General features: G+C 46.5%; 9 protein-coding genes and 1 long non-coding RNA gene across 19 annotated transcripts in view; 4 read left to right on the top strand and 6 right to left on the bottom strand.

Moving 5' to 3' along the window:
* casz1 (castor zinc finger 1) overlaps positions 1 to 18,372 on the top strand; it is a 175,142-nt gene extending 156,770 nt beyond the window's left edge. For 5 of the 6 annotated variants that reach the window (XM_076041835.1, XM_076041834.1, XM_076041831.1 and 2 more), the window contains 13 exons: positions 205 to 377; positions 896 to 1,821; positions 5,649 to 5,781; positions 6,326 to 6,389; positions 7,490 to 7,653; positions 7,950 to 8,072; positions 8,547 to 8,867; positions 8,970 to 9,168; positions 9,963 to 10,134; positions 12,035 to 12,183; positions 12,875 to 13,100; positions 13,994 to 14,365; positions 14,855 to 18,372. In XM_076041835.1, the coding sequence (XP_075897950.1) occupies positions 205 to 377; positions 896 to 1,821; positions 5,649 to 5,781; positions 6,326 to 6,389; positions 7,490 to 7,653; positions 7,950 to 8,072; positions 8,547 to 8,867; positions 8,970 to 9,168; positions 9,963 to 10,134; positions 12,035 to 12,183; positions 12,875 to 13,100; positions 13,994 to 14,365; positions 14,855 to 16,293 (4,461 nt within the window). In that variant the 3' untranslated portion in view covers positions 16,294 to 18,372. The remainder of the gene's footprint in view (positions 1 to 204; positions 378 to 895; positions 1,822 to 5,648; positions 5,782 to 6,325; positions 6,390 to 7,489; positions 7,654 to 7,949; positions 8,073 to 8,546; positions 8,868 to 8,969; positions 9,169 to 9,962; positions 10,135 to 12,034; positions 12,184 to 12,874; positions 13,101 to 13,993; positions 14,366 to 14,854) is intronic. The other variant, XM_076041836.1, reaches the window with a different exon arrangement.
* A 15,244-nt stretch (positions 18,373 to 33,616) lies between these two features.
* Positions 33,617 to 81,205, bottom strand: pex14 (peroxisomal biogenesis factor 14). Of its 2 annotated transcripts, none has more exons than XM_076041627.1 (10): positions 80,941 to 81,205; positions 79,768 to 79,818; positions 60,270 to 60,354; positions 53,903 to 54,031; positions 51,587 to 51,672; positions 49,762 to 49,864; positions 44,593 to 44,690; positions 38,463 to 38,554; positions 35,793 to 36,216; positions 33,617 to 34,389 (listed from the first exon to the last, which is right to left on the bottom strand). In XM_076041627.1, exons 1-10 carry the CDS (start codon positions 80,974 to 80,976, stop codon positions 34,366 to 34,368), a joined length of 1,128 nt encoding a protein of 375 aa, XP_075897742.1. In that variant the 5' UTR covers positions 80,977 to 81,205; the 3' UTR covers positions 33,617 to 34,365. The 2 variants fall into 2 exon arrangements, with proteins under 2 accessions (XP_075897742.1, XP_075897743.1); XM_076041628.1 differs by having other exon boundaries at positions 35,892 to 36,216; positions 80,941 to 81,196.
* Positions 34,058 to 34,609, top strand: LOC142898608 (uncharacterized). The gene is made up of 2 exons (XR_012928618.1): positions 34,058 to 34,225; positions 34,258 to 34,609. It is a non-coding gene; the product is annotated as an uncharacterized LOC142898608 (long non-coding RNA).
* Positions 81,206 to 81,435: 230 nt separating the features above from the next.
* dffa (DNA fragmentation factor, alpha polypeptide) lies at positions 81,436 to 84,952 on the top strand. 2 transcript variants are annotated; one of them, XM_076041630.1, is made up of 6 exons: positions 81,436 to 81,693; positions 82,578 to 82,736; positions 82,837 to 82,991; positions 83,128 to 83,329; positions 83,942 to 84,063; positions 84,561 to 84,952. In XM_076041630.1, exons 1-6 carry the CDS (start codon positions 81,600 to 81,602, stop codon positions 84,708 to 84,710), a joined length of 882 nt encoding a protein of 293 aa, XP_075897745.1. In that variant the 5' UTR covers positions 81,436 to 81,599; the 3' UTR covers positions 84,711 to 84,952. The 2 variants fall into 2 exon arrangements, with proteins under 2 accessions (XP_075897745.1, XP_075897744.1); XM_076041629.1 differs by having other exon boundaries at positions 81,444 to 81,693; positions 83,936 to 84,063.
* A 4,844-nt stretch (positions 84,953 to 89,796) lies between these two features.
* masp2 (MBL associated serine protease 2) lies at positions 89,797 to 98,828 on the bottom strand. Its single transcript, XM_076042182.1, has 7 exons — positions 98,712 to 98,828; positions 94,014 to 94,185; positions 93,696 to 93,918; positions 93,297 to 93,474; positions 92,019 to 92,150; positions 90,292 to 90,488; positions 89,797 to 90,089 (listed from the first exon to the last, which is right to left on the bottom strand). Exons 2-7 carry the CDS (start codon positions 94,019 to 94,021, stop codon positions 89,931 to 89,933), a joined length of 897 nt encoding a protein of 298 aa, XP_075898297.1. The 5' UTR covers positions 94,022 to 94,185; positions 98,712 to 98,828; the 3' UTR covers positions 89,797 to 89,930.
* An 11,828-nt stretch (positions 98,829 to 110,656) lies between these two features.
* Positions 110,657 to 112,155, bottom strand: LOC142898797 (uncharacterized). Its single transcript, XM_076042019.1, has 2 exons — positions 111,428 to 112,155; positions 110,657 to 111,123 (listed from the first exon to the last, which is right to left on the bottom strand). The coding sequence occupies exons 1-2, from the start codon at positions 111,893 to 111,895 to the stop codon at positions 110,893 to 110,895; spliced, it is 699 nt and encodes a 232-aa protein (XP_075898134.1). The 5' UTR covers positions 111,896 to 112,155; the 3' UTR covers positions 110,657 to 110,892.
* A 1,495-nt stretch (positions 112,156 to 113,650) lies between these two features.
* On the bottom strand, positions 113,651 to 117,122 carry srm (spermidine synthase). The gene is made up of 8 exons (XM_076042011.1): positions 116,626 to 117,122; positions 116,063 to 116,183; positions 115,831 to 115,923; positions 115,557 to 115,710; positions 115,389 to 115,472; positions 115,097 to 115,242; positions 114,852 to 114,974; positions 113,651 to 114,750 (listed from the first exon to the last, which is right to left on the bottom strand). The coding sequence occupies exons 1-8, from the start codon at positions 116,754 to 116,756 to the stop codon at positions 114,733 to 114,735; spliced, it is 870 nt and encodes a 289-aa protein (XP_075898126.1). The 5' UTR covers positions 116,757 to 117,122; the 3' UTR covers positions 113,651 to 114,732.
* A 1,194-nt stretch (positions 117,123 to 118,316) lies between these two features.
* On the bottom strand, positions 118,317 to 130,237 carry exosc10 (exosome component 10). Its single transcript, XM_076041966.1, has 25 exons — positions 130,050 to 130,237; positions 129,341 to 129,477; positions 128,360 to 128,483; positions 128,170 to 128,274; positions 127,824 to 127,983; positions 127,611 to 127,719; positions 127,454 to 127,529; positions 127,252 to 127,362; positions 126,511 to 126,654; positions 125,394 to 125,584; positions 124,851 to 125,007; positions 124,501 to 124,649; positions 124,303 to 124,353; positions 122,893 to 123,004; positions 122,712 to 122,759; positions 122,009 to 122,081; positions 121,473 to 121,600; positions 121,298 to 121,390; positions 121,149 to 121,217; positions 120,950 to 121,055; positions 120,777 to 120,850; positions 119,000 to 119,171; positions 118,801 to 118,865; positions 118,649 to 118,725; positions 118,317 to 118,535 (listed from the first exon to the last, which is right to left on the bottom strand). The coding sequence occupies exons 1-25, from the start codon at positions 130,170 to 130,172 to the stop codon at positions 118,505 to 118,507; spliced, it is 2,685 nt and encodes an 894-aa protein (XP_075898081.1). The 5' UTR covers positions 130,173 to 130,237; the 3' UTR covers positions 118,317 to 118,504.
* A 4,633-nt stretch (positions 130,238 to 134,870) lies between these two features.
* Positions 134,871 to 176,766, bottom strand: cntn3a.2 (contactin 3a, tandem duplicate 2). Of its 2 annotated transcripts, XM_076042207.1 has the most exons (24): positions 176,618 to 176,766; positions 176,128 to 176,209; positions 173,020 to 173,168; positions 172,021 to 172,156; positions 168,133 to 168,308; positions 166,742 to 166,837; positions 166,428 to 166,631; positions 165,408 to 165,510; positions 164,823 to 165,007; positions 163,558 to 163,694; positions 161,690 to 161,819; positions 161,191 to 161,341; positions 160,951 to 161,078; positions 158,518 to 158,687; positions 156,231 to 156,348; positions 151,358 to 151,516; positions 149,374 to 149,523; positions 148,668 to 148,738; positions 147,487 to 147,721; positions 146,795 to 146,904; positions 144,146 to 144,332; positions 143,897 to 144,009; positions 143,594 to 143,762; positions 134,871 to 137,867 (listed from the first exon to the last, which is right to left on the bottom strand). In XM_076042207.1, exons 3-24 carry the CDS (start codon positions 173,072 to 173,074, stop codon positions 137,770 to 137,772), a joined length of 3,081 nt encoding a protein of 1,026 aa, XP_075898322.1. In that variant the 5' UTR covers positions 173,075 to 173,168; positions 176,128 to 176,209; positions 176,618 to 176,766; the 3' UTR covers positions 134,871 to 137,769. The 2 variants fall into 2 exon arrangements, with proteins under 2 accessions (XP_075898322.1, XP_075898323.1); XM_076042208.1 differs by lacking the exon at positions 176,618 to 176,766 and having other exon boundaries at positions 176,128 to 176,271.
* A 13,853-nt stretch (positions 176,767 to 190,619) lies between these two features.
* chl1a (cell adhesion molecule L1-like a) lies at positions 190,620 to 244,055 on the top strand. 2 transcript variants are annotated; one of them, XM_076041933.1, is made up of 30 exons: positions 190,620 to 190,826; positions 190,886 to 191,019; positions 206,467 to 206,616; positions 207,503 to 207,611; positions 207,693 to 207,877; positions 207,962 to 208,084; positions 210,663 to 210,833; positions 211,514 to 211,628; positions 211,726 to 211,907; positions 212,055 to 212,189; positions 212,926 to 213,066; positions 214,369 to 214,480; positions 215,327 to 215,493; positions 216,269 to 216,434; positions 216,766 to 216,890; positions 218,480 to 218,584; positions 221,591 to 221,788; positions 222,220 to 222,290; positions 222,394 to 222,616; positions 223,500 to 223,615; positions 225,080 to 225,284; positions 226,435 to 226,557; positions 229,246 to 229,428; positions 233,999 to 234,037; positions 234,319 to 234,381; positions 234,817 to 234,930; positions 235,865 to 236,026; positions 236,491 to 236,679; positions 238,171 to 238,243; positions 243,635 to 244,055. In XM_076041933.1, the coding sequence occupies exons 3-30, from the start codon at positions 206,535 to 206,537 to the stop codon at positions 243,816 to 243,818; spliced, it is 3,861 nt and encodes a 1,286-aa protein (XP_075898048.1). In that variant the 5' UTR covers positions 190,620 to 190,826; positions 190,886 to 191,019; positions 206,467 to 206,534; the 3' UTR covers positions 243,819 to 244,055. The 2 variants fall into 2 exon arrangements, with proteins under 2 accessions (XP_075898048.1, XP_075898049.1); XM_076041934.1 differs by lacking the exons at positions 190,620 to 190,826; positions 190,886 to 191,019; positions 233,999 to 234,037; ... (1 more) ...; positions 234,817 to 234,930; positions 235,865 to 236,026 and adding an exon at positions 204,243 to 204,460.
* Positions 244,056 to 273,772: the final 29,717 nt, after the last annotated feature.

Here is a 273,772-nt window from a genome sequence, read left to right as displayed (position 1 = left end):
CCACACATGGCTCCCGTCTCTACGCAGGCCGCGTTGAGAGATCACTTTTTTTTTTTTTGTTCTTTTTTTCTTTTTTTTTTTGAAGTGCGCTTTTACAGAAAAAGCCGTTTTACCAAAACTGAAACCCTCGTGTGTGCCGCCGGGCCGCCTGAGTTTCTGCCCGTCGACTCACGCCGCCGCTCTCCGCTCGCCGCTCTGCTGCAGGTGGGCTGCAGCAAGGTGTACACCAGCACCTCCGACGTCATGACCCACGAGAACTTCCACAAGAAGAACGCGCAGCTGATCAACGACGGCTTCCAGAGGTTCCGCGCCACCGAGGACTGCGGCACGGTGGGCTGCCAGTTCTACGGCCAGAAGACCACGCACTTCCACTGCAGGTGACCAGCGCCGTCCGGCCCGCGAGCGTGCAAAAAGCCACGAGCAGGGATCGCATCCGGCTTTTGTTGCGTCTCTGTATTTTTAGGACGTCTGGGGTTTCACACGTCTTTGGTAATAAAGTCGACGAAACAAAAACACTGAGGGGCAAACAGTGCGTTTCTGGCGAAGCGCTCATTCCGAGAAGCGACTAGCGAGCGCGTCATCGGTGTAAGTTTATCCTTGCAGCTGCGCAATAGAGGGCAAACCTTGCAACATAAGGCAAAATGTGTAGACGCCAATGCATTTGTGATTACGATTCTGCTGCTTATTGCTTGCCAGGGTGAATAGAGGTTAAATTAAAAAAAAGTAAACAATAACCTGTTGACCCTCACGGTCTGATTCAAGCTCCACCCCATTAAACGTGCAGAGAGCAAACCGTCCGTGAGCTCCTCGCCGCGGCTCTCCATAATGACTCCCAACAGCACCAGCCGTCCCAGCTGACCGCGAGCTTCCCTCGTCATTCCCGTCTCCTTCGCAGGCGTCCCGGCTGCACCTTCACCTTCAAGAACAAGTGTGACATCGAGAAGCACAAGAGCTACCACATCAAGGACGACGCCTATGCCAAGGATGGCTTCAAGAAGTTCTACAAGTACGAGGAGTGCAAGTACGAGGGCTGCGTCTACAGCAAGGCCACCAACCACTTCCACTGCATCCGCTCGGGCTGCGGCTTCACCTTCACCTCCACCAGCCAGATGACCTCGCACAAGCGCAAGCACGAGCGCCGCCACATCCGCTCCTCGGGCGTGCTGGGCCTCTCCTCCGCCTTCCTGCCGCCCAAGGACGAGCCGGAGGAGTCCAGCAACGACGACCTGGTGGACTTCTCCACCATGAGCAGCAAGAACTCCAGCCTGAGCGCCTCGCCCACCGCCCAGCAGTCGGCCGGCGTGGCCGGGCCGCCGCACCTGCTGGCCACGCCCACCACCGCCGTCTCCATCTGCTCCTCCTCGTCTTCGTCCTGCTCCTCCGCCACCACCACGCCGGGCCTGGGCAAGGCGCCGGCCGCGCTGTCCGCCTCCAGCCAGCGCATGTCCAGCCTGCTGTCCCAGGCGCTGCCCAGCAACATGCCGGTGGCCCTGGCTCTGTCCAACAGCGCCCTGGCCGGCACCAACCCCTTCTTCCCGCTCATGTCCAGGATGCCGCTGCAGCCGCCCCAGGCTGCCACCGCTGCCGCCGCCGCCGCCGCCGCCGGCCTGATGGCGGCCGTGTCCTCCGGCGCCCACTCCATGTCCACCGACTCGCTGAGCCAAGGCGGCGGCGGGACGGACAGAGCCACGGCCTCCACCCCGACCTCCTTCACCACCGCCTCCATCATGGAGAAGATCTCGGCCAGCAAAGGCCTGATATCGCCCATGATGGCCCGGCTGGCGGCCGCCGCCCTCAAGCCTTCACACAACCCCGATATAGGTGAGTCACAACCACGGAGGAATAGAAAATAGATGTTTTTGTCTTATTATGAAAAAAATGCCTCCGAGGAGCCAATCATAGAAGTCAAGCCCATCAAAAAGTCCAGCTTTTACATCTTGTAAAGACTTTGACACCTCTTCTGGGCAGGCAGCTCCTTCCACCCACTGAGATTTTGGAAGAATCAACTTTTAAAAAACAGTACAAGTACAGACCCGAAAACAGGTCTAAGGTGGATCTTTAATGTGGGAAAAATATTAACTTTTCAATATTCGGCTGATGACTGAAATGAAACCGAGAACGTTCATTTCCAGTCAAACAAGTCAGTTTGTTTCTCTCAATCGAAAAGAAAAAAATGTCTCGACTCGTTGACAGAAAATTTCCCGGGGAAAAAAACCAAAAAACAACAACAGCCGTGATATGACTTGCAGTGACCCTTTAAGAATGTAAAATACAAGCCACATCCTTTTCTGCTGTGTGCGTGCGTGCGTGTGTGTGTGTGTGTGTGTGTGTGTGTGTGTGTGTGGAGCAGAGCCATAGAGGAAACAGTGCACTCAGAGGTCACTCCTATCACTATCCCACGGTGAGGAGAGCAGGCAGAGAAAGTGCCGCTTCCAGGGGCTGTGAGGGACCTGCCGCAGGCCGGCTGCTCTGCTCTGGGCTTGTTATTGTGTTGATCGTTTGTCAGATAGCCACAATCCATTTGGAGATAAATGCGCTGACAGGGGAGAGTAGAGCCTGTAAAAGTCTCTTATGATGTTCCGACGAGGGGCTCCCGGGGCTTGTGTCGAACATGTTTCCTCATCATTGCTCTCTTATCTTCGCGTGCGCCCGTTCCAAGCAAATGGAGGTGGAATGAAATTAAGTTCAGAAATTGCAAGAACTAAAAAAAAAAAAAGAAAAAAAAAAAAAAGCCTTTTTTTCCTGCCCTCTGTGCAAACTGATAAAAAAAAACAGAATTCACTCAGCCAGAAATGACTCAATGCACCAGAGCTGAGAAAGACACTTTTTTTTTTTTTTTTTTTTCAACTGATACAAGAAGTCAGACACGGTTGTACGCATCAGCAAGGACGCGCCTTTTTTTTTTTTTTTTTAATTTCCAGAAAGATGTCAATCCTCACGAATAAAAAATATAAAAAACACGCCTGCATCTGTTTAGCGTGAAGCACGATTCACACAAATTTGGGAGGTAATTGCCTCGTCTTTGTTTACCACAGGCCTCCAAACAAAGACTGTGAAAGAAAGAAGGAAAAAATGATGAAGTTAAAGCATTAAATTGATAATGCGGCACCGCTGTGCACAGTCTTGCGATTTGCGTAAAGAAAGGGGGGGGGGGGTGCCTGAGCAGGTGCAGTTCGGATGGCAAGCAGGAGCTGCGAGGAGGGGTGGGGTGGGGGGGTCTCCGGATGTTGGGGATGGGGAACGATTACAATTCCTGCCGGTGTTTCCCCGCAGCTGAGCCCTGGGCCGGGCTGTCAGGCGGAGCTCCACCTCTGGGCCTCCAGCAGGTAGTGGGCCCAGAACACCAGGGGGAGGAGGTGGAGGGAGGGAGGGGGCGCTCTGCAGATGGCACCTTCACCTCCCCTACCCGTCGTCTCACCCGGAGCCTGCACGTCAGGATGACAACCTCCCCCGCCCCCCAGCCCCACCACCACCACCCGTCCTCCCAGGTCTCAATCACGTACTCGGTGGCGGAAAGTTCAGTTCTCAAGCAGGAACGAGGCGCCGCGCTACAGTTTAGCTTCTCATATTTGTATGTGAGAATGTGTGAACAGGACATTTGGGGGCTAAAATCAGGAGGAAGTGGTTTTGTGCTTCTCTGTCGAAAAAAAAAAGGTGTGAGAAAAAGTCACAGTTGCTGTGGCTATTTCTCTCAGTTTTTATTTTATTTTTCTGCGGGGGGATGGGGGGGGTCGAGGGGGGTTGTGAAACTTCATCTGTGTTGTGGTGAAAAGCTTGAGTTTCTGCTTTCAGCATTATTTTATTTATATATTGGTGTTGCGCGCCGTGTCTTTTTCTCTTCTTCTTCTTCTTCTTCTTCTCCTTTTGTTTTTTTTTTCTCAGAGATTCGAGCATCTGAAGGGTTTGCTAATTAGACACACAGTACAAATGATCTTCCGCGAGCATCCCGTATCTTATCCCCCCTCCCCCTCCACCCCCCCACCTCCCCACCCAGTAATTACATGGTGATGCATTATTCCTGGATAATTTCCAGAAAAGAAGAAGAAGAAGCCGCTTTGAGTCCGACTCGTCTGCCGGGGAAAATGTGTTTGTGACGCGAGGGGCTCGAGCGCCGTAATCCAGCTCTCGACAGCCGAGCGCTCTAATCTGCACTCGATGTGTCGCGGAGGAGAGAGGGACGAGCGCGTCTGATGATGTAACGCGCTGTCGTTTGGCGGCGATCGTGATTTAATTGGCTACGACAGGCCCTTGTCCGTCTGGTCGCCGCAATGCTGGTGGGTTTTTTTTGGTTTTGGTTTTTTGGTGTGTGGGGGGGGGGGGGTGAGGGGGGCTCGGAACCGACCCACCCACCGACCGACCTCAACCTCAACGCAGAAGCGGCTCGGCTGCTGCTTTTCCTTCGGCCCCGCCTCGAGCCCCTGCGACCTCGGCCATTGTCAAACAAAAGTGACAGTGACAATCCCCCCCCCACCCCCTCCGTCTCCTGCCTTTCAGCTGACGGGGCCAAGGACTGTCTTTTCCACTCCTATCCGCACTGATGTGTCTCTGGGTCATCTTGTGGCAAGGGGGGGGGGGGCTCAGCTCAGTTTTACCCCCTTTACTGCTCTGGTGTTTGTTTTTTTTTCCTCCCCAGCGAGGAAAAGAAAAACCCCACACAGCGTCACCTCCTCACCAGCCAAGGGCGCACACTTGGCTGCCCATGACCTTGCCTGTCACTATCCCTCAGTGCCCCCACTGCTCCTTAAACAACAGATCCCTCACCCAAACCGATCAGCGCCGCCAGGGGCTCCTCAGTCCAGGGGTCCCCCCCCCCCTCGAGAGTGGCGAGTTTTGTTTTGTTTTTTGTTGAAAAAATGAACTAAATAAAAAATAAAAAGCCTCCTCCGTCCGGCTTTCTCTTCATAGCCTGAGGCCAGATTAATATTTCAGTCCCTCGGGGGCCCCGGGGGTGAGGGGATGGGAGGTCCGGGGGGGGGATTTCACCTTCCTGTCAGCATGCATACACCTACCCCCCCACCACCATCCACCAATCTCCACTTTGTCCGTCTCGCGGCATTCCGCAGAATACCTATCCGATGGAGGGGTCACGCTATTTGAACCAATCTGATTGGCTGTCAGCTCCAATCTGACCGACGTGTGCCCCCCCCCCGCCCCCCCCCCCCTCACCTCCCCCCACCTCCCAAGTTCCTCGTGGGTACGCTGAGTGCCGCCAGTTGTCAGGCCAACGAGGAGCCCAGGAAGGTGGGAAAGAGGGGAGGGGGGGGGGGCTGCTGGGACTAAGGGTGGGGCGGGGGGTGGGTGGCGGTGTGGGTTGGCCAATCTGAGACTGCCACTTTCCCTCAGCATTAGCATCTCGCCTAATGACCAGTTAAGAGGCAGGCGGGCAAATGAGTTGTGACAAGTGCTGGAGAAAAAGGAGCCTTTTCCCCTCATATCTGCCGCCTCTCAATCACTGTTTAAGAGGCTTGACGGCCTGACATCATTCCACAATAATTATCACTCCCAGTATTCTGTTCGGGCCGGGACAGAAGTCAGATTAGATCTCGTCATTGGCTAATAATGCTGACCAACAATAACTTTGTTTTCATCCCTCTCTCGCTCTCTCTCTCTCTCTCTCTCACTCTCCCCCGCCACATCACACTCTTCAGGCAACGGGCAGCAGTCCACAGCCAGCCAGTTCAGTCTGGTTCAAGTGAAGCAGGAGCCGGTGGACCCCACCACTGGTGGAGGCCAGGACCCCACACAGGAGCACAGCCTGGACCTGAGCAAGAAAGACCACAGGTACTGGGCAGCCTGAAGGCCTCAAGTTTTCACAAAGTTGAACCAAAAAAAAAAAAAATGTTGAGTTGAAAACAGATGATAAAAACAATACCACAATAACAATATCAGACAACCACACGGCACGACATTCATGTCTGGATAAAAGGCGCTGCCGTCGCTACGAGCGCGTTAGCTCGCTAGCGGATTCTCACATTAGCTAGCCTGCTAATCACACCACTTGCGCTGCGTCGATTTTTTTTGCCGCTTTGGAGTGAATAAAACACTTGATTTTAGCCCCGTTTCTCAGTGTGAACACAGTTCACACACACTCCCACCGCTAAATGTTTACAGTGCGGAGGCAAACTGTCCATCTTCATTTGGCAAGAGGCGGATATTTGCTCAAGCTCTCAGCTCCACTTTCCTCTGCCGCTCCGAGGAGCTCTTATTTCTCAGGAAGACAGCGTTTTTCTTCTTCATTACGCCGGCACACCTTGCGTGATAAATAGTAATATTTACTGTTCTCATGCAAATCTTGGCTAAACATTGTTCATTTTCCTTGTTCCAGTAATGAATCAAACGGACACCCCGTACCAGGGAATACATCTCTTTTATCCTCGCTTATGAATAAGGTAAGATCCATCCATCAAGCTCCTTTCATCCCCAGACAAATTAGCGGGACACGGAGGGGCCTGTTTGTTTTTTAATGTTTCACCGCTAATAAGATGAGTTTGTATCATTTAAATTTTCCAGCCATTTTTCATACCGCGTAATTTTCACCGCACCTCTCACAAATTAATATAATGAAGCAGTAGCCGGCTGCCACGCCAGATATATGGAGATGTTTGTTTTTTGATGAGCTGTTTTGAACTCACCGTCCATTTTTTTTGTCCTCCTCCTTTCGACTTTTTTTTCTCCCCCTCCACCTCCCCCCGCCCGCCTGACTGCCGACTGCCGACTGCCTCGCTCCACATTTATTTATAGAGTTTGTAAATTATTTGATTAAAAAGTCGGCGGAGGAAAAAAAAAAAAAAAACAGACGGGAAAGGCGCGGCGTCATTTCTTACCAAGGCCAATGTGTATGAAAATTTAAATGTGTTTTTTTTTTTATTATTATTATTTTGGCGGGGGTGAAGATTAAAAGGGACATTGTCTTCGTCGTAAATCTTATCTGAGTGATACAAATGCGGCCGGTGGTTTCCATCGCGCTGATGGTGCCGTGACGGATCTTTATATTTCTCGCCCGCAACACCTCCCCACACCCCCCCACACCCCCCAACTCCCCCCAGCGCTCCTTGCCAGCGCGCCTCTTCCAGTTAACCTCCACCAGAGCTCAGAGATTCTCTCCTCCAAGCCGGCAGTGCCCGAGGAGCTCGTTGTCCGACTGTTTGCTAGCTGTGATGTTGGTGTGTGTGTGTGTGTGTGTGTGTGTGTGTGTGTGTGTGTGGAGGGGGGAGGTGTGTTGATTGCAGGCCTCGGCGTCACATAAAAGGGTTAATAGTTGGTCCCAGAGGACGCCTGGCAAACACTCTTGGCCCGCACTCAAGCAAAAGCCTGGATGTTTGTAAATCTGGCTGTGCTTTTTTGCCTCGCCAAAAAACATTTGCGCGCATGTTTGTGTGTGTGTGTGTGTGTGTGTGTGTGTGTGTGTGTGCGCTTTCCCATTATGTGAACACGCTCAGCTAACCATGCGGCTGGCTCTCTCTCTCGCCCTCTCTCTGCCTCCACCAAGATGTCGCAGGTGAACCCTTCCCTGTTTGGCACCATGAACCTGAAGCCGGAGCTGGAAGCGGGCCAGGCTGCCAACTCGGCCGAGGCATTGCAGTACCTAAACCGAGTCCTGAAGAGGCCCGTGCCAGAGAAACACACCGAGATCTGGAGGACGTACCTCCGCAGGTAGGAAGCAGGAGGAGGGGGAGGAGGAGGAGGAGGAGGAGGGCAGGAAGTCTTCGACTCCACTCTCGGTTTTCGCTGTGGCGGTTAAGAGTCATCAGAGGCTCAGTAACGGCGCTGTAAACAGAGCCGCCGTAAATAAAGTGCAACTGAGACGAGTGGAAAGCCCCGCTGGTCAGTGAAGAATACAGTCTTACTGGAAGCCGCCGGGACTTTTCAGGCCGGCGTCGTTTCTCGGCGGCTGGCTTGCGTCGCTGACCTGCGCGTCGGCTCACCGTCTGTCACCGTCTGTCCCAAAGGTTCGACACCAACGACTTCTGCGAGGCCCATTGTGACTTCCTGCAGAAGGTGCACTTCCACTGCCTGGTGGAGGACTGCGGCGCCCGCTTCAGCACCGTGGACGGGGCCATAAAACACGCCAAGTGAGTGAAATACACCCGTCTACAGCCACGCTTTAGGCTTTTTGGCCTTTTATCCGAAACTGGTGGAGTCTCAACTGGTGGAGTCCCAGCAGTTTGTTCCGTTATCATGAAGTCGCAACCCAAGTTTATTCCCCAAAAATAAAAGCACGAGCCCACTTTCTATCATGCCCAGTGAATAGGTTATTAAACATTCTTGAAGTAAATTGTGTGTCCTTTAAAATAAATACCCAAAATTTTCTCTTTTAATACATATATATTATAAATATATTTCAAACTAATTAAAAACAGCTTTGCGACTCACCACTTGAGAAACACTGCTCTCAGTTTTCCTCCGATTGTGCAAAGCACTTTGAGACACTTTTGGGTGTGATTCAGCACTGTACAAAGAAAAGTTGATTGATTGATGGATGGATTGATCCGTCCATCAACATAAAAAAAAAAAAAACAACTCATCCTCCGCCTGCCGTCCCCCAGCTTCCACCTCAGAGCCACCCTGAAAGTCAAGTCGGAGGCTCAGTTCGGCGAGACCAAAGACTCGGGCGACGGGGCCCCGCTGCAGCCGGCCGCACCCGTCTCCGTGGCCAACAACCCGGCCATGGACCTGGCCCACCTGCCCTCCACCGGCGGCTACAGCTCGCCGCCGCCCTCGCTGCTGGCCTGGAAGCAGCTGACGGGCAGCATCCCTCAGATGCCGGCCTCCATGCCCAACCTGCCTGCCAACTCTCCGCTGGCCACCACCTCCCTGGAGAACGCCAAGCCCCAGGTCAAGCCGGGCTTCCTGCAGTTCCAGGAAAAGTACGGCAGTCTCGTCCGTCCGTCCGTCCGTCCGTCCCTCCTCTTCCCGTCTCGGTTTGTCCGATTTTCTCATTCTTTTTCCTTTCCCCCACTCGTCCGCAGCGACCCCTGCCTGGCCACCGACTGCAAGTACTCCAACAAGTTCCACTTCCACTGCCTGTTCGGCAACTGCAAGTACGTGTGCAAGACGTCCGGCAAGGCCGAGTCCCACTGCTTGGACCACATCAACCCCAACAACAACCTGGTCAACATCCGCGACCAGTTCTCCTACTACTCCCAGCAGTGTCTCTGCCCCAACCAGGTGAGCCGGCAGTGGTGTATCACCCCTCCCCGGGGGGGTGAGGGGGGGTGAGTTCTGAGCGTGCACTGTGCTATCTATTAGAGCGCCGTTTGAGGTTATTTGACTCAAGGCTTTCACAAGCCGCCGCCTTCCGTCTCCGCCTCCCGAAAAAAAGAAGGCGACGGCTGGCGGCTGGCGGAGGAGTCGCCCCGGTAATGCCTGTTTATATGTCAATGATGTCATTTTGACTGCCGCGTTCTCCTCTCAGAAAAGGCCAATTTAGCTGATATTGCCCAATAAATCATTGTCACTCGCACCGTAAACAAGCCTGTCTGGAATAGGGCAAAAATCAGGGGAATGCTTCGCAAATGAAACCTAAATGGCAACCAACCCCCAACCCCCATCCCCCCCACCCCCCCACCCCACCTCACCTCACCCGCTCTTCATGAGCCCGTATTTAGGGAGAGGCAAAAAAGAAAAAAAGGTTTAAATGAATTCATTAATGTGTCGGAAATCACACCCGTGCCCCCCCAACCCATCCCACCCCCTCGCAAAAAGCCCCTCCCCTCTCCCTCTCCCCCGCCCCCGCCTCCTGCTGCACTGAGCAGATCTTATTTGGCCCGGCGGTCCTCGGGGACGGGAGCCTCGCTAGCAGATGGCCGCGTGCACTGCAGACACGTTGGGGGCGGAGGAGGGGAAGCCTGGCGGAGGGCAGAGAAGTTGGGAATTAAAAAAAAGAATGAACTCCACCTGATGTTTCTGCCTCTGCATTGAACCACTGATCTTACACTTCTTCTTCTCTTCCCCCTCCCCAGCACTGCGAGTTCAGGATGCGGGGCCACTACCACTGCCTGCGGCCCGGCTGCTGCTTCGTCACCAACATCACCACCAAGCTGCCGTGGCACGTCAAGAAGCACGAGAAGGCCGAGCGCCGCGCCGCCAACGGCTTCAAGTACTTCACCAAGAGGGAGGAGTGCGGCCGGCTGGGTGAGTAGCTCACCCGCACCAACCACCACCACCACCACCACCCTACCTCCACCCCCCACCCCCGCCGCCGCCATCCTCTCCGGCTGGCCGTCTGAACACGTTTCGACAATATTTAAGCGCACATACATGCGGATTAAAGAAGTCAAATAGAGGACGCAGATTGATTTTTCATTAAGGATCTGCTGCGTGTTGACAGAGGCAGAGCGGGCGCCGCCGCCGCCGCCGTGGGCAAACACAATGTCACGTCGCGTCGAGGCTGTTTAAGAGGCATGAAACCGGGGCGGCCTCGTCCGTCAGAAGCTGTTTTTTTTTTTTTTTTCCATTGTTGTTGTTGTTGTTCCTATTTTTTCTTTTCTCCCGCCGCTCGTTTTGCATATTCACAACGGCGCCTCCTCCTGTCCCGGAGGAGCTTCGCTGGCCGCCGCCGCCGCCGCCACGGCTACCCGAGCAATAACGTGGAAAGGGGTGTGGGGGGGAGGGGAGGGGGCAATCACGTCCAGGTTGTTTCCTTCTTCCCTTTTTCGCCCCTGTCAGAAATGAGCAATTAGGTTTGTGTTTGTTAATTATCCGGCTTGTCTGGTTCAGCCTGTTTGTGTTCCAGGAGCCGCTGCGCCTGGCCGTCACCGCCGCCGTCGCGCAGGGATGAATTAAAAGTGATCTGCTTTTTTCTTTCCACCGCCGCCGCCTTTCTGTTTTTGGCTTTTCTTCTTCTTTTTTCTTTTTTTTTTTTTTGTTTTTCGTTTTGTTTTTTCCAGGTGGTTACACAAGCTTTTCAAAACGCTGTGTGGGGGGGGTGGGGGGGGGGGAGGAACAAAGCAAACAAACCAAAAAAAAAAAAAAAAACGCAGGCCCTAAACAGCTGTTTTTTGTCCTCAGCCCCGCGCCTGCCAGCCGCATTGTTTGTGCTGGAGGAGAGAAAACAGAAAAAGGATTACCATCGCTCGCATTCCCGTCATAAAGAATTGATGGCTTGCCAGTATCCATGGCAGCGACGTTAAACTGAGCAGCGCTGATGATGTTACCTGGTTCCTGTCTCACAAAAGGCCCCTGCGCGTCACAGCGGCAGCCATGGGGGGGCCTGGTTGCTGTTATTTGCTCAACTTTGCGCGTTGAAAAACGTTTGTGTGTGCAACAAGACAGAAAAAAAAAAAAAAAAGCTGTCGGGTGACACGGACGTGTTGTTGCTCTTAAGCCGGGTGCTATGGTTACTGACATGCTAGCACCTGCCCTTGCGTGTTACTCTTTCAATTATTTCCTGCACTGCTTTTATATAATGGTATTTGATTAACAAGGCACAAAACAGAGCATTCATTTAATTTGAAATCATAAAGCAATTAGACGCAGGCCGGGTTAAAAAAAAAAAAAAAAAGAAAAAACGGAGGGGGAAAGTGCGGAAGAATATACAGTGACAGTGGCGACGTTTGTCGGAGAACAAAAGGGAAATAAAGTGGCGACGGATACACTTTGAAAAATGAATGTAATATGGTAATAATGGCGCCTGTGCTTTGGTTTGCACATTATTGGCCCAGCAGAAAATGAGAATTTATTCATGTAAATTCCTAATTGAATAAAGCATGTCAGTGTAATAAAAGAGCTCCACAGGTCTGGTGCACGGAAGCCTTGACTCGCTCAGTGTGACACTGGACTGATCTAATATTCCTCCTACATGTACATACAGAAGCACTTTGAAACCCGATCCCTCTTTTGTCGCGTCATCGGATTTATGAAAAAAAGAAAGAAAAAAAAAAAAAAAGGTCCACGCGGCCAAAAATAAGCACCATGATCTAATTCAGTTTGCTGCTCTGTCGTCTCTCGGCCAGTCGGAGGTTGAAAGAAAGAAAGAAAGAAAGAGTTTGCGACTGGTGGCTAACTACCGTCTGCGTTTTTTTTCCTCTGGCAGGCTGCAAGTACAACCAAGTCAACAGCCACTTCCACTGCATCCGCGAGGCCTGCCAGTTCTCCTTCCTGCTCAAGCACCAGATGACCTCGCACGCACGCAAGCACATGAGGAGGATGCTGGGAAAGAACTTTGACCGCGTCCCGTCACAGGTAGGGGGCGCTGCAGAAAAAATGCGTACGAAAAAACGCGGCGCTCACCTCGGGTGAACCGAGGAGGGAGCCGCCGAGTTCACCTGAGACAAGCGGCTCCACGCCCCTGCAACTGACACACTGTCTCTGAAGCGTCCTTGTAATTACTGCTGTTGCTTATTAAACATCGGTTACGCAAAAAAAAAACCAAATGCGACAAATACGACTGCGCGTTACGTTTTGCGCTTAAAGTTTAAATGTTAAAGGAGCAAAATGTGCCGAGAAAATAATAGTGAAATAATATATATTTGTGAAAGGGAGGTTGTTTTTCTTAACAAACAGAAAATCCCACCAATTCAATACACAATATATATAGTAAAAAAAAAAAACACACAATATTTTGAGCGGTTGGAGACCAATAAGTTGCCTTTCATCACGAAATGAACCTGCTGACTCGTGACATTTCTCAGCATACACCGCAGCAGCACAACTTGGTTCACATACATTTAAACATGTGGATTTTCTCGTTGTGGTTCTTCTGCTTTTCACTCTCGCGCCGTCACACAACGCCGCAAATTCTCGGGTTTCATTTCCTCACAACGTTTTTTAATGCCTCCAGAAGTCTCGTCCGCGTTCCAAAGGGCCCAGACACCTGCCAGTCAGTCGCTTCCCGGCGCCGCCTACCTGTTTTACAGAGTTTGTGTCCCCGCAGGTGATGCCTCTGGGCCAGAGGGTGGACGCCACCGGTATGATGTCCAGCCCGCTGGCCAGCCAGGCTGCCATCACCTCCAGCTTCTCCTCCAGCGCCATGGACGAGACCGACGACTACATGGACTACATGGGGGGCGGCAGCAGCCCGCTGGGCCTCTCCTCCGAGTCGTCCAACCCGGACCGGAGCTGCACCAGCACACCTGTGGGCATCGACGACTCCCCAGCAGGTGAGAGTCGTGTTACAAAGAAATAATTCATTAGAAAAAAGAAGAAAAAAAAAGACACAAAAGGCCAGACAAGTCAAGAGGTTTCATCAATCAGCTTCTATTTGTACAGCGCTAAATCACAACCAAAGGCATCTCAGAGTGCTTTGTACAGTCAGAGAGAAAAACCTACTGGGCCTCCAGAGCCAGCAAGGTGCGACAGTGGGCAGGAAAAACTCCCCTGTGGGAAGAAACCCAGAGCAGATCCGGACTCCACAGGGCCTGGTCCTATGACCAGTTAGCGAATGTCATGTGTGTCACGCTCATGTGTGAGGGAAGAAGTTGAAGTCAAATGTTATGCATCGTTATACTGGGAGGGTGGGGCGTGGCTGCAGGGAAAGTGGGTGTGGCTACGGAAAAACAGGTGTGGATATGGAAAGTGGGTGTGGCTACGAGAGAAGTACTGTGGGTGTGGCTCCAGGGAAAGTGGGTGTGGCTACGGGGAAAGTGGGTGTGGCTGCAGGGAAAGAGAGGAATTGAAACAGAACCCCGCCTCCTCTCCCCCCACTGAGACAGCTGCTGATTAAACAGGCGCTCCACTGCTCTGTTTCTCCGCCTCTGAATCTGAAGCCTTGCCTGTGACTTCCACACTTCTTCATGCAGTTTGATCCACGACTCTCATCGTCGTTGTTTTGCCTGGTGTTTGGGTTACTTGTCTTGAATGCGCCTCATTTTTGTATCATTCTCTTATCTTTTATCTTTCCCCTTTTTACCTTCCCATCCCTCTGTGTGTGCGTGACCCTTGATGTCGTGTGTGTGTGTGTGTGTGTGTGTGTGTGTGTGTGTGTGTGTGTGTGTGTGTGTTTCCCCCCCCTCTGGTCCTGTCCTTGGCCCTCTCGGTCGACCTGCCTCTCCAGGACAAGGCTGCCACGCCACCACTTCTGCTCCTACCACCCCTGCTGACACTTGCGCTATCCACAACGCACCTCTTCCTCCCTCCTCCTCCTCCTGCTCCTCCCCTCCCGCCCCCGCTTTCCCGGCCCCCTCCGGCGCCGCCCAGCCCGGCCTCCCGTCCCAGGGCCCGTCCCTCTCCTCCGCCCTCCTCCGCCCCCCCCTGCCCTCACTCCCATACCTCCTCTCTCCATCCTGTCTGTCATACTCTCTGCTCAGCGCCTCTCTGGGAGCCACTCGGAGTGTTGTCATGCCAACCAACACACCAGCTTTCAGCCCCATCATTGCCACTCCGTCTCCGGTTAAAAATGACGTCCCTATAGTTCAGGATGCTGCAGGTACCTATCGCCCGGCGCATTAACCAAGCACTGCAGCTGTCGCTTGACTTCCTGTTGCAGAGTTTGACTGTGTGATTCACCTTTTCTCCGCAGAGTTGTGTGTGGAAAGATGATGAAGATGATTTTTTTTTTAACGTGCAACATTGTGTAGAACTAATGCGCATGCTTATCGAGTGTGACCGGGACAACTGTAGTGATGCAACTTTAAAGGGAGAGTTCCCAAAATTTCAGAAAAGAGAAAATTTGAAATTTCGCCTATTTGTTGAGACAAAACAGTTCTGAAAAGAAATGACCAATAGAATGAAAATCCATAGAGGCCAAGATATGTGAAAAATGAACTGGAGTGAACAAACCCAACTGCTGCCCTTCTTGCACGTGAGAGTTTCCTTTAGGGCAGCGTTGATTTCTAGTTTGCTCGTACTTTGTGGCTGCTGCTTGATTTCCTCCAATTTTCTTTTTCAAACCTGCCTCCCTCGGTCTCCCCTCCAGGCAACACCATCTCCATCCCCACCGCCACCGGCTCCAAGAAGCGCTTCTGGATCATCGAGGACATGTCGCCGTACGGCAAGCGGCGCAAGACGGCCTCGTCGCGCAAGATGCTGGACGAGGGCATGATGCTGGAGGGCTTCCGCCGCTACGACCTCTACGAGAACTGCAAGGACGCCGGCTGCCAGTTCTCCCTGAAGGTGACCCACTACCACTGCACGCGCGAGAACTGCGGCTACAAGTTCTGCGGCCGCACGCACATGTACAAGCACGCGCAGCACCACGACCGCGTGGACAACCTGGTGCTGGACGACTTCAAGCGCTTCAAGTCGTCGCTCAGCTGCAACTTCGCCGACTGCCAGTTCTCGGGCAACAGCACCCACTTCCACTGCCTGCGCTGCGGCTTCCGCTGCACCGACAGCACCAAGGTGACGGCGCACCGCAAGCACCACGGCAAGCAGGACGTGATCAGCGCCGCCGGCTTCTGCCAGTTCAGCTCCAGCGTGGACTGCGAGGTGGCCGACTGCAAGTACAAGCTCAAGTGCTCGCACTTCCACTGCACCTTCCCCGAGTGCAAGCACACAGTGGTGGGCATGTCGCAGATGGACTCGCACAAGAGGAAGCACGAGAAGCAGGAGCGCGGTGAGCTGGCCACGTCCATCTCGCCCAAGCAGCAGCAGCAGCAGCAGCAGCAGCAGCAGCAGCAGGAGGGGGCGGCGCCGCGCCACCACCCCCGCCCCGTGCCCGTCTCCATGGGGCTGCCCACCTCCTCGCCGGCCGCCATGCTGCCGCACGCCATCAACAGCGTCGCCCGGCCCATGCTCTACCCGGCGTCCGACATGTACGGCCACCCGTTCGGGCCGCCGCCGCCGCCCTCCCTCGGCCTGGACAGCTCCCTCAACCTGAGCGCAGACACCAGCAGCTCGCTCTTCTTCCTGAGGAACGCCGCCGGCCTGGGCCTGGGCGACTCGCTGGACCTCAGCAGCAAGAAGGCGATGCAGCAGCAGCAGCAGCAGCAGCAGCAGCAGCAGCATCATCATCAGCAGCAGCAGCAGCAGCAACAGCAGCAGCAACAGCAGCAGCAGCAGCAGCAGCTGCAGCAGCTCCAGCACCTCCAGCACCTCCACCAGGACCGCCCCACCCTCACCCCACCGCTGGGCCTGCAGGCGGCCCAGGACGACGCCACGGGGACGTCGCTGGACGCCGAGCTGGACGACGAGCTGTCGCCCGAGGAGGCGCACGCCGAGGAGGGGGAGGAGGAGGAGGACGACGAGGAGGAAGAGGAGGAGGAGGAGGAGGAAGAGGAGGATCTGAACACTGACTCCAACGACGACTCGATGGCCGACGGCGGCGAGAAGGACGACCGCCAGGATTTCGATGCTTCCGTTAACCACACTGACTCTTCTTCCCAACTGGAAAAGCGCGGAGACGTCGACCTGTGAGCCCAGCGCCCACTTTTAGGAACAGAGTTGAAAAAACAAACAAAAAAAAAGTTTTAGAAAAAACCCTGTGAACAAATAAAAGTGAAAGTGGCCTCATTTAACAAAGACTGCAAGAAGATAAAGAAGTTCAAACAAACAAAAAAGAGAAAGGGGGGGGCGGGGGGGGAGTAAAACCAACAAACATGACGACGTGGAGAAAATGATGGCCCAAAAATGATTTATGATGATGACGATGTTTACAAGATGACCAACATTATTAATTCAATTATGCATTAAAAATGAAAAAAAAAAAAAAAAATATGAACGGAGACACACAGAATCGGGGGCCCCCTGTTTTACACACGGGGCAGCAATGTAAAGCATTTTACTACACATCAGTCTTTTTGTGTGCGTGCATGTTTGACTTTAATTTATTTTTATTTTTTCCACTTTTCTGTGTGTGAATATACGAAGAAAAAAAAAGGTTAGAAAAACAAAAACAAATCTCTCTATATAACTATATATGTACGTGTGTGTGTGAACGATATACGGGAGGCTCGGGCGTCATTAAAGAGTGCAGGGCCGCCGCCGGAAACGCAGTAACAAAACAACAAAGGGACGTGAATCACTAATGGGGAAACAGGATGTGATGGAAACATTTGATCCTTTTTTTTCTGTGTTAATATTCTAATTATTATTATTATTATTATTATTATTATTATTATTATTATTATTACTCAGCACTGAGAGGAAAGGGGGGTTTTTGTTGCTTGTTCCCACCTCTCACGGATGTTTTTTTTCTTTGTTGTCAATTTAAACAAAAACAAAAAAAAAGGAAAAAAACAGAAGACATGGACTCCACCAGGAAAATGTTTTCCGCCAGTCGGTCGGTCGGCTGCAGTAGTTCAGGCGTCCAGCTTGTTCACTTGTTCCGCTAAAACGTTCGACTCCGACCCCCCCACCCCCCTGAAAAAAAGAGCTCTGCCCGCCCGCCCACTCCCCGCCCCCGTAATAAGCCCCGCCCACACGTGCAGAGGCGTCGACTTTTTGTGTGGATAGACACTTTTGTATAGCTGACCATGACAGGCCACTCCTGAGCGTATTTATAGATATTTTTTCTACCATTTTTGCATCGTTTGCATTACAAATTGTGTTTAGTTGTGCCGTTAGTCGGAAGCATATCGATCCGTAGCCGAGGTGAGGTGGCGTTGGTGGGGGCGGGCTCCGGAGCGAGGGAGGGGCGACAGCGTAAGGAAGCGTCCGGGAGCGAGAAAAAAATGTTTCCATTCACTCTTGACTTTGCCGGAGCTCCTGTTGTGATGGTTTTTATTTAATATTTATGTGACCTTCCAATGAGACATTTTTAGGGTGTTATTGCACTTTTTAGTTTCATTTCTACCGTCTGAAAGGAGAAAAAAAAAAAAAAAGATCTTTTAACAGGGAATTTTTTTTTTTTTGCTTTAAAGATGTTGCTTTAGTTCATTCACTTTTGTTTGTTTTTTTCCTCTTTTTGCTTTAATGCACAAATAGATGTTCGTGTGACAAAGAACTCGTTCTGTGATTTATTTAAGAGACTGGTTTTTATTTTTTTGCTTCTGTGATTTGAACGTTTGAAAAGTTAACGGAAAAAAAAATAAAAGGAAACGGGTGCACCAAGGAAAGACATGGTACACTGATTAGAAACACTAATATGAATTGTGATTTTAAATAAAATCATTTAAAAAAAAGAAATAAACTTTTACGGCAGTGCTCCTGTATTGTAGTATTAAAAATGAAAAAGCTGTCAAAGCCACCCTCTGGTTGATCTTGAGCAAACATGTACGACCAACAAGACGACGCGCTGATCGCGGCTTCTCTCCTGAGCTCGGCCCTGGGAAGACAAAGAGATCGGGCCGCTCGGAATCATGTGTTCGGATGATGTTCCACCAGATACTGTTTTGAGAAGAAAAAAAAAAAATGGTTGTACAGTATTTTCCTCTGTAAAAAAAAAAAACAAAAAAAACTATATATGAACAAAATGCTCTTTGATGAACAGCTTCCTTTAAAAAGAAAACCATTAAAAGGAGAAATGAATAATAAAAAGATAAAAATTCACATAGACTCGTTATAGTTTGCTTGTGTGCGTGAACGGTTTGTTTGTTTGTTTGTTTGTTTGTTTGTTTGTTTACCTCTTTGTTTTGTTTTTAACTCTCCCAGATTTGTGGAGCGAGTCTGAACCTCGGTGTCGTCAGATCCTGTCTCGGTAACTTGCAGCGTTTTTTTTTTGACTGTCAGGGCCTCAAGTGAAAATACACTGATCTGAATCCATTCATCGCCGTTCCTTCTTTCATTTAAACTGCGTTTTTTATTTCACTCGCTGTCATTTCTGTGCACTTTCTCGTGTGTGTGTGTGTGTGTGTGTGTGTGTGTGTGTGTGTGTGTGTGTGTTTGCTCTTGTGCGGGGCCGTTTCGCTGAGATTTCCCGGCTGCTGATTAATTTACTGCGTCCGGCACAGACTGAGCGGCACCTGTTTTGTTCATTCGCCGAGACACGACGTGCTTGGGCAAACTACACCACTTTTGAACTGTGTGTGAAAAAAAAACGGGGGGGCGGGGGGGGAGAGAGAGAGAAGGGACGTGTGTGTAAAATAGGAATTGTACAAATTTGAAAATAAAGAAGCTGTTAGTATGACAAGTTGTGCACATGCTGACATGAGAGGAGGAAGGTGAAAACCTGCCGTCTCTTTCTGTGTGTGTGTGTGTGTGTGTGTGTGTGTGTGTGTGTGTGTGTGTGAGACAGAGTGAGTGAGTGAAAGAGGGAGAGAGACATAAAACTCCCAGACCTGTGGCCCTGTTCCAGCTGCTCACAGCTCCGATTCATATTTAATGACCTCTTGCCTTTTATTTCCCCCCCGACTTGTTCTGCAATAAATCAAGCCGGGATACTTTAGAAACAAAAAAATAAATAAATAAATAAATAAATTAGTTTATTAATTTCAAAAATTAAAAAAAATGTAAAAAGCTATCAGAGCGTCAAACATCAACATTCGGCCGTGTCGTTGTGAGTCCTCGGGGCCTCTGATGGAGATTTCTTGTTTCGCAAGTTTGCCGTTACCAGGGTTTTGTTTTTTTTTCTTTCTTTCTTTCTGACTTCTTTTTTCACTCATTTTGATTTTTCTTTGCCTGCAGCCATGTGCCGGCTTCCTCCGCCCTCCCCTCTCACGTCACCCAGTGGCCAGTGTGCTGTTTCTGTCTGGCCCCCTCCCCTCCCCCCCCATCCCCAGCCCAGCCCAGCCCAGCCCAGCCCACCCCTACCCCAGCTGTTCCTGTCCTTCCTGCTTCTCTTCCTTCTGATGTTTTTTTAATAAAAAAAAAAAAAAAAGAAGACGAAGAAGAAGAAGAAGGGAAAAAAACAGGGGTAAAGGCACCACCATCTGTCAGCCAGCTGGCATCCTGGATATAATCTACCAGGACAAAAAAAAAAAAAAAAAAAAACGGAGAGAGAATAAACATGAAAATTATATTACTCAAAAACCAGACGGAAACGACCTCCAAATCCTGTAAAGGCCGCCGCCGCAAAGACGGCTCATTTTACTGTTTTAATTAACAGAGTGAAGAAAAAAAGAGGTCGGTGTAAAAAGAAAAGTGGCGGGCAAATAAAGCGAGATGTGTAGTGAAGGAAAAAATGTCAAATGGACGGCTCCTGTTTTAGACTGCGGGAAATACACTGCGCTTTTGCACTGCAAGCAAATTGTCGGGTTTCAATTTGCCCTGATCTGTGAGATGCTTTGTGTAACAAATACACACAGTTGACAAACTTTACATTCTGTCCACTCCAGCTCTCCCTTTAATCTTTAGCTTCGATCCATTCGGATCAGTGCTGCTCATCTGCATGCCTCCTGCTGCATTGATTTGTGCTCAGTGATCTGGAGATAAAAGACAGCAATGTATATATATATATATATATATATATATATATATATATATATATATATATATATACATAGATAGATATATATATATATATATATATGTGTGTATATATGTATATATATTTTTCTTTTTTTTTTTTTTAAATAGGACAGAAAGCAACAACAAAAAAAGACACATTGAAGTTATGAATGAATGTGTGTGCGTATATAAATATAGTGGAGTGGAACTCATCTGCCGGTTCTGTTGACACACTGTCCGTTGATGTGCCAGGGACAGGTTGACTGAGAGTATAAACAGTGTGGAGAGGAGGCCATGGACACACACACACACACACACACACACACACACACACACACAACACACACTCACGCACACACGCACATGACAGGTGTGCACTGCATATGTGGTCACATGATGCCTATAAGGCAGATTAAGGCCCAAACAGATGAAGCGCTGCTTAATGGCAGCTTTTATTAAGTTCACAAAGCGTAGAGGGAGGGAGGGGGGGGATTCGGGGGGGGGGGGGGGGGTGAGCAGAGGAAAAGCAGGTGGCCGGGCCTGTGCATTCTCAGATGAAGACAGATATTATACAGTCAAGTCTGAAGCCACTGTGGAAGGATTTATGAAGATTTGCCCACAGACTCACCGCCCTCCCCCGAACGCTGCGGTAATGTCCAAAGAGGGAGAGCCGGGGGAGGGGGAAGTAGGTGCCAGAGAGTGTGATCACCAGATGAGATGGAACTATAATATCACCTGCGTGTTCACTCAGTCGTCAATGGTCGTACGGAGGCAGGTTGAATGTCGTCCGTGCAAAACTCAGAGATTCGTGCGGGGACGAAAGTCACCAGGAGGGAAAGTTAAGGGCTTAAAATATGTGAGCATGTGAAACTTTACATAGCGCTAGCCTAATAGCATAATTGCCTCAGTCGTTTTTTTTGGGCCAAATTGTGATATCTGAAAAGAAAAACACCAATGTGTTTGCTAGAAAATGTGTTTTTTCTTGTTTTCCGAAAACGTTCAACGTTCAAAAATGACTTGGGCGGCCAAGTCATTTTTGCTATGAGGCTAACGATGTGTAATACAACCTGGGAGAAAAGCAACACGAGCTTTTTTGGAAGACAGAAGCAAATGAGACTTGCAATCAGCGATCGACTCTGAGTTTGAGGGAAAGTGACAGAGGAGCGCAGCACGGTTATCATAAAATGTGTACTTCAAAATAATCTGCAAGTGTCAGCTTCAGGTTTGAAAAATAGCAAACAATTATGTGGGTACACCCAACAGCCCTGATTATTTCCGCAGGAGCTGAAGGTTGCTCACGAAATTATCAGGGGGGGGAAAAAAAAAAAAAAAAAAAAGTAATTACAGCTGATGTCGCTGCCACCGCATCGCTCTGTGACAACAACTGTTTCCTTGTTGTGCGGTTCACTCTAGTTCACGCAACTGAAAGTGAGCTTGGAGACGCACGGTTTGACTGTTTAAACAGCGCTGCAGTGACGACAAGGCAAAATTAGCTTTTAAGTGAATACAAGGAGGCCTCTGGCAGCTCAACATAAAGACACACAGCTTTGGGGCAGAAAAAAAAAAAGAAGGAATGGCTCCAGATTAAATTGCCTGAAGTTGCTCAAACAGAGACTATTTGCTGTGATCAAAGCAATGAGATGTGACGTGTCGATGCTAACGGCTTGTTATCCCCGAGTGGCTCACACAAAATCAGACATTTTTCAGCAATGAGCAGTTGCAGTTTATTGGCTGGTTAGCGTGCGTAGCACCCAGTTTGCCGAGGTCAATGCCCCCCCCCCCCGTGTAGCTTACATTGACTTGATTCAGGTTAGCCAGTGGCTTTTATCTATGAGTGCCTATTTTTCTTGGAACTCAAAAACTCAAAGCCTCCAGTCCGGCTTTACAATCTTCACGTCACAGTCCAGGAAAAAGTTCAAGCTGAAAAGGTGCTGCAGTTTCGCAACGTTAGCCGTCAAGATAGCAAGACAGCGTAGAGCGGTTTCTCTACTCCTGCTTTCAGACAGAGCCCAACTTTTTATTTATCTTACAGCTATAAGAGTAGTGTGCTGATATAGCGATGTGCTGTATGTACACATATGTACGTACTGTATATACAGATATATTTAGATATTAGGGATGCAACAATACTCTGTCACTTTTGTGACGTCTGCGTCAGGGCACATGCAGGTAACGCAACGTAGATTGCTGAGACAATTTTCTAATTTCAACGAGTGTCATAGTATATCCACATAAGTGGATATATTTTCAGCCTGTTAAAAATAAATATTTCAAAATTTGTAGGAAAAAAATTTATTTTTTTTGACAGTATCAGTGGCCTTAGTTACCTAGCCTCAATTATGATTTAAATAATCCGGAAACTCCATTTTCCTCAACTAGGTCACCTCCATCAAGGTAATGTAAAGTGTGATTCAGTATGGATTCTCGAGCCGTGGTGTCATATTGAGGGTATCATGAGCTGCATTCATTTAGGGTGGGCTAAATATGACGTCACCGATGGCCCAGGCGTACGCACTGTATGCATAAAGCTGAATTGACTTCAATTGGCCTCGTACCATTGGCCGCGCCCAGCGTTCCTAAAGCCAAAGTCAACCAATGAATTAGTGCAGTGGAGTGACAACGGTGCTCGGAGTCTCTGTGGCCGGAACCCAGAGCAAGGCACCGGCTTTGAGTGGCAAAAGGGCTTGGCATGAAAAATGACCGGGCTGCCATCTCTCATATCCCATCATTCTTATCAGGCAGAGTGGAGCATGCTGTTGATGGGCCCCACAGGTACACAGTATATCACGTATCACCACTGTATGACAGCGCTGCATTGCTCATTTTACTGCTTCATTGGCCCATTTATAGTTTTGCATGAGAGCTTTAGCCCCCCCCCCCCCGACCCCCCCGACCCCTCCATCTCTGGCGGCGCTCAACCCCAGTTGCCCCTACGCCTTTAAATCCCCTGCCCTTTGCAATAGATGCCCATTTATCTATTTTTGCATGTGTATGGGCTTATTTTGGTGGCACCTCGGTCACACGGCAGGAAAAAAAAAAGGGGGGGGGCAGCTCGGAAAATAAGAAAGGGCGCCTCGCCATTGGTAGCAGCTGTTGCTGCCGAGACACCTCGGAGGAAATGGAGAATTGGACGCACACTCATCCAATTTAACGTTTAACAAGACCTTATTGGATGCAGGGCCATAAGAACATGCAGCTCTGCCTTATGCGCCTCTGTTGTGATATGTTGTTGCTCTTTTTGAACCTGTGCAACCAGGTACGACGGCGGGACTGGTCTCTCCCTGCTCGGCTTAGCGCTCTCGAGCTGTCAGAAAAGGGAAAAATGTGAAACGTGTGTAAAATTCTGAAAATGTGCGTCGTTCTCTGCCTGTACGACTCGCCAAAATAGGCTTTTTCTTGTCTTTCAACGGAGATTAGTGGGGCTGGATCAAGCGCAGCAGCCGTCGACCAATAGCACTCTCAGGTAAGAGGCAGACGTGCCTCCCAGTGTTTTTCCACCACCATATTAATGCGTGGCTGAGTTTGCGAGTACTTTGGGCGGTTAGTAAAACTGAATAGTGCCACTTAAGCGCTAGTCCATTTTCCATTTATTTGGGAAAGCCGCTGCTTGGAAAGCATGAGAGTGTTTCATACATCAAACAGAGAAGTTGGCCACCAGGGATCTCTCCCCCCCCCCCCGCCCCCCCCCAAAAAAAAAGGAAAGAAAAAAAAAAGAAAGACTCCCATTTAAACCCAACCACAGTAAAAGATCGAAGGTTGATGTCGAGCTCTCTCCATAGTAACCACTCCCTCAGATTAGTATTGACTTCACCCCCTCCAAATATAAAATATATATAATTAACTTTTAAAGGTCCAGGCCAGAGTGGAGCGCAGACCTTCTGGGTAAACTGGGCAGCTTTTTTCAGTAAATCGCATGTGCAACACTTAACACGTACGGGACGTGTTTTTCTCGTCTGTGTTTCTGTTAACTTTTCGCTTCTCATTTTTCCGTAAACACAGCACGTATTCTGCAGTGGGTGGTGGATCTGAAAATCTGTGTCTTTCAGCGCCTTTTTTTTTTTTTTTTTTTTTCCTCTTGCGATGCGAAGATAACGGCATTCTTCTCTGCCACGGAACGTTCAGTTACTGAAAATAAACAAAGGCCGATGTGGTGCTTTTGAGTGCAGAAACCTGAAAGACTGGATTCAACGGCGGCTCACACGGCGGAGCCGAGCGCTGATCACATCAGCCTCAGTGTTGACTCCCATAATTTGAGCAAAAACACCAGTCGTTGGGGGTTTTTTTTTCTGTTTTTTCCCGTCGGCTCAAAGGTCCCGGCCTGATATTTGCGGTGCGGTTACCCTGGTGTGCGAGTCAGATCGCTTCAAATCTGAATCCAACACACGTGTCGGTGCCGTGTAAAGCCGCCTTGGCTCCGAAACTGGAAGAAGGTGTCAGCTCAGAACTTTGCTACGCCTGCGTGGACGCCATTCCAGCTCGTTCAAGTTGGAAAAGCTCGGGAAACTGTCCAGTGTTGGCAGAAGCATCGCTCACCAACACCAGCAGATCGCATCACTTGGGTTGTGTAGGTTTTAAACCGGCTCTCTCTTTTTTTTTTTTTTTAATCACAAACGTCGAATCAAGTCGTCAACCAGACGGCTGAAATATCTTGTTATGCCCAAAACAACACCTGGCTGTTATGCTGGCTTGGGAATAAGGTGGGGGGGGGAAACAACATTTGTGTGATTTCTGTTGAAAGCAAACACATCAGCAGAGAGGCGGGAGTACGGGAGACGGGTGGGGGTTGGGGGGGGGGGGTGGATTGCGAGGCCGGTGTTACAGGAGACAGTAAACACGCACGTTGTCATCTCGCAAACACAAACAGAATCCAGGGGAAAGATTAGCTGCGAGCTCCTTTAAACAGCTTGTGAAAAATGAGCCTCCCGCCCGCCGCATTACAGGAACGCTCACCAAGAAATACCAAACATTGTGTTCCGTTTGTTTGACATTGCCTCAAGTTTGCCCATTGCCACAGATTAGTCACCGCTGAGATAAATGTGACTCTGCCAGCACTTTAAAGAGCAAAGGCTGGCGCAGGCGGCGACAGGCAAGAGGGAATATATATTTTAAAAAAAAGGCTAATCAGCCATTTGAAGCGCCGGCTGATAAGTCTGTGAAGGAGTGTGTCAAGATTTGAATGTCAAGTCTCACAGCCTTAACATTTGACGTGGTCAAAACATCTTTTCGAGGTGGGCAAAACATTGTGGCGGTAAAATGAAATCCTGACAGAGTTTTTTGGACAGAACACTTGGGGTGTCTCACGCATCTCATCTTCTACACGCTTGGAAAAAGGGGCGTCTTTTAGGACATGAGTGGGACGGCTCATTCCTTTTTCCAGCAAATGTAACCAGTTGATGCATTCGTTTGCAGTGTGAAAGTTCAGAGAAACAAAGTGCTGTTGTGTGTTTTTTGTTTTTTTTCTTTCGCTGTAATATTTGCACGCTGTCCAATAAGCAACTTGAGTCTTTATTTACTTGGGAATCTTCACAGAAAAAAAAAGATACTCAGCTCATATGAGAAGGCCTTTGTCCAAAAGAAAAAGTGACCGGCTCGTCAATCGCTTTTTGTTTTTTTTTTCTTCAGTCTGGCCGACGGTATGATTAAAAATGTCCAACAGTCAGTGTTTTTGTCTCGGCACCGATTAGTGGAGCACACGACGGTCACTGCGCAGTTGTAAAACGGTTGGACTCCGGCTCCAACGCCGCATGACTCATGGCTGTGACGCCGTGGAAGCCTTTAACTGTCATTTCTGCGGGATAAAAATACAGTCTTCTTCCGAAGCGGTCGCAGCCTGTTTGCAAAGACGGGAACGTATTTAGCGCTCAGCTCAGCCGCACCTGCTTTAAATTAATTTCCCTCACTTGCTATGTCAACATGCTCATGCATATTGGATCTCATTTCTGCGACGGAACAGCTGAACTGCTCAGAGTGCAGGAGAAGTTTCAGCCAGGAGTCACATTGAAACAAGTTCAGTGCTGCCGTGCGGCCCATATACTCGGCTCTCTGTCCATTCAGAGGGCCTTCGTTCCTCCAGGTTTTTAATTAGTCATTCCTCCTGCAAGAGAACACCTTACATTTCCTTTTGTGTAATTTCACAGACTTCACTATTTCAGCAGTTGAAAGGATTGAGCTCCAGGTGTGTACAAAAATCCTAATATTCCTAAAAGTCGACACACTTCTAAAGTGTGTTCATAGTGAAAAGTGTTTGGAAATGCAGGAAATGAGCGGTCGCCCAGTGAGCTAGCTAACATCAGTACCTGCTAGCTTTTTTTTTTTACACACTCATATTTGCTGCAGCGAAAACCCTCCAGTCCAGTTGTTTCTCCAGTCTCTGTTCGCACGCAACTTACTGTCACGACGGCAGTCGATTGAATTAGTTGTCGCTTCGTGCGCCACTGAGTCACTGTACTGCACTGACGCGTAGCCTACTTTGAGTATCATTTAAGTATCTCAAGACCAAGTGACCTTCTTTTTTTTTTGAAAAATAAAAGTCATCCCCCCCCCCCCCCGGATGTGTGACAGTGGCTGGTAATCACGTAGTTTTCTGAGGCTAGCTTGAAAATCTCACTGTTGGGCGAGTTGAGAAAAATATGGTTTTACCGTTGAACTTTTTAGTTATTACTAAAATACCAAAGACAGGAGGAGTGTGCATCACTGATTTTAATTATCAACAGCTTGATGACACTGAAAAATAATTTTATTTTCAGGGTCAACCAAGTCGCACTTTACAAAGTTTGCTCTTTGTTTCTTTTTTTCTTTTTTGTCTTTTACTGTTGGAGGACTGTTGGACAACTGTTGCAATATACTTCAGTCAAAGAGGGTGGACTTTATTTTTGTTGAACAACACCAACCTCTCTTCCCCCAAACGCTCCCCCACCCCAATGAAAATCATGAGCCTTTAAAAAGACCGGTTTCAGTATCACAGCTGTGACCTTCATAAAACAGAGCTGGGCAACAGGTGGGCATCATGTGTGTGCTAATCTCCCACATTATGGCTGTTGATAACAGACACTGCACAGCCCCGCTCGGTTAAAACTCAGTAATTTAATATGGAATACATCAGCAATGTGATATTTGCAGCAGGGAAGAAGCAAAGGTTGGGAAGATTCTGCCGATGCTAAGAATAGAAAACGGCCATCACTCACTCCTGGTTCCTGTTACCCAAAGAATTCTGTGAGTACCGTACACCCTCCAAAACAAGACATTGGGTGTCTGCTGGGGGATTTGAGGATTATTATTATTATTACCTTTATTTTTTGCCACCTCCTTTAACCTCACCGAGGGCATTTGAAAACAAACAGACATGGCTTGTGTTTCCAAGTGACAATCAAAGTCAGTTGTGAAGGACAAGGTCAGTGCATGTGCCGTCCTGATTGGTCTGTTGCGAAGGAGCTGCTTGGAAGAGCCGGCTCTTTAAATAAACAAAAAGTAGTAGAAGGCGAAATGATACGATACACTCTGTGCTCCAGGCGCTCCATCCAGCAATGACTGAAGCAAACTAGCAACCCGTCTAAAAGATCGTCTTCGGTCTTTATTATTTCAAAACCCAAACAACAACAAACAACAACAACAACAACAAACGAGATGAAATACCCCACCAAAAAAAAAAACACAATTCCAATTCCAGTCTTTAACCACAGGTCCAAGCCCGCTTGATTTGCAACAACCTTCTTGAAATTTGAACAGCGCAGCCACAACCTGAAAACTTTGTTCCATCAGGAGGAATAGCTCAGGGTGATGGTGCCAGGCTGTGTTGCAGGAGGTTGGTGAGGAGTGTCTGAGTCTTACGGGCCTCCACTGAAATGAATTTAAGGTTTTGGATTAGAGTTATGCTTGCTGTGAATGTCGGGGTTACGGTTAGATGGGGCTCATCTGAGAAGTTACCACATTTGCCTCCTGAATATTCCCACTGCCCACCAGTATTATGGCCGGGATTTTATCGCATTCATTTGGTGAGTAACACACAAATAATCATGGCATCAAAAAAATGTGTATATGTAGCAGTCATGCGAGTGAGTTTTGAGCTGATCTACGGCCATCAGACAAACAAAAAACAAAAACATGCTATAGATTGTGTTGTTTTTTTGTTGTTGTTTTTTTTGTTTTGACATGTTGAGATTTTGCATCTTGTCCCTCACTTTTCATGCTAAACTATGATAGGACAGCCTTCCAAGTGCGTTTCGGACTGATCTGGGAAGTTTCACTTTTTCTTTTCACGTTTCACAGGGCTAATCATCTCTCATCACTTTGGAAGAGATAAATGTAGAATGTCAAGAAATTGCAGCTCCCCTCTGAAACTTTGTGCCTTCGAGCTGCGGTGAAAATAAATCTATTCTACCAACATACACAGGAGGAGGGCTGGCGTGCGTTCATAATGGCATTAGTGCCGTCCTGGCGTCCCCCACACTTCAGGTGCTCCACACCAGGCTGGGCCCTGTGATTAGTCTAATTTGCACCGGTGCTTGCTAGCCACACCTGTTGCCCCTGCGCCGCCCGGAGCTGCGGTCCCTCAGCCGGCTGACAGGCCGTCCCTCGGTTAATCTAATCTCCTCACATCGCCGACGCCGCTCTCCACCGGCGCACGACAAGGGCATTTGTTTTTTCTGCCTCTTGTACGCCTTGGCGTTCTCATGGCCACCACACTCCTGATGGCTCATTATTGGCTCCTTCATAAATACTGTCAGCCACAACCACCACCAGCCCCCCCCCACCCCCCACCCCGACCTGTTTTATTCCTTTTTGTTTTTTTCTCTTTCACAGCCTGCCGCTGCTTCTTCCTCCTCCGAGTCTTCTTTTACCTGCCAATGACGCGGCAGTGGCGGTGGGAGACTAAAGCCAGTCCTTCAGGTTCAGCGGCGGCCCAACAGCCTTCCACATGACAGCCCCCCCCCCACCAGTATCCACGCACACTCCATTTGGATTTGAAACGGCGCCAGGAGAAAAATCAAGTGACACGAGCCACTCGGAGTGGGCAGGTGGGGGGTGTGGGGTTTGTGGTTGGGGGGCTGGAGGAGGAGGAGGGGGGGGGGGGTGTGGAGCAGGAGGACGTGATCCCACTTGATTGTTGAGAGTTTATATAGCGAGTGATGACAAAGTGCTTTATGACTCCGCAGTGTTCACTGGGCCCTGCGATTGAAGCCTTACACAGGCAAAGCCCCCCCACCCACCCCACAACACACACACACACACACACACACACACACACACACACACACACACACACACACACACACACACACACACACACACACACACGCGCGCACACACACGTGCACCGTCGCTGACCTTGGCTTGTCAAATGTTCTCATTTTCAGCAGGAAGAAGCCGGCGCTCGGCGGCGGCGGCTTTCAGGGAGACAGCCGCTGAGAGCTTTTGGAGGTGACCCGGCGCCTCCTCACGCTCACTGCTGAAAACTCTATTGAGGAATCAGTCAGAAAGGTCAGGCCGGCTTACAGGCGGCCGGAGAGATAGCTGCCGTCCCTTATTGATCCCCGATTAGGAAATTCTGGTTTTCTGCAGCCTGTCAAGGGATCTGGACACAAGAGCACTGCAAGAAACCACAGAAAAGAAAAAGAAACAACAACAGCATATCACTGGGGGGGGGGGGTGGAGCTAAACAGCTAGAATCAGGATTCAAAACTCAGAGGGCAACATCCATCTGTCGTGGTTCGAATCACCCCCGCGCGGCCACAAACCTCGACGGAGCCTGTGTGGAATGTGTCCTTCGAGTCGGAGTGCCGAAAAACACTGAGGCAAAAGTGCCAAGTGTGCGTGTTGTCCGCAGCTGTCCGCGCGCGTGTTCCTTCACGGGCAAATGTCCTGACCCACAGACAAGCGTGCAAGTGTTGGACAGACTTTTTTTTTTTTCTTTTTTTTTTTTTGGTCCAAACACAATGTTCCTTGTGAAAGACATGTTGAAGCAGCCAGTGAGAGAAAGAGCTCTCTCTGCTGAAGAGTGTGCCGGCGTCGGGACGTTTCAAAAATAGATAGCTGCCTCAGCTAGCATACTAACACATACAATCTCCAGAAGAAAATAGAAAAAAGAGATCACATCACTGCAGACCTTTTTGTGGATAAAAAAAAAACTAAAGATTCAAATCTTCAAAAATTCTGGTAACTGTGACTGTACAAAATTCACCAGCAATCGATTTACCATCAGCAGCACCGCTGCCCAAGTGTTATTCCCCCAGCAAAACCAGGTTAGAAACCTCAATGAAACTGTACGGGCCCTTGAAAATACAACATGACTTGCGCGCTGACATCGCCAACAGTAAGGCAACAGATTTCTTGCTGTGTTGTCATGGATGATAACAATCTGAGTGAGCAGTTTCAAGGTATTTTAGGAGAACCGCACACCAGGCCTGACGTCACTGCAGCTTGGTGCCCGCGACACCTCCTCTCCGCTCACATGGAACAGGAAGGAGACGAGCTGTGTTGCGAGTGTCTTTGGTCTTCGCTCTGCGACCCAGCCTCCTTCCTCTGGAAGGGAGACTGACGCCTGCAAGCAACATGACGCAAAGTCATCTCAAATCCACGTAATAGAAACAGTGGGTTGGGGTTGGGGTTGGCGTTGGGGGAGGGGGGGTGGGTCGCACTCAGATCATGGTGGTTTCTAAAGGCAGAGTAGCAAATGAGTTGGGACGACGCTCCGGTGTTCAGCAGACGGCGTCGTTGCCCGCCTGCCTGCCGAAGCGGCTGCAGCGGGGCTAACAACCCTCGCATTGATCCGAGGAGACACTCAGCCCTCTAACCTGCTGAGTGCTCAGTTCCAGTGAACAATGGAGTCCAGAGCGCGTCGATACACCACCCTATTGACTGCTCTCCGTTTAGCAGCAAGATTGATGAGGTGAAGGGCTCCCGGGCCGGGGAGCCAAACGGTGTCAAAACCAAGGCGTTGCCCCGGATAAGCGATCCCTCGACCGGGGGCCGAGCGGTCAGGCTGCCCTGCCCCGCCCCGGCGCCCGACACACCCAGGAAGTGGCGCTTTGGGCGCAAAGGAACGTGAAAGGGTCCGTCGCTCGCTCGCTGACGTTATTGGGACGTTTCGAAACGCTATGTTAATGCCAGGCTGGGATAGATGGTGTTTTTCTGGACAGGAATACACTGCAAATCCCCCAAGACGCTAAATGATGTACAAGTGGATTTATTACAGCTGGTCACAATAAATCTGAGGCCGGCCCGAACTCCAGGGAGAGGTTAATGGATTACAAAGGGATGTGGTATTGAGCCTCGGAGAAGTTTATACACCTCATCAATATGTGAAATGCTATTGATCACTCGGACCTTGATAAATTAAATTCATACGCGCGGTAATGTATGGAAATGACAAGAATGGCCAAAATGAGGGGAAAATAAGCCCCGCCTTTCACAGCGGGATCCAGCAACGAGTGGGCGTTTGGAATAAGAATATAAGAAGCAGTGGTTTCAACTTCTGGGAGTGCTGCACAACAAGAGTCAAAATGTATCAACCCAGAGTGTGTAAGTTCACCATGTGCTGAGGTATTGAGAAATGTCACTCAGTATTTAATGTCACTCAATTCAGGACGATTCCTGATCTCCACTTCTGGAGATTCCACTGCTCAAGTTCTAGAAACCTGCTCTGTTTCTCTTTCTTTTTTTAAAAAAAGATACAATTACAACAGCATAGGTGTGTATATATAACCAATTTTAATTTCTGAGAAGAAACCAACCATAGTCTGATAAAAATAAGTTTTTAATCTGTAATATTTTTTTCTAGTTTCAACGTTATGCTGGAAGTGTTTTTAGCTACCTAATAAGGATGAATCTGAGCGTCATGTTGCTTTGCCACTTTCCTTATCTGTCATCTCAGACACCAGTGCAGCTGCAGCAGCACAAGATTGATTATAGAACAAAACAAAACTCTGTAGCTCAGTAGCTCCAAAAAAGAAAAAAAAAAAAAAAAAAAAAAAAGACATGTTGGACATTCCACACGTTTGCCAGCACGTCACTGGGGGAGTTGTCACGAACCGAGGCAAGGCATATGTGCCCTGTGTGACATCACAAAGGGATGATTGTGTCACAAACGTGTTTCGGCAAGCACTTTCTTTAAAGAGTGCTGATAAAAAGAGAGGACGATGATGGATTTTTACAATTTATGTGAAATTCATTGAAATAAAGAGAATTTTGCATATCTGAGGCCGCTTAAGTCATTGGATCTGATCTCTCGGACGTGTTTGTGGAACTGGTGCCATTTGTAGGTGTCATGCAAGTGTGGGACAAATGATATGGTTTGTTGAGAAGTCCCAGCACGAACGAGGCTGGACACTGGTGTGGTTACATGTGCGACCCTCACACAGCTGCTCTACGGCTTAACCGCACTGCAAGTGGCGCAGGCGGAGGAAAGTGGAAAAAAGATTTGTCTTCCTTTGCTTCGACTCCGATCAGCTTTTTCAGCCGTCAGTCCACAATGTTTTCAGAGTGCGATGATAAATCTGAGGAGGATCTAAATTAGATGTATGATACACTCATACATTATTAATACACTAATGTGGCCCTACCTAATGTATAAACCACTCTGGGCTGGATGTAGCATAGAGCGCAGCCCTCCTTAATTATTGATGCGTCCCATATTAAGTAATGAAAAACTGAGAAAAATGTTTAAAGCGGTATTTTTTTGGAAATAGCACAAACATTTGTTTTATTCTGAAAAACACAGACATATGCCATTGGCTGCCTAGCCGTGTAAGCATCCGACTCTTACCTTTCTCTCAAAAAACTTCCCAATAGAGAAACAGAATATTAGAATTAAGAACTGTGTAAAAGGACATCTTAAACATTATGTAGTGAACAGAATAGAGCACTTCCACGAGGTGTAATAAAGCTGCGAGCAGCGTTGATTGGGCCACACATACACCACACCTCTATACGACGGCTCGGCTGCACAGGCTCGCATAAAACAAAGCTTCCTATTGGCTTGTGTAAAACAAGGCCTTCCATTGGCCACCAGTGGCAGCTAGCGTTTTCATCTTCACATTTCATCGAATTGTTTGCAGTCCTGACCTGCTTGCCAAATTTGATGCATTTTCAAATATGTTCAGGGGGCCCAATGTGGTCTGAAGACACTGAAGGACAAATACAAATACAACTGGCTTTTTCCCCTCGCTCAGCAACTGGCTCAGCGCCAAAATTGCTAGCGCAAAATGTTGCTCCAAAAGGGAAATTGCCAACTATTCATTTCTAGATGCAAAGATATTAATTGACCCGATGTGAGAATGTATGGAAGGGTTGTTCATCGTGGCATTTGTACAAATGCTGAATGCTGTTCTCCTCGGCGTCACGCTGCAGCTGGTTTCCACAGTGTGACAGAAAACAGAGAGGCTCTGCTGCAACAAGGACTAATTCACATCACTCAATATTCAGACAAGTTGCATTTGGATTTTTAATGAATGGTGGGGAATTAACAGTACAGATCCAACATGATGAATTGAGCTCAAACGACAACACTGTCCCATAAATTATCAGGTCTTTGATGGTTACATTTCATAATTACCATACTCCATTTATCAAATTCGCAAAACAAAGAAAATGAACCTAGCCGAGCGACTACGGGCAAACAAACTCATCTCAGAGGTTTAAATAAAAGAAAACAAGAAGTGAAGGCTGCGTGGGCTGAGTTTTTGTTTAAACGTCTGGCTTTTACCGTAATGAAGTGACTGGATAAAAAAAAAAAACTAAACCGGGGCAGTTTTAACAAGCACTGCAAAAAAAAAAAAAAAAAAAAAATCTTCAGTAGTTCAGCTTTTATGAAATATACAGTAATTCATTTAACTGCAGTGAGAACATATTAGTTGTGCACAGTTGTATTTTCTGTCGGTATTACAATTTCATTCTTGAGACAAACCAAACTCAGGACACCTCCTCTCTACATTTATGACAGGTTAACTGCAGAAAGTGCCAGTGACTTTGAATTACACACATTGGTTTGTGAACATAATCGTCCCAGACTGCATGTTCAACGCAGATTGTTAAGAGCAGCAGCAGCAGCAGCAGCAGCAGCAGCAGCAGCAGCAGCAGCAGCAGCAGCAGGCTCTAGACGCCCTCCTCTACCTTCTCTGCTCTCCTGTGAAGGCCCTGCCAGGCAGCTGGAGCCGATATCCCTCCTTCTCACTCATGGACTGCTCTCGTTAGCTGGAGACACAGTGAGTAATTCAATAAGTCAAGTATTCATTTATTACTTTCCTTTTCAATCACGGGACTCGCTGCTTTCTTTTTCTTTTGTTTTTTCTCTCTCTCTCTCTCTCTCTTTCTCTCTCTCTCTAAAACTTCCCCCATCCACCTCCACACTGACGAGAAGAAGAAGAAGAATGAGAAGAAAAAGGAGAGAGAGAGAGAGAGAGAGAGAGAGAGAGAGAGAGAGAGAGAGCGTTTTGGTTTGTTGTTTTTCTTCCCCCTCCACTCCCTCCTCGTCCTCCACGCCGCGCCGCTGCTTTATTACAGAAAAATATTGGCGCCGTTTTCTCTAAAGATTACTCACCGCAGGAGGCCCGGCGTAATTTGGACCGCGGGGTTCGTCACAGAGAATAATACAATGCAACTGGGCTTTCTGTATTAGATTTCCGCTTTTAGCCTCCTTGACATTTCAAGCTGCATGAACTAATACATCTGTTATTTGTTGATCATTTGATTATTAACATACTTCACAAACCAAATCAGCCGCCCTACTGGAGACGGCAGATAGCGCTCGGCAGACAGCCGGGGTTTTTCTAAATTCTCCCCCGCCGCCACCCTCACTCCTCCCCCTCCCCTCCCCTCCCCCCCCCACCCCCCCTCCCCGTCTGCCGAGCACAAACCCAGCGAGAGATGCACAATTCCGCCCTCAGAGAAAAAGGGGGAAAACATTTATCTTCCCCTCCTCCTCCCCCTCCTCCCACTGTCAGCGTGCAGGCCCCCGTGACGCCGGCGTGGAGTAAAAAGGCCGTCATTCTGCTCTAATCTCAAATTTCAGGCCCTTTTTGTATTTCGCCCAAACGCCACCCTCGCCGGGCCTCGTGAATTATTGACAGGCTGACGCCGATGTGAAAGGACACGCAAAAGAGGCTAAAAGCCGCGGCTCTGGAGGAGCTTGTCCCCTCCGATAGCCGTCAACGGCAGCGGCGGCGGAGGGCTCACGCTACGGCGGAGCGCCGACGGGCGACTCCTCCTTGACCCGCAGCAGGGGGAATGTGACGGGCGGCTGATCGAGTTTTTTCTTTTTTCTTTTCTTTTTTTTTCTGTTTTGCGATCTGACTGTTTCCACGCCGCTCGTCCTTCCGGAGACGCGTCACACGCGCAGGTTTCTGACTCAGCTCAGTAAAGTCAGCCAGTCAGCTCTTGCCAAGCTCTCACGCTCGACGCCGACTTTTCGATTCGCTCGAGGGTGACGAGCGGAGAGAGCGAGCGGAAAGCTTGGGGGCGGAGTAAAACAAACAAACAAGCAAACAAATAAACAAAAAGTAATGGGTGAGAAGCGAGAGAGAGAGAGAGAGAGAGAGAGAGAGGTGAGGGCTTTTTTGCTTTTCCTTTCGGTGCTTCTCCACAGTGTTCTAATCCACCTCACTCTCGTTGCTGGCTCCCTCCGGCTGCCTCAGTTTGTCCACCTGTTCGTTAATCTGTCCGTCACCGCCGGGCCGCGCCGCTGTCTGTGTGCTTACACCGTCTTCCTCCTCCTTCGCCTGGTTGACTTCCTCCTCCTCCTCCTGATCTTCTCCTCCCTGCACCTCCATGCGAACCTGCTCCTTCAGGCCCAGGCCCACGGGGCCCAGATCTCCGTTGATGCCCAGGGAGCCTTCGCTAACTCCCAGCGCGTCGTCGTCGTGGTGTCCGTGGTTGGCGGGGGAGGAGTTGGCCGAGTCGTTGCTGACGGGGGAGATGTCACTGCTGCTATTGACAGATGGCGAGCCGGGCGCCGAGGGCGGCTTTAAGGGGATCTGCCAGGAGGGGATCTTGGGAATTGTAGGCGTGGAGGGGAACTGTTTCCTGCGGACAGAGTGGGGAGAAAGTCCAACTGTCATTGAAACGCAGTGTTTTCATCATGTTATGAGTCAGGATATAAAATAAAAGCAATATTTCTAAAGAAAAATTCAATTACAAAGTGCAATTGCGATTTGCAGGTGTTTCCATTAAATGGTGTGAAGCGCATAAGGCGTAACTCTCATAAAATCTCGTCCCACAATGCTTTACGAGAATTACATTGGCTTCTGTTTGTTCACGTTTGTTTGCTGTCAAGAATGGTTGTTATATTTTTTTCTCTTTGATCACTTGTAAAAATGATTCAGTCTCCTCCTCCGTCCAAACGTAACGCGCCATTTTCACTTGAAGTGAACTGGTCACGTGACCGGTGAGGCGCAAATGCGAAAAAAGTGTTTCTGTGACACTTTTGCAATATATTGTGAAAAAAACCAAGTCATGAGAGCGTCAAAACCTTTTCGTGATATTTGAGAGGTTGAGAGGTTTTTCGAATCGCAATATTATCGCGATATTTAGGTTTGGTGCAATTTACGCTGCTAGTGTCTTATTTTTTGCGGTTCGGTGAGACTGGGCGCGTCAGTGCTGGCAGCTGACAAAACGTTGAGTTTTGATAAATGTCCCAGCCAGAAATGCCTGAGCACTGCTGTAGGGCTGCAGGCAAAGTATTTCAGTTTCCTAAGATCGCATGTTAACAGCATCTCTTAAAAAGGAGGCCGATTTTTGCAGCAACTTGTTTCTTCTTGTTCAACACTCAGCCGGCAAGTCTATCAAAAAAAAATAAAAAAAATCTGCAAAGAAGAAAATCCAACTTTTTTTCTTTTTTTTTTTACTTGTGAAAACATGCCAGCGAGCTCTACTGACTGATGTTGATAGTTGTCGTACAACTACATACATACATTGATCTCATTCTTACCATCAGGCTACATTTGAGCATCAAGCTGCTCACAAAGAATCCTGTTAAATCTCATGATTAGAGAAGAGAACCCCCCCCCCCAGCCCCAGCCATTTCTCCTCCCTCCTCCCCTCAATGCCAGATGTTCATCACACCTGGCAAAGAAGCTCCAAGATTTTTTTTCTTTCTTTTTTTGTGTTTTAATTACACCCGTGGCAGCTTTTAAGATCAAAAAGACAAGGCTGAATCATAATGGGATCAGCTTTTCTCGGCGGTAAATAATAAAAAAAAAAAAGAAAGGGAGGGAGAGAGAGAGAGGTGGTGAGAAAGAGAGAGAGAGGGAGGGGGTTTGGAAACGATTTGGATCGTCCACTTTCGCGGGAACAGAGTGTTTGGAGACAGATGGCGGTACCTGCTCTTTATTCTGGCTTTATTCGAGCCTTTCGCCAGACAACTCGCCGCGAGAGTCGGGATGAAGTCGAGACGGCAAAATGACAAAGGGATTATTGCTCATTAGAATGTACGAGGGGAGGGGGGAGGGGGGAGGTGGGGGTGGAAAAACACGCTCCAGCAGACAGTTCTGAGGCAATTCTCGTCCTCGCCTTGCTTTTTTTTTTTTTCTGATGTTACTCTCGCTCTTACTTCGGGCTTCATTATAGACACTGATACATAATCATGCATGCTAATGGGCAGGAGCGGCGCCGGGGCTGCGCCTGACTAGATTGAGGAACAAATCTGGGAACAATGAGGGGACGTGCCGCGGCAGACTGCAGCAGTCGCTGCCGTGCGTCAGATCAGGATCAAGTCTGACCAAAACTCCCCGAAGACGAGGAGGACGAGGAAGAGGAGGAGGAAGTCGGGGGTCTTTATCGGACTAGGACACATCTGATTAGACAGCCATGTAGATGTATTTCTATTGATGTACAAATACAGTGAACGGGGCGATGCCGTGGGTCAGTGGTTCGCGCTGTCGCCTCACAGAAAGAAGGTTGGCGGTTCGATTCCCGGGGCCTGGGACCTCCCTGTGTGGAGTTTGCCTGTCCTCTCTGTGTCTTTTTGTGTTCTCTCCGGCTTCCTCCCACAGTGCAAAGACAAGCATGTGAGGTGAACCGGGAGCTCAAAATTGTCTGTGTGTGTGTGTGTGTGAATGGTTGTTTGTGCTTTACAAAAGTTTACAAAAGTTATTATAACCCTGACCTTTGTCACATGACAAAGGTCAGGCGCCAGCAGGCCTCCCCCGAGACCCTGAGTGCAGGAGGAAGCGAGTATAGAAGCCGGATGGATGGAGTGAACATGTCTGTGATGGGACATGTTCACTTGTGTGTGCGAGTGCCAGAGTTGTGAGGTTGGCGGCGTTCAGTACCTGCCCAGCAGCAAACCCTTCAAGGACGCCACCTCGGCCTTCAGCTCTCCCACCGTTTGGTTGTCCAGGATGCGGCTGGTTGAAGACGACGCCTGCAGGAAAGCCACACGTCAGACCCACACACACACACAAACACAAGCACACACACACACACACACACACATACACCTGCACCGTTGAGGTCAGGCGCCAAAAGTCAACACACGCCTTTCAACAACGTCTCCCGTGGCTCCACTCGAACATCATAAAATAATAAAAAATGCTTTGTGGAAGAGCGAAAGCACGCGGGCCTACAAGGTAAACAAATACAGCCAATGCAAATGCCAAAAGCCGCATGGTTTTGTGAGTCAGATCGTCCATCACCATAACAATCGCACAACCGCCCGCTGCCGGCGGTGGCGGAGAGACGGCAGGACGGCCCGGCACCGCCGCCCTGCAGGCCGCTGACTGCTCTGGACGCTCCCGTTCACGCTGTTTTTACATAATTTTCCTTACTATCGAGAACAGATCAGGCCAGTGTCCAGTGTTTTGGATAATGACTTGATGTGGAACAATGGCCACATTCATGAAAGCAGACCGTAGCTTAGCAGTTTGCATTGTTCTTTTTGTCTTTTATCAAAAGCCGCGTGTTATCGGGCACACTGGTGCAGCATAAAATGCTGCGGCGCATTTGAATAGCAAATTGCTGCCAAAAATCTGTCCGGGCAGCACTTTTTTAGGGTTAGGCAGGACTTTGACTGGGAGCTATAAAATAGCAACTTTTTTTTTTTTTTTTTTTAAACAAAGGCCGAGGGTACAAAACACGACGACAACAAACCACCCAAAGCAGGAAAAGAATGTAACCGTCAAAAAAGCAGAAGTTAATTATTATTGGGAAACTGACATACAGACAAAATAAATTAAATAGTCAGTCAGACGGCAAAGCACAAATGAGTTTCACTTCAAAGACTGAGGTCGTTTTTTGTTTTTTTTAAAAACAAAAAAACAACAGCATGTACATGCTAGCATAGCTTCTAATTTCAATCGATGGCCATTTGTGGTATTGCAACTACAAATTTCCCTAAAAGGTATTATTTTTTATAAAGAACCAAACAAATCAGATGGAATGTTTCCAATTCCCATGAGATTTAAAGTAGGCAAAAAGAAGGAAGGAGTCTGATTCAATAGAATTTGACTGGGTGAACACTGACCGAGGGCAACAGTGCAGCAAACCTGTGCCTGAAAAAAGGACGGAACGCAAGAGAGAAGCAAAACGAAGGGAGGGAAACGGCGCAAAAAGGGAGTAAAAACGGTAATTAAGACTCTCCTGACTCACCAGAGGAAGCTTGTTAGAAAACGTGGACCCCCTATCGAGGGGAGAGGGATAACTTGGATGCTTGCGCTTGTAATTAAATCTAAGAGAAATTAATTGAATCACATCTGAAAGGGATCAGACTCATTTACAGTGTAAGGAGGGAGGCAGAGGAGGAGAAGTGAAGGGAGACGGAGGGAGGAAAAAAAGAGGCGATGAGGGGAAGGAGGGTTTTTTTTTCTCCCTCCCTTCTCCTCCTCCTCCTTATCAACTCCTAAACCTCTCTGATAAGGAGCCGCGTTTCAGCAGCGCCGCACTGGAGGCCGGCTGAACACACTCTTATTACAGCCGTCACCTCATTAGAACCGTCTTAATCCCTCGCCTCCCCAAGGCACCTGTATAATAAGGCTGGATTTTTGCATCCACTCTCTTATTTTACACCGGAAAAAATAAACAGCAGCACGGATGGAACTGAGAGGCTTCCAAGGATCGAAATGAGCTCGAGGAAAAAAAAAAAAAAAATGCTTACTATCCCAAATAAGTCAGAGGTCTGAGGTCCGTCTGTCCTGCCGCCGTCTTCATCAGGCCTTCATCGTCACAAAGCGCTCTCACATCGCCGACCGTCAGCTACCTGCACAGTGTGCATCAGCTTTCAAGCCGCTCCATTTAATATCACCACATCAAGACTTGTCACACAACACTACCACTGTCATGTGTCTTATTAAATCCAAATAAACCTAATTAAATGTTGGGCGAGGGCTGAATTTCAGCTTTGAGATGCATTATGTGAGAGTGAGTGTGTGTGTGTGGGTGTGCCTGTGTGTGTGTGTCTGGAGTTAAGTGCTCCAGCTGCCTGCCTGGCTGGCTGGCTGGCTGGCTGGCTGGCTGGCTGGAGGGAGGCTGAGTGCAGAGGTATCAGTGACCGGAGAGACTGGGTGGAACACTGCTGACCAGAAAACATCAGCTGAAGTGCTGACACGTGTCCGGCGGAGCGCACCGGCGTGTCAGTGGTGATGTTTTAGCAGAAACCGCTAATCACAACATTTAACCTCCGCCGTGATTTAGCGGCTTTAATTACAAAAAAAAGAGCGGAGTCCTGGAGAGGCCGCCATGTTGCAGCGGCGGCAGTCAGTGTCTGTTTGAGTCTGTGATGATTGTGGGATTTTCCTTTGATGCTCTCACAACTGAACAAACAAGCCCCCAATATTCTTCTACACAACTGCACAACTGAAAGAATGTGTGATTTTGCTGTCACATAGGTTTTCTTCTTGAAGTTAAAAATGCAAAGAATATTTAAGCATTTAAATAAATGTGTTTACCAGCTTGTTTTTTTTGTTGTTTTTTTTCACCTATTAAAACGTCACCCCCAAGGAATCAAAAACACTGCCGTGTTTGACACAGGGACTTGCGAGTCTACTCATGTTTGACGTGTTCTCTGACTTCCTGGTGCAGCTTTCAAGGTCTCTTTGCGGTGCAGGCAACGGGGAATTTAATATGTGGCACTTCTTTATCACGGCGTCATGACTGAAGTCACAACCCACGAACAAACCGAAAGAATTCTCCTCCACGCCCACATTCTTCTGCACCTCTGTGCTGAGTGATTTCAGTTTTTATTTTTTTTTTTTAACTGCGCAAAAAAGCAAAGCACACATTAGAGTCTTCCTCCAAGTGCTTAGAAGGCCGTGTTGGCTGATAGGTCTCGGGTGGGAGCGTGTGTGACACAGTGGTCGGCCTCTTTTGGGCCAAATTATTTAAAAAAGGGGAAGTGTGGGAGGAAAACAAAACTGAATGAAAATGTGTGAAGCAAGCGAAGGAGGGGTAAAAAGAAAAAAGCAAAAAAAAAAAAAGAGCAGCAGCAGCTCCAGCAGCACCCAAGGATGGCAACGCATCTGGCTAAATGAAGATAAATGCCTGTGGACCATTAGCAGTGAGATAAGATCTTTAACAAGCCTTGTTTAAGAGTGTCTGAAGGCAAATTAATTCACAGTTACTCCGCTGGCAGACACTCGGCTTTCGTGTAACGCATGTATATTTATGACGGAATTAGTTTCAAAAGGAAGTCCCCAGTGGAGTGTTTTTGAGAGGAAACACTGCTGCAGCGCAATTGATTTCACTCTATTTATGCACTTTCCCACTGGCAGTTTGTCTCGCGCCGGCAGAGAGGAGGCTTCTAATCTTCGCCGTAGTATCCACTAATAAAGAGAGCGATCAGCGGCTTGAAACAGCGGGGCAAACACAGTTAAAAGGCAGATTTGTAACGATAATGGGGTGGCCGTAAGACCGGGCTGTTTATACATGAGGGATGAATCTCTTCCCCCCCGGGGGTGGGGGGTGGAAGAGGGGTGAGGAGTTGAAGCCGATGTACATGTACCAACCCTATGAATCAGGGGTGGGCAAACTTCTTGACTGGTTGGGGCCACAGTGGGTTCTAAAATTTGACAGAGAGGTTCTGGTGATCCCCCCTCCTTGGAGAAAAAAATATTTCATGGGATCCGTAGAAAACAGGTGCTTTAATGTTTATTGAAAATAAAAGCATAACAAAATCAGTGTCTTTGAAGCCCCACGATATTTAGCGCTTTGTTGGAATGACTCTTGAAACGCCGCAAAATGGACCAAATACAGCTATTTAATGACCTACGTAATATTCATTTATAAGTTCAGTGGCCCGGATTAAAAAGCTTACCTGGCCGCAAATGGTCCCCGGGCCATAGTTTGCCCATGAAGGGTATAAATGCATGTAGGACCGTGTCTTTATGATGTGTCTATTTTAAGAAACCTGTGTTCTGGCCATGAAGTCTGCAAAAGCGCAGCGTCAGCGTGCGAGCACTGCGCGTCGTGAGTGAGTCTGTCTGCAGTCGCTTCCATCGCGAGGCCTCCGCCTGACGCACGCAGCAGCAGCCAGCTCCGTGCACGGCCCAGCGGTTTCCAGGGCGCGCGACGTGTTTGCGCAGCGGCCCGAGGAAACACGAGTCTTCCATGTGTTTTGGGTTTTCGAGGCGCGCCGTTTCCGCGCCGGGGAGGTTATAATTTGTGAGCGCGGGCCGAGCCTCGGATCGACGCCGCGAGGCGAGGCGAACCTCGAAAACCACAGACAGCGAACGATAAGTAGCTCCATAGCAGGCGGGCCCCGCCGTGTGTTTCTCATCAGAACGGGGCTGGAAACTGGGCTGAAAACGATTTCCACGAATACACAACCCCTCCCTACCACACACACACACACACACACACACACACACACACACACACACACACACACACACACACACACACACACACACACACACACACAAACACACTCCCGCCCCCAAGGCCCGAGTACGACAGAAGGCCGCGCGTCGACTCAAAGGGGAGGAAGTTTAAGATCAGCGCCTTTTCTGATGAAGAACAGCTTACGAGTTGCGCAGCAGCTGTTTTTTGGTGTGACATCTACTTTTTCCACACGGCGTCGCCGTCAAGAGCAGCGAGTGACGTGGACGAAGTTTAAACGCAGCCTGTGGCGGGGGACTGAGAAGAGAAAGCGCCTCTTACAGCGGCGACGAGACGGCTTGGTGGGAAACTCGGCTTTCCCGGCTCCGCCTCAGAGCGACGTGGAGGCCAGTCAGAATATGTCCGTGACGCACCAGGAGGCTCGCGGTGCCTGAGAACTTGAAAGGGCACCGTAAAAAAAGAAAAAAAAGAAAAAGAAAAGACACAAAAAAAACGCAAAAGCCCCATGGCCTGTGACTCAACAGTTGCCGGTGAAGCCAGCCTACGGGAGAACTTCTTATTTTCCTTCTTGGTTGGTGGCGCAGCAGCAGCAGCAGATGCATCGGCATATGCTTCCCGGCGACATCCAGCTGCTGCGGAGCCACACTCACATGCTTAACAGGCGGCGGACGTAAAACATTGTCTAAGACCGTCTCTTCTGAGGCACTTTTTTTTTTTCTTCTCCTTTCCTCGCAACCAACCGCCGCCATTCTTTTAGAGCCCCTGAGATCATAAAGCGATTTATGAGTGGCGACATAAAAAGCAAGGCAACATTTCACCCCTCCCCCCCACCCCAACGCGCAAGTTTTTAGAACAATAACTCTGTCCAATTCACCTAAACGCTTACAAATTCCGAGGAGATTATAAACACTGTCCATAAAAATCAAGGCGAGGAGGAACGACAATATGGTTAAAGATTATGGTCCCATGATGAGACGCTCCGTACCTTTTTTGTGGCTTGTGTGCTGATGATATGCGATACAATAAGACTGTCCGTCTCAGGTTGGTTACGACTCGGATTTTAGTACGCAGAGAGCCTTTTCTCTCGTCTCTCCTCATCAATCTGGAGATCTCAATGTGAACCTTAATGTTTACCGGGCTCCTCTCTGACACCTGAGTTACCGCTTTGTCAGGCTTTTCCTCAAAAAGCATCAATCAGGCCGTAAAACGTGCAGCCTGTAACTTTCAAGGCTTCAAATGTGACTCGTAATGGGGGATTCTCATCTATAAAATGCTTTAAATAACAATTGAGGAAATTGATGACTTTTGCTTTCGTTTTTACTTTTATAGTGATTTGTTTATCCTTTTTGTGACAAGAAAACATTTGCATCGCCAGTAATAGGGGAAACGTTGAATCTTATGAGGTTACTTTGACAAAATCATATTTTTGGGGACACAGATTCTTGAGACCATTCTTTAACCTTCTGAAGTGCACTTCCACCCAAATTGCAGTGTGGAAATGGTAAAAAATTCTACCAAACAACTAAAGAACCATTTAAACTGTGAAACTAGGTTTCAACAAAGACCACCATCATCTATTTTGTTCACAAAGGCCGTCCGTAGTTGTTAAGCTGCTGCCGAGACGGTAACTACCTCTGCTGTGGCCAGTTCCTGAGAGAGCTCCTGGATCTTCTGCTGCTGCTGAATGAGGAGCTCCTGAACCGAGGCCAGAGTCTGCTGGAGTTGGCTCACTGTGGAAGGAAGAGGAGGAGGAAAGACACCAACTCAATTCAGCGGAATCAAAGCAGAGAAGGGGAAATAAAGGAAAGTATCATTGCGGAGAAACACAGTTTTCCGTGCGGCAGAACTAAACGTTTTCTTATGGCGGTCAATGACAGGGGCGACGAGACTCAGCTCGGAGTCCGCTGATCAAAGCTGCCCTCTAACAATTGTAATCACCGCAAACACCCGGTAACTTAAGTCGCAGCTTTCTGGTCTGAGGCACAGAGGATAGAGGGTGCGAAGCGGGCGGGGAGGGCACATAGGATGGAGATATTAATCTCTAGTGCCTGAACTTAAATCAAATAACAGCCTCTAACCCTCCATTATCCACCCAGACACTGCCTTCTAATGCATCTTAAATCCTCAAACGATCAACAAAGGAAAAAACAAGCCTCTCATTTGGGAGGAGGCTGCCAGACAAAATGTCCCCCCTAATCCTAATAAATATTGTTCTTTTTCCATTGACTTTGAAGATTGAATTAGTTCAAGTGTTGGTGTTGGGCCGGGGTGTATGATTTCAAATAACACCGTGCGCAGTTTGTTGCCCCCCGCTTCCAGTCACGCATGTATTACCAAACAATGCATTAAGTTTCCCCGAGCTGATTGTATTACAGAAAACCAATAAACATTCATATAAATCACGGGCGTGTAAAGTGTTAAATCAAGCCTAATAGGATTAACATCAACAGATATTGTGGCGGTCCACTGCCGAGGTTGTCAGGCCAATGGTTAAAAGCCGGCTGGATGCGGAGGAGGCTCCTCTCGCACTGAACCCGGGCCTGGGACAGCGAGGCAGAGCAGCGCTGCAAGGCTCTATTTCTTTTGAGGACGCACAAAAAAGAAAAAAAAAGAACAAAAAAAAGCTCAGCAAACACAACATATTTGATCTTTCAAAGAGGCTAATATCTTGTAGTGACACCTGTGTTTGAAAGGGCGGGGCTGCATCAATATGGGTGTGGTGCCAAAACCTTTGATCTCTCCGTTCCTGCCGAGTCCTGCGGGATGCCAGTCGGAGCAGGGGTGGCGGTGGCGGCGGCGGTGGACAGAGACCATTGTGCACGCCGCGCACCAGGCCCTTTAGCTCCATAGCATCATCTAAAAAGACGGCAATAAATCTAACGGCTCAGAGTGAGAAGGTGCCATGATGATGACAGGGTGGGCAACCCAAAGCCAGAACTCCACTAAACCGAGACATTCAGCTCCAGTCTACCAGCCAGTGGACTGGAGCTGCGGCTCTTTTATTTTGCCAAACTGGCTCGGATGGGCCTGCGTCTATTTGCAAAGCCGACTTCTTCTGCACTGTTCAGGAACTTGACAACGATCCATGACTTCTTGCCCCCGAGTTATCGCAGACACGGAGCCAAGACTGATGAAGTCAGTGAACTTGGCTTGGCATGAATCACAGGGAGGCTGGAGCTGCTGCTGCTGCTGCTGCTTGTGTGAATGAGTAAGTTTCTCTCTCTCTCTCTGTGTGAGAGAGAAGGGTAGAGGGAAAAAAACTGGAGACCAGACTATGGCTGAGGCCCAGCAGCTGCTGCGAGGAAGGCGTAGCACATCACCTAATCAGTGAAATATTCAGCCAATACCTTGATATGATGTAACGCTACGCACGTCTGAGCCTGTCGCCCATCGCCTGCCTTTAACGGCCAGCTGGTCGCCAATATTGGAGCCATATTGGCGACCAGGCCGAGCAGCCCCACGGTTCCGTCACAGCTCCAGGATGTCATCCACCAACTGTCTGTGCGAAGTCGTAGGCTAGTCATAATGGGAGTCGAAGCCCGCTTACATGCACACCACCCCTCCCCCAACACACACACACACACACACACACACACACACACACACACACACACACACACACACACACACACACACACACACTGGAGCGTGGGTCCAGCGAGAAGCGGCGAGCACCGCACTCCTCATTGGAAAGGATACGGCCGGCGCTGGAGAAACAGGTGAGCGTTAACAAAAGGTGGGTTCAAGCAATTGGTGGCAGCGGGGAGAGAGAAAGAGAGGAGGAGGAGGAGGAGGGAGACAAAGAGAGGAGGGGGAGGCAGGAGGAGAGAAGTCTCTGTGTGTAATTGCGACCCCCTCTCCCCCAACTGTTCTCTACAACAGTCATTAACTACAATAGCACCTCGGCCACTGCAGTCACAGCAAATTAGTTCCCCACACCGGCTGAGGAGGAGAGCCGCCCCCCCTCGTGCCCCAGCCGTCTCCACTACTTGTTGCAAAACACAGGAAAACTGATACCAGCCTATTATTCCTTCCCTCCCTGGCGCTCTTCAAAACCCAGCAAACAAAACAGGGTTTGAAAGTTTGCAAATCCCAATTGCGGCGCAATTTGCCAAAGGGGGAAATGGCGTTTGCATAGCTGGGTGCAGAAAATGACCATAAAAGAGCAGATATTTGTTAATCAGATTCTGGCCCGCTGAGCCGCGCACGCGATGCCGCGGCCGGGGACCTGCAGGGCGGCCCCGGAAAAAAACAATAGCGAGGGCGTGGCCCGGATAAAACGATAACAGCCGCGTTTCCACCGGCGCTGCGCGAGTCCGTGACAGGTGCTGCCAGCTCGGCCGCTCTGTTTGTTTTCCTCTGGAAGCTGAAGGGACAATCAAACAAAGAATGGCCGCGTTCAAACGGACAAATTTGTCTGTTGACGTTTCAGTTGTTTTTTTTGTTTTTTTTTCTCTTCCAAAATACACACGGACATGAAATACACACGGCAGCGCTGACTTGAGTCTTCTTCCAATATTGACTCCGCTGACTGCAAAAACGGCTCAATTAAATACATTTTCACAGTACACAAATGAGTCAAGTGGATCAAATTATGTTCAAAGAAAAAAAATATTTCACACAATGTGAGTTTATATACTGATACAATTTGTATTTCGTGCCACTGGAAGGCAAAAACTGTCTGGAAATGCCGTCAGGAGGTCTGTCCTGTATGTCCAGCAGTCAAAGAGAGTTGCCATCTAGTGTGTCAGCTCAACCCACTAATTAGCCTCGTCCATCACCAACTCCACACACCATCCTCTCAAAAGCCCTCCATTCCTTCCTGCTCGAGTTGAAATAGAAAGAATTTATGATGATTATAATGATCCAAATCTAGTTTGAGTTTACATAAAACAAAGCGTATACGTGATTTATATACTGTATTTTTCCCTTCTGATGTTTTGTATAACCAACTGTGAAGAAATGTGGAGAAACACCTACAAAACAACCTTAGATTCATTAATAAAACTACCAAAAAAAAAAGCTATCAAAATTATAAATAAAGTTGGTTTTCGTGAACCGACAAGATGTCTTTTCAGTCAGTCATCTGTTTTGAGATTTCATGACATTGTATATTTAAGAGCACTGGAAATGATGTCCCGTATAGTGAACAAGAACATTCCTGTGGTTTTGAGGAAATGTTTAAGTTTAGGCAAGGTAAATATAATTTAAGGGGATTGCTTATGTTTTCAACAAGTTCAGCAAGAAAGAATGTGAAATACAGATGTGTGTCAGTGTTGGGAATGAGATTATTGAATTGACACAATGATGGACTCAAACTGTGTAATTCTCTTTTGGAATTTAGAAAGACTTGAAAGTGTAAAATAATGAAAGACTATATGGCAAACTGAACTTAAATGCAAATTTAAAAAGGTGAATGTTCTGGGTTATCCGTGATTGTTTAAGTTTATGGATGGTGCAGGGTATACAGAAACGAGCCTTGGGCTTTAGCCTACCTCTTTTCTGGTTACATATTGTGATCTTTTATGTTAAACCTTTCCTTTTTATTTCTGCTTTGTTGTAACGAAAATAAAGTCATTAATTCATTCATTAGTTCACCTTGAGTCATCCTCCCAGCACCACCTGGACCTTCAGACCTGAAGCAGTCTGCCGCTCCCCCGCAGGGCTCAGTCTACCTTCCTCTCTTAGAGCTTTTATAGTCCCTGCCGAACGACTGCTGGAATGGCCGACTTCCTTTTTCCTTTATGTCGTTTGATTGCAAGCCTACGATATCCCCTGAACGTCATTAGAGTTGATGACAAGCAAAGGTATAACAGGGCACAACACTCGGCTCGCTGTTGATGAGGTGCCAAAACATGACCTGATTACATTTCTGATGTCATGTGACGTTGATACGCCTCAAATATCTTTTACCGGCACAGTTTTTACTGAGAGAGCCCTAGTGGCGGAACTTACAGCCAGTTAATGACTGACCGTGCTGACTTTTATTTTTTTTATTATTTGAAAAGTGGCTACCTGTCTGCAGCATGGATCGGTCGCGGAGGGAAAAAACAATCCCCGCCGCCGCTAACGAGACCCAAACTTTCTAGCGAGTGCCTTTCTCATTTACGCCTCTCTGGATTTTTAATTATACTGACAAAGAGCTCGGAAAGCATCGCTCTCCCCGCTCCTTCGTCGCTCTCTCCATGTCTGACAGCCAGGTTGAGATTCCTCACCTGTCCAACATGGGAGCTGCACCTGTCACCGTGCACTTAATCACACTAGGGCCAGCGCCGAGCACAGACGCCACACAGCGCCGCGCCACACGCACATCCCCTCGCGCACGCGCACGCACGCAGAAAATTAAAATGAACTTTCTCGCCACCTATGGAGAAATGGTGGCGGTGGCAGCAGCGGTGGTTTGGAGTGGGGGTGGGGGGGTGGAGATGGGGGATGGGGGGTGGCAGGGAGGTTGAAGCAGGGGGAGAGGAATGGAAGGGCAGGGGGAAGGAGGGAGGGGGGGGGAGAGAGAGAGAGGGAGAGAGACAGAGAGGGAGAGAGAGGGAGAGAGAGCGAGCGGCTGGGCGGGCGAGAAGAAAAGTTGTCATTTCCCAACTCCTCATTAATATTCTGAGGTTAAGAGCTTTTCAGCGAAACGTAATTAATTGAGCCGGAGCCTGACAGTAAACAAGCAATTTCAAATTAAAGCGAAATGACAGCGGCGTCATTTGTTAAAAACGTGGGGCCCCCCCGATTTTGGCGACAGATAAATGAGGGAAAATGTTAAGGAGGGAGGAAAGTGATGAAGATATTAATCTTCACCTGTCTGTGTCAGCGTGCCACTCATCGCCGCAATGTTGCTCTCCATCCTCTGCAGATGCTTCCTGTCCTCTCGGCTGCCCATAATGAGGGGAAGGATGTATTTCTGCAATTAAAAGGCATGGCACAGTGTTACACGTCCCGCTGCTGGAGGGAGGGGGAAGGAGGACTGAGGGGGAATGATGGCGCCACCTAGACAACAGCATGGACAAGACATTGTTTCACTGGACAAGTGATAACACGTGACAAACGTTCAATTTTTGACGGCTTTTTGTGCTCACTTACCAAGTCGGAACGTCTAATATTTGTTCATAAGGTGCCTTTCTGTGTTTCACGCCACTGAAATGTCTTTGGTTTTATTGGGTATAATTGTAGCAGTTGATGGAAATAGAAGAGACGGAGTCAAAAGAATAGAAAACACATTTAAACTGGAAAAAAAAGAAGAAGCCGTAAACACACAAACGTCTCCCAACGCCGCAAACGTGAAACGACGGAAATGCATTGGAGCCAGAAAGAGACGGTTTGGAAACGGAGCCAAAGTCCACAGGACAAAACACGGCGGTTGACGCTAAAATTAAGTCTTCCAAAAAAACCAAAAGCCATGTCACGCTGTTCATCATCCCTCCGCCGCTAAACAAACAACTCCACCAAAATGAGGGCCGTCTGAGGGCCAAACGAGCCCCGTTTTAACCTCCACCAGATGAGCCGCTCGTCAAGCAGCTCGAGCAAGTCTTTAAATTCCTGCCCAGGATCTGAGTCACAGGCGCGACCCCTCAACGCCCCGTGTGAAAAATCATAAATCTTTGATAGACTTTATCTGTTTTGTTTTGTTTTTTAAAGCCGTGAAAGTTAATTGCTTGCAGCCGGACTGCAGCACTGTGGCGGCTGGAGCCGGGGTTTTTTTTTCCCTCTCTGTCTTTTTCTTTTTTTTCTCTCCCCCTCCAGCTTGGAGGGGGTGGCAGGGAGCCACACGAGCGCAAGTAATAAACACTTTTTAGAGAAAAAGATTAAACGAGTGTCAACACGTGGTAATTAATAAGTGGGTTGCTGGGAGCGCGGTGTTTACAAGGTGCGCCGCAACGTAAATAAAAGTGCGGGCAGAAGCTCGGGCATATGGCGCGACTGGCGCCGCGCCGCGGTGACATGACAGCAACCTGTGCCATCCCGCCAGGGAATCCCACCTCCCAGACGACCGCGGCTGCGCCGGCCGGCACCGCCGGCGCGCAGCAGCGGCAGAGAGTGGAGCACGAGGAACACAAGTGCGGATTTTCTCTCCTTTTTCTCTTATGCAGAGTAAGAAAAAAAAGAGCTGCTGTCCCCGATCGGGCTCCTTTTAAGCAAGAGTAATGGCTTCAACAGCCCGCTGCTAACAGCCACTGTGGGATTAGTACCGCCGGGGGGGCGGGGGGGGCCTCGTGAGCTCATGTTGGACGGCCGCTGAGCTCGATGAAAACCAGAGCGACTCGCCTCCGAGCCCCGTCGAAAAACGTGGTCGGTTGGTTTGGTTTTTTTTTTTAAGGAAAAAGAAGGAGGGAGGTTGGGAGGGCGGGGGGGTAGGGGGCGCAAATGAGATCATGTGTTGACGTAATACAGCGCGGGGCTTAATAACAAGAGCAGAGTGATGTTACACACCGCAGAGGCGCAGCATTGCAGACTTCTTCTCCAGCCCCCCGTAATCCATCACACAACTGATGCGCTTCGCTCGGCCCCCGCTAATTTAAATGTAACGTTGGGGCGCCACCGACGGACGTCAGGCGAACGGTCGGAAACAGGAGGAGGGCTGCATGAAAGAAAGAAAGAAAAAAAAAAGGCGGTGGCGGAGGCTTACTTTGTAGAGGTGATGGAAGCCGAACGCCAAGCCCACCATGAGGACGGTGAGGGCGCCGTAGTCCCTCCATCTGTAGGCGGCCGGAGCTGCAGCGACAGGGGAAAAAAATAACCGTTCCTCACAGTGAAATAGCACCTTGACTTTAATTCAAAGGAGACGCTTTGTGTTTTGTGTTGTTTTTTTCCATCCTGCGGGTCATCGTTGAGCACGCACTCCATTTCCTCTTTCCTCACCGTGACAGTGCAACTTTGACTGAAAACGCCACCGTCGCTTGTTCTGAATTAGAATTCACAATATGAGTGATTGCCATCTGTGACGTTCAGAAATAAATGGAATGTTTGGCATTTGGATGAAGCAATTTGGAGGAAAAAAAAAAAACTCTTTTGCGAGACATTGTGCGCATTGGTGAAAAAAACAAAACAAAAGGACAGTTAAAGGAAAAGGCACAAACTCTTTGTTGCTGTCATACCATCTTTTCATTAGCGCGTTAACGGCCCAAAATCCCTCTCTAAAGGTAAAAATTTGCAAAGCAAACAAGTGCTGTTGGGCTTTGCAGGCGATACCATTGTCTTCCACTGTCTTTCTTTTTTTTTTTAAAGCGGGCCAAGCAAACAGGATCTCCTCTATAAAACTTTAAACAAACGAAAACGGTGCGTGTGCGTGTCGAGGAGAAGGACGTCCTGCTGAGTGACAGATAATGTGAAAGTGTGTCATTGTGCGAGCTGTCATCTGGGTAGACCAACTGCCTGTCAAGGTGGAAATTCCCCACATAAGAGAGGCATTCAGCTGAAAATGTCACTAAACAACAAACAGGCCCGGGCAAAATATACCGTCCGAGCTTTCATTATATTCAGCCTGATGTGGCCGAATATAATGAATAAAGGATTATTAGAGGCCCCAGCTGTCCCAGCTCGCCACTGATATTCTTCGCCTGCGCTGATTTCACTTAATGGGTTGCGAGGGACATGTTTACTGGTTTTGAAGTAAGTAAACCAGATTGATCTTGTGACTCGCCGCTTTTGCGATTTCACATGCAAATAAAACGAGAGTGCCACGTCAGACTGGACTGCAGAGGCAGCCGCTTCGTCTCCATTTTTTTTTTTTTTCTTTTCTCACCTCCAAGGTGAATTCTATTTTATTCTACTCGCTCAAGGGCGGCTTTCATCAGCGCCGCGGCATTCAGGCGTGAACCCGTAACCTTTGGTATCGAAAATTTGGGACCATTTTCCCAGCCATCCATATGGTAACCACATAAATTTGGGCCTTCATCAACATTATAGCTGCGACTGGGTGTCAGCCGGCCCAGAACGCCGCGCTTCGGAAAGGCCCGGCAGTCCTTGGAATGGGTGGTTGACCCTGAACGATGCCTCACTGCATCACCGGGGGGTCTCGGCGTGCATCCCCGCCCGCCGCCCCCCCTCCGAGGACCTCTCATTCTTCCTGCGTCCCTCCCTTTTTTCCCTCCGCCGCGCCCACTCGGCCATCTTCCCCTTTTTTATTTGGTCACTTAAGCCACGGAACTGTGGTCTCCATCCGCCGTTTTTCCAATCTCCTCTCAAATTTATTGGGTTCAGTGGAGGCCTTCCTGTCCTTCCACCGCGTGGAAATAGAGATCAGAGTATCCATTACTTGGACAGAGATGGATGCCGGTCCCGGTGCACCGTCCCCATAACAAGGACATCAAAGGGAGGTAGCCCCCTCTTTTCAGCGTGACCCCCCCATACAAGACTCGCCTGCTCTCACCTCATTATGCAGCTCTCCCTTATAGCCGTTTTGATATAAAACCCCCCACTATGGACGGAGAGCCACGAGGCTTCCTAACTACATGGCCATCCCATCAACATCACTTTCATTACAAAACATGAGATGCCAGGGGAGTCAAGGACAGTGTGGTAATAAATGAGGGTGGAATACATCCGGAATCATTGTCATATGGGTTAAGCATTACGCGGACTTCATTCTGCATTGGAAAGCCAGTGGACAGCCACTCGTAACCTCCGGAGGTAATAAAGATACAAGTTGCGCTGCGGAGGTCCCGGCAGGGTGGAAACCCTCCTGGAGACGCAGTGCTTGCATCTCGCGTCTTCCTGGCACTGCGCTGCAGAGTCGTCCGCTGCAGTGGCTGCAAAAGTCTTGCCGTTCGCTGGGCTAATTCTGCTTACTAGGTCTAAATGAATGATTATAACAGCAGCGGACCAGACTAGATCTGCATGTGCATGAGTTTTACACAACTCTTCAGCTGACGGCAGACGGAGATGTTTATCTGGGCGACGCGCGAAAGGTCTCAAAGGGTGAGGAGGCGGGTCGTGCGCTTACTGTGAGGTACAGGAACCAGCTGAGCGTGTGCGTGCACTGGATGCAGGGGACCCACGGGGCTCAGGGGCAGGACTTCCTCTGTGCTTCCCGAGCGCTGGATGGCCAACTGCACCTCCACATCCGTCAGGCCTGCAGTGGAGACAAATGCGTGCACACGCACGCGCACGCGCATTTAGGAAGTTCCGGAAATGTGGGAGGTTAGTGGCCGCATGTTGAAGGGAAACACTGTGCGTCTCCTCCAACGCAATACATTGTAAGGTATTGCTCAATTACCGTCTAAACTTCCTGAAAAAGCTTGAGATAATTATTAAGGGCAACAACATAAAATGATTCACTCGGTCTGACCCTCCCTCCATCTCAAAAATGAATTTTCACTTCTTAATTCAGAAGGCCTGCAGAGAGTTTGCGTTTCGGGGACATCCATCTCCGGAAGACGGTGTTAAAAAAAAGAAAAGTGTTCACACAATGAAATGTGAAACTCTGCGAGCCTATTAACTGCCACCAAAGGCAAAGAAAATAAGAGTCTGTCCACTTCTCCAGTTATATTTCCCATGTGGAGATTTCACACACCCCAGACGGCTAAAATGCATTATTTTAATTTCTTCATTGTAATGTAAATGTATTACATAATTTTGCAAATGCCAATATAATTTAATCTTCAGATCTTTTTAATGATTTTAGTGATGATTAAATTGCAAAGGGCTCCCTGATGGAAAATCAGAAGGGAGGGGGAAAAAAAATCTAATATGAACATCTCCTTTTGTGGCAAGAAAGGATTTTATTTCATTGGCTATACGGCGCCACTGCTCTGGGTCTCCATCTTTTAATGAGCATCATTGTCTAAAACCAGGGATATAATTACAACCTTTAATGAAGCAGATAAAAAATAACCAATTTATGACAAAAAGCAAAGGAACGAAGAGAATTGATTAATTAATTAATTAATTAATTAAATAAATAAATAATGTGAAGTTGTAGGCAGGCGGTTTTTTTGGACCTTGAAGATTTTGGATTAGTGAACATGCAAGTTGTGACGGCGGGTGTCATGTGAGGTGGCCCACCAGCTTTTTTTTTTTCTTTTTTTCAAATAAACATTTAGTGCCACATTTAGACAGAACTCTGGAAGAGAATTAAAACAAAGATTGAAATTTAAGCATTAGTCTCAGCTGTCTGTATTTGGTCGCTTTTCTTACTTTTGTTCAGTATTTCTCTGTTGTCGACCGCAAACATCTTGACAATAAAATGAGACAGTGCACCCATGAACAGGAGACCTTTATGGGCTGCAATCATTAGGAACTGTTGAAGCAGCAACTCCAACACTGATCAAAAATGCCCTTTGACTTTTTATTTTTTGTCGTCAGGGAAACAAAGAAAAATCCCGCGACAATCTAACTCCACGGCTGAGGCTGAGAGGAGGTCCCTGCTGCCACCTATTTCACCACTCTGGGTCCTTCAAATGGCCGTGAAAATTAGCGGAATAATTGGCGGCAAATATTGTCGTCTACAGGAGGGCCGGAGTGCCAGGAAGTGGCGAGCGCCAGGTGCTGAGCTGGTGCAGTCAGACTACACTGTCAAATAAGCAATAATGTGTCCCTGGACTCCCGATTCATCTGACCATAGCAGACTGGATGGTGGCAGACTATTGAGTGAGACCAGCTCGGAGCTCGGTTTCATCCAAGGAGGAGGCAGGAGGGGAAAAAGAAGCTTCCGTTTTCTCTCTCTCTCCTTTCACCTTGAAATGTATAGCACTTCTTTAAAATACCGCGCCACCAGGCTGCCATCAAGCATAATGTATGTACATAATCCTAATGGCTGATTGCATCTTTGATGTTGTTTACGCATGGTGATAAAATACATGGAAATTCCAAAAGCTGTTTTCTAGTCAAATTGCAGCTTGGCAAGTTGCGTGTTTGTTTGCTCTGATCTGTTTATTGTCAAGGCGAAGACAACAGCGAATGAAAGGAGCCTTAGATCCCAAAGAAAGAGGGAACAAGGTGAGAGTGAGTTTTACATATAAAAGGAAAAGACAAAAAGGGAATTGTGAAATTTATTATGGGTTCCAAAACCTGTAGAATGACCCCAGGACCTCCATTTCCGATGGAACAGTGGGGAGATGAATTTCTTAAAGACATAAATTACACCTAATGACGACACCATAAAAAAGAACAATAATGGAAAGCTATTCTGTATTTCATTATACTGTATTATTTGGTGCACCTGATACACGCGGTGCCTGTTTATGAGTCACCGTATTAGCAGATGCTCAGCCAAAGCATTTGCTTTGACCTTGCCATTCTCATTGGGGCATGAAATTACGGTGCTGGCACCTCGATATTACAGCTATAAATACTGTAAACTGCATATCTGGGCTACGTTTTCTATTGTCTTTCAACATAAACCTGATCGGTATTTATTTAAAGGAAAACCCATTGCTCCGCGCGTTATTTACAGCTCTATTTTCGGCGGCTCATATTCTCCGGGTGTTTTTTAAGGGCAAAGAGGGAGCAAGGCTCTTACATTAAATCCATTTCTCCAATTCTGGCAATTCTGGTCTTTATGGGTCAGCACCTCGGCCGGACAGCCAATTATAAAAATTGCTTACTAAAATATTTTTGGGTGGTAAAAGGTGAATGGCTTCTCTCGCCATTGGTCTGAATTATGTAGTTGCCCTTGAGGGAAAATCACTTACATTTTGAATATCATATTAAGGGAGGGGGGCTGGGGGGGGGGGGAAGCGCGGCAGAGGTCATAAATAGACGTCGGTCAACGGGTTATTGAGAAGTCGAGTGCACCTTCAACCAGTTCCTCACACTGTGGTGCCAGGTGCGTTCTCTACGTGACACTTGGTTGACTACAACTGCTGGGGTGGAGGAAAAAAAAAAAACCCTAAATAATGACCACTCTCATACAGTATTCATTTATGTATTAAAAAAGAAGACTCTGCTCTCATTTCCCTGCTTTATCGCCTTGTACTGATGACAAAGTAGGCAAGGCCTAGGCTAGGTGGCGCCGTGGAGTAATTTATAACCACATCAATCCCTTTACCTTCTATGTAGGCCTTGGTCATTGTCATTTTTGTCCGAGAGGTGAGTCACATAACCCCACTTACAAACAGCATCCTATTAATATCTGGGATGATGAACCTTATCCTTACCTTCATCGCAGGTATGGTAATGGAGCGACACCCTACCTGTGTTCCCAGTGACCCTCGATCACTGGCCCTCCAGTCAGGGTGAAATCTATTAGCATTATTTATTCAACTCAATAACAACTGGGAAGGCATAAAAAAAGGAATAAGTCAAGCCATCACTCACATCCCGCTGACAGAGAATGTACTGTCCCTGTTTCACAAGCTGAATTTACCTACGGCGCAACAGCGTTCTCGCCGGCCACTTTACTTTCCCAGACAGACGGCCCTCGGCCTGTCTGCTGGCGGAGTGGTGTCACCTCCGGGGGCCACGGTCAGAGTGACAAGTTGAGAGGCAGAAAACGCTGTTGACTTTGTCCCGGGAATTTGATTTTTTTCGGTAATTATGCGAGCTAACCGCTAATTGTCTGGGCTAAATGGCGGGCACCGAAATGGCTCCCGACGCTTTTTAGTCATTACGTCTCTTAATTGTAGAGGACATAGATGGCACAATTCACTGGATGAGACCGTGACACATTACATTTCAGTCAAACACAATAAATTTTACTTGGTCTCCTGGCACAAGAACGAGTCGAGCGAAATTGCCTCAAGATGGGATTTAAACGTGACTCATTTCCCCAGTCCCGCTGCAAAAAGAACAAACAGGCAAACAAACGAAGAGAAAAAAAAAAATCAAACATCTTTTGGTTCAAAAACTGATTTAAATTAAATCTCAAGTGACAAAGTTTCAATATTTCAGACAGTTTATTTAACAAAGACTCTAGAAGGGCAAATAGAAATATTGGACTGCATAATTGCCAATTCATACTCTGAAATTGACAGTTGAAGGGAAAACAGAAAATGAGATTTTTTTTCAATGAATATTGAAATAAACCACACTATTAGGGTGTCTTTGGGACTGGGGAGAAGAAGAAAAAAAGAGACGGAACCAGAGAGGCATCCTTCAGCGAAGATTAGGGCACAAATTTGCCGGGAAATAATATGCAGGGGCGAGATTATTGTGTAAAGATTCAGCAACATGCAATCAAAGTGGGCCCTATTTTCCCCTTCATCAGCTGTCCAGCGTAAGTAGTGGCAGCAAGAGGAATCCAATTTAAATTCCACTCTAGCGGGAGATGGTATTGTTTCATTTTATGTGTGCTTTGACATTTCTGGCTGTTAATATGGAGTAAAATCCAGAAGTATTTACATAAATATGACATTAAACTGTATTAGAAATTAAGACTGACACGTCAGCGTGCGTGTGTGTGTGTGTGCGTCTGTGGCAGGAGGAGGATGATTGAGTTTCTCGGTCAAAAGGCGGAAAGGATGCACACACGGCGCAGGAAGGGGAGAGCCCAGAGCGCCGGCCTGCCTCCGCTGCAGCGCCGTGTGAACAGAAGAGTTAACAATGGCTCACGTGAGATGGGAAAGGAAGAAAGTAGTTTGCAACTACCGCAAACCAAACAAAACAAAAAAACACTTGAAATGAAATATGTGACTGCAAAAATCTTTTCTGAAACAATTTTCTGTAGGTTAAAAAAAGAAAAGAAAAGAAAAAATACCGTAAAATCCCCATGGCGAGGATATGACACAGTGGAAACTGAAATTAAAAGTTAAAGTAACAATACTCAAATACGAGTACTTGGGCTTTACAGTGTCTACATTCATCGTGTGGACTGTTCACGTTCAGTGAGAGACGTGTGCACGTTTAGGTAGAGCACAAAGAACAGGAAAGAGTCAGGAAGTTGGAGATAAGCTGCCCTGCGCATCACTATAAAGCAAGTCAAACATAAAAGATTTACATTTCCACTGTTGTGTGACAATACAAGTGGGGAGTTATCCTTTGAGTACATCGGAGTGCTACTCCGATGTACTGCGTCGTGCTCAGTTTTCCATCACTCCGCATCTCGCTCCGCTTTGCTTATCCATCCCTCCCCGTCTTTTTTCCCCCTCCGAGATCAATGTTCTTATGCAAATCCAGGATTCTTGTTTGGACCTACAGTGGAACGGACTTTCCAAAATAAATCTGCATTAAAGCGTCATACATATTTCATAGGCCTAAAGTGCAGCGAGAGCAGAAGCGTTCTAGACGCGGGGAAGTTTTTAAACGGCGCGCGCGCGGAAACTAAGAAGAAAAGGGCGCGCGGCATGACATCATTCCGCTATCGACGAGGCCGTTATTGCATTTGAAGGGAGCGACGGCGGATCGCCAACGCGCCTTTGTCGTCAATAATGACATGCGAAAAGGCAAAATACTTTTTTTTTTTTTTTTTTAAAGATATCAAGAGTCATTAGAGCCACTTGAGATGTGTGTAGCAGCAGCCGGCAACCATGGATTTGGTTTCGGGTTTCCTTCCTCTGTCACGGAGCTTTTAGGCTCACTTTTCAGCTTCGGCCCCTCTAATGCTGCAGCCAGAGTCCCTCAGCACTGCAGAGGTGCCGTCGCCAAAGCGCGCAAACCCACACTGCAAAGAACTTCAAAGGAAAAAAAGAAAAAGAGCCGACACAGAGAGTTTATGTGAGGTACGGCCGGAGACACTTCCTCTACCTACTGCTGTTGCTCAGCCAACTGTAAGCAACACATAGCCCATCGCTGCACATTTTCAACCCCCCGCATTATATTGAACCACCCTAAATGAGTTTGGAGTAATAAAGCTTTTTGCAAGTTTTATTGCTCAAACAATTCTCCGCCGTGCGTCAGAAATAATATCGATGAATGGCAGGGAAATTGAAAAGCTGGCAAACATTTGCGCCGTGCCCCTGCTCAGAGTGGAAAAAGAAAAAAAACAATAATAATAAAAAAGAAACCTCCCCGTGTCATGCCTTAAATTTACGATAACGGTTAAATTAGGTAAAAGGGTTAAAACGCTGGAAGGCAATATTGATAATTCCATTGAAAATGCAGAGCGTGTTTGTCAATATTAATTTTCCTGAACCCAAAGGAGCATCCCCAACTGGTGTGTCATTTATTCGCCGGGCCTGAATCATGCACTCTGAAGCCCAATCGACCCCTGTCAGACTCCCTCCGGGGCAAAGAGCTACGGTCACAACCTTTGACCCACACAAACCAATATTTCCCTCCCAAAAAGACACAGCGTGTGCCTCTGCTGCTGACCGCATTCTGTCAGCAGACACATGGATTAAGGTGGGAATTCAAGTTGTGTGTGTATATATGTGTGTTATGCAAACATCAAGGCTCAGGAGCAGAGGAAAAAAAAATATATATATATAGCTCACCTTTTTTCTTGAGGAAGGCTTTTCTGGTGGCCAAGGGGCTCTCGCGTACTTTTGGGTTTTGCAGGAATTTTACCGCAGTGGTAATCTAGAAAGGAGAAAATGTTTCATATTGCCATTTAACTCTTCACAATGAAATACTTGGTGCGAGATGAAGAAAACAAGGCCGGTGAGAAGGCAATGCTTTTAGCAGAGTACCTTTAAGGGGGAAAAAAAACTGTTATAATTTGAGGAAGGAAAAAAAAAACATAAATGGATTCCATTTGATAGTAGCTTGCACCCTCTCACCCCCCCCCCCCCTCCCATACACACACACTCTGCAGTGAGGAGGAAAGACCACCTGACCACTTCCCAGCTAAATGTAGGGAATGACCAAATCAGCAGTTATAAAATTAGCCCATCAAGAGTGCCGGACAAATGGGAGTATGGAGCTTAATTTGCTATTACCCTCTTAAAGACAAACTTCCATTCTTAAGTGCACAGAGGAAGAAAATCTATACTTAATGCGGAGGTGATCATTTGTATCTAATAACTTGAGAATCTGAGGCTGAAAACTTCTGTAATTCTTCCAGTTAAAAACGGGCCGTGATCAAATCATCCGGCCCGAATGTTGTAATGACTTGAAACATTAATGCACTAGAACATTAAATAGCATCAGAACATCAGTCGTTTTAAGTGCACGGCATTCATCGATTCTATTATGTTTTCCTTCGAGATGCGCCTTAATTTTCCACTTCAGTATGCATTTCCAAGAATTGGGAGGGAGAGAAGAAGAAGAAGAAGAAGAAGAAGAAGAAGAAGAAGAAGAAGAAGAAGAAGAAGAAGAAGAAACCCCAACATCCTCAAATGGCATTAAAACATAAATTTGAAGTGGGCGCCATGAAGCAGCACCTCCTAAAATAGATAAATATGTAAGAACAGGGAGAAAGGAGGAAGACACCGGAGGGGAGGTTTAGATGACTTATTATCGCACCTGTGGTCCCCGTGATTCAATTGTAAAAGTCATCCCTCTAATAGGTTGAAAGGTTTTGATTACTCTTCTTTTCTTTTAGTGTTGAAAGATACAAAGTGATTGAGCGTCCTGCCAGTGGTAATTCGTTTTGGGTAATGCATTGCATATACTATGAACCTGTTTCAGTCCAAAAGAATTGCAGTTTGAAGTTGCAAGCGAGGAGGGAGGTGGCCAGGCACCGGGAAGATGTGGGGTTTCTGTGACAAACAAGGCAGTGCATCACAACACGGACAACTTTGTGGAAGTGGAGACAATATATTCGACTTTCATTTACAATGAGGCCTAAGCCACATAATAACTCTTTTTATGGTTGGGGGGGGGGGGGGGGGGGGACGTGAAAGGAGATTTTGCAGTTTCCAAAGATTTAGGCAGACGTACAAATTGAATCTTCAATGACAAACTTTTTATCTTTGTCAATCAAAACTTGACTACCTAAAGTCATCACAAGACATACCGCCACCATTTAGACCCTCATCCAATAACTAGTGTCATCTTGATGCCCTTAAATGTTACAAAAATAGTTTGGAATTTCTTGTCCTGGTATTTGCTGAGTGCTTATTAATGTCTGTCACCTGGAACTTTCATTGTGACAAGCAACAGATGCTTTTTGACCAAAGATTCAGCCAAGAAAATAAGGGAAAGATCCCCTTAGTAACAACACAAAGAAGAAAAAAAAAAAAAAAATCACCTCACTGTTTACAAAACTCTTCCTGTCTGTGTAAGTGAGCCGGCCACGAGTGGTAAAACCAGAAATAATAAACTGGCAAAAATCGAATATTCTAATCCGTGTTCCAGTAAACAAGAGAGGGCTGTGGGCCCCTGTGAGAGGTAATGATCTAATAGTGGAGCAATATGCTGAATGAGCAAACCATGTTTACATTGCTTTAAAATTTCAATAGCGCAACAAGAATTGTGTCAATGTTAATAGGTGTAAGTATGACATCTTAGCGAGGACCGCAGCTAGCTCAGCGGCACACTAATGAGGCAAATGTCCATTTGGTTAAAACTGGAGTGGTAGATCTTCGGGGAGAGGAAAAGTGCACTTCTTAGCAGATGACATAGATGCTTTGCACAAGTTCCACCCAACATCTCAATCAATTATAACCACATTGTGCAGGTTTCAGTCTTGTCTTGTTATTGACTTATGGATCATACCAGTTATAGTGTTGGGTAGCAGGCAACTGGGCTTTTAAGACAGTTGCATGGGGGTTGGGGCGACGCAAGGCACATTTGGTTTGGTAACATTGAAAAAAATAGAAATTTTGAGAGTTTCCGTTATTTAAACACATGATCTAATGGTTAAAACAGCAATTAGTGTCTTGTCTGAGGAGTTCAAATGAGAGGCCCCCAAGCTTTGATAGCTAATGCACCAAAGTGCTCCATGTTAAGGGCGATAATCTTTGCAAACCAGATAACCAATAAAGTGTCAGGTAAAGCCGAAAAAGAGGCGAAAACTCAATCACAGGAAGAGATAACATTAACCAACACACTTAAAGGGAGTGAAGTTGATGAACGGACAAGATTACAGCCATGTTATTGAGTTTGAATTGGACAAGACATTGCAGTGCACTTGCCCGAAAATTACAACCGTGATACCTTGAATTGAGGGAAATGAGGGTAAAATGCAATTAAATTCGAACTGCATACTTGGAGTCCGGAGGGAATGTGTGTAACCAGTTGTACATTTTTGCTTTAACTAGTAATATCACTTAACTATAACACACTGTTAGACCTATGGATATCTTGCCGACTCGTTCTGTGCGTTTCAGGAATTGACCAGTTGGGATACCTATACATCTTTTTGCAGAAATGCCAGCGTGAAACTTTTCAATTGTTCTGAATGGTTGCCATTAAATAGTAAATAATTATTCCACGTTTAAATAATGCAAACCATAAGAGTTTAACAACTGAGAACCAAAGTCCGCTTCATTTCAGAAATCTCCACAATCAAAGCACTGCATTCCCCATCTGGTCATTTGACGACAAAAAAAAAAACAAAACCTTTGAAGCATTCTACATCTTGTTTGCCTTTGCTATCGAATCACCCCATACCGCTACAAATTCCTTCCACTGAGGTTAGCAGCTAGCTCTGGAATTTTTGTTCACCTATGTGGGCGGGACACGGCCCTCACAACAGTTTTCCAGGGTCACACTCTAATTTTCTTCAAACATATTAAAACAACCGTTGTTACGACTTGGTTAACTTCCTTCAAATTAATCAAATTACTTTTGCATAAAAACACGTATTTTAACGCAGCATTCTCGCCACCAAATACAATTTACACTCTCAGAGGAAGTGTATTTCACCCACTAACACTTGTTATTCATTTTCAAGAACAAAAGGGCCGGGTGGTATGTGGAGGGGAAGTAAAGTTGAACTGTCACTGGGCCTCAATGATCTAAAAAAAAAATAAATAAATAAAAAAAAATCACACCTACTTTTAATTTTACAATAGAAACTGTATGTACCGTAAAACATAAGTCTTTCATCCCCAAAGTATGTATGTGATGCATGTATGTGAAAATGTAACTGAGCCACGATGAAGGCATTTGATGAAACATGATAAAACTTCGAGTTGGTGTTTGTGTGTGTGTGTGTGTGTGTGTTTGTGTGTGTGTGTGTGTGTGTGTGTGTGTGTGGTGGTAGTGGGGGTGGGTTTGCAATGGAAGAGGCTAAAAGGGAATCATTAGCAAGTATAGAATTCGGCCTCAGTGTGAATCAATTCATTCCAAATTGCCCCGGCCTGTACATTTGTGGAGGAGTGCACTTGATATAATAACAGAGTGATAGACATGAACAAAAATTGTGTTAGGCCGGTCTCGAGTTTCGCCCCCAAACACACGTTTGGAAAGCCAGAGACGGCGAAAAATAAAGTTTTTGATTAATTTGACGCTTCCACTGATGACTCGCTATCAGCAGGCAGCTGCCTTAAATGACTTAAGAGGATATGTCTGCGATACCAGAGCCCAGGCAAAAAGGAATGACGTTTTAATGCAATTACTATGTTTCCTTTAGTCACCTGACTGATTGATGCAGCCAACTGTGGTTTGTTTTTTATTTTTTAAGGTCTTTTAGAAAGAGAGGCCTTGAATGCCTTTCTAATTGTGACATCTTTCCTACCTTAATGTGACCTTTAGTGGAGGAAGCGGGGTCTCATGGGAGGAACTCCAGGAAATTATTGACCCTGAGAGACATCAGGAAGTGAGGAGCAGACCCCATCATTTAGTTAGCCATCACGTCCACATTTGTTGCAACACTGTGTCGATTTGTAGCTCAGCTAGGGCTGAATCTTTTCAATCTAGAAATGATTGAAATATTTTTTTTTCCATCTGAAGGGCAGATCTTATAAGAAATGTAATAAAAGCAGAAATGTAAAAACATAAAGAATAAAAAATACAAGTACATAGTGATAAACAGGGTCTGGTATGACTGGCCTTTGTTCTTTCCCTTCCTCTGAAACTGATCCTGGGTGAAGCTACATCACAGGCCGCCAAACAGAAGCAGAACACAAAGAGAGAAGAGCAGCGGCTTGTTTTGTTTTCCGTCTTAAACCCTGCAAATATGGTCAATGCGTATCGAGTGGTGGTAACTTTGCAGATTAAAGGTCAGAGTGACTACTTCACCAGATGAAAAGGGGTCATGGAAAACTTCATTGACATTTTCTTTGCAACAGTTTAAAAATAACACGCGGCGCTCTATCAGTGTCACTTTTAGAGCCATGGGCAAGGCTACAAACATTACATCAAAAGCACATTATGCAATTTTTTGAAAGGGGAGGCTGGTGGATGGAAATGCTTTTTTTTTCAAGACCACTGCATGTTCCGACCAATTTTTCCATTCAGCAGCATTTTCCTATCAGAGCTCTCTTATCGCAAACATGGAAAGGTTGAACCAGTTCAGCACAGCAGTTTAAAAAAAAAGGAAGAAACAAAACAACACAGTGACGGTTTACGTTGAGTTAAGTGCAGTTCATGCACTGACAACACAACAGCATGGAAAAAATAGATAATACAGTTCAAAATACCTGCTGGTCTTTTCTCATTTCTGAAGAAACCGTTGCTTTTTTAATACTAAAGCGTGAAATTACAGATTAAGTGAAAATAATCTAACTCTATAATAATATAATTACCGGCAAACTGTATTAGAAATAAAGTATGGTTATTTTTTTTCCTCCTAAGATTACAATAAGCCAAAAGAGACAGAAAGAAGGAGAGAGAGAGAGAGAGAGAGAGAGAGAGAGAGAGAGAGAGAGAGAGAGAGAGAGAGAGAAGCAGCAGAGACATTAAAGAACTTTTAAGAACATCGCGCAACGACGCAAGTTGTTTCACTTCTCTCTCCGCATGCTACATGACCCGAAGAGACACAAATGGCATCCAGTCAATTTCAAAAAAAATACCTGCCAGAGATACAGCGAAAAGCCAAGTCGGACGTTTCTTTCCTAATCTGTAAATGTCAGCCGCGGGACCTGGGGGTTGCCCTTGTTTAACCAGCAAGACAGATGAGTGTTTAGATAAAGGTGTCCCCTGGCAGAGTCCTGAGAGCCCCCAGAGCCCTCCATGACTAAAGAGCAGCGCCTCCGTCAGTGACACCTCACTTTCTCCCGCTTTGGACCGAAAAAAACACTCCTACCGACCCACAAAATTCCTTTTAATTCAGGTAAAAGGGCCGCACCGTGAGTGCGGAGTCGCCGTGAGAGATGAGGGTCAGCGCAGATTAACCCGTGGCACTTTAGCGGTGGGGGAGCACAACAAACTACTTAGCCACCACAAAAACATCGTAGCCCCCGTTCTCAGCTGCAATCCAGTAATGGATACTTCCTCGGCTCCTCAATTGGTCAAAATGTTTTCATACAATAATTTAATTCAGGAACACATTTACGAAGCAGGAGTAATCAATTTTAATTAGTTGATTTTTTTTTTTCATTCGCATAAAATTAATGTACTGCCATCGATCTCCTTTGTTCTTTAATGCAGTGCCTCTTTCCTGTAATTCGAAGCTTTTCTCTCCCCCTTTACTTTTACAGTCAATGATGACGTTCTGTGACAACAGTGATTTTCAGTAAAGAGACCAAAGAAAACTGAAGTGTGAAGTGTGATTTTCGTCAAGTGAAACGGGAGATAACAAATAAGCATGCAATGATAACATATATAAAATGCTGCTCAAATGAAATTGTATAAAAAGTAAATGTTTAAACAAAATTATAATATTCCTCCAAAGAGGAGATAGTTTGCCATTGTTCATTCTATTCATTTTCCTTTTTGAATGAAAAAATATTGAGTTGTGTGTGGCCAGTGCTTTGCAATAAAAAGTTTTTTTCTTTTTTTTTTAGGGAAATAGCTTCAAATTAAATGTATATTTCATCTGTGTTGGTTTCAAAATGAGAGAGAAGACATTTTGACATTTCAAAATAAAGAAAGATAAACACTTGGAAGTGCTCAATATTAAGAAGCTGAATTAATATCCAATTGCTCTGGTCTTATAATTACACACACACACACACACACACACACACACACACACACACACACACACACACACACACACACCAAAATATTGCATACAATGTTGGGGGGGGCAAACCTTTAGCGTTCTCTCTGTCTGTGTCTCTCTCTCCCTGTGTGTGTGTGTGTGTGTGTGTGTGTGTGTGTGTGTGTGTGTGTGTGTGTGTGTGTGTGCGCGCGCGCGCGCGAGAGAGAGAGAGAGAGAGAGAGAGAGAGAGCGAGAGAGAGAGAGAGAGAGAGAGAGAGAGAGCGAGAGAGAGAGAGAGAGTGTGTGCGCTGTCCTTCACGTCATCGAGGGCCCGCAAAGCCTTTCACATTCAATTAGCTGATTGAGGAGGCAAACTACGGCGAGCGGGACGCGGCCACCGCGACGCACCGCAGAAGTTGCGCCGCGGCGTCATGAGAGGAGTCGCCGCCGCCGTCGTCGTGCGGCAACTACCGTCCACGGTGCCGCGCGCATCCAATCGCACGCGCTGAGAATGCGGCGGCGGATGAGACGTCTTGGCACCGGCCGCGTGCGCAGCCCTGCCGGCCTGCCAAATTGCCTAATAAAACGAGACTGGAGACACCGGCGACAATGGAGGCAGCCGCGTCCCTTTTATTGATCAAATTGTTCCTCCTTGGGTATACACTGTGCCGCCAGGACGAGCGCATGTGCTCGCAAAGACGAGCGGACAGATTGTGACATTCCAGTGACATTATAATCGCGCGTCAAGCCCTCCGCCAGTCAATAGGCTCAATGCACTAATCGTGCGTCTTGGATCAGCAATTTCATGGTCTTCAAAGAGGGGTGGCGGGCGGAGGGGGGCAGGAATTGGTGGCATGACCCCCTCCACGATGGGGTGACACCACCTCGCTTTCGTCTGCGAGGGCCAGAGAAGAGAGAGGAGACGGCCGCGCGCGGAGAAGAGCGGGGCCAGAGAAGATTAACACCGCCATCTACTGGCCGAGGCGGGTCGAGGAGAAGCCAGTGGAGTTTTTTTTTTTTTGTTTTGTTTTGTTTTGTTGTTTTTTTTACCCCTGTGCCCCCCCCCTTTTTTTTTCTTTTTTTTTTTACAGAGACCTGTCGGAAGCATTCAGACACAATGGCCAAGATGACGGGCCACACATCAGCAGGCAGCAGGGGGACACAAGTCAGGGTGAGACCGCCGTCCAACCACATGTAGGAAACTTCAGGGACTAGGTTTTCTCTTGTCTTTCTTTCTTTTTTTAAATATTTGTTTTTGTTTTGGAAAAGCACGCAGGGTCTGTTCCTGATCACGCAGAGTGACGGAGAGAAGTGAGGGGAGGGGGGGGGGGTGATGGAGGGACAATGTTGGCAAACGCTCCCGTTTCTGGAGGCCTCCAGCTGCCAGGAAGAATTTGACTCGGACGGCGGGGACGAGCAGAGAGAGAGAGAGAGAGAGAGAGGAGAGAGAGAGAGAGAGAGAGAGAGAGAGAGAGAGAGAGAGAGAGAGAGAGAGCCGTGCTGACAGCGTCAGAAAACAACACTCATCAGGGTCACACAAGTACCAGTTCCCTTTCTTCTCATTTACGCCGATGACAGAGGGGATAGTAACGCGACAGCTCGTCAGATCGCATGATGATTCCTCGTTTCAACCTTTTCCGAAAGCAGCAAGGCCACACACACACGGGGGGCGGGGGGAGGGAGGGAGGGGCTGTCACTGCGCGGCAAACCGACTGAAGCACGTCAGGCATTCGGCGTGCACGCCGGCCGCCCCTAAACACGATCCGCCTCTTTTGATGGGGGGAGGGGGGGGGGGGGGAGATTCAGGTTTAGCAGCAAAGTTTGCCAGGCGCGCAATGCAAATAAGCGGCCTCGCACTTACGCAAATACGAATCAAACCGTCAGACTTATAGTGCACGGAGTGTGCGAAGCCAATAAAAACTTGAAGTGACCCTGCGAAGCAAAAGAGAGGTCAAGACTCGAGGAAAAAAATATGCATCGTCGTGTCGGACCGGCGTGCTTTCACCGCTCTCGTCCAAAAGAAGGCGGGAGAGAGGAGAGAACCCGCGGCGCCACCTTGAGGCACGGGTTGGCCGGTGTGTTCCGGCGAAGGGGCTGAGTTGGCAAGCGGCAGCAGGGGCGGACGTGCACCTGCTCGGACATTTTCTGTCGACCTTGACACAGAAAACACATGACAACACATGACTCTCCCTGCATTTCTTAAGCACCGGCTGCAGGACAAAGCTGCCTGGCCTCAGACTTTTTTTAATCCCCGTGACACCTCAAACTACTTTTGGGGGGGGGGTGCACAGGAGGCAAATCAGAGTGACAGGAGGTGAACGGTAGCAACGGAGTCGGAGGTGAGACGCACAAAAAAAAAATGTGGGTCAAAGTGGGCGGAACCGAAAGACGGCCTGGCTTTGCTGAGGAGGACCTCGCTGCGGGATTCCTCCGCCGATCGTCTGGGACGATTCTAACGCCGTGACAAATCACGCGTGGCTTCCGATTGAACGTCCACGTGGCGGCGGGAGGGGGGGAAAATTGTGGAGAGTTGGGAAGTCTGTGCATCAAAGTGGCAACATTTAAAAGGGACCTGCCAGTATGAAATAATAGGGGGGAGGGGGGGGGGGATCAAAGCGCCTGATTTTACACAGATCCATCCATGTGTGAGAGTTCATGAAATAAAATCACTAGTTAGTAATAAGTGAGTCAAATAATAATACTAAAGTAAAGTAATGAAAATAATACTAAGCATTTATATCTCCATGAAGAGCGGCTGCTGTTCTAAGAAGGGAAGCGTCTACATACTGTATACATAGAAACACATGGAGCTGCTCTGGGACTTTACCATGACATCACAGCTCATGTAAAAGATAGGAGATGCAGGGATTAACTTGATGCCAATACATTTCCCGACCACCACATGCTGCTAAATCTCACAAATTGGGCCTTGAAAGAAAAAAAAAAAAAAAAGGATTGCCACTAATGTGACGCTGATCTCACCACACCTTAGCAAATCTTTGCCATAAGCAAGGCTCTGCTTGTGCATTACAAACGCACGACGGGCGCAATCTAGAAATGACAGCGAGTCTTCAGCTTTTCTTCCCTTCAATCCATTCCCATCGCCTCATTCTCACCCTGTTCCTTTCAACTTCAGACTGGAGCCACGGTGCATGCATCCATGCATCCATCCATCCATCCATCCATCCATCCATCCATCCACTTTTTTTTTTCTTTTAATCAGACAGAAAGCAAAGTGCCGACTGCCAAGAGAGCTACACAGTAAAACAAATGCAATCGTCCTGTTAATCACTGCATTAACAAGAAGCCGACGCTCCTGACACACACACTAGGGGTCGGCGGCGGAGGGGGTTTGGACAGGTGTTGGCTAATTGGCACTTGTGTCCAGCGGTGTCTAGGGTCGCTTCTTTTGTTTAACCACAGCAGCTTTTGTCTAAGCTCGTGCCACACCTTAATGACAGCCTTCAAAAGTCTTCCTTTGAAGGCTGCGCACTCCTTCTGACCTGTTGTGGTCTGGAGCTCAACGCGTCAAAGCTCCGTCGTCATCAACGACACCACTGCGAAGAGGGAAAAGGGAATTTCCGTTTTAAATTAAAGGGCAAAAGGTGACTCGGGTCAAAAACCCACAGCTTTCAGAGGTTGCAGGAAAAACATGTGTAACACATCCTCTTTCTGATCAACAAAAAAAAAAGTAATGAAACTTTTCACGACGAGCACCGTGTGGGGAGTAAAGCAGATGTTTTGTCAGGCAAGCTCAACTTTGTGAAGAGACGGAAAAACAACCACTGAAACTGTCGACGGATCCCCATCACAAGTTTAAAGTCAGGCTAATTAGTGCGCAATATTTTTCCACTGAAGAGCTCCCCGTACCAGGTTTTTGAGATAATAAGTCTGAAGTTTCTGAGAGAAGCCGTTATCGTTCCCGTTTTTCCCCCAAGATTCCCCCCCGATAAACCCGCAATCTCACAGCGCCACACGCAAGGAAACGGGGGGAGGGGGAGATCTCATTAGCATTTCGCTTTCATTATTTTTAATCAAACCCCCGAAAACTGACACATATTAATTAATATCCATTACCAGGTTGTTTTATTTATTTATTTATTTCTCCCTGCCCCTCATCCGGGGAAGACGTCGGCGGAGGGGGGAGGGGGGAGGGGGCAGCGGGGGAAGCAATTAACTTAACAAAAATAATCGAAAAAATTGTTTCGGAAAAGCCTGATAAATGTCACGTGAGGTCCCGTCTGAGCGTTGGAGGTGTCATACATTCTTGCTGTCATATTCCATTAAACTGCTATTACAGTCCTGATAGAACTATTAGTCACTACATTATTAATAACATTAATGTATTTACATTTTTGGTGTACAAGCAGGCTTTCATGCCGTAATTTACGAGCCCCGCTCCACATACGTTATAATGTTCCCCATCTCGCCTCTTTTAGGCTTATTATTGATTGTGAAAAGAGTCAAAATTCCCAGTCAACCCCCCCTCCCTCCAACGCCCTCCCTCTCTTCCCACTGCCGTAATGTATTGGAGTGGCGCTGTTTACATTAAAGGGCCGGAATAAAGTGCATTTACATCTGGAGCATAACTTCATAATTTACATTCCAACATTTATTAGAGGTGACAAACGAGCGTTTGGTCCACTCGCGCTTTTCCACAATGCAGCAGTCATTCAATCCATATAAATTACAGCCGGGCGCCGGGAGTGCAACGGCAAATTATTTTTTTATTTTTGCATGTATGACTCTATAGGGGGTTACAAAGACAAACAGGGAATTACTTGATTAGGCCAAGTGTTGCTAACAAAGGAGGAAATATGGCATTGTGGGTGAGGGCCAATCAAACCCCGGGACCGTTTAAAACCGCTCGGCCTGAATTCAAAGATTGAAAACACAGTTCTCCGTGTGAAAGCTGCAGATCCACAGGAGTGTCTATAAAGCACCTAAACTGCAGACCTCATCTTTTCCACATTTTACTGCGGACCGCTGTGTATTTTACCAAGTATAAAGAGCTATTTTAAGTACTGCTGTTTCAATCCTCTGCCCATAGCCAGGGCTAATATTATTCAATTAAAAGAAACTTGCCTAAAAGGCAGTATTATATTACATAATTAGACAGGGCAGCGTTTTCAGAAGTGTAGTTACAAATGCACCGAGGGGATCACGGCATTTGAACAAATATCTGGCGCTGTAGGGGAGCCTGCCGACAAATTAACAGCTAATAACTTACTGCGAAGCCAGATAAAACCAGGGGAAAAAAATGTTCCCCAAAGTGTCAATTACAAATAATTTTTCCCTGTGATTTCCATACTTGTGAAGGCACAATGTGCTGAAAAGCCTTTCAAACAGTGTGCCAGGACTGGGTGTTTTTCATCCCTCTCTCTCTTTGTCTGTCTCTCTAGCTTTTTTTTTTTTCTCGCTTTGATTTTTCACACCGGATCCATTCAGAGGGAAAATTTCAGCTTCGGCAGCAAGATTGTTCGGGATGGCTGCGAGAGCGTGTGCATATGGCTCCCATGTCAGTGCCGTTTGCCGGCCAGGCGGACGGACAGGTGCAAGAGGGGGAGGGGGGGGTTGGGGGGTGGGGGGGTGGGGGGCTGGGTTGGGCTCCCATCACGTTGGCGTTCATTAAAACTGGAGGACACGGTGGGAAAAAAATGAGAAAGATGCTGACAAATCCGAGGGTCTCTCACTACCTGAATTACCATAGTCATTTACTTATTAAGGCCTGGATGCTTCCTGTCAATCAAGAGCCGTCACATTCTCCATTTGCGGGGCGGAAAGCCCGCTGTAATTGCTCCTCATACTAATCAACACAACTTGTGTAATTACGCCTTGAAAGTGACATTGGAGGCCGAGAGCGATGTGAGCAGTCCTGACAGCGGCGGCGGCGGCGGCGGCGCAGATTCATCGGGAGATTTTCCAGCCTCGTCTCGGCGTGGCAGACGAGGCCGCCGCCGCCGCTCCTCCGAACCGAGTCCCTCGCTGGTTCCAGCCGTTTTACAACCATAAACACAAAGAAACGGCGATAAATCAGGCCGGAGTAATTACAAAGGCGAGCGGCGGGCACGAGAAGGGGGCTCGGCTCAATAAGGCCACTTTCCCAAGTATATTGGAGCAAAACGTCTGCGCTGTAATTAAACCGCTGTCGTATTTCCTGCCGTTCCTTCAGTAAACACGCAGTGACAGTTCACTAAATTGCGGGAGAATAAGAAATTACAGCTCTGTCACCGCGCTGTTTACATTAATATACGCACTTGCCGAGGCAAAAGAAGATAAAAAAAAAAAAAACCTTGATTGAAATCAGCTAAATCACAGGCTTCAGATGTGTCTCCAAAATGAACTTTGCCTTTATATAAAAAAAAACACACTAGCTCGAGCATTCCTCGGAGCGACGGAACGCCATCCAAACCATATTCCCAGGATGCATCTGTCATTGCTAGCGCCGCGGCTCCAGCCGGGGGGGGGTCAGAGCGAGGTCAGATGACTGCGACAAATCAAGAAGCCACGGGTCACAACATGCAACTCTCTCTGTCTGCGTAAAATATGTGTACTATTGACGTGCAGCGGCGGCACTTTCTTCTCGGCTTTTAATACGAACTTGATGGCGAATTAAAAGGATTTTTTTTTTGTCGTGTTTTTTTTTTCAAGCCGTTGTCGCGATCCAAGATGAAAGTGCTATTGTCAGGGCTGGCGAGGCAGCGCTACTGCGGCTCGGCACATGAGGCCTACGCCGCTGAATACCATAAATTAAATTCAATCTTTAAATTGGGTTCAAGTCATCTCCACTCTGTTTTTTTTTTTTTTTTTAAAGGAGGTGGGAGGAGATCCCCCCCCCGCCCCCCTCTTCCGCCAGAAAAAAAAAAAAAGACTCCATGACATCAAAAAGCAGGCAACTGGTAAATCTGGCAAACTGCGCATCGTGATTTCATCAGCGCGCCGACACGAGCGCGGAGGATTTATGGCTTGTAAAAACTTCAAACAACAGAAAATACCAAAAATCCTCGTCTGTATCAATCCTCAGTCATGACCCCTTCAAAACTGGAGCGCACATGTGTTCGGCGCGGCGGCAAGGGACCCGAGAAACGCGAGTGCAGCTATGACGTACGAGAGGAAGGAGAACAAGAAGAAGAAGAAGAGGAAGAGGAAGAAGAAAAGAGAGGCTTTTACAGGAAAAGCCTGCGTGATTCAGCCCCTGCAACTCTTAATGAGTCAAAAAGTGTGACCTGCACTTAAACAAGAAGTCGCAGCCTCGAGCTGTAAACTCACCCGCACACCCCCACCCCCACCACCACCACCACCACCACCACCACCCCGTCTGAGGCAGCAACGTCGGCAGGAGCTGAAAGATGTGCTCCGAGCACGCACAATAAATCTGACGTGAAATCATAATCATAAAAGCAATTAGCTGACCCTGCGCCACTCGTCCTTGGACATGACAGTGAGAATTCATACGGAGTCCTCCAAGGAGGCTTACGGCTGGGGCCGGGGTGGGGTGGGGTGGCTGTGGAGGGGACGGGGGGGTTGGGGAAAAAAGTGCAACACAGCAACAATAAAACGTGAGGGCCCTTCCTGTATTGCTAACCGCTGAGACGCCACGCACTGTGCAGCCGCGCTGCGCGAACGTGACGGCCGACGAGGCTTTCGAGCCTCTTTTTGTTTTTCTTTTTTTTTCTTTCCGAAAGAGGGAACTTGAGAGCGACCACCGAGAGAAACTGCTGCTACTGCTGCAGCGAGCAGACGATTCACACGGCAAAACTACTGGGGGAGAGTTTGTGTGCGGTGGGGGGGGGGGGGGGGCCTCAAGAGCATTTGATGTCATCACACGCTCGCCCTTCAAAACTCCGCATTAGCAGTTTGAGCACTGAAAAGTTTAGAGGCGAAGTGAGACGACGACGTCCACGCACGAACACATACAGACGGACGTACACACACACACACACACACACACACACACACACACACACACACACACACACACACACACACACACAGCTGCTCAGTGTTTGTGTCAAACAAGAGGCGTGTTTACAGCCGATGTGACAGGAAACTATTGACTGTGAAATGGCGGCTGATCAGATTTTTCTCTTTCAAGGACCAGGTTAGAATGGCAGGAATCTCTCTCTCTCTCTCTCACACACACACACACACACAGGGCTGAGTTTCTCCCCATCACATCCCGCCCAGTAATTACAGCGAGGCCGAACTAGTGGCTGCCACCTAGTGACCGTCTTTTCCAATAATCATGAAATATCTCTATGGCTCGCGCCCCCACTTGCACCATAATTCTCCTTTACTGCAGACAGCTCCAATAAAGGATTACAATTACAATTAAAGTAATGAGCAAAGAGGAAAAAAGGAAAATCTCGGGGAAGGTTCCCCTGACTGACTAAATGGGAACTCCATTCTTGACAGAATGGAGTTCCTGCACCAGACTCATTACTGCCTTTAATTTCTTATTTCGTAACCAATAATTAATTTGGACCATGTTGAAACCTGCAGTCCTCAAAAATTAAAGTGATGGCTTTATTAGTGATAAATGTGAAATGAATTGAAACATGAACAATCAAATGAAAAAAAGATTAAACACTTGTTATTTCTGCTTCATAGTGGTGGTGACAGTTGGAGAGCTTAAATTATTCTTTTCTTCCCCCCCCCCAAAAAAAAGGTGTCATATTGTGCAAAATTCACTTTACCAGTGCGTTGCAACAGGGCTGCGTGCTCAAGCACACGCACAGACGCACATGAGTCCGCCATGTGGAGAGCCAGTGGGGGCAACAAAGGCAGCGCAATGACCCGAGAGTAACCTCCGACTTCCTGCTATCACCACTGCGTTACATTTGTGTTACACCCACGCATCACTTCAGAAAAGACAGAGAGAGAGAGAGAGAGCGAGAGAGAGAGAGAGAGAGAGAGAGAGAGAGAGGGCGCCATATGAGGAACATCTGTCTGCTCGAGTCTCGCTGGGCTCCGCAGAGGATCTGGAAGCGGGGGTGGTGGGGGTGGGGGGTGTTGAAATTAAAGAAGGAGCCAGTGAGACAAAAGGAGGGCAGCGGGGAGCAGCACCTCGGTTGTCAGCGGCCGGACTCTTTCTGCTGCCACATCCTCTCCCTCATCCACCAGGTCTCCTCCTCCTTCTTCTCCTCCTCCTCCTCCTCCTCCTGCAGCGCCTGCACTCGACACGCAGGCCCTGCCTCGCCTCGCCGGCGCTGCAGCGGCGGCGGCGGCGGCGAGCGCAAGAGGGGCTGCGGAAATTTGGAGACGGCGGAGCCAAAACAGATCACTTCAAAGCGGCTTATTTAACGCTTGCTAAATTTTTCATCATAGTCGCTTAATATCCTGGGGAAGGGGGAGCTTTTGAAGTTGCCGTGAGACCGGGGATGTTCTTCTCACAATTCCTTCTTTCCCCTCCCATTAGCGCCCTCCCTACGCCGCGCTAAAACCGCTAAATCCAAACAGACAGACACACACACACACACACACACACACACACACACACACACACACACACACACACACACACACACACACACACACACACACACACACACACACACACACGCACATACTTAGGGGCTGTGCATGTTGCATCCCCCACAAACAAACACATGCTTTTTCATGCGGGGTGCTTAGAAGTCGGCGTGTGGAAAAGGAAGCGACGGGTCAAATTCCACGAGGGAGAGCGGGAAGAATTTGACGCCTGAAGACATTTGAAGGGGTTCCGACCGGTTTTCAATCACCTGTGCAGAATGTTTTGTCGGCACCGGTTGGAGGAGTTTGATCCAGCGCAGCGCAATAGTTGATCATTGTTCCAGATATTGTTGTTGTTGACAAAACATGTCGGTGAATAGTTTTTTTTCTGGTTGGTTCAGAATTAAAGATTTAAGAAAACTTATTAAACAGCAGCCAAACGGTTAAAAATATGAAATCTGGAATTTTTGCCAAGAAAAACAAAATTCTGAGATTTTAGGTACAACTTGATTTTCTAAAACGTTTTTCTAATGTTCTCTGACCTTGATGTTACTTTTTAAGATCACTGAATATCAAAACCACTCACTGACTAAAAAAAGAAAAAAAAAGAACTGTCTGGCCTTCGTTCCCGTCTACTGTGTGATCAGCAACACGATCAACACACTGAGCCGTCAGGTCCGTGCACTTCCTGGAACGAGCTGCAGAGACGGGCGGCCCTGTTCCCTGACGATGTCTTGCAAAGGGGGGGATTTGCACACGAGTAACTGTTGTTGTGATGTGTTTGGGTTGGATGTGAAGGTAACGAGGGCAGAGTGATCGGAGGAGATGGAGGGTGAGCACCGAGTGTCACTGCAGGCGGAGAAAAAGGGCGCAAAACGAGGCAGACACTGGTACTAGGGGGACTGGTGGCGTTGGGGTGGGGAGGAGAGGGTGGAGGGTTGTCTTGGCAGCAGCGAGTGTAAGGTGGGGGGGGCGGGGGGGGGGGGGGGTTGGGGGGGGGAAGCAGGGAGGAGGGAGAGACGGAGAAGAAGCGAAAGGCTGGAGTGAGAGGGAGCAAAGAGCCGCGCCAGAGGCAGCGGCAGCGGCTGGCAGCAACTGGTACACCAGTCAACTGCAACTCAACCGCGCACACACACACACACACACACACACACACACACACACACACACACACACACACACACACACACACAGGGCGCACAACTGCAGGTCCAGATCCTCCCCTCTGGCCTAGATGGTGGCACAGGCTGGGGCAGCGACCCCTGAGCAGGACCCCGGTGCCACCGAGGAGGCTCGGCGCTGCGCCGTGCCAGGCCTGCTGATCTGGGCGAGGTGAGTCAGAATCTGTTAACATGACTGGTGTCCCCAGCCTGACACAATAGCTCGTCTGACATGCACATGTGCGCAGGAAGAAAAAAAAAAAAAAAGCAAGTGTGTGTGTGTGTGCGTGAGCGAGCGCGCGCGCGCAGAGGCGGCCGCTCTCTCCCTCTCCGTCTCCTCCCAACCCTGCCAGCACTCCCGTTCCTCTCATCCAGATAAAATCCTTTCAGACACAAATTTCAATTATTCACCTCATCCAAATAATGCCATGTGACAAGAATTATCCCTACTGTAATAATCCACTTAACTGGGAAAGAGCAGCTCATCAAAAAGAGAGAGGAGAAAAAAAGGGGGCTGGAAGTGAGGGGAGGTGGTGGTTGTGGTGGTGTGAAGGCGGGTGGGGGAGAGAGGGTGGGGGGGGGGCGACTTGTCAAGCAGTCTCGAATCAGGACCCTCGCAACTGGAATTCCTTCCCCCACGTTGTTTGAGGAGGTCTTTCGCCAAGCGCGGCGGGATGACAAAATTGAAGCAAATTGAAAGAAAGCCTGGGAGAACGCTCCCACAATCAATAACCCCAGGATTAAATTAGCCTTGGCATGAAGGGATGATGGGGGGAGGATGAAGAGTGAATGGTGGTGAATGACATTGAGACATGGGAGGCTGAACAATGCGCCGCCGCTGCTGCCGCTGCCGCTCCGGCCCGGACACGGTGCCTATACACAAGGACGGCGGATGTACCTGCGAAGTGTTGTGCGCCACTTAGAGATGAGACTGGCCGGGTTACAAGCGTTGTCGTCACTCGGGGAAAGTCATCACCACGCTTGCCGACACGCATTATTGAAAAGCAGCCGATGTTTACGGTCGTTTAAATCGTGCCTGCTAAAGTTGAGCGCCGGGCGAAGGTCAGATGGGGCGTCTGTTTGCAGATCTTTCTAACGACCAACGTGTCATGATTAATTATCCAAAACGCATATTTCTCTCATAGCATATTTAGCACTCTGTTTACAGCCTCCTGTTGAAACACCGGGTTTAGCTTGTAGCTAAACTTAGTCTTTGTTTATCACTCAATGACACGAGCCAGTCCCTGAGGGTGGAATGGACACCGTGCTGGTTGAGCTGTTACAGTGTTGCCTTTTGTGACATCACAGAGGGCTGATTTTCAGGACTGCGTGTCCCAGCAAAACTTTCTGAAGAATGGTGCAAGCAAAAGATGTAGAAAGAATGTAAAGAATGGACTTTTCTGGGGAGTTTGATGACAAGCTGAAGACACTAATATATTCAGAAAATATAAGTGATGTCAATTTTGCAAAATAAGGGCTATTCTACAAAAATAGATCAGTTGTATATTCTTTCCACATACACAATCACCAGTTACTCTAAAGATTCTGAGAGCTTCCGCAGAAGCAAGAAATACCCCGTTTTGGTAGGCAGATGCCGTAAATGTGTTGTGCTCGTGCAAATGAAGTCTAAAACTAGTGTGAATAACTTTAAATAAACCTTCCGAAAGCCATGCTGGGCTTAAATTTGGGCCGTAGCCCAAACAGCAACACAATGGGCTAAACTCTGCATTACAAAGGTCTGTGGCGAGCGTGTCATGGCAAAACATGATTAAAGCCACAGCTTAACCACAGCGACTGCTAAAATAGACCTTTCTAGTTGCTTTTTTTTAAAAGGCCCAAAGACAAGGAACATAATGTACACTCTCATTATGAGCTCCGAGACATCAGTGCGCTGCGTAAATGGCTGGTTGCTAATTGGAAGCCTCTAATACTTGATCTCAGCAGAAAACCAGTGACATCAACTAATTAGACGCGGAGAAGAAGTTTCTTGATTAACACAACTATCTTATAGCGACTGTGAATAAATACATTAGTAACAACCTAATGTTTCTCTGGCAGATGACAGATTACGCTGGTTAGTGTGCAATTTTATTAAAGAGTGAGTGAGCCTGGCAAAAAATTATATGATGGTGTTTCAAAACAAATATCCTCTGGAGCATTAATAGCACATGGCTGACCAAATAATGACAGACATCATCGATCACAATCTGGAAGGGATGATGTAATAAAGATTAAATTAAAACTGACTATCTTTTGATCAAATATTCTCTTAAAGTTATCAATTAAACACATCCTCAGATAGATCAGTAAGGCACTTACATGGCTTTGTCATTCCATCGCATATTACCTTATCAGTCAAGTCATTTGTATTAAATAATGAATCCTTACCAAGGCTTCTCTGGGGGGTGCTACCACTTCGTCTCCAGTTAAAAGGCCAGCCTGAGGAAAGTTAAGACTTGTGTTAGAGTGCCATCTACTGGCGGACATACACATTACGGCAATAACACAGTATTTACATGTGGAAGTCAGATGAATATCCTTGCAGCACTTCTATCGACTTTATAATCTGATAGTCATTAAACAAATTAAAGGCCTCTGAAGAAGTTGTGTTTGAGGAAGTTTGAGATTTGACTGCCTGTCAGAAAAACACATTTCAACAGCTGACATGGCTCCATGTGTAGCGTCTGATCATGGCGAATGGACAAACAAGCAACATATGCACCTGAACACTTCCTTCCAAAAACATCTGGATATTTGGAATATGTAATAAAAATGTGTATAGCATTCTGTAGCAAAGTAACTATGATTCAAGAAAGCAGAGAGTTACTGCCTGTGTAAACACTAGCATACACGATAAGCTCAAATAAACCAGCTTACTCAGACTTTCCTCATTTGCATTTACTGTGGACACAGACAACTGATGTCAACTGTCAACCTCTTAACGCTTGACTACCATACAGAAATATTTTTTGGATATCATATGGCGTACTTGCACAGCGTAAATGTTGTGTCTCTGCACATGCAATATACGTTGTTGTTGTTTTTGTTTGTTTGTTTTTCTTTGCATTCCCATTCTTTTTTCAAATAAATATTTCTCGTCCGAGAGGAGCCTTATCCTCAAACAGCCACTAGCCACTAGCAGAGACCCTGAAAAATTAGGTTTGTTTGGCTAACAGTGACCTTTTTCTTCTCAATCATAAACTGCACATGACAACTCATACTCAGGCTACATGGAAATATATTACACTGATACAGTGTAGAGATAAGAGACAGCAACTTTTTTCGAATTTTGAGAACGGGTGGTGGAGTGCAGCAACGTCGGCTAGGTCATACATACAACTCCACTAGTTTAGTAAAACTGAGGAGCAACTTTTGGACCGTTGCTGAGGCGCTACCTAGCGTGCTAACTAGCAGACATGCTAACAGTCGCTGCATGAGAGGCTGTACAAAGAAATACAAAATAACAACGATGGTATTTAGATGTCTCGGCACCAAAAGTTATCACGGTGATGTTTTCGCCGTTCTTGTCGACGGTTAATTGTTTTGATGCACACATGTTACCTGTTGTGGTGGATCACTTTGCTCGGTGGATGCCATCTTTCTATCGGTGGTCGGTTGTGAGGCTGTTCGACTGAGGGGCGCTCGATTGTTTTGACTGACCTAGGTTTTCGCATTGGACGTTCGTCATGATTGTTGTTGTTTTCTTTAAGAATAACATTTTTACGGAGCCCCAGACATGCTCATAGAGAAACTATGATATGCATATTCAAATTTAATGTAGACAAGATAGCAAAGGTTGATAAGACCGCTCAACAGTACGAATATTTTTCACTTATTGGTATTACTACTGCTCCCTTATGTGAATAGTTTGTTTGTTTGTTTGTTTGTTTTTTTTTATTTGTAATGAGATTGGTGAAATTTCAATCTGGGTATAATGATATGACGAAATGAAACCAGGAAAGGTTTGACATTGGCATTCACAGAACTTCTCCCTTGACTGGGGAAAACTGTAATTAGCTACCTCCACAGGATGGCAGTGTTGTACAACCACGCATGCGCAGAGGGTCACGAAGAAGACGCGGTTCCGCGTTCGAAACTGCAGAAACGCGTGATAGTATCTGCCTGGGCAGTACATTGGGCATTTTTCTTGTTTCTAACATAAGTACCATTAGATTAATAAAAATAAAATAAAAAAGTGGTTTGTTCACACAAATCCTAGAATGACAGACCGTAAACCTTGTAAGGTTTGTAATTTCACACGGCAGAAGTCTTACGGCTTGGCAGTTCCATCTTTAGAAGAGCTGAAAGCGAAAGGTGAGTTGTCAAAGAATTCTCGTGTAAAGTGAAGCGTTTACATTATAGCGCGACAGGAACTAATGTGTTACTGAGTGCGGACGCTCTCAGTCCAATTTTGGCACTGAAACGAAACGTTTCCCTCTCATACATGTGTTTATTTACACCTTGTGTGTGTTGTGTTGTAGTTGTTGTTTTGCTGTTAACCTGTTTCCTTCGCTGTGCGGCTGCTTTTCAGTCGTTTTTTTTTTTTTTTTTATCCGCGGCGCCTTTTGCCGCATTATCGAGGCTTAACTTCTTTTGCCATGATCTCGGACGAATTGTGCGAGTCGAGGATCTCTCCCATCGTGTCCGAACTTGCCGGGATCGGGAGAAGTCAAACAATCTGCCTCCTGCGCTGCTCATTCCTGGGATGCTAGTCACCAGGCGTTGCCAACCTCCCTGCAGTGCCTTGGCTGGTGCAGGCCAGGGGAGACAGATGTGTTTAAACACTGTGGGCCGGGATATACTGGGGGAACATGAGCAAGTGCACCATGGTCCCTCAAACTGGGAAATGTAATAAACCGCATCTGTTTCTGCATATAAACACGCCTCAGGGCTCGATGGGCTGAACTGCAGCCACAGAATCTAAATAAAACAGCAAAACTGTCTTCGTGGACGTAAATCGGAGGTCATTGTGAAGATGTGATGGGATGGACAACCGCAAGTGAGATCCGCTTTACTGAAATAATTGTCAGTACTTCAGAGTTTGTGTCACTGTGTGAGGTGAGGTGACACAAAATGCAGAACATACATTTATTTACATACATGAGTTATGACTGCGCGAGCAAAGATGGTTTAGATACTAACTAACAAAGAATATGAAAGGGGAACGAACGTGACATGTTTGATGTGCATTTTGGCAGGTGGTGAGTTTCTGGGCTTCAGCTGCGAGGACTCCGTCACTGTGGTCCTAGAGGATGACGGGACCATCGTTGAGGACGATGCCTACTTCCTGTGTTTACCCATAAACACAAAGTTCATGTTGTTGCACGCAAAAGAGTCCTGGTCGCCACTTCGCAGGAGTAAGAAAGGGTTTTTGGGTTGTTGGTTTATTTTCAGCCCAGATCAGATGCTCAATTTCCTGGACCTCGTTTACATAGCCGTGTCTTTTGTGCCTCACAGTGGATGGAGGTACAGCCTGGATGGCCAGGGAGTCTGTGGTGATCGACACCGACGCAGTGGACACGTCGCACGTTGAGGAACCCTGGTGGGACCTGGCTCAGCAACTGAAGCAGGACCTTGCCAGCGTCATCCTCATGTCTGAAGATGACTTACAGGTAATTGACCAGCATCAGAGCTCTGTTTCTCTATTTGTAATGTTGGTTGTACAAAGTATCAAGGGGCCAAGCACAGTGGGGAAGGTGCTTACAGAGTTCCTGCTTGTGTTAACACGAGTCAACTGCCTGTTTTCAGAGCTTAGTCGACGCTCGGTCCACCGAGCTGGCCTTCGCGCTGGGCTTTCAGGAGAAAAAGGCAGAGGACCTCCAGGAGACGCTGCAGAGGGTGCTGGACCGCCGTGAGGAGGAGAGACAGTCCAAGGAGTTGCTGCAGCTCTACCTCAAGGCTGCAGACAGAGAGGGCGGCCAGGGTGAGCCGAGCCAGGCCAGCCTGGAAGGTACGGCTAAATTGTGCCATTGTTTTAATTTCCCTGAATTGGAAGAAAAAAAACTAAACAAAGACACATTGCCTTCAGCTATTCTCTAATCAAGCTGCAATCTAGCTCATCCGTCTGTCTGGTCTGTGTCTTAATTTTCTGCGGATTCCAACACCAGTGGGCTTCCTGTACCGTTAAATAGGCAGGAAGTTTAAGACAAGAGGCCACAGCTCCAGGCTGCTCTGGAAAACCACAATGAAGAAGAAGCCACTTGTGAAGACTGGAGCTAAAAATAAACCACAGACAACACTAAGTTATGATGTATTATCAGAAGTGGGCAGCATCTTCGCCTCAAAAGAAAAACACAACATTGTTTGGCTTCACTCATCTAGCTAATGTAAACCTTGTAATTCCAGTTTTCTGGGGGTAAATGTCTTTGACATTCCTGGCTTATCCTGTCAATGTTTGACTTTCTACTTCACCAAAACACCTTGTCCTGCGGTGTTAACTCTAACAATACTGGTTTGTGGTGCACAAAAAGTTGTGCATGCGCCTTTTGCTCACTAGGTGGTACTGTTGTCCTTTGAGAAAAAGTTGACCTTGGAATTCAAGCGGTGGATTTTACAGCGACAGGGTCTGGGGGCGAGGACGCAGGAGACGAGGTGGACTCGGTGTCGGGATTCATGACCAGGACGCTGATGGTCCTGAAAGGCAAGACGAGCCCGGAAACCAGGCTGTCAACTGCAGATCTGCAGGTAAAAAAAACAAAAAAACAAACCTCCTCCACATCCCGTCTAAAGACAGCAACCTCTGTGGAAAACCCTTCCCTCTCATCTGACTGTGACAGAATGTCCTTCACTCAGCTTCCAACACCGCAAACAAGTGACGGCCTTCAAATTAGCCGTAGCAACGCAGCGCCATCCGGTTCTTCTAGGACCAGCCTTGTCCGCTTACATGCACAAACGAGTCTAATAAGCAGCCGTGGGATTGATGAAGCAATTACGCAAAATTGCAAGTCTCGACACAACAAAAAATTGTACTTTATTACTGACACAGCACTGTTATATAACCGAGAGAGCAAGAGGGCAATAAGCAGATTTCCTCTGCCTCGGGCTGTACAAACAAGGAGAAGTAGTTTTGATGTGCTTCAGTCTAATGCAACTTCAGCTCCAACTCCAGCTTCAGCCAGTTTAAAAAGCCAGTTTGTCACAACTCGGAGTAAAGTTTCCATTTTCTCTGTTTGTCCTCTCAGATGGTGGTGAGCAAAGGGGCGGAAGTGATGTCGGAGGTGCTGGGGTGGGACTCCGCCAGGACCTCGGCGCTGCTGCAGGCCTGCGAGGCCCAGCTGGCCGAGCGCCTCCAGCAAGTTCAGGCCGTGCAGTCCATCAGGAGCGACACATAGCCGGGGCGGCGGACGGCAACACAGTCAAGAGAAGCGCGGAGGCCAACAGCTGGAAGCGGCAGCAGCAAGACGGAGGCCTCACCTGAGCAGAGACTGATAAGAGTTCACACTAACTGCCTCAAGGTGGTTCGGATGGGATCCATTCCATCCTGTTTATACCTGTCTAGAAATGCTGGAATCCATGAATGTTAATGATGTTGATGCCGGCATTATAATCTCTATTGTAAAAAAAAAAAAAACAACTACAAAACATCCACTGCACTGCTTTGGCCTCCAGCAGCGGATTCTGGGTGATTTGCACAAGTCATGCATATCAAAGGCTTATTCCCACTGAGTCAGATTTGGATGGGCTCCTTCACTGGACCTGTGCTCTGCCAGATTATGATATCAAATCAAATTATGTCCAGATTAAACTCAAAGGAGTTGTTTAACACTGCAGGTGACACACTTCTTGCATTTTCTCAGATGAAAGTTAAGTTAGTTTATTCTGAATCTGTACTTTTTTCTTTTTTTTAATCACACCAGATTTTGCTGCTGTACCAAAGGGAAAAGCATATTGTTACTTTAAACAAAAAAAAAAACTTTAAAATGTCCTTGTAGGTTTTCTCTACAGTAACAAATTTAGTATATTTTCTATCCTGCTAAAACATTGCCATAAAACTTTTTTTTTTTTTCTCATATCTGTAATCACTATATTAATTTAATTTAATCACATGAACTGCTTCCTGGCAGATCTGCAACATTTTGCTGCAGGGAATAATACAAGACTGAACAAATGTTTGCCACTTCCTGAGGGTAAATCTTCCTCTGAACTTTACTCTTGACTTCAGAGTGAGTCACGGCGATTCGCTTATTTCTCTGTAAGTTTACGCTTGAGATTGAGGATAACAACAATAATATTTGTGGCAAGAGCACTGTGCTTTTTATTGCAGCTTCAACCACATCGATCCTGTGCCTCATCATTTTCTCCTGTTTGATCGATGCAGAGCCAAAGTTTACTTTTTCATCTTCTTTCAGTTTTTCTGTACTTTTGAGGCATTTTCTAAAGTTTGAGCAACCAAATCAAAGCGTAAAGATATTAGAAGTCAGTATGTGGCTTCTTCAAGTATGTAAGACCCATTGTTATAATTTCCTCTGAAACAACCTCCAAAAAAATTAGTTAATTTCTAGATTGGTGACAGATAATGAAACCAAAGTGTGTGTGTGTGTGTGTGTGTGTGTGAGAGAGAGAGAGAGAGAGAGGGAGAATTGAATCACATTTTCTTTTTTCCAGAAAGCAACTGTACAAATGCCACCATGGAACAAATAGTTTTTGTTGGAATTTTCACTACAAAAAATAAACTACTTGATTCAGAGGCCTGGTAATTTATCACTCCAGCAGCTCGGAGCCCGACAGTAACATTCTGCGTGCGACAGCTTCACTGAACAAGATGCATACAGACTGACGTGGCTCTGATTCCACTCCGCTGGAAGAAGAGCTGCATTGCTGCTTCGAAGCTCATTTAAAATCATCCATTAAGGATGATTGTAGATGTCATGTATCAGTCTAGCGGCGACGGTCTCGCCGCGTGACTCACGGGTCATGTGGCACTCACCGTTTTGACACCTGTCGTCGCTGCGTTTGTCCCTCCAACAAAGAACACCAATTGCCGTGGCTTTGCGATTGCACAGGGGACATCACTTTTTTTCCTGCCGTCGTTTTGAATAATGTTGCGTCGAGACTGCAGCGCAGCAACGGATGCGTGTGAAGCCCGTGACGCCTGTCGACTGCGATGCATATGGCACAGAGGTTCATTGGCAGCGCACTTGGGACTTTCACCAGGCTCATCCTGCATGTAGGTTTTAAAGACACGTCCTGCTGTCAATCGGAGGTGACCAAGGAGTATTTAAGGGAAGTTTTTACCTCTCTGAGCAGCAATGGGTTGACTGTTTTTATCTCTGGTCTGATCTTATCAGAGAGAATATGATTGACTGTTTGTTCTTAACTGAGACTTGGCTGGGCACGGATGCATCAGCTGTTCTAATTGAGGCCTCCCCTGAAAATTTTCATTTTATCTTCTCTACAAGCACGGATAGGAAAGGTGGGGGTACCGCCTCTATTTTCTGCACTTCCCTTACCCCCAAACAAATTTCATTTGATCAGTTCACCACCTTTGAATATCATGCTTTTGTTTTTAACAGCTCTCCCATTTTATGCATTACAATTTATAGGCCATGGATTTTAAGCAGCATATCACTCGCTTGAATCATATCTCACAGATAGAAGATACCTGGGAAGTATGGATACATGCAGGAATCCACAAAATAACATGTGGGGTGCCCCAAGGCTCCATCTTAGGCCCCGTCCTTTTTAATCTATACATATTGCCACTTGGGGATGTTATCAGGAGACACAGCATTCATTTTCACAGTTGCGCTGATGACACACAGTTGTACATTGCCATGTCTCCTGATGACACAAGGCCAATTGATGCCCTTTTCAACTGCATTTTAGAGATCAAATTATGGATGGCAGAAAACTTCCTACAGCTCAACCAGGACAAAGCTGAAGTTTTAGTTATCGGTCCTGAAGCCAAGAGAGAGAACCACCTGTCAAAATTACAGGGCCTGTCACTGAGGCCATCGGTTCAAGTAAAAAACCTGGGTGTTATCTTAGACTCTGAGCTTACTTTTATCCCACACATTAAGCATGTTGTAAAAACAGTTTTTTTTATCATCTGAAGAACAGAAGCCAGAGTCCACCCAATTCTCTCCTTGGCCAACGCAGAGATGCTAGTGCATGCTTTTATTTCCAGTCGTATTGACTACTGCAATGCCCTGCTTTCTGGTCTTCCCAAGAAAAGAATCTTGCACCTCCAGCTACTTCAGAATTCACGGCGGTGGTACTCGGCTCTTCCCCGTCCGGATTGGTTCGCGGACCCACGCTTGTGGCCGGGTATCATTGGTTGTGGCCGCTACCCGATGAAGAGGGCTTGTTAGGATAGTGTTTTTCTCTCTGGTTCATCCGTACTCAGCCTCATTTTCCTTCTTTCGTGGGTATGCATGTGCGTGTGTGTGTGTGCGTGTATGTGTGTGTGTATGTGTTTGTATGGTTGGGGTGGGTGGGGACATCTACATGGGCACGGAGGGGGGGGGCTTTGTTTTTAACTGTAAAGCACTTTGTGCTGCATTTTATTGTATGAAAAGTGAGTGCTCTACAAATGAAGGTTTGATTGATTGATTGATTTAATGCACGACCTCTGAACAGCAAACACTCAAAACGTCAAAGTCAAGACAATGAAATGTATTTGTTTTCATCCTAAAGTTTAAAACTATGGCAAAGAATGAAAACACCTTGCCCTGCATCTGATGGCAAATGGAACATATTATTTATTATTATGTTTATTTCAGTGTGTCCACAGTGCGTACTTCCGATTCAGAGTTCTTCATTTATCCCTTAAGGTTAATTCATTTTACAGTCACCTGTCCATAGCAGAGACACAATAAGACAAGACAAGGCAACACAACGATGCAGGATAAACTGTACTGTTCACACACGTAAGACTGTGACTGTAAAATATACATAGAATCCAATGTAAAATATCCAATAAAGCTGCAATTCAACGAGTGATTTTCAACAGATACAGTCTGAGGTTTAATCTCATGCAAAGTGTTTTGAAGCGAGAGGGAACACAGTTTGTTTTCTTTCTGAAAATGTAAAACGCCACAAAATACTAACGACCATGTGCTATTTAATGGTGATAAACAAATTGTACCCATTTGGTGTTGACTTTACGTCGTGTGGGACGGTCAACACAGAGTACAGACTTGTCAATAAAACAGTGATGGGTACACTGGCCTCGGCCTGCAGCCGGATATCTTCCACCTGTTGGTTAATGGGTTTCATGGTGGGCGTAATTCCTGTGGAATTGGCTCCAACTAGGCTGAACACTTAGTGGCGATGGGGGGCCACGGCCAGCAATCAATTGCGCCAACATGTGTCACGCTGTCTCGCGGAGGACCGTGTTGTGAGTTCATACTAGTGCAGGTAACTGCTCCCAGTTTTGCGTTGCAAGCATTTTGTGTCAGGGGACGAAAGTTAATCTCCGAAGACCCGACAGTGCCGCCGGGACGTAAACATGAGGCATGGGTCAGCAGGACCTCGTCACGCCAAGACGTGGATTTGCAGGTTCGAAGGAGGCGGGAGTGAAGCTGTTGGCTTTCAAAATGAGGTTAAAAACAAAAAGCGGTGAAAATACTAAAGACAAATCCACAACATCTCCCCGTTCGAACGTTAAGAGCTGCTGCTTGTCCTCGGAGGGGCCGAGATGTTGGATATGTTCACATGCAAGTGAAAGACGGTGCTTCAGTTTTTATTGGATGGAGAAACACTAATGACTTGTCGTGATAGAGTAAGAGAGGCGGCGCCGCTGAGAACCAGCTGCATTATGTATGAAGGTTAAACGACTGCGTTCACAGCTTATTAGGCCGCAGCCACTGACTTCCAAAGGGCTTCATTTATTCCTTATTTACATCAGAGCGTTAAACTTCTGGTGCTTCAACGTTCATTTGATTATTTAAAAGGTCACTTATTTTCAAAGGAAAATGCAGGTGATTAGGGAGGCTAGATGTGTTAAGGACACCAAGTACAGCATTGTGATGGAATAATTACTTGCTAGAAAAGGGGCTGAATTAATGGTCCAAATTACCTTTTGAAAGCAACAAGACCGAAAAGGCTTTCTTTTTCATTTTGCATTCGAGCCGCGCAGCTTCCAACAATAGCTTCCAACTCCATAAAAGATCTACGTGATCTATGTTGTGATATCTACGGAGTCATAGATCTCAGGAAAACAACGTATTTCGCAATAACAACAACGCCCTCTGTTTATAGCCTGCTTATGCCTCAAGGTGGGCAACAGGGCAACAAACAAATGGCTGCCCTGTTGCCCACAGGGCAGCCAGTGTTGTTACTGACCTGTGGGAGGTATCGGTGCTCTTTGTGACATCACAAAGTGCAGACTTGCATGACTTTCCCATACATAGGGCGTTCAATAGTTACTAGTAGACACATATTTTTAGAAAACACTAAGCTCAAGCAGAATGGAGATTATTAAATACATATTAACTGTCTTTTGGAATTGTGGAAACAGTGCAGGCACTATCACAGACTCAAGAAACTCATTATTACGTGGCATGATGATAGTTAGAACGTGGCTGCGATCAGCCTGAGGCCAAGTTGAGTCAATCAGCCTTGGTGCTGCTGTACCGGATCTTCCATCCCTTGTTACCTCCACTGGTGTCCGATCTGAACACGACATGCACTTGGTAACTTCCCGTGTCAATGCGACCCGGTGCCACGGATCCACAGAAGGGTCCGTACTCCTGCCCCGATGTCGAAATCTTGGGAAAACAAGACATCGATTACCAGACCGCCCTACGTTGTCGGCTAATTTAAAGCCAGACTGATTGATGAGTGGCCAAACTTAAATCAGCGGGGAACGGACGCAGGGCCTCAACGTTTATCACCCCAGGAAGGGACAGGCGGCCAACCGGCTGCCTACACGAGCATGAGGACGAATACATTGCCCATCCGTCCACCGACCTTCAGCGCGTCGTACGGGCAGGGAACTTCTGGGTGGCCCTCCACGTCGAAGGGTTCCAGGAAGTCCAGGACGATCCTGTAGCCCTGCTCCAGGCGGATGGTGTGGTCACAGCGGCTCATAGACGGGTACGGGCTCGGGTAGTCCGGACTGCTCAGAACCCCTGACGGCGACGTCAACACCTGGCTTCCGCATTCCACTGCGTAGAGAAGCAGTCAAAGTACACTGAGGTGCAGGTGCCCCTCCGGCACTGGAGGTTAATGTGATGCTACACAAAGAGCGACGTCCATTTAGGTGTCGCACTATTGACTGAGCAGGTGCACATGCCTTTTCAAGCAAACAAAACAAACGAAATAGAAATAAAAGAGACGCATAAATGCGTACGCCAAATGGACAGAATGCCTCAATTCATACACTTAGTGCAAAGTGTGGGCAGATAATCATTTTTGCTCGTTCGCATGATTTGTTTTGGCACCCGCTTTTCCTCCAGCAAAGAGTAATAATTCAAGGCCCATCAGGTGCTAATTGTGATTAATTACACAGTGTCAATACGCTGTTAGCGCTGCACACAGGTATCAATTTTTAATGCCATTTGGTTGCCCCACTCCCTCCTCCCCCGACCCCCCGGGATCCTACGGTAATTAACCCAACCGTGCACCAGCTGGCCGACATCAAACACATCGGTGTGCCGTTTGGGTTTGATATTTCGCACCGCACAACAATTTATAGAGGAAAACAAATTAAAAGTGGGGTAAATTAAATGAAAATTTCTTCTGGTGCGCTGGGAATTGTGTGTTGAGCTTTTTACAAAGATGTAAAAAACAGTTTTGGTGACTGTAACCGTGTGTTTGGAAAGGATCGATGAAGCCATCTATCACTTTGAAGCTGACCAATCAGAATTGTTGGAGCAATATAAACCAGCCCTAAGGAAGCACATTGGCACAAAAAGACGTACGTATGCGCGTATTTTCCTCGTGGCTGGCTCACAGCCGCGTGCCGCATTAGCCTTGCAGCTTCCAGCGGTTAGTGAAGTCAAAAAAACAAATCCTCCGGCCAGTTCTGATGAAACGGCCGCCGCGGCAGCATCCACATTAGCCTCTGCTGCAGCTGCACTTGTTTTATGAGTCGCAGCGGCTTCATCCTGGTCCCGGCTGGATCCAGATGCACCACACTTCTGTCACAACTGTCCCCCTGCATCTTTTCACATAAATGAATCTGATTGGAGGTCGGCAAGACGTATGGGCAGATATTAGCAAAAGGCTAACGCTTTCGGAACGTTCGGATGGTGTGTGCAGAGATTCCAGATTTGGAAAAAAGAGGAAAATCCAGTGGACAGTTAAGGTCATGGTCCCGATTCAGCCTGATCTAATTCGGTCAAGAATTATCCGTATTTACCTGTGTTTTTCAAATATGTGTATGGCACCCATTGCCTCCCTGCTTGGCACTCAGTATTCGTAGTTGGAATTGGGGGGACGGATCACCTAATGATTCCACCACTGCTGCCCACCGCTCCCTCAAGGGATGGGTCAAATGCAGAGGACAAATTTTGCATCCTTTGGAACGTGACAATCAATGGGACTTTAAAAACTACGAACTGCGCACCAGTATCTTGTATTTTTCCATGAAAAAAAACTTTGTTTGTACCCCACCAGCACACAGTCCAACACTGCAACTCACTTGAATTTTGCAGAAATGAAAAGGCCACTTGAGCCGAGCTCCTGTGTCTTACCTGTGCAGGATCTGTTGTTGTCATGGAGAAGGTACCCCTGTCTGCAGGTGCAGTAAAATCCGCCGACATAATTGTGGCAAAAATGGTCGCAAGCCTTCTCCCCGTCTATCTTGGAGGAGCACTCGTCGATGTCTGTCAGACAGCAGAGGGTGACGTTAACAGGACACCGTGCACAGCTTGGTGTTTTTATTTTTTAAATAGACAGACAAAGTCTGCATAAAGAGGAGGAGGAGGTCTTTAAATGGATGTCGGCTGAATCCCAAACGTGACCAAACTGACTTGATTGAGGATGTCTTCTTTTTTAATTGTTTTGTTTTGTTTTTCACGTTGCACCTGTGTGCGAGCTTCAACACTAGATTAGTTCTGCTGCATAGAAAGAAAAAAAACAACACATTGACGTTCATTAGGTGAGACAAAACAATGATTAGGCAGCTGAAAGAACATCTCAAACAAAGCTGCGGCTCTGGCGGAGGCTCCTATTGAAACAACAGCTCTAACTGACAGAATTCAAAGAAGCAATTCTGGGGACTGAAAGGATTAATTTGAGGCGGTGCATGAAAGGAGGAACTGCACAGGCACAATCAAAAAGAAAACACAAGTGCTATTAAACACACACACACACACACACACACACACACACACACACACACACACACACACACACACACACACACACACACACACACACACACACACACACACACACACACACACACACACACACACACACACACACACACACACACACACTTCGTGAAAGTAAAGGCACCAGCGTGGGACGTTTAAAGGAATCTAGAAGCATGAAATGAAATTTTAAAAAACTGCATGTAGGTTTTCAGCGAGATAAAGCCACAACTGCTGTTCAAATTATATTTTTATAACTTTTTTTTTTTATAGCTACTTTTTTTTTTTTTTTTACCTTAATGCCCCTCCATGTTTCTACAGTATCGCAAAACATGAGTTTCCTCATTTCATTCTGACATTACAGCTGTTAACTGTGATTAACTGTTCCCAACTGTGATTAACATTTTCAATGTTTGCAGTACCTTCACCGACCTTTAGATGCTGCTAAACTCTACACACTGGTCCTTTAAAAAGAAACACGCAGCTTTCTCCTCTTTGTTCCTCCTGCACGTCCCTGCAACGATGATTAAACCTGGCCCTGTTTTCTACCTAAACCTCCCCGCGACACGTTGCTCGCTGTAATTGGGAAAGAAAAAAGAAAAAAAAAGAAACACGTCCGCCGGCGGGCGGCAAACGTCACATCTTCAGCGTCACCTTCTGAGGCGTAAAACGCTTGGAAGCCCGTGAATCGGCCCTCGTTAGAGTAGTCGCTCCTAAAGACCACTGACAGGAGGTTCCCGGCCGAGCGGATGACGGCGTTCCTCGGGGCGCTCTCGTAGCTCCGCGCCTCCTCGCCGCAGAATCGCAGGGTTTCATTTCCCTCGGCCCAGACCTGGTAGACAGCGGTGAGAGGGATGTCTGAGTCAGACGCAGTATTAGAGGCAGAGGTGGCAAAAGTATTCACATTCTATACTTAAGCAAAAGTGCGGATACTATTGTAAAAAAAAAATACTTTGGTCACTTCAGTGTATATTCTGCGTTGAAATGTTTATGTGCGATTGTGTGGTTATGGTAGGGCTTCTTCTTTGCTAATGTTCCTCCAAACGCTGTTACCTGTACGTAGTCGTATTCGCAAAGGTGCGACGGTTCCAAGCTGAAGTGGCGGAAGTAAAGTTTGACCCTGTGGCCGAGCGGGACGCTGATGTTCCACACGGCCAGCTGGTCGTCCTGGTACGGCTGCGGGAAGTTTGGGGAGGTGAAGCTGCCGTATGGGCCTGTTAGCTCCACGCTCAGGGAGGCAAGGATGAGGGAGGACAGCACCAAGACAACACACCAACTGAGGGTGGACAAAAAAAAATTAAAGACGTAATGTAGCGTTGTGGTTCAAGAGTTGTTTAGCAAAAAAAAAAAAAAATCAATGCTGAGACTCACCCGTTCATGTTGTTTAAACAGTCCAGTCCAGATATTTTAGCTTTGAGGAAACATTAGCCACGGCTGCTCTGAGGGTGACTGAACCCGGCCGGGCTGACAGGCCAACATTTAGGTAAACAGAGCGCGGCAGGAGGATCAGTCATCGCTCGCCACCTCCCTCGGCCACAGAAATCTATGAAGCAGATAAATGTCAGGATAATTTATATTCATTATTATTGCGCTCTTTAATTAATTTTAATTCCACCGCATTACAGCAGACCTCACAGCTGGGATAGGCATTGTATCGCTGTTGTTTAATGTCTCTGGCTTGTCTTCGTCAAAATTTGCCTTTTTAAAACTCAAATTCAGAGGCTGCATCCACGTGATAGCAAAATTATATAAAAGTATCTAAAAACTAATATATATATATATATACATATATATATATACATATACATATATATATACACATACATATACATATATATATATACACATATATATATATATATATATATATATACACATATATATATATATATATATATATATACACATATATATATATATATATATATATATATACACATATATATATATATATATATATATATACACATATATATATATATATATATATACACATATATATATATATATATATACACATATATATATATACACACATATATATATATACACACATATATATATATACATATATATATATATATATATATATATATATATATACATATATATATATATATATATATATATATATATATATATATATATATATATATATATATATGCAGATACATATATATAGACATAAAACTAAATAACAGAATTATGTAAAAAAAAAATAATAATAACAAAAAAGATGCCCAATCAACAAGGCAACAATTACATGCGTCTCTAACCTGTCAGCCAGCAGAAGATTATTGAATTATTTGCTTGCTTGCCTGTACCTTTTTTGAAATTTATGGAAGTTGGCCCTTTGTGACATCACAAAATACACTGACGCCTCCTTCAGGTTACAGGTGTAAGACAGTCAAACCCCCACCCTGAAATGTTGTCTATAAACGATGGCAGTTTGTCCCAAGACTGAGGGTAACAACTGTGGTGATTTATCCTTTGTTTATTTGCGACTAACCAGTTAAGTTCAGACATCACCTTTTGGGGACTTGAGGTCTGTCATCACCTAAAACTAACACCTTTTGTTGACCTGACCTCCCTTCATAATGTTGTGTGTCTCAGTGCGAGAAGTACAAAGGTCTAGGTGATTTATTGTCACGGGAAAAGAACCCCTGACGGCCAAAAGGTTCCTAGATAGGAATGGAATCCCCATTGAATTCTTTCAGTATGCATTTTAGAGGTGCCTCTGTTCTGGGAGGATATTTAAGGGAAAGAGCAAGAACCTCGTGGCTTTTTCTTCTTCTCCTTTTCTTCTGCTTCTTCTCCAACTTCTCCTAAAGCTTCTTCTTCTTTCTTCTTCTAGAAAAGATTGAGTATCATGTTTTTTTTAACTATTAAACCTCTGAATATCTCAACCTAGATGTCTGGGCTGGTCTTCTATGTTAAGAAGGTCACTGGATGATTTGTCTATATCTGCCATCACTGAACTAAGATAGAGATTAATCAGAATCCCAATGACCTTAGTTATATGGTAAGTTTCACTGGACATTATTCAAACCCTTAACCTCTGAGTTGGACAGACAAGATTGGATATCATGTTCTATAACCTCTGAATACTCCAACCCAGACATCAAGGCTATTCTTCCATGTTTAATAAACAAACTGAATAGTTTTGTTAATTTATGTATGCCGTCCCTGAACTGAAGACTATTTTCAGACCACTAGAACTTAACTATTATAGTCTATATTCTTAATCATTAGTGAAGTATTATTTTCAATCAATGTATAAAAGTAAAGTCACTTTTTAAATGGAGTCAGATTAAATTAATTATTATGTACTTTACTTTGAAACCCTCATCTTAACACCGGAACGACAGAATACATATTGGGGAGATATTATTATTTGTGTGTAGATATTTCCTCCCCTACACAGGTGACATCAACCTCCAAGCAGGTGTTTGCCGGTCTCCTGGCCTCCTTGTTTTTCTCTCCTTCCAAACATGTTGAAAATCCAAGTATCCAAGTATGTGGGAGCTCAAACTGAATGTTTTAGCCAAAAGCTGTAAAGGGATCGCTGAAAATACTGTTCACCAGAGAGCTGAAAGTTTTTTTTTTTTAATGGGTTAATTAATTGTTGAAAGCCGCTCAGCTTGAATCCAGGCTGAAAAATATTGGTATTAAATGGGACCTTTTACTTATTTATTTTTGTTTTGTTGTATTTCAATAGTAGAGTTTTATAATCCAATCTGGTTAAAACAAAATGCCTTCAACATAACACAACTGCCATGCTTTCACAGTGTTTTTCTAGATCTACATTTTTTCTTTTTTTTCCTTTTTCTTTTTTTTTTAATCATGTGAGGATGCTCTATCAGAGACTGGAATAAAGAAATCAAGATCCAAAAACTGGCACCAACGGATCAACTGAACGTTTAATCCTTGTGGTCAGGTGACGATTCCCAGCTCCTCCTCCTGCCTTGAAGGTCCTTGACCTCAGATTGTGCGGTAGGTGTGTTGCCTGAGCAGCGTGTGTGAACAAGGGAGGAAAATTGTAAGGCATAATCACACAATCTAAGTGCAGTCCATCTGCCATAATTACTGGTGTTGGAGGACAGGAGAAAAAAAAACAGTCAGCAGCGTGTTAGCGACCGTTTCCCAAACGCAGCGAGGCCCCTTTTCACTTGGCCGCACTGAGCCAGAGGCTTTAATGTCACCGTGACTTTATCACAACGCAGCTTCCGAGCAGCATTCATGTCGCCTGCTTGGAGAGAACGTGGAAACAAATGTGATTCAGAGGTGATGGAAGCTTTCAAGCTGCAGCGGCGGGACAATAAACAATCGAGCGATAACCCAGCGCCATCCTCGCTAATGCTATAGCACTAATGGCTCATATTTGAACTTAATTATAATAATTACGCAAACGAATGTCAGCATTTATTTCCCTCCTGTGAATGCCGACGCCGACAGTACACTTTTTAAAACGGTGACATCACTGTTTCTTTTTATTTATTTATTTATTTTTGGCTTATTTTCCGCCTGATTGTGAGCTGGCTGAGAGGGACAGATGACATGTGTCCTCTCACTTATCATCCATGTGCCACTCAGGTGATGATGCACCAACAGAGGCGCCACTCAGCGCCACTCGACGGAGGCAAAGTGCAGCTTTAGGAAGCACTTGGCAGGAAAAATAAAGGCAATTGTGACATTCAGACCCCAGGGATGGTTTTTGCTCCCTCAGAGAGTCTGAGATCATTTTAAACTTGAACTATTTATATTCATACATGGACCAGTGAAGGAGCTCCTTAGACGTCCCATATTTATGTGTAATGTTCTTTTTTTCTAAGACCAGACTGACTGATTTCAAGAGTTATTTACAATCATTATTAGTATTTACAGAACAGTCAAGTGAACATGCTGGTATTGTAGAACGTGAAGCTATGTTAAGGACACAGATTGACAAAAACAAAATCCTGGACACTGTGTTGCAGTTGCACGCTGATGAAGAGCTGCAACCCTGCGACAAATGATGCCTAAATAAAGCTCCCACCGGAAGTAGGACTGCAGTGAAGATGACGGCATTAGAAGTGAAGCACTGCTCGGCCTGTCACCGCATTAAGGCAACAATGGTTCTTAATTTGAGAGAGCTGACATGCGTGTCTCAGGGTTTCCTCTCCAGTCGCCTGCGAGCGGCACCAGAAGGAATCTTCAGACAGGCACATTTGATCATTTAAGATATGTTTGAAGATGAAACGGCCTTTACTTTACTCCCCGTCAGGTCTGGGCTTTAGCCATTGGCCAGACCTCATGACAGCGTCTGGATATTACGCAGGATGATTCGTTAGCATTACATTTGTCAAGTCAGATGAGAAAATACGAATTAAAAATTTCTATTCAACTCTTTAAAAGTCGCTCTGTATAATTGAACACTTTAACGGCCCAATATAGAAAATAACTAAAGAACTGTGATGTTGAGGTTGGAACAAGCCAGTCTGTCTTCTGCAGCTATGAATCACTCAGAGAAAGAACTCCGCTGACCTGCAGTGTTAACGTCTACGATGTAGACTCCACACGACGCGTTGCACATTGTTCCGACTGGATGTCGCTCGCAGGTCGATCTAATTGCGCCCGCAGATTTTTTTTGTTCCATTGGTGCCACTTTAAAAATGCCACTAGGAAAGTTAATGGAGGTTGCAAAACCGTCTGATGAAACCAGTAAACAGCTCAGAAAAGAAATATTAACATGCGGCGGCGGTCTTGTCCTCTCGTCCGGGATCGTTTACAATCAAAGGCAGACATCAAAAACACTAGCAGGGGTAATCACCAGCGGCCTGCAAGCCGCCGCAGGTAAGACCCCGTCGGACCCTCACAACGCCTCCAAGTGTTGATGTAACGTCGCACTGATTGCTGCTTGCTGCTTACTAAGGCTTGCAGGAGTGTCACATTTACAGGGGCAGCCAGGCAGTGTTGCTGCAAAGCACTCAGACTCAAAATCAAGGCAGTAAGTAAAAGTTTCGACCCCTCAGCTGCATGACTATTCAAAATTTAAAGGCATCCTGGAGGAAGTAGCATATTTTTTTTTACCAGTGTATCTTAAAGGAGAGCAGCCTCCTCCTTAACAACAAGACGCTGCCACTGATGAAGGACCAAGACATGGGGAAGAGGTGAGTGACTAGGTAATAATATCTGCACAGTGGAGACCAATTCACTGGTGATGGCGCACTGTTCACTTTGTTGTAGATGACAATAGCTTTATTTATAGAGCGCTTTTAAAGAAGCCAGCTTTTATCAAAGAGAGATCAAAGTCATAGAATCTGACTGAAGGCTAACAAACAACATTTTCAGAAGGGATCCAGGAGATGTTTTTACACCTAGTCGCTCCCACTTCCTCAGATCGTTCCAGAGCTGCGGGCGGCAACAAGCCGCCTCTCTGTTCATGTTCAAACAGACGTCCAGTCCGGCTGACGCGCAGCCAGGCGTCGGATAAAAAATTGCAGATTATTTTCACTCCGGAATGAAATAGCAAGTGCCCTACTCTTGGCACACTGGGTAGGTAACCTCTCGCTCGCAGACCCCTCGGCGGTCACAATCACGCCGCAGAGTGGATGACAAGTGCACCAGAAGGCCCCTCCCCGTGGACAACACAAAGTACATAATCACCGCCCTCTGTCCCCCTCGTCGAAGTGAATCTCAGAGGACCAGCTGACTGGCTCCACGCCGCATTAGCATCTCACAGGTCGGTGCGAGTCGTAGACACGCGCGGTGCATGCCGTGCCGTGCCGTGCCAGACCTGCAAGGCTTTTAATGAAATGCCAGAACGAACATATCATTAAATTTCTACTGACTGGTTTGTCTCTTTGTTCCAGTCAAAGTAGAGGGAAACTACAGAACCCTGTTTTTTATTTATATTGTACACTCCATCGTCACTGAACTGAACATAGCAGTGAAACAAAGTCGCACAGTGTGTTCAAAGAGAATTACCGCCAAGGAATGGCTTGACATTTTTTTTCTATGCACTCTATATTTTGGTTATACATATATGGCTTTATTTATAAAGCCACTGGATATGAATCTACTCAAAGTTTCATGACTCATTATGCAGATGTCACAAATAGATCAACTAAAAAACTCTGTTTAAAAAAAAAAAAAAACTGTATTAGTAGGAAATGAATAAATGACACTGGTTGTAGAGCGCTCGTTGAAAAGGTTGTCAGGTTGAAGTGATCTGTCAGAAAGCAGTGTGCAAAAAGAGATTTCCAAAAAGGCATTCCGACTTTTCATTCACGCAAATAAAGGGGAGAGAATGAACGGCTAATACCTCCCATTGGCTGAAAGACGCTGCTAACAGCCCTTCACACCCTGAGGTCACAGAACTAACACCGTCAGGTCAGAGCTGAAGGTGTGAGAGGTCTAACGACGCACCGCAGCACGCTCTGTCGAATTAATATCTGACAGGTAAGCACAACGTGAAGACACACTGAAAGCATCGTGGAAAATAAGTGAGGGTAACTGTGACACAAAAATTAATGTGGATTCACCATTTACATTTTCAAATGCCATTTTGTCTGTTTTTACAGGATTTTCAAGCTTTGTCTGTGTGTGTTGTGTGTGTGCGCGAACATGAACACTGACGGCACCTAATGTACCGAGTCGTCATCCACAAGCACTGGGAGCCGAGCGGCTTGCGTCATCAAACCGAGCACGTTTGCCAGACGCTGGTTTGTCGCCCGCCGGGTGCGCGTGCTAGCCGTGGCTAATTTGCTCTCACGCGCACAAGCTCAGTGTGCTCGTGGGAGCGACACAGGAACCAGGCCGGCTCTTTCAAACCGGTCGCACGTGTGTGTGTGTGTGTGTGTGTGTGTGCAGGTTTGGGCTGCTCCCAGCACCGTACCGTAATGAAGTGCTTCCTCATGGTGCAGTCAGCCGGTCATCAGGGAAGAGGACAGTCACACAAGATCAATGGAGAGGGAAGAAGAGACGGTGCCGCTGCCGAGTCAACAAAAGGCCGCGGTGGTGGTAGAGACGCAGCGAGCGGCGTTCAAATCAATGTCCAATCATACGCCGGGAAGGATGAAAGAGGACAAAGTTCACTCTTTCACTTCTTTTTTTTGCATGATTTTAGAAAAAATTGTGGACAAACTCTTCTCTGAATACCGGAGAAATGCATGTCTATCTATCTATCGTGAAACGAGCGTGGTGTGAACCCAAATGCAGCACGAACAGCGTAGTTGAGATTGCAATGAGGGGGAAGGCGTTGGATCAGGAGCAGGCCTGAACCAACAAGGACCAGGGAACAGGCAGACAGACACCAGAGACGCAGAGGCTGTAGACGTGGTCGGGGGCAGAAGGCTGGTCGGGTTGCTGGGGGGCAGGACGTCAGGGATAAACGGGGTCGGAACCGAGAAGGCAGGAGGCGGATTACCAAGAGCGGAAGCGGGCAGGTCAGAACACCAGGGAAATCCAAGCAGGATCGGGTCAGGGACAGGCTCGGTCAGCACCGGGTGATCAGGCAGAGAACCGCTGGAAGGTCTCGCATGAGGACAAAGAACAATCTGGCAAAGAATGGGTGTGGAGCAGGAGCATATATACTGAGCTGATTGCAGATGAAGAGCAGCTGTGAGCACAGGTGAGTGGAGTGGCTGATGAGGTGGGAGTGGCTGGCATGCTGAGTGGAAAAGTACTGTGACCTACTAACAGAACTGTGACATATCGCTCTATCTATCTATCTATCTATCTATCTATACTATACTGTATCTATGTACCTATGGACATAAATATGCATATGACATACATAAATATAACCTGTGTGTGTCAGCAAATATTGTGTACACACAGGAAAAGAAAAACTTGACAAAAATATTTGTGTAAGTACTTTTATACATATGTATTTGTGGAGGCCAAAGATAACTTGTATTAATTTTTGATGTCGGAATACATTTGGTATGCAAGTTTTACTTTTCCTAATGTGTGTATACATTACTTTGGCTAACACTGTAGACACACACACACACACATATGTATATATATATATTTATATATATATATACATATATATCTCAGATATTACATAATAGTTTAAAAAGGTGTTCTGTTTTAATTTGCCAGTAGTAAACATCTATAGTGTCTCCAGTAGCCCAGAACACGATGGACCTACTTAATGCCTCATGACTTTTACCCATATATCACCGCTGGGATAGGCCAGATGTGAGATCTTGTGAGACGTCATAAAACAAAATATGAAGATGAAAACCTGTGCACAAACTCTTCTCCGAACACCGTGTGCCGGAGAAACAAGTTGTACCCGCCACCATGCTGGTCAACTCCAGCCAGCGTGTTTCATCCTCCCTGCTCTCCCGCAATCACCGCGGTTTCAAACCACCCACACGCTGTAAAACTGTAATTAAGGACTTGAATAAGTGGGGATGTGTCACTTGAGTCGAAGGCAGAGGAACAATGTGGAGTTAATCCCCCTGTAATTTCCTTCGGGGCGCGACGCTGCGTTTTCGGCTTTTCACGGCAAAAGGCGGCTGGGTACCTGCAACCTCCAGCATCGGGACGCTTTAACAAACATCACGACGGCGGTAGCGGCGGTGGACAATGATTCGCTCGCTTGTGAATTTCGCTGCGGCAGGAATGTAAAAACAAGAAAAACCTCGCTGGCAGGAATGTCCGCATTCGGATCGAGCGGCCTTGGAAATGTTGCAGCGCTCGGAGCCGTGGGGTGCACCGCCAAGCTCCCTCGACGCCTTGACTTGAGACTCGGGGGGGCCCAAACACTCTCCGGCTGGAGGGACGAAAAAAAAAAGGAGCGGGATTGATTGAGCGCCGTCAATATCTATCTATTACCATTTTCTGTTCTGCGGGCGGCAGTGGGCTGAGTGAACTCTTTCCATTAGCACGGCCATTGTTGCTGCTCGCCCACGCGTGGGCGCGGAGAATACATTAAAAAAAAAAAAAAAAAAAAAGTGCATCAAAACAAAAGAAGGCCTGGAAATGTCTCAGTTTGGTTTACACTGCGAGAGACTCCGCTCGATTTTTTATTGCGCGCTACATCGAGAGTGGAGAGAAACGTGAATAAAAAAATCAAAAATTCGGTGAATTTGCCACCATGGCGAATGCTAGCAGCCACGGACGGTAAAGCGCCAGAGACGGCGTGTTTCAGAGCGGCTTCGCGTGACATGAGATGTTCTTGGACCTGCTGAACGTTTGCACGCAGACCTCCCTCTCCTCAGCACCCGTCTGGTTCCAAGCAACCTTCCCGATGCTCATGGCTGCTGATGAATTGGTGCCGAGTAGCCCCCCACCCCCACCCCCGCCCCCCGGCCCCGTGCCGGATTTCGCCCGCTGACGTCGGGTCCATTACTCTTCCAATTTGCCCAGGCTCGGCTCTTTCTCACAGGTAACAAATACGGCCATTTCCTTGCTAATTCCGGCAGGTTCCCCGGGTTTTAGCGATGGAGCCGACCGCCACCAGGCAGTAAAGCATTGGGTGATGCCGGCGGCGCACGAACAATGATGAGAAATGGCACGCAGGTGCTGCTTTCAAGCCCGGATCCCTTCCTTCATTACGCCGCTTCAGCGGCGGCGGCGTACTCGCTCGCCTTCATTGCATTTCACACAGCTCCGTTCTCGGGGAAGCGGTGAATTAGAGGTGGTGATGGCGAGCCGTTTGCTCTGCAGAGATGTGAATGAATTAGTAGGTGTTTGGGGCAGTTTTCTTACATCAGCACACAGCGTGTGCCCATTTGCAGATTTTGGCTAAGGCTTTTAAGAAGTGCTGTGCACATTCAAAACCGCCTTTGAAAAATGTGCAAAGCCCAAATCTTCAAGCAGGCGTTTCTTTTTGTTGATACTTTTTCATGCGTAGCAATAACAGTTTTGAAGGTGTGACACTGTTTTTTATGACAACAATGTCTCTCGACCCTGTCAGTGAACTTCCCCAGGCTTTGGCGGCAAGTGAGAGCGCCACTTTTAGGCTCGAAATGCAAAAAGCTTTCTGGAGAACTGTGGAGTTTTGAATTATTAAAAAGGTACAATGAGTGATAATGTTGGTTGTATTTATACGCACATATAGTTTTTTCTTTTGCTTTAAACGTATCGCTCCTAATAGGCGTCCTCGCGCCTCCGAGACTGTGCTGCTGCTGCTGCTGCTGCTGCTGCTGCTGCTGGTAACCAGTCCTCAGCTGAAGCTTCAAATCTTTGCTGACACTTGTCAATAGCCTGTTAATGGTCTGCGGGGAGTTGATTGGTGGTCCTTAACCAATGCATTGTGAGCGCGCAGGGTGTGGGTTGACAATTTTAGACTTGGGATAATTTGGTCGCACAATACGCGCACTGACCCAAATTATTCCGACGGGCTAATGTGTCTTCTGACACTGGCCTCCTTGACTCATCAGCGTCCCACTGACGTGAACTTGTATAACATTGCTGACCTGCCATGACTCAACCGTGTGCGTCTCGTGTAACTGATTAAACATTTTCGGCTTCGTTAGGCCTGCGAGAAATGATAGCCACGGACATCAATTTCCAATATGAATGATGGCAGTGGCGGTGGCAACAGCGACCTCACAAACGGTTGATAATTGATGACCATCAGCCTCTCCCATAGTGCTGCGGTAACATATAGAATCTCAAGAGCCGTCGTTGCTTTTTCGGGGGGTTTTTTTTTGCTCCCGTTCGTCGCTGCATTCTGGCCCAGACCAATTGACGGGGGTTGTGTTGTTAGGCCCACTGCAATCATATGCATTGGAATCCCACAAGGGCCCAGTTTTTCCTGAAAATAGTCAAAAGTAGCGGGAGAAAATAACGTTACTTGAAGCACTCATTCGGTGCTGTGGCAACAAATCTATTACGGGGGCAAAAGGCCGTGGCAAACAAGGACAGCGCTGGTGGCTAATCACTGGAGTGTCACCGCCGTGATTAGGGCCCCGTGTCGCACACGCATCGCACAGGACACAGCAGCAGCAGCACTTGAACAAGAAAGTCAATATGCCTGCCTGCCTGCAGGGCCGCTCTAATGACACTGGGTCTAATGACTCACCTCGAGTGGCTCACGGTCACACAGTCTGACGCTCGGTGCAAAAAGCCAAACTAATGAACTGTGACAGTAACTCTCTCTTCTTTATTGTGACGGATCGACATCGCCCCGATCAAACGCGAACGTAGCGCAGAACCCGGTGATATATGGGCCTTCGGAAAATGCAAGATGTGTGGTTTCTATTTGATTTTTTTTTTGCTCATCCTCGCACCTCTCAAAACGTACTATAGATTTGGTACTTCTTCAGACGAGATTTTACTCTTTATCAAACTGCACTCTCCTTTAGCTTTTCTACTTTTAAATAAAAAGAAAAAGGAAATTTTCCAATATTCCCCAAATATCTTGCACCATTTGTTTCCTAAATGTCTCAAACATACAATAATCATAAGTTCCCGTGCATGAGATTTCACGGACCACTCGGAACAAATGACTTCACACTGGCCATCTGCTCTGTTAGATACTGCTAATCAAAACAAATATGATATGGTAATGGTAAAAAGAAATGTGCATGTTAAACATACTGCTGTCAAAAAGGGAGTCAAACCTCCCGCTTTGGCACTGGCAGACTAAGTTGCACACCTGTACGAAAACCCTCAGCAATTCTTCCTCCACCCTCGTCAATGTTCCTCGATCCTGCCCACTTGACCTTCTCAGTCTGAACGGTGGATTGTCCGGCCTGGTCAGGCAGAAACATGTAGGTCATTTCTTCTTCTGGAGAGGATCACATCCTGGCCGGACGTTCATCACCGCACGGCAGGTCGATGACCGTAAAGGTTGCCACTCACCAACGCATTTACTCAGCACAGGCCCGGTCGTCACGGTGGCGTCAGAACCCAACAAATCGACAGGGTCGACCTTCTGGGTTGATCTCAGGCATCCCGTAGGACCAGAGCCCTGAGAGAGTTAAACCCGGTGGGCATATTGGGCGAAACTTCTGTCACATTCAAGCTGACCAATTTTGCTTGAGCCCTTTAGAACTCCACAGCAAAAGTGGAGCTGAACTTTTGCAAGCAAAGCAAGGAAATGTTCAGTGATGTTTCTTGTTATGGCTTAGTTGCAAACAAATTGCTTCCATGTGCCTCTGATCACACCGCCGCTGTAGCAGCAGCAACAAAACTTCTCGTTAGTAGCCACAAAAAACTGTTTACAACTCTTCTGCCTTTTCCCCCCCTCGCAGCGTTTCTCAGAGCAGCTGCTGCACCTCCTGCCTCGACCGTCAAGGAGGGAGCTGATTTGGGATGAGAAAAGAAAATGAGGCCCCATTGAAAACACCCTCGACTGGAGGCTGGATGGATGTATGAGCTTGATTTCACAGTTGAACTCCAGTTCATCCAGCTGCGGCGCACGATCCACCTGCCCGTCTTTCACCCCTAGATTAAAGATGTGACATAAATGTCATGTAATCAAGTTGCCGCATGTATGCTAACACACTGAATGTAGTAGTTTGCGCAACTTTGTCCAACACAAGGAGCTTTTAAACTCGTCCAGTTTTGCTTAATTCACTACCAATTGTCTCTTAATTTTGAGCCAACAATTAAAAAATAAGAATCCAATCCCAGCTGAAAAATCAAACTGCTTTGCGCCGACATCTTGCTGTGCTTTTCGCAGTTTAAAGCCAGTTATTTCTCTCATTTCCCTCTGGAAGAAACGGGGGTCACTACGGTGACCAGTGGGCTGCGTCTCTTCCTCCTCCTGGTGACAGCTCGTTTTTTTGGAGGCGCGGCTTAAGCGCCGAGGGAGCAGAGGGTCCTGTAATGATCAGCTTTTAGCGGCAGTGCTGGGCGGCCGAACAAGCCATCAGGCATCATTAGGTCCTGCTGAGGACAATCTCTCCCCGCTTCTGCTTACTGCTTCCAAAACAGGGGAACTTTGAAAGAGAACCTACCGGGGACACTGGAACGCGCGTGCGTCACTCAGTTTACGACTGGTTTGTAAACCTAATCCGTAAATGAGTCTTTGAGATTGTCACCCAAAATATCTGGTTTCCTGCGTTCTCACTGAGCCAAAACGGGGACTTTTACGTGACATCAACAAGTGGGAAAATTCAAGGGAGCACAAGGCACCGGCTGATCAAGCAGCAGGGGGATGCAGCATCAGAATATTTTAAGATGCAAGAGCAGGAAAGTTTCTCCAGACAAGGCACTAATGATCCCGCAACAAAGTCATGCAAATCCAATGTCTGCGCAGGGACACCGGCCCATTATTCCAAACTGGCATCTACCTTCCATGCATCCAATTTGAAGACATGTTTTATTTATTTATTTATCATTCATTTCTTTATTTAATGCAGCCGAAGGCCTCAGCCAGTCGACCCTGTATGGTTCCTTCACCGCCCTTGATAAAAAAAAACAAAAAAACAATGTCAGCGCCAAACAAATTGCGTCCATCTGAGGAAGATGAATCTGAGCTCTGCAAAGCGCCGTGTCCAGAGTCACTGGGTTAATAAAGTACAAGTCCGCGTCGGCTGAACGCGCTGCAACTCCCGTCAGCGCTTTTCAAACGTAACACGTACATCCAACCATGTAATGATCAAAAACACAGCGCGCGTTGCAGACGGGGCGCCGGGGACGATCCCCCCCCCCCACACTGGCCAAAACGTGAAATTAATGGCACAATGTCGTTTTGAATATGCAGTCTGCTGTGCACACACTGAACGAAAGCAAATAAAGTGGTAAAATGTTAAACGTGTCCGTTGGAGCTGAAACGATTAATAGATTAATCGACTTGAATGGAATGAAGAAAATGTTTCAATATAATTGGGTTTCTGTTATTTTCAGGCACGTCTTTTTTTTCTTTTTCTTTTTCTTTTTTTTTTTTTATACACTTTTATGATTTTCTTTCCCCGCAGATATAACTGTTTAATCAAACTGAACAAAATAATCGCTAGGTTCATTTCGATTAATAGATGCAAACTGAACCATTTTCAGCCCCCCCTTCTTTGAACTGATGCAACCCCACATATGAACTTGGACATTTTGTCTTCAGCCTTGAAGGAACTGCATGTTCACACCTTCCCTCAGAAGCCACCCTCCAGCCCCCACTCCCAACACGGGGTGCTAATTCACCCTGTCGTCACCAATCAGGTTCAGTTTAAGGAGCTGCGTGATCTGTGAACATGGATACACGTACGAGCGTCACGTCGTGGCCATAAGTCATTTTGAAGATGTTTTATTTTTGTCACTCCCGTGAGGAGCAGCAACGGAACCAAACAAAAAAAAAAGAAAAAGAAAAAAAAAGAAAGGTCTTTGTGATTTTCAAACACCGTAACACCAGAGGTCCCATTCAAAATTACACAGTTGGGGCTCAAACACTCTTTAACCCTCCTCCTTCAGATCAAAAGGAAAGCCAATAAAATGCTTTGCTGGGAGGCAGTAGCTTTGATGTTGCTCCTGTACACGCTTACATCTGCCCTGGAGAGGAGGAGGAGGTGTAGGTGGAGCTGGAGGTGGGTGATAAGGAGGCAGAGAGTCCACTCACATCAGTTTGTTTCTTGATTCAAGGAAATTATTGTCATAAAAGACATGTTTTTTCCCTTTCAATCTTCTGTTGAGAAATCATTTGGTTCTCACATTGTCCCTTACAATGAATTCACTTCTTTCCTGCTCTACTCGTTCGCCTGCAGGTTGTTAACATCGAGACTCTGTCATTTTGATACGGTTTCTTCTTTTTCTTCCTCTCTTTTTTTTAAGTGGTAGTGGGAGAATAAAAGACACTGCGCCATGAATCGCAATCAAGCGAGCCCACAAGAGCTTTCTCTATTCAGCGACACTGAAGGAAGTGGCAGAGTTCCCGGAAGGTTACAGGAACCATATAATTACGCAGCATTCACATCTCGTGGAACCCTGTGTCACCATCAAGCCGCATTCTGAAGGGATGTGGCTGTCGGGATGGATTATTGACTGGCTTTTCTATCCCGCTTTCTAAAACATGTACATCAGGGTGTCGAAGGAGAGGAAATGGCTGGTTCGCAACCTTTTAAGTTCCACCTGTAATTTACCGTGAGCTGAGATCTGCACTTGAAACAAGCATATCAATGAGACATCAGGCCGTATTCATCTCTTCGTGGTTTTTTTTTTTGTGTTTTTTTTTTATATTGAATAAATCCCTAAAATATATCATATTTATATATAAATCCCTCTCTTGCATTGAAACCTTGCACTCAAACATGGACCTTTGTGATGTCACAAAGGGCGCTGACACCTCTCTCAGGCAACATCTAGCGACAACCGGACCAGGTGTTGGTTCCGCCCTCAAGATCGCCTTCCAAACGTGTGGGAGGTGCAACAAAGTATCAGTTTTAGCTTACAGGTAGAAGCCTTTTCTAACGATCAGAGAAAATATATTATGTTTATGGGTTTATTTTGTTGCTTTTGAAAAACGAGGGTAGAAAATGTCTTTTTTTTTTTGGATGGGTCTGTATTTTGACACACACACATTGTGAGCACTCGGGTTGTGACTTGATGACCAGACTGTGGCGCGTGAACACCACAAGTTGTAGGCTTTTGCTATATATATATATAACCACCGCAGTACACTTTGGCCTTAAACAATAATATTTTCATAGTTGGTTTTGTTTATACCAAACCCATAAAGCATTTAAAAATGTAATATTTACCTTAATTACATCAATTATGTATCCTCTATATTTTAAATGTTGCTAAGTAGATCCAGAATGTTTCCGTCAATCTGGAGTCAGAGCTTAAAAAAAAAAGTGTTTGATGATTATTTATATAAGGCTGCTCAATGACGACCAGGAATAACTTTAAAAGACAATGTGTAAAAATATGGGAGCCTTGACAAGGAAGATCCATGAAGAGGTTGAATACCATTCAGACACCCACTGGATTAGTTTAAGGGTCAACACCCCCCCCCACCCCCCCCACCCCCCCCCCCCCCCACACACACACACACACACAATAGGAACACGTAGGAATTTCACTTCGCCACAGGAGTCAAAGTAACGATTTTTACTCTCACGCATCTTCTCAAGCTTTTCCTGTTTGAATGGCCTGAAACAACAGGAACTCTGAGCAGCACGACACACATTACGCCCGTCACCGCTGCGAGGCCCGGCCCCGTGCACGACATAGTGATCGTCTCTGCCGCCTTGGCAGCGCCGCGGTCTCCGCCAAGAAATGGCGCGCTGGCTGTATACACCAGAGGGGCCACGTAGCAGTGTGACTGATGGAGAGGCGGGTAGCCGACGCAGAGAGTGGCTGGCTGGAGAGAACCAGCGGGGGTCCGCTGGATCAGCTGATGGTCTCCACACGCAGCAGCTGGAGACACTTTTATCTTACCACTGAGGTTGGACTTGATTCACTCCTCTGTGTGATTGAGCGATTTCCCATCCAAGTCTTGAAACCAAGTAAATAAATAAATAAATGAATTAAAATTAAACAAGAAGAAGAATTGCCAGGCCCCACAATTGTAGAATTGCCTTGTGCTGCAAATGGTCACAGCTGAGCCGTGTTCATTTTATAATTGAAAAACATAAAGAAATTAACTGTTGTTTTGATTCTGGTGTGCATCGCTCTAATGAATACATCTGAAAGCTGCTTTGTTCTCATTTTTCAGCCACAGAGCAAATAGAATTTAAAACACTTTTTTTTTTTTTTCGCATCAAGGATTTATTTTCTCATTTGTTTTTTTTTTCCTAATTGTCTTCTAACTACTTATTGTAGGATATTGGAAAGGCACATGCCCTCATTGTCCACTGCGAGACAATAGCAGATTTATATGTTTTTATTGCTTAAATAAAACACACACACACTCATTCCTGACCGCCTATTTATGCACTTTAGAGATACATTTGTGCAAAACCTCGCACTTATTTTAAAGTCCCAGGATTGTTCATTTTCTAGCTCCATACAGAGCAATAGTAATAGAATATTTTTGCTTAAAATGAAATTTTGCGTTGTTAATGCATGTAGAAAATGACCTGCTTTGTGATGAAAAAACTCATAATAAATGATTCAGTGTGGCTGACATCCAAACTATTATATCCATGCTTTATTGTTGATCTTAAATTAAAGGCGTCATAAATACAGCGAGGATATACACAAATAGATACATCAACAGTTTGTTCAAACAGACACACTGTGTCGGTGAAGTCCATCGATGCCACATGTCTGACCGGATGAGATGATTATGTACAGCTGAGTTCTACTACAGTTCATGTGGAGCTGGGAGGTGGGTGGCGGGGCTTCAGGGGGTCTTCAGAGGGCACTGTTAGCAGGAGGTGAAAGTTTTCCAGAAGAAGTTTTTACAGGGGGCTTTGCGGTCCCGCTGGGGAAGCGATAGCCTGTTGTAGACGGCCCTCTCCTCCAGGCGAGACTCCAGCGGCTCCTCAAGATCCACAGGTGCCGCCGCCTCGCCCGGCAGCATGTTGCTGTCCAACGCTCCGTCCAACAAGCCAGACACCAGCTTCAGGATCAGCTCCTTGCGCTCTTTGCTCAGCTCCTGACCAGAAATCACAAGGGACCAGTGTGTGAATAAAAACACCGCGCAGTTACTTTACTTTGGGTTTTTAATCATCAAAATACCTGAGCATAACTGAAAAATAAAACATTAGATTCATTTCTCTTTTTCAAATTCAAAATGCAACCAAGCGTTAAAAAAAAAAAAAATCTTGTGTCTTTGACAAACCATAATGTTAAATTCTTTTGTGTCTAACAAAAATAAAATCACAAATCAAAGCGCAACATTTTAGCCAGCTTCTCAAATAATAAAGACAATAATTATAATTAGAAGGAATCCTGCTCACCCTGCTGATGTGGATGGGGCTCCTGTCATCCACAGGGAGCAAGGCGGCTGCTCTCACGCTGAACACAACCCCCATCAGAGCCGCTAAAACCACCAGGAGCTGCATGCTGCTGTGACAGGAGTGCGGGGTGACGGAGCGGAGCTGCTGCCACAGGAGCCTCTCGTAGCGTTGTAGGTGAGGCGAGTGCGTGTGTGTGTGTGTGTGCACGTGAGTGAGTGAGTGAGTGAGTGAGGCGCTCGGACCGGCCGGAGTGCAAAGAGCCGCAGAAAGTGCAGGAGGTGGTGGTGGTGGTGGGAGGCTGGTGGCGAGATTTGGAGATGTCTCCTCTGCTCTACCTCTGAAGTCCCTCACTCTTTTATACGCCTCCCACCTCCCCCCGCCACCAGTCTGCCACTGACGTGGAGGCTCGGGGTGTGTGTGTGTGTGTGTGTGCGTGTGTATGTTTGGGTAGGTGGGATGTAACTGCATGTGCGTGGGCAGGGAGGAGGTGGAAGAGGAGGAGGAGGAGGAGAAGGAGGAGGAGAGACGGAGGGTGGAGGCCAGAACTAATGGAAGCGTTTCAACGGTTAACCTTTTTTTTTTTTTGATGCATGATGAGAAGGTTGTGTGTAACCGGAGTGATTCATCGGCGGCGTGACTGGTGACGTCACGGCGCTAAAACCAGGTTGCGACATCATTTACAACTCCAGCCTCCACAGGCCGCAGCGGACGCCTTCAAGCGAGAGACCGTTCCAGTTTGTCGGACGGACAATCGGGAGGGTCAAGGGCGAGAAGCGGCGGCGACTCAACAGGCCCCGACGTGATGCGAGCGGACAACGAGGCGGCTGATGATGCGTCTCTTGACACCTGCAGATGACAATTGACCCGTCTGACACCGGCCGTGGCTGGAGGGAGCAGTGCAAAGGCACAACACGGCCCAGTCAACACGATGCACTGATGAGCAGGAGGTTCATTTCTTGAGGTGCTGTTTTGCCAGACATACGATGGAGGCGACCAGTCACTGCGGATCAAACAGGGTTCGTATAAAAAAAACACGCAACGAAACCTGGATGTTTGATGCAGCGCTGTCAAAGCCCCATGCAAATGAACACAAAGTCATGGTCATCTCGTTAAACGTGGCAGCAATGACTCTCAAAAGTAAAACGCATTCTGGCAAAACATCATAAAAGCTCTGGCTAAAAGTAATATTCCATTATGTTGTCCAACTCCAAGAGCAGTGGATTGCTTTAATTATCCATTGCTAATCAAATTGATTCCAAAACAATTCTCCTCTGAGCCTTTTTCCCCTCTTTGAGGAGCTTGTGATGCACGCACAGTAGGACAATGCCATTTCAACATTTTGTAAAAGACAGATGTTATCCCACTAAGAGAGTGTGTGCGTTCTTGGAAGAGAAGAAATGCTAACACCTCCAGGATGCCAAAAAGCACAATTAGTGACGTACTCCCAAGAGTGCTCGCGGCACTGAATGTACGGACAGTCTGTAGTCCAGAAGGACTCAGCTGATACGTTCAAACTGATTTGCTGCGCTCTCCCGAGTGTCTGACAAATTTATTTATTTATTTTTCTTCCCTCAAACACCAGCGCTCGAAAAAAAAAAAAAAAAGAAAGAAAGAAAGAAAGAAAGAAAGAAAAGGGCCCAGAGCCACTCTGGAGATCAGCCAACAGCCGAGACGGCTGCACGTTGGCACTTCGTGGCTTGAAGAATCGACAGCAAGCAGCCCTGCCTTCCACAGACTTCAAACACCGACCAACGTCAGCATGACGCCCGGTGTCGGTGCTGCCAGAGCTGAGAGCTGGGCGTACAATTCTCCAGTTTCACACCACATGCACTTCATGAAGGTAAAGTGAGGGGGTCAACGAGTGACAACTCGTCTTGTAACACATTGTCTAAACGAAATAGGGCTGAACGCTTGTTTCTTTGTGGGAAGCACTCACACCTTTGACAGCTGCGACTTAAGGCATTTCGCTGACAAAGGTAGAGTTGATGCAACTCAGGGCAACATCAGCCAACGACGAGTAATTCCACACGGCCAGAGGTCCCCGCACTTGATTTCAAAGTAAGGTGAAACATAGCGGCAACTAACTAAGTGGGCGGAAATACGCCAGCCAGACCGTGAACGTCTTTCACGCTGAGGCTGGCTTGTTAAATGCTGCCATCTAGTGTCCGTACAATGCAACTGCAACGTCATGAGGACTTGACTGCAAAAGTTGGACACGTCATTGTCTGAGAAGAGTTTATTTACACAGAAAAGGACATTTCAAACAACCTCTTGTGGTTGAACGTACCCCGATCTCCAAGAACCGTTTCATGTCGACAATTTATTACGGCTCTTAAAAAGCCGTTACATCGCTCAGGTAGGACACTTTTCCTCAACAAGGACTACATGATGGTTGACAGCGTATAGATAATAAATCAAGATATCTGATCATGTAGCAGAATACAGGGCACACCACTGTAAGTTTATCACTGGTACTTGATACCAAATACTACAAATCATTATTGCATATTTACTTGCCGTTACACATTTCCTGCACTGCAAAGCTCCAATGTAATTCCTCGTTTCATTTTCCTTAAAATAAAGTTGTTTTTTTTCTCCATTTCACACTGATTTTAACAAGTTAAAACAAATTAAATTCAGCTGGTAAAAATATTAAAGGGCCGTTCTGCCAAGACTTGTTACTAAGGCCTGATTTAGGCAAAAAAATAACAACCATGATTATCATGACACGACTGCTTTCAGGCACAAGAGAAAATGCGATCGGGGCAAATTAGTATTCTGAATATGAAGCCAAATATGTTGTACTTTCCTGTGAGACTAGGCCAACATGAGAGGTTACAAATAAAAGTCAGCCAACAGATTACGCAGAGACACTTTACATGCGTTGTAATACATTGCATAATGTGAAGACAGAGTGAATCCTATAGACAGTACGATTTTAAAGTGAGGTCAGTTTAGTTTGGCGTCTCTTTAAACCACAGTCAAACTGCGTTGCCCTAGAACAAGACATGTGATAGGACGATCCCAGCAGTAGGAATTAAACAGACGGGTGTTTTGAAAATAATAAATAAACACTAAGAGAGTGTAAGACTGGAAGGAGACATGACACAGACACCTTATAAATTTTTTTTTTTGTCTAACTCAGAAAGGGTTCACCGCTCGTTGTCAGTTGTGCCGAGACATTGAAAACAATTAGAAGGGTCTCCATCTTCTGCAGGTCTGATCTTTAATGATGAGTTGGTGTCGGACAACACTGTTTCTCTGTGGTCTCACCTCCAAATGCAGGATACGCAGGGATTTAGGTGTCATGCTTCAGAGAGTACCTGTTTAAAAAAAAAAAAAAAAAAAAAGACATGCGGAGTAAAGCAACGTCGAAGCGATTACTGCATCGCATGTGAGCATTTCAACAAAAAAAAAAATGTACCTTCCGTGCGAACTCGGGGAGGATGAACGACGCTTTGTGGATTTCAGGGTTGTAATATTTAAGGTTCATACTGTCCAGCTCTTCTACCGACAGCGCTCTCACTGGTTCTTTGAAGTTTGTTTCCTAGTTTCAAAGGGAGAAAAAGCAAAGCCGCTTCAAATGTCTGGAAAACTCCATTACTAATCACCCCAAAACCGTGGGCTATTTGACAAACTGACAGCACATGCAGAGCGACACACACTTACGGGATTTTTACTGCAGAGCATAAATCCGATTTGGCCACTTGGATACGTTGGGATGGTGCCATAGGCATACTCCACCACGGGGAAGAGAGTCTTGCAAAAGTTGCGCATTTCCTTTATCAGTTGCAAGTGGAGCCACTGACATTCTCCTGTGAGAGCAACAAAAGAGGAGGGGGGAAATGCACTTGGTCGACTTGGAAAGGAAGTTTAAAAAAAAAAAAAGTCTCATACGGCCTGAAGTTACTCATTATTGTTCCATTACCATCTATGATTTAAAAGCAAAGCATGAAATTACCCTGGGAACAAAGAATTCCGCCGTTTCTCAGCGCCGCCTTCATCAGCTGATAGTAGGACTCCTTGAACAAACTTTCTGCTGGCCCTGCAAACAAACCATAGGAATGATTTCATCTACACGCTCCGCTTGTGACAAGACGATAAACAAGAGATCTGAGGAAGCGCTTACCGACAGGGTCTGACGAGTCCGTTATGATAACGTCGAAGGCATCTTGATTCTGCTTCATGAATTCAAAGCCGTCGCCGACATGAAGGGTGAGCTTGGGACTGAAAAAGCCTTTGGCCATCCCGGGGAGGTACTTCTTCGACACGTTAATGACATCCTGCACAGCGGACAACACGAGAACCAATGGGTGGGCGTCCCAGTTTCGCAAAAGCTGCAACGTTGAGGAACGTAGCTGTCGGTGAGCAGAGCCAAGACTCCTCGCCACTGGGGAACAAACCTCGTCGATCTCGCACAGGACGACAGACTCCACCAGCGGGTTCTTCACCACTTCCCTCAGCACGCCGCCATCGCCACCGCCAATAATCAGCACCTGCGAAAGGGAAAAAGACAATGATTACAATGATGGGGGGGGGGGAGGAGACAGTCATTTTCAGATTAGTCACACTGCAGTTAAGTCAACGTCACCTTCGGGAAAAGTGAGTGAGAGAGTGAGAGAGAGTCAGTGGTACCTTCTTGGGTGAAGGGTGGCTGTACAGCGGAAGGTTGGCAATCATCTCCTGGTAGGCGAACTCGTCCCTCTCTGTGCACTGGATCACTCCGTCCAAAACCAACACATTCCCATACGTTTCACTGGAAATGACGTCACGAAGGGAAAGAATGAGGCGACTTGATTCGAAAGATTCGAAAGCTCTCGGATTAATTCAACACAACGGTCAAAACGACCAATCCCGCGTCAGTGCGACCTTATAGAAATATGGAAATCTAAACATGCCCCCCCACCACCAACCCCCCCAGTGAACATTTGTGTTACTCGGAGAAACAGAACGATGACAACGGCTCATTTCGTTTCCCCATTCGCCGTTATTGCCAGTCTCGCGAACGTTTCAAACGAAAGGCAGCCGAACGTTAGCTTACTTAACTGCGTAGCTGGACTCGGAGCTGAAAGTGGCAACAACAAGTCGCAGTAAACTTCTCCAAGACCGCATGAGCCTTGCGCCCATTCATTCCTAGTGTCGTGGCTAGCGGCTAGCGGCGCTAGCCACGACACTTGGCTCCAGCCAAGTAAACTCACCTTTTGAAGACCAGAACATCCTGATATTTGGACTTCTTGTTGTAGAGGACCTCGTTGACTTGGAGGCTCATCGCTTGTCCGGGCCATAACGTGCATTTTTCCATGAACCAGCCATCTTGAATGTATTCCATGTCGGCAGCCGGGCGGCCACAAGTGCTGGCGTGTTTATGAATGTGGCGATGCTGCCCCACGGAGTCAATTTACGTCGAAATATCTGACACTTGGCTGCCGCTGGACGGCAAAAAACTTGACGTCGCGTTTCGGCGAATCGGGGAACGCGAGCGTCGGCCACTTGCCGTCGATGCAGCCAACTGCAAGCGGGCGGAGAGCAGGGTAGGCTGTCCCTACTCGAGCCTCAGTAGTTTGTGTGAGTCAGCAAAGCAGCAGCAGCAGCAGCAGCAGCAGCGGCAGCGTTTGTCCATGGCGCCGCCCTGCCTGCAGCACGAGCCAGAGCCGAGTCGCTTAACGCTGCATGGAGCGAGAGCTGACCCGCTTGGACCCCGCGTGGAGCCCCGTCGTGCCACTGCGCATGCGCCACGCGTACAACGAGGCGACCACGTGGCCTTATGTGATTTAATTTTGTTGACTAAAATATAAAATTGACTAAAAAATAAATAAATAAATAGATAAAGATACAAAGAAAATAATGTGGTTGCTATTTTTTTTTATAAACCGAAAAGTAAAAAGATACACACGTTTGCTCGGCTATCTTTAACTTTTCTGTTAGATGGACTGGTTGCAAGTTCTATAAAGTTATTAAAACGAATAATGCTTGTATTGCATCAGCGATAACTAATGTATGGTCATGTCTTGGAGAGTGTTGGAGTGGACGGCTCCACGGGAATCAAACCCATGATTTGCGGCAAGGCCACAACCAGACCAGAGTTCGCCCTCAAGGAAGGTTTTTTTTTAAAAAAAAAAAAAAAAAAAAAAAAAAAAAATTACAAACAAATGCCACACAATTAGAAACACTGACGCTATTGCATCCGTGTATTTTTTTTATGTATATATACTAATTTAAACATAAGATGAAATGGAAACCACAATTCACTGCAGTATATCTTTTTTTTTTGATACATTTTAAATGCTTATTGAATGAAACCATTCATTAAAACTTGTTATATCATAAAACTATCTTTGTATTGTAGTTAAAAACTTGTGTTTTGTAAACCATCAAACACACAAAGTCACTGTTAGTCTTCTCTGCACCACAGTACATTCTATTGAACAGCTTGAATTAACATTGACTTGAAAGTTTTTTTTCCCTGGTCCTCATTCAAAGTCACCAAGTTATTTACAACAGCTTGTAGAGGGTTGGGTGTGGTTATTGGCTTGACTTATTTCCAGGAACGTTGAAGTGTAATAATCAATTAACTGGTTGTGGTACTACTGCCTTGCTGTCTTGACGTGTATCTAAAACGGTATAAATAGGATTTTCTATGCCATACATATGCTGCTCATTCATGTATGTATAATTCCAGACCTTATCAGGCCAATATCCCATATATTTGACACAAACTGACATATTTTACCAAAACGCATAAGAAGTGTTTCCATTCCAATATCACTTCAGTTATAAGGTCTGGTTAAACTATACTGTAGAACTGTTTTGATAATTACATTTTTATTATAGTTGTTGTGAGGGTCTGAAGGCAACACAGAACAACAAAACCAACAAATGAACCACCATCTCCCTAAAATTGTCTTTAATGAAGAGGTGTGTGCATCCACATATTTACAAAGTGAACTGTTGTTCCATGTCTGGAAAAAAACACCTTGAAAAACAAAATCATTAAATATTGCAAATGACGGCAACAAAGAAAATAAGAAGACGTTATTTCTGCAAAATAACATTTTAAAATAAGACAAAAGTCACAGTTTATCTTTTGGGCCAGTTATGTCGGAATCCCCTGTAAAAAATAAAAAGAAGAAACTAGTTAACAAATTGTAGCGTTTATATGCAGAGGCTGTTTTCTTTTTCTTTTTTCTTTTTTTTTTTTTATAAATCTTTCTGTCATCTTACCGTTCTGATTTTCCAGCCAGATAAGACATACTTCTGCCCCCTGGCCCAAAGTTGGATTTCTGGCCCTTTGGGTGTTTCTGTTGGATGGAAAAGTTAAATCTGTTAATTTACTGAGGAACAAAATGAATAATACTTGAAAACTTGGAACGTACCTTTTTCTTAAAATCACGGTCTTGCCGGTTTGGATCAAACTGTGTGTTGTCCTTTGATTTCGTACCTTAATAAAATAAAACAAAAATAATAATAAAAAAAAAAGAAGCCATCAACACTCACTCATTCTGATTCGGAGCAAGTGGCATTGAATGTGCTCCGATTGCCTTGCTTGTCCCACAGTGGAGCGATCCAACATACCAGCAAAGACTTTGAGGTCTGACTGACTGTAGTCAAAAGGCTTGAAGGTCTCGGTGGGAGGGGCTTCACTCTTCTCGGCAGATTTCATTAACTTCTTGCTGGGTTTGGGAGTCGACCCTTCAGCCTCGCTGGCAGCCCTCTCTCTCTTCTTCGTGCCACCTTTTGCCGACTCCTGGTGTGAGAAGACCAGAGGTATCGTTTCTGTACAAATTCTTAAATTGACATATCTAAGACAAATCATCGGCAGCACTCATTCTATATTATATGATACAACCATCTTCACTGTTTTACTGGCACAAACCACCAATTGAGGCTTTAAACCAAATGTAGATTACTTTTTTTCGACCCCGGGAAAGAAAAAAAACAGTAACGTTCCCGTGTGGACAGGGCCTTAGGCTGCGTTCAGACTGCAGGCGAATCTGAATCCAATCAGATTCCTTCTCAAATCTGTGTCCATCATGCTTTTTAGCAAGGGTCCAAATGGGATGTGGCTCTGTTCAGACTGGGCCACATTATTATTATATAGTGAGTGACGTCATATGATTGAGACAGCGGCACTTGTTTCCATACATGCATCCAGAAGCTCGGCTTGAATGGAGCCGTCTCCCCACACACTGATGAGCCAATGAGCTTCCTCCTCTGTCCAGGGACTGCTGTGTTCTACTTCTTCTGTCTGCTCCATGACGTTACAGCTCTGCACCTGGAACGTCGCTCACTGGTCTGGCACGTTGGGTCTTGCGGCTCGTAGAGTGACGTCACGGACAGTCAAAACCCATCGGTGTGTTTGGAGCTGTTCAGACGGAGACGCATCCGTCCAAATGCGATTTGAAACCACCTCCCGAATGTGGCGTCAACCCGTCTTGTGAAAATCGGATTTCATGTAGTTTGTGACTGTTCAGACTACAAAAGAGCCGCCCGGTTTCAATCTGGATGGGCTGAAAATCGGATTTTGTCTGGCAGTCTGAACAAGGCCTTACTGTCTTGACAAAAGTTTGCTTGCGCGCATGTAACTGAGGGAAATTCTGCATCAATACAGCACAGACAGGGGGGTCTTTTTACAGACACTCGCTCAAAGAGGTCTACAGACTGGACTTCCTGTTGGCCTCACTGCTGCTGCTGCTGCTGCTGCTGGGGCGGCAAAAAGACTGAACTGCAGCGGCGGCTGCTGGTGCTCCTCTTCTCTTTTAAAACACCAAAAAAGACAAGAGAACGCCGGTGACTCATTAAAGGACGAGGAGAAGAGGCGTAACAGCCCGCCGAGCTATTCCCCAGCTGGCGGAGAGTGGGCTCATCGCTCAGACGGACGGCGAGCTATCGTCATTCCCCGGGAGGTCGGGCGAAGCGCGGAGAGAGTGGAGGAGGTCCGACTCTGAAGCTCCGTGCCGACGCACAGCACTCTGGCTCTCTCCGGGCACGTCGTGAGACGGATACAAATATTAAAAGATGGCCAACAGGCCTGTGCTGCGGATTGGCCACAAAGGTTCACTCACTTGTGAGTTACTGCATTTTTTTTTTTTTTTTACTTTTTTTCTTCCCTGAGCAGCCGTGCCTGGAGAAAGTGGGGGGAGTGCTGCAGAGGGCAAAGGTGTCTTGTTTTATCTTTTTTTTAAAAAATTTTTTAAAGCGAGCTGCGCAGCTCTGCGGGGCCACTGAATTCAGCGTTTCCACTCATTCTTTCCCGACAAGGGGCAGCAGATGTACAGGCGCCAGAGTGCAGGAGCCTCAGTGAGATAGCAGGAGCAGGAGAAGTGACACGAAACGAGCGCAAATGACTCACCGCTGCCTGCTGGCGAACTGTGGCAACGTTCTGCAGAGACTCCTGGTAGCTCAGCTTCACTTTCTTTCTTTCCTCTGTGAGTGTGGAGGGGGATCAAGGTTAAAACACAACCAGGAACTCTCGACGAAACTGTGGGGCTAAAAAAATTTGAGAATTGAGAGTGATTTTGTTACCTGCTGCTTTCTTGGATTGTTCCTTGGCTGCTGCTTTGGATTTCTTCTTGGCCTCCAGCTCCTGCTGCTGCTGCTCTATGCTCAGCAGTTTCCACCTTTTGCTGATCTGCGAAGAGGAGACAGTGGAGTTCAGCTGAAAAGTGCAGTGCAGAGGGAGGACGCCCGACGATAAGTCTCTCCACGCGCTTCGCCGCATCACCTCAAATATTTTGGAAGACGGGTCAAACTTGGAGGTCTTGTTGACGTGCACGTCAGTGCAGGGTAAATACTGGAAGAAAAACAAGGAAGCGCTGAGTGCCTGGAGGAAGGGAAAGGAACGTGAAGGACGTCGACGGAGTCGCCTCCCACCATTCTGAAGGGGTTTTCAAACGACTCGATGATCCTCCGCGCCTTCATCTGAGCCACGGGGAGGGATTCCGGCTCCTGGCGGGGATCCAGCTCCTTGGGACAGAGGCAGAGATACGACGCTAGGTGTCAGCGTTGCAACACAGTGAGCGACGAGTGAGCGCAGGAGGACCTCTACCTCAAACAGAGTGATTTTGGCGGCGGCCACCAGACCGCCGGTCTTGTCCGCGTCCACGTCCATGTCCATGTCCATGTCCGTTTTGATTTCATCGTCCGAGAAGAGCAGGCCCTGTTTCTCCGGTAGATCTGAGAATGAACGCAGCAGTTTTGGGTCAGCGACACAAAGCTCAGACGGTAACAAATAATCGCTGATGTCATCAGAAAGCACGTGAAGTGTCGAGTTCACCCGTCTGTTTGTCGTTTCTACCATGACGTGTTTCGGGAGAGCATCCGCCTTCCTCAGAAGTGTCACTTGGTGCCGTGTGTGACTCGTCTTTATCAGCTGATGTTATGGAGGCGTGGACAGGTCCATAACATCAGCTGATAAAGACGATATTCCTCTTCATGATTAGATATTATGGCATGACTGAGGAAGGCGGAAGTGCTGCTGAAACATGTCAAGGTAAACAAACGGAACCCCTGTCTGAACAAAAGAAAGACACAAACCTATGAAAACAGAAGACAAAATGAACGCAATCCAAGTGTCGAGCTCACCTTCTAAAGAGAACGACAGGTCACTCACTGAGACCCTGGATGTATCGTGAGGGCCAAACAACGTGACCTCTGGCTGGAAACGACAAGATCCAAACAAAGATAAACTATTAAAACAAAACAATACGGATTTATTTTTTATAATAATAATAATTATTATTATTATGAAGGCTTGCCAGAAAAAGAAATACAAATTGAGTGCGTGTCTGGCAACTGGTCGGAGAGCAGATGATATACACTAGTTGTATCAGTAGATGGCACTGCAGGCAAGGCATCGCGCCATGACTCTAAATAGAAACCAAATGAGTACGTAGTTGCCGTGGTAACGTACAACTGCTCAAGTTTGATATTACAGGGTTAGTGTGTATATTCCTCTTAATGCTGAGAAATTATTGCATAACTAATGGACATTTTGGTCTCCTCAAACACAAACAGGTTGTCCATGTGGCATTATGGGTCAAACCAGAAAGACACTGTGGGTTACTTTCATCTCTGTAATTATTAATAACTCATAACATAACAACCTCATTATTTACACATTTTCTCTTTTGCCAGTCAGAAAACTACTGAGGTGACCATGTAAAATATTTTTGCTCTGCCGACTCCAGCACCATTTCCTGGCGCTACCTGCAAAAATTATGCAGAAATCAGAGAGAAAGAAGGAAGTCCAGCCGCTGGCGACAGTCTTCATTTATATTTCACCGACCTTTCTGATGGGCGTGAGTCCCTTCTTCTTCTGCGCTGCAATTTCAGCCTGCAGAGGGTTCAAAGAGGGATAAAAAAAAGAAAAAGTGCAGCACGTTGAGTCACCGGATCACCTCCACTGACAGGCGCCTGAGCAGCGCCGAGGGAACTCGTTTGCCCTGCTGACGGCCGTCTTCACTCACCTTAAGGAGAGGCGTCTCTCTGGCCTGCTGCACCAGCAAATGGAGCTCGTTGACCTGCTGCCTCACCAGCGGGGGGACGGGGTGGCAGCAGGCAATGATGCCCTGTGGCTCTCTGAGAAGATGAAGACAGGAGCGCCGAGCAGCGCGACGTCGCCCGGGTTAAACACAGACGCAGGGCTGCGAGAGCGCGAGGCCTCGCTCGCTAACGAACAGAGTCGTCGGAGCACATCCCGCTCACACATGTCGATAATAATCTGGGGTGCAGAGTGCAGAGGCGGCAGCACCGCAGGGTCGGAAGGTCGCACTGGAATCCGTTGAGTTTATAAAAATAACAATCTGCATAACCGAAAATGCAGCTCAGGACCAAACCACCACCCGAGTATGATTCAGTTTGTTATGCAACGTGCGTTGAGTTTATTTTATCACCACATTTTTTTTCTTATTTTTAGGCTGCAAGTGGATTCAGAAACTTCAGCAAAGAAACATGGGGGCACCATCAAATTTGCTGGCAGTTTCAATTTTATTCTTAAATTATTAAATTTAGATTAATTTATCCAAAGTTCTTCTAAAAAGGATTTTATTTGAAGTGTTTATTTTAAAACACTGTAGATGTAGATGACCACATCCTGGACAGAGAGGATGGATGGTTTGAGAGGGGCATCAAGGAGCGCAACCCTCTTTAAATAGAAGCGGGGTGGGGGGGCGCACTTGTGTATCCCATGATGCTTTGCGTGCTGCTGCAAAGCATTGTAGGATCCTGGGAAGTCAGCTGAAATTAGCGGCATCTACTGGCAAAGACACTTCGTATAAATTTAAGTATTAAAATTTCACATAAAATATTCAGTTTTAAAATCTGGGTTTTTATTTATTTGAACCAATGGTTAGCTTGACGCTATGAAAACGTCACTTCCGGGGTTGGTCAGCAGGAGGGAAGGGCGGTGACGCAACGAGGAAATACGCCGAAGGCTAGCCCGTCCCGTGTGGTTATGGGGAGGCGGGGTTTGGTATGTCCTTCTAGGCTGGGTACTTGAAGAACGCTTCCTTCAGACGGAGGACACTCGGTCTGAAGGAAGCAGACCCTGAATTGAGACACAGCACATCTTCTCCAACTGTCATGTGACCTCAGTCATGTGACCCTTATGTGTCTATAACTGCCACAGCTACTTTCCGAGGACCAAACAACTGATGAAGCTGTTAGGATGAACACCGAAACGTCTTGTGTTTTTCAATTTGTTCTTTACATCCAGTGTTTTAAAATAAAATCCTTTTTAGCAAAATGATTACACAACTATTTGTCAATCCAAGATCTGTATTTTGACATACTGCTCATTCTGTTTGCTGCTGTATATTCTCAGGATGTGTGTGTGTGCGTCTCTCTGTGTGTGTGTGTCTCTCTCTCCAGTGACTTACTTTGGGAGCTCTTCCGATATCTTGATCATCATGTGAGTAGGCAGGGCGTAACTGAAACACATAAAAGGTTGCCGGGTGAAGAAAAGAAACCCGCACTTGGAAAGGGGCTCTGAAAAAATGCTTTTGAAGCTTTTGTGCGAAATGCCGTCAGAATGGCAGAGGGCTCCTGTGCGTCCGTCCGCTTCCACGCAGCCTCACCCGGTGCTTTCATCCTCCTGTCTGGCCAGCTTGTCCCTCCAGGCAAACAGCAGCCTGAAGGCGGTGAGCTGCTGCGTGTTAAAAGTCCTCTTCTGCCGCCTCTGCAGCTCCAGATACGACTCCTCCGTGTATATGGGCTTCATATATCTCTGCATTGAAGACGGACACGTTGGGGAATTGTGACGACTGTCAGCCAGGAGATTGGGGCATGAAATTGAGAAAATACAGAGAGTAATAAAAGAATGTGTGGAACTAGTGGGTGGAGGTTGGTGGAAGAGAGATTTTTTTTATTTTTTTTTATAGGAAGGTATTTTATCTTCAGGAGGCATGAGGTGAGATTATGTTCCAACCTTCAGGGAAATGTCCTTGCTTTTGTTCCACACTGACTGCAGAAGGCCCGGCTGCCCGTGGCTCAAGTCCAACAGCTGGCCTCGCATGCAGTCGTACATGTACAGGAGGTAGTGCGTGTCGGTCCGGGCGTACTGCACCATCTCCTCCGGCAAGGGGCTGCGTGTGGGAGGGCAAAGAGCAGGAGTCAATCAGTGCTCCGACTGATGGCAGATCAGGTTTCAACAGGGAAATCTTGTCCAGCTTTTCAAATGGTAATAAAAATGTAACTGCATTCCATTACTTGTTAGTTTTGACTGCGACTGTTGCGACTAGAAAACTTGGTACTCTAAACACAGAGCAAAGGAGTTTCTGAACACCAATTATGGGAGTAAGAAGTGTGCTGCACACAATAATGGCAAAAGATCACAACACATTTTGTCAGAAAAAAATGTAAATGTATTTCACTGGTTGCGATAAATCAAAAGGATTCAGGAAACGCTCCGTCGGCGCGCCTGGGCTAAAACGTCAATCGATTCATAGAAGTTCTGTGCAGTTGTTCGTACCGGATCCTCCAGTCGGCCAGCTGGAAGCGTTTGTCTGAGGAGACGTTGCAGAAGTGTGTGAGGAGGTGGTCGAGGGAGTGCCTGGCGAGGTTCAGCGCTCGGCTGGCCTGGTGCGTGTCGAACAGCCGGACCACGTACACGCCAAAGTCCCGCTGCAGCCACTCCATGTCGGAGTCGGCGCCGTGAAACACCTGAGACGGGTGGGGAAAAACGGCACGGAGGCGAGACTTCAGCAAAGAGGTACCACAGAACAACTTCAACCCAAACACTCTTCAAAAAAAAAAAACGACACAACTGCTGACTTTTTTTTCTTCTTAAATTGGGATTATTTTCAAGATCTCTCAGCGGTCGAAGCCCACGCAGCAAACCTGTTCACAGGTTTCCCAGAGTGTGTGAGTCACAGGAGGCTTCACACATCACAGAACGCCCACCAGCGTTAGTGAGTGTCTGATTTAACCCATCACAAACTTTTGTAGTACTACAATACTGCACAATGTGTGAAGTGAAAGCTCCAAAAACACGATATAGTTGGATACAGATCTAATCAGCCACATAATGTTATATCACAATAGGGCTGTCAAATGATAAATTTTTTTAATCGCAATTAATTGCAGAATCTTCACAGTTAACTTTTTCATCAAGATGAATTTCACATGGCCCATCTTGACTTGACAACTCCTCTCTGCCGCTCTCTCGCTCTCTCCTGGTTTGATTGTGTGTTTAGGCACACAAAACCAACCCCCCCGGCCCGTAGCCAGCCCACGCTGTTGCTCCCCTTTGTGTGTGCGCGCATGTGTGTTTGTTTGTTTGTTTTCATCTCTCTCACAGTGTTTTTAATCGGTATTTTGTTTTGAAAATTTATTTTATTTTGAAGACTAACCAGATTTTCTCCTGTTTCTATGAGTGACTTCCTGTCCAGCTTGACGCGGCTCGCTCACAAAATAGAGCAGACACCGAAACGCTGGCTGCACATAGCCTATTTATATAGAGACATATGCATATACACACATACATGCATATGCACACTCACACACAAAGATATAGTTGGTGCGGCCCTCTGACACAATTCGGGTTTTTCATGTGGCCCTTTGCAAACTGCCCACTCTCTCTGCTCTACCTTGACGATCTGCGGGTCAGTGAACGCCTCGTTCAGGATGTACATCTCGCTGCGGAGCTCCAGGGTGTCGATGATGAAGTCCTCGTCTCTGGTGGAGATCTGCATCAGCGACGTGATGCCCAGGAAGCTCCTGTAGGAGTGGTGCTGGAGCGGACAAAAACGGAAAATGTTCGCATACGGGTTGGACAGTGGCGATGATGTCGCAGACGCCTCGTGACACACAAGGCGTTGACGGCCACATGAGAATGTTGTCACTTCTGGTCAGGCAACTGGCAGGTGAAGTGGACTGCTGAGACGTGGGGTGGAGGGAATCTGATCTGATCTGTCTGATGTTTCTTCTACTAATCTGTGTAGTGCTAGGTGAAAAAAAAAGTAAAATAGCTGTCCATTCTAGTACACTGGAGGGGCTAAATCTAGGAAAATACTTTTTTATATTATATAAAAACACATTTTGGTTGCAATGTATATATTTAGATATACAAGATCTATCTCTTAGATACATATATTCATACATATATATATATTATTATATATTATCATAGTATAAAATCCCATTCTATAAATATACCAAATATATATGTATATCATAAATTATGTGAATTATCATATTATTATTACTACTTTAACTAAACATGTTGTATATAAGATAAGACATATAATTCTATATTAAGTAATTCAAAAAATAGGAATAATAAAAAAATGGATTATTATCATGTAACATGCTTTAGACTTGTTCCTTACCTCAAGATCCACAGCAAACTCGGTCAACTTGCAAAGCTTCTCATTCAGAGCCACCAGGTCCTCCACTGTGTTGACGAAGGAGCACTTGGTCTCTTCAATCGGTTTGTACAGCTTTAAAAAAAAGAAAAGAAAAAAAAGGTGACACAAAGCTCTCATATCTAGCAAAAGTGGAAAAAAAGGCAGACAGTTTGCCCGGACCAACCTGTGGATCTGGCTTGGACAAGAGCTCGTCTGGTACCGTCAGATGGTCCAGCTCGTACTGGTAAGGGTGAGCAAACCTGTCAATGAAAGGAGGTCGGGTGGGTGACGTGAGGTTGTCAGAGACTAAACTGATATCACACACACAGAAGGAGTCATACATGTCGTCGACAGGCTCCTGTGTTCTCTGCTGATGGATGAGGTCGGCCAGGGCAGCTGGCACATCCAGGTCCTCTGCTCTCTCTTTACGCTCTTGTTTTTTGCTGAAATCTACAATTAACAGACAGAAGTTTTATTTACTTACTAACCACAATTAAAAAAAAAACAACACCAAAAAACTAAAGGTGAACTTGTGGGTAAAAATTGCATCCTACATGATGGAAGAGACTTCAACGCGTTGGGCTTGATGAAGATCTTGGGAATAAACGGCGTGTTGCTGTTGTCAACTTTTTCCTTGAATTTCAGCTGTGGCCTCGCAACGTTCTTGGCTTGGAGCAGCCGGAACATGTCAGAACCGCTGCCAGAGCCGGAGCCCTGATGGGAGGGATAAAAGCAAGGACATGAGGCGCGAAGCACTGGCTGAGCGGTTATGTCATTAGAAAAACACAACAGCCCAGTGATTTGAGTGCTTGAATAGCACAGCTGGCACGAAGATTCAGCTTTAAAGAGACACAAAAGAAAATTGGCGCGGCGGAGGGGCGGCGAGGTTAATTAGCCAACCTTGCGATTCCAGCTGGAAACGACAATCTTTGGAGGCTGAAAGCCTGCAGGCATGACGGGCTGCTGGCTCCTGTTCACACCGTCAGCCTCGTCGAGGAGGATCCCCTGGTAAACAGACAGGAGGGCCGGATGTGAAATGAATCCCTTTTAATGAGCAACTTTGTAGCAACAGCAAAGAAGCGGGTCCCACCACTCGTTCCAGGATGACATCATTGGAGTCTACGATGAGGTCGAACCTCTCCTCCTGCCCCGTCAGCTTGCTCTGGTCTCTGATGTGCGACCGGCAGCCGTGGTGCCTCATGATCTGACTCATGCTACGACGGGAGTGAAAGGGGAAGAATTATGAAGGCCGGAAAAGTGGCAGATGGCGCGACTGCCATCCTGCTCCAAAGGCTTAATCAGACTAGATTTGGTCTACAGAAGGGACATAAAAGTGTCGACAATTTGGAGGGAGCAGAGAGGCAAACGTGTCTCTGTGTCCTCGTGGACATATGATGGTTTCAAACGACGACAAATCCAATTTTCCCTTTCAACTTCAGCAAAGTAGAGCAGAACAGACAACATCAAGACCTACAGAACCATCCAGCCTTGTGTGCCAATCATCCTTTCTGCTCTGTTAGCTGATAGAGATTTAGCCGTGGAGGGAAGTGGCAGACACTGCAAGTGTTGAGGTTGAATAGAATGGAATTTCTTTGTGAAATTGTGAACGCTTCAGTGAGTTTTAAATGAGCATGTGGAAGTGTTTTCAATTCCCCACGACAATAAATGTGGATATGAGGACAAAAAAACAAGATACAGGCACTGCTGGATTTAAACTAATTCACATGAATGCAACTTTGTTGGATGAAATGTTTAAAGAGAAATCGCTGTTTGCTAAATAGGGATGAAATCAATATACTGTTGACTTGTAAGAAACTCGTAATGAGAGACTGATGAGACCGTGGGATGTGGACATTTTTGCGTCACTCGTCTTAAGCAACGAACACAATCATGTAAAATCAGTGGTGTCCAATTTAAGGAAGCAGCACACATGGTGGAAAGGCCACTTTAAATTCAAAATTTCACATTTCAACTTTAAAGAAGCAAACATTCTGAGACTCAAAGCTTTGTCATGTCTGAATGAAGGGAATCAGCAAGGGGATAAAAAAAATCTGAGCACATCTCAACTCACCAGAGTAGCAGTTTATCTCCTTGACTTTCACAGAAGTCCTGGAACCCTGGGAAGCTCCGATAAAAATCATATTCATCTCCTGCTTGAGGCAAAGCAGCAGACGCCTTTGTGGATGACAGAACGGCACCCAATCCATACTGATATAGGGAAAAAAACAAAAATAAAACATTGTTAAATGTCACAGCATGATCCTGTTTCTCCTAAATGCAGCTCTTTAAATAGGGCATTATTTATTTGTTGTTTCTTTATCAGTCGCACCGGTCTTTCCACGAGACTCAAACCACTCTCAGTTGCCTCTGGCAGCTTTTCTTATTATTTAATACATTCAGCTTCAATGTACAATCACCAATTTTATTTGCAAATGTTACCTATTATTACTTAAACACGTGTCATTGCATCTGTGAAACTTTATTAGCAGATCTGACGTGTTGCGCTGTGTGCGTGATTTTGAACATTCCTCTCGAACGTGGTGCCTGTAGCAACCTGGCACACCAATGTGGCTATGCTTTGAGCGCAAAAGTGTGATTTTTAGTAAGTTCGACCTAGCATTTGATTTAACATTAACGAACGGCTGATTTCTCGAACTTTAAAAACACCACTGAACTCCAGTTCGTAGTCGCAGCATCCGAATCCACGTTGCCCCTTGAACTGCTGCTGCTGTTGCTAGCTTGATGCGCGCAGCCACTTCTTCTGCGTTTGTCTTACTTACTTTAACGAAGGCGTCGACGTCTTTGAAACCAGGACACAACTCGCTCTTGTCCTCCTCCGTTGTCTCTAGGTTTGTGTCTTGAGAGTCGTTTTTTCTGGCACCCTTACTCTTGGAGGAAGCCATTATTTTGATGTGAATACTGCTTGCATGTGGACCAGCCTCTGCTTCCTGCCGTTCTTCCTCTGCCTCGCTGGTAGCGCGACTTCGCGGTCGGCAGGCTAAAGCAGCGCCCTCTAATGGAGTGGGTGTAAAGGTCGCACATTTCAACAATCTTTATCCTTGGAAAATGTTGCATTGACGCCCCATATCAGCAATGATATGGGGTGTGTGTCTGTTCACCCCTCCCCCCACACAATGCACTTTACTATCTTTAGCATAAACCTCACCAAATGCGATATCTCACTGCAACTAAAACTAATGTGCAGAGGAGGAGATTGGTTTGATTTTAAAGGGCCAGTGTGCAACATTTAAATGGACACATTTGCATAAAACAGAATAAGTAGTGTGTTTTTTCAATTAGAAAGAAAACAATTATATGCTATTCTATTACTGTGCGTCCTTTTAGCAATAATACGCACTTACAGCTGGTCTTTTTTTGTAAGGATACTGAATAGTGCAGCACCAGGTTTCCTCAGCAGCCCTGAGCATGATTCTGACATCAAATCACAGCTTCCATAAGAAAGATGTGCGATCCGATGACACATAAGAAAATATGGAAAAACACTATTGCGTTTTGTAGTGCAATGCTTTGCAATGCCTTGAAAAATATAAATTCCTACTTTCTGTAGGGTGGGTAAGTCTTACTGCTAAAGAGACAGCATGGCCAATGGCAGAACGTTAGGTGATGATATTATGTGATTATATGATGATATAAAACAGATGATCATTTGCAATGTGTTTTCTGATCACCCAGTGCGACTAAATCCTACATACTGGGTACTTAAGATCCCAAACAGACGTAGCCATGTCCCCTTTTTCCTACTGCAGGGGTTGGTCCTCTGCGCTGGTCATTGTACCTATTCATTGGGGAAAGAGGCGGCAGACACTGCAGACACTCGTCGACCCTCCCGTCACGTGTTGCGCCTGTATATCGTCACCATGAGGGGGCAGTATTGACGTTCGCAAACGCGTAAGGCGTTACGGGGACGTGAGATGGAAGACTACACGCCGGTCACGTCAAATGAAAAAAAATATATATCTGAAAAAGAGAAACTGATTTTTCCAATCTCGGAGGCGATTCAATTTGTGTAAAAAATTACACACCTACACACAAACCTCTTCTTTTTTTTCTCCTTTTTTATTCCTGGTGTCAGAAGGAATCCTGAGCGCCGGTGCTTTGATGCAGTCAATAGCATGTGAGGGAGCCGTTTCTTAAGTATCGACACAGCGGCTCATTACGGATGATCTGTGGTGTGTAGGCAGAAATCTCTCTTTTCTCTTCTTCCAGCCTTATTGATCTTCCTCACAGGGTCCTCTCTCCCTTATTATCTTAAGAGCATCTCCGCAACACTGGCTCAGTCAATATCTCACAGTGGATTTCCATGTTTGGTTTAAAGGGGGGGGCGGGGGGGGGGGGTAGTTGTGTCTCAGCACATGCACGCACACCGATAATCAGAATTAATACAACCAGTAACCTTTAATTGAAAACAATACAAAAACAGATCATGCTGCATTTTTTTTTTTTTTCAATGTGCCACAGTAAAACACATTTTGGAATTAAAGCACGAGAGCAACACAATGTACTTTTCCTGCATTGAAATTCCGGGTTTCAATTTATTTTACGATTGATTGAATTGCAGCAGGTAGACAGGAGGTTTCAGGCGGCACTATTGACTTGGAGAGCCCGACAATGCAGCCTCTTGCAGGAATTCGCCTCACTTAGTGGCAACATTTCAAAGATCAACATCAACATCTCTTGCCCGATAATGGAAGAAAGAAGTGCAGCTAAGCGAGGGACTGGGAGACGTGCCGGGCTGGCAACTAAAGTTAGACAGTCCTATAACAGGCCAGCCGGGGGCGCTGTGTCATTGTAATGGACACCACTCTCTTTGTATTAAGTCAATAGGCGCATCTGCATGCAGGTCACTTGTTTGTCGATCTGATTGAACAGTTTGAGATCAGATTGTCCCGTTTACACCAACGTGGATCCGACTGATTGGATCCAATTGATCCGATTGATTGTGACGTAGCTATGACACAGCTACACCTGGAGGACTGCCAGTTTTTTTTTTTTTTTAAAAGCTAGAGTTGTTAGCAAGGCTAATCAAGCTAGCTGGTGCACATTTTTGCGTTTCTTTTCAAAGTGAAACTCCAAAGATTCTCCTCTCTTAAAATGAGCAGGAAGAGAATGCATGGGGACGCAGATCATATCTATCAGTGATTTGGCGTGATGGCTACGTTGCAGACATGAAGGCATGAAGTGATTTTAACCGGATCTGCATTTAACCCGAAGATTTACTGTCAATGGAACCGCACCTAATGAATCACCAAAAACTGTTTTGAAGCCATTATTTTAAGGCATAAAACCAGCGCTGCTTTAAAGGGCCATCTCCAATGTACTAAACGATGACATAAATTCTTTGGCAACACAATTAGCGACGGTGGCATAAAAGGGAGGGGGGGGGCACACAAAGGTGCTCTTTATGCATTAAGTAGGACATTACAGTTGCCATTTCTATGCTCATTTATAAACTTTCTAATAATATTGTACCTTTCATGGTGCCCCCGAGCGCCACTTAAAACCAAACTGCACCTGCAGACGCTGCAGCAGCGCAGACACCCGCCGGCTGCTTCGGGGCAACGACAACGGTACTGGAGAGGACAAAATAAACAAATAAATGAATGAATTAAAGAATAAAGACAAGCGAGAGAATTCGAAGTGAACCGTTTTTATTAACTCCCTCATTTTAGAAAACACGAATGCACCAAACAATATTGTACATGCACAGTTTCAGCGTCACCGCGGTCAGCTGATGGGCTTTTCAATGTGAAAACGTCGCCGCCACGATCTCACGGAGATCACCTGGACATTGGAGAGAAAAAAAACCCAACAACAGCAACAAAAAAACAAAAAAAAAAACAAGAAAAAGCGAGGAGTCACGACAGAAAGGCCAAGCACTGACACCCAGGGAGCTCTCTAATTGGATTTCATCGTTCGTCTTTGCGTTGGTATGAAAGAAAAAGAAGAGAAGAAAAAAAACGAGCGAACACGTGGCAACGGCTTGCTGTGTGTGCGTGCGTGTGTGTGTGTGTGTGTGTGTGTGTGCATATGTGCACCGCAACAGGTAGTGTTTGTGTCACCGCGGCAGAAGGCTGTGTTTGTGATAGCAGCTGCGGAGAAATCTTTCTGCTCATGCATTTTTCAGTTTTTTCTCTTCCCCCCTTCCTAGGTTTGACTGAGAATTACAGTTGGAAGTAGGACACCACAGTTTTTGGTATCCCAGTGGGTGCGGGTGGGGGTGGTTGTCGTTTCCAATCACATGGCAAAAAAACCCACACACAAACAGCGTGCGCAACCCCCACCACCCCTTCCAGATCTGCCTCTCGGACCAGCACTTGACACAACCTTTGTGCAGCGGATTGGAAAGAACAATTAGGAACCACATCAAACACCGAGAACTGAGATGTGGAACCAAAGGTCGAAGTCAAAGCATCTCCACAGAACCGATATGTGACAAAACAAATTGGTTGCCGGCGCTTCTCTGCACGCCGAGGCACAAGCTCAAACACAGCCGTTCCTAATTTATAAAAATAAAGTGAAAAAAAGCATGAGTGACCGGTCAGAGCGGTGAGTTTTTTTCTCCCCCGTGTAAACATTTGTCGGTTGAACAGCGACGACTGACGCTGAGAGGATGGATACAGACGAAGCACACACACAGCCACAGAAACTACACAACAGGATTCACAGACGCTGCTTTCAGAACAAGTGACTGATGCCGTGCACTCGACCCTGGACTCTGGAGGGTTCCTGCCTCTTCTCATCATCTTGCACAAGCCTTCGCACACTGAATGACTGGAATTTTTGCAATAGGATCTAGTAAAAAAAACACAACTTGTGATTTAACGATCACAGCCTATGTATGTATATATATATATATATATATATATATATATATATATATATATATATATATATATATATATACATATATATATATATATATATATATATATATATATATACATATATATATATATATATATATACATATATATATGTATGTTGTAGCCATTTAAGATTAAAATTTTTCTTAATGCACACTAGTTGTATTATATCATTTTGCTTATTTTATTATAATTTATTTGCTAAATTGGTTACAGAGGTTTTTGCACCGGTGTGTCTATTTAAGTATGTCACCGGGGGTGGAGCCACAGTCAGGGTGATGTTGGACAGGTGTGGGAAGCAAAGCGTTTTGACCACGCAAACTTAAGGCACCCTTTTTTGTTGAATGTATTTAAATTTTCGTTATTCGATGACTTGGAAGTCAAGCATTTTTTGTATGGATTTATTTGAACGTAAAATAAAAGCTAAAGAAATGGAGCAACGCCAGGAGGCTTTTTCTTGGACGTGCGTTCAAAGCACCCACAGTCTTTCCCTGTCCAAACAATATATATACATATACATACACATACACATACATATGAATATGTGTATATATATATATATATATGTATATATATATATATATTTATATATATATATATATATATACATATATATATATATATATAAAAAATATTCCATACCATTCCATATATTTCTCTTCCAGGACAACAAATGCACAAACCACATTGTGATGTTTTTGCCAAACTAAAAAAAAAATCAGACGTAAACAATTCAAATTATTCCTCCTCTGCACACAAAACCCTTGGTGCTGACAATTAAAAGCTCAATTTTCAATTTCCCAGCGTTCGCGTACAGCAGCAGATACGTCAGAGTTCTGACCCAAAGGTTTTGTGTGACCTGCACTTTGCAGTTTTCTTTTTTTGTGTGCTGTGCATCCTCTGTGCGAAGGCCTGTGGACTTTCTGCAAACTTTCCCAAAAGTGGTGAATCTCGGCGAGAGAAATTGGCACACAAGCCCTTTTCCCGTGTGACAAAACGGCTGGAAAAGGAAAAGACCCGCCCTCGCACCGGCGGGCGGAAGAATCTCTTTATCTGAATCTTCCTGTTGTCACCCTGATGGGATTGTCCTGATTTAGCTCTCCTTAAATCCCACTGTATTAGTCTTGTGCGGGTATCATTAGTACCATTACTACTATGCCCTTTTCCCAGAGAATCCCCCCAGGCCTGCTCTATTTTACTCCGCTGTTTTAATGTCTGTTAAATCACGGCGTATATCAGCCTTTCATTCATCTAGTCGGCCTGTTAAATAGACCCCCGTGCCAGCTGCCGACAGATCTGTGATCGATCGTCTCCTGCCAATGTGTGTATGTGTGTGTGCGTGTTGTGTGCGCGCGTGCGCGCGGGGCCTTAAAAGGTCGGATAAAGCGGGCGAGAATGCAAAGCTGCAGGGTTTCGCTGAAAGACGTAAATAAATAATGACAACAAATACCACGTAAAAAAAAAAAAAAAAAACGAAAGAAAAAAAAGGCCAACACGAGCGACAACAAAGGACAGATTCACAAAGTATTCAATCACAGCTGACCGTACATTTAGCCAAACACTGTCTAAGCTGGTGGCTCAGTTTCAGTCATCACGACTGGCACGATTGGCAGCACGTTAAGCCTCCCGTCTCTGCTGCAATGGCTCATGGCGCTCGTTGACTGGCACAAACTACTTTGTGGTCCAGATGGAGGACGAGCTGCAAATAATGTTTTTTGTTCAATTAGTCACACACACTGTATAAGATAACAGGGAAGAAAAAAGAAAGAAAGAAAAAAAAAAAAAAGAACAGGGACGAAAAATGCACAAATCCTCCTCCCCAACAGAACTCAAGGTGCCGGTTTCAAGTGTTTCCAATTGTCCAAGGGATGAAAGCCAGCTGATTTTAAACAATAGCCAGTGGACTGCTGCCTTCCCATCGGCTCAGTCGGCCGACCCCCTTCAGCTGCTCATCGAACACAACTTCTTGAAACTGGCGAGAAGAGATAAGTGGTAATAACGAGGGAACCATGTTAGAATTAAGCTAACTTTAGCGGATCATCTTCAGCACAGCGCGATTGTTGATAATCTAGAGGCTTGAGACAAAGCCGAAGCCGTTGTTTCATCAGGTGTTTTTTTTATGTGCCCGGTACTTGTGGAAATGTGGCTCTTTCATTAGCTTGGAATCTAACTTGCAAAACCTACACTGACACGGTGGGCAGTTGGTTCATAGTTGTCTTGTCATAACTCAAGACGGCTTCAACGGCTGGAGTGCATTCTTTGTGTGTGTGTGTGTGTTTTAGTGATTAGATTGTCATTTTAAGAAAGTTCTCTAAAGAGGTCTGACACACCCGTGGGTCAAGTCAATATGTTGACAGGCTGTGGAGTTCCACAATGCTTTGCATCTTCTCTTCTACAGCTTTAAATCTGGCTTTAAACTGTGTTTTTTTTCAACGTCAGCGAGACGCAGCAGCTCTAACCTGCTCTGATGACCACTGGGGTAGTTTCATGTGAAGTGGCTTCATGTGAACAACAACAATAATAATAATAACAATAATAATAATAATAATAATAATCATAAGAACACCAGAACTATTGAACAACGTGGAAGGTTTTGTCAATGTGCATGTTCTCTAGAAAAGAAGATCTCATTAAGTCAAAGTGCGAGGGAACGAACACCTCGTCTGCTGCTCCTGCTTGATCGATAGCTTGAATGACACACTGTTAATTATTCTCTGTCCACTAGGTGAGCACACGGGCAGATATACGTCTCCCCCGATAGCGCTGCGCTCAGCCAGATGTGAACTTTGCAAATGCGGTTGAAAACTCCAATCAATCCGTCAATCAGGGGGAAACGTTCCGCTCCCCACAACGGGAGACGCTAAAACCGGCACAATACCGCAGCGGCGGATTTTTTTTTCTTTCTTTCTTTTTTTTTTTTTTTTTTTTTTACATTATAATTTTTTTTTGGAAGCAGCGCACAAAGATGAAGGAGGCTGCAGCAGGTTCTAAAACACCAAACATCACTGACACAGGGATCTCCAAAGGCACGGGAGATTGTTCCGACTCGCCAGCGCGGTTGGGGGATTGTGGGGTGTGTGTGTGTGTGTGTGTGTGTGTGTGTGTGTGTTGCGAATACAAAAAGGTTACGTGGGGACCCTCACCATTTAAAAAAAACTTGGGAGGGGTCACTGAACTTGAAGAAAGCGTGTACTTATCTTAGAAACCACGACGAGAAGGCCGGAAACTACTTTGGCACATGGATGGAAGTAAGGCATCTGCATCTTTCAAAAAAACAAACAAAAACAACAACCCCAAAAATAACCCAACAACAACCTGGCAGACAAGTCCAAAACAGGCCAACAAAAAGGCCGAGAAATAAAAAAAGCTTCACGACTGACTGTTAATTGTGTGACAGCGCGCTCCACTCTGCCGCCGCTGCCTGGTACCCGCAACCGTGACACTGCGAAAAGAGTTTACCTTCACCTCCCGGAATGAGATGGGAGAAGAAAGAAAAAAAAAAACAGGCTGAACAGAGAAACGAAAAAAAAAAAAAAAAAAAGCTCGGCAACTTTCACAAATTTCAAGGAAAGGGGAAAAAATCCAGAAGAAGAAACAGCAAGAGTTTGTCAGTGTGTCACAACGTGGACCTGAATGTCGATGATGTGATGGTGAGAAGCAGCCAGACGGGGGACACGTCCAGACTGCAGGCTCTGGAGCCACGGGCGCTCATACCTGGAACACACACACACACACACACACGGACAGACAGAGAGGGAGAAAAATGATAAAGTGATGTTGATTCTGCTGGAGGAGGCAGACAGCAGCAGCAGCAGCAGCAGGACTTTATGACAAATCAAAAATACTTCCTGTTTTCTCCTCCATACAAGCCTTCTGTAAGCATCGCCAATGAGAGCTTCAAATCAGATTCCAACTGCAAAGAATTCAGTGCTTTGCATAAACACTGCCTTTGCAAAGGCATATATTTGCATATGCACAGCCATAAATGTGTGCGGAGGAGAAAAAAAGAAAAAAGTCAAAAGATGAGCCAATGTTCGATGTTTTGTCCATGTTTTCTGCACCACCCGTGACCGTCCACTGGTCCGTTCCATGTCGAGCTGAGAGGAAGACCTTGCCTCTAATTGGTTAAGAGGAAGTTCCCAAAGGGATGATTGGAAACAGCTTTTCTCTTTAACATGGGCAAAAAGAAACGCTTGTGAAACACTTGAGATCCATGTCGCGTAAAGACAAATGCTTTACGGAAACAAGTTCAATTTCCTTGGCTGGAGGGAACCTATTGTCTTAAGTCTTATTGATTTATTTAATTTAAGTCTATACTGTCTTATTGAGTCTTAAGTTACAATTTACTTTGCTTTTTCTTTAGCTCAGACACATTTTTAGATTTCTTGCTGTCGGAGATAAAAATTGAGAGGTCTTTGTAAGGACTCGTGAAAATTCAGTTTACTTCCATTTAGTTTGGTCACTGTAAGCAGATCATGAGTAGAATTTGCTGAAAAAAGATGCTCCAAATAGACCAAAAAGATGTGCCTTATTGTGTTGTGCCTTATTATACCCTATACAATAATGTAAAGCTCTGTGGGAAACAACAACATGGGAGCAAGAAACAAAACAAGCAAAGTAGGACAATCACTATAGCTTATGTTAACAAAACGTCAGTATTTCAGAATTTGCAACTGTTACGTATCACACTAATGCCCTGTATTTGTAATAAGGCTGTCAACGTTAACGCATTAATCGCGATTAGTTAAATACAATCCATAACGCGTTTTTTTAAAATTGCATTTCAAACATGACGCCTGAACACACAAACAGGGAAAGAGCAAGAGAAGAGAGAGGCAGAGGCAGAAGATGGACGATGTGGAATTGATCTTGATGAAAAGAAATCACTCCTGGGCAGAAGTGCTTGTCGACCGTTGCAGAGAAATGTGCGTCTCGTGTGAACAGGAGGGCTGCGGCTCGCGCGATTTTCGTGGCAGCGCTGCTTCACGGCACTTCCGCATCCGGTGTAAGTCTTTTTGTCCCTTTTACTAACCCGTAGTCAGCCCCCCTGGCCCATTTCTGGTAAGAAATACTTTACATTATGGGGTTAAAACTGTCTTGAAATGCTAAATGACATAAGTTTAGACATGCAATCCAAACTGCGATGAATCGCAGTTAACTATGAAGATTCTGCGATTAATCGCGATTAAAAAATTAATTGTTTGACTGGCCTAATTTGTAATGATTTTGTATTTGTTTTGTTTTTATTTATTTAATTTGGCGACTGAACTAAAACATTTCAATTCATCATTCAGGCTGTCCCACATATTTACTCCTTTAACAGACATACGATGACTTTTCGCAGCATTCTTTCTGGGGCTTTTTTTTTCAAGATGGAATTTCCCTGTAAATTCCACTGATTTGCTCAAGGCCTGAACAGCTCCTGGATACTGAAGAAGCTCTCTGTTTGCTTTGCACATTACAATAGTTGTTTTTGAGGTCCACAAGATCTTGTCATTTTAAAGTGTGTACTTGCAGATCCTATTCCTACGGATGAAAATGCCACATGGGAGGTAATTTTGGAAAGAACCCAAAGGGAGCAGCCGCCTTGGAAAAGTTGCTGGTGTATTTTCACATCATCATCTTGCTACCACCTTTACAGTTTTGCTCGCCTTCTTCAGGAAACCCAAAGACTAGTTATATGTTCAGTGGTCCCTGCACACATGGTCTTCCCCTATATATGTGCAGAGGTCTCCTCCCTTTCCAAACAAAAGCAGAGCAGGTAATTAAAAGCTTGAAATAAAGCAATTCCGCTTGGCTCTTTTCGCCGTTCCCACAAGTACTTTTGTCTCGGCCTTTGCAACTGCAATCGCACGTAAAATTGTATTAAGGCGGCGAAGTGGAAGTAGAGCAAGGGGCTTTAATTTAAAAGGTTGCTGCGCACAAACAAATTCGAACAGGTGATGGAAGGTTGGTGCACATACTTCACCGCCATTACTGGGGTTTATAGAAACACTCTACCGGGGGAAGCAGGAACTCGTCTGTATGCGGCTTTTTCCACTTTGCTTATAACTTATACTGACAGCTACAAATACCAGCAGCGTTACTGTAGCTGGGGAGGGTTTTCTGAACCAGCCCTTCCATAAGTGCCCCTCAATCCCAGGTGCTATACATTTAAATTAAAGTCTCAAATATTTATTCATCATTCCAAGCACTGTCACGCTGTTCCAAACCTTGTCTGTGGCGTTCAAATACACGAGGCAGAAAACAAGAGGCTCAAAGTGCATGAGAGTGCTGAGAGGTAAGGAAGCGTGGCAGATGTAAGACAAATATGTTCTCGCACAGGGTACTACTTTCTTATATGCTGTTGTCATACCTGTCATGATCGGATAATGCTATTGTGCTAGCTAACATAACATAAGGCAAGTGCGTGCTAGCTGACATGCTCCCACGATGGCACATTTTAATTGCACTGACTGTTGAGCATGCAGATTTTTCTGTTTACTGAAGAAGAAGAAGAAGAAGAAGCAGAAGAAGCAGAAGATAAGAAGAAGTGTGAAGATTCTCTGCCGTCCAGGTCATCATAGTTCTTGAAAGTTCAGTTAAGGCAACTGGACCTGCATTACTGCATTACCAGAAGAAAGATGAGAACTACTGGATCATAGCAGCTCAATGGCTGTTGAGAAAGACCAACTGTGATCCAATGATTCGTTCAATTAGACATGGCGTCTAAAACCAATTTCACATTAAGGCTTACCAGTTAGGGACAATGTTGCTTTTAATGTTTTGCAGCAGTGGCTTTGATTGTACATTTTCTGTGTGCGTGTGTGTGTGTGCGTGTGTGTGTGTGCGTGTGTGTGTGTGCGCACACGCGCTGAATTTGATGAACGAGCATGTTTTTTATTAATTACGCTAAAGATTAGCGAGGCCACTTTCACTTATATTAGACATCCCCGATATGCATGCCGATGTCTTTAGCAGAGATGTGCCACTGAGAAAACACACAGAAGTCAAAAGCTCATCTTCGAAATGAGCGATACTATTTAGGAAGTTGCTACTGAACTCATTTTTCATTTGAAAAGCCTTAATATCACCCTGCTATTTCTTGCTGTCAGTGAAGTAGAAGTGATGAACACAGAGTTGCCTTCACTGAAATTCACACATATATATATATATATATATATATATATATATACATATATATATATATGGAATATGACCTGTCATGATGTCATTAAAGGATCAATTAAGTATTTAAATGTCAACTGGGGATCAGCTGTCCTCACCAGTTCTGTTGACAGCACTGATTTCCCTCCAGAAGTGCTATTTCTAAATAAACCACATTTTATGCCAAACAGCACAATGTAAAATCTATCATTTTTTTATATTCTCTTGTTTTGTCAGGAGGCTCATTGAGGATCCAATCCTGTATTTAACAAGATAAAAAAAAAATGCATTTAGATTTAAGACTTACATACATATTTGCACAAACACACACACACATACGCATATATATATGTATATACATACATATGTATATACATATATATATGTATATATATATATATATATATATATGTGTGTGTGTGTGTGTATTAAATGTTGAATAGCCACCGCATTTATCCACGCCTGCTCATTTCCACCAGTTTCCACGCTGACATACACGTTTCATGAATCACACATGGATCTCGGTGTAGGATTATATATTTTTTTTTACAGCTGAACCTACACTGCTTTCTATGCTTGTTTGATAAATGAGGGCCATTAAGTGTACTGCAACCAAGTGCAGCGCACTGAAGCAACATGCACTCCGCTTTTCAGGTCACATGACACGCATCCACCTGCTACATGTTACATTTATTCCATCACTTTTTCATTGCAGACTGGAATAAATAAAAAATAAAAAACCCTAAAAGTTCTATTTTTAACCAGGATCCCAGTGTGGGCGGGACGCTGCGTCCTCCGTCCTGCCGCCGCTGTGCTCGCAAGTCCGTCTGATCACCGTTAATATGTAAATACTTCTGCCTGCGAACCTCCACGTCAACCCACGCGCCGTCATGATTCCTCCTGCCAGAATATCGGCCCTCTTCCCTCCGTGGCCGCGGTGATTCATCATAAAGAACCATCAATCAGCCGCCTCATTCCTATGCATAAGCATTCATGAGATGCCACTGACCATTTATGGCTGAAATTCAGGACGGCCGAGCACAGGATGCAAGGCAGAACCAGCCACGCAAGATGATTTGGGGCATATTAAAGGGATCAGAGCGCTGGCAAGGCAGACTGGGTTTTTTCATATATATATATATATACATATATTATATATATATTATTTTTTTTCTTTCTTATAAATGAGAATATTTCCAGGCGTACCTGAATGTCCCCATTTGTACATATTCAAAGATCCGGTGGTGAATCTCAACGGACTTTTGTAAAATGAGGCCACAGGAGCCAGTCGCCTCGCGCCTTCTATGATTTAAAGGACTCAATTAACTCGCGTGCGTCACTGAGTATTAACCTAAACCGACGCCACGTCTACATGAAAAGCCTTTACACCCTGGATTATTTGTGCCACAAACCTCCGCACACACATCTGCAGAGCCGGTCCTATCAGCTCCCTGCTTTGCTCACTCGCTCAGTTTGCCCTACTAATGTGTGTGTGTGTGTGTGTGTGTGTGTGTGTGTGTGTGTGTGTGTGTGTGTGTGTGTTTTGCTGCCATATTTTTCTTTGCGATACACAAAGATTCTCCAGGGGAGGGGGGGGAGGGTGGAGGAGGAGGGTGCGGGAGGGGTGGAGGGGCAAAAAAAAACACACATTTTCAAATGGGGTTTAAAGGGAAAAAAAAGCTAGCGTTGGAATTCTATCTCTCTCGGCCGCTGTTTTCCGGGGGATCTCGAACGCGGGAATATCAACAATGCAAATGAGCGTTTGGGAGCCAGAGAGGAGCGCGACGGAGTCCCGGAGGAGCGGAACGGCGCGGCGTAAAAGGAGCGGGCCAAACACTCTGCGAGCGAGATGGATGGCGCCGCATATTTCAGAAATAATATGCGGCGCAAGACTGTGTGCTCGCGCTTGTGTGTGTGTGTGTGTGTGTGTGTGTGTGTGTGGGGTGGCTGGTGGAGGAAGGGAAGGGGAGGGGAGGTTGGAGGCTCCAGTAATGGTGAGTCAACAGGAGGACACAATGTCCCCGTCAGGTGTAAGAAGTGCTAAGCGACTTCGTTTTCAACAGCGGCTCAGTCCTAAAAAAAAAGCAAGAGTTAGCGACGGAGGTCCTGCTGCAGAACTTCCACGGCGACTCTATTTCAGGGGAGAAACTGTGACTTTCTCCTTCTCCTCCTTCCTTCCATCTGTGTGTCTTGGGGGCAAATTCAAATCAGCCCCTGAACTTTCTTTCCTCTTCCATTTTCACGCCGGCAACAAGAAAACCCCCGATAGCGTTCGCGCTCGCTCGCTCGCTTACTCATTTGGTGGATCCTGATTGGCTCGGAGGCGGGGCCCAGCCCGCCTTCGCTCAGCGTCCGGACGCGGATGATGTAGTCGTCCTCCTCCCCGGGGAGGGTCAGCTCGGCGGTGGAGTTGGCCGTGGTGAGCGTGTTTATCTCCTTGTGCCGCTGCCTCCTGTAGGACAGCTGAGGAAAAACAAGGGCGGCTGACACTTTGTAAACATGCCCACTTTGCCGGTTGACAGCTGCGAGCCAGCCGGCGGCGGCGGCGGCGGTGGCGGCGGCGGCGGCGTGATGCACCCCGACAGCGTGACACTCACTTGGTACCCCGTAACATCTGACTCCGACTCCGTCGCCACCACAGGCTCCCAGTAGAGAGACAGCTGAGAGCCAATTAGGGTCCATTCGATATTCAAGGGCGGCTGAGTCGGTGCTGCAGGATATGAAAACAAAACACATTACGCGCTCATTATAAAACCATATCGCCGAATGAGATTTTAAGTAGATATTGATTCTGCCGGTGCCGGCGCCTGTGTCGGCTCAGCGGAGGATTTCTCGCGCCGACTCACGCGGCTTCTTGGTGGTGACGTTGATGGCGGGGAGGAAGGGGCCGGTGCCGGCCGTGTTGAAGGCGCTGACCGTCAGGAAGTATTGCGTGTTCCCCGCCAGGCCGCTGACATTGACCGAGGTCTGGTTCCACGGCACCCTCACCTTCCCCATGGTCTCCGGCTTTGTGTCGTCCTCCCAGTAAGCCACCTGTTGGAGACCGTGGATGTTTTATAAGAACTAGATATACTGTAGTGCTGGCGATTTTTTTTTACAGTGGCCACCAGAGGTATTGCAAGGAAAAAAAAAAAATCAAATGGGGCCCCAAAAAGCATTTCTCCCCCCAAAAGACCGCAATACAAGAGAAATGGCTGTAAAGCAGATGACAGGACTCTTCCCAATGGAAACATGGGTCATTAAAAATCTCTCTATTGTGTATTTCCAATTCATTAACTTAGATATTAGAAGAACTTAGAAGGCAAAAAAAATATGTGATGTTACAGCTTCCTTGGTGCCGTGGCTCGGCTTGTCCTGATTGGCTGATCCGTTCTGATGCATCAAGAGAGTGAGTTACAGAGGCATGATGGGAAGTGATTCTACTGTACATGCTCTACGGTCAATTCGAGGACTTTTTTGGCATCTTGCACCAGGTGAGAAACTCCATTGAAATGAAAGGAACAGCATTGTGGATGCCCGGGGCCTTTTGGAAATACAGAGCGCCCCCTGGATGTGAACTTTAAGCACTTCCGTTGGATTCTGTGGTGTGAATACTTTGGTGTTCTTTTGTATTTTTTTTTTTTGCTCAGTCCAAACACATCTGAAGTTCGGAAAAGACGGAGACGTGGGAGCAGCCTGGTTTATTCTCTGAAGAAAAATTAGTGTCTGCTCTAGTTTCCCGCAGTATATTTAATGTGACATCACACTGCTTCTATTTTATTTTTACTGCTCAGATAAAGTTAGCTTCCTGCTAAAGTGCCGCTGACTGAGCAGTGACTGCGGTGGGCGATATGACCTCAAAATTTATAAAATGCTACTTTTTCATTTCTGCTGTGACAGTTTTACGTCTTGGCGTTATAAAAATAAAAAGGATTCTCTTCTCAAAATATGATTGTGCCTTTTCTCGCTCTGTATCCAATCTTGCACAACACATCCAAAGACATAAAAGAACCCAAAAGATCAAACTAACAGAAGTGCTTATTAGGCTATAAACAGAAAACGACCCCGCATGTCTGCAGGGGTGTGTTTGCAGTTGGAGAACGGCCAATCAGACCACGGCTTCTGCCCCCTAAACCCTGCAAAGTCTGCGGCTAAGGGCGAGCGGAACTGAATGCCATGGGAGATGCAGTGTGAGTGCGACATGGTGTAAAGGGATAGTTTGCCTAAAATCTAAAAATAACCAGCATTTACAATTCATCCGGTGAAATTTTCTAAAACACGCGACCCTAAGTGAGTTTTACTGAGGGAAGGAGTTCCACTCTGGATGGTGACATCCTGGTGTCCAGGTGGACAAGGAACAATGTTCACACATTAAGACGTTCCGCTGCCAAAATAGCCACTGCAGCCTCGCGGCCAGCAGCCACGTCCATGTGGCTTTCACAAGTTTGCCACGCAAGTAGTTTTCATTGTAGGAGTTTAGGCTTCGGTTGTAACAGACTTGATTTGGGCTAAAAAAAAAAAAAAAAAATTCAAACTGAAGCCATCTCCATCTGCCGACATCGACATCGTCGCGAGTCGTAAATCCCAAATCTAAACCCCCTTTCACCAAATATTTCTTTCATGTACACAGACTATGATGTTCTACATAAAATGATTTACAAATACAACTGTATTTGTGGGACGACACGGTGGCGCAGTGGTTAGCGCTGCCGCCTCAAGAAGGTCGTGGGTTCGATCCCGGGCCTGGGACCTTTCTGTGTGGAGTTTGCATGCTCTCCCTGTGTCTGCGTGGGTTCTCTCCGGGTTCTCCGGCTTCCTCCCATACTCCAAAAACATGCATGTGAGGTCAACTGAACACTCTAAATTGTCCGTAGGTGTGAATGTGAGTGTGAATGGTTGTCTGTCTCTGTGTGGCCCTGCGATGAACTGGCGACTTGTCCAGGGTGTCACCCTGCCTTCACCCTAAGACAGCTGGGAGAGGCTCCAGCAGACCCCCCTGACCCTGAGCTCAGGAGTAAGCGGGTATTGAAAATGGATGGATGGATAAATCATAAATGAAAAACTTGGTTGTTTTTTTTTTAACAGCATTAACATATTAATAAATCTGAACAGTTTATAGAGAAAGTGCATAAAATTCAAATTTATCAAATTTGAACTGTAAAATGAAATTGTTTATGTTGAAAATTTAGCTTGTCAACAGCAACTGGATCATTTCCAGCAACAGCCACCGCCACAGTTTGTGCGACTCCAGGGCTGCAATACAACCGACTGGAGCGTCTGCGGCGAGCTACCCCAATGGCTGACAGCTGCACAAAAAGGTCCTTGTGGACGGGCGTTTTTTCCTTTTGTTCCCGTTGAAAACACTCTGATATGTTTTCCTGTCGTGCCGCTACAAAGAACTGTATAATTTTGGCTGTAAGTGATGGCTCAAAGGAACGACAGGGGCGCTGACAAGCATTTGAATCATGTTGTGTGTGTGTGTGATTTCTATTTCCATTTAAAAGGCTAAAATGTACCTCGTAGCCCAGAACCCTTTCAGGGCTGTTGGAGAGAGCCTGCCAATTCACCTCAATCTCAGAGGCTGAGACACTTCTGGCCCAGACTCCCGCTGGCATCCCACTTGGCTCTGAAAACAGACACACAGGAGACTAAGCACGGCCGCCTCCTTCTGCGGGTGCAGAGACGAGCAGAACGAATCCTTCCCGTTTTTTTTACCCTTTTCTTTTTTTTTTTTTTTTCTTACATTTGTAACAGTGCAGCGCAATCTTTTGATCCCCACTTGGATGAATCATCGTGCACAGGTGGTACTGGTAAATAGACCACCGCTACGCTGCGGACTGACCCGCTCTCAGCATGCTGAGAGGCAACGGAGATCTAAATGCCAAGCGCTTTTCACTTTAGCATAGCCATTTAAACGAGGAGTGATATTTGGAGGCAATCTGCCCGTCCTTACACGAATGTGCTGCAATTTTCCCCTCCAGCGCTCTATCTTTTCTTTTCTTTTCTTTTCTTTTCCCTTTTTTTTAAACGTGAAGCGAGATGCCTGCGGATTTATATTCCCGCATCTCTTTTCATTTTGCACGGAGAGAGAGGGGGGCTTTTCGCCACTGGAAAACCACTTTTCTGATCTTTGTCCTTTGTAAAAAGAAAAGCTTAGCGGCATTCCCTGCACACACACACATACAAACACACCAATTGGCTGGCGTACCTATCTCAGCAGAGTAGATGGTGACCACTAGGCTGAAGGGACCTTGTCCTTTGCTGTTGTAAGTGCCAACCTTGACATGAAATGGAGAGAAAGGTGCGATGCTGTCGTTTCGGTAGACGTAGCGCGAGGCGCCGGGTGCGGACGTGGCGACGTGGGTCCAGCTGACTTCTCCGAAGGCGCGGAAGGCAATGATGTAACCGAAGCTTTCGCCATTCTGCAGTTCTTCAGGGACAGGCTGAGAGTGAAACACAAAACTATAGTGATATTAAAACATATACAAACCACTCACGTTCAGCCGGCCGCTGGGCTGACAGCGGCGCTGCTCGCTCGCGTGGCACTAAAAAAGAAAATATATGACCTACAAATTGCTTTTGCGACCCCATTGGTGAAATGAAATGAGCGGTAAAATGCCAGATTATAGAAAAACAAACAACCCCCCCCAATTCAAATCGGCTGGGTTGCTTTCATCGCTAAACAGCGTTTCTGATATTTCTCCATGGAAATGATAATAACTCTCTCACTACTGGGCAAACTTTGTCCAACAAATGACTTTTTGTTGTGTCATTTTCACCTACAGCAATTCAATTTGAATTATTTTGCTGATACAAAGAAGTTCAAAGGGTTACGGTTGGCAAATTACACTTACATACAGCCTTTGGCCATTTAATTAGGCAGAATATTCAGTTGCTTGCTAACACAAATGGCTAATCAGCCAATCATGATCACGATCACGATCATGTGCCAACTTTAAGTGACTTGGTGCCAGACAGGCTGGACTGAGTGTTTAACAAATTAATGATCTACAAGGTTTTTACCCGCACGACCATCTCCATGGTTTAGAAACAAATGATCCCCAAAAAAAGAGAAAATATCAAGTGATTAAAATGCCTTGTTGATATTTCACAGTGGGCGGTCCCTGTTGGAGACCACAGAAAGCACAGCCAACCTCAGAGCAGTTCATACTGTATACGCTCTCCAGCCACTTTAAGAGTGTCCCGTGCCTTACAACAAACTACGCCAGGCTGGGGCATCAGATTTCTCGTGACCTAAAATTTATGACACCCTCAGGCCAAAGAGAGCCGGCGCTTTAATCAAAGGGGGGGGCATTAAAGACCATCTTCGCAGATTAAAAAGGATTAATTGGTTTAATAATGGACTAGAACATAAGACTGATCACTTACCTCCCATGTGATGACCAGTTCTGATCTGCTTCCACCTCCTCCGCCCACGTCGCCCGGCGCCGCGTCGGGAACTGCGCAACAGCAAAGACTTTGTTCACACCTTGGTGGAGGAACAACTTGAGGCTTTAGCAAGTTGCAAAAATAAACAGAGTGCGGAGTAATAGCAGAGAAGGGCCAGCATTCATTACCATTTCTCTTTTCCATCTGGCACAAATGGATTTATTCTATGTTTTCGTCTGGTAAAGGAACGCAAGGAAAATGTTTGTAGAGGGCAGGTTCTTTGAAAAACAAGTTTTTTAGTGCCAGTTGAACCAGTTAGTAACAGCTCAAGACTTGCTGTTGCTGCGTGAGGCGACACTAGACACACGTCGCTGCTGTGTGGTGAGCTGCAGCGTTCAACAAAACTCTTGCCAAAAGCCAGTTGGAAGCGGTGCAACAACGAGACAGGGAATCCTTTAGTGAACTGTCAGAGTTCAATTTTTAATTGAGGCAGGTCATCCATTTCTGATAAAACTGCCGCTAATCTCTGAGCTAGCAAGATGCAAAGGCAAAGAAATCTCTGGGGTTTTAATGTGTACTTTTGCAAAGTACAAAATGAAATTGACTGTTCGTGAAAGAAAAAAGCTAAAAAAAAAAAGCTAAAAGCATCTGAAAACGAAATGACAGCTCTTTGCGATCAGGATGGATAATGAGAGCCATGCTGGACCTGCATCCTCCGTCCTGGTCCTGACTGACACCGGGCTCGGTTCTCCCACTCCAACGCCGTTTTTGGCCAAAACCCGAAACTCGTACTCCACCCAGGCGTTGAGGTCCACCACAGTGGCGGTCAGGGTGTTTCCGTCAATGACCTCGGGCACTGCCAAGGGAAACAGAAAAGCGGAGATGATGCGCTATAAACACCAATACGCAGGCTTTTAAGTTGAAATACAAAAATTGATGCAAATGGGAAAATGGGATTAAATGGCAGCTCGATGTCAGCAGGAAAGAGCGCTCCATTTGTCTCTGCTCTTGATCTCTCGGCGCTGCAGCCGGCTGAGGAGCAGCGTCGGCCCCTCCGGCCTGTCCTGCGTGGGCGTGTTGCTGCTGTCTGCCGCGCTCTAGCGTCTCCCCTCACCACTGTGGCTTTTTAAAACATTGCTACCGGATTAAAAGTCATGCGAGGGGAGCGGGGAACAATTAGCGTTCTTTTCGTTTTCGAGCAACGCCCGCCTCCCGTAACGCCGGCTGCGAACGATACGATCCACTTCCGACAGAGAAAGTCGCCAGGCAGATGCGGCGGGTCGCACGTGGCTGCGCTGCTGCGGCGGTGTCGTTATGGCGACAGTCAGCTGCGCACTGGCGCCGAGTCTAGACTGGCTGGTGGCTGCCAGGAAAAGAAAAAAAAAAACAAACAAACTGAAAAAAGCACAGACTCCACCTCGGCTGCATTCTGATGTGGGGGCGCCCTGCGCACCCACGGCAGCAGCGGGTTCAGGAGCTTTTAGCTGAGCGTGACTGTTGCAAGCTAATGTTTTAAACGGAAACGTGGGACATGGCGACCATGTGTGAAAGTAACCCACCTCTTACTTTACTGGCTAGACGCCTTCATACTTTCCTCAACTCTGGTCACGTGTACCGAGAGAGAAACCCCGCAGGCTCGTAGAACTTACATAAATAAATAAATAAATAAATAAATAAATAAATAAGGGATTAAACAAGTAAGTGAGCAAATGAATTAATTCATTAATTAATAACTGCGGCAGTGACTGCCAATTTCTCTCAATTACATCCCACTGCTGCACCAGAACCTGTGCCAACGAGCGCAGAGACCGTCGCAGGAATGAGTTCCAGCCCAAAAGCCCCGACAAGGAGCTGCAAGACGTTTCCTTTCTTCTTCTTCTGTTCCTCACTTCCTTCTCCCCGCAATGCTTTCCCTGGATGGATGCTGCACCTCTCAGTGAATTGCACTGAAGGTCAGCATATTCATTTTAATAAGACATTGAGGTACTTCATTTTTTAATGCTTATTACAAAGGAAACAACTTACCGAGGGCAAAAGGACAAAATATAAGAAAGGAGGGGGATATAAACTACAGATCAAACAAAAAAACGAAATATATTGTTTCATTAACGTCGAGAGTTACGACGACGGTGAGAGTTTTGCAGGGTACAGAGGCTGCTGCTGCTGCTGCTGCTGCTGCTACAGACAGACAGCTGCGGCCCTCCGCGGAGAGAAGTCAATGAAACATTAATCTGCAGCTCCTATTAATCTGGCTTAGACATGGGTCGGTCCATAAACCTTGAGCAATAATATCACGGTTTCATGGAATAACCGCCGCTTGCTTTGAAATACCATGCAGAACATAAACCTGTGCGTAAAAGTTAAAATAAAATGACATTTGCCATGCACGTTCCGAGGGTTCAGCTGATGAGCGCGACGAGAAATAATGGTGCATTTTTATTTTTTTTTACCCAAACTCCGGCTCCTTGGGAGCGCTAACTGGCCCGTGGCTAATCTGGCTAAAGCTTATTAAAGCAGTCGACGGGTAGAGGGGCCGAGGTGTAAAGGTCATTAAAAAAAAAGGCCATTTAAACGAGAGCAGCAACCCGCCGGCTCTCTTAGGCCTGACCCCGCTGACCTTTTGCATCTCACCGGCAAGGGGAGGGGCTTCATCTGAAATGAAGGGGGGCGGGGGGGAGCATGTGGCTCACCTGTGTTGACCCTCTGCCAGCCCACGGTGAAGGGGGTCCTGGTCTGGACGAAGTAGCTGGCGATGGGGCTGCCGTTGTCGCGGCCGCGGCTCCAGGCCAGCTGGGCGGTGCTGTCGGTCACCTCCTCCACCGTCACAGAGTCCGGGGGGCTCGGCGGGCCTGGCACAGTTTGGAGCAGGGGAAAGAGGAAAGGAAAGGGGTGGGGGAGAGACTCCCGTGAGGCACTCACACGCGCAGGGAGACACACTGACTGGGATGGGGTGTTCAGGTGTGCTCACAAAATGCCACAAGGAACAAAGCAAGAAACAAACAAAAAAAAAAACAACAAACGAAAATAGGACCATCAGGGCCAGCAAGGCCTTTTCCCGCAAAAATGATAATAAAGTTATTTTCCATTGTCTGTTCTTTTCACAACACATAATATCCACTTGGTTGCGTTACTTCCAGTGTTGAATATTACAATAGATTTCTGATCCAATCATGTTTCAGCTAGCGTGTGTTGTCAGGGTCAATGAGATCTAAAGATTTAGGCAAAGATTTAGTTGCCAAATGATCTGCAATTTATAATGTAGATAATGTTTATAATCTGATGAAGTGGTGCTCGACTTTGTCACCTACGTCAAGGTGAGTAAGTGTGAGTATGACGTCACTGGTGGCTGAGAAACTAAATGCATGACTCGCCACTGAGTAACGGGTATCAGCACTGATACTGAGGTTGAGTACTGTATATGTATGTATACAACAATTTTGTTTCATTTGTGTTTGTACTGCAATGGAACTTGTGACAGTCGCCCATGTTCTAGAAAAACATGCTAATTAAAAAAAAAAAAAAAAAGAAAAAAATCCCAGTAATTCTATGTTGTGTAATTATTAAGTACTCAGTGTTGGTATCAGTGGGTACTGAAATGCAAGTACTTGTTCTGTAAAAAAGTGGTATGCCGCTGAGGCGGCACCCTGAGCCGGACGTCACGCCAGAGGGAGGCTTCTTTTGAAAGTCTTCAAAGTTTTTTCGGGCAGGCGCTGCCCTTCACGAGGAATTAAAAGTGAAATAAAGTTTTTATCCTCCAATGTTCACCCAGCGTGTAATCGCTCCCTTTTCATGCTCCTGCAGGTAACTGACGGATCAGACGGCAGACACGAGCGCGCGGGGAGTCAAATTAAAAGGTAAGAGATGAAACGGGCGGATTTTGTGGCGCTCGAGAGGCAGAGCGTTATCATTTATTTTCATTATCGCGCCAATTAAGTGGTGTGATGTTGCCTCAGCTCCGTCTCGTCGTCCCTTTCCTAATGAACGTGTCAGCTCGTCGTAAATAATGGAGGCGGAAGACGACGAGCGCTCTGATAACAACCAAACGGCTCGGCTCGGCTCAGTCAAAACATCACAATTATTAAGCCCTTTATTTATTATTAAAATTTACATACACAAAAAAACAAAACGAAAGCAACAACAGCAACGACCATCGACGCCTTGCAAAAAGAAGCCTGAGCTCGCGGCGGCGCAGCAACGAGCAGCTGTGCCGCGCCGCCCACATACATTTGGCCCGAAAGCCCCGGCTTTGCAGATATCGATCTTTATAAAACTCATTAGCATCTCCTGATCAACGAAAATAACTTTAATACACTGGCCTCATTAATACACATTAATGGGGGGCAACACAATCAAGGATCAATCCCTTATCCTTCCTAATTATATTTCATCGACTGAGAGTGTGTGTGTGTGTGTGTGTGTGTGTGCATGTGTCTGTGTTTGTGTGTGTGGTGGAAGGGCGGGTGGGGGGGGGTCCCGGGAGAGTTGAACTGCCTCGCTCTAGTGACAGGCGGCATTTGTAAGCGCGGCAAAAGGGCAAATTAAGATTTGACAGCCGTATCCATAAGAAAGAGACACAGAGACGCTTTGATTGTAACGTCAGTACAAATGTAATACTTTTTTTTTTGGGGCCAAAATGTCTCGTGTCTGCCGTCGGCCATCTCCCCCCCCCCCGATGCTGTTGCCGCCGCAGCAGCCAATCAAGTGTCATCGGTCGCTGAGTGGTTATTTAGTGCTGCTGTCGGTGTAACTTGACCTTCCGCTCAAACCACCGCCGCCGCCGCCTCCCTGTGGAGTGTTTGGCTGGAGCAGCCCCGTCGAGTGGCATCTGAAACATTTCCCTGATGCCATTGTAAAGGAAAAGAAAAAAAGAGAAAAAAAAAACAAGAGAAAAGGAAAAAAACAAAACAAGACAAGAGGCCGGATGTCGGGAGCTATTATCACTGACCTTCGCCGCTGCCGCCACACAAGTGGAACAGTGACAGGTTGGGATATAATCCCCCCCCCCGCTCCAGGAAAACAACCGAGTCCGTTTCAGCGGCTCTCCCGCGATATTGGAAGAGCGCGTCCAATAAAGTTGACGCAACGCGCCACCTTAACTTCTGTCGCTATGTGACGCTGGGATGTTTTTCACGGCAGACTTTTACATAATAGGGAGGGACTGTGATGACCTTGGCGGACGCATGTATTTTCAAGGTGAGGTGAGAATTTTTTTATATATTTTTTTTCAGCCAAGCAGACAAATTGGTGTGTCTTCGCCGGCTTCACGCTCTACTTTGAGCGAAAAAACAAAAAACAAAAAACAAAAAAGAAAAAATAGTGTGGATGCGCCTACACTCGCCCGTCAGAAGAAGAACGCAGAACGGAGCTAAAGACATTTCCTTCGCTCCTGATTGGCTCATTAGACGTTGCAATTGGAAGCCTCGGACCGTTGCCGACTGGCTCCGCTGGCAGAGAAGAAATCCCATTGGCCAGCTTTCAACGTAGCAGACGTTCACAGATTGTCCAATCACCTTCGCAGAAGCCTCCTCTTTAGAAGAGATTTCGTCGAATTCTTTCTCACAGGGACGTTCTCATGGATTTTTTTAAACATTTCAGTGCCGGTGCCGCATTCAGGCATCTGCACAAAAGCTGAGCAAAATAAATGAAATCTAGACGCTTCGGTGAGAAAAGTAAATAAAGTGTATAAATATTCACTGATTCAGCAAACAGACAAAGATACTTAAAGCAGTGTGTCCACTCCAGTTACATATCTGGTATTTGATATATATTTGATGATTTTATGGCAGTGCAGTGGGTCCAGTATTATGCAAAATGTTTGGACCCCCCAAATATCAAGCTAAGACAAGCGGGTCCGGTCATTAATCATCTCCAGGTTGGTGACATCACACTCAGCCTCAGCCTGGTGTTTGTTCTGCCCTCCGACGCCTTCACGTCCACTTCCTGAGACGTGGAAGGTCCAGCAAAGCTTCAGTTAAAGTACAACTCAGCTTCCCTGTGCTTGGCTGTAAACAGAGGGCTAAAAACACCGCTGTCAGGATGGTTTATTTTGTGGATGTGGAGCTGCTCCACTGGAGTCTTGGAGGAATAATAAAGATAGAAGGTTGTATAAGACGCGGGTCTTTATAAGCAATGCTTGTGATGTCGCTGGACTGCTTGCGTGCGTTTGCGTTTTCGCCGCGCAATCGATCCAAAATGTTGTGTACGTGCGTCCTTCTGGGCGCCTGATAAATGATATTTTCATCAAGCTATTTGCCAGACATTTTCAGGGGTGGGGGGGGGGGTTGCTAACAAGCCACGCTGCACACCGGCCTCTCCGCCGCCGCTTCATCTGCTCGGCTTCACGCTCACTGGTCGACATTTGAGGCCCCCTTCGATCCGGCCGATGAGGCATCAGTGACAGCTGCCGTGCGCAGGGAGTGTAAATAATGCACAATCCAAGTCACACGCAAGTTGCTCTCCAGTCAATACTGGGGCCAATCCTTCTCCACAGGCCTTGATTTGCTCCCACTTGACAAACGGCCTCATTTCCACTAAGTCCTCGGCCATTACTTTGGGAAAAAAAAAAAGGAGTTCTTATTTATAGCCCTCACGGTGAGAGAAAAGAAATGGATCCAAGCCATTTCCAATCTTGACGCCACAATTACCCCTCACCTCATCTGACATTTAGCTTACTGCCCTGCGTCAATTTGCCGGCCTATTTGGGTTTATTGATCAAAGCCTGAAACAATTCGCTCCTCTCCTGCGTGCCAAACTCGCCAGCCCTTCCAAACTGCCCTCAACCCCCCCAAAAAAAACAACAACAAAAAAAAAAAAACACATCGCAAAAGATTGTTCCATTTCACTCGGCTCAGTCCGACTCGAGACGGCCGCACCGCTCTCTCTGCGGAGTCCTGCGTGCTGACATCTTAGCGTCTAAGCGGTCCGCTGTCAAAAACAAAGCCACAAAAATTGTAAATTGGTCGTTAGTGCGGACACAGAGCAGGCGGAGGAGGATAAAGCCCAGAGTTGGCTAATATTCCCCTTGTTTGGCACAGCTGTATTCCCAGAATGCAGTTCAACAGAAAGGCAGGCCTGCTCTATTAGAGGGTGTCAAGCGACTGCTACAGAAAATGAGAACTGTGAACCTTTCTGATGACGTGTGGAAGCAGTTTTTGCTTTTTGCTTCCTCTTTTTTTTTTTGTTCCGATCGGCGGCGTGGCACAAACACAGCGGAAACAAACCACTTTCAGTGCAAAAGACTTAAATCTTCCCCGCCGCCTCCGTTTGGCTCTATTCGGTAAAGCCTTCGTGACACGATGATCATTTCATCGCGACTCCCTCTCAACCATTTTGCAGTAATTACATGTTAAAAGTGCCCTTGGCCAAGAGAGCGCGGGAGACAGAGACACACTTAGCGCTAAAGAAGAGATATGTATATACATATTAAAAAAAAGGTGAAGCCTGTTTGCCATTTTGGATTGCATACCCTTTCTGTTAAAACACAAAAGGAGAGAAAATGCAGCAACGGAACCACTCTGACTGCTTTAATTAGTGGTAGCGGGGCTCAGGGCCGCCTTCTCTTACCTTTGACGATCAATACAGCCACGGCTGACAGGCTCTCCACGTCCGTGTCCACCACGCAGATATATTTGCCGGCGTGGTAAAGCTGAATGTTCCTTATCATCAGATCTCCAGCTGTTCTCTGCAGAAAAAAGGAGGGAGGCAAGGTTTACGTAGCATGAAAAGATAACAGGCCTTGTGACAGCTTATTAAAGGATGTAGCCAAGCATATATAAGGTGCAGTAAACGGTGCTGCCAGGAAAGGTTTGCGGATCCTGCAGTTATTTAGTCTGCATATGGTTGGGTTGGAAAAAAGAAAGAAAGGAAAAAAAAAAAAAAACGAAAATAAAAGGAGGGGACCGTTATTTTTTTATTTAAAAAGAAGGAAATTTCACACCAGAGATGCTGCACACATCTCCTGACAATTTGTGCCGGCAAAGCCACGGAGGAAAGCGTAATGGAAAAAGCCGAGAACGCGATGGAACATCCAAGTCACACATTGGTATCCGGGATGAGCTCGAGGCCAGATTCAAGAACTGTACGCAGTAAATGGAGGTTTGTGTTTGACAAGGCCTTGGATAAGCTCTCTCCCCCTCGCTCTCTCTCTCTCTCTCTCTCTCTCTCCCTCTCTCTCTCTCTCTCTCACATACACACAAACACACACACACACACACACCCTTTTATATATATATATTTTTTTTTTTCATATATAGCCTCACCATGACCTTCGTGACCTTCAGCACAAAAAAAATACTCTGCACAAGTACACTGTGCGGATGAGGTGTTCAGTGGTCGAGGTAAGGAAAATAAATGGGTGGGAAGCATATCTGCAGGCTTTTCAAATAAAAACGTGCAGTTTTCAATAATCTATATCAATAATCAATAAATATTTTTCCACAGAGTTCATGAAATTCTGAGTCAAAAATTGAAGTCCTAAAAATTTCAGAATCTACGTATTTTTCCACATTTGAGTGATAAAAAATTTAAGGTACAAAAATCAGATTTTTAAGGTCACATCACATCAAACATCAGCAAATCACCTTATTATGCTACTTGTGACATGACAAAGTTTATTGTTTTAAAGTTTCAATGGTTCAATGGTTCAACTGCATGAGTGCAAAAGAGGCGGCTGATGCTGGCTTAATGTAACCTAAGTAAGCGTTTGCGCTTGTTGGGTTTTAATTTTCAATTTGTGCAATTTAAATTTTAACGTCTGAACTTGTTGAAGTTTTGTTACACTGAGAAAATATACACTGAAATTTTGCACCTCGTGTTTTGGCTTTTGACTCCAGCCCCTTGACTTTTCGCACATTTTCAACGTCAAAGACAATTGAAAATGAAAATTTGAACGCAAAAAAAAAAATTACACTTAATTTCCATGTCTAAATATTTAGGGTCAAAAATTCAGTGCCTTTTTAAAAAATTCAACATCAGATGGAAAAGATTTACTTCCACAAACAGTTTTCTCAGATTCCGATCTTAAAATACATCAGAGCGCCGAGCATCAGTGTCTAAATTGCTGTCTTGGCGTTGGCACGGAAACCTGCACGTACAGCCAGCGTTGCTTTAATCACGGCTTCCTAAATCCCTTAAAACAGCAAACGTTGGGGCTAATAATCTTTTTTGACTGGGGGTGTGTTTTATTTTCTTCAGTTCTGGGGCGAAAAGTGTCTTCCCAGATAAGGAGACATCACTTTCTCTCTCTCACACACACACACAAGGGCGGGGGGGGTGAGGGGGATTGGCTATAGGGTGTGAGGCTTTCTCAGAGGGTGTTTTGTCATCTGGGACCGTGCCATGCTTCGCTCCTTTTAAAAAAAAAAAAACAACCCCGACACCTCTAATGATGTGTAACCACTTTCGGTGGCGGACAGCAGCGCGGCAGGCTCCGTCAGAGTAGGATTTGAAAGAAACTTAGCGTAGAGTGTTCAAAAAGACGCCGCTTCAGAGGGCCGAGCGATCTGAATCCACAAAGAAGACGCGTCACGATGGCCCGGGCAGCTCGCGCATTAGCTCGCACGGCGGGAGAATTGACGTGAGACGACCTAAGCGTTTTCTTTCTGCGGGGGCTGGGGAGGCGGGGTCGACTGATCTCACGCAGCTTCCCCACCAATCATTTTATCATAATGCCCTAGGAGGGGAACTGGTGGCTTTTCACTCGTGTCCGAGTAAGCCGGCGGCCGGCGTGTCAAACCGCAAGCTGTCTTTCTGATCTAATGGCAGCGGCGGAGCGGAGCAGAGCAGAGCAGGGCCGCCGCTCAAGAGGTGCCAAATGTCCATTCACACATTCTCGGCAGTCGCGGTCGCTCACCCCGCCCACCAGCTCGAAGTGGCTGTCCGCCTTGGAGATGAGCTGTCCGTTGAAGGCCCAGGAGAAGGAGACGTCCAGCACGGGGTCGCTGGCCACCTGACAGGGCAACACGATGCTCTCGCCCACAATGATCTCCATGTCCGCCGGCCCCTGGGTGATTCTGGTCGGATCTGTCCCAGGGAAGAGGCAGAGAGAGAGGGGTGGGGGGGGAGAGAGAGAGCGAGAGAAGAGAAAATCACAGCGGGGGGAGTCGTTTTAGCCGTCAATCAGCCAGCACACAAAGGAGCGAAGCTCGGGTCGACTTCCTGGGAGGCTACAAGCAAAGCTGTATCCAGGATACGGAGGAGGAAGCAGCGAGCGCAGCATCTCTGCACTGACTCTAAAGCTGTGTGAGCTTCCAGCGTTGGTGCAGCCACCAGCATTACAGTTATTACACAGTTAATACTGGTCTATTTCTAAAACTACACTCTGCAACAGCATCTGTCGCTCTTCTTCTCCGTCCCAGCATGTCCACCGTTACTATCGTCCTGCCTTACCACTGTCTTCTTCTGTTTTCCTTTGCTTTTGTCAGAATATGCTGCTAGACAAGTGAAGCTTATTGGATTTTCTATTCTATTGTTGCTGCTGCTGAGTGTTTTTCACTAACATGGGGTTGCGAAAGGGGCGTAAAAATTAAAAAATCAGGTACATTTAAGTAAACAAGGTTAAACAATGGTAATTATGGACACCCTCGGCGGGGCGAGTCCAGCACATGCGATGGAAGGATGCACGGTGCAGGGACGGGGTGTGGCCTCATGTGTGTGTCACGTGATTGAGGCGCAACACAAATATCCAAGGCCAGCTGCACTGAACACTGGTTGTTTCATACGAGATTATGCAACAATATACATTCCCCTATTATATTAAATTCTGAAATCATGTCCTCTGTCAGGATACAGGGATTTTGCGCTTTCCACCTATATCACCGCTGCTATTGGACATGCTCTTGTTGCCAGCACATATTCAGGCTGGATGTGGGTGAGAGTGTTTAGATAGCGAGATAGATAGCTAGATAGCTAGCTAGCTCGCTAACTCTATAGATAACTAGATAGATAGATACTTAGATAGCTAGCTAGCTGTCTAGCTAGCGATAGATAGATATATAGATAGATTCAGAAGGTGGCAGCGAGCCTCTTTGAACAACTCACAATAGTTGAGCCGGTTTAACTTTTTTTTTTTTTTTTTGCCACAGCCGGCTGGCTGTAATTTTTTTGGTACATGCTCGCTGCAGCCAAAACGAACAGGCCTCGTTAAAAATGAATGGAAAGACCTTCTTTTTTCGCCAGATTTGGTCCGTGTGAAGCCTTTGTTGAATAATGCGATAACAAGACTCCCGCCACTGCTACACTGGCCCGATAGCCAGAGCCATACGCAGCCAGAATAATCTGGAACTCTGATAGCAATTATAATACACTGGGCATCAGATAAAACTTTAATATTGGGCTTTTCTGTGTGTGTGGAACAAAAACACGAGAGCAGTCATTTGAATGAAATCACCAGCCTTTCACAAAAGTTGAGATAATCGAAATCTGCCGAAAAAAAAGGTACATCACAAAGCGTCTGACAGGCTCGCTTATTAACCCTGTCGAGAGACTTTAAATAAACAAGAAACACATAATAAGTGTCTCCTCTGTTCCTGTGCTAATTTTTAATTACTATCAGAGTCACGCACGGTGCGATTTACCTCGAAAAACAGACACCTTCTTAAGAAAAAGAGACACACAAGCGCGCCTGGCAGATAACGTCATTCACCGCACTAATTAAAGTAAGAAGAGAATCAACAACTATTGTGCTGCATCGGCCGCATCTGCAACACCTCCCCGCTAACACTCCACTCAGGACACTTTCACTGCGCTGCGGCAAATTGCTTGTTTCGACCGCTTTGAGGAAAACAGTGATTGAGTATTTCCTCTCGCGCCTCCTCCACTGCATTTATTGCCTCCGCTGCAGACGCGTCCGGCAAGAGAACTCAATAAAGCCAAACTGAAAGACAAGAGTATTTATTTGTTTGCGAGCTGCGGCGGTGCAGGGTGGGTGGCTGGGGGTTGTGAGGTGCATGAAGATAAAATGTAAGACACGCTCAGGAAAAAAAAAAAAAAAAAAAAAATCAAACGCTCAGACTTTAATTGTGGAAGAGGTAAACTACCAGACGAAGATGGAGATTTTCATCCCTCCAAGGAGTTTCACCTGCATTTGTTTTCGCACACTCCTCAACCACCAAGAGTTTGTTTATATTTCCTGCCCACCGGTTATTGACTGGAGGCCTCACGCTACAGTCGTCTCCACCCCACCACTTCCCCCAACTCCTTGTGTTAATCCATACCGGGCCAACAAATTCTGCTTACTAAGTGGCGCGCGCCCGCAAACATTCGGCTCGTTAGCGCCGCAGCTCACCGGTGACGAGGAGCCTCCCAGTCGTACTCGACATGCCAAATCTATTCCGGGCGAAGCACGTGTAGCCGCCGGCATCCGACTTGCTCACGTTGGCGAGTCTCAGCGTCCCGTCGGGGGAGAGAGTGATCCTGCAGGGAGGGTAATCATCCATCATCCAGTAACACAGATGTGGTTTTATTTCAATGATTATCATTATTTCACTATTTTCGGCTTTTTTTCCAGGGGCGTAGGATTACCTACCTGTCGTTGGTGTGGATGGGCAGATTCCCCTTCTTCCACAGGATGCTGGCGATGGGAAAGGCCTGAGGTTTGCACTCCAGCGTCACTGTGCTTCCTGCCTTGGCTTTGAGCAAAGCCCTGAGGACGTTCCCGGTGAAGTCCGGCGGAGAGGCTGACGGCAAAGAGAAAAACTGTGAAAAGCCCCACCATCTAACGGAACCGCTGAGGCATTTGTGCACTCTTTTTCTGTCCGTCCGCAAGAAAACACAAACAATTTTTTTTTTTTTTCCCCCCCAGCGCCCACGAGCCACTCGGCGGCCACAACATAAACGTAAATCAGGATTCCGCCGGGAGAAAAATGACTTTTTGAAATGTGTTTGACCCCACAAACTCATCCCCGCGCTGACCCCATTATCCGCTAATCCAGGCAACCTTTAAGGATGACAGTGAGTTGACCTTTAAGATGCTTTGGCAACAATGATTTGGGGGATTTAAGGGACGGACCAAATGCCACCCTTACCTAAAACCATTAGCTCGGCTGCGAAATATATGACGCCGTGCTTATTCTCGGCCACGCACTGGTACATGCCGGCGTCAGCCAGCGTCAGCGTGGACACGGACAGCACTCCATCCTCCACGTGGATTCTGTCCTGTGAAGAGAAGGGAGGGGAAGTGGCCGATTATTGCTCGAAGCGCGAAGGTAGCTTCCCTCGCGACGCTCAACTATTGTATTTGGTTGTGATATGCCTGTTTGTTTGTTTTTCCTGTGGGGCAAAAACAATTTTTAGAAGGCGGCCTGCACATTGGAAACTCATTCGTATGTCGGCAGCGACAACAACTATTTTGACTCTTTTAGGCCAGAACCTCAAATAATTTTTTTTGCAACAATGTTGCTCCCTGCAATCGCCGCCACTTTAGTGTCGTATCCACATGAAATAGGGCACTTGAATCAGGGGCTCAAATTGTTGTCTGGTAACTTGGTCGCAATTTGCGTTCTGATCGTTATGCTATATATGAATACACTTGTGGTGTGGTTGAGTGGCAAGAACAATCTTGGCAACCTGCCTATAATTTCCATTTCTCGGATTCCAAAAAGGGAAACTCCGCTCCGCTACTCGCTCCCGTACGGGCCCGGCATTACGATGCCTGCTGTCCTAATTCGGAAGGCAGTCAAGGCGCGCCAGGCTGCATATGTGACAGTTGCCTCCACTTGAGTGCGATTTGTAACTGTTTTGTGTCTGATCTGATGGAGTAAGTGCAGGCTTCAGGTGTAAGCGGTAAAACACTTTAATGCTTTGCGCTCTGACCGCGCGTGGTTTTGGCAGGCAGCACTTACGTCCGTCAAACAAAGTGTGGAAGTCAGCGCAAAGTTTTGTGGATGAGGTGCTGTTTCTAATGAGGTGTATTTGCATAGAAGACATTTGTGCGAAATGATCAATTAAAATATATTCAAATGAGTCTTTCGCAGCCCCGTCGGTGCCTATACCTCATCGCATTTTCGCCTTTCATTTTTCTCTCAGATGCGCTCTGTGGAGCGGACCCTCTTTTTTGTCCTATTTGCACAGGCTTTCTCCCGCAAAAGCAATTGCTTTGTGGATGTTGCCCTTATTCTCTTTCAAATCAAAGTTTGCTGCATGCACGGTTGCACAACAGTTTTCTTCAGCCACATGTTGTAGATCCAAATCTGACTCCTCCGAGTCGTGCGCATGCCAAGCACGGGGCTGAAATCCAATTAAAGACTGACATTTGAAATAATGTGATTGTACAAAAATAAAAGTGCTACGTGCTACAGTTGGAGGCTACCTAAAGTATGATCCCAAACTTTATTAAGCGAAAAAAAAAAGAGGGAAAAAAAGCATCGGGTCGAAAGGTTGTTTTTTTTTTTTTTATCTCAAGAGTGCAGAAGGTTGTTCCATGTTTGTCAGGTGGTCTGGAAGTAACGCGCAGCACTATATACAGTATATCTCACAGAAGATTAAGTCCATTGTACCTAAAAAAAAAAAAAAAATCTGGAGGAGCTTAAACATGCAGCATGAATAATGAAAGGCAACCGCTGACTCCATTCAGATGAAATGGAGCAATCTCCCAGGGACTACACTGATCCACTCTCTAAGACTGTGTAATCTGCCAAGGCACTGCTAGAACGGCAGGCAGTTACATCCGTGTCTCATCACTGGCACACCTCGCCGAGATGTTTACACTCTGCTCTCGTCTCGGGTCTAAATTGCACTTGGAAGAAGAAAAAAAAAAAAAATGAGCAATGCGCTTGACGCCAGGCTCCACCGCGAAATGAAAGGATGAGCTACAGCTGCAGATTAAGTCTTTAAAATGAAATATTGGTAGGTGGCAGAGGACCGGCTGAATTTTCTTTTTTTTTTTTTTTTTTACCTCTGAGAGCAGCTGCTGGCCGTTCTTCAGCCACGAGTAGGACGGCTTGGGCTTCCCATTGGCTCGGCACTCCCAGTATAACCTCTCCTCTATGGCAAAGGCCGTATCCTTCATGGTCTGGATCCACTGAGGTTTGGCTGTGGAAGCAGAGGAGGCAGCCCAGTGACATTTTTTCTTTTTTTTTCTCTACCCCAAAGGAGCAAAAATTATCTCATTAAATACGAGGCATTCAAAATAGTTCAAAGGGAAAATAGCATGACGGAGAGCTCAAATATGTTGAAGCTGTTAGGGGTAAAAAAAAAAAAGCAGTTTGTTTGTCCGGAGGAACAAGCAGAGCAGTTTCTGTATTTGGACACGTCAACTCTCAAACACTGAGCAGAAGCAACCTCACCCGACCTGCCACCACTCTGTACAATTAGCAACACAACTCATCCTCTAACGCGTGCTCAACTCTCTTTGTAGCCTGTGGCGCTGACAAAGTGTGGCTAGCTATCGTAGCTAGCCAGCTAGTGTCACTCCTCTCGGCTGAAGTTAGCGAGAAACCAAGACATACAAAAGAACAGCCGCAGCCAAATTAAAACCAGCACCGCTTATTATCTGTGAGAGGAGGTGATGACCTTCTTTTCTTTTTTTCCACCCCGACTGTGTATAAAAAAACCAAGCATTCAAATTGTGTTGCTAAATCAGGAGCCCTTGGAGAGCGCCAGCCTCCTCCAAGACAGGCACATTTTCTCTAAACTGTTTTGTCCTGCTGGGAAACAGTAGTTGAAGACCAATATGACCTCCTTTTTAGGATTCTTTAAATACAGTACATCAATGGCACAACAATCAGTAGCATCAGCAGGAAAGTCACCACCTACCCACCACGAAAAAAAGCCCCTCTGGCTTAAACCGTTCAACACCGAGAGAATCCAACAACAGCCTCCCAACTCCGTTTTGTGGCATTATTTCCAAAATACTATTTACCGTCGATGCATACATCTTGGTCAATGCCGCTCACAGATGTGAAAACAAACAAAAAAACGGCGTCAAAAGCAGGTTGTGGGTGGAGCTAATGATGCTACGTGGCCACTTCAGTCGACAAGCGATGCATCGCGTGTGAACCAGCTGCTGGCTCTGTCCTCCCTGAGTCTGAGTGGCTTCTCTCCAGGTGCTGCTGCTTTCTCTCACAGTCCAGAGACGTGAGTGAACATTAAGGATCACTGGCAACTCTGAACGGCGTGTGGGTGTGAATGCGAGTGTGGTGTACCGTGCGTAAACAGTACCGTAGAAGGCCAGCCGACCGGTTGCTGTGTTCTTGCCCATCTTGTTCTCAGCCACGCACTCGTATCCCCCTGTGTCGTCCTGCTGGAAGCTGGGAATCTCCAGCACAGCATTGGAATACTTCATCTTGACTTTGCTGGGGAAGGGGACACCGTTCGCCCTCTTCCAGGTGATCTCAGGCACAGGGCTGGAGGAGACACATACGCTCAGCCAAATCATCAGGATACATTTTTTTTTTCTTCTCTTTTGAGCTTTAAAGGCTGTTGCTAATTTTTGGACCTCTATAGAATGTAACAGTAATCCCGCAATAAAGTGCGAGACAGCCGAGAGAGCAGGTTCTCTCTAATTTTTTTTATTTTTTTTTGCAGCCAGCTGAGCAGTTAAGAATCAACTTAATTTTAAGAGCAACAACGCGGAATAAGAAGAAGAAGCCATCTCCTATCATCCTCAGATTAATCGTGGCTTGATGCGACACTGTAAGAAATATAATTGCCACAGCGGCTTCGCGACAAAGAGAACCGAAGGCTCCTCGTCTGGAATGAAAGACGGCGGATGATTGAAACCATGCTTCAAGGAATCCAGCTTACTTCCCGAGGGCGAAACACTCCAGCGTAACTGTTGATCCTTTGGCGGCGGGCACATTGTCGGGGAAATTAACTTCTATTTTCGGCTCGTACTCGCCCATCACTCCTGCGGAGAACACGCACAGGCAAAAAAAAAAAAAAACTTCTTGCTCAGTTCCCTCCATTATTCATGGTGCACAAGCAATACAACTTGCAACACAGGCCAAACAGTATCGCTCTTGCAACGAACAGAGGAGGGATTAAAGACACATGAGCGAACTCTCCCTGATGGGCAAACACAAAGACGGGTATCTCTGAAGAAACACTAGCATGAAATCATTGGCGGCGGCTCCCTATAGACGCTATAGATGGCGTGGATTTCAAATTCTCAAAAGTTTTTTTTTGTTTTCCTCTTCTCTTTCCCGTTCAGTCTGGAACATTTGACAATCGCCCCAAAGCACAAGTGGGTGGCTGTGGACCTCTGACACTCTGATACTGCTCATCAAAATCAGCCTTCGGAGAGTAAGTCGGGTCCAGGATCAGAGGATTATGGCCGATTCAAATTCACACAAGTCCATGTGCGAGTAGAAACCAACTGGTTAAGCCACCGGAACACTCAATGTAATGGTCAAATGACGTCTGGCTCATGTTTTATTCATTGTGCAGGCAATCTTTATTCACTGTTTCCATGAAAGCATAACAGAGAATAGAAGAACAAACCACCAAGGACAGGCCCCCGAGAACGCCAGCGAGAGCACGGGGGGAGGGCGGGGGGAGCTTTTAAAAAGAGGAACGCGGATCGCAAGAAGGCAAAGTCAGCAAAGACGAGATTTGGGTTGCTTTGTTTGCTGGCCTACATTGAGTAGCAACTGTTCACTTACAGGCATTAGCACTCGGTGAGTCAATCGCGAACCAGGCACAATGGGGACAAAGAGCACTCGAGTTTTGCGCGATGATTAAAGCCACCTCGTGGAGGGGGGAAAGAAAAAGGGAGGCTGCTCCAAGGCGTTGCGCCGCCCGCCACCGCCGGCTCTGCCATCTTACCGTCTGTCCTGAGGATCAGAGCCGTCGGCGAGCTGTGAACTTTGCCCTTCGTGACGCTGTTCATCACCACGCAGGTGTAGTTGCCCACGTCGGAGGGCTCCACCTTGGCGATGTAGAGGTTCCCCGTCTGCTGCGACACGAAGCGCCGGTTGTCTTGCTGGACAAAGTACGGGTACTCGTTGAAAACCCATGCATACGTGAGGTCTGCAGGACAAACGAGGAGACGGACGTTATTCAAGGTGAGGATTATACTCTTGGGCAGCCAAACACCTCTCTAAATGCAGACTCTAGTGCTGGATAAGGAGAAGGCTCACCGCCCGAGGAAGTGGGCGTCCCGCACAGCAACACCACTCCTTGGCCCTCGCGCACCGACACCGCGCTCCTGGTGTGGACTTTGAAATGATCCAAGTCTGAGAAGGGAAAAGCGATAAGTGGGGAAGGAGAGATGAACGGCGGGATCTTGAGAAACAGAGACGATTAAAACTGACACAGCCCAGAAGGAAATAGCCATGAGGATTGCATCCCGGCGAAGTCATGAGAAGAGAGACACAGGTCCAATAAAATGGCTTCTTCGTACGAGTGGCTTTTTAAATTCCGAACACAGCGCAGACTTCTGGACCTAAGGTCTAATGCCATGGGAACCCGGCCAGCCAAGGCGGGTTATAACAGCAAATGCGCTAATAAAGCCAATGTCTGTAATAATAGTTTGTCAGAATGACAGAAAGTCCAATAAAAAAAAGGAACTTTCCATGCAACACTAAATAATGATCCACATTCCTGGTACCCTGTTGTCCGTTGAAGCGATCAATACTTTAGGACACTTTAAATACCTGTCTAGCTTCCAAAACCGCTGGGCCATAATGTATGTCTTAATATTCATCTGCAACATCAGATCCTCATTCATTTCTGAGATTGCACTGAAAACTGTAATTGGTTTACTTGTGTTCTTTTTTTTAAAAAAAAAATACAAAAAGTACTCCAATGGAAAAAAATCTCCCCCCCATTTTTCAAAGTTAGCAGGTATCACCTTCCTACCATCGACACATTTTACAGCTCCCACTTTTATTGACTCAGATTCACCTCGACAGTGTAAAATATCCAGCATGCATGGAACTGCAAAGAGCTGCCGTTAAATGTCATTATTATTTTATTACCCCAGCCGTGCATATTTTTGTCAAACGAAGCCAAAATTATTCCGTTTGGCTGGAAACCACCGAGTTGAGGTGTTGAAAATGATTTGGAAAAAAAAAAAATCTCTTTTTGTTCTTGCCTTGAATAGATAATTAACAAAACACACAGAGTTTGTACTTGTCTCTATAAAGGTGTTTGCCCACCAGTCTGTCCATCTGCGACATGAAAGAAACACAGAAGTTATTTATCTGTTTCTGTGCTGCAGACATTTGGAAAGAGCATACTGTAAATCCTTTTTTCTAATTTTTTTTAAATGAACACTTACTTACATGCACTCCCTTTAGAGAAATGATTCATTCTTCTGCATCTGGGATCATGAGCAAAGCAATGTGGTTGTGTGCCCACACCGCTTTCATGCTGCGTCAAGGATAAACGTGGCTCCAAAGCCACGTTGCTGCACTCCGATAAATATTGCAAATATGGTGCACATGCTTTTGTGGACTCGGCATTATATTTTCTTAAGTGCAGTCTGCGTGCAATCTGAGCAAAGAAAAAACACTTTTGTGCAACTTACAGGCAAACTGCAGGCTGGCTCTCCTGCTGAGGATCGCTCCGACTGTATTGAACGCCATACACTGGTACAGCCCCGCGTCCTGGTAGCGGTCCAGGCTGCTTATAATGAGGTTGCCCCCAGACAGACGCCGTCGGCGATCCAGGCCCAGATTTATGAGAGTCCCATTCAATGACCATCTGTGAGGGCAAAGACACCATCAGTCCCTCGCAATTCGCACGGTTCGATTCATCCCTCCAACCAAGGTGGTTTGACAGGAGTTGGAAATCTCTGCGAAGTAAACTCGAGTGAAGTGAGACGAATACGTTGCACATTTTTGCTAATGTGGAGGCGTTCAAGTGCACACTTGAGGCAGCCAATAGTACCTGGGATTGGCGCGCTCATGTTTTTTAATATATTCTCAAAAGGAGAGTGCTCATTTTAAGATATACCCGAGCTTTCAGACCTAAGATGAAAAGGCAACAGGTTCCAGGCAGAAAATCTGTCTGATCTGGAGAAATTGCAGAGCTACAGTGCAGATGTCAGTTAATAAAGCCTCAGGAGAGTGTCTCTCGGCACAAAAGCAAAATGGAACCACATAAGCGGCATCTGTTAAAAGAGACTCTTGAGAGGAGAAAGTTGTTAGCCAGTTCAGCTAGTCAGCTAAAACCAGCCATTGGCTCCAGGAACTTGTGCTTATAGCGAGAACGTAAACTGAATTATTCAGTACGCATTGTAAGCATTATGACATTCCACTTTATTTCTCCTTGCTCATCAGCATTGGGAGCTACACTCACATATAGCATTAAGCTAATGCATGACAAAAAGTAACTTTGACGACTTTGCTTTTGACTCATATTAGTGCTACTGAAATGAGTTATTTTTCCTCAAGTGTGAATGAAGCAACTCCTGTGTGGATTCAAAAGGTTGATGCGCTGGTTGAGCTCACCAGAAAACATACCGTTCCATCTGGGCTGTTTGCCTTCAGCTTTTTTTTTTTTTAATATGATGCCACCTGGCCTGAGGCCTGACAGACATTTTAGTGAGACCTGAACTTTTTGTGATTCTGTGTAATTCAACAGACCTGAATAGTTTCCTGAATACTAAGCCAAAATTTTACACCGAGGCTCCTAAAAACTGAGAACGCCATAAAGAGAACACTTAGACTTGAATTTAAAGGTTTCTTTTTTAATAGACAATCATTTACTAGAATTACATTTTTTTAATAGACTGTGAGTTTGCTCATGCTTCAGTTCATATTGTACTTTTTCCAATGAATGCAATTTTGCAGTCTTACTTTCTTATTTTATGCGTGGCTCAAATTTCACTTTAAGCAACTGCAGCCATTTTACTTTGCTCAGTGGGGTAGTTAAAATTTAATCTCCGAGTATAATTCACGTATAGACAAAGCGGTCCTCTGCTATTAGAGGGTTGTGTTAAGGTTTGAGGAGCCATCGCGGAAATCATCATCAGTCTTTGCGATAATCACCTCTTCTCTGCCATATTATATTTACATAATGTGACATTATTCCACCTTTGACTTCTCATTAGGCCAAAACATTAGCACTTGGCAAGAGGTAACACTGGGCTAATGCCACAAAGGATACCTTTTACACTCCTCTTCACCTTCCATTACATCCGTCCAACACTTAGCAGGCACTGGAAGGGAGGGGGTGGGGGTGGGGGTGTGTGTGTGTGGGGGGGGGGGGTTTGCAAGAAACTTTCCACTGCAGTTTTAACAGACAAATTAAGTCACCTAAGAGATTTAATATGAGGCTAATGATTAATTTGAAATAGTCCCATTTTTTCAGCTAAAAAAGGTTACTCTGTCATCACAACACTTGGCCTCTTTTAAAATGAGCATTCAAGCAAGGAGTATTGTATTTCATTTTTGCTTGTAAGAGGAAACGATCAGGGCCACGGTGGACAAAACGCTTTCAAGTCTACCCCCCCAAAAAAATCACTTATGAAAGTACCAACGTATGCTGATGGGAGTTTGCTGGAATTTCCTGACACTTATGAATGAAACTTAAGTGTCCCTGCTTGTATCGAGCTCGACACCACCGCTTCCAAAGCCAAGAAAAGTCCGAGAGGGAGTATGCATGAAAAATAGCACTCAAGATTCCAAGGTTCTCTGTCCGGAGACACAATTTTAACCTCATTCTGACCTCTGCTGTTCAGCAGTGCCCTGAACATCAAGAAGGCAATCCAATAACAACTTCAAAACTGAATTACTGTGCTTGAGCCACATGTTGTCTGACCAGCGGATGCCAGAACAACTTGTCTATTCCAGCTCAATCCCTCGGTTCACAGCCAAAAGGATAAAAAAAATAAAAAAATAAAAAAATAAAAACATTCGCAGCTCAGGTAGCAGGTGAGATTTTTTTTTTTTTTAGAATCTATTAAAAAAGCAGCAGCCCTGCCACTAGCTACTGTAGAGAAGGCAGCTTTCTTTTTTTTCTTTTTTTTTGCAAGATTTGTCTTTCTCCTCTGCGATGCCTCTACAGCGTGCATATTATGAAGGTCTCATCTCTTTGTGAGTGACAAGGCTGGCAGAAGAAAGGGGAGCTGGGGGAGGGAGCCGTGCGAGCCCATTTACACTTCAAGAGAGGAGCCGGAGAGGTGCTGAGGGCATACAAAGCCTGGTGCAGCCCGTTGGAGGAGACACAACGGAGAACATGCTCACCTCACCTTTAATCAGGACATGGAAATATCTGGTCCTAGGCAAGGAGCGTGAAGAGCTCGAAATAATGAGCCGTTTTAATTCAGCCGCAGTAATTCTGCCGTTTATGCCAAGTTCAGCCTTCTTAGGGCTAATGTTGTTGTTGTTGTTGTTGTTTTTCCATGAATGCATACTGGGGGATCGATGCATTAAGGATGCAGGAGAGATGCATTAAGGGCAGAGAAGCAGAGAAGAGGGAAGATTGGCTGCAATTTTAGTCTAAGAATTAGCAAAGCTTTTTAACGAGACCGAGGCTCCTTTTCAATCTGCACCTTCCTTTTTCTTCTCCATTCTCTTGGCGTCTCTGTTTTCTGTGACGGATATGCCTTAAAGTGTCATCTGTCAGTCTTGAACAGTACATCACACTACATATGTCTGAAAAAGATTTTTGCATAAAAGCTCTATTTCAAGAAATCAGTGATCACAGAAATCACAGGTGGAGTTGCAGTGCGGCTGATGAAAATGCGTTGTTATCCTTAAACATTGAATATTGCGGAACCAACCGTTCTTTGACTGAAATTCTGTATAGAGCAGAAAGAGGGACATTTTTTGTCCAGGGAGAACAGTCATATGTTGCGTGAGACCATCGGTTTACAAGCTCTCCTGCCCCAAAACAATTCAAACAAAAGAGAAGCCAGCAAAGTCAGCAAAAAAAAAAACCCAACACAACTCATTACCAACCTAAAATAGGGAGGCGAGCAGATCTGAAGAACTAGCATGTGTCAAGTGATGCTTTACTGCATATCGTTAATGTGGAGATAGGTGCAAAGACCACTTGTGGGCTAAAGCTCCATGTCAAAAAACGACAACATGGAAATCAGTGTGCTGACAAAGTCAGAGTAAAAGGTTTTAGAAATTATAATACTATAAAAAAAAAATGAGGCATCAGTGTTAATAGTTTTTAAAAGGTAAAAGTAAAAATGGATTTTGCTAATTTTCGCAGTCAATGCGTGATTTTAAGCTTCTCCTATTCAACCCAATGTAACATCTCCACCACGACAGCAACACGGAGGTCACAAGCTCACAAACTGCAGAGTTATTATATAATAGGACAAGTTATAATACTCATGTTCACTTGTTTCCATTGCAAAAGATGAACCAGAATTGATTTCTTCTCTTTAAAATCTCAATTAAAGAGCAGCCGCTTCACCTTCAGCCCTCCTCACACTGTCACCACCCTGTGCTCTGACCTGTACTGAGGAGGCGGTATTCCCTTGGCATCACAGGTCAGTGTGGCTTCCTCCTCTATGGAGTCAACGGGAATAAACAAGTCACCTGGCTCCATCCTCCATCGGGGCCCGTGGAACGATCCGCTGTCCAGACAATCTGTCGGAGAAAAACACAGTGACAGCCTGAGCATAAGGGCCGAACCAAGATGGCACGAGAATAAATCTTGGGAAAATCACAATAATTAAGAACGCAACGGGAGGCTTGGATCCAACGCTCAGAATCTGAGAGGGAAAAAAACAAAACCCAAAACAAACTTGGACGGGCGCCTCATATTACTTTGGGATTTTCAAAGTAAATTTTCTGACAATGTACCAGTGCACAAAGAAAAGCAAACTATTGTGAGAATCCTCGCATGGGCGCTGCCGTTGGCGCCTGCTTTGCAGAGCCGACTGGATTGTTTTTTGCTTTGGCTTAGGAGGGGAAACGAAGAACAGCGCGGGACAAAACATGGAGTCTTTTTCTCCCATTCATTTAGTCTATAATTGGTAAAATAAAAGCAGACAGAGGTGGTGCCAGGAAGCCAGCCAGACTGAATCACCGGTCTGCCTTTTGTTTTTCCTGGGAGGATTTGGGCGCCCGCGGGTAGACACAGGACGGCACAGGAAACCGGAGGTGGGCTGGGACCGAATCGAAATGCAGTCCCATGACTGTAACAGTCAACTGATGACCAAAAACAAGTTGTCAATTTCTATTTCCAGAGAATCCGCGAAAGTGGCGGGGAATCTTCGGGGAGCTGACAAAGTGAACAGGGAAGGGTGTAAAATGGCTGTGGGAAGGAAATATCACGTCTTTGTTGTGAACAGAAGTCGATAGCGAAGGAGCGCTCCTTTAAAAACCCAGAGCCGCCCTGTCACCGCTGACATTGACACGATTTTCTGCTCTTCAGAGGTAATCCCGCTACTGTAAACGTCCGGACCGGGGAGAGAATCATTACTCACGTAAAAAATAAGAAGGTTTACCTGCCAGACGGTCGATGATTGATAACAGTAGAAGCTGTTTCCATGGCAACGTCATCTTTGGCAGGCACGGGCCAACGAGCCTTTCATCCAATAAGCTTTTTTTTTTTTTTTTTTTTTTCCAACTGGCAGTCGTGGAAGAGGAGCTTGACCTGTTGGAACACGATTTAGCCATAAAACACCAAACTCCATAAAGTCGGGACGTTTTTATTCTGTTGTCGACATGATGCAATTAACGGTCCGTCACAACGGTGCAGCTGTCTCGCTACGACAACTGGACGTGGAGTCCAGGTTCCGCGAGTGCGACTCTCTCTTCCTCATGCTCGTGACTCCGCGGCTCGAGGTTTCGCTCAACTCGCACCCGAGATGTCTGAGCGTGACACCGAGAGGCATATGGGACAAGAGTCACGGCGATGTATTACGGGAGCGGAGGGGGAAGCACCCGGGCTCATCCTTCACTTGGACAGATTCACTTTCTGGCTGCCTGAGAAAACTTGGACCTGGGAATTGGTCGGCGTCCAATCAATTTGATTCAGCGGCGGCGGCGGGTGTCTGGCCCACATGCTGGGGTGAATCAAGACGACCTGATGAGGAAGACATTCCGCCCGGGTCCACAATCAAAATGGGGCGGGAGAGCGCGCCTGCGCCGAGCGTGTGTTGCGAAATTTTGCGATGCTGCGCCCACTTCCTCCGGGAGGAGACTGAGCGAGTAATGATGCAATTATGAAATGTCAAACATGCACGCGAGGGGGAGAGCGGGGGAGGGGAGAGGAGAGAGTGGAGGAGGGGAGGAGGGCGTCGATGTAACACGTGCGCGAGCATCCGAGGGCTTTGCGCGCACATTCTTTTGGCACCTGCGTGGAAAACACGCAGCTTGAGGTGTCACCCCCAAAGAAGGAGGGAAGGAAAGAATCCTCGCAAGGTGTAGGGGATCTAGTGAGGGCAGACGCACGTAACAACACCCATCTGGTAAATGTCACGCAGCCCACACACAGCGAAAACAAACACCTAAACTTTCTCGCCGCGCTCCAGACATTTAACACCGTGCCTACACGTGCTCACGCTCACGCTCACGCTGACGCACACGCACACACACACGCGGGGCTTTGCATTTTTTAAGACGTAAGCCGCATTGTGTGGCTCATTTGTAGCCTAATCCCGGGGCGAGGCCGCTTCAGAACGCTACTTATGGTCCCTCTAATTGTTTGTCAGCCGCCTGGAAGTGGAACCAGACACGTGGTGACACCCACCTTCCGCCCCCCCCCAACCCCCCAACCCTCCTAACCCTCCCAAACCCCCCCCTCCCCCCAACCCCCCGCTGCCCAGGGGTTTTATCTCCCTACCTTTCATGTCTGCGCTCCCTCCCTGTTTCTCTCTTCCCCTCAAAGTGTGCCAAATTGGATTGGTACGCTCGCTCCGGAGAGGAGTCCTGCCTGCACGCCGCCGTACCTCAGCGATAGGCCAGACCTGTGCAAACGGCTGGCACCTGCAGGCTGGCGGGGGGTGGGGTGGGGGTGCGTTTGGTACGACGGGTATCAGGCTTCTGTCGACTTTGCAATTTTTTTTTTTTTTTTTTTTTTTTTTTTTACGGTTTGCATTCGTAACGAGGGGGTATTGTCGGGATGGCACCCTCCCACGGCCAAATCCAACTCGCCCATTTATCTTTAATGCCAATCTCATAAATAATTCACAAATGTGAAACCAAAAATTCTGTCGGGGATATTATACTGACTAGGGTGCTCGTAAAAAAAAAAAAAAAAAAAAAAAAAAAAATAGACAGCCCGCTCGCGTGCACACGCACACGCATGGCCATCTGCGGTCGCACACAAGCGTGTACTGTAGGCACCCACACAGCAGCAGCAGCAGCAGCAGCAGCAGCAGCAGCACATTCACACACACACACACACACACACACACACACACACACACACACACACACACACACAGGCACACACAGGCACACACACACACACGCCCTCTCCACTCATGGATAATGGCGCTAACGATGATGGTGATAAAAAAAAAAAAAAAAAAAAAAAAAAAAAGGTGGCGAGGAAAAGCTTGGTGGGGTGAATCACTCTCAATCGAGGAGGGCGCCTTCCTGTGACAACACGGCGCTGAGCAAATGTGCAAGCGGCCGCATCCGGAGCCTTCGTCGCTCTCCACCCTCTTCACCCTCCAGGTGCCACGCTTGTTGAGCAAACAGCCCAGCTGCCAGAGTGGGAGTGAGCTTATAATACTTTGAAGGCCGGAGCTGCGTTCCGATGCGCAACAATGGCACAACGCACTGGGAAAACTTTACTTGGTGTTGAACAGGTTGGAAAACGAGCGCATGCCTGCAATCCCAATATTGGACACGCATGAAGGAGGTTCCACACACACACACACACACACACACACACACACACACACACACACACACACACCATGAAAATGTTTTTCCCTCTCTTTTTAAATTCCTACACTGGCGCGGCCGGCCATGCGATTCGGCCCAAGGCAGATGTGCAGCCGCCTAAATAGTGTTTTTATCATCCTGGATCTCCAGCAGGTGGAGGTGAGGGGAGGCAGGCTGCAGTGTGGCATCACACCAGGTGGAGAACCACCAGGAGCAGGCAGAGGCGGAAACACCACCGGAGGGGGGGCAATTCAGCACTGCCTCTTTAACAGTTGCACCAGGAAAGCCACGCACTGCTCTGTGTTTATGGAAATACTGGCAGTAACGATGATGAGGATGATGATGATGATGATGATGATGATGATGATGAGCATGAGCATGACACTACTAAGATGCCGGCAGCCGCGAGCTCTCCCCGCCAAGGCAGGGACTCAGTTTGGGAGAAAAGGTTGCAGCGGGCAGGGCACGTCACGCTTCCTCCTTGCCCTCTATAATTATAATCACATATGAGGCATTAGGAATTTATGGGCCAATTGGAGGTGAAAGGCAAGAAAGGCCGAGGCGTGAGCCTGTTGACTCCAACAATTAATATTTCAGCACACAAATATTGCTTGCTTTAATAATTCACCCCCACCATTACCAAAGCTCCCTTTGTGTGTAAATTGCCTTGTTGTTGTTGTTGTTGTTGTTGTTGTTGTTGTTGTTGGGTGTCTTACCTTATCTTGAGATATCTTGAGAGCGGCGGGAACCGAATGCAGCCCTCACGGAAAAAGCGACAGATTGATCCTCCATGGAAACCTTGTCAAGCAAGACAAGAAGAGAGACAGAGACAGAGATGGAGGGAAATAAAGAAAGGGAGGATATATATGGACTTGTATATGTTCAATTCCCGGCAGCAAGGTCGTTCACACAGGTGAAAAAAAAAAAAAAAAAAAAAAAAACTGAGCCGCTGCTCTCGGACACACGGCAAACGCAGGACGTGCGAAGACACGCGTTTCGTATCGCTGCTCTGCCTTCTGCTGCTCCACTCCCCAGCAATAACACGCACGCACGCACGCAGGGAAGGCGCGCGCTCACACACACGAACAGTCTCTCTCTCTCTCTCTCTCTCTCTCTCTCTCTCACACACACACACACACACACACACAAGCACACAGAGAGACACGCACAACAGAGACACACAACAGAGACACACACAACACCCACGTTGTTTGCCGTGCTGAATCACATTCAACGCGTCCCTCGCCGTCTATTTTGCTTCGCGCGTCCTCGCCCGCATATCCCGAAAGCGCGTGGACCGCAAGCCGGGGCTCGCTGGCAAAAGCTTCCTGCGGGGCTGACAGCCTCTGCGCATCCAGTCGGCTCTCCTCCTCCCGCGAAGAAGAAGAAGGGGCGGACTGCACGGCGGCGGCAATGGAGCACGAGGGGCTGGGGAGGAAGGTGCAGGGTGGGAGGGAGGGAGAGAGGGAGGTAGGGAGGGAGGGAGAGGGGCGCACCTGGAGGGGGGGAAAGTGCACCCCCCCGCGACGGACCGCGGAACCGCAGCCACGGACTCGTACACGATTGTGCGCGTGTGTGCGCGCGCGTGTGTGTGTGTGTTGGGGGGGCTGCGTGCGTGCGTGTGTGATGGTCCCTTTACAGACGTTTTTTTTTTTTTTTTTTTTACCGGTAACCGGCATGAACACAGAAATGAGGGGGGGAAATTCTCAATTTCCTTCTTTTGTACGGTTGGCCTTTCACATAGCTCGCGTTGACAGGCACCTTTTTGGAGTCACAAAGGGCAGCGGCATCTTTGACATCTCTCCCAGGCTATTGGCGACACCATAGCCAGACACACACTCCGAATCTGAGTCAACCTCACGGTCGGTTAGTGATTTTACCCTCTTGCCTAACATGGAAGTTCCTGTTGTGGCACAAACACAATGTAAGACTTGCAGACAATGGGTGATTTTCTGTCCTAGTCTGCCTGATATCAAGCAAAATTCACTTTACTATCTATAAATGGCCAGGAATGTATAAAAAGTCCGCCTTCACTTCTTTTGGGAGTCCCATTTTTTTTTTTATAGAAATGGACCGAAACTCCCAGTTGTACTAACCGACCCTTTGTGGTGTTTAAGGGCGATGACACCTCAGATATTTTGCCCCAGTCTGGCAACAACAGCCTCAGGCCGGTGTTTGCTCCACCTCATTCTAACTTCTGTCCCCTTCTGAAACATACGAAAAGTCCATCGAAGCTAAGAGCTGGAATATACTGTTTTCTGGGGGGAAAAAGAGAGATTATTTTGTCTTCTTATCTGTAGTTCTTGGCAGGCTAATTAGTCATCTGAAGCTGCTGCACTGGAAGAAAAATAAAAATCTGCAGAGGAGTGCAATATGGGGAATCTAACCATGATTTGTCACTGACAGATGACTCAACATCAACATCAAGACGAGTCCGTTGTCAGATCTAATGTCCATCACTCTGTATCGCGTGTGCTTTTCGGAGCTTGACTGGCCTTTGACAAATCAGACTGTCTGCTGGGGGAAAAGTTTGTTTCTGCTCATTATCTGAGCCATGGGAAATGCAACCCCTGCCTTGAGAGGATATCATGGAATGCAGCATTCCGTAATGAGTCAAACGGTCAATGACGTTTAAATAATTTATTTTTGATCTACCATTTGCAATGTTTGCGCCAAGTTCTCATTAAATCTGTGGCTCCAGTGAAGTCTATCTATCTATCTATCTATCTATCTATCTATCTATCTATCTATCTATCTATCTATCTATCTGTCTATCTATCTATCTATTTATCTATACCACATACTATATCCATATGTGTGTGTATCGATATGTATGTATATATATATATATATATATATATGTGTACATATATCACAGCAAGAAGGTCCTGTGTTTGATTCCGGGCCTGGGACCTTTCTGTGTGGAGTTTGCATGTTCTCCCTGTGTCTGCGTGGGTTCTCTCCGGGTTCTCCGGCTTCCTCCCACACTCCAAAAACATGCATGTGAGGTCAATTGAACACTCTAAATTGTCCGTAGGTGTGCATGTGACTGTGAATGGTTGTTTGTGTCTATGTGGCCCTGCGATGAACTGGCCACTTGTCCAGGGTGTCACCCTGCCTTTGCCCTATGACAGCTGGGAGAGGCTCCAGCAGACCCCCGTGACCCTGAGCTCGGAAAGAAGCAGGTATGGAAGATGAATGAATATATTTATTTGTTTGGCATGATTTATGACAAACAGATTGCATAGGCTTTTGGGAGAAAATTCTGCTTCTGGTCTTAAAAGGGAAAATTCCTTTAATTTGACCATAATTCAAATTGATTTTTTTTTGCCAGTTGAAAAAAAAAAACAAAAAACAGATTGATGCCTCCCACCACAGCACAGGAGTCAATGCGGCGGATTAAGTCACAACTTTTCAACTCACCTTGTATTTTTGCTTTTATTTTGGCTCATTTTCTTCACATTTTTTCGCAAGTCTGACAGAGAGGGCTCCAGGATAATATTCATAGGGTGGCAAGATGATGGCTTAGAGACTTTCAGAGGTGGCAGAAAGAAATGCAAATAGCAATATTACTCGGCGAAGCCTTGGGATAAATGTCTTTTTTAAGCCCAAAAATGTGACAGCAACAGATAGTGAAAAGTATATTTCATCTTATGCATATTATAGCATAGTGCATTAGTTCCCATATTTTACTCATTTACTGGTCTGTGTTTTTTTTTTATCCTGGACCTCAGACAATCCTAAATCTGGAAAAACAGTATATCTTGCTCTCTGTTTACGGCCTTCAGCAGAAAAGCTCCCTGCTCCAACTGAAGCTTTGCTGGATCTTCTGCATTTGGGCTGGGACAAATACAAGGTGGTTTAGTGACATCACAAAGGGGATCACTGAGAGTTGAGAGACACATAGAGTTGTAAGGAAATATGTACAGATGACTAACAAATGCTCCAAAAACACAGCCCATGGGCCTAAAGCTCTACATCGCCGGGAGAGGATACCTGTTATTACATGTGGGGGGGTCCACATCGTAGAGCTTTAGGCATCAGAGTCTACAACATCTAAGAACTCTAATTTTGTCATGCTCAACCTTTGAGGGCTGCATTTGACAGAAAAAAACCCAGCCACTAGGAAGTATTCAACCCTTCAAACCAGCTACCAGGTCTAAGTTGGTTTTCCAACATGCTTTTCTGTCCCGTTTGTTCCAACCAGTCTTCATTTCTTCCCGGACAGGCAGCATAAAAACCACCTCGTGTGAGTGCATAAAGCCGGGAGAGGATACCCGTTATTACATGTGGGGGGTCAGTGAGAGCCATTGGGAACTCAAGTGTGTGTGTGTGTGTGTGTGTGTGTACCAGAAATCCAATACAATGAGCTGCAAGTGGCTGAAAACACGGCAAAGTGCAAAGTGGGGTGTTAAAATCACTCAGAGAATGTGCGAATGTGGCTTTTTCTTTGTGGGCAAGAGGAGCCGTGCACGGGGGTCTGAGTGATACCGAGCTGGTTATTGGACGAGACCGAAGTTTTGCGGGTCCAACGGTGCCAAGTCCTTTTGTTGTGCAGTTTTTACCACATTGTAACACTAAACCAGGCGAGGTCTTTTTTCCCCTCCTTTGAGCTTTTCTGCTGTTGTTTACGGCACGTCAGTGGCTTCCCGGAGATTCAGCATGGAGTCCAATGCTCTTCTGGAGGTTCAATGAGGAACTTAATTCTTCCTCTTGGAGGGTCTTGCAGAGAGAGAGAGAAAGAGGGAGGGGGGGGGGGCAGTTTTGCATGCTGTGGTGATTGCAAAGTCCCCTGGGACAAATTTGTCATGGCTATAAAAAGAAAATTTACTTGACTTTAATTCAAAACTGTCTTTGCCAGCAGAAGGAAATTGGGTTGCTGCTCAAACGGAGCTGCAGAAGGCTAACATGTCACTGTTTTTGATAAGCGTTCCCTTCCAAGTCTCTCCCACCCTCCCTCCCTCTCCCTCACTTGCTCACATACATCACTGCTCGTCGACCTTCTCTACTGTCAGTCCCCCCCCCCCCCCCCCCCTTCCCCGAGACGCACAAATTCCTTCTCCTTCACCAACCCAGTCGTGATACCCTCGTGTACCTCGCCACCTGGTCAATAATCACCCTGAGCCTTGGTGGAGCCTAACTGTATTATTTCAGGTCCCCTAGTCCATAAGGAACCCCCCATTAAACCTACATTGATCATCCTCTTCGGGCCCCGGTTCCTTTTGAAACACGGCTTGGGCATTGTTATTAATGCTCCATACAGCCGTCATTTGACATTTCCTTTAATTGTGCCTGTAATTTATTCATGCACTTGATCTTAGGGAGCTTGTTGTGAAAAAGCTTCCTCCAGGAATATTTTTGTCCTGCACGTCTCCAAACTCACGGATTAACCATCTTAATAGCTACCCCCCCCCCCCCCGCCCCGAAGATATTACTTCCTCCGCCGCGTGTGCGTACGTGTGCGCACGGTGACAATGAGCGGCGTGCCTTGAACGTGCGCACTAAGCCGCGAAAAGTCATTAGGTCTTATTTCTCAACCATTCAGAGGGACTCAGTGTAAATTCTCCTGTACTACTAGGTTGTCTAATTTTGGGACGGGCACAAAGGAAAGTGCAAATGTTTGCAAGATCTGCGCTTATCGCGCAATTCAGAAAACCCCCACATTTAACCCAGTTTTGCGGAGGAAAACATCGCTGCCTAATTTGCTCACTCTGCAGGTCGGTTAGCAGACAGCGGATCCCTGCAATTTTCCCCCCGCAACGTGGCGGAGGAAATCTCAAATGAGCACACCTCCAGTTGGGGTTTAAGATGTTAATTATGATGCTTCTTGATCACAGAGCATTGCTCAAACTCCTGACTGCACACCTGACAAAAATTATTCAGCATGGGGGGAAAAATATGCACATTTGAAGCCTGGCAAGTGCAGGAGGCGCGTGTGCCCACACGCACACACACACACAAACACACAGACACACACACAGAGACAATCACACGTGCAGGGGGAGAGACAGGCGTAAATGCGGAAGAATTGTGACAATTTGTTAATTAGTAGAACACAAAGACATTATAGCCAGCTGTATTATCTCACGACTAATTAAATCTGTAAACTTTTATCGCTTCCATTGTGATAATGCTCTGATGCAGCCATAAATCGCATGTTATTTCATATTCCCCAGCTTTGTGGTTTAACACACAGCAACAAACATCGCTCAGCTACGTGATTGCAAAACTGAGAACGACCTGGGCCTGAAATTCACTTCAATGTGTCGCACAGACGCTCCCGAATGGTCCCTGCCTCTTTTTCTGTCTCCTTCATATTAAATAAGTAATTTCCTCCTGCTTGTTTCCTTTCTTCTCTTTCTGTTAATGCGGCTTCATTAGCTTGACAATTTTCAACAGCTTTGCGGAGGAAAACCAAGTGGGCAGTGTGGCTTTTAACACACGCAGCAGCTCTGTGGCTGCCGAGGTCCATTACTCCTGAGGATCAAGAATTGACTCTGCACTTGGTGCTTATGGAGAGGCCTTGGAAAGGGGCTAATGAAGGGAAACCTGCTGAGATAAATTCTCCTGTAGGTCAATAAGAAAAAATACACACGTATGTGTATATATTTCTCTCTCGCTCACTCGCTGAACATTTTTTTTTCTTTTTTTTCGCTGTGGACGAGCGCTGAAAATAGAACCCTGTTTCCAGGAAAGGAAGTCAGGGAAATGTAGAGTTAAGGTTCACGTTTTAAATCACCAGCTTAACTGCACTTGAGGTCATAGAGATGCTGCAGATGATCCCAGCTGGTGCCAGCATTCTTTATACTTGAGAATGCTCGAGGAAGTCGGAGTACCTGGACAGAACCAAGGGAAAAGGCTCTGGAGATTCTGCAGATAGCAGCGCTAACCACTGCACCACCACGTCGCCTTAGATCTCAGTCTGTCTGTCTAAACTTCACTTTAATCAATCTCAATAACAACAGCTTGTCCTGTAACTAGTAGTTAGTTGTTGTGCTTTTTTTTGTTTTGTTTATTTATTTATATGTCAAGACCGCTTTTGTGACACACACAAAAAAAGGCCGCGACAGATTGCGGTGTGTTTGAGAGGCCGGCACTTTGCATTAACGGCATTAGCCCACTCAGCAAACAAAGCTGTGAGAATTGGAAACGTAGCCAATTAGCTCCACTATTCGTGCGTACAGTACAAAGGCGTCCGGAGCCGCTCGTCGTATTTCCACGCGGCTCCGGGGTGACATTTTACGCACAATGGGCAGCGACACGAGTGGCTGTAGTTGTGTTGGAGACTGTAGGGGTGTTGATTCGACTGGATGGTCATTCACAGGCTCTAGTTTAGAGTGTTACCGAGCAAATGTCCAGACAAGTGTTTTCTAGTCGGGGCTTGACGAGAGTCTACTCGTGAACGCTTGCTCTCTCTGGTGAAGCAGCTGTCCTGTCAGCGCCAACTTCAACTTCAGGGACGATGACTACCACAACTGGAAAATAAATAAATAAATCAAAAAAGGAAAGGCAGAGAGAGTGAGTCACTTAGCAGTTGAACGGCCACCAGCATTGTGTGCGTGTCAGCTTTTCTGCGGCAGAAAGTCGACGGAATAAGAAAAGAAACAAAACAATGGCAACTTGCAGAGAGAGGTTTTTTTTTTTCCCCAAGACAACATAAGGCAACCTAAAGGAAACGTCACAACGCCCTTGCACTCATGCAAGGTTTAATGACTCATTCAGAGGGTGTTAAGCAGTGCTTGCAGTCTGTGACAATGGCTAGCTTGCAAATCATAGTGGGCAAATAAGCGGTGCATTGTATTTACCTCAGAAATTCTGCGCTTGAAGTGAGTCAGGAAGGTAGGATGGATGTTGTCATTGGCACATTACATGATGGTTTCACGCCTGAGAGCACAAACACAACTTGTGCAGTTAGACATCACACAAAGCTCATTTATAGCACAAAAACAACAGAAGTGGCTCCTAAACTGTGTATGGCACAGCGTTTGGACAAGGTTGACTAACGGGGCTGTCATCCTGCAATCAGAACTCAAGGCTTCCCCGACTTGGCAATCTGAAAGTCAGAGTTAAGGGGAGTGTTTCTAAAGACATATTTAACCCTGAACTCGGAAAGTCCGTACTTGGGTATAATGGAAGGCAGAGTAAGCAACATGTTTTCCAGCTGTACAAAGCCAAGCTAGCGCCCCGCTGTAGTTTGTTGATAGGCTAACCTTGATGTGTTGACAGGATTATATTGCCCCGACATCATCATCTTTTCCCCTCGAGCCTCTGGTAAAAAAGAGAAAAAAATTCTGAACTCGCGGTGGGGGATAGAATTAAACACAGGAGGCCCCGTGGCCTTGCACTGCGGAACATAAAACATTGAGCAAGGAGCAGGTGGCAGCAGACATCGCTGCCCACGTCCTCGTGCCAATCTTAGCAGACATTTCTCTAAGCTGCTCGTTTTGGCTAAAAAAAAAAAAAAAGAAAAAGAAAAAATTCTGCCGGTGGCACGGCACAAAGTGACAAGCGAGGCGAAAGCTGCCGCAGCAGCGCTTTGCTTTCACTCCAGTCGGGACACGTGGGAGGGGAGGTGTTAAATGCGGTCGGAAGATAGTTAAAATGAAACAGCCGGTCGTGTGTTGTGAATTTTCGGGCTGGCAGTCCGTCCCGCTCTCATTTTTCCGGGATGCTTTATTTGACGACACGGGAACCAACGGTTGATTTTTAAATCACGCTCTTAGACAAAACTGACACGGCGCGTATCCATGGAGACTGACTGGCTGGTCCGGTGTGGCTGCGCGTTTCACTCGGAGTGAGACACCAGTGGTGTTTAGGTTGTGCGCCTTGTTCCATTTATTTAAGCAGCCATAAATATTTAACTGTGAAACTGTTGTTGGAGAAGATACAAAACTACTTTCAGCTGAATATTCATTACTCGTAAATATTTTATGTCTCATTCCACCGGCTCCCCATTGATTTATCTGTATGTGTGTATGTGTGTGTGAATGCGTGTGTGCGATGTGTGAGTACTATATGCCGTTTTCAGGGTTTAAACTTGCTGACAGATGTGTGGTTTCCTGACGTCTGCAATCAATAAAGCCACTGAGCGTACAAGGTCGGCCCCCATAACGTGAGACATTGACATTTTTTTCTCCTCTCGGAGCAGCTGCATGAATCTACACATCACAAACGTTTTTTTTTTCTTTCTTTTTTTGGTGTGTGAGTGTGTGTGTGTGTGTGTGTACGTATGTGTAAGTCATTTTTTGGCACCATGGCTCACATGTTTTTTAATATATCTGAAGTGTAAATAATGACCACGAGAATGACACAGTCATCAGCTTTATTTACAGACAAAAAATGCATACATTACTATTTCTTTTTAAGAGTAAATTTACATAAATGTTAATTATTTATGGGTGTATGTTTATCGTGCGATGAAAAGGCCAGCATATTCTATGTGCCAGTGACGATTAAAAACGCGTATGAAAAGCCAAATAACACGCAATATTAGATAGGAAAGAGATCAGATTTTTTTTTTTTTTTTTTTTTTTTCACGTTTCTGCGTTTCTTATATTGCTTTATTGAGTAAAGACAATACCTGGCCCTGAGGAGCATCATCTAGAATGAAATGTTTACCTTTTTCATGAGGACACACACACACACACACACACACACGCACACGCACACGCACACAAGGGAAGGCAGTGGGATATTCAGCTCAGTCTCATTTTGACAGTTTTGCACGCCCACATGTACATATTTCTCCCTCCTGACTCGCACACTGTGGATGCTCAGCTCGTGTTCTACCTGCTGCTGCGCGCATCTATTCAAAGATCCTTCTTGATTATTCAATGAAAAGGATTTCTCCTGGTTAAATGGGACTACAGATACACATAGGGCCACGGTCCAGACCGCACTATGGATTTTCAATAGCTGCCGGCTAATGAGCGTTTCCACCGCCTCTTGCTGGCGGCTCGCAAATATTGCCGCTCAGTTGTGCTAAAAAGCTATGATTTTTGTTGCGTGTCGCCTCCTCCCCTTCCCTCCCCTTCCCTTAAAATGTGCTTTGGTTGCATCGACAAGACAGCGTCATCAGGAATTGCCAAAACACAATTAACCCCAAACAGCTGGTGCGTAGTGGCTCTGCGAGATCTCCGCCGTTGACTTGCAGAAACGGTGCAAAAAAAAAAAAAAGCAGAACGTTTCCTCATTACAGGCACGATGGACCGCAGCAGATTCGAACAATCATTAACGGGTTAAAGGCGCGCACATGTTTCACCACGACGTTCCGCCTCGATTAGCCTCCAGGACGTGAAGGCATAAATTATTCAGGGATCTTGATCAACATAAAGTGTCTGTTAATTGACAACGTGCTGAGTGCACGCGAAAGAGAAAATCTTTTCAGTCATGAGTTTGTCCCTGCCAAACTTTCTTTGGTGCGCGCTGCAGAAATACAAGGTTTTACTGATTATGTAAAACCTTTAGCATATGGGCGAGTAACGTATTTAACATAACGACCAGTTCAAACAGTGTGACTCTGACTGTCCCATATTGCACAGTTCTGCAAACCAGCTCTTTGTGATGTCACAAAGGGCACCGATACCTCAGTGATACATCCCCCAGTGTCTCCATTGTCTCGATGCTTGAGTTTAGACAGCAGACCTTTCATTTGAAACACACCGGAATCATTTTGTAAACAAATCACAGTGTGTTTTTCCATATAGGCCAATCTTCCGTTCTTTGTAAAACTAGAGCAGGTCACTGCGGAACCGCTCGTATCCGATTACACATCTCGAACAAAGGCATACAACCACACGTGCCTGTGTAAGTCAGTGGTAGTGTGAGTGTAGTGTATTTCAAACACGACGCGTAACAAAGGCACAAATGCGAGCCTCAGACTCATATTCCCAACGTGCGCGTGCATTAAAAGTCATTTAACGTTTCAATTTAAAATGTTTCCCCCGGGCAACCAATAGTCTGGCGAGCCGCACTGTAAGTGGTGGTGATGTAACTTCTCCAGTTTCCACCGCAATACTTATATTACGCACATTATCACATAGCCAAGTGCACCCCTGGGTCTCCAATCAATAAAGTGGAGGCAACCGGCTTTGATTGCAATTATCAGGCAACTCTCATTCCCAGTCCATCTCCGTTTAGCGGCTGCAGTCTGGCTGTTATCTGCTTGGGGGTGCAGATATGGGATAATCAATTGACAGGAAATATTGTATGAAGGCATTAATGTTCTTTCTCATCTACACCCTTCTCTCCCGTAAAAATGTCACACTTGAAGGTAAAGTCCAGACACTTATAGTCTGAACACTGCAACACATGCACAATGTATGAAAGTAGAGGAATTATAAAGACAAATCCCCGGCATACGCAGCTCAATGTGCCCACATTCGGACTCTCACTCCGTCGCAACTCCTAATTATATCATCTGCTACGTGAAGCAGTTGTTCAGGCTTGAAAATAAGATTGTCACTAAAGTATGACTGATGTTCTCAGAGTGAATGAGCCCTGAAACGGCAACAAAGCAGATGTCAGAATGTATATCTTTGCAGATTTTTTTTTTTTTTTTTTTTTTTTTTTAGAGGTATTGCCTTTTTTTTTCTCCTCAAAAAACACAGCTTAATATTTTCCTTCAACTAGGCTTGCATTTCAGGTGGCTCCCTGTCAGTTGTAAAGGCTCGCCATCAATCGTGCCCTTTGTTAAAATATGTAAAACAAAATAAAACTTGGTCTTTCATTTATCAAATTAATAATGGGACAGCAGGGTATGATCTTGAAATCGCCAAATTATATGTGTTTAGAATTTTACTCTATTGGCTTAAAAGCATTTCTTGTTCTTGAGTATAAATATATGTATAAAACACGTTCTCTTTCCACCCTTTTTCTCCCAGCTTCTGCTTTCTCTCCGAGTCAATGTCCTCCACCCCCTGTAGTAATTATCTGGAGGCTGCTTTGAATGAAAACTGGCTCCATCTTTTGTCAAAGGCTTCTTGTGGTCAGGTTTGAAGTTAACACGCGCGCGAACACACACACACCACACACCACACCACACACACACATACACACACACACACACACACACACACACACACACACACACACACACACACACACACACTTTAACATTGGCTTTGAATGGGCTGCATGATATTTTTCACGACTGCAAGGTCAGTGCATTTCCATCAATGAGTCCATCATTTAATTTCGTAGTAGATTTCTCAAGTGTTTAATTTGTTAATGCTGTGTGTCAACAGCAAAAACAGAAGGACAATCAAAAGCTGAAAAAAGTTTTTTTGAAACTTTCTCTATCCGAAGGAAGGAACGAGGAATTACAGACAAGGTATATTGCAGAACAAACTTGTCTACAATATTCATATGTGATTTTCTTCGATATCACAATTGAAATATCAAAGCATGCAGCAAAGCAAGAGAGTTCAGGTAACAGACAGCCTACATTTATTTGCATCTGTTAAAAGATTTAAGCCTCATAATGTCTGAATGTGTCCAATTAACACTAGGATGTCTAGTATCTCACACGGTGTGGCCATGTCTTTCGCGCACAAGGTCATCTCATGTGTCACTAGGGGGCATTGTTACACAGCAGGAGAAATCAGACTTTTTTCACCACTCAAACTTAATTAGCGCGAGCTAAATTAAAACAAAAAAGTTACCATTAGTTATGACGTTTCGTTGAATTTCAAATCTGATATAAAAGTCTAAATGGAAATCTAATCCTTCATTGTGGCACTAATTATTCATTATTGCCATAATGATACAAAAACATAAAAATATGAATACATTTTTTTCTCCAGTATGAAAGATTACAGAGGCAAATATGAGGAGGACTGGAATAAAGGGAACACTCTGTTTGCCAAGTTGAAATGAAAGGCTGTTCTTCTTCTATCTATCAGCACTGCAAGCATTCACTCGTTTGACAACTACGTTCACTGCACCGTTTTCCTCCTTTTACTCTTAGGCACACAGCAACTGTCAAAACAAAGACAAGTTTGTTTAGAGTGCACATATGGATGCTAATTAATTGCTTTGAAACAGCAAACAACTCAAATGGAGACTGTTGTTTTTACGCAATTATTTTCTTGTACAAAAACACGTCAAGCGCCATGATGTGTTTATAGATCTCGCAGTGAATGATGCGCTTCAAGTTGGTGAGAAATACAGTCTGGGGTCAAGACTATGGGTCAGGGCAGGACAACAGCTTCATGAAGGGTGAAAATGTGTAATCTCTGAGTCGTGCCTAGAAGTCTGCCTGTCCCTGGGGGATTTCAAGGTTCAGGGCAGGTTATTCACCGCTGATCCATGATCTGCTTTGAATGTGGGCAATCAAGTCTGGTCCGTGTGGGAATGTACAGTTTGACAGAATATTATTGATTCTCTGTACATGTCAATAGAAATCTCCTTGCTTTTGTGTTCAGCTTGATAGTATCAACATTTATTTATTTATTTATTTTTTTACAGAATTTGACCTTTAAAAAAGAGGCAGTGACTTGTTTTGCAGCAACAATCCAAGGTATGCGACTAAAGAATGTTTTGCTATTATGTGCTTATATGTCTGTTGTGAGGCTCCATAAAAGATAGCAGTCTACTACATAACCTTGCCTAAATAAGTGCCTCACCCTCAGAATTCCTCACTTGAAATTCATTCATCCATCTTCTTTACCCGCTTGTTCCTATTCAGGATCACGGGGGGGTCTGCTGGAGCCTATCCCAGCTGTCTTAGGGCAAAGGCAGGGTGACACCCTGGACAAGTCACCAGTTCATCGCAGGGCCACATAGAAACAAACAACCATTCACACTCACATTCACACCTACGGACAATGTAGAGTGTTCAATTGACCTCACATGCATGTTTTTGAAATGTGGGAGGAAGCCAGAGAGAACCCGGAGAGAACCCACGCAGACACAGGGAGAACATGCAAACTCCACACAGAAAGGTCCCAGGCCCGGGCCCCGGAACCGAACCCACGACCTTCTTGCTGTGAGGCGGCAGCGCTAACCACGGCGCCACTGTGTCGCCCCTGACTTGAAACGTAGACTGCAAATGTATAGTTCTACATTTTACGACAAAATTCTGTTTACACAGTAGAGAGCATCCTTCAGTGGGAACTCCTACTTTGGTGACACGGTGAATTGGAACTGCACTTTGAACAGTAAACTTTAGGTGACTTTGAAATTTATTCCATGTCATGGGATAAAGCATTGCCTCTGATGAAAGTGTAGCTGGAAGTGTTTCAGTGAATAGTAATCATGTCTGGTTTAAGCACACTGTTGAATCTCACGTGTGGCGCCAAGTTTGACTTGCACCGTCAATCTAACAGAACATGTACTTTTGGCATAAGCATAAGTAATGATGTTCTATCTCGCTCATAAGGGAGATTCCTACCAAATCCCAAAATATCCTCAGTTTACTGTCACCTTGCAAACATAATATGAGTCTTAGCCTGCATGAGAAGCTTAATAGTATTTTTGGCACTTTGCCTTCGAGGAGTATTCAGTTACTTCACATTTAGAGTCTGACTAATGCCAGTGTAATCCAAAAATATACTCAATTTTACTGTCACCTCGCAGAGACAAATTTCCACTGAGGAGTTCAGCTATTATTGGTAACAGACTGTAAATCAACACAAGATTATCATGAAGAATTCCAATGAAAACCCTGTGTTAATGTGTCAAAGGGGGGGTGGGGGGTGGGGTGGGGAGTACACCCCCACTCTGGTGACCAAGTGTCCTGGTCTTCTCTCATGAAAGTATGATCACAACCTGCTTGACCAGCAGCACACAACTGTAAACCTGCAGCGCCTCCGTGCACCGGCGCGTCTCAGTCCTCTCGAGACCCCCCTTAACAACACTTGAGATGGCGAACGACGTCTCGGGAGTCGTGCATTTCTTTGTGAAAGCTAACTGTGCCACTCGGAACTCTCGAGTGCTCACGGTAAGTGGCTTCCTCGCGCAGGTGTGCTCCTGCGCCCGTCGAGTTTTCTCGCATTCATGTAAATACTCACGGCTCATCTTTGAGCGGTGGTGACGTAGCGCTCAAACTCCCGCGCTGCTGCTGCTGCTCGTACTGCTGCTCGTGCTGCATCACGCAGCCGTGAGTGGAGCCGGTAAAACCGCTCGAGCCGACGGACGCTGTGCTCCTGTGGTGACGTGTGGGGAACGACGAGTCGCGTGATCTGATGAACAGTCCTCTGAAGTTTCTGGAGCATGCGCGTCGACGGGAAGCTGCCACTGATAGTGTGTGACAGCAGCAATTCCGTCCTCATAGTTACGGCGTGTCCTTTGACCCGCGTGCTTCAAAAATAGAGATACGACCTTGTGGAGTGTTGTCTCACCCGGTTGCAGTTGTCAACCACGCATCTCTTGGCCGCCACTCAAAGCCTTTCACACGCCGTCTGACGTTAGGGTGGTTAGAAGAAGAAGAAGAAGAAGAAGAAGAAGAAGAAGAAGAAGAAGAAGAAGAAGAAGAAGAAGAAAAAAAAAAACTATTAGTAAGAAGTTTTTTCGGGGGCTCGGTAGTGATGGTTGTCACTCCCAAGGCAGTCTGGAACTACTAGGAGGAAACCTGGAAGGCAGCAGTCGGTGTCCTGTTTGTCCTATGGGTAAGATGCAGCACTCTTGAGACATCTTCACGTCATTTTGTAGGATACATTTTAGGCACAACAACAACAACAACAACAACAACAACAACGATAGCAACATGTCAGTTGAAGGATAGATTTGGCATTGCATGTTTTGTTGTCTTTGGATGTTTAGCATGAGATTTGACTCAACGCTTTAAACCGACAACCTTGTGAAATGAGAGGCAGTTTTCAACCTAAGACCTAGAATTGGAAGAGAAGAGAGTCAACGCATGGGTCTAAAATTACACGGGTCTGAGAGAGAAAAATAATCAGACACTGGCGTGATGCTTTCCAAAACATTTCAAGTAAATTACACTTGTCGCTTCCTCCTAGCCGGTAATTTGAAAAAGATTGTGATTTTCTCTGTGCAAAGAAGTTGTGAAAATGTCGTCATTTCTTCGGAACATGATCTAGTCTGATTACTGTAATGGAAAATTGTACCGAAAGGCCTTAAAGCCTGCCTCGTGACTTCTCTGCACATGCTTTGCAGTGTTTTTTCACATCTTGTCTAGTAGCGTTTATCATATCTGTCTGGTTTCTGTTAAACTTTCCACTTCTTGCCCTGTCAGTTGACCTGGGGAAGTGAGCATGCACTCTGCATGAACTTTTCTGCGGCTAAAGGGCAACGAAAGTACTTTGTTCTGTTAACCTGTCCACGGGTGTCTGGGTGGCCAGAGGATGCAGATACCCCTCTAGCGCCACTGTTGTAAACGGTTCAACCTATATAAGATGTACAAGTTTGTTCCTTCTTTGCAAGACCATGCAGACACTTGCTGTGTGTGTGTGCTTGCCCTGAGCTCAGTAATAAAGATCCAAAAGACCTTCGCATCTCTTCGTTGATCTTTAGTATTTTTTCCACAACATTACTCACTCCACTTATGCTGTGTGTTTTAGTAATGTCTGAATAGCTACTTCTTATTAAAACTTCAAACGCCTAGTGTTGAAGCCTGAGGAGCATCTCTTTGTTGACATTCAAAAGTTGATGTATAGTTATGGGAGAGCCAATAGAAACCATAGAGTTCTTGCATTAATGCCAGTGGTTTACTGGCTTTGCCTTTGGCATCTGTTCCTCTGTTCCACCAGACAGTGAGAGGAAGTGGTTGGAGATGAACTATGCGTAGATCACTAGCCACACTTGGTCCCATGAAGCATTCATTCATTCATTTATTCATTCACTCATTTATCTGCTGCTTCATTATGATGAGAAATGGGTCTTTGTCTGACCCAGGTTGACTGAGACGTGGTAATTGGTGAATCCCACGATCCCTGTGGTGATGTTTTGGCTAGCCTTTCAATAACTTAATCTACTGTAGTACAAGTGGTTACATGAGAAACAGGTCATGTTTTAATTTACACTGTGGAAAATTTCCAGCTCCACATTCATTCAAGTGTTCAGCTGTGCGTGCACTCTCATTGTGTTTCTTTGAGAAATATGATTTTGTTTTTCACGTATTCTTTGTTTGGGTACGGCTAAGCTGTTTTGTGGTGTTGGTTGACGGAAAGAAGATTTTCAAGAAGATTACGCTGCGTGCTGCAGAACTTTAATGGGATTGTTCTATTCTTTTAAGGTGAATTGATTGGACACTTAACTTATCAAGCTGTTGCCCAAATAGCAGATTTATATATGTGGCGATGCGAGGGCTATAAATGTCTGATGAAATAAAATTTGATTTTGTGAATTTTGGAAGAAAAAGGAACCGACAACGGGAGGAACCCAAAATAAAGAGAGGAACACCCCACTCACACACAAAACCCTCAACAAAAGCAAAATGCAAAACAAAGAAAAAAAAAACACACAATCCAGGATCACAGCACTTAAAGGGGCCACCACTCAAGACACTGCCACCACCAGCAGCTCTCAGCGACTACGAAGAAAGGGATAAACAGTTAGTTAACACAATTTACTAAAATAGGTCTTATGCATGGATACAAAAAAAATGAACAATACAATTTTTCGCACGCACACACAACAGAACCACAAGCGATTCGTCATCGCAGGCAGTTATGTTGTAAGTCAGGATAACTAGTAACCTAACCAGAAATAAACAAGAAAGTCCGTCTCTTGCCAGAGTTATCAACTAAGAAAACATCATCATTGAATTGGTATGGAGCAAAAAAATGACCAATAAACCAAAGCAATACAATGTACTTAAATTAAACAAAACAAGCTCCTATTGACACATATAGAAATAAACAACAAAATATTGTCTTTCTTGGAGCACATATTTTAGGAACTTTTTTGTTTTTGCTTTTAGATTTCTTAATGATATAATACCTATTTCATTTTCCTTCAAGTGTGAATCACTGCATTTCACAGAGCCAGAAATACCTTTGAATCTTTTTTTTGACTAGATCTGGTCGGTTGTTTTTACTAATGGCTTCTAATGCCAAAATGGACTGAACCTTTTGGATCAAGGAGCGCACTCCTGTCTGTTAGAGGCACACAAATTCTAAATGTCAGATGTTGAGTGGTTTTGCCTGAGTGCACTTCCTTTGAGGCAAGTGCTTCAATTCAAACTGACAGTGGATTTATTCATAAAATGTCACAATGCTTTGACACCGTGAAATGGGAATGAAAACTTTCCGAAGAAAAGTGGCTTCCCGATCGCACCACCGGGAGAACGTAATTGTAGAAAGTGTCTCCGTGAATTGCCGCAAACTGTACTGAGTAGTTGCACTCGCCAGGACGGGTATACTCAGAATTTGTTGCTACATGTCAGGCATTCCGTCCCCACCTTGAGTGTCTTGAGAAAAGAAGGCATAATAGCTCCTCATGAAACTTATGTAATTGCATAATTGGAGCCTGTTTTTGGGGTGTGTGGGTTTCTTTTGTTCCACAGTAGTTCTTGACGAAACCCTGTGTTTACAGAAGAAGTAAAGTGACAAGAGCTTTAACATCCAGTGGAGTAAAACGTGTCCTTGGTACCCCAAATCCCTCTTGTTTTTACAGTGCAGCGAGTGGGTAGAAAAATACTGCCATTTGGAGGGTTATTTTTAGCTGCTGTCAGCACCTGAGCAGCTCATTGTTATCCATTAGACGCAGGGAATGCAGTGTAAGAGCCTTACCAGGCAGGGGGTGAGCTCTTCACTTTATCAGTGATGCTCAGGGAAGAGCAAAATTTCTCATTTGTCCAAAGTTAACAACATCATACTGTCAACAATGCAAAACTGCAAGAAAGGAAATATTTCCGCAGGTTGCAAATGACTCAGATGTTGCTGGTTTTTTTTTTTTTTCCAAAAGCTGCAAAATGGGCACAATTTGCAAAGCTTTCTCATGCAGGTCCACAAAATTGACTCAAAGTCAACATTTACAGAATGAGATGGCATGATGACGCTTTTGGTGTCATGTTTTTATATTTTTCTTCAATTGGTAAAGTCTTTGTTTCACGCATTACCAATAATGTTCAGAAAATGGCTCATAATCCTAAAAATCCTCATTTCCCCCGAGGGAAAGAATCAATTTGTAGTTCGGGGGCTTGCCGTTATTAAGAAGCACCATAATCTCGTGCTTTACATACCAATAGAAACGGAGAAGCCATTCATGTGGATTAACTGTTTAAGTACTGTTTAAGACGATAATCTGGGAATACTGCATTCATGAATAAATTTAGCAGCCTGTGCATTTGAGAAGATAACAGCTGCCAGGAATACATTGGCACAGCTGATATTTTTCATGTTCCAAAATCGTGTTTGGTGAAAACTAGAGATTGCCCTCGGCATCCTATATTCTTACATGGGACGCAGACTTCAGGAGCCGGAAGCTGCCCTGAAAGCTGCCCCCCAATATAAAAACTATAATGGGTAGAAAGAATGTCAAGGAGAACTTAGGAGGGTTTCGAGAAAGAATGGCAGGTGCGTTGCAGTTGGGTCCCCACGGTCTCTCCTGCTGCGTCTGGTAGGAACTCCTGTGTCTGAGAGCAGTCGCGGGACGCATGTAAGAACTCACTGCCGACTGCGAGAACACGTTTCCCCCCCCCCCTCCTGTGACAGATAGAAAACGTCCGCAAAGCAGAAATTGAGTTTGTTGTGTGTGGCTGTCTGTGCTTGGAGAGGGAATGTATTGCTTTCCTCTGAGGACAGCCAGTCCAACGTTTGGAATGCTTGTGAAATATTTACCGGAGCCCCTGACACTCACACTCACCACTATCATCGCCGTGGTTTTAAAATAGAGGAGGGTCACTGTCAGGGAGTGACGACGTCTTCAGTTCCTCTGCCATGCCTCCTCCCTCACATTTAGCATTTAGCGTTGTGGTTGTTTTGCATACACCAAAAACGTTCTTTTTTTTTTTTTAATCCTGCAGACCTATTTTTTCCACTTTGTATCAGCAGCAGAGTCCAGGTACCGTGGTGTCTGGCTTTTTGACTCGCAGCTCAGGCAGTTCCTAAAAGCCCGCTGGGTCGAAGGTCTTGACCGCTCCGGTCGACAACTGATTGGTGAAATAAACGTCCCGCACAGGGGGCACAAATAACTTTGCACCCTTGTCTGAGTTACCCAAAATGCCTCCGGAGAGCGCGGGAGGATGCCGATGATCCGGCTTCACGGGCGGCTTTAAATTCTGTCCTCCAGACTTTTCCAACTGCGCTGCAGATTCTGAAAGTTTTACACAAGTTCAGTTTACAATGGGCCGCATTCCTCCCAGCAAGTGAAGAACACGGTCTGCTGGCACTTGAAACGCTTCTCGCGGCATTCATCCGCACTCACTTGCCTTTGAACAGTGCCCTCACTGTTGAGAGCCCTTCTTCTTGGGGACAAACGCTCACTTTGAGAGGAAAAGTTGTGACACGCAACGCGGCGGTTGGCTGTCAATGACAGTGTGTTCCACTGATGCACAGACAATGGGATAAACATCCCTCTTGCGTGTGGTCACCTCTTGCAGACTTGTCATTGAAAACTTTTTATATGTCTCGGTCATGGAAATTAAGAGAGCTGGGAAAGTGTCAGATGGGCTTGTGAAACATCAAGGCATGCCACACAATGAATACCGGAGGTGGAACCCAGGTGGCACATGTGCGGCAACATCCTGATAAGAGGCCTGCAGTGTTTTTGTTTTTTTTTTTCTTTTTGCCATGACGCATGATTTTCGTGCTCAGTCTTGTTCCCCTCAAGGCTGAGAGGGTGGATGTAAGCCACAAGAGCTTCTCAGGGCTGTCAGTGGGCTGAAAACACGATACTGGCTTTCAACAACCTATTAAGCCAAAGCTAGTGTGCTAAAAAAAAAAAAAAGGGGGATTCAGAACAAAAGTGTCACCACCGTCAGTGAAATAATTTTATGCCAGTAAGATTTCCCATTTCAGTTTGTTTTCTGGCCGTATGACGCCGTATGACAGCTGGAATGGGCTCCAGCAGACTACTGCAACCTTGAGTTCAGGAGGAAGCGGGTATTGAAAATGGATGGATGGATGGTTTGTTTTCTGGTGTTATTATTTTAAAAATGAATTGAGTCAAAGAATAAAAGAAAATTACTCATAAATTCTGATAGACAATAAAAAAAAATCTATTCACTGACACCAACCAAAGGTTACTCACTACCACTTGGGTTTGACTTAAAAAATGTGTGCCCAATCAAGATCTTTCCTTTAATAATATGAATCTAATAAGTGTCCCATGATTATTATAACTACCCTTTAAACTGCGGATTACTTTTCCAAGATATTGTTAGAACTTCAAATTTTAAAAGAATTCTGTTGCGAGAAGTAAATCATGGCTTTCAAGCTCGTATGAGTTTGCGGCGTCTTGATAGCGACATTTTTATTTCATCACAAGGCCAAAATGTGGTTACAATGCATGATGAGAGGATTATCATTAACCCCTGCTCTCTGCTGGCATTTCTCACAACCGGTTCTGAAGTGAACGCCTGTGTTTTTCCTGCTGCCTGATTCATATGCTAATGAGCCAAATTCCCATGGATTTCTACCTCCTGTGCAGCAGATATACACCCTATCTGCCAGCCCCTCCCCCTATCCTTTGTCTCTAATGCTTGTTCTGTTTTAACCTTGATGGTCGTAGAAAACAAATGAAAGGGGGTAAAAAGACAGCCTCAAGTTCCTTTACACAGGGCTTTGTTTTTTAATTGGCTTACAATTCTAAGTGGGAAAACATATCCACCATCTCCAGCCGATCAGGACTCAACAACACTGAACCTAAAGTTGATTAATACTGATAGAACTACCACTAATAAATACAAATTTTGAATGATGGGGTTTAGCAAAAACAGTAGTTGCATTTGTCCCATGCTCTCAAACCAGCGACACTCATTAAATGCGAGTAGAATTGGCATATAAAGTGCGTCTCACTGCTTTGAGCAAATCAGTTGTGCTGACTGATTGCTGTTGAACAGTGAAGCAACACCAGGTTGAATGAGTTCATTTTAGTTTGTAAAGGCTTCAGAGTTGTTTTGCTATTTCCCCTGTTTTTGTCTTGTACGAGCGTGCCTTGCTTGCTTATGACACATTTTGTGCTATTCCATGGCAGCAGTCTGCTTGAGAGTTTCATAAAGGCTTACTGCAGCGCTCCTCTTACCTGCAGGCCTGTTGAGTGGGAAAATGTGGTATTTGATAATTGTCAGTCAGTAGCAGATTTGCCGGTGGGGATGATTCAGTCAGTGACTTATGGCAAACGGGTTTCAGTTGAGGCTTGGCTCCGAATGTGAGACCAGCCTCACACTTTAATAACAACCCTTTTAAAAATGTGCGTGTGTTGGTGTTGGGACATTTTCCAGCCTGACGGATGCGCCGCCTATTACGGGGGCCAGCCCACCTGTTCACACGGCAAAAGATGTCAAGCATGGTGTCATCTGCATACAGATTGTTCCGGCCCCGCAGAACCTTTCACACACCAACTCCCAAACCTCCTGTCCGTCCAAGTAGAATGCTTTTAAGCACTCTTTAATAGACCCCCTCAATTGAGGGCGCCGACGAGAACAAACACGCTCATTCACGGCCTTCCAAAAATGCTAATGAGGCATCTTCCTTTCGCGGGGGTACCTCGTCGCTGGCATGTGGCCAGCAGCAGGAGGTGGGCTATCGCTCACGCGGGTCGGCGCAACTTACAACTTACATGTTTCCTGTCGCTCGACTTGTTTAGGAACTTGAGTCTCCTCAAGAGATTCTGGCGTTTTGCCACCGCATTAAGGGTGAATGGGGGCAGCAGCAGGCGGAAACAGGTCATGAATTTTCTAGCATTCATTTAGTGCTGCGGGACTTTAGGTCTTACTTATATTAAGTTCAACAGCATGAAGAGCCTTTGGAAGAATTCACATCTCACTGGGCTTGCACATGCAGTTGTATCGGTCGTCTGACAGCTTCGGTCGAAAGCAACTACATCAGTTTAACACACCCCTGGTTATTACCTGGTTATTAACAGGACTACTACTAATTACCAACACACTGAATGGGATGTACCAATCAGGATTTAACACACATCAAAAAAAAAAAAAATATATATATTTAACAAAACTTGCACACACTGTATATTTACACATAATCTAACAAAGGTTTTCAAAACCTAATGACAACGGGTCATGAACCATAACCTAATGGTAGCCTAATGATAACAGGGGAACATAGTCCTGAGTTTACACAGTAGCTATGCACAGGTTTGTTAGAAACAGAAAGGTTGAGGCTCGTGAGCTGCACTCGACGTGTCACAGCAGATGCCTATAAGTTCATTGGTTGCCGGCTCTTGGCAAGAATTCCTTGCAAGTTTGTCGTTTTGCCAGACGAAGCGTCTTCATTCCTTCTTGCTCTGTACTACTTAACCTCTGCTGTGTGTAGACTCTCTCTTTACATTTGGGATTGTCTTCATCTACTTAGTCCCACGTACGCCGTGCATTAAAAGCTATTGTGTTGTTTTAGTCCGTCTGGATTATGCGTGATACCTGGTAATGTCAAGCACGCTTATGGGATTGGAGACCTGGCTCCAACTCGCGCCATCCACGTAAAGAGCCTTTAACGTAGACATTGCCCTGTTCTTGCTTTTTGTGTCTGGCTTTTTAAAAGAAAACAGGCAGGTGCTAAGTGTTAAAAGAAAGTCGTGAAAACCTCCTTTTTTCCCTTTCCATTTTCTTTCTGTGTACCTAAGGCTGGACTAATGACATTCACAAACTGCTTCTGTTGCTTAAAAGGGAGGCTTGGGGAAGACGTGTGGGAGAGTCAGTATTCAAATTACTGTGTGTGTGTGTGTGTGTGTGTGTGTGTGTGTGTGTGTGTGTGTGTGTGTGTGTGTGTGTGTGTGTGTGTGTGTGTGTGTGTGTTACAAGACCAGACAGATCACACCCCAAGGTGAGGCCTCGTAACTTTCTGCGTGTGAGCCCTTTGAAGAAGTACGTCAATCCCTGAGATTGCTCTGGATTTCTAAACATTACAGAGTGGAATTAGCCAGTCTTTTGTCGCGCATAACACGAAAGTCTTTGAAGCTTTGAGTTAAGTGAGAGGGAATGATGGCAGGATGAGAGTTTGTGTTAATAGGACCTTTTATTCAATTTTGTTCTTTCTGGAAATAGGAAAATGACAGTTGTTTCCCATGGATACCGGGACTGACACTAGGCCGCTGTTGATGCTCTACGTTGAGTCACTTTTTATACACACTATGCAGATTAATATAAATGTATGTTTACTCAATATGTTGTGCGGTAAAACAAACGCTGGAGAAGACTTGCTGTTCGCAGTGCAAAATTCTTTAATGCCACCTTTAATCGGAATTGTTGCTGTATGACTTTTATTAGGATCTGGGTCTCCCTTTGATGGAGACGCTGTGTGTGTTTGTGAAAGGCACTTTCATGCTCTCGGTTTACTGCTGTATTTCAGATGCTGGTCTTGCTGACGTTCCTTGTTAGTTAATGAGACGCATAAAAATGACATTACTGCAGTCAGGACAGCTGAAGCTGTCACGGCATGGAAGTAAAAATAGTGCTTGTAGCAAAAACAAATCCATGGGGCAACATGTTAATGAACTCATCAGATGGAAAAGGGAATGTATGTGTATCGTGACCAGTCGCCATGTTTATTTTAATCTCTCTTTGATGTTTCTTGTACTTTGTAAGAAATCAATTTGTGCGAAGTCAAGTCAAACTTTTCACCGCCGCCGACTCCAGGAATATCCCGTGGACTAATTACCATCGTAGTTGTGCACAGAGCACTTCACTGGCCCCCTAATCAGCCAGGCAGCTGAGGCGACAGACAATGTGTTTGGTCGGTGGAAGAGGTGCGAGGAGGTCGCCGCCGTGGCCTCTGCGTTTTGATGGGAGGAAGCTAAGTGTGACCACTTGTCTCCGCGCCGGCTCTACCTCGGCTGCCGGCCGCAGCAGACTAATTGAGTTGCTGAATGCCGCCCTTTGTCAGTCATCGCCTCTTCTGGGGACATGTTTCCGTAGTGACTCATGTTGTTTTCTGGCCCGAGCCATGTCACCCGGGCTGCCAGCCGCTTGCGTGCAAAGACGACGTCTGATCGCATAGACAGCAGCTTCAAATAAGATTCCAGAGAAGTGCGTTGTCGAACCCAGCGGATGGAACAACGTGGTGAATGTCAGGACTGTGGCATTTGTGCTGTGCTAATATTGAAGTCTTAAAGGCAGGATGAGTGAAAATATGGCTTTGGCACTGAGGATGATTTAAAAGGCTCATATATCACCTTCAGTTACCCTGCCTGAATTTCAAGAGCAGGTTGGAGATGGTTTTGATAAAATACTGCAGCTTGACATTAAAGGTGAAGCAGCTTTATTGTCACTGCACATTATGCACTATGAAATTGCGAGAGCGAGAGTGGAAAATACAGCAGCTTTGACAACAAGACCGAAGAGAGACTGAGACCAAATACCCAGAGGCCCTGTTGCTTCTATGCAGATGAGGGACTGTTAGTGCTTCAGCCCATTGGAGAAGTTATTTTTTATGACCGGCTGTAGTTTTAGAAAAAGTGAAACAATTTTCCATATCAGACTTATTTTGATATTTTTCTTCTCTTTGTCGGAGACAGACTACTGCTGTTTACCTGCGTCAAAGTATCTCATCTCGTGTCTCTGCACATAATAGTGGAAGCGCAGGTTTGATGTGGCTGTGTTTGTTGCGTGTCAGACAAGTATTTTTGCGATTTCCAAACCGACGCCTTTTAAAGCCGCTCAGCTGTGACAGTGACAGGTACGTGAGTTGTCACCACGCCAGCCAGCGGTGACACTGACTGACCTGAGCCAAGAATTGCTGTTTTACAACCGCAACTGCTTTACAACGTTGCTGTGTTTACACGGCAAATACCTTTTAAGCCTCTGTTTTGGGAGCTGGAAAGACTTTTTCTTTTGCTGAAAAGTGAAGCCAAGTCAACATAAGAGCGCATTGATTCAAGCACTTTGTTCTATTCTTTGGTTCCTCAATGTTTTCGGGATGAACACAAATGGTTCCAATCGAAGCGGCTCAATGAAAAGACGTTTGCCCAACAGCATTTCCGTAAACAATTTCATTGATCTGTTTGTGCGAGCGCACAAGTTGAGTGGAGTGTCACCTCGAGATGAGCAGGGGAAAACAGAATCAAGCAAAGTTGTGTTGCAAAAAGTCAAAGTCTCCCGTTAAAGTGTTTAGGTTTCTTTTCAACTCGCCTCCAAAGCAGCTGCAGGACAGCGCAGCGTCTGCGTGGGAGAACCTCTGGAGCCGCGAGCGCATCGAGGTGATTACACACTCTGCGTCGCCTCGTTAGCCGTATTTGCGTTTCAAGCCCTGGATTTTTCAGAATGAGCCGTTGAGCAGCCCAGCCAAACAAGTTTAATTGCGAGCTCCCTCTTTCTGTTTGTGTTTGCCAAGCACTCAGGTGATTTTTCCGCAAAAGTGTTTTCGCCTGGAGGTCGGCCTCCTCTCTGTCAGTGCTGGCAGATGCACTTGCGTGTCTGAAACCCCCTCCGTCATTGTGCCATTATCTGCGTTGACAGCGGCGCTTGTCCTGATGCGTCCACTTTTGTTGTGCGCTGCTGTACGTCCGCCGGTTTACTTCTTCACTTTTGCGCAGGTTAACAATCGCTGGAATCCCCTGTATTGTGGCAAACAAACAGTGTTTGCAAACGTGACGGTGTCATGAATGGACCGTGCGGTTGCTTTTGTCAGGTATTTGTGCGTCACATGCAGGTGGGTGTGTCTTTCCTTCCTGTCTTTGATTATAGTCTTTAGTCGCACACATGCACTGTGTATTTTCACGTATTGTGACCCGGTCAACTTATACTGTAGAATCTCGCGCGCTCGAGGAGGTTGTTTGGAATTTTCTAATTGCTACCTGGGGCTTTGTGTAAAGATGGAAGCTAAAGACTTGTAATTAACACACTGGAGGAAATGCATCAGGACAAAAGGAGAAGCGGCTTCGCAGTTTGGTCATCAAGACGTATTACAGTGTTTGAGGAGATACGACGAGGGAATACCAAAAACATTTTTTTTTACGAGGGAAGTCGGCAGTCCGAAGTAAAGCAAGCAGGTAATGTTGTTTTGTCATCATTGTGAGGTTTCAGTTATTAGCTCTATGAAAAGGCAAAATTAGCCCTGCGATATAACACAAAGTCGACCTCAAAGTCCCAATTTCCAAGTCTGTTGCTGTCCTCATAATAGGATGATAGTACCACTTTAGGTCAGAGGAATAAAAACCCCAAACTAAAATAACAAAAAATCTAAATCTAAAATATATCTATCAGCGGGGAAAAGGCTGTCTGTCAAAACTGGAAGAAGTTGCCGTCGGCAAGAAAGTGCTTTATTTAAATCCCTAAACGCAAAATATTCTGTAACACTAAAGCCTCAGACTAGTTTAAAGTATTTTATTCATATTTTCCTGACTTGACGTGGCTCCCTTGCCTTCTACAACATGCCCGTGACTCTGTGTACAGATTCACTTTTCATGCTATTGGGCCATGGCAAAACTTTTGTCTCTTGATTTGCATGAACCTTGTGTTGGCGTGTTCATTCATCTACGCTGCATGTCCAGCTTTTAGCGTGAACATGCAGGGCCATTAGGCTTTGCCCTAAAGGTTTTTTCCAGTGTTTACGGTGAAGCCAGGCTCTCTTAAACACTGGGAAGGTCCATTAGAAGTGATGACAACTCAACTGAAGACTGTGCAATTACGTCCAGGGCTTTGGCTGGATTCTTGAAACGCGGACGGGTTTGAGTTGAGTCACTGCCTGAAAAGAAGAGCAGCGAAACTGCATTCAGGAAAGAGACGTGTGCGACACGTCAAGCTGTTTATAATACAACGTGCAGAAACCCCATAGGTGACGTTCTTTTCCTTCATAAATAACAACTCAAAAAGGCCAGTGCTGGTCACGCACTGGCTACCTCCACCAGCCAGCTCGCTTTCCTGCAGCTTGAGGCAGCACGAGGGTTGCTTACTCGCGCGGCGTCGCAACCAAATCTTTGTATCAGGCTCAGGGAAATTATCCGAAAAGCCGGAAAAACGTTAAGTGCTAGAGGCTGCGTCATTTGTGAGCCGTTCGTGCTGCGTGGCTCCTATCGGCCGAGATCACAGATAACATCGTGAGGGGCCTCCACGCTGCATTCAGGCTCTTTGAATGGATCCACGTTAGAAACGCAGCTGATCTTTTCACACACGTCCCCCAGATATGAAACTATTCAACGTACGGTGACAAACTTTGAAAGGAAGTGAGCTGGTGAAAGATCCAGGTGGCCCTGCTATCGACAGCATCGCACACAGCCTGGGCCTCCATCACCAACCCTCCACGCTATTTCCACCACGTCGCCTCAAACCCCCTGGGGGGGCGGGGGGGGGGCGACGCATAGAAACGTGAGCACGCTTCCACACAAAGCCCCTGCCCCCCCCCCCCCCCCCTCCCTTCCCGACCCAGAATAGACGGCTGCCGTCAGTTCCTCAGCTGCGCATGCCGCGTCAGAGCCACTGGAGGGGAAGCCGGGTGTAAATGGGCGTGTGGCGAGAGAGCGGGCCGAGCGGCGATGACTTCCTCTCCTCTCCACCTCCTCTTCCTCCTCCTCCTCCTCCTCCTCGTCCTTTGATGCCCGGCTGAGCGAGCCGCCCCGCCGCGCGGCGCTTTGTCACAGCCATTGTCAGCGGCTTAGAGAGCCTCTTTGGCCGCGGCGAGAGGCTTTGGCGACATATGTCACCACTCCGCCGAGTCTCCCCATCCGTTCCTTCAGGCCGCCCTGAGTGGAGGGGGCGGGCCGGGAGGCGTGGCCGTCGCAGCAGGAGGGGAGCAGCGTGAGGTGGAGGACGTGTCAGAGATGTTGGCCGGGACCGGAGTGCTGCCGGAGTGATTCTTTCCCCCCCCCCCCGACGCTCCCCGTCCGCCGCGGCCCCTTCTTTTCATGGACTTTTGAACTTTGTGCAGCCGCCGTCGGGGCCCTTTTCTCTGTCGGAGGTGGAGGTGGAGGTGGAGGTGGTGGGGTGCGAGAGGGGGGCCACTTAAGATGTTAAAGGACCCGAGAGGAAAAGTGAGTGAGTATCCTCGATCACAAGTGTGTGTTGAGACTTGAGCCGGTGAGAATTCCTTGCGGATTGCGATGGCTCCTTTCGTTTCTTTTTTTTTTTTTTTTTTTTTCTTCACGGACAAGCTGTAATTATTTTGCAGCCCCGCAGCTAAAACGTGGGCTGCAGATTCTTCATCCGGGGGGGGGGGAAGTTGCACTAAAGTTTTGCAGTTTAGAGAAGCGACGTGGTGTGGGCCGACTGTGTACAGCGTGCACCGGCGGGGGGATTAGCCATGTCATAGTCGCGCTCCTCACGTTCCAGGCAACTATTAGGGGGAGGGAGGGTGCGGGGTGAGGGTTGGAGGGGAGGGGGTTCTTAATCCCTACGGATTTGTGGGCTGTGATTTGCCATGTGTTCAGGTAACGGAGCCTTTGCTCCCACTCCGCCCCCAAAACAAATGCCGCTGTTATCTGTTTTACAGCGACCACCTCCTCGCCACTTCACGCCGCGGTTGGATTTTCTTTTCTTTTTTTAATTCCTCACCGCGCCGGTCGCGTTCGCATGGTCCGTTTTGGCGGATGCGGATTAAAGGTCACGTCAGCGGGAGGAGTGGCGGCCTCCCGCACGGCCCTGACTGACGCGCGCCTCTTTGTGTACGTTTGCAATCGCTGTCACTTACTTTGCCTGTACACAGGTTTGAGAAGGCGGTGTGTCATGCACAGCTCCATCTCTCTGTGTGTATGTGTGTGTGCGTGACTAGGCTTTTGCATATGAAGGAAGGCGGGCGGGGGAAAGAAAATAATGCAAGGAGGATAAATGCACCACACTTAGAGCGCCAGACAACAGGACGGAGGCTTACAGCTTTATTACAACACAAATGTATGTTTACTCCGCCGTAACAAACAAACTAACCAGCCTTGTTTACCATTTAATCCGGCGGGAGATAATCACACACAGGCACAAAAAAAGAGAGGGAGACCCTGCTGCAAATAATGCTCCGCCACAATCTCTCAATTTGTTTAATTGATTCTAAAATTCAAGCAGCTTAATCCCGCCGGCCCAGTCCACAGCAATTACCGCCGAGGCCTCTCCCTGCTAAGAGAAGTCGACTCACGCAGCTGGGTGTCCCCAGGAGAACCCTGAGTAGCGCTCGGTCATAGTTAAGCGGCAGACCGCGGGAGCTCCCCACCTTCATTCCCCCGGTAGCAGGATTAGCCGGAGGCCGAGCCCATTTGGCATTGCCCGCCGCCGCAGCCGCGGTCCCGGCGCTGTGAGGACTAAGCCGTGAAATGCGGACGGGCTTAGGCCAATTTATGCTCTGCCATCTCGAATCTAGCGATCGTTGCAGACTTGCAGCTTTGTGCCGGCGCGGGGTGACTATAAACATGCCACGCGATGCCGCCAGCCATCCGGGTTTTTTATTTATTTATTTTTTTCTTGGCGGTTCAGAGGCTAATCTCCGGACAAGTGATGGCTGTGTTGCGCCACGGCGCCACAACAATGAGGAACAAGTGACTCTGAAAGGCCGCCTCTCTCAGGAGGAGGGTTGGCATCAGCCTGCAATCAGGCTCCTCCGCCGGCCTCCTTTGTACTTTTAAATGTCCTCCGTTTCCTGCTCCGCCGGCGAGAACAAAGCCGGGTAGATTTTTTTTTTTTTTTTTTTTACGAGTCCCTTCAGGTAATTGACAGTAAAACTATAAAAAAATAATAATATCATTCTTATTCTCAAGTCAGGCCACATTGTAATTCAGGTGGCGTAAACAAACTTGAATGGATTTGATTGCTGCAGCTCTCTTAAAAGCGCCAGTTGTTTGGACTTGAGCTCATTTTCTGTGTTGTGGAAATGGCTCGTTTGAACGCCGCTGCACTGGCGCCCGTTCAAAGTTAAACTGCCGTCCCCGCATGATGCCCGTCCAAGTCTTTGTGCCTTTGAGCACGGGCACCCACCATCACCCAGCGCTTACTTCTAATTGAATGAAATTGATTTGTTACAACCCCCGCACCTCCTTCCTTATTGTGACTCTTCCAGATTGCCGGTGCCTTACACACCCCGAGTGACGCCAGTTGAACCGTGTCTCCGTAAACCAGCAGGTGGTGATGAGGCTGGCGGAGCCCCCGCAGCTCGCTCTGCTCCTGGCCCTGATTTCCAGGGCGGCGGGCCTCTACATTCCCATGCAAGGTATGAATGGCATGACGCAGATCAAGGTAGCGCTGAGAAAATGTTGCTTTCAAGGACCGCCGTGTACGATTTAGTGGCTTTAATGGTAAGTGAATATGTCGCAAATGTTAATATTTTATGAGTTCCTTCCAGGGATAAAATCATTACACCTAAAGCTTTCATGCTCTGGCGCGACTGAAGACATGTAGAGGTGCGATAACGACCTGCTCCTCACGTTTTTAAAGTGTTATTGCTTACTAATAGCGAATGGAATCACAAGAGGTGTTTATTTTAGCCATTCTGTGTAATTAAAAACACATTTTTCCTTTTTTCGTATACATTTTAACATCACATTTTAATGCCGACAGTTCCCTTTAAAAATTTAAGGCACAGTGTGTGAGGTTTTGTTGTATCTAGTGGTAAGAATGCATATTGCAAACAAATACATGCCAATGTTTTCTGTTGATTTCTTTCAGCCGTGTGTTAGTTAGCATGTTGCCGCTTGAATTACTGATAATTGTATCTGTAAATTGTTTTCATCCTTTGACTTCTCCTGTTTTTTTGCAACGTTACACAACTGGACGTCACCAGTGACAACCTCGAGTAAGCACCAGCGTGCTAGAGAGTCTTTGTTTAGTGCCTCCACTGCTTTGCAATCAAGTCCCAGCCTGCTATTTTAGTTCTACGTCTGTCTCAGGCACCTTATTTGTCCAGATTGTGCCGTGTGGTTGGCAAACAGCTTTGCCCGACTGCTTGGCATCGTTGAGGAAAGAAGGAGAGGACAATAAACAGTAGAGTGGAAAAAAGAAGTTGTATTTTTTATTGAGTATAACAGTCTTGTGACAAATATTGATTTGTTTAATTTGATTCCAATTGTCTGTGTGCTTTTTATCATTTCACATTACAGTGGAGCAGCCTCCAACAATAGTGAGTCACACGCCAAGTCCAGTCATCGCCCTTCCTATCCACGAAAGTGTCACCATTGAGTGTAAAGCAAAGGGAAACCCACCACCAGAGTAAGAAGCAAGAATGACACGACGGAGCCCAATACTGTGGAAGTGATTTGTGACAAACCTTGCTTTTTCCCCCACGTTTAGATACCGGTGGACAAAAGATGGAGAAGAATTCCAGCCGCCATACGTGACGACAAAGAGTAGCGAGCACAAAAATGGAACTTTTGTGCTTCTGAAGAAGCACCTGGTTCCGTTTCAGGGCAAATACAGGTGCTACGCGTCCAACAAGCTCGGCACCGCCATGACGGAGGAGATCGAGCTGATGGCTCGTGAGTGGCCCAAGCATAAGGAAGCTGATGCGCCAATTCGCCGACTGGATTTTCAATGGAGCCTCTCATCTCTTTCTTTGCAAGGTCTCCCAAAGTTTCCCAAGGAGACGCCGCCGCCTGTTGTTGTGAAGGAGGGTGACCCCGTCGTCCTCTACTGCAACCCTCCACTGGGCGCCGGTCCACGCTCTCTCTACTGGATGTCGATCAGTGAGCCGAGTGTTTGTGCTTTTGATTCGTGTGGCTGATACACCCGGGGGTTGGTTAACAGTCTGACTGAAGGCTTTCTCTGTGTCTGTTGAACCCAAGGCAAAATGGATTTTAAGTACCTCTGGTAGTAATAATAATAATGATGGATTGGATTTATATAGCAGGCAGTCAAAGCACTTTACATTGAACCCATTATTAATTCACACTGGTGGTGGTGAGCTACATGTGTAGCCACAGCTGCCCTGTGGCAGACTGATGGAAATGTAGCAGCCAATCTGCGCCACAAGGCCCCCTCCGACCACCAGCCAACATCCACTCACATTCACATATTCACATGAGGCAATGTGGGTTAAGTGTCTTGCCCAAGGACACATCAACAACACTGGGATGGAGCAGGATTTGAACTGCCAACCTTTCAGTCATTGGACAACTCGCTGTACGTCCTGAGCTGCAGCTACGAGTTTCAGTGTGGATACTCAGTTATTGGCCCATACTAAATCAATGGAAGTATCTGACGTCCTGCTTTACAACAATGGACTTTTTATGAATAAATGATGTGGTCAAAACTATAAAAGTCAGTTTTTTTTTAAAGCCACTGGTTCTATTGGAAAGTGATTTGTAATTCATTACTGTCTTTTTTTGAATTTTATTGTGACATCTGAGGCAGTTTCATTATTTTGTCATTCTGTGCAGGTGCTGCTGGCCTGCACAGGATGATCCTGTTGTTGATCTTCCTCCTTGTTTGGTTTGTTTTTTGCTTTTTGTTTTTCGGTTGAAGCACATCACATGTGCCGCCTCACTGGCCATGTATATTTTTTTCCCCCCTTTGCCTTCTGGCATCATCGCTAACAGCGATAGTGGGAAATCCGGGGCATATAGTGTATTAACACCGCCTATCGACGGCTCCGCTGGTTGGGATGGATAGTGCAGAAAGTGTGAAGGTCCTTCTCGATCGAACTCTCCAAAAAGTTCCTAACAGCCTTGCGGAAACACCTGGTGACAGCATGTGTTTAGAGGAGGCGGATGAAAGTCACCTCCTCTGGATGTCCTCAGCCAGCGCTGGCCATCAGCGAATTCAGCAGTGACAGCGGAGACACACAGCGGAGGCCCTCGAGGTAACCTCACATCAGGGCTCTTCTCTCCTCTGCTGTCAAAGAAAGTGATTTACTCCGAGAAGCATCACCTCACTTGTGTGTGAAGTGCTCTGTGTTGATGGTAGCCGAGTCTCGCAGAGATCTCCTCGTCCCCTTCCGGCAAACATTAGATGATAGGAGGCGGAAAAGAAACATAAACAAAACAAAACAAAATATATTTTTGAGGTGACGACCAAGTCACAAGTCTTTTTTCCCCCTGCCCTGTTCCAGGCAGGGAGGCACTTTCTTTTTCGTCCCCCCTGGTTGAATGTTCCAGTTCCATTGTGTTGGATAACGCCTGTGTACAGCCTGACACTATTAGGCTGTTTTCCCGTTCACGGAAAATGAAAGGTGTAAGTTTTCTGTGTGCTGGTTTCAAGAGTCAGAGCCTTGAGATTTCTATAGTTTGCCGCATTCTATTCACGCTTCGTGAATAACATATCCTTTTCTGTAGAGGGCAGCCCATTGTAAGATAAGATATGGAATACATTGGAATAAGAATAAGGCAAACCTTTGCGTGCGCATGTCTGTGTGTGTGATGGTGGTGGAGGTGGTTTGGAGATTTTATTAAGGTATCACGCAAAGTCATTTACAATTGATAATTATTTAAAGGAACTGGACTGGAGCATTTACATACGTTTTTTTTTTTAGTCATTCTGTTGAATGTATTGACGTTGCTGTTTGTTTGAATGGAAGCTGTTGGAAAGGCTGCGCTCATTCAATTTGAAATACTGACTTCAAAAAGGACTCAAGACTGGGCGCGCTGTGCCAAGTCACAAGCTACGTGAGGGCATCCTCAGATTTCTCACAAAAAAACAACATTCAAATACGTGACAAATACAGTCTCAGCAGCACGGTTTCCTTTCAGTTTGTTTATGGAGACCCCTCTTTGTCACTTTTTCTCTTCTTTTGCCCCTTCTTAACACTCAGTTTCGTATATATATGCGGAATAGTACATAATAGTAGAGTACTTATGAGCACCAGTCTGTCTAAGCTTTACAGTAAACAGTGACTGTGTTGATGGAATCCACCATTCCAAGAATGCTCAGGTCACCTAAATCAAGGCTTAACACTTCTTTTGCATCGTTGCGAATAAGCGCCCGTCCACAGAGGGCCGAGAAGCTGTGAAATACTCTGAATAGCATTGACTGCGGTCTAACCGCTGACCCGTAACTCAAATAATGGCTCTTTATGAGCCAAATATGCCGGAGAAGTCTGCCTATACAAGGAAACACTTTGGGGCATTTCCTTTCATGTCTGCCTGAGCTCTGCCGCAGCGTCGGCAGGCTGCTTTTCAAGTTGCAGCAGCGGCGTCGTGCCGCAGTTTTCGAAAACCATTTGAAATGTGAACTTTCGCGTTTTGGCCTTCAAGTTCTTCCCAAAACTAAGAGATTCCTTGTTCTCTCCAGTCACGGCATGTCCTTGTGTTTTTTTTTTTTCTCCAGCTCTCCAGCCCATCCAGCAGGACGAGAGGGTTTCCACGGGCATCGACGGCAACCTGTACATCTCTCACGCCTTGCAGAACGACAGCCGGCCGGACTACTGCTGCTTCGCCTCCTTCACCATTATACGCATCATCGTCCACAAGCCTGCCACGGCCGTGCTGGTGGAAGCCCGTAGGTTTTGAATGACCGCCCAAACTGAAATACTGACAAATCACCTGTTTTCTGTGACGCTGAGGATAGATTCCTGTAGGTCATAAGTCACAAAAGCACAAAAGCAGTCCAGCGCTCTCCCTCTTTAATCTGCCTTTCTTTTTGACATAAACCAACAAAAAACATGCTTATTCTCAACAACGTCAACGAGCTGCACGCAAAGAGGCGGTGCTTGCCTGGTCATGTCCCAGCGCCGTTAAAGACCCGCCGGTCACACCGGGTTGAGCAACGTGCGCGGAGGGAGACGGCCTGTCCTGCACATTCCTGCAGCTCATTGTTGTTTTTTTCCTCCCCAAACCTGAGAGCTGACAGTCAGTCAGCGGAGGGAGGAGGCGGTTGCAGAGGAGAGCGTCACACACACACACACACACACACACACACACACACACACACACACACACACAGCCGACTTTCACAAGATAAACACCTCCCCGCTATATTTTGGACACGCAACAGTGTGTTTCCGCAGGTTGCGGCACAATCCTGGTGACCTCAATAAGTTTATTCTGTTTTATGCACAATTAATGTATGAACACACATACAGACCATTTCCCTTCATTGCACCAAAATTAGTTGTTTTCAGATTGCATGTTATTTTTAATGTATAAATTACACAGAAGCTTTACGCTCTACCCTTCCAGTGCCTGAAGCCCCCCCAGTGAGAATTCCCAGCATGCTGCTGCCCTCTGGTGTTCAGACGAAGAAGGTGGTGTTAAAGGGAGAGGACCTGCAGCTGGAGTGCATACCTGAGGGATAGTATGTATCCTTTCTGATGGGACCAACCACCTCATCGGTGCATATGGTGATGTCACTTGTGTTACGACCTGTCATATCTCCCCCTCTCCCGCTGCAGCCCCACTCCCAAGGTGAAGTGGATGAAAATGGGGGAGAAGATGCCTCCCCGAGCCAAGTATCTGAACTACGGCAAGCTCCTGACCTTGTCGGCGGCGCAAGAGGGCGACGGTGGCAAGTACATGTGCACGGCGACAAACTCCGCGGGAGAGGACGTGCACTACTTCGACGTGATAGTGGAAGGTAAGCCAGCTGCGGGAAGTAATTGCGCCCTTATCCGTGCACTGCGCCCGTCGTGTTTGCTTTCCGAGCAGGTTGACGCCAAAGTGCAGGTTGTTGTTTTTTTTTTGTTTTTTTTTTTGACTCACCTCTTCATAAATTCATCCTCAGAGCCTCCCGGGTGGGTGAAGGAGCCTCCCCAGGGTCAGCTGACCATGATTGGCTCCGATGTTCACATCAAGTGTGCGGTCAGAGGGAAGCCCTTACCGGACATCACGTGGAGGAGAAACGGAGAATTGTTCAGAGGTGAGTGGCAGTGATTCCAGCTGTGGCCTGTGTGTGTGTGTGTGTGTGTGGTGTGTGAGGTGTGTGTTTGTGCTGGGTGAAGAGGCAGAGCGGTGAGGAGCCACTCTGGACTCCCGGCACACTGACACCTGTTGTGGCCTGAATCCACATGAAGTTCCTTGGTGACTCCAGCAAAGGGGCTTGAGAGCTTTTGTATGTTTTCTTTCACAGACAGGCAACACAATCTTGCAAGTTCAAAAACAAAACAATGTGCATGTCCTAACTAAACGCCTGAAGTTGATTGTAAATCTGCAGATGGCTGAAATTTCTGCAGCACTGTGTTGGAGTAGTTATTCGCCATCCTCTGGTACTAAACCTCTGGTTTAAGTCAACTTTCCTATTTATTTGATTGATGTTATGCTTCTGGCTGATCCTTGAGATGTCAAGAATTGATGAGCGTTAAGAAAATGTAATATTGACTTAAGCTCTCTCTGCAACATTAATCAGTTGCCAAGAGTTTTCACAATCAAGGCTCCGACTCTCTATTTCTTTTGTTGGTTTAATTTGTTGCCTGCGATCCCGCTAGCTTCCTTTCTACAAGTTGAAACGGTAATTATCATTCACACGTGTCTCAGTATCTGCCCCGCTGTGAAATTTGCATGTGTTCAGGCTTTTAAGTTCCCTGTTGGTTGTTGGCCATTGTAGTTCCTGTGAAAAATATGTTGATGCTGTGTGTCTGTGTGTGTGTCACTGTCAGACGACCCGGAGAACTACAGGCGAGTGCTGGACGACACGGTGGTGCTCCATGGCGCCACACAGCAGGACAGCGCCGTCTACCAGTGCGAAGCGTCCAACAGCCACGGCAGCATCCTGGCGAACGTCAACATCATGGTCATGAGTGGGTGTCGCACTGGCTCACACTCTTAGTGCAGTCGTCAGTCGCAGAGGTGCTGATCGGCTTTTAAAAGAGAGCAGCAGCAACATTTTTCTTTCGCAGATTTACCTTGCAGTTTATTTAAAAAATACACACATATTCAGACACGCACTTATATGCATACACATATGCATATGCATTTATTTATTTTTTATTTTTTATTTTTTGGGGGAGCTAAATCAAATTAGCCGCAAGGTGAACCTGCAAAAAAAATCTATATCTATAAACATCTATCTATCTATCTGTCTATCTATATACGCAAATATATATGTATATATGTATATATATACACAGTATAAGATGAGACTTTCAGTCTACCATCAGGGATGAGAGCGGCACAGCAGCAGTTTTATGCAAAACACTGTTGAATCTGCATGAGCTACAGCGGCGCCTTCTCTTCGCGGCCTTGACGTTTCCAATTTGTGCTCGCTTCGCTACCTCGCAAAAAGAAAGACACTCTTCACTGTAAAAACCAACAAAACATGCACACAAAACATGGTTTCCATGCAACTCCTGCTGCTCAAATCCCCAACACATTTGAAGGTTCCCTTGCCGAGTGCTCGACTCTCTCGTTCTTCCTTTGGCGTGAAAAGAGGAATTTGTGCATGGACAATCCTGGCTGTTCCAGGTTGTTGGTGAAGCCCCGGGAAGAGAAATTATCAGCACTTAGTCCATGATAGAATTGCCATTCTTCACTTTTAACAGTTGTTTTATTCTCGACAAAGTTGCATTTTCAAATAAGTTTTTCAAATATTTCTTCAAGGGACGATCCGATCCTTGGATATGTTATATGATCATTATTAAATCGTAGTATATCTGTTAAGCCACTATGGAAAATTTGCTATATTTTGCTCAGTCATGAATAGAAAGAAGACGACTACATGCTGGTACTCATAGGCTGAAAATCGTAATAAGCAGTGATTAAGAATTTCATATTTGTATTAACCCATCATATGTGTGCGCTGAAGCAAAACAAAGTCGTCCCATGTACTAAATGGATGATGGATTGCGGTTGAATAAGGTGCAGGTTTAAAAATGGAAAGGGTAGCTGGTGTTTTGCCAGCCTCACTCACCGCAGGCCTGTTCCCTGCAGCTGTCGGGGTGTTCAAACCGTTTGGACCCGTGTTCCGAGTTTATCTCCCCCCCACCCCCACCCCGACTCCCTCGGAAAATAGATTTGGACGGCCGACTGGTAACACATGAGCCGTGGTGATCTCTCTCCTCTCTCCTCTCTGTCTGTCCCCCCCGCCCCCTCCTCGCTGTCAGACGTGGCTCCTCTGATCCTCACGAGGAACCGCCAGCAGTACGCCGTGGTGCAGGGAGACGACATCCTCATGGACTGCAGCGTTTTCAGCTCCCCGCCCTCCGTCCTCTCCTGGTAAGGGATCAGCGGAGGGAATGGGCCTGTTATCGCACTTGCTGGCTGCCAGCGAGACGTTTCACAGCAACATTTTTTTTTTTGTCATGTGCGCTGCGAGGACGGAGGCAGCGTCCCGCCTTCCCGTCGGCGTGAATGTTGGATATGTTAAACAGCCGCGTTCTCTTCTTTTTTCCACGCAAGCACCTTACATAGCCGTTGCCAGTCAGCCGTGCACGCCCAGTCTGCAGGTGTCTGCTTTTTTTGAATTCATTTTTTTTATTGCAGTTGACGGATAGAAGCGGCACGCACATCACAGCAGTGAGTCACATTATTAGTCCTGCGCTGCTGCAGGTATTTGACAGGAACACAGTGTCTGTCTGATGAGATAATCCTCTTCCCCTTTCCTTGAAATTTGTCTCGTTAAAATGATTTAATTAAGGCTCTAAACAAACGCAGCGGTTGTGTGATAAGAAATGGGATCGTGCACGGCCTCTGACTAAACACTCGAGTTATCAAAGAGCCCCAGGATATTAGAATGGATCTTCTGATTTTCGACGATATTCCAGCCACGGTGGCTTTGCTTTCGCTCTGAACCGAATCCTTGTTCTTCAACTCACGCTGTCCAAACTCATCCGAAACGGAGAAAAAAAAAAAAAACCTCTGTCAGGCTTGTTTGAAAGGGCTTGATTTGTCTCCATTTTCTTATCATAGTTTAGAGCAATACTCGATGAGTTGTCTGAAGTATTGAATTGGCTCTAATGGCAAAAACCAATGACATTTGCAGCACTGTAGCCACGATGGCTGCGGCGGAACGTTAACAAGCGCACCTGCAGCGTGACAAGCTGTGAAATGTTCCTCTCGCAGGGTCAAAAGCGGCGATTCCGAGGCGGTCCACGCAGGCCGCTTTTTGACCCTCGGCGATGGCTCTTTGCGAGTCGCTGGTGCAGAGAAGAACGACAGCGGGACGTACCAGTGTGTGGCCAACAACACGGAAGGCGGAGCCTCCATCACCGCTGCGCTGGACGTGAAAGGTACCACAGAGGTGTCGACTGTGTTGACTCGCTGACACAGGATTCGCACTCACCACTGCAGTTTGATTCCCCATTAGTGGGGCAGTTCACGGAAACATCGTTTTCATATTTTACCCAGCCTAAAATATTTTGGTAAATTTAATTGGGTTGTCCTTTTAGCAAGTGTTTTGCTCTCATATTGCAGAGATACTTAAATCCATCAAAGACACCAATTTGACGTGGATTAAAGGTCCTATGTGATGCAAAAAACTGTTTTCAATGACGATGTGCATCTCCAACCTGTTAGTGGACGATTCAGAAATGAAAAAAAAAATCTTAAAATTTTACTTCTTTCGCTTGCTCCTCTTCTCAAGGAGTGTGTGCCCTTCTTGAAATCGGCCCTTTCGTCTTGTCACAAAGGATGAAAGAGGAAGATTTGGGGGGGGGAAATGGGTTAAATATAGGACCTTTAGGTTCAAGGTCTCGGAGGCAGAATTCCTTTTGTAATCAATATTTCCTTCGTAGTTTCTTTATAAATGTGGTTTAAATGTACCGAGCAGAATAACAGCATCACTCTTTTGATGAGCTCCGTCTTTGTAAAAGAAAGACCAGCGACAAAATAAATGATTTGCCTTTGAATACAGACTCTCCTCTTCCAGCAGGCAGTGGTTTTCAAATATATAAGGTGTCCATACGTGTTTTAACTGTGAATGCCAGTGACATCTTCATATCTTTTAATGTAATCTCTTTAATGCGCCTGCCTCTGTTCCTGGCCCTCCCGCGCCAAATTCTGCAGACCCGACTAGAATAGTCAGGCGACCTCAGGACGCCCAGATCATGAGTGGGACCACAGCCCAGTTGATGTGCCAGGCCGAGTACGATAAAAGCCTGCAGGCCTCCTTTGAGGTGCTGTGGAGGAGAGACGGGGAGGATATCCAACTTTCCGCCGAGGAGAATTCCAGGTGAGCGTCTGTGGCTCAATAGTCCCCGCTGCGTTGTGTTTTCGTGCGGCATGAGGCGGCTTTGTGCGGCGTGTTTAAATCCAACCGGCTTTGTGCCTTATCCGGACCAGCGAGGAGGACAAATGACAAAACAATTTCGTTCAAGTTTATCGGAAAAGTAACAGCGTTTCTCTCCAAATAATAAGAATAATAAAAAAACCAAAACACATCAATATTCCACTTTTATTCAAGATGTTGCCGATCGATGTGGCCGTGCTTTTGGAGTGTTGTGAAGTTTATTTTTTTTTGACTACTCGCTCCTCTCACACAGTCCTCTCGCTCTTGCACGCAGGTACATGGCGGCGGATGGAATGCTGCAGATCATGAACGTCAACCTGAGGGACGAGGGCGTGTACACGTGCGTGGCTCAAACCAGCCTTGACAAGGACAACGCCACGGCGCTGCTCACCGTGCTGGGTGAGTCCGGCTCGCTGTACAAAAATGAATTTCAATCTATTTAGGGTCGCCCCCTGAGATGCAGCATCTCGTTTTCAAGAGGGCCCCAATGCAGACAGAGGAGAATAACACAAAGCATATATTAGAATAATAAACAACAGACACAAAACATACTGCTCTCTGACTTCCACAGCACCCAAACACCACCCACCGTATCGGAAGTTCTCAAATAATAGGTTACAGTCAAAGTAAGAATACTAGGAACAATGCAATATATGCTGTTTGAGTATGCACATACATACATGCATTCACAAATCCCTACAACAAGCCAATACCAAAATACCATCAAAAAACCATTACATTTTTAAATAATACCAAAAATAATGATAAAACAAAACACAAAATCAAAAACAAGTGCAGCTTGAAAATAAATTTAATCTGAAGAAAAAAAAAAACAAGAGTTGATTGACTTTAAAAAGGAGGGGAGATTATTCCAATCACATGGAGCTTTGTATTTGCGACCTATTTCTTTATGAAAAAAAATGGTGTAGTCAAATGGTCTCAGAGGATATGAAGATGTACAGTACATTGGACCAGGAACTGTTTTGAATATAGTGGAACGTTTGAGTGGATACATTTAAAAAGAAACTAGACCCAGTTTTAACTGATGCCTGGATTTGGGATGAAGCCAACTGAGGGCCTCATACATGAGGCAATGGTGTGTTCTGAATGGACATCTCAAAACAAATCTGCACAAGGAGTTATTTAAAATATTGACACTTTTGAGAATAGTGTCTGTGGTGTTTTGGTAAACAACATCAGCATAATCGAGTATAGGTAGCATAAGTTGAGAAAAGATTCTTCTCCTGACTTGAAATGAAAAACAGTTAATTGATCGGTGGAGAGAATCCAAACAGACGGTTTAAAAGTGAGCTCAGGGTCCATCCAATGTCCAAGGTATTTAAATACATTGCCTCTCTCTAAAGGAGTTCCATCACTAAAATTAGTAAGTAACTCTGGCGAATGTGATAAACCATGCCTTGTACCAAATACCATAGAGCATGATTTTTTTTTCATGTTAAGGACAAGCATGTTGTGGTTAAGCCAGTGTTGGACAATAGTAAAATCATGCTGTAAATGATAGTGGATTTGTGATACATCAGCAGTGTAATGGTAAATAACAGTGTCGTCAGCATAAAGATGAACACGACAGGCAGAGCACAGTTGAGGTAAATCTTTGATTTAAAACATGGGAAAAAAAGAAGTGGACCTAGTATAGAGCAACACCCGTTTCAACAAGCATTTGACTGGATTTACAACCATTCACTTAAACTACGTATTGTTGCCTATTGTGAAAGTAAGAGTTTAAAAGATTTTTGGATTCAGACCAATGTGATGGCGTTTGTCAAGGAGAAGATAATGGTCTACCGTATCGAAAGCTTTTGTAAGGCCAATGGAGATTGCACCAGTAAATTGGCCAGTGTCAAACGCTGAAAACAAGTCACTTGTGACTTTAAGAGGATTGACAAGCTGTTGTTAGTCACTGATTTCATGCTGCAATCTCAGGGAGGAGTTCAATCCTCAACATTGTTGATGTTTTTGACCCACAGACGTTCCCGATGCGCCGACAAATTTGGCGATAGTGGAGGTCAGCGGCCCGAGGAACGTCGTCCTGGTTTGGGTGCCGGGGAGCGATCACAACAGCTCAGTGACGGGTAAATAAGTGTTGTAGAAGAAGTGGCACGCTCGCCGACGGTGTGCTGAACACTTGATACTGCACGACTGTTGTTACTTCGTCGACCACCTGCGGGAAGCATCTGCGCCCCACAGCTACAAGACCCTTCAGAGAATGGCACCAAAATATAAATTCCCCCGGGAGCAGCAGCTGTGTGGAGGAGAATGACTTGTTGAGGTCGGGGGTCAGACTGGTCGGAGACCCACAGAAAGGCAACGGGAACTGAAAAATAAGCACTGGTTAGAACCTGGGCTTTGCAGAATAGCATCTCTGACACTCGGCCACTTTATTAGCTAACCCTGGCGCAAGCAAGGCGTCCCTGACAAAGTGGCTGGTGAGTGCACATTGCGATGAGGTGACCCTTCATCTGAGTGAATGTCCGGAGCTGTTCAGACTGAGACGCATCTGTCCAAATGCGATTTGAAACTACATCCCCGAAAGGTGGTTTCAATCCGTTTTTGCAAAAATCGGATTTCATGTGATTTGTGTTCAGATTACATGAGAGCCATCCGGTTTCTTTCAATCTGGATGGGCTAAAAATCAGATTTTGGCTGGCAGTCAGTCTGAACAAGGCCTCAGGTAAGCCTGATGACGGACTTCAGCAAAATGCACCGCGCTGTGTCGCCCGACGCCACATTACAACTCGCTTTTGTCGCGAGTCGATTAGGCTGCCGCTCGTCACTCACGTCACCTTCACCAAGAGAGAGAGTAAGAGAGAGAGAGAGAGAGAGAGAGAGAGACAAAGAGAGTTAAAGCGCTTTAAAAAAAATAAAGAAAGGAAGAAAGAAAGAAAAAAAGCCCGCCGAGGAACCTGGCGGCGAAGCGCTTTTGTCGCTTTCACCTCTTCAAAGGAGGCTGTGTTATTTTGGAGCCGACTGACTGATAAGGGCGCACATCAGCGGCTAATTGTGTCATCGCGCGTTGTTCACTCACGCTGAGAGGCGTTATCTGCCATCAGGAAGTGGATGTCTGAAGAGGAGCCGCTCATTTACCTTATCCACTCTGTTATTATGTTTAATTAATCAGGCCGCCGCCGGCTCCTCTCCACACCGTATCCGCGCGGCGCCGCGCAGACTCGGTTCGGCCCGGGCCCGGAGCCGGCTAACATGGAAATGTTAATTCACTGTAATTTATCTACTGTGGGAAATTGCCGAAAGCTAGAGCCGCGCCTGAAATCACTCCCTTGTTTACACTTTCATTATCCCCCTCTTGATCAAACAATCACTCGGATGCTCCTGGGGAGCGGTTAGCGGAGGCTCCGGGTACGTGCGAGTCATCCTTATTTTCAGCACGCTTACTGGCGTAGTGCTGCATGACTAATGTTCAGTTTAAGTTCTGCCGCAGCTGATTGGAGACATTTTCAGTTTGCACAATCAAGACGGCTACGCTCCTCCAGTCGATATGGGAAACTCTCCAACGCAATCGCACCAGTCGGGGTGGGGAGGTCGAGCCGACTTTGGTTTTTGCTTTGTTTTTATATTTCGGTGATCAAACAGCCAGCGTCCTGCCAGAGAGCAGCGGTGACTGGAAACAGGAGGAATCGCATTCATGTCACAGTATTATTATCTTGCGACAAATCTTCGGGGGAGTAGCAGGTGAAGCCAGATTAAAGACCTCGTTATTTCCGCCAACATCGACAGTTGGAACTCAAAAGAATTTCTTCCAGAGCAAAATTCACTAGCTCGAGTCGAGTAGCGCTAGAGCTAACAGCGGTGCTGTGCTCGGTGATCCACAGCTGGAGCTACTTCCCGCTTTCTAGTTTTTAACCCACTAATTGAATTCATTTGGTCATGCTGCTATTCTTCATAGATGAATTCTTGGTGTGTCCCTTTGAAGGACCACCGCTGTTCCCTCGACATTATCGCCCCGTTCAGCATCGCTGGCTTTGTGTTTGGCAGAAGCCCCGCCCCCTTCACCTCTAACGTTGAGCCATCTATCCTTTAAGCCCCGAGACCGTCTCACTCGCTCTGGAACCACCTTTTGCGAAGGCTCATTCTTCATCTTAACAAGAGAAACAGGCCCCCGAGCTCGGCGCCGGCCCGGCAGAACCGCCGCGGTCGACAAGCTGGTACTGGAGTCGCGACTGTGCCTTGCATGTAAAGCAGCGCTAGAGTGGCCGAGTCCGGCAGAGTGGTTGGGATTTCAGCGATAGTGCGAGGGGAAGAGCCCGGCTCTCCGCTGTCCGCAGTACTTGATATGCAGGGGCTTTTTTTTTTTTCTTCTTCCTCTTGCAGCACCGTGTAAGTGGGTGCAGCTGCCCCTTATCATAATGCGATGTGGCGCCAGGCTCGCTCGTGAAGCACCGCCCCCTCCTGCCCGTGAAGCCCCCCTCTTTAGCCGGGGATCTGACGGGCACGGGCTGCCTCTGACATTTACCCAACCAACAGCCCCAATTTGTTCAACTTGACTGGCACGTGGCGAGAAGCGACGGAGGGCGGAGAGTCAAACACCCGTCGCCATGGCGACGGCCCGCTGGCACTCCCAGCGAGCCGCCGCTGCACTTCAGCGTGACCCTGACCCGCGCGCTGCATCGCAGAGCGACAGCTTGCAAATAGCCGCCCGCAAAAAAAAAAAAAAAAACTTGTCGGCTTCGAATCGTAGCACAAATAAAGTTCGCCAGAAGAACCGAACGCCTGTATAAAACTGGAACGAAAAGTTAATATAGCAAGCGCAGTATAAAAGTGTCATTTTTTTCAGTGCATGAAGAAAGATGTCAAGATGATGCAGTTCAGAGAAAATCCATGCAGCCATGGTGCAGGGTTGTAAAGTTGTGTAGGAGCTTTTTATCTCAGAGAAACGCTTCAGTTTCTGGCAGCTGTCAATCAATAATACACAGCCGCCTGCTCTGTGTATTATATGTATGTGTGTATATATATATACATATATTGTATATACTTATATATTTACATTTTCCTACCACATTGTTATTGGAATATTATTTTATTATTGTTTTTCACTCTGTCTCGTCTCTTTTGCATGAGCACAGAATTCATAGTGGAGTTTGAGGAGAGCCAATGGGAGCCCGGCAGGTGGAGGGAGCTGAAGAAAGTACCCGGTAACCAGGCAACAGCCGAGCTGCTGCTACACGGACATCTTAACTACAAGTTCAGAGTGTATGGGGTTAATGCTGTTGGACCCGGACCCCCCAGTGAGCCTTCTGAGAGACACAAAACACCCCCTGCTGGTGAGACTCAGTGGCTTTAATTAGCATTCATTCATTCATTCATTCATTCATTTATTTATTTATTTATTTATTTATTTATTTACTTCTAGACTTTAGTTATCAGTCCATTGTGACAGCTCGATAGTTTTGACAGTTCTTCAGAAAGAACCGGAGAGCTTCTCTGTGAGGAGAGGCCTGCTTTTGGCCATGAAAAGAAAGAGTGACTGGATGGAGATACAACACTTTCGGGTTCTTCTGAAGCCCTTCAAGTTAAAGTTTCAGCTCGGGCCGCTTGATCTCGGCTCTCATTTGAATGTTGTGCCTTGAGAAAGCGCAGTTTCTCCTCCGTTCTTTTTTTTTTTTTTTAACTTCATTGATGGTAATGTAAAAAGAGACTGAAACAAAGTTGGCTTAAGCTTACGGTGTGTGCCACTGCACTTTTCTTTTCAAAGCTCCTGACAGAAACCCGGCAAACATCAAGATCCAAGGCCATCTTCCTCACCAGATGGACATCAGCTGGGAGGTAAGGAGGATGAGGACACATCTGCTTATTAGCCGCTGCAGTTTAAAAAAAAAACAAAAAAACAACAATTCATGATTCATGAATCACCCTGTGCTGTTTGCAGCCTCTCTCGCCCATCGAACACAATGGCCCTGGCCTCGAGTACAGGGTGAGCTACAGGAAGGCAGGTGTGGACGACGACTGGAGGGAACATCTTGTCAAAAGGCACTCGTTTGTCGTGAGGAACACATCCACCTTCACCCCGTACGAAATCAAAATCCAGAGCCGCAACAGCCACGGCTGGGGCCCCGAGCCCAAGACTGTGAGCGGATACTCGGGGGAAGATGGTGAGTAGGGGGGGACTGAAACACCCATTTTATACCTTTTACACTCAACAACCACACTAACCCTAACCCACACAACTTCAACACTTGTGTGGTTGTGTCCCCACTCAGCCGTCTTTTGGCATTGTCTGCGGAAAAATGTGTCAGGTTAAGTTTTTCTTTTTGCCTTCACCCTGTCTGTGCAGTAGTGACTTTGCCTCCCCTCAGGAAATAAAGAAGAAGAAAAAAATCTGTCCAAATCCAGCAGGTGGCAAATAAGCTTTGTAGAGTGGCGGAATGCCATATTTTCTCCTCCGTCCCGGACGCTGTGGGAGATTTGATAGATGGTGACACAATTTGCGCTTTAAGGCCACCACTCGGCGGCTGCTCCTCTGGCTTTGTGTTTGTCCCGCTTCGCTCCTCCCCTCCCCGCCAACAGTGCAGTCGCATGTAGAGCAGAACGTTTTTGAGAGCCGCTTTCATTTTCGTGACTGGTGTTAGATTTTGCTACTAAAAGACCTTTTCAGGAGGGCTGTAGGATGGGATGGTATGTGTGTGTGTGTGTGTGTGTGTGTGTGTGTGTGTGTGTGTGTGTGTGGGAGGGCCTGGGGGGGTAACAAATGCATCGAATAAAAAGGCTGTTCAGTAATTGTGCACATTTGTGCTGATAAACCAGCGTCTCTGTGCTCACTGTGCACCATCTGAACGTTTTCTGCAGGCCTCGACAATAATGATAATAAAAAAAAACATGTTCCTTTCTTTCACTGACACTCTAATTGGGCTGTTTTCCCTTAATGTTGTATTTTTGCGTGTGAAGCCGTGTCTCAAAGAGAGTTTTTTTTTGTTTTTTTTATCATTTGCGAGCGTGTCAGCCTTCACGACTCTCCTCTGTGTGTTCTTTCTTCAGTTCCCACTGCAGCACCGCGGGACATAGCGGTGGAGGTCTTCAACACCACGGTTCTGAGAGTTAGCTGGACCCCGGCTCCGTCTGCCACAGTGAGAGGTCATCTCGGGGGCTACCACGTGAGTAAACACTGGTTGGCAGGAAGCACAACTTTCTTCAGGTTGTTGAAGAAAAGAATGCGAAACAAGGTGTAAGCTGTTTTGTACAGTTATCACGTTTTTGTTTTTTTTTGCTTTAAAAAACATCTGACACGACAAGGAAAGAGGCTTCAGTCAACGAATGTTCTCACTGCCGCTTGAATAGTTCAGTGAGTGAGTGATTTGATTTAATGTCTGATCTATATGCAAAAGGTCAACAGCGCTGAGCCACTGGACTAATGGATACATTTATCTGTGTTGTCCTATTAATGTAATTACACCTAATGAGATGCTGCGTTCTCCGTCCAGGCCTTTTATCCATTAGGAGTAAAAAAAGAAAATTGAGCCATTCAACTGATTCTGTTCCGTCAGTTGACATGAGTGAATGTTGTTTGCGCACAAAGTGCCCGTTTAATTTGAAAAGTTTTTATTTGCTGCGGGGCACTTTGAATCGCAAAGCCGCCCCTTCATCTTCTCTGGGGGTGTTTTCCATCTACCAGCACAGACAAAGCAGCAAACTACCTGTGGAGGAGAAACACAGCTCATTCTGATTTTCCTCCCAGAGGAATATCACTCTTTGCAAGACTTTAAAGTTGCAAAAAAAAAAGAAGAAAAAAAAAGTGTTCTTAATGAGTAATTGATATGCAGGTGCCTCATTAGTGAATTAATGGAAAAAAAAGTATGATACCAACTTAACCACGTTGCATGCAATGCCACCATATTTTAAAGACACTGACTCGGGCGACACGGTGGCGCCGTGGTTAGCGCTGTCGCCTCACAGCAAGAAGGTCGTGGGTTCGATTCCGGGGCCCGGGCCTGGGACCTTTCTGTGTGGAGTTTGCATGTTCTCCCTGTGTCTGCGTGGGTTCTCTCCGGGTTCTCCGGCTTCCTCCCACACTCCAAAAACATGCATGTGAGGTCAATTGAACACTCTAAATTGTCCGTAGGTGTGCATGTGACTGTGAATGGTTGTTTGTTTCTATGTGGCCCTGCGATGAACTGGCCACTTGTCCAGGGTGTCACCCTGCCTTCGCCCTATGACAGCTGGGAGAGGCTCCAGCAGACCCCCGTGATCCTGAATAGGAATAAGCGGGTATAGAAGATGAATGAATGAATGAATGAATGAATGACTCGGATTTGTCTGTTGACTTGTCCTGATAGGCTCGATTAGCTTTGCCGTGCACTCTCATCATCAGCTCGGTGGCTGCCAGTGTGACCAAGCCTCTCTTTTATAACTCATCATGCCTCGTGGTAATTGCTAGAATAAAAAAAAAAAAAAAATCCACATCTTCACAGTTTTGAATGCATTGGGCTTCCAGGTATCAGCCTCATTAGAGAGGAAACCAGCCGTTAAACGATTCTCCTCCGCATCATCTCCACCTCCGTTCCCCCTCCACTCCTCTCCTCCCTCTTCCTCACGCCGTTCATTACTCTGCCCTCCAACAGGTCCGCTGGATGAGGAAACGGAGCCTGCTGAATCCTAACAAGACCCTGGACGAGCGCCACTCCATGTCCTTCCCCGGCAACAGGAGCCACGCCGTGGTGCCGGGTCTCCACCCTTTCTCTGAGTACAGGCTCACCGTCAACGTGTTCAACAAGAAGGGCAACGGTCCCAACAGCGACCCGGTCACGTTCGACACGCCAGAGGGGGGTGAGGTCACACACGTACGGTGGTATCTCGTACATATCTTACACACGCACATGAACGCACGCCGCAAACGGATGTTCGTACGTGCAGTGAGCAGAAGTAAACAAACTCCAGCAGAAGCGAAGTCTTTCAAATGTCCTTCCCGTTTATTCAAAACAGGCAACAATATTTGCTGCTTCAGCTCGGTGTCAGAATCCTGTATCTGTTTCCTTTCAAATTTATAAAGCAAAGGATGGAAGCTCTCCTGTTTCCTGCGTGTCTCCTGTGTGTTCTCCACGGATCTGAGCTGAAGACCCACAACCACGAGACAAATGTGATGTGGGTGGTAAACAACACCAGCGGAAGAACTGAGAGAGGATTGTCTGTCATTCTTGACAGAGGAAATGCTGTCAAGAATGTTTTTTTTTTTTAGGGTGAATGAGGCTGAGGATCACTTTGGTCTCCTCATCCGTTTCAGACAGATGTGTTCGCGCTGACGGCCGCGTTTTCACGCTCGTTCCAGAAACATCCTTCGAGACACAAGAGTTTGTTCCGCAAAGCCATGTAACACTTGGACACTTGTTGTGTTCAGAAAAAACACCCAAAGCACCTCAAGCAAGCAGATACAGGGAGGTTGTTTTAAACCACTTAGTTAATTACGCAATAACAGACAGATTTTGACAACATTATGTACATGTGTTGTATTAAATCTCTCTAACATGTCTGGAGGCTTTTCCTTTTTTCCTCCACACAACAGATGCAGTTCAACATTAAGCCAATGAGGCAGACGAGACAAATTATCAGACACTTGTGAAAGTAGCTTCATCGTTCTAGAGTGAGGAGTGGCAGGCGGCGAGTTAAAAATGTCAAACTGCGTCATTGTTTACTTAATTATTTTTTTTTTAATGGTTTTTAACATCAGGCCTGAGGACTGCGGTTGAATATTAGCCTAGGGCTAACACCCGCACATTGACAGCAATAAGAATGTAAATTAATGTGCATTGTCCTCTTCAAATAAAATAAATGAAAATTGAAAAGTTAAACAAAGGCAAAAGCTTTAAACGGTCCTAAAAATGCAGTCCAACAGGAAAACAGGGCCGGCGGCCCAGCATCGTGTTCAACCGTCTCCAGCATGGCCAAAGGTTCCTAACCTTTATTAATCCTGTCGCCTCAGTTCCCGGGCAGCCGTCGGCCCTGGCGGCCTCCAACGGCCAGGAAGACTCCCTCAGGCTGGTGTGGGGCCCGCCGCGCACGCTCAACGGCGTCCTCACCGGATACTTCCTGCAGTGCCAGCACAGTACGTTCCTCACTTTCTCTCACAGAGTTTTTGCTTTCATTTTATTTTTATTTTTTTTTCCACTTTAACTTATCTGGAGGAGCTCAGGCCAGGTGGGCGGAGTGGAGCAGTGAGAGCTGGAGCGGAGAGGGCAGCGAGAGCTGAGCAGGTGGAAGGGCAGCACACTTTAACTCTAAACCGATTGATTTAAAGGCGCCGTACGATGTGAAAACTCATTTTATCAATGTGTTGTAATGATGATGATGATAATTCATGAAGAATTTGTCTTAGTTGCTTCCCACTGCACTCAGGGTTGCAGGAGTTTATGGTATCCACGGTTGCCAAGTTATCGCAATACTACTACTACTACTACTACTACTACTACTACTACTACTACCACTACTACCACTACTACTACTACTACTACTACCACTACTACTACTACTACTACTACCACTACTACTACTACTACTACTACTACTACTACTACTACTACTACTACTACTACTACTACTACTACTACTACCACTACTACCACTACTACTACTACTACTACTACCACTACTACTACTACTACTACTACCACTACTACTACTACTACTACTACTACTACTACTACTACCACTACTACTACTACTACTACCACTACTACTACTACTACCACTACTACTACCAGTACTACTACCACTACTACTACTACTACTACTACCACTACTACTACTACTACTACTACTACTACTACTACCACTACTACTACTACTACTACCACTACTACTACTACTACTACTACTGCTACCACTACTACTACTACTACTACTACTACTACTACCACTACTACTATTACTACTACTACTAATAGTAATAATGTGTATCTTGCCTGACAGTGAACTGAGTTGAACAAAATTTGAAAAAAATTGAAAAGAGACCTTTTGTAAATGTGTGATGTCACAAAGGGCACTAATGCCCTCTCAGGTTGGTGGCAACACCCCACTCCAGGTTCTCTTGTCTGGTCGTTGTGTTTTTGTTGTCCCACATTTAAACATGTGGAAGGTCCAACAAAAACACTGGCTAATCAGCAGCTACAGCTGGGGACATTTTGCAGCAGGCTGTAAACAGAGGGCTATATATGCATGTTTTTTCTTTTCTGCCCAGCTAATTAATGATGCAAGTCTGTTACGCCAGAGTGGGCTGGTTAATAACAAATCTCTGGACGTGGGTTTTACACGACGCCTTCACTTGACCAACGGTGAAGAGCTCATCCTCGCCCTCCTCTCTCCTCCTCCTCTTTGTGTTCTCTCCTCCACTCTGTGTTTCCACACTGGACACTAGGCTGCACTGTTTAACACCGGATGCTGCACGAGGCGTCACTGCGGCTCACTTGTGCTCGCTGCCTGTCCGTTTCCTCTGTGTCCCCTGTCTCCACTCCTTCTCTCAGACAACGTTCATAGCGGGGGGGTGGGTGGGGTTTTCTTTTCTTTTTTTTTTACGTCTTCACCCCTTTTGAGGCATTTACTTTTATATGTGTAAAAAAAAACAAAAAAAACACTCCCACCCCCTCTGTGCCTTAAACAAAGTTAAGGTGAACTAGCGAGTGAGCGGCTTTCGCTACGCTTCCTCTGTGTGTGTTTTTTTTTATTATTAATTTATTTTTTCCTCCCAAAGCCCACACACACTCGCTTGGCTGACATTTGTGAAGCCTTTTGTGTAAAATGTGAAGGCAGTGACGGCCCTTTCGCCGCCTCCACCAGCACCCACGTAGTCTGGCCAGCTCTTCAATACACTCCGTCCCCGAGCTCCTCTCTGCTTTTCCCCGTATCAGATGTCAGGCTGGCACGCGCACACGCACGCAGATATATTTGCACACTGTGCACACTGAGGGTGTGCACAGTGTGCCTTTGAACCGATTCACTGCGAGACCCCAGGATGCGTCAAATTCACTTTCTAACAAATTCTCTTGAGAGTTTCTGCGTCACTACAGTATGTGCCAAGTCACCCAGCTGTGATCATTAGCCATTAGCCGTTCAGGGGATAATACGCCCCCCCCCCCCCCCCCGCTCGTCTGCGCTCAGTTACAACACAGTAATGACATCAAACGGGTCCCTTCCGCAGATGTGTGTGTTTCTTTACTCCTGCAGCCGTCGCAGATGTTATTCTTTGATCTATAATGCAAGTTAGACGCTGCGCCACTCTGCCGATTGCTGCCCCTCACATTCCCCTCCGCTGCTCCCACTTCTGCCTCCCTCTTCCTTCCGTCTCCTTCTCCCGCTCCTAATTTCTCCCCCAGCTTTCAGTCCTCTGTTTACTCCCCTCCCACTCTCGCATCTCCTCCACCTCCTCTTCTCCTTCCTCCTCCTTTCATCCGCTGCCACTTGTTTACTCTCTCCACCTCCTCTTCTTGAGCCCCCCCTCCCCACGCCCTCCTTTCATCCTCGCCCCGCGCCTCTCTTCATAATGTATTCCTCCTCAGCTCACCTGTCACAACGTGTATCTGCTGCACTCGCTTTCCGCCTGAGCCGGCATGACATCCCCTCATCTTCCTCCTCCCTCATCCATTTGACCCTCGTTATAGCCGCGTACCATTAGCATACAGTGCGAGCCCGCCGTGATGAGCCATGCCTTGCACCTTGCACCATGCACCTTGTGAACTGACCCCCTGCTCCCCTCATGTTTCTATGTTCTGTGTTTGCTTGTTTCTTTCTCCTTTTTTAGTGAATATGAGCACGCTGGAGCTTGTTGGTACCCAGGAGATAAACATCACTGGGCCTGACAGGACTGAGTGGGAGCTTCATGGCTTGACAGAGGGAAGCCTGTACCGCTTCCTGCTCAGCGCCTGCACCAGAGCAGGCTGTGGACCCGCGCTGGCGATGGAGAGCAACACCCCGTCCAATGCACGTGAGTAGAGATAGCGCCGCAGTGGTGCAGCGGAGCGGCTAAAGCAAGGTTGAGGTTCAGCCGTACGTAATACCACCCTGATTAAGTCAGTGGGTGGGTTTCTATTACAGATTTGTGGGTGAATGTACACAGCAACACATCTGGCGAGCATGTCAGGGGGAAAAACATTTTTCTGACTTCTGACTTCTGAATGTGGATGCTGAGAGGGATTTCTAATAAATGTGGCGTGTGACGTATACTAGCGGGAAAAGAGGCATTCTATTCCATTCCTAAAAAAATGAATAAGTGAATAATAAATAAAAACATTAAAATAAAAGAAATGTGATAAATTGCCCCCTTTTTTATTTATTTTTATGCTCCCCAGAAAGCAGACATGCTTCCATTAGAAATTCACCTAATTCACTTTATACAGAGATATTTTTAAATAAGAAAAATGAAAATTCATGAGTGATATTTCTTTCAAACACGAAGAAGCCATTAGCTGTGTACTGCACTTCTGGCTTCTGCAGCTGGTGAGGACAGTCCAGCACGTATGAAAAAAAAAAAAAAAGCACTGCTGTGTCTTCAGGACATCTCGGCTCAAAAGCGTACAGTAGCTCCTGTGGTCAAAGGGCATGCGTGCTCTATCAAAAAAAACAAACAAAAAAACACACACACAAAACAAAAGATCCAGTGGTTCTTGAGCTCGCTGCGCACAGAAGAAGAGTCAAGTCATATTCATGCCTCCGTGGGAATTCACTGGTGGAAACCTTTTGTTCTCAAGCCATTTCGAGTTTTACATGAAAACAAAAAAGAGCTTTGCTGGAAAATTCAGGGAGTCTGTGCCGTTCATTTTAAACCAGACTTGCTGTCCTTTGTCTTCTTCAGTCTCAGTGAAGCATCCTTCCTCTGCAAATTCACATTTACAGACAGATTCCAGTTTGCTTGCGTTGCCAAGATGTAGGAGCGAACTAGCCACCTCTCACTGCTCAACCTATTGGCCGACGCAGAGATTTGATCTTTTCAATTTGCCGTGCTTGATATTTGCTCTCTATACCCATAGAAATTGAAAGGCCAGCCTTGGCACTCAGTCAATGATCAAGTATATATAGCTGTAGAAATTTTATTAAGAGATAGACCCTGAAAGGCGGTATTCGGGCGAGCTGCGGGCTTTTTTTTAATTTTGTTTTTCTGGAATGCCTTCCCACCAGTCATCTGCGTAGCTGTGGGAAACTGACAACACGTTCTCAGGGCATGAATAAAGATAACGCACTGAGAATTTACTTTTGGCTTTGGTGGCCGCGCCGCTGATCAAGGTCAGGACTGTGTTGACAGCTCAGACGGCAATTGTACACTTTCAAATAATTTAACATAACTCACGTATTTATGCCCCCCCCCCCCTCCCCTCACTCTGTGGAATGTTGAAGATGAAAGCGCAGGGCCGGAACAAAATCGTAAGGCATTCGTTACTTTCTCAAAAAAAAAAAAAATGATACTCGAAGCACCGATTGAGCCGCCCGGCGCCACTTTCCAAAGCTTCTCATTAATCTTTCATAACTCGGAGAGGGTGGACAAATCTCAACAACACGTCGCCGCGCGTGCGCCTGCTACGACTTCCCCGTTCTTTTAGGCCGCTATCGACCGCGAAATCTATTTCCTCCCTCCTCCGCTCTGCTTCAACAAATGGGCTCAGGGAGTCAGACGTCGCACCGTCCCGAGCAGTTAATTTATATGAAGTCTGTGATTAAAAGAACCGCTGTAATGAAACGCAACGGCATTAATTAAAGAATCTTGCTCTTTCCCGATCAACTACCGCTGTCCCATTAAGGAGGCCTTCACATGAACACAACACTGCGTGATGCTGATAGGGCCCTGCTCCACTATTACTGGAGTAACACACTTAGTGGCCACAGCACCAAAGTCCAACCAGGGCTCCCTGGTTAGCGGAGAGATGCTAATGTTAGCTATGCAACAGGCTTAGCGCTCCATACTTATGGGAGCTCCAGGCAAGTTTTTTTTTGCAAAAGGTGCTGATAAATTCACCTTAGTTCCTCTTCCTCTTCGTCCTCATGGGGGTTGAAAGCAGCACGCTCAGATTGGAACTAAAGAGCAACCCCAGCAGCGTTTGTTAGGTTCGACTGCAACTCTGTAGCCGGAGCAACGGGAGCTACTGACGCTAGCGCTACTACACTGCCGCTGGCTTGAGACTGCCAACCCCCAACAGCGCTGCCACTTAGAACAGATCCGGGGCTGTGCACTAGCGAGCTCCTGGGAGCGACAACACTACCACTGCTACTCAGACTGCTGCTACCGCCCCCCCGACAGACTCACGCTCTGCATTCACAGTGGCGAGGCAGAAAGCTGTCTTCACCACTGTTTTTTTTTTTTGTTTTTTTTTCTTTCTTTGGCGAAAAGCTCCCCTACGCCTTCAAGCAAGTCAGGCCGGAGACCACCTCCGTCATGCTAGCGCTCGCCAACCACGCAGCGTCCCAGCAGCACTTCCTCTGGCTCCGCGCAATGTTTTGCAGCCCCGTCCGGGGCCGTTTCTCCTCTGTGTGAATACACTGAGGTCCGGTTCACCGTCCGTCAAAAGCTTAGCACACACACTCACTCACTCCCACCGCTCTCATTATTAAAGCAGCTAGTTTTGCTGTGAGCCCAGCAGCACAACCAGCACAACCAGCATCCTCATAGAGGCATTGCTTTATTATCGCTTCGTTATTATTCTAAATACAACAAGTGTTATTGATATTTACAGTCAATAATAATGGGTTGTTTTCTAGTCTTTTCTCACATAATCACTAACGACAGCAAACAGGCACCACCTGATTTAATCTGGAAGGTTTAGTACACTGACCAGACGGCAGCCGTTTTCACACGTGGCTGCATTTTCTTTACCTCTTAATTCCAGTAAAAGAAAACGCTTAAAAAAAAAATGTGTTTGACCTCCACTGTGTGGCAGGCATACAGATGTGAACGCGGGGAACAAGGGGAAAAGGACGTACGTCTGCCCTCTCTGAACGCCAGGACAAAAGCTATTCACTCAACCTCTTGGCTTATTTATTTCCTGTGAGAGGCTCTGCGTCTTCTGGGTGGATGTCAGGCCTGAGAGCCATTAGGCCCATTGTTTGCAAATACAGTCGAGTCAGGGTTCGGAGGAGAGGTGAAATGGTGCCGTCCTCGGGGCACCACTGGCACAATGCAGCCGAGTGGGTTTATAGATGCCGAGGGGGGGTGAGGGGTGGGCGGGGCGGGGTGGGTCGGAGGGCAGTGATGGAACGACGATGATGTGTGTGTGTGGGGGGGGGGCAAAAAACCCGAAAAGATTTCAAGGGAATTAACGGCCTGCAGCCTGCGAGCGGCTCTGTTTTAACTTTCACCTTGAGCTTTTCAAGCATTATTGACATTTAGTTGAGCTCAGTCTGGAGAGTCTTTCTAGTGGCGAAGGACGGAGAACAGTGTGCGAAGCAGAAGTGGGGGGAAGAAACAAAACGAAACGATGGAAAAAGCAAACGGCACCGGCAAGCGCGTGCTCCAGTATGTGTGCGTGCGCGCGTCCGTGAGCCTTTGTTTGTGAAACCTCGCAGAGAGGAGGAACCCCAAAAAAAACAAAACAAAAAAAACCCCCCCCCCACACACACACACACACACACACACACACACACACACACACGGGGTGGAAGTAGCACAAAAGGGGAGAAACATCAGCTCACGGCCCCGGCAGAGAAAGTTTTCGCCAGAAAGAGAAAATATATTTTCCTCCCGCGGGTCTCATGAGATAACAAAGAGGCAGAGATAAAGCGCACTGCAAACATGACAGAGAGCACGGAGTGACACCAAAATAGCCGGCTCCTCCAGAGATTAATTTACTTGCTCCCCGGTGCAGCGTTCGAGACGCTCAAGCTGTTCCTTTTTTGCCAGCGTTTCCACTAATGGCCTAATGTTTTTAAAGACAGTGCGAGACTCGATGACCGCCGAGCGGCTTCACTGGAACGACCGCGAGCTCGGAGCAGGACGGCCTGCGTCACTTTACTGCCGTGTTGATTGCTCTTCGGGGTGACACTTTTTCAAAAAAAAAAAAAAAAAAAGCTACAAAAACCTGAGATAAATCCAGTGGCTGAACTCATTAAAAACAAGTTTACGTTGAAAACTGCAAAATGCGAAACAGTAATAATTGTAGCCTAGGACACTTCTATTAAATTCAGCGTGGTTGTGACCCCAAAAAGTTATTATAGCATCAGGGGTACACACCGTGAGGAAACTAAGGCCATTAGTTTGATGTTTTGGCTTTATTAATGAAGATGTAAATGTTGGTTGTAAATTGAGTGGTTTTCTTTACACAACACCCCCCCTGGTGGCGCTGTTCTGCAACCAATCACAGGATCTCAAAGAGCACCGCTAGGAAACAGATGTGCGATGCAGGCGTAAAGCTGTGCGAGGTTGTATTTGTGTGGGGGATTTGTGTGTGTGCGTGTGTGCCTGTCTTCGAGCCTTTGTGTGTATGTGTGCGCGCACCCATAAACCTTAAAGCTGGCTTTCCATATATCTGTAATCTTCTGCTCTATTTTGCTTTCTTTTTATCCCTCTGAAGATTTGTCCCCGACTCCGGCGGTGGTCCGTGTTGAAAGCAGTATGTATCCTGCAGCTGCTGACGTAGCCGTAGCTGCGTTAGTGTAGCGGCTAGCTAGCTAGCTAGCTAGTTAGCGATGCCTCCACCTGACATCCCAGGAATAGCGCGACAACAAAACATCCGCGCTGCGCCCTAACTGCTCGTAATTAATCAAGTTCCCTCCACTTGTTCTAACAAATCCTCCCCTGTAGTTCCTCTGAAAGGTTTCTCCTCGTCGAACAGGCTAGAGGATTAGAACCGGCCTGTCAATCTTACATCTGAGGCTCTCTCTTTCCTTCCAGGCTGCAACTGCTCGCTCTCCTTTTCCACCTCTGTCCCTGGCAACTCCACTCATCCTCCTCTAGGTATACCTGCACACTGCGGCGCATGCACCAAACCAAGCGCTATCACTCTCATCTCGTCTCCAGCTACCTCAGCTCCCAATCTATTAACTCTTGGATGGTGGCGGTGGGGGCGGTGGGGGTGGTGGGGCGTCGGCAAATGCCAGCTTTGCAAAGAGAGAGCGATCACAAGATGTCACTCACGCCCACCATCTCTATATCTACCCTTTATGAGACAAAAATCCAGCTCCACTCAATTACGTCTGGGGGCCCCGGCGTTGCCTTTTGAACTGTCATCTTGAAGGCTTTTCTGCTGCGGCTGTGCTGCTCTGGAGCTGCAGAGGGAGACTATTTGCCTCTGCTAATCCTCTTTTTCCTGTGTCTCTGTTTTCCTCTACCCCTCCTCCTACTTCTTCTTCTTCTTCTCCTTCTTCTTCCTCTGCTTTTTTTTTTTATCAGTTCCAATCCTGTTGAACATAAGCTCTTACGTGAGTGACACCTTTGCCAAAATCAGCTGGACTGCCGCGGACTCACAGCGGGACTCGCAGCTCTATGTGGCTTATCGGAACAACCGTAAGCTAACATTTTAGCGTCTGCACCGCGTGCTGCCATTGTGTTCAGTTGTAGCATACGGTTCTTATCTTTAAGGGATAGTGCACCCAAAAGAAGAAAAGAAAATCACCTATTCACCACTCACCACTTGGTGGAGTCAATCTGGAGTCTCATGGAAGTGAGGAAGTGGACCTGGTTCTTGGTAGTTGATTAATGGTAGTTCATCCTTTCTTCAGTTCTCCTTTTCGGGATGAGGAGTGCAAGAACAAGGCCCAGTTGCCACTACAGTGCATAACCCTCCAAGAGTGCAACGACCTGGAGGACTGAGAATTTTCTGCAGACACAATTCAATCAAAGGCCACGGTGGCCATCAAAGAAGACATGTCTCCATGTCAGCTGTCAAGTCAACTTCCAGCAGCGACGGGAAACTAACTTGTGTCTGTGTGTGTGCAAGAGCCCACATGAAGTGCGATTTCAACCAAATTCCCGATTTTCTTTTTTAACGTTCTCCCTGTGCCTGTGCGGGTTCTCTTCACCCCCCCCACCCCCCACCATCCCCACACTCCAAAGACTGCATGTTAATTAGCTCATTAGTAACTGTAAATTCTCCATTAGTGTGAATGCGAGTGCAAATATTTGTCCCTCTGTGTTTGGCCCTGTGATGAACCAGTCACTTCCTCTACTCCAACATAACTGGGATTGGCTCCAAGGCCCCTGGGATCAAGGCTGTGTGAATTTGAAGACGGTACCAGATCCTCCACTGATGTAGTGCTGAGTAGTAAATGGGGTGAAGCGTCAATTTTGGGTGAACTATCCTCCTTTGCTAACGCTCCAAGTGTGTGCTTGGCTACGCTCCGTAGCTCCGATGACATGTCGGACTCTGCTCACCTTTTTCACCTGTCCCCTCTTGTCTTTGGCCCGCTGCCGCCGCTGCCGGTGCCACTTCCTGCGCCAGGCGACAGTAACTGGTGGATATCGGAGGCCGTAAACACGTCGCAAAACTTCCACGTGATCGACGGGCTGCAGCCGGGGGCCGTGTACACCGTGCGGCTGCTGGCCAAGGGGCTGCTCGATAACGCTAGCATTTTCGAAGATGTTATCCAGACCCGGGTCAAAGGTGAGCGGAGAGAGTCGATAACAGCGCGGCGCTACGACCTCGCGCGCCAAACCGGCGGGACGCCGCCGACTGGCGGGCGAGCGCAAGTGTGTGTTTTCCCTCCCCGTCTTCCCCCGACCACACCTCACCCCTACGTGGAGTTGGTTTGCCTCCCTTCGCCAAGATTGCCTCCGAGTAGCTCGCTGAGAGTCGTAGCAGAGAGGAAAGTGAGTCAAACAGCGATTCCGTCCTCTCTGACTGGAGAGCGTCGTGTCTTTATCTGTTTTCAGTCGAATGAGAAGTTGCAGAAAGAAAGAGAGAGTGAGAGAGAGAGAGAGAGAGAGAGAGAGAGAGAGAGCGAGCGAGCGAGAGCACTCCGGTCGAGTGTGGTACTCGAGACAAGTACGATAAAAAAAAAAAATGCATCCTCGAGGATCTTTGCCTCTGTTTCTTCATCTTTTTTCTGACGCTCTCCCGTTCTCCAGGTGCGGCCAATCAGCAGAGCGACTTCTCCACCAAGGGCTGGGTCATCGGGACCATGTGCGCGGCGGCACTCCTCACCCTGGTGGCGCTCATGGTCTGTTTCGTGCGGAGGAACGCAGGCGGCAAGTATGCAGGTACGCCGCCACCGCCGGCGCCGTCCCAGCAGCAGGAAATGTTCCCCCTGGAGGAAGGTCAGTGGCTCTCCGAGCAGGGCTGCCGCGGCTCGGCCCGTTTCGCTTCAGGACGGAGACGTGAAACTTCAGAGATTAAAAAAACAACAACAAAAAAACACATTTGATCACATTTGTTTCAAATTGTCTCTCGACCTTTGACCCTCCGGACTGAACGGAACGCTGCGACGGGCCTCAGCCCCGACTTCCCCCGCCTGCCCTGGTCTTGGGAATGCTTCATGAGTGCCAGTGGGCGCTGCTGCTCGCTGCACCAGACCCCCAACCCACCAGCTCACCAGTCCCAAGTTAACAGCACGGCTTCGGTTGCATGCAAAAGCATTTTGCGTCGGGCCACAGCGACTCCGGCGACTTCACATCACATCCCCCCCCCCCCCTTCTCTTCCTTCCCCACCTCCTCCCCTCGCTTCTTCACATCCTACTCTCCTTTCCCCTCTTCTTCCTCCACTCTGCTCCCTCCTCCTCCTCCTCCTCCTCCTCCTCCTCCTCCCCTCCCTCTCCCAGCTCCTACTCCTGCCTTCCCCACCTCCTTCCCTCTCTTCTTCACCTCCTCCCCTCCCTCCCCCACCTCCTCTTCTACTCCTCCCCCACCCCTCCCCTCCCCTCCCTTCCCCACCTCCTCCTCCTGTTCCTCCTTCTCCTCCACCCCTCCCCACCTCTTCCTCCACTCCGCTCCCACCTCCCCCCACCCACCCCGCCACCTCCTCTGCTCCTTTTCCACCTCCTCTTCCTCCCCACTCTCCCTCACCACCTGCTCCTCCTCCTCCTCCTCCTCCCACTGCTGCGCAGCGTCCTGGCCCTTCTTCTTCTTTGCCTTTGTGCAAACTCCTCGTATCAGAGCGCAATTCTCTCTCACAATGGCGCCTCCACCTGTAAAGTGTCTCCTTGCTCGGCCTCTCTCCTCTCAAGCTGCCTTCCCATCTTCTGCGCCGCCGTCCCGCTCCTTTTGTCTGCCGCAGCTTTTTGACACGAAGCACTGAATATTTCATCAGCTCCTTTGGATTTCCCCCCTTTTCGCCCGTTCCGACTCTTTTCACGAAAAGCCTCTTTTGTCCGCTGAAAGCAACTGGTGTATTTCTTTTTTTTCTCCCAAAGTGTGTCCATTCAAAAAAGCCGATGTGTAGCACTTTGTGAAGACACACACAGGCTTTCAGGACGCGCACGCTTTGACACGCCAGAAGCCAGAAGCTGCTCTCAAAAGCCTCTCGGGTTACTTCATAATTTCGATTTTTAAAAATGAAAAAGCAAACAAACAAGCACTCGGGTGATGCAAAAGTTCAAATCCGATCAGATCTGCAAAAGTTAAGATACTCTGGAAGTAAGTTGTGAGAAGCACCTGCGTTGTGACCGCCGAGGTTGATCAAACCTGAGAGCAAAGGAAAGCGGGCGGCTGCAGCGGCTTCCCTGGGCGGGTCGGAGGTGCTGCTTTCAAACTTTGCTGCTAAAAAAAAAAATGAAATAAATAAAAGATGTGTGTCCTGCCCCCCTCTGCAGTCAAAGAAAAGGAGGACCTCCACCCTGACGTGGAGTCACAAGAGATGAATGATGACACCTTCTGTGAATACAGGTGAACCCCCCCACCTCCTTCTCTCCCACTGTGGCGTAAAGTGCTGAGAAAATGACTTTTTTCCTCGTCTTTAATCTCCTGAAATGCATTCTGCCGTGGCCGTATTCATCTTAGAGACGCACCTTAAATATTTTGGGGAGCGGCTGGGAAGCTCATTTATCTTGTGTCAAAAGTAATGCTTTGTTTTTGTTTTTGTTTTGTTCTTCCTCTCTTCCTTTTCCTTTCCGAAAAGCAAACCGCGCGCTCGGGATCAGCCGAGAGGCCGTTGCTCTCGACATTTGTTGGGCTAGGTAAACAAAGTGTGTAGCCAAGAGCAGCGGCTAACGCGCTCCTTGTTCCCCGTCAGTCATGTGATTCTATTTTTTTTTTTATTTTTTTTTTAAATCGTCGACCAGATACCGAGTGTGTTAGTCTGCCTGCCCTGTGCTTTTGTTGTTGTTTTGTGTGTGTGTGTGTGTGTGTGTGTGTGTGTGTGTGTGTGTGTGTGTGTGTGTGTGTGTGTGTGTGTGTGTGTGTGTGTGATCGTACATCAAGATACGGATACTACCTCTACTTGTATTCAGCACGTTTTACAAAGAGTTACAAGGAAAAAAAACTCCTCAAATAATGATTCAAACTACACCAAAGGACCATAAAAGGTGTTAAAGCACAGCAGCATTGCGGGAATGATCTACACCAGGGGTGTCGAACTCATTTTTGGTTCACGGGCCACATAGAGGAAAATCTATTCCCAAGCGGGCCGGACCGGTAAAAACATGGTATGGTGATAATAACGTAAAAATAACAACCACTTCCAGTTGTTCTCTTGGTTTTACTTTGGCCGTGTTCTTTGAGGACTGTGCACTCTGCATCAGTGCTGCCAACTCCTCAGTAAGGAAAGTCGCTATTGGCTGTCCTGAAAGTCGCTCGAAGTCGCCAAATGACCTCATCGTCTAATTTGCATAATTGATGCTAGAGTTGTCGCTAGTCGCTTTTGACGAAAAAAAAAAAAAAAAAAAAAAAAGTCGCTATGGGGAGAATAGCGACTTTTTGGGGGTAGAAAGTCAACAACACTGCTCTGCATCAGCTTTGTCTGTTTTGACAGAGACATTCTGGGGCAATGAGGGCAGCCAATAGGAGACGTGAGTGGCCGATTTGCTCAGCCCCAGTATTGAGTTTGTTGATATTGCGACACCAAGTGGACACATTTAGAACGGCACTTTCTTTCATTGAAAAATTGCAGTTTTTATATTTTGCAAAATCATTTCGCGGGCTGGAAAAAAAAAAAACGTTTGCGGGCCTGATCCGGCCCGCGGGCCATACGTCTGACACCCCTGATCTACACGCTCGCTGGCACTCTTGACGGGCCGACTCAAAGGACGCGCGTTACGCAGAGTAGCAAACTGGCATCCGGCAAAACCTGCTTTCGTTTGCTCCGTTTCGATGAAGAGAGGTTGTCGTACGTCTGGTTGACTAACGGCAACAGGAGAGAAGTAGGAGGCTCGACGGAGTTGCAGCTGGAGAGTCACAGCGCGTGAGTAACCCAACCCAACGTGTTTATTGACTCCAAACGACTGGAGCCGCATCTTCCCGGCAGCGTTTCTTCAGTGTGCAGAGTCCAGAAACTGAAGCTACACTCACGCTGCAGCTCTTGACATTTGAATCACTTTTGAAAGAAAATAAATAAATAAATAAATCAGACCTTTTTTGTGCTGATATTAATTCAAATCATAATTATCAATAAAGTAACGCGTCGTCAAATGCATCACATTGTGTTTTCTAAAGCTAGTGTGGACAACATCATGCTCATGTCTGGGTGTGCGCATTAGTTCATAAGTTGTCCTGGAACCAGAGAGGCCAAAAATGATGATAAAGTCATAATAACAAGATTTCACTTTTCTCCCACTGACTCTCTGTTTGCTGCTCGAGCCTCCTCCAGTGCAGAATTGTGAGGCTTGTTGCTTTTCATTGACATGCAAATCGCATGAATTGCGACAAGACAGTACAGAGTATAGACTCTTATCAAAACCCCAGATATGGGACCATATTATAACCACATTTGAATGTGAATGAGTCTCATTTGACATAGATGAATGATTATTCAGATTTTCCTTTTTAACCCCTTTTTTTCCCCAAATAGGTTAAAAAAAAACAAAATAAAAAAAAGGACATTATACACCAAGACCGTTAGCATCAAGAGCTTTACTCTCTCAAGAAAATGATATATTTTGTTTCCTGGACTCAATTCCTGGCCTTGTATCCACATTTAATCGACATACACCATCCAGTAAACCTCTTTTTTTTTTCGTTTTTCAGTGCAATTCTTATAGATTTGCTGGTGTGCAGGAGGTTAACCCTGTGGTAGGTGGAGACGTGCTTAGGGAGCAGCCCCCCCACCCCCAAGCATCCAGTTAGAGGAAACACTGGCTGATAGAAAATAAAAAAAGAGGAAAATAAAAACAGCTATGCGGCGCTGGGTATTGACGGAGCTTTTCTCGTCAATACAGGGCCCTTAAAGATTAATGCGCCATCCCACTTTCATTGACGTTGGATAGCGGGACAGACACACTGGTGGGAGAGCGCCCCCTCTGTGCAGCCTCAGACGTGTCCGGCCGTTCATTAGCTAAGATCCTGACGTCTGAGGGTAGATTATGCATGTGTTTAGGCTGCCACCTGTTGTAAAAAACAAAAGAAAAAACAAAAGAAAAATGTTTGCTGTAGAGCATCAGTGGACTCGATAGTTCAGGATTCGCCATTTTCCGATGAACAAGCGAAACACATCCCACATTAAATGTCCCAAATTGTAAAAAAAAAAATTAAAAAAAAAATACTGTGCATTTTCTTTTTAAAACCCAGAACGATCAACTGTTGCACTTTATAATAGACGTTGAACACTCATTGAGTACTTCAGCTACAGTTTAGGGAAATCAACCAGGATCCCATTTGGGCCTGACAGCTCAGATGCCGTTTTTTTTGTTTTTGTTTTTTGTTTTTTAGCTTTTTATGTTTTGTTTTTTTCTTTTTTTCCTCCTCCTCTTCTCGTGCGCATGCAAAAAACGCAAATCTCCCTAAAATAGCCTCCTCTGTCCGCTTTGATTCTCCTCGTCGTCGTCGTCGTCGTATTATTCAGGACGCCAATTACTTACAACTTTCGTGGCCGCTGCCAAGCGCGCTCTCTCAATTCCGCTGCCAAGATTAGGATCCCTGTTAAACGGGAGAGACGGCGCCCTTGCGAGTTTGTCGCTCTTCGGTAGGCGCTAAACTGCTGTGTTTTTTTTTTTTTTTTTTTTTTCAAACGTCGTTTTTCAACTCCCCTCGAGCGGCGCGAGGCCGTAAATGCTGTGTAAACGGATACGGTGCGTGCATCGGCTCCGCTCGCCGCGCGAAAAGCCACACAGACGGCCGCGGCCGCGTGCGCATTATGGTGCGCTATTGATTTTTTTTTCTCTCTCTCTCTCTTTTTTTTTTTTTTTTTTTGGGAGCTGGAGAGGCGGCAGATGTTTGACTGTTTAGAATGCGCCCCGTGGTTCGGGGTTTCACGAGGCAGCCCAGGCTGCCCCCCCCACCTCCCCACAGAATCCTCAGCCTCACTATGATCTTGTTTTCTTGGCTCCGGAGCAGGATTTAGGGCTCTCTCGTTGCCCTTTGAATCTCTGAAGGCGGCGGACCACCCGCTGGGGCGCCACGTGTCCGGGGAGCCGACATGAAGTAATTATACTTCAGAGTCTCCAGTCGGAGGCCGAGTGGCTGTTCGAGCAGGCTGCATATTTTCTATATTTATATATATATATACAGTATATTTGAATACATACTTTTTTTTTCCCTCGGCTAGTTTACGTCCTCCCCTCTTCATCTCGGGGTTATTCAGCGTCGTTCTTGTGAGAGGTTCGGCAGATTCCTCGAACCTTCCCATCTTCCACCCCTTCAAAGACGAGGCCCCACCCCCCACTCACCTGTTTGTTAGAGCCTTTTTTTTTTTCTTTTTCTTTTTTTCAAACGATTTCAACCGATGGGGGTCTTCAATAAGAGCCGAGGCTCCAAAGCGCCGCCGGCCGCCCCCCCTCTCTCCTTTTTTTTTCTTCCATTATCACCATATTCAAAGTCACCGTGGGCGGGCGGCGGCTGCCGCTGCAGCGGCGGCGGCTGCCACTGTGGCATTCCCCCGCTCTCAGATAACGCTCACTTATCTTGGGCACTCTAGACTTGTCAGAGAAAGAAGGCTCGATAAGGGGCTGAAATGCGGACCTTATGCGGCTTGCATGGTAAATGGCCCCGTGAAAGAGAAGCGATAAGGCCGGTTATTAAAAATCCCTGTGAAGAGAGACCCGATTTGTAATCTTAGCTTAAAACCGCGCAGGTCCCCTGTGTTTGCGGGGTGGAGGGTGGGAGAGGGAGGAAGGAGAGGGGGAGAGGGGGAGGGGGGGGGGGGGGGGGGGTTACTTCAAATGTCAAGCTTGACTCTGACACAGGTGTCAACTACAGTGCAGCTGTATCGTATAGCGGCCCGCTGAGCGGTGGCGGCTGTGTAGCGTGCGCCATGCATGCTAACGCCAGGAGGAGGAGGGGGAGGGGGAAAGGGAGGAGATGGGGGAGGGGAGGAGTCTGGAGCCGTGTGGCTAAACGGGTGAAGATTTTTTTTTTCCGGGGTGGGGAAAAGAAAAGGGAAGAGGGGGGGCAAAACATCGGCGGTGTTTTTGAGGTGACCCCGCGTCTGGCGGAGAGACACCTGCGAGTTGGCCGCTCGCCCGCCATTAAATTGGCATCTAATCTCCTCGGCCTGCATGTTGGGCCCCTCGGGAGCACCTGCAATGACAGGCTGTTTGTCTGGGATTGCTTATGACCCACCTCCCCTCCTCCGGTCCCGCTGCTCTTTCTCAATCTCCCCTCCCTGCGCACGCGCACTCGCGCACGTTGCTGCTTTCTCACCGCACTCGGGCAATTTCCAACCGCGGCTTCTAAAGAGATTTGAAATTGCCTTTGGCCCTGAAGCCTTGGCAATTAGCAATTAGCGAAGTGATTGTAGCGAGGCCTTCCGTGCCCCCCCCGACAACCCCCGCATCCGAACCCCCTGCCCGCCTGCCCGCCAGCCGCCCCGTCGAGAAGCACTGAAACCAGAAGACGTTTCTTTTTATTTTCAACTTGTTTTTGCTAAGCATGTGTGTGACAGAGCATTTAATCACGTGTGTCTGTTTGTGTGTGTGCCGCACGGGCTAGCAATGCACGTGCGCGAGCAAGCCGGGTGAGTGTGACATCGCGGCCCCCCGCCCCTCCCCCTCCTCTCCACCCCCCTCCCCGCCCCTCCCCCTCCTCTCCAACCCCCTCCCCGCCGCGCCTCGCAACATCTGCCAGATGTGCTGAGCGGCGCGGTTGTTTGCGCCGCCGACCCTGACCATCCGTCTCCATTGTGGACAGTGACAGCGAGGAGAAGCCGCTGAAGGGCAGCAGCTCGGCCTGCCTGGACGGCTGCGGGCCGGGCGACGGCGTCAGCAGGGACAGCCTGGTGGACTACGCCGACGGCGACGGGGAGTTCAGCGAGGACGGCTCCTTCATCGGGGAGTACTGCGAGACCCGCCCGCCGGCGGCGGCCACCGCCTGACCGCCGCTCAGTTCAGCAGGCCAGACGCTTCTACGCACCGGCCTCACTGCCACCCGGCCTAGTTCCAGTCAGCTGAACACAAGAGTTATATAACAGAGATACTACTAACGACGACGATAAAGTGACCCAAGTGTGAATGCCACGCGAGTCTGTGTAAATATTGTAAGTGAGTGACCTGTACTATGTGTGTGTTGTGAATTTATAAAGGCAAATAAAGTGTTGTTTTTTTTTCTACCAGTTGGACAGTCTAATGGCGGTTCGTGCTTTCATTATCTTCAAAAAGGCTGAAACGATGTTTGAAAGACAGCTTCCTGCACGCGTGCATTGTTTTGTGAGCGGAAGCCCAGAGCAACAGAGCACCGCACGGCTGCTGCATTTGGAAAATGAGGGAAAAGGTGTCTTCGATTTGTATTTCTGCACCAAAAATGACGTGATTCTGCCTCTCAGTCAGAGTCAAAACACACCCTCATAATTCCAGTCCATTTATTTGACTGGTTCTTTAAAGCCAGTGGTCAGGCAGTATTTTCAGTGAGCGGCCATTAAGGTCTGGCGGATAATCACAACAGAAGAACATGATATGACCGGCATGAAAACTGCGGTATTTTCTCACGACAACATAACATTAATAATAGTTCATAATAAACATTAAGAATAACATACGTATACATTTTGTTTTCGTTCAAAAATACCCTAAATGCTTGTTGTTTGTGCAGGGTGCCTGGTCTCCAAGTGGCGAAGCAGTTTTGAAGCCCTCATACCCGCTTCCACCCGGTCGCCGCATATTATACAGAGTGGGCTTGGTGCGTGGGAACCTCCTGTCGAGATAAAATCCCTGTTTTAAGTCTCGTACCGCTGGTATTGTCTGTAAAACGCAGCTCTCTTTTTCCTGGAAGTCCTTGGCTTTTCTTCTGTCTCCTCTGGACCTTTTCACCTTTGCGAAGAAGCTCTCCAAAGACTCTTTTTTTTTTTTCTCATTGATTTTACACATAGGTTTAATTTTAGCGGTGACATATCACGTGACTGAGGCAAGCGACCTGATGTGCGTCAAGAGTCGAGCCATTAGACAGATGTGACGGAGAGAATCCAGTCATTTCTTTTTAAATGAAACATCGTTCAGACTCATAATAAATAAAACGGAAGTAATTCAAATTATTTATTCATTCTGTGCGGCCGGATACCAAATGACCAACGGCCCGATAGCGGTCCGTGGCCCAGGGAGACCACTGCTTTAAAGGTTTGGCTGGTCATGATTACCTCTGGGTTATTGTTATTATTATGGATTATTACCTCATTGAACCTTTGAAAATACGAAAGCAGAATCATAGAACTAAAATGTGATTCGATATGTATTTTATGTACAAAGTTTAAATTAGTTACGCATGTTGTTCATTCATTGAGAGCCATGTTCATGTTCAGCAGAGCCTCTCATTCAGTCACACGCACGAGTCGGACGCGTGCTCCATCAAAGCGCTGCAAGAGTGGTGTTGTGGCACCGAGTTTAATTCTGAAACGTAATTAACAGCCCTGATATCATCTCCCCCCCCCCCATTATTTGGCTGGTGTAATTGGAGCCACGGGACTCGAGCACGGCTCGAGCTCCCTTTCACTTCGTCGGATGCGGAGAAATTCACACCAGCAGCCGAGCTGAGCCGACGCCTCCGACAGTCTGTCGAACCGCAGCCAGGTTGCGACGTCAGCGCTTTCCTCACAGCCCTGCTGTATTGGTCGTGGCGGCGGCGCACCATAAATAGAGCCGTGCATTAGTTGTCAAACTTTGGAGGAATAACAAGGAAGTGGGGAATCTCACAGGACGGACGGATCGCGTCTGCGTGTTTGACAAAAGGCTGAAGCTGGAAACACGTTTCCCCTCAACCCTCCTCGTCCACAAAGAACCTCGGCGGTTCCCATTTTCCATGTGGAATCTGCCGCCGCCTCCGCACGGCCAAGGAGCCCGGTGATTAGAAATCAGCAAGGCAGCCGTAATCAAACCAGACTCGGGACGGCAGAGTTGAAAGGCACCCTGGGGCCTCGCGGCAAGATAAAGGTCATTTCAGCAGATAATCCCAGTATTGTTGGGGATTACGCCCTCATCCTTTTTTAAAATTGCTTTCTCTGTGGAAAGTTAAAACCTCTAAACAACAGCAACGACAGCAACAGAAGATTATTTCAGTCAAAGCGACCCCGAGTGATACAATTTACCCCCCCCCCCCCCTTTTCCCGTTTCACCTCCGTCCTCCTGCTCAACCCCGTGTTCCCTGATGACCCTTTTAAAGACTCACAATGGCTTTAAAAGGGAAGTGGGGGCAAAGGTGGGGATGTAAACATCACCTGAATCCATTTGTTGATGGCATAATGTTTTTTCACCGCCATTATCGCCGCCGGATGCTAAAAGCTCACGCCCCCACCCCCCCCTCCCCCCCGGTCAGCGTGATCAGAGCTGATACATCAGCTAAACGCCCTGGAAATTGCCTCCCGGCTTGGGAAAATCAATAGCGCTCCTTAAACACAGTCGCGGCCGCCCGTCCGCCTGCCTTCCTGCTTTAGCGTCGCATCAGCTCCTAACGAGGAGTAGATGCCCCCGAGGACGGTGGGGGAGGAGAGAAGCGGCGGCGGCAGCATGTTGGAATCTTGGTAGATTCACAGATTCCTCTCAGAGATAGCGCTAGAGTCTGCCGAGAGACGGCCAAGCAGCGGCGTGATGTCAGCGAGGGCCCTCATCAATAATGAAGGCGGCCGGGTTCACCGGGAGGGTGAAGCGTGGCAGGTGTATCCAGAGATGCTCTCACGGAGGAAAGCCTCCCCTCTTCGGACGCCTTTGAGGCAAAGTAGAAGGAAAAAGGGAAAGAAAGGCAGGGGGGACGGGGGGGGGGGGGGGGGGGGGGACAGGGGCCGCTGCCCCTGAAGGGACAAACATGGAGTCATACCTGTGGGTGGAGGTGGGGATGTGGGTGTGGGGAGGGAGTCGGGCGTCGCACGCACAAACAGGGTAAGTCCCTCCAGGATGAGCTGTGAGCAGTGACGAGCACCAGAGGGAGGCTGGGGCAGGCTGGGGGGGCTGTCAAGGTTATTTGACTGCACGCTTTGTAATTCAGGAGGGGTTGGGGTTGGGGTGGTGGTGGTGGTGGTGGATGGGGGGTAAGGGAGCCCGTCGTAAGGCATCCCCTGACCTTGACACGCAATCACGACGACGCCGTTTTATCTCCCGCTTGCCTTCGGAAGGCCGCCGCCCTTTGTCTGCATGTTTAAGTAGATACGGAACGAAGAACAAAAGAACGCTGGCAACCGACAAGGGAAGATACGGCGGCGTAAGCAAGACGTCAACATCTGGTGGTGGCACACAGAGGGGGGAGGCCGATCTTAATGGAAAAAAAAAGAGAAGAAAATCTTTTGGGCTTTTATTCTTTCTCTGCCTTAAAAAAAAAAAAGAATTCAGATGAAAGATGTTCAGGTCACAATAACCCCCAGAAGAATGAAAGAAAAAAAAACCCTCCCATCTCATTTGGGCCTCAGACGTCGTCGTCCTCCTCGTCCTCCTCGTCCTCCTCCTGCTCCTCCTCCTCCAACTCTCACTGCACGTCCCCTTGTCCTCCCAATGTTGTGCTACACTCACCTTCTGCAAAAATTTAATTTGTCTCACTAGAATGCAAATGTAATGGGATGATTCTGCATACAGAGAATCCTTTTAGAAGCCTATTATTTCCTTGGTAAACTGCTTTAGATGCAAGTCCAGACACTCTCAATTGCCAGCCAGGGACTGAGGGGGATGTTTGTGTGTGCATGTGTGTGTGTGTGTGTGCATGTGTGGAACAGAGAGAGAGAGGAGAGTGTTGGCAGGGAGGGAGGAGGCAGAGCAGGGACACTCAGTCATGGCGGGAACTAACGAGACACGCATTGATATTATGGTTGTAAAGTCGGACCTTCTATGGTAAAGACCAGGGGCTCCAGGGGTGTCGACTGCATGCCCGTTCAGTTCAGTTCACTGCAGTTCACTTGACTCCTGCCTTAGATCATATTGTCAGTCAGCGGGTGGAAGCTCGGAGCTACAGATAACTACTGCTGCACTGTGCAACACAGCCTGATAATGATTTCTAGTAAAAAAAAAAAAAAATGAAAAAAAAAAATGAAAAAACAACAAAAGAAAACAAAGAAAGCAGTTGGCTTCTTTCAGTTGGCGATTTTGGGGAGAAACAAGCAGTGGCAGCAGCGACGGCGGCAGCAGAACGACCAGACAGTTTCCACACAACCAGCCGCACGTGGACGAGACACAGGTGCAACACATGGGGTCACCAGGAAATGGCAGGAACAGAGCAAACCCGCTCAAAGCCTGACTGACCTCTCCATCCTAAATAAAGTAGAAAAATGGAAGAAAAGCAAAAACACAAAAGCAAAACCAAAATTTGATGATTAGGCCTCCAAAATGAAAAAATAAATAGATAAATAAATGAAAGAGTTGATTCTGGATGTTTGTCATCTTCCCTCCGCAGCCGCTGAACAACATGCAAAAACAGAATTTGTTATGTTGTGCGTCAAAGTTATCAATCTCATCAAAAACAGCATCTTCAGCTCGGAGGGAGTCGAATCCAAAGTGACTTTCTCATCTGTTCGTGTGTGAACGCTCCACCTGCGAACCCGTGCTTGCCGTGATTCTTTGTGTTATTTTTAGCTCATCAAAAATCCTTGTTCATAATAATAAATCTTTTGGTCTATTTTGGAAGATGTCAGAAGATGAAGTGCAGCAGTGTTTGTTCCCTTTTTTTTCTCTCTCTCTCTTTGCAGGCAACAATCGGACAAACAAACACGAAGCCCACTCAAAAACATGCAAGTAAATAGATAAAGAGTGATTTAAACATTTAAAAATCTAATTTCTGTCTAAAATATGATTTTTGAGATCTTGAACTGAAAATAAAATGCAGAAAACTGAAGGAGCAGGTCGGTGATGGCTGATGTCAACATGTCATTTCTTACTCGTTTCAATCGGAACAATAAGAACGAATAAAAAAACTAAATGGCTGAACTCCATTAAACACTTATCAAATAAACATAGACGCAATCATGGAAAAACTTTCTTTCAAAGCACAAACTGCACAAACAAATCTTTTGGACAACACTTTTTTTTTAATTACTCTCATACATGCAGCCATTGCCGATGTAAAAATGCCAAAAGCCACCTGATAAATTGACCATCTGATTAATCAGTATGCCTCTAGTTATTCGCCATATGCTGATTTTATTTTTTTGAAAGGGCCTAATTGATGAGCTCAGGCCAGGATATCAAACAGAGGGGAAGTGCACTTCAATGTGAGCCGTTATTTTTATTCATTTATTTTTTTTTCCCAAAGAAATGTTCTGTTTCTACTGATTGGTTCACGCGGTGCGGCGTCTTTGTGGAACAACCAGTGAATGGATGAATTATGTATGACTCCATCATTAAAACACCTCCATTAGCATAAAACACACAGGGCGGCGGGAGATGCATTAGCGCTTTTGATCCTGGTGTACGTGTCAAATAATTTAACACAGGAGTGGACCGCCGGAGAGTCCAGCGACGGGGAGGGGCCGCCGGCGTCTCGGAGCAAATTAGAATAAACCCTGGTTCCGCGTCAACTTAAAGAGATGATCACGCAGGGTGGTAAGTGGGTCAGAGTGCACCCCTTTGGAGCGCTAACCCACATGAAGGAGTAAACAAAGACGTTGGAGGACATTGGTCTGGAGACGTCTTCAATCAGACACGACGACAGAGAGAAACTCAGAAAACAGTGGTTGTCAATTGTAATCTCTGGAGCTGTTGTCGAAGCAGCCCCGGCCTCACCACGTGCAAAACATTAATCTAAAGTGTGTGTGTGTGTGTGTTTGTGGAGCGCAATCAATCCGTTGCCCAACTTGCTAATTTGTCCGGTTGGGCTTATCAAGGTTCTGCATCTGCAGGGAGCTCGTGTGATGACTTTATTTACATCAGTATGCGCCGACACAACAGCAGCCATAACAAGCACTAATCATTGCCCCGAACACCAGTGTGAAAAAAAAATCACATGGCAGTGAACCAAATGTGAATGCAAAAGTACCTTACCGTTTTTCAGATCTTTATTCTTCGTCCCGGTGGTCTTGTTTCAGTGGCCTCACATTTTTAATTATCCAATACACTCAATAAATCAGCCCGCTTAGCCTTCTGTTTATAGCCTCCAGCAAAAAAAAAAAAAAAAGGCAGAACAAAACATTCTGCCATTCTGCCAACATTATCTTCCGATGCTGTTCGGCCTTTCCACATTAAAAAATTCAAGAAGCAGCTGCAGTTGCAGACTTGCCCTCGAGAACCCAGACATGTAATCTCTCAGCATTTCCAAAGATATCCAAACATTATGAAAATTTAAACAAGCGCGGTATAAATTCAATCTCAGATTGATGACAAACTACCATCATTATAAGAGCTTCTTCTTTTTCACGTATTTGTTTTTAGTCTTGGATTCCAGTGGAGCTGCTCCGCGCAATCAGTTGTACCTCAAATTTCCATTTCATCCAGGTTGTATTGTACTAAACGCCACCCCTTCCTGCCACCTCACACGCTTCATGAAATTACTCTTGGCACCACACAAAAGTGTAACTTCAGATAACTTCAGAACAATTTAAAACAAAACAAGGTTTTACAATAGTTTCAGCCTGATTTTTTTTTCCCTCCCGGTGAAATGGAAGAAAATCATTGCTAAACTAAAATGCGTCGCTCTTGTAATTCAGATAACTGGCCTGTAAACTTTGAAATGAAATTAATAGCTGTGGAATCCCCTGAGGGAGACAACCTCAATATTACAAATAACAGGTTCAAATTTGGCTCTCATTAACTTTTAAAACATTTTTTTTTTTTTTTTTTTCACTTTTCAATATCAGAGCCATATTTGCATGGAGCTCCAATTATGTTTCATTCCGACACCGTAATTTGTTTCTGCCCTCTTTGGTTACGGTAGGACAATGATATGGCCCAGTGCCCCTGCGGTATTGGTGCCTACTAGACACAGCAGCGGGATCAAGCAAAGTCGAGCTCAATAAGAAGAGTTTGGAAACGTGAGGACGTTCACACCAGAAGGACGAGAGTCTGTTTCCTGGAAACTTAGCCAAGTCTTAAAAATCTGGACAGCTGACGAGTCTCGTTGTAGTTATCTGATTTATTTTTTAATCCCAACTTCAGAACTCTGGTTGGGGGGGGGGGTAAGACTCAACTGATTTGCTGTTGCCGCGCCCAGATAATGTTGCTCGAGCGCTTATCCGATTTATTAACGTGTGATTTCCCACTAGGCCATCTTCCCTCCCCTTTATAAAACAGGCGTAATTGCTAACAATGGGCCTAAATTCTCATCTGAGTGCTTTCCGTCAACTTTTTTTTCCGACCAGTCTGACAAGTGAGGGAGGCGAGAGAAGCAATAACGGCTGAAAATGTCAAGTCAAAGTGATAAAATGATAAAACGTCGCGCGATCGTGAATCCTGCTGGATTCCTGACAGTCCCTCACGTCATTCCCGCCCCCCCGCTACCATCACCAGCCCCTTCCCCCACCAATGCCGATCAGTGCATCGTGATCATTGTAATGATCATTGTTCTTGCCGAAAATACTTGGAAATTTCCCGTTGATGACCCTTGAGCGTGGTCGGGCAAGACCAAACGAGACAGAAGACATTGTTATCATTTGCGTTACTCGCTGCAAATCAACGTCAAAGTCTCCCTGGTAAAAGTGGAAAATTGAAAATTGTTACAGATGAATACAGCGCTATTGGAAGATTGGACATTGGTTGTGGGGAACACTGTGAACGTGATAAAGTGCGAAATCATGTTCAAATGACTTGCAAATCACTGGCCGCAACCAAGAAATAAAAGCTGCAATTTTATCTCCTTGTGCAACCTTCAGTCAGGCAACAGTGATATAAACAGCGAAATTTACGGTAGTATTATTGCGTGTCTTTTATTTATTTTTTATTATCATTAGTTTTATTATTTATCCTTGTTGTCATCATCATTGTTATTATTATTATCATCATCAGTTATTTGTCTGTCAGCCATCAATTCAGTGAGTGAAGCAGGTGCTATGTGCCTCCAGGTCAGTGAGGGGCAGTGTGGGACTGTGTCGTGGTGTTAGCGGCTCTAATAGGCAGTGGAGCTACGATCTCGCCGTCATTGCCTTCTTGGAACCGCAGCGAATGTCACGTCTCCGCCTCCTATTTACGCTGTTCTACAGGTTGGTCACAACTCTTTATCTAATGGCAGTATTTTATGTCGGGATAAGAGATACCGCATAGTGGAAACGTAGTTTGGGGGGGGGGGTTAATGCTAATTCAAATAGCAGATGACATCCAGATGGCAGTCACGTAGTAACGCTAACAGGCTAGCGGCCGCCATGTCACTACCTTTAGACAGTGCATGGTCACACACGCGATCACCCCTGCGCACACAAACAGTATATATACACTTATATCATTTATCTTAGTACTTTGTGTTGATCGTTATCTCCAATGTATATTAATTTAAACTAGCAGAGTTAAAAAATAACTAAGATGGAGTTGATTTAACCCTTAGAGGCACACGTGGGGCCATGTTTTTCTTCAACATCTTTAAAATGAAAAGTTGTAATATATTTATATTCCAGGTATTCCTCATAAATGTTTTTAACATGAGGCCATTTGCATTTTTATTTATTTGTTGAATAATTTCAAGAAATTGCAGCTTTTGAATAGACATTCGCAAAGTAGCACAATAGTGCAAATGAATATTATTTCATTGGAGAAAATTGTAAACAAATGGTCGATGTCTTTTTGGAACCGCAGCGCATGTCATGTCTCCACCTCCTCTTTACACTGTTCTACAGGGCGGAGACTGACTTGGACAACATTATTAACTGTCACCAGGTCTTGGTCATTGGGACCTGTAACACAAGCCTGCTGACAGGGACCATATATGGTATGGCTCGGCATCCAATCAGCTGGAGAGAAGACGGGCTACAAACGGACTTCTTTCACAAACACTTTCTTTATCTCTCCTCGTGTTGCTGTTGTTATTGTTGTAGTGAGTGTGTGTGTGCGTGCGCGCGTGCGTGCGTGTGTGTGTGTGTCAGGGTCAGAGTCTCTTGCTCCTCGAGGCCATATATCCACGCACACACACGCACACACACTTTCCTGCACCGGCTAGGTGATATATTTCTTGCTCCACCTGCATTGTTGCGAGAGGATGGAGAGAAACTGGCCTTCGTGTCAAACGCAGGCGTCTCTGCTTTCACTTATACAGTGGTGACGAAGGTGATGATGATGATGATGATGATGATGATACCAACACAGGACTTGGACGCGGCAGAGTTCATAACACCCGGCTCCTTAAACCCCCCCCCCCCGTCACACCCGACCGTCCCTCGCCAGTGGCGTCGGCTGCATCTTCCAGCCTGAGCCACCTCATTTCACTGGCCTCCATTAAACTCCATCACACCTCACATCTCCCGCGTGACTGGAGGCAGCCGGGTTGAGCCTCCATTGTCTCGGCTCTGTGCAGCGAAACACGACGATCCTCAATTAGCGGCCGGTCATCCTCCGCTGGAATCCATCTCCAGCTCATCTGGACGCCGCTGTAACCTCCCTCTCAACTCTGCCGTGGCTGCCCGAGAGGGATCGGCCCCGTCACCTGATTAGCCGGAGAAGCCTGCAGGAGGCTGAGTGGGGCGGACAGGGGGGTTCTATTAGAGACGTGTACAAAACCCCAAGGGCTCATTTTGAAATGTGGATGAAAACACGGTTGAACAGACTGGATTTCGTCCCTAAATAATGATGAAGGTTAATACGCACCAATCCCACTTTTTTTTTTTCCCCCATGTCATAATGATGAATCTGGACAGTTTTTATTTCCTTTCAAATTGTTTTCTGTTTGTTTCCTTTTCAAGAAAGCAACACAACTTTTTTTTTTTTTTTTGCTCCGAGTTTGATTCTCTTCACCGCAATTTCCGAAGCAGCGCAAGTGTCAGCCAATCATTGGTGAGCGTGCTCGGACAATACAAGGTCATGTGCTGCAAGCTCATATGACGGCTATGTATTATCATTTCTCGACTACTGACCTCGGACAAACTGCCAGGCATTGTTTACGGTCAACAGACTCCTGATAATTTGTCCCCCTCTTCCTTTTGTGTACTGCAAACAGAACACAAAAGCTTTTCATATTGTTCCGCCCACATCCGAAAAGTACATTTGGGTGATATAGCTGATTTAATTTAGCTCTTGTGTGACGGTGTCACTGGGTTGAAGAACACAGCATGGCAGACACTCTGTGTAATTGATGCCACTAAGGTCTTAAGAGACCAAAAAAAAAAATAAATGTTTATCTTTTCCCTTTACTTGAAGTGTTGCTAAGTGTTGTTTCAAATTGCAGCAAGTGTATGAAAACAAGTGGGTAATGCCACAATTTGCTGCCCATTGTTTTGATTAGCCTTTTTTTTTTTTTTTTTTTTTTTCCTATTCACAGTTCCAAGCTTTCTGTTTTTCCTCACCATCTCATTTAATCTGCTTTCATGGAGCCTTTTTCCGCCTTTTAGGGGACTAAGTCGCTCTTTTCAATTAGACGTTTGCTGTGTGTTGGATGATTCTCTCACGTGTCTCTCCGAGAAAGCAATGTTCTGTCACACACGTGCATTCACACACTCAGACACATACGCACACACACACACACACACACACACGGCCCGTCACCTTTTTCATTAATTTTAGTGCGTAGAAGAAAAGTGGCCAGAAGGTGAGTGGAAATGGTGTATGAACATTTAATAACTGTGCTGTTCTGGTGGCTCTGCGCTGGTTTTAACCCCCCCCCCCCCTCCCTCACACACACACATACACACCACACCCCACTAATGATAAGTTAACAGACCACGGGGCACCTCGATGAAGAAGGGCCACGCGTTCAGTATCATTAACCTCGTGGCCCCGCAGCCTCTTTTTTTCCCCACTCTCTCTCCAGTCGAGAGCTCCGCTCTCACACCTGCTTCCTGTAATCATTAATTTGTAATGGTTCCTGGGCCGAGAGAGTGGAGCGCTCACTCAGACGCGTTCACGTGGTCCGCACGCGTTCGGAGCGCGGAGTCAGCGCCACCACTTTTCCCTCTTAGCACTCGTGCATTTATGTCGCTTCCGTCCTCGGAGACCAATTTTCCTCCCGTCTGCTGCTCCGAGCTGCGAGAGAAACAAGACGAGCCCCGCCGTTGACTTTTCTCTCTGGCACCGAGAAAGAAGCTAATATCAGTTTGAAAATATGTGGTATTCACTTCCCCCCCACCACCACCACCACCACCACCTTTTGGTCTTATTGTGGCAGTGCTGCGTATATTGGATTTATATGGAAGTATCTCCTCGGAGTTCTCCGAGGAGCAGCTCGCTCGCTCGGAGTAGATTTTAGAGCGGCGGCGGCGGCGGACTGAATAAGAAGTCGTCCCTTAAGCGCAACCGCAGTGTAGCATCCTATTAAAGGTAATGAATTACTGTATCTGAGCAGCACTCCAGCAGACCTGGTGGGCCGCCGAGGCTTGTGGAATGTTTTATTCCCAGCATGTTGAGGACGGTAATAAGGGAGATGAATGAAGATGGTAAATCTTATTGTCATTTCTATTATCTTTTATTGGGGGACCATGTGTTTCTCCCTCCCCAGACAGTAGGCGTCTCAGCGGTCGGGCACAGCTTTTTGGAAAGACTCCATTCCACTGAGTGAGGCATAATCAGAAAGCAACACAGCGGGTCATAAAAACCACCCCGCTATCACAGAGAAATATGCCGTCTGCGCACAGCGTGTGTGCATGAGTGCACGCGCACGTGTTCCTCTGTCTCCTCGGCAGACTTAAGGGTTAAGTTTTTTCCCCCCAGTTTCCGACACAATTAGAGAAATCTTTTTCATTACAAACTTCTCTTACAGAGTGCTCTGCGGAAGGAGTGTCGACAGATGCGAGGCCGCCATTCGCAGATGTCAACTTTCTGAAGCGAAAAAATGCATGTAAGTACTCAAATGGAGAGCCCAGTGAAATTAGAGGAGGAATCTGTGAATGTTTTGCTCCCTCTCGTCAGCAACTTTAACCCAATGTGTAGAGTTTCGCCCAGCGTGAGCCTGGTTGAATATCCGTACCTCTTTAAACCTGACATTAAATCTCTCTTTTTCGTTGCGGACGCGCTACGTCTCCAAACACATGGACGGATTGCGCCTAGAAGCTGCCAAACCTCTTGCAAAGGTGGTTTGCCGAGATGCTGCGAATGCACCGAGTGAGCGCAAGTCCGCAAACGTGTCACCAGGCACCGCGTGGAACGACGAGGTAAAGCGGGATACATTAGCAAGAAAATAAATTAGCAGCTTTTATATTAGCAGCTTTCGCCATCGGACGCCGTGGACACAGGGAACAAGGTAGGAAGCAGCAGAGAAAATACAAAGAAGAAGATAACGACCTGTGGGTGACCGACATTGAAGAAAGTAGGAACTTGGTGTTGAGAAGGACCAATTTTTGCTAAGAAAATGGGGCGGGGGTCGTCAAGCAATACCGAAGCAGGCCAGCAGACGGCAGTAATACCAACGTTCACAGTTGTCACTGGTACCAGTGCCGGCCCAATTTTCAACTCGGCCGGCCCAAATGTGTGTCGGCTCACCGGGAATTGCCGGGTATGTCTGATGGCCAGTCCACCTCTGTTAGTAGTAGTAGTAGGTTAGTACCAGCTGTTATGTCAGTAGCTACCTAGCCGGGGTTTCGAGTGAGCCAAAAATGCTAGGCTGACAGATTGAGGCCCCTGATTGGACAGGGAGTGACGACCCTGGATGATCCATGGGGGGCGACTCCTTCACAACAGTCAGACCATCTATTTAAAAACAAAGAAAACCCTGGCAACAGTGACCGTGTGATTTTATCTCTGATGATAAAGATGTGGAAAATGTATAGCAAAACAACCAGTGCCGTGGTCAAACCACGAGGTGCAGACGATGCTAACTGTGCTTGGTGGTGTATGGCAAACATGAGGGGGGGAGGGAGCAAGACAGAGGGACCTGCAATGAGAGGGTCTAACAGGTGATCTGAGTTCATGGCCTTTCAGTGGTGCCAGCAGACATTAGAAATGTGTTGATGAATGCTGAAAGAACAAAAAAGCCATTAGTGTGATACCAATGTTGTACCATAATATGCAACCTCAAAGGATTTTTCGCTGCCTTGCTGGCCAAAAGTAGTTTAGTGGTAGTTTAGTTCCAGTTTTAGTTGCTCCTCAGTCGTTCTGGAAAACAACCAGGGCCGAGTTCAAGTCGGAGCGGGGAGGCAACTGAGCAATGGAAAAGTGGCACGCTATCACGAAACCAACCAATCACGCCGGAGACAGGCTGGCTTGAGTTTCTGAGAAACTGCAGATCGACTGTGTTTTTTCCAGCACAAAAAAACAAAACAAACACATTTCGAAATGTCGAGCGAGAGGAAAACGGTTCACCGTGGTCAGAAAATGTCTTGCCTCATCATGATTGGCTGAAGGTGGGTCAGGGAAGAACAGCAGAGAGGCAACAGTGACTCGGATAACAACGGTTTCTCAACCAAGGTCTGAAGAAGAACACCTCTGAGTGCGCAACACCTCCGACCTTGGAGCGTCTGGGCCACAGCAGCGGCAGAGTGCCATCGATGGCGGCTCGTCTAAAGGTGAATTGTTTGAGTCTTATAAAACAACCTTTGAAAAACATTTGACTTAGCAGGGTTTAAAAAAAAAAAATATATATATATATATATATGAGTAACGACACCGTGGGTGGACGGAGCTTCTTCCTCTCCAGTGAACCTTTTATGAACGGGGACTAAAATCCCAGCGTGCCAAATCTTGGCTGTTACAGACTCGGACACCTTCCAGCCCGCAGCCTCCCGTAGTTCTCCAGTAATTACACTTGGAACAAAACCCGTTGAGGTTAAAGTCTCTCCGGCTGATGAACAAGGTAAACAGGCCTCTGAAAAGGGGCGCGCCAGCTGTGGCGACACTCTGCGTTCTGAGTAGATATTTTAGCCTCTTCCAGAGAGACGCCGGCGCCTGCCGCTGGATCGGAGGAGCAATTTCCTCCCACAGATAGCGGAGATTCCCCCCTCCCGCCCCCCCTTCTTCTTCTTCTTCCTCTTCCCTCAAAGTGTGACAAAGCAGGATTTCTTATCGATGTCCTCCGTGTGACATCCCACTTTTTTTCCTTTTTCCTTTTTTTCTTCCCGTACAGAGGGAATTATGGGCTGCAATCGGCGTGCGGAAGGGGAGAGGCACAACCCGGGCGGCGATCAGAGCGACTGTAATTTCAGCCATGCATTATTCAGCGGGGCTGCAAGATCTGTGAGGCGTCCAGATTATTTACACTTTGAAAAGCGTTGACAGGGCAATTGCAGGCATGTCCTACAGAGCCCGGAGGTAATATCTCAGCATTTGCAAAGATATCAAAACGTTTTGAAACGGCGAGCCGGCGCAGCGTGAATCCTCCTCCGACGCCGCCGTCAAAACAATCGTTACTCTAAAGCTCCTGCGTTAGAGACGTTTCCCGGCGCCTTTGTTTAGTTAGCAGGAAAATTATACCGATCGCCGAGCAAAATTGCATTGACCCTCCGAGTGTTCGGACGTGGCCCAAAACCAAGTGGACGAGTCGTGCTTTGAAATGTTTTCAATGAAAAGCTCTTCTGCATATACGTTTTTGTCACCGTCACGCGTAACGGTGATAACACACAGTTCTTCTACAGTAATTACCTTCGCAGGCAGCATCTTATGAAAGCTTTGAGTTGGTTTTGAATTCAAATGACAGCAAATACCCTCTTAATTTAAATGCCGCTGTGCAAATTAAAAAAAAAAGAAAAAAGAAAAAAAGACCCAACACCTTTTCCTTTCTCACGCTGCCTGATGAACACGCACAAAGAACGACGGCGCACATGCACAGCGACGCACGGAGGCCCGAGTGAGTGACAGGCGTCTGGAGGTGTTTGCGCGGCTGCGGCCGTCCTCCCTGCTTTCCGCTGACGCCCGTTTTCTAATGAGAGGCGTCGCAAAACAAGATGTGACACCTCGGTTCAAATGCGACGTCTGGAGTTAATTCGCTGTTTGCGCAACAGTGGGGTTCACCGCCAGGGTCGACCCGCGGTGGCGGCGGCAGAAGCGGCAGCAGCAGCAGCAGCAGCAGCAGCGGCAGCGGCAGCAGCAGCAACAGCAGCAGCAGCAGCAGCGGCAGCAGCAGCAGCAGCAGCAGCAGCAACAGCAGCAGCTCAAACCTCACGCTGCTTTTGATGGAATAAATCGTCAAATGAGATTCCCACCCCCACCTTCCCACACTGCTGGGGGGGGGGGGGGGGGGGGGGGGGGCTTCAAAATAGCCTCTTTGTATAAACGGAAGAAATCTGCATCCGGCCATATAGATCAACGTGGGCAGAATGCAAAGGTGCGCGGGGAGGAGGGGGGAAAAAACGGAGGCGAGCAGGGAAAGTGGCGCGGCGGGAGAGATGGATTTAGCGGTGAATTTGAATAAGTGTGGAGGGGAATGGCACAGGTTAATCGCGGGGATAAATCATATCTTCCCCGCGGCTGCGGGCTACAGGCTTGTCGATCCCTCGCTGTCGTTAGTCATCCGCTCGCAAAGAGCTGACAAAAATACCAAAGGCATAAATAGAGGAGAGCCCAATCTCTCTCTCTCTCTCTCTCTCTCTCTCTCTCTCTCTCTCTCCTTCTCTCTCTCTCTGGCAGCAGATTCAACCTTGATTCTCAGAACATCCCGTGACCAAAGTGACTCAGGTTCAAAAAGAAGAAAGAACCCCGCCCACCTACTCCCTCCAAAAAAAAAAAAGAAAGAAAAAGAAACCACGAATCAGAAACAAGAGGAGGAGTTTTATTTCCGCCGCCCGTGTCCTCGTTCTAGTTTGGTTTCTTTCGCAACATTTTGGCAAACTTGCCGAGCAAAACGAGCGCTCGTAATGAACGCCGAGCCGTTGCATATTCAACAAGAATTACTCATGAGAGGACGACTATTTCTGTCTGAGGAAAACAACGCGGGAACTTATATTCTTCATTCTGAGCTTTAAGGTCCCATGTGGCTGCCAAACCTTATATTTATTTCCCACCCTGGATTCCAGTGGAGCAGCCCGACCTAAATATCCCCCCCCCCCTCTGCTCTGAGTTTACTGCCTTTCACAAAGATGCCTTGTTAAACATTTCATGAGTTCAAATGGGGACAAAACCGAGGTGGTCTCAATGGGGGGGGGAAAAGTTGGTGTTGTCACATGCCTGGCTGACCTGGTGAGTTGTCAGCCCCAGGTGACATCACACAGGGCCCGTTTTCTGAAAGGACAGAGCTTTTCAGTCTGGGAGGGTCCAGTGACCGACTGGACGCGTTCATCGCCGCTAAAGTCAGTTTCGCATCATGTGACATCCACGCTTACGGCCTCACAGACAAAACACACGGCGCACAATTGCACCAGGTCGGCGCTCCGCCACCTCGCCCCCCCGCCCCCCCACCCCACGCACCCCTCATTAATTTTGCATGGCCGAGGGTTCGCAAGAAGTAGCTGGTTTCGCAGCTCACGTCCGCCGAGGTCGTGTTTCAGGCGGGACACTCTATAGCCCCGAGGAGAGGCCGCCTCCTCTGGGGTGAACTCGGGTTAATAATGACAAAACACCGCGGCTCCCTCACCCTCCTCAGGTCAGGATTTGTGTTCAAAAGCCAAACAGATTCATAAGCCACTCTGAGAGACAATTGGGTGATTTATGCGTCGCCATTCCTCCAGCCTGACACTCTATAGGAGGAGAGGGAGGAGGAGGGGGAGCAGATATTTTTCTTTTTCTTTTGCTGATGCACGACAAGGGCAAGGGGGGCGGGGTGGGGAGTCGTGAACCTGTCCCTGATTGTCAGCCTGACCCGATGGCTCCCGCCCTCCCCGGGCTCTCAGCGAGCACTAAACCTCCCGCAGGAACAGGCGACGCGTCGAGGAGCTAATTAACTGGAGGTCGCCGCCGCTGCGCCCTCTAGAGTGATACGGCGCCATCAGTGTGATGACAAGTGTTGTGTCGCGTTGGCTGGGAATTGCATGCACGGCGGCTGAAACACAGATCTGCGGCGTTTCACAGCAGCTTTTTCTTTCTCTTAAGAGGAAAAAGTCAAGAGGTTAAGTGGGATTGATGTGTGAAGTGCGGCATCGCAGACGGGAGAAACACGTGCAACCTCGAGAATAAGGTCTTAATTGACACAATCCTCCCGCTCGGAATCCTTTGTGTGTCTTGTCAAAAGCCCCACTTATGCAGAGGCACAAGTGTCAGGCACATTGTTGGGGACCGAGCGGAATGGAGATCAGGCGCGGAAGTAGCACAAACTTTTAATAAGCGGGGAGGGTGATAAGATGTAGCAGCAGAATGAAGTTTTAGCCATCAAGCCTGTGAGACACAAGCTGCTATTCACAGTTTCCATGGCAACTTAGCTTTGTTTTTTTTTTTCTCCCTGTTTCTTTCTCTTCCGCCAAAATGGGAAGTTTGTGCTTGAGCAGGCGGTGAAGGGGGAAAATAACAGGCTTTTTTTTTTAATGGATAAATGTTTTTTTTGACTGCTAAGTGTTTTGGTGTTAACTTAAAAGGAAAACAAAATCTTGGTGCGCTGAATAAAAGTCGCTGTTTGTACAAGCGTCTACTTTCATTTAAATGTGTTCCACTCAATAACAAGCACTTGACTTAAAATCAGTCTGGCTGATTAGCAAATAACCTGCCAATGAATGACGGTTGGTAACGGCTGTCTGTAGTTAACTTGTCATTTAAAGCTTTTCTCAGAAGAGAAGTGCTGAACTTATCTTCCCCAAAACGACTTGACTGCACTTGTTTTTTTGTCTTCTCTCCTCAGTGAGGATGTTGACGGCCCAAATGTTGAATATTGAATGAAACACTTTAGTCAACTTGCAAATAGATGCTCGTTAACCTTCAGCACTCAGACGCATTGATTCAAATTCAATTTTTTTCCCGAATCCCAGCCTCATGTTTTGCAGAGTCCTCCTCCATTCATGCATGAGCCCGAGAACAAGGACGCAGGAACATTTTGTGCACGGCGCAAGTGAAAGGCGGCGGTGGGCCGCTCCCCTTTTTGCAGCGTGTGTACACAGACTTTGGGGAAAGTTGGCCGCCGTCTGGGTGGGAGCACCGAACCTATGTCGTGCATCGTATGTCCGGGGAAAAATATATTCCGAAGAAGAAAAAGGGATTTTGAGAGCTGCGTAAAGAAGCGGGTGCAGGGAATTTGACTAGTGATTTGAATTCCGGCTCTTTTCAGAGAACCGGTTCTTCTGGCTGGACTCACTGAAAAGAGGCCGGCTCTTTTGTGTGTGTGTTATATGGTATTCATTATTCCGCTCATCCCATTTCTGACATTATTATTTTTTTTACATTTCTTTATCGCACAAAAAACACCTTCTAAATCACCGCCACCTGGATATGGATCAGTTTTCTGGTTTGCTTCCGGGAAGTGCGGCGTAACATCTATTACCTGCGCATTTTTGACTAATCTTGTGTGGCTTTTGCAAAAAAAACAATCGGCTCCCGAAATCAGGAGCCGGCTCTCTTCGTTCACTTCAAAGAGCCGGCTCTTAGAACCGGTTCCTTCGCGAACGACCCATCACTAAATTTGACAACACGTCCACGAGCCGAGGGGCAGTTGAGGTGTCAGAGTCTGCAAAGAAGGAGAATAAAAAACAACAACAAGACACTTGTTGGTGCCTCAAAACTAGCAAGACAGTTTTGGCCGGACAGAAACTCCGGCCTGCGACCAGGTGAGGCTCGCAGACTCAGTTGCCATGGCGACTGATGTCGAGCTCAAGTTACCTGCCTTGCCGGCGACGAGCCTAGGCTGATAAAAAAAAAAAAAGACACGGCGTGCGGCTATGACAAGGAAAGTCGCCAAATGTGGTAAATACTCGTGACTGAGGATTAATGAAACACGCGAGAGAAGCAAACAGTGCGCGCCCTGTTTGCTTCGCCTCATGAATGCCAACGAAGGGAGGCAGGACCGGCTATATTATACAGACGAAACTCAAATGCAGGGTCTCACCGTGGCGACGGAGAGAGAGAGGGAACAGGAAGTAGAATTACCATGGCTTTTAACCAAGTTCCGCAAAAAAAAACCCATCTCAGAACGCAAAACACGTCGGGCCTTGAAGCAGAGTGTGTACATCCACTCACAGGTCACTTTATTAGGTAGCTACCACCCTAGGCCATATATACATGTATGCATAAGCATATGAACACACATTTAAAGTTCACGTGCATAAATTAAAAGCAAGCTGCTGGGCCCCCGTGTGAGGCAAAACCGAGTGACTTGAAAACAATTTTACATAAACGATTAAATGAAGCAATTAATCAAATGTCGGGTTGAATAATAAAAAAAAAATGCTCCAACTTGAAAATGAGGATTTATCCTTAAAACTGATAAATGAGGTTGTTTACTCTGACCGCACGCCAGCTTTAACTGGATGATTTGCCGTGATATGTGTGATATAATGTCCTATAATAACGCCGCTGCATACGGCAGTGATGCAGCTAATACAGGCGCCTCAGGCTCTGCCAGCTCAGCCTGCCATGGATTTATTGGATGTAATCAGCAATGCGGCCCACAGTTTTTCAGGAAAGCAAAAAAAAAAAAAAAAAAAAAAAAAACTAGCCACCCGACAATCTGAGGAATAATTTCCAACATATGGATAATATTTCCCGCTGTGTTGAGCTGCGGCCACCTGTGTTGATGTTGCAGGTGATGCGGTGACAGAGGTCCGTGAGTTATCGCCGCCATTAAAGTTCGCTCAGCTCGAGCACGTGGCGGAGCGCAATTCATGTCAACGATAAACTATCAATGATGATGAAGTTCGAGCCACTCCAGCCGTCTTTTTTAATAAACCATCCCATAACACAGAGGACGAGCGGCGAATGCTAAACCCAGCCCCCGAATGACGCATGTTTTTTTTTTTTATTATTGTTATTTATTGGCGCTCATCTACACAGAGGTCTAATTTGTCCCTTTTTTCTCCCCCCCGTGTGTCCGTGCCGCAGACCAGGAGTTTCTTTTTTCTTTCTCTTTCCTTCCCTCCACAGGCAGGTTAAAAGAGCCATAAATCCAAGCGTGAAACTGGCGGTGATATAAATAGTTGTTTTATGCCGTTGTAGGTCTAACGGCTCCATTTTTCATCCACCTCTTGGCAGCTGTGGCATGTTCTCAGTGCCTGTAACAGCCAGAAAAATCCATTGCAGGCATGACTCGAAACCCAGAGCAGCAGTCGGGAGGAGAGGGAGAGGGAGGAGGAGGAGGAGGTGAAGGAGGAAGGGATGGAGCTGAGAGATCTGGGAGCAATTCGACTCACTTCTGGACTTGATTATTTGAGTCTCGCCTCCCTTTCTGTGGGGTTAGTCTCCTCTAGAAGTTTCTCTCCTCGGGTCTTTCGGATGTATTTTTAGCCGATCACTAATTAGGCCTACTTACAACTCCTCCGGGTGCGCCGTTGACCTGTGCTCTGAAAATGCCGCCTCTTTCTCTTAAAGTCTAAACAAGAGTGTGCTACAGAGGAAAACACGTCCTTGACGCTCCTGTGATGAAGGGAAAATTAAAAAAAAAGATGCCTCCTCACGCTGGAAACCTTTTGCAAACGTAAGACATGTAGCACGAGGCACGGTTCCAGCTTTTTTTTTCTGACAGCAGCCGAGGAAGATGGGTAATTGCTGTGCACGTCGCTTAATGTGAGCGCCCTGAGACGCAGCTGGACACCTGAGATGGAAAAAAGAAGCGAGAAGCGAGAAGCTCTGCACAGCAGGGGGTGGGGGGGTGGGGGGGGGAACCAAACCTATCGGAGCAGGAAACACAGCGGCGAGTCGGCGAACATTCAGTCGTAGGCATCGATTCTGGTGAGGCCGTATTTTCTTCATCGAAACAAAGAGTGAAAAATCAACGTGTGACCAAAACGGCTTTCCAACCTTCTTCTTCTTTTCTTTTTCTTTTTGCATGCTAATCGCTCAGTCGCGCGGTGAGCGAAAAGCTTCCACAGCTTGTTGCGCACATGACTCGCGTTAAGGCTTCCGCGCAGGCTCAGTGCCCGAGTGATCTTTTTCTTTCTCTGTTTTTCTCCCTTTGCTCTCGTCAGAGTTCCGCGGTTTTGACGGCTGTTTTGAGAGTCAGAGCGCGTGTTGCCGAGGAGGCTAATTAAGTCGCGGAAAACTAATTAATTCAAAGGTTGGGAGGTTGCGATAACGGTGTAATGAGAGGGGGGAGCGCCGATACCAGCTGATATTGGAGCCTCTGTGAAAATGTTTGACAGCTTTCCTATGGGGAGACGACGTTCCAGGTGTGAAAAACAGATGGTGATGACACGACGGCGTGATAACGGCACCCTCTGTTTTCCTCAGCCTGTTTTCCTCATTGGTTGACATCTAGGACACAAGGTATTTGCCTTCACCCGCGTTACAGTGCCTTCTCTGTTACAAGCGGCTCGATCACATTGTCAGCCTCGCCGTGCAGCTGCGGCCTCAGGTTGGAAATCATGCTTATAAACCTTGAAAGAGCCAAGACACCTTCAGCTGCTTGCTTGGCATTAAGGAGCCAATCGGTCTTTTCTGGCTGCCTTTGAAAGGCACAGTAGGCCACAAAAAGAAGGAATGCTTTCTCTTCAGCAGAGTGATACATGAAATAAATAAAATACATTGTCTTTGAACAAAACCCTGCAAAAGGTACTCACAACCACGTGGGCACTTTTGAAAGCGTTTTTGTAGCATCTGCACTTGTGCAAACCGGCAAAGTGACGTCAGGTTGCCCAGTGGACCAATCAGAAGCCTGAAGAAAAACATCGGCAACAGCAACAAAAAAAGGCGAAGCGCCAGGAGAAGCCAAAGAAATGAACTGACAGCAAAGGTGAGGCACAGTTTAATATGAGGCTGGGATGTATTGTTGCTAATAAATGTGAAGAAATGCCACCTAATGTCGTTCATTCTTTACATCAACGTTTATCAAGAAAGTTTTGAAATTCAAGTAACATCAAGTTAAGTCAGGTGATGTTAAGGTAAGTTAAATTAATGAATGGTAAATTGTGTAAAGTTATGTAGCGCTAAGCCGAGCTAAACTGGGTTATGTTAAGATATGCTGTGTTACGTCAAGCTATGTTGGGTTATGTTAAGTTAAGGTTAGTTAAGTTAGCACTTCTTCTGTCTAGTTATGTTATGTAAACTTCCTTTATATCAACTTACATTATGGTAACTGACAATATATGAACTTACGTTATGTTAACTTACGTTATGTTAACTGATGTTATGTTAACATATGTTATGTTAACTTACGCTATGTTAACTTTACTTTTAAGACTAGATGACCTGGATGACCTGGATGAGAACCTTCGCAGAAACATCTGCAGAGACCATGCAGGAAAGGCTCACTACCACTATTTTAGACTGGTCCGACATTCATCTGCCGCCACTGCTACTTAAGGAGAAGGTCACTAAAAAGCAAACAACAGAAAAAGACATGAAAGTACAAACCAACACCAAAGAAAATCAAGCTGCCCGTCCAGGCGTGAGGAGATTGCTGGAGTTTTATGAAAATCTCCAGGCACCTCTGTGCAGGTGAGCACAAAAGTTTGATGTTGTTTTCAAATACGTCTGTACGCGTGGCCTCCAAACGCTGCAAACTTTGCTGTGGAACATTCCACACTGTTGATAAGAGGACGGTCTGTCGTCCGCAGTCACTCCGCTGTCACCACGCTTTGACATGCAGTGGGCGGCAGCGGCTCCGAGTTTGGTAGTAATAACACCTCTCCGCATGGACTGAACCTGTCCCCAGTAATCCAAACTGTCAGTACCCCCGCTGTCCTGTCTCCCCGCTGATGTGGGCGCCGGTGCTGCAGAGGCAGCGAGCCTTTAAATAATCCCCTCGTGCCGACACGCCGGTGCTCAAGACCCGCACGAGAGAGTCGCACAAGGGTGGACAATGACAGAATGTCAGAATTCCTGTTCTGAGTCAGAATCAGTCGGTCGTGATTCTGCATTTATTTACTTTTTTTTTTTTTTTTAAGGCCGTCAAGATGTGATCTAATGTTTACTCATCGTGTTCAAAGGCCCAGTGAGTTATAATTATAGCAAATAGTACAGTAACCACAGTTTGTATACACAAACTAGTAAACACGACCATCGATATGCATTTGCAGTGATACAAAAACATATTTAAACAATGCTAAAACCAGTTTCATTTAATGTGTGGTTTAAAAAACCAACAACACATCAAAATCTTCAAGTAATCAGCAAATGCAATTGCAAATGCATGGAACTAGAGTTTCATTTTTTTCATTTTTAATAAATTAACTTTTAATCGGCTTTGGGTTGGGGTTATTTTGGGATATTTTTGAGTATTTTCCAAGTTAACTTGATCATGAGGAAATACTGGAATCTAATGGTCATCTCTCAATGTACAATTGATTAATGAACATTTTGTACCTTTTGCATGTTCAACTTGTGTGATTACAATGTATTGGTACAACGTGGGATTTAAAAAAGAAATCAATATTTATTTTTTGGTATGTTAACTAAGCAAAAAATCCAACACAGTTGGGTTTTCATTACCTATCAGGTGTTTATAGTTACACAAGAAGCGGCTTCACCACACATACACTGGACCTTTCCACAGGCAACCCAAACATTGATCTGCTCAGTGTTTAGTGATTTAATTCTGACACCACACCAGGCCAAAAGAAGATGTAAAATCAAAATTTGTGCTATCCCTTTTTTAATCTTTAGACGCAGCTAAATCTCTCAGCATTGGCCTTTAAATCCAACGTATAAGCATTTGGAATGACATCAGAATTAAAGATATTTAAATGGAAAATTGTGTAAAATGTGGAGAAAATCTAGCCGCAGTTTGATGGATCGCAGCTACAAGCTGTTCGACGTGCTCAGTCCTTCCAGTCAGCCGGAGCGGCCATCGATCGGCTTTAATGGGGACAATTGGGGTCCTTTTTGTTGACCGCACAGAAAAGGCCTGACCTAATTGCCATTTCAATGTCATTTAGCTGGAAACCCGTTATTTGTCTCACTTTAGGCACAGACAAGTCCCCAAGGTTGTGAAGAGAGGGTTTTGTTCATTGGACAGAAGACCCACAAAAGAAAGGTCTCGACCGGTTCCCCTTCACATTCAAACTCAAGGATTCTTGAATGGGAACAAGTGGCTCTGAAAATGGCGTAATTTCAGGCCTAATCACGTTTTTTTTTTTTTTTTTTCCGATCTTGACCATGTTTCCTAATTACACCCTGTCCCCCTCGGCTGACAGAAACCTCTTGTGAGCAGTAAAGTCGTGACATTTCAAAGCGGGGCGCCACACAATTAAGAGTTGCCTCTTTGTGTACGCTTGTGTCATGACGCTTTTAATTCGGGCTTTATGTGCATTTTTTTTTTTTTTTTTTTTCATTTATTTATTTATTCTGTTGCCCGTCCAAATGTCACTGCAGACAAAAGGAACAGTTGGCGCCACTGGTGAATGCAGCCGCATGAGTACGAGGCCAAAGGCTGCTGTGTTGCTGGGGAAAGTGTCACGCTTGTCTGACAGAAACGTGGAAATGAACCTACAAAATAAGATCAAAGCTTTTTTTAAACATTTTTATTCAAATGAAGCTTCTAACGGTAGCGATTATGGCAACTAACGTGACGAGACTTCCAGCCAGTGGGATTTCTCTCCCTCTGTGACACTCCGGACGTCACCACAGCCCGGGGTGGGAAGTAAGTGGGTGAAATTTCAATTTTGATTGGACTATCCCTGTAAGCCAACACCGACTGTTATAGTCTTGACATTGAGCTCAGTCCTGTCCAGAACGGGGGAGAGAGAGAAAAAAAAAAGAAAAAGCTGAGGAGAGATGGGAGGGGGGATTACCGCCAACATAAGTAGGAGACAATCTATCCGCGGCATCTCGAGCCGGTGTCAAAAACCAACACCCATCCGCTCCCTGCACTCCAGCCACTGCATAAATAGCCGGCGAGATTCGCTGATTGATAATTATTCTTATCTCCAGACGTCTCCCGTTACCGGGAAACAAATAAAGGGGGGGAGAGAATCAGGGGAGAGGAGGGCGGCGGTCTGGCAGGCAGAGGTCAGTGGGAGGACTTCTACATTTCATCCGGCGCACGCTGAGAGATGGCGCTGCCACCGAGTGACAGTCTCCGACCCCTGGGTGAGATCTGAGAGGGATGATAAAGGCAACTGACGGAGAGAAAATTGGCAGATAATTACAAAGGCTAGAGGGCCACATTTTGTCTCCCCCTCTCCCCCGTACCTTTGTCTCTGCCATGCAGTGCGCACGCACGCACGTACGTACTCGCTGGGCTAGAAACACACAAACCATCGCTAGCCCTCAGAGTCGGCGCCACGTCCACAGGTGGCCTCAAAAAAACAAAAACATCCCCGACTTGTGTTCGGCCCCATTATACGGGCTTGTTAGTGCCTTGTTTTCAGGGGATCCCTCGCAGGAAATGGCGGCCTGCGAACGCCAACGTAGGCAACAGAGGATACAAATGTGCGGCATACATTGCCGCGAGCGCTGACAAATTGCCTCCGCATGCATTTCTGATTTTCCCAGCGGCGTAATGGGGGGGGCGGGGGGGGGAAGGCGTCACAATTTTGCGAGGCTGTTTCAAGATATCGCTGATTTATAAAATGCCAGTTTAGGTGTAGTTAGGTGTCGTTTTTCAAATCTCGGATGGGCAGAAGGACAAAAAAAAAACAAAATTCCCCGTGATTTATGCGAGGTGTGTGCAGGGTGACAGGCAAAGATGGCATAAAATGCATTTGGATGCCAGAAATGATGGAGATCCTATTTTGGTTGATGCCTGTAAATGTTGTCTGAGCAGGAACTGCAACTGAGACAAACAACCATCCATACTGATCCTCTAAAGATTTTAAAAGCCTACAATCTCCAAAAGTGAGCGAGTAAAACAAATAAAAAAACAAAAACCAAAGTAGTCCAACGAGTAATAAATGACTCCTGGCTGAGTGTGTTTGACCTGGTTTGTGGTGAGAAGACCTCGTTCCTTTAAAGAGTGCGACTACATCGGACACTGGCAGGGTCGAGCGAACGACCTGGAAAGCTACTGATCTAAAGTAACCACAAGCTAATGCTGCAGAAAATGTCCCTGGGCCGCAGCCTGCGCATAAATCATACGCTGGCAGGGAGGAAAAAAGGGAAGAGGAGCCAAAGACAAAAGGGAGGAGGAGCGGGAAGAAAATAGACCCAAATGATAACGTGATGGCAGATTTTTTTTTTCTTTTTTTCTTCCCTTGTAGCCACAAGCTAGATGCTGGGCTCGTGATTCAAGCGCATGTTTGTTGGTAAAGATGATCTGAATGTAATTGGACATGAAGGGGGTTCATGTTTGCCATAGTATGAGGAAAGGTGCAGCCTCAAGTCACTCTGAGGTTCTGAGTTGGTCTGCAGTCAGAACAGTGTGACCTGATAACCGATGCTCATCTGAAGCACGTTTGAAATGTCATGTGGTGATAATTTTGTGTCTGAGCCTCCCTGCTGCCTCTCGGAGCTGAATTAGTGGTCCTGTTTAGCATGGTTGCAATCCTGTTTCACTTGCAGTCACTCTGCTCTCCCATATTCTCTCTGACAGCCTCATTTAAACAGAGTGATCTCCAAAACTAGTGGACTACTACTCCCCATTCGCAAACTAAAATCTGATCTTGTTTTAATTCAGACAGAACTAAAAGGCCCTTCTGCGAGTGATCACTTTCACAACTAATGCCTTCATTTATTGGAAAGCCAATTTTTTTTTTTCTTTGAGATTGTTATTTCAACGCCGTGCAGTCCTAACATTGAATTTTTGCCCTCTGTGTCAAACAGAACCAGGGGACACTGCTGAAATGCTAAAAGAGTATAAGGTGCAAGGCAGGGAATGGGATTATGGGAGAAATGGGATTGGGCATGAGCACAAGGAAATTATTTTGAAACCACATGCAATCACACTCAAACTCATAACCTCATCCCCGGAAAAAAATAAAAACCTCATTGGATGAAACACTGTAATAAGATTATGGTCGTCTCCAAACAGAGATCCTGTTAGACCGATCCTATAAATGTCTCAACAACGCTGCTCGTTTAACTGATGCAAAGCAGGAAATTAACATGATTTGTACCACAGTCTCCTAACGCAGTGGCTTTTTTGTCTATTCTCCTTTAAAATATATAAATTTTTATTTTTTACACATCAGCCACCTCTGCTGCCCATTAATCACGTCGCCGGATGAACCCTGGGGAGCACTGATGGGATCAGAGGACTGAACTTCACTTGAACTGGAAGAAATGCACCAGAGCTGCTGAACCAACTCATGTCTTATATATTGTACATGTGTGTGTGTGTGTACTATAGAGAGAGATAGGGAGGGAGGGGGAGATTAAAGTGCTGGGCCTGGCTGTTGGCTCACTGGCAATCCTGTCTGAAAGGATACACTTAACTTTAGTTAATGTTTTCTTTTTTTTTTTTTATCTCCGTCGTGGCTTTTTTTTTCTTCTTTTTTTCATCTTTTCGTCAGAGCCTCCCACGCTGATTCAACTTGAAAGATCCAAGGTGGGCGCAGATTTATCGCATCCACTTCCAGTGGTGCCACATGGCGTTCGCCCAAACATGTGAGAAAAGGGGGGAGGGCAAAATCACAATAGACATTGTTGAGGTTTTTTTGAAGTGACTTCCACGGACTGAATGCAGGAGACACGATGCGTGGCGGTGAATCATGGCTCAGCGCCGAGTCCCCTCACGCGCCTGATAGCGGTTAGATTTATTGCTTGGCACACATGAGGTTATTGTTCTGTCTCTCAAATCTTTCACAAGTGCAGGGAAAAAAGTAGCAAAACCAAAAAAACAACAACATATACGTCAAAACAAAGCGTGGGATGTTACACAGAGTCTGGAAATTTGGCTAACCCTCCCCACCAATCGGATCGCTCCGATTTCATCTCTGAAAATCACGCTCATCCATCTTGTCAGCGTCCAATGGACAGTTTTTCCAATCCGTCTTATATTTTTTCAGTGCAATCCAAGAGCAGTAGAGTTTTATACACGGTTCAGGAGGCTTTTCTCTCAGGACACAGAACATTGTGTCTCTTCACCATGGCTCCAGATTTGTTTGGTTTCTGCCAGTGCTCTGTTGATTGACAACGATGCATCAGTGGCACGGGGACGGACGGCTGATTTCGAGCCAAAGCTAATTTGCTAGTTTGAGTGAATTTGATTGGAAGACAGCTGACCTAGTCGCGTCCTTTGTTTCAGTGGACAACGATCTCTGCACCAGTCATAAGATCAATGAAGTGTGAAGAAAGGTAAAGTAAACGGGGGGTCTTTCCAGAAATTAAAGCCCCTCTTGTAAAAGATGTTAAAACACTGATAAGGTTCAAGGCAGTGGTGTGGTGGTCCCTGGAGAACCCTGGATACTCTTATGTCCCGTTTTTGAAGCAACATTGAGAAGTGGCTACACGCAATACTGACTGAAAAATAAGTGGTATATCTATACTACGGACAGAATGTTCAAAAATTAAATACAGTCATAAGATGTAAAACTTCTAAAGATCTACTGGCTAGTTAGAAAAGAAAATTGAAACATCTGCAAGTTACATTCAAATTGAGCCAATCAGCCGGTTGGTCGCAGCGCAACACTTTCTGTTTCGGCCTGGCGAGCGGCACTTGCATGGTTTTTTTTTTTTTAAATCCCGCCTCAGTCAGACCGGCGCAGCCGTTCGTGTTTTTGCGACGTACCTCCAGCCAATTTTTTTTCTTTTTTAATTTCTCTCCCTGTAGTGTCTGCATTAACTTAATCAGCTGGACGGTCCTGCTCTGTGGTCTTATTGCCAGAAGACAATGAGTTGACGCTGATTAATTTCCTGATCGATAGTCTCGTTGACAGTGGGTCCAGAGGAGCCTATTGCATTATGCAAAAGTCAAAACTTGGCAGGGGAGCCCTAATTGTCCACAACTCACACACAGACAGCACACAGACACACACACACACACACACACACACACACACGTGCGTGTGCGCAGAGAGACATCGCATTCCTCATTTAAAACGGCATCGACATCCAACAGATTGGATTCCATGCTACAGCAATCAGGGGCCCGGCCGGCCTGAAGTGAGGGGCCACTCCAAGGAGCGACCAGGAGCCAGGATAATTAACGTTTATTGATACATGGCTGCTGTAAGCCTGTTTGCCCAGTGAATTAAACCAGCTCATTACAGGCTTAATGGTGGGTAGGAGGACATAAATAATAGATGCCAACACACTCATTGGCACTTAAGTCATGCGCCAGGAGATTTGAGGGCTGCTGTGGCTTCACTCCACAGCTCCTGGACGCCTGGATCAGGTCGTCGCACCCGCAATCAGCAACCCCCCCCCCCCGACCATCATTCCCCATCCCCCGCTTCCCCTTTCCTGGAGCCCAGTGTGACTTTGGTGGTGGTGGTGGTGGTGCTGCTGCTGCTGCAGCCCGTGGTTGTGTGGATGGTTGCAGGGGTTTTGTTGTGAGCGATTCTGCACAGGCCGTAATTGGCACCAAATCAGATGTGCGCACGTCCACTAAAACAGTGCGTTTAGCCCTCTGTTTACAGCCCCCGGCAACAAAACGCTTTGCCAAACTGCTTGAACCTGTTGCTTGGAAAGGTGGTGAAAATCAAGGCAGCCATGAGACTGAGGCAGCCTCTGGGGGTGGGGAACCTGCAGCGCTCTTTGTGACATCACAAAGGTATTTAGCTTTAGCGCACATCTTTTGAATGTGAAGCAAGCGAATGCAGTTAAACCAATAGGATTAATTGCTGTCATTTCTTGGGGCCAATGACAGGCTGTACACAGAGAGTTCTTGTTACAAAACATCGGTAAAGTCAATTTTTGCATCACAGCGAGCCTTTAGATGTAATAACCGTGTAATAAAAAAAATAGTTGCTTCGTCTCAGACCTCAGC

Source organism: Nelusetta ayraudi, unplaced genomic scaffold (genome assembly GCF_046127955.1).
Source record: "Nelusetta ayraudi isolate G7.1 ecotype Tasmania unplaced genomic scaffold, CSIRO-AGI_Nayr_v1 ptg000070l, whole genome shotgun sequence".
Taxonomy (NCBI): domain Eukaryota; kingdom Metazoa; phylum Chordata; class Actinopteri; order Tetraodontiformes; family Monacanthidae; genus Nelusetta; species Nelusetta ayraudi.
Note: the sequence above shows the minus strand (reverse complement) of the source record. Positions and strands in the feature narration are given on the sequence as shown.

Bases quoted from the DNA above. Each gene is read 5' to 3' on its own strand.
- dffa (XM_076041629.1), top strand. From the start codon at position 81,600: ATGACAGACCGTAAACCTTGTAAGGTTTGTAATTTCACACGGCAGAAG. The intron at 82,992-83,127 runs GTAATTGACCAG...GCCTGTTTTCAG, and splicing joins TGTCTGAAGATGACTTACAG to AGCTTAGTCGACGCTCGGTC. The intron at 83,330-83,935 runs GTACGGCTAAAT...TGGATTTTACAG, and splicing joins GAGCCAGGCCAGCCTGGAAG to CGACAGGGTCTGGGGGCGAG.
- chl1a (XM_076041933.1), top strand. From the start codon at position 206,535: ATGAGGCTGGCGGAGCCCCCGCAGCTCGCTCTGCTCCTGGCCCTGATT. The intron at 222,617-223,499 runs GTGAGTAGGGGG...TTCTTTCTTCAG, and splicing joins CGGATACTCGGGGGAAGATG to TTCCCACTGCAGCACCGCGG. The intron at 229,429-233,998 runs GTGAGTAGAGAT...ATCCCTCTGAAG, and splicing joins CAACACCCCGTCCAATGCAC to ATTTGTCCCCGACTCCGGCG.
- masp2 (XM_076042182.1), bottom strand. The intron at 93,475-93,695 runs GTAACAGCGTTT...GCTGTCTACCAG, and splicing joins GCGAATACGACTACGTACAG to GTCTGGGCCGAGGGAAATGA. The intron at 90,489-92,018 runs GTAAGACACAGG...TTCTCTACGCAG, and splicing joins CAACAACAGATCCTGCACAG to TGGAATGCGGAAGCCAGGTG.
- srm (XM_076042011.1), bottom strand. From the start codon at position 116,756: ATGGAATACATTCAAGATGGCTGGTTCATGGAAAAATGCACGTTATGG. The intron at 115,473-115,556 runs GTAAGCGCTTCC...GTTTGTTTGCAG, and splicing joins GGACTCGTCAGACCCTGTCG to GGCCAGCAGAAAGTTTGTTC. The intron at 115,243-115,388 runs GTAATTTCATGC...TTGCTCTCACAG, and splicing joins CGGAATTCTTTGTTCCCAGG to GAGAATGTCAGTGGCTCCAC.
- pex14 (XM_076041627.1), bottom strand. From the start codon at position 80,976: ATGGCATCCACCGAGCAAAGTGATCCACCACAACAG. The intron at 49,865-51,586 runs GTAAGCCTCCGC...TTTTAATTGCAG, and splicing joins GCTTCCATCACCTCTACAAA to AAATACATCCTTCCCCTCAT. The intron at 44,691-49,761 runs GTGAAGATTAAT...TTCCTTCCACAG, and splicing joins TGGCACGCTGACACAGACAG to TGAGCCAACTCCAGCAGACT.
- cntn3a.2 (XM_076042207.1), bottom strand. From the start codon at position 173,074: ATGACGTTGCCATGGAAACAGCTTCTACTGTTATCAATCATCGACCGT. The intron at 165,511-166,427 runs GTAAGATGGCAG...TGTTCTCCGCAG, and splicing joins TCTGATCCTCAGGACAGACG to GAGTGATGGGCGAGTACGAG. The intron at 146,905-147,486 runs GTACGCCAGCCA...GTCTGTTTTCAG, and splicing joins CATCTACTCTGCTGAGATAG to AGCCAAGTGGGATGCCAGCG.
- LOC142898797 (XM_076042019.1), bottom strand. From the start codon at position 111,895: ATGCAGTTACATCCCACCTACCCAAACATACACACGCACACACACACA. The intron at 111,124-111,427 runs GTGAGCAGGATT...ATTTCTGGTCAG, and splicing joins GCCCCATCCACATCAGCAGG to GAGCTGAGCAAAGAGCGCAA.
- exosc10 (XM_076041966.1), bottom strand. From the start codon at position 130,172: ATGGCTTCCTCCAAGAGTAAGGGTGCCAGAAAAAACGACTCTCAAGAC. The intron at 125,008-125,393 runs GTACGAACAACT...TCCCACACGCAG, and splicing joins CTGGCCGACTGGAGGATCCG to CCCCTTGCCGGAGGAGATGG. The intron at 118,866-118,999 runs GTATGTTGGATC...TATTTTATTAAG, and splicing joins AGACCTCAAAGTCTTTGCTG to GTACGAAATCAAAGGACAAC.